The sequence below is a fragment of the Balaenoptera physalus genome (genome assembly GCF_965194825.1).
Source record: "Balaenoptera physalus genome assembly, chromosome: 15".
In the NCBI taxonomy this organism is placed as follows: domain Eukaryota; kingdom Metazoa; phylum Chordata; class Mammalia; order Artiodactyla; family Balaenopteridae; genus Balaenoptera; species Balaenoptera physalus.
Genome location: NC_138894.1, coordinates 32499258 through 32787615, shown reverse-complemented (window position 1 = coordinate 32787615; position 288358 = coordinate 32499258). Strand labels below are relative to the sequence as shown.

At 44.0% G+C, this 288358-nt stretch overlaps 1 protein-coding gene, 11 long non-coding RNA genes and 4 pseudogenes across 23 annotated transcripts in view; 11 read left to right on the top strand and 5 right to left on the bottom strand.

The window, feature by feature from the left end:
* The window catches only part of LOC309643390, a 2123356-nt gene extending 2017426 nt beyond the window's left edge, over positions 1 to 105930 (top strand). For all 8 annotated transcript variants that reach the window (XR_014253690.1, XR_014253691.1, XR_014253692.1 and 5 more), the window contains 4 exons: positions 97620 to 97680; positions 103646 to 103819; positions 103977 to 104023; positions 104707 to 105930. This is a non-coding gene — a long non-coding RNA (uncharacterized lncRNA). The remainder of the gene's footprint in view (positions 1 to 97619; positions 97681 to 103645; positions 103820 to 103976; positions 104024 to 104706) is intronic.
* LOC309643459 (uncharacterized protein C2orf78-like) lies at positions 8022 to 22646 on the bottom strand (the record flags this gene model as incomplete). The annotated part of the gene is made up of 4 exons (XM_082426202.1): positions 8022 to 9934; positions 11218 to 11967; positions 14859 to 14994; positions 22632 to 22646. The coding sequence occupies 4 exons, from the start codon at positions 22644 to 22646 to the stop codon at positions 8022 to 8024; spliced, it is 2814 nt and encodes a 937-aa protein (XP_082282328.1).
* On the top strand, positions 31215 to 38581 carry LOC309644403. The gene is made up of 3 exons (XR_014254406.1): positions 31215 to 31267; positions 35361 to 35377; positions 38487 to 38581. It is a non-coding gene; the product is annotated as an uncharacterized lncRNA (long non-coding RNA).
* Positions 43930 to 51296, top strand: LOC309643745. The gene is made up of 3 exons (XR_014254049.1): positions 43930 to 43982; positions 48076 to 48092; positions 51202 to 51296. It is a non-coding gene; the product is annotated as an uncharacterized lncRNA (long non-coding RNA).
* On the top strand, positions 82059 to 89377 carry LOC309643732. Its single transcript, XR_014254039.1, has 3 exons — positions 82059 to 82111; positions 86205 to 86221; positions 89316 to 89377. It is a non-coding gene; the product is annotated as an uncharacterized lncRNA (long non-coding RNA).
* LOC309643388 (RING finger protein 11-like) lies at positions 98809 to 101656 on the bottom strand (annotated as a pseudogene). The gene is made up of 3 exons (XR_014268620.1): positions 100840 to 101656; positions 99116 to 100625; positions 98809 to 98980 (listed from the first exon to the last, which is right to left on the bottom strand). The product of XR_014268620.1 is annotated as an RING finger protein 11-like (transcript).
* Positions 105931 to 108538: 2608 nt separating the features above from the next.
* Positions 108539 to 219128, bottom strand: LOC309643494 (uncharacterized protein C2orf78 pseudogene; annotated as a pseudogene). The gene is made up of 3 exons: positions 219044 to 219128; positions 215407 to 216156; positions 108539 to 110834 (listed from the first exon to the last, which is right to left on the bottom strand). The product of its transcript is annotated as an uncharacterized protein C2orf78 pseudogene (transcript).
* Positions 135252 to 157337, bottom strand: LOC309643403. Its single transcript, XR_014253717.1, has 2 exons — positions 155480 to 157337; positions 135252 to 135808 (listed from the first exon to the last, which is right to left on the bottom strand). It is a non-coding gene; the product is annotated as an uncharacterized lncRNA (long non-coding RNA).
* On the top strand, positions 157356 to 161566 carry LOC309643376 (mitochondrial import inner membrane translocase subunit Tim8 A pseudogene; annotated as a pseudogene). The gene has a single exon. The product of its transcript is annotated as a mitochondrial import inner membrane translocase subunit Tim8 A pseudogene (transcript).
* On the bottom strand, positions 171177 to 177084 carry LOC309643393. The gene is made up of 2 exons (XR_014253704.1): positions 171964 to 177084; positions 171177 to 171633 (listed from the first exon to the last, which is right to left on the bottom strand). It is a non-coding gene; the product is annotated as an uncharacterized lncRNA (long non-coding RNA).
* LOC309643458 (heterogeneous nuclear ribonucleoprotein A3 pseudogene) lies at positions 199804 to 205157 on the top strand (annotated as a pseudogene). The gene is made up of 2 exons: positions 199804 to 199812; positions 204073 to 205157. The product of its transcript is annotated as a heterogeneous nuclear ribonucleoprotein A3 pseudogene (transcript).
* Positions 219129 to 222700: 3572 nt separating the features above from the next.
* Positions 222701 to 230049, top strand: LOC309643753. Its single transcript, XR_014254055.1, has 3 exons — positions 222701 to 222753; positions 226844 to 226860; positions 229955 to 230049. It is a non-coding gene; the product is annotated as an uncharacterized lncRNA (long non-coding RNA).
* Positions 230050 to 235396: 5347 nt separating this feature from the next.
* On the top strand, positions 235397 to 242748 carry LOC309643421. Its single transcript, XR_014253734.1, has 3 exons — positions 235397 to 235449; positions 239543 to 239559; positions 242654 to 242748. It is a non-coding gene; the product is annotated as an uncharacterized lncRNA (long non-coding RNA).
* A 5347-nt stretch (positions 242749 to 248095) lies between these two features.
* LOC309643760 lies at positions 248096 to 255447 on the top strand. Its single transcript, XR_014254058.1, has 3 exons — positions 248096 to 248148; positions 252242 to 252258; positions 255353 to 255447. It is a non-coding gene; the product is annotated as an uncharacterized lncRNA (long non-coding RNA).
* Positions 255448 to 260794: 5347 nt separating this feature from the next.
* LOC309643744 lies at positions 260795 to 268146 on the top strand. The gene is made up of 3 exons (XR_014254048.1): positions 260795 to 260847; positions 264941 to 264957; positions 268052 to 268146. It is a non-coding gene; the product is annotated as an uncharacterized lncRNA (long non-coding RNA).
* Positions 268147 to 281643: 13497 nt separating this feature from the next.
* LOC309643270 lies at positions 281644 to 284938 on the top strand. Its single transcript, XR_014253667.1, has 3 exons — positions 281644 to 281878; positions 283237 to 283511; positions 284844 to 284938. It is a non-coding gene; the product is annotated as an uncharacterized lncRNA (long non-coding RNA).
* Positions 284939 to 288358: the final 3420 nt, after the last annotated feature.

Below are 288358 nucleotides of genomic sequence, written 5' to 3'. Positions count from 1 at the left end.
GTTTCTCATCCTACCTCAAAATGATTACCCGAAAGTGGATTTCTTAAGTGCTTTTGGAAAGAGAAAAGTTATCTGATTACTTCAGATTACTCATCTATAAAGTGGTTATAACACCACCACCAATAATAATAGCAGTAATAATTAATAGATGAATAAGCTGATCTATTGCGTATGATTTATATGGAGGAAGATACAATAAGTTCTAGAAAGACAAAGAAAAATCATGAAAAACATGTTACGTAACGAAAAAGAAATCCATAGATATTAATGAAAACTGGGGTATGTGGGCAAGTATCAAAGCCTAATGAATTTACTAACAAATGACATTCTGTACCATACATGCAATATTATGAAAGTGAATTTTGCCCACTCTATTTTAGTGAATACTATTAACCAAAAAACACGATGGAGGTGATAGAGGTGAATGAATTCCTAGCCAATGCATACAGACAGAGACGATAAATCAGTAAAAAATGCACAACAAGCAACAGAATGCAACAAATGTGAATGTATAGGTAGCCACAACATATGTAGACAAGTATTTCAATGAAAACCGGTACAAAGCAGACAGCAAAATAGTAAGTGTAAAAGAGTTTCATTATTGTGCTCATTCATATTTTTACCCAGCAAGTAACAGGTATTAAGCCTAGGAGAAATATATCTTTTCATGAATATAACTCATATAATAAGCAGAAAGGAAGCTTAAAAAGTATCAAGAAGGTTTTTGTATTTATCCTAGAACTTAGAATCATCTTCCACATCCAAGAAGATGACATCCCAAGACCTCAAAAAACCATCATCCCTAGAATCCAATTAAAAAAGATTTTCAAATGTAAGAAAATCCAAAGGACTCCACAACATTGTTTTAGATAAATGTGGATGTTTGTGTTTTCTTTTTTTCTTTTGCCGCGCCGCGTGGCCCTGGCCGTGAAAGCACCGAGTCCTAAGCGCTGGACCGCCAGGGAATTCCCTAAATGGGGAATTAGAGATGTGGGGCTTGACTTTTTCTTTTTCTTCTCCGGTAGCTAAGATCTACAAGCGAACGATGGCTGTTGATCAATGTGCTCTCTGTGTTAGGAAGGAAATAACTGTAAAAATTGAAAAGCAACCTTGCCTTAGAAGCTACATATCACACAAAGGAAATAGTCCTTCTGATTCAATGTAGAAGATATCATTTAAAATGTTTAATTGGTCAAATGTCTACCTAGTTTAAAAATTAGAAAGAATAGAACACTGAAAAGCAGCCCCCTAGATAACCACTTTGGTTTCTGGTTTCTAGGAAGCATCATTTCTAAAACATACTTCTAAAATGTTTCTATTCCAAACTGTCAAGTGCCAGCTGTATTCAGAGAGGCAATAAAAGAAAGAAAACGGAGTATGACTTTTCTGATAGGCTGCCCTTCCTGGTGATCCCCTGTTCTGGCCTTACTTTCCTTCTTAGTCTGTTAATGTAAGGATTTGCTACCATCAGCTTTGTTTTGCCCTGCTCTGAGCAGATTTCCCTCTGTGCTGTTTCTGCTTTAATTTAAAATCTTTGGCTCCCATCAACATTCCATGGCAAACTGCCTCTTTCTTGAGAGCTCCTCTATGCTTTCCCTCTTCATTCTTATATTTTTTTCCCATCTCTTGGTTCCTGTTGGCCTGTGCTAATGAAAACAATCCTAAACTTGCTTACGTTTGACTCTGTGCCTCCCTATATAGCCCAGTACTCTCCATCCTCTCTCCCTATTCTCTCTTTTCAACTAGTCGAAATACTAGTGGAGGGAGACCATTGGAGATGAAACATCTTGGTATATATCGCTAGTTTTCTGTGTCACCTGGCTTTTCTATGTTTCTGTTGAAACACTCTTTTGAGAAGTCTCTGATTTCATTTTCTACATGGGTACCCTTTAAGGCTCAATATTGGAAAAGAAGGGGATCAGAGTGATCAACCCAATGTGGTATCCTAACGTAACAGATAAGGAAAGCAGCAGGCTTTGTGAGGCAGTCAGTGATTTGTCCAAAGTCACACAGACAGTAAACGTCAAAGTCAAAACTGAAATTAGGTCTCCAGACTTGTAGTTCAATACTTTCCCTCATTATTCCACGCTATTTTGAATCTCCTCCTCAATTTAGGGGCAAAAGAAATCGAACGCAAAACTTTCCAAAGTTTCTTTTCTTACCTGACATGGTCAGAGAAGAGGAGACATCAACTGCAGGTACAAGGGATGAGGAGACAACACTAGAGGATGTCTGAGTGGCTGCAGCTGAACGGCGCACGTGTCCAGTACAAAGGTCACTGGTTACTGGTCCAAACGGCTCCACGGAAACCCCAAGACCTCTACCAAGTGGTAGTAGGTTTGGTAGGAGAGTGATGTCACAAAGCAGGCAGTTGAAAGGTATGAGCTAGCCAATAGGGAGGTCCGATCCCCAACAGGAGGGCGGGCTTGGGTGAAGAGAGCGTAGGAGAGCTAAAACAACCCCTCAATTTCTGAGCTCTGGGGAGGAAATCCTAGAAGACAGATTTACCTCCCCCAGGCTCTTCCATTAGGGAAATCATTGCAACATTTCTTACAGACGTTCATTAATATAATTAACTAACAGTTACTTATATTCTACAGAGTATTCTATTTTATGTATCATATACTTAGAGCTATATAGATCTTATTTAACTAGTATCCTTAGGAAGGAAAGAGCCATGTAGTTTGAACTATTACAGTTGTAACTTGGTTAAAGAGCAGGGTGAAGTTTGTTGAGTGTACCCTGTGGAGAATGTTGTGGTCCAAGGCTCTTCTCCTTGACTCCTACCTTCCTTGGGCTGGGCTAGGCTGGGGGCCAGGTTGGACTTGCGACTTAACATTTCTCTTCCGCTTTCTTTTTTTTTTTTTTTCTTCCATTATGGGCATTGCTTCTAGGACAAGCCTTGGTCTTGCATTGGATGTTCCTTCCTGTCAACTTCCAGCAGCAGGAGTCTTCTTTTCAGTGCTTGATGCTTCACGAAATAGACTCTGCCCATTGGCAGCAAATACCAGAGAGCCAGGAGACAGAGCTGGTTGCAGACCTTTCCTCTTCCAGCCTTTGGTTGCAATTGTTTTGCCCATGATTTGCTAGCTCTAGTTCCTTGGGCCACACAGGTATCCTGCCATCCAGCTCTTTTTATATGTGAGAGACATTCTGAACACTGTCCCTCTTTCTTTGCACAGAAGTATATACAGTGTGGCAGTTACCGTAATCTCCTCCCCCTTGCAAACAGCCCCTCTAGAATCTCGGACCTCTAGGACTCTCTGTCTTGCATGCTTGGGTGCAAGGCCAAGCACAATGAAGAGGAGAATAATTAGAGAAAGAGGAGGACATTGGTGGAGAACTGGGAGCAGGTAAGGTGAAAGGGCACCGGAGAAAAGAGATGCATGTAGGTTTTTTGGTTTCTGTGGGAAACAAGTTGACACACTTGGGCCTCATTTTGTATTAACAGAACAGAGAGTTGTAGATATAAGTAGCTAGATCGTGAAGCAACTGCCATGAAGTCTGTACACTGAAGAGAACAGTCTCACATCTAGTTTTCATTTTGTTTTATGTCATATTACCTTATTTATAGCATTCACTGGTATGTTTGTAGAACGCAGATGTTTTCAAATGCTCTGGTTTTGTCTACATGGTTATTTCCTTGTCCTATTTGTAAGGAATCCAACATTGTAAGACATATTGCATGTTTTTCTCTTGACGATTGTTTACCTTGAAGCGTCATGAACTAACTTGAGCTGTTGGATTTTGTGGAGAAACTTTAAAAAGGGTCTGTGAAAAAGGCATTGTGGTGAGTCGCATTATGCACCCGAGCGTAAGGAGCAGATATCTGCCACCAGCCCAGCTTGGCCTGGATTGCCTCTGTGTTAGTTCCCCTGGTTAGTGCTTTTCTCCCTAACCACTCTTGTGACTGTGATAATGTGAGTTAAGGGCTGAGTTGCTAGTGATTTATGTGTGAGGTAGGCTGGTTTGAGGGAGGAAATCTATGGACCTAGTCATTTTCCTTGGTGGTAAGCTTTCAGGGGTGCAAAGATCGATCTTCCTGGGGACTTCTCTGGTACCAGGAAGATATCGCATAGATGGGACCTCCAAAGACACACATTTAATTTTTAGGCCTGTTGTTCCTATTATGAGATGTGAGTTTCTTCACTGATGGGGATGCTGCTTATCTGAGAAGAAACTGTGAAAGGTGGTGTAGTATAGAGGTGTGGCTTAAGCTTTTAAGTTTTCTTCAAGGTTTTTCCCCTAAGCTTCATACTTCAGACGGCCTACTTACATGAGACTAGTATGTGATGTCAGGCTAACAACTTCCTAAATACCTGCAAGCCAGATCAGTGTCTCTTTTCTCTATATTCCCATGGAAATCAAGGGTCCCGCCGAATTTTCCATCGAAACAGTTGATTTGTGCTGTCTCTAGGAATTCTAAAGGGCGTACCGTTGCTTCCTAACCGGTGTCATTTGGGAGATCCCCCTCTGTACGTTCAAATGATTAATTTTGAGACTCTGCTCATGTGTGCAGTAAACCCTTTAATTCCCTAAGACCTTCCTTTCCTCCATCTCATACCCCATTAAGCCCGCCTCAGTTTATCTCCTGAATTTCTTTGGAATCTGTCAGCTCTCCCTCAACATCCTAATACTGAACTTGCCTGTCTGTTGCGATTAGGTCCTAACTAGTGTCCATATATCTTGTTTCCCTCCAATCCATTCTTCACACAAGAAACCTTCAAAGCAAGTTGGAACATTGCTCATAAACATCGCTCACAAACATTGTTTTGAGAATAGAAAACACACTGGTGGCCTTTAAGACTCTGCGTGCTCTAGAATCCTCTCTGCTTCTCTAGCCCCATCTTGTGCCACGTTTGCCCTCACTTTCTATGCTTCAGATACACTGAATTAACCTTAGTTCTCACTCATCTGACAGAAGTCAGTTGAGAAATTATTTTTCACTGTGATTCCTAGCATTAAGGAATTTGATGATCAGGTTTTGTATGAGGACTAAAACTAAACTGGGAAGTGGAAGAATTGCGTTTCAACTGTTTCAGTCAACACGCATGTATTAATGATACCTAAGTATTGAACACCGGGCTAGGTTTCATGAGGGATACAGAAGTTCTGGCCATCTCTGGTTTTGGGTATCCCTTATTTGTTGAGACCTTTGCGTTGTTTGGTTGCCTTTTGTCTGTTTTCCAGATGGGAAAACAGGAACAAGGGAAGTATAGGTTATTACTAGGTGGGGTTGAACAAGTGGAGCAGCAAACTGCAAAGCAGAAAGAAGAGGGACGTACTATAGAGGGATGTGATTTCCATTTTCAAGGCGCCTGCGTCCTGTGCAGGGAGACAGCCTAACATAAAATGTGCCTAACAAAAGATCTATTGACTTCTTACTAAAAATCTCCAGTTCATATAACCCAGGGGTTTATACCTTCTCCTTTAAAAGTTCTATTCCTGGGACTTCCCTGGTGGTCCAGTGGTGAAGACTCTGCGCTTCCAATGCAGCAGGCATGGGTTCAATCCCTGGTTGGGGAGCTAAGATCCCACATGCTGCGCAGCCAAAGAAATTTTTTTCAAAAGTTATACTCCTGTGTTGTTGAATTTAGTGGTTTAGATTTTGTTTGAATGTTAAGAAGATTTCAGTTTATTTACCAGGAACAAACAAAACATAATGTAAAAATAGTTTCCCAGAAACGATTTCCATCGTTCTCTTCTTCCCTTTCTCCCGCAGACTGACTGGTGTTTCATCTTGACAAGTTCTCTGAAGTTCTCTGTCATTCCATAGGAAAGCGGTCTGGCTTGGAGGTTGCAATCCCAGGGAATTTTTCATCAGCGGGGAAGTCTCCATCACTACAGAGGAATCAAGGTTGAAGTCAGTCCCGGGTAAGTGAGATGCTCCCCCAAAACACCAACACAGCAGTCGTATACCTTTCAAGGGGTTCAGGGGCAAGATGGGCAAGGCATTTCTACTAACTCTTCTTAAGGATCATGGACAGTGTGCCCTATGCTACGAGGTAAGCGGTGACTGTTGTAATTCTTACTGGTGATCATTTCATGTCACTGATCCTTGGCTCTCTTTGTATCTCATAGGACTGTTGTTAAGTCCAATACAAAATGAGTCTTCTTTTTAAAAAACTGAAATGTTTTACAAAGCCTAGCATTCTCATAGAGAGTCCTTTGAATTCTCCCCACTTTCCCGAGAGGCTAAGAACACTTCACACCATGAACTAGGAGAGGGGGTAGAGCCCTTTCTGATGAAATATAGAAACAAAGACAGAGTCTTAGCCTGCTTGCTCTCTGGACAGGATCTCGGACCACAAGGTCTTAAATCCTGGTATAAATGACGGAAGTGAGGACAGTTCAACTGGCACTCTCATAACAAGAGTTCTGAAACACCTTCCAAAGAGACTGTAGCAGTAGACGAGGGAAGGGAGTGCTACAGTGTGGTAGTACAGGGGGAATGCTCGGCTACAGCAGTGAAAAATGTGGTACCTATTGGTGTGCTCTCGGGGTTCTTGTACATGTAGCATAGATGACCTTTACAGTGTCCCTCCCACCTTCCCACCTGCATTAGGTGTTCTGTTTTTTTGTTTGTTTGTTTTTTTTTAATTTACGTTTATTGATTGATTGATTGATTGAACTTATTTATTCTACGTATTTATTTTTTTGGCTGCACTGGGTCCTCATTGGTGTGCACGGGCTTTCTCTAGTTGCGGCTAGCGGGGTCTACTCTTGGTTGCGGTGTGCGGGCTTCTCATCGCGGTGGCCTCTCTTGTTGCGGAGCATGGGCTGTAGGCGCGTGGGCTTCGGTAGTTGCGGCTCACGGGCTCTGGAATGCAGGCTCAGTCGTTGTGGCACATGCGCTTAGTTGCTGCACGGCATGTGGGATCTTCGCAGACCGGGGCTCGAAGCCGTGTCCCCTGCATTGGCAGGCGCCACCAGGGAAGCCCTAGCTGTTCTTACATAGAGTCTAAAAACAGAGAGCACTGAGAGAAGGTAGTGGTTATTAAAGGCTCAGGATCTAAATTCTACCTGTCTCTACACCCCTTCCCAGCTGTCGATTTGACCCCGTTTGTGAATGCCGACCTCATTCTTCAGCTTGCTCTGCCGTTTGTATACTCACCTTGAAAACTTGTTTCTGTGATGCGTTGAGCAGACACAGGGTGGCAGATTGCAGAGGTGGAAGCTGGTGGTCGGATATTTGCGGGCTGAATCTCCTTCAGTCCCATTCCCATTTCTGGTTGCGCAGAGGCCCTACTTCCTGTGTATGACGCGGAGCCATAGGATTGCGGGCAGGAGCCAAGTTCTCCATACAGTGAAGACCCCAGTGTGCCTTGGTTATAGTAATATACCTGGCTTCCTTCCTGGTAGGGAAGTGACAGGCGGCTATGCCCCTGATTTGTTCGTGGGCCTCCTGATACAGCAGTTCCCTTGGCTCTGGCCCTGTCGTCAGCTGCCCCTAGGAGGACTCTGAGCCCTAGCCACTTCTCTGGTAGATTTGCCTATTCCCCCACTATAATCACACCTGAATAAGGCAACTCAAACCTTTCAGAGATGTGTCGTGAACCTCTTGTTTTCTGAAATACCTATCTGGTGGTTGTGAGACTTAAGGCCAACCTCCCCGAGAGACTTTGTTTCTATTTCTCCTAGTAAACCTAGACTCATCTCCTGTCACCTTCAACTCTACTCCAATTGTGTTCTTTCAACCCAGACCCCTGACCCTGCTTTTTACTTCTGCCATTTCATCCTCACTCCTGCTTCCTTTCCTAAATCCATACGTCTCTTTTGGCCTTCCTAGCCCTGGGCCAAGTTCCTTCCTCTTTCCTCAGTTTTTACCCCTTTCCTTCATTCTCCCATCCAACTTTCAGGCCTTCCTTTCTCACGCCCCAGTTAGCAGCATCTCAAAATTCGAAAGGTTTATTACTCATCTATTAATTCTATTCCATTTACTTATTCGGTTCTATACCTATCTTACCTATGTATGGAAGAACCGCTGGTAGCCAAGGTGGCAGCAAGAATCCTAGCAGCTGTCACCTGACGTATCCGTAGTAGTCAGCAATTTCCATTTCTTTGTCCCTCTGGGTGAAAAATTGCAGCTTCCCCGAAGAGGTGTATCTGGCAGCATTCTCCCGTTGTTGTTGAGCCCGCCTCTTCATGGCCTCTCGCTCTGGCCTCTGCTCTTGTTCGATGGGCTTTGACATGACTGGCTCAGGCACGTTGGGTTCCCTCCATGGAACTCGTTGCTTGCTGAAGTCTTGGAGTAGAAGTTGGGTTTGGAGCTTGGGTGGGGACTGGCGCTTAGTCACAGCAGGGGGAACAGGCTCGCGCTGGAGAGAAGCGCCAGATGAAGTTTTGTAGGGTGCAGGCCTAGGAGCAGCAGGCTGAGGGACACGAGGCTGGGTATGGTTGGTCCAAGCCGGTTGGGTTGGGTTGGCCACAGTTGGCTGAGCTGGTTTGGCGGGACCTGGCAAAGAGGCAGGAGCTGGCTGGGATGAATTGACTGCAGCAGGTTGAGCTGAGTCAGTAGAACCAGGCTGGGCACGGTAAGCCACAGCAGGCCGATGTGAGGCCAGAGACTGTGGCCTCCGAGGAGCGGGTCGAGCTTGAGGCTTGTCCCAGGCAGAAAAAGGCAGAGGTATCAACTTGACCTTCCCAGGAGGAGGCCGCTCACACTGGGATGGAGATGGACACTCTGTTTCAGCACTGCTGTCTGGTTTCTGGGCTTGGACTTGCGTTTTCTCAGGCCTCTTACCCTCACGTGGGGTATGCCGCCGTGGCTGGATCGCTGGGGGTGGCTGGGGGTCTTTGGGGTTGCTTGAATTTCCCAAGAGCCGACAGGAAGAGAGCCCAGTTTTCGTCTCATTCTTCTTCCCCAGCGCATGAAGAACCTTCACAGACTCCAGCATGCGCACGCCAAGGGAGGTTCGAGGCTTTTGAAAGCTCTCTTGGCGAAGCTCAGTTTGGTGTTCCTTTCGCTTCGTGTTGGGGATTGCTGGCTTGTCTTCTGCCTTGACTTTGTTCCCTGACTGCTTGTTCTCTTCAGCCTTGTTTCTTCCTCTGGTCCTTTTGGTCTTTTCCTGCCCATGGCTCTCAGTTTTGCTGATCTTTCCGGATGCAGCTTTCTGAGGTTTGCCTTGAGAGTGCTTGGCCGTGTTCGCAGGAGCCCTGTCACTGACTGCAGCAGTGCATATAACCGCTTCTCCCCCTAACAGGCACTCTGGATCCTTTGGCTGGATTTTGGCCTTGGGAGCACCACCGATAGGCTCAGAGGCTTTCTGTTTGTTCTTCCTGGGTTGATCAGAGGGAACCTTTACGACACTTGGCTTTTCCTGCACCTGATTCACCTTAATGGCTCTGGTGTCTTCAGCTTTGATCACGTTGGGACCTTGGGATCGATCAAGATCTTTCCAAGAATTAAAGAGCTGGGGAAGGTGAATATCCTCCGCCAGTGTAGTAATGTCTGCAAGACCACTGCTAGGTTCAGTCCCATTTTCAAGTGTCCCTAGGTCCTGACGACTCAGGCTGTTCTCTCCCAGATCAGCATTTTCAGAACCAGGCTGCTCCTCTTGGCTGAGGGGATCGGTGCAGGCCAGCGGCTGGGGAATATCAGGGATTCCCAAAGGGAGTAGTGGAGGATCTTGGTTTTCTATTGGGATCTGGTAGGCCTCCAGAGGCTTTGACAGCTTGGTTTTGATATCCTCCACGTTCTTACTCTCTGTTTGTCCCTGGCTTGGAGCTGGAGGCAGGGCCAGGAGACGCCTGGCACTCTGGACTGGAGCTGTCACTGAAATGTCCCCAAGTTCAGATGGTGGGTTACTCTCAAGTATGTGACTGTTTCTGCTACTGCAGGACTTGGGGAGTTCTTGAGTTTGTGTCACACAAAACGTCTGGCTTGGAGGTTGCAATCCCAGGGAATTTTTCATCACCAGGGAAGTCTCCATCACTACAAAGGGATCAAGGGAGAAGTCAGTCCCTGGTAAATGAGATGCTCCCCCTAAACACCAACACAGCAGTCATGTACCTTTCAAGGGGTTCAGGGGCAAGATGGGCAAGGCATTTCTACTAACTCTTCTTAAGGATCATGGACAGTGCCCTATGCTACGAGGTAAGCGGTGACTGTTGTAATGCTTAACTGGTGATCATTTCATGTCACTGATCCTTGGCTCTCTTTGTATCTCATAGGACTGTTGTAAGTCCAATACAAAATGAGTCTTCTTTTTAAACAACTGAAATGTTTTACAAAGCCTAGCATTCTCATATAGAGTCCTTTCAATTCTCCCCACTTTCCCGAGAGGCTAAGAACACTTCACACCATGAACTAGGAGAGGGGGTAGAGCCCTTTCTGATGAAATACAGAAACAAAGACAGAGTCTTAGCCTGCTTGCTCTCTGGACAGGATCTCGGACCACAAGGTCTTAAATCCTGGTATAAATGACGGAAGTGAGGACACTTCAACTGGCACTCTCATAACAAGAGTTCTGAGACACCTTCCAAAGAGACTGTAGCAGTAGACGAGGGAAGGGAGTGCTACAGTGTGGTAGTACAGGGGGAATGCTCGGCTACAGCAGTGAAAAATGTGGTACCTATTGGTGTGCTCTCGGGGTTCTTGTACATGTAGCATAGATGACCTTTACAGTGTCCCTGCCACCTTCCCACCTGCATTAGGTGTTCTTTTTGTTTTTTTGTTTTTTTGTTTTTTTTTAATTGACGTTTATTTATTGATTGATTGTTTGAACTTATTTATTCTACGTATTTATTTTTTTGGCTGCACAGGGTCTTCATTGCTGTGCACGGGCTTTCTCTAGTTGCGGCTAGCGGGGTCTACTCTTGGTTGCGGTGTGCGGGCTTCTCTTGTTGCGGAGCATGCGCTCTAGGCGCGTGGGCTTCGGTAGTTGCGGCTCACGGGCTCTAGAATGCAGGCTCAGTCGTTGTGGCACATGGGCTTAGTTGCTCCACGGCATGTGGGATCTTCCCAGACCAGGGCTCGAACCCGTGTCCCCCGCATTGCATTGGCAGGCGGATTCTTAACCACGGCGCCACCAGGGAAGCCCTAGGTGTTCTTACATAGAGTCTAAAAACAGAGGGCACTGAGCGAAGGTAGTGGTTACTAAAGGCTCAGGATCTATAAATTCTACCTGTCTCTACACCCCTTCCCAGCTGTCGATTTGACCCCATTTGTGAATGCCGACCTCATTCTTCAGCTTTCTCTGCCGTTTGTATACTCACCTTGAAAACTTGTTTCTGTGATGCGTTGAGCAGACACAGGGTGGCAGATTGCAGAGGTGGAAGCTGGTGGTCGGATATTTGTGGGCTGAATCTCCTTCAGTCCCATTCCCATTTCTGGTTGCGCAGAGGCCCTACTTCCTGTGTATGACGCGGAGCCATAGGATTGCGGGCAGGAGCCAAGTTCTCCATACAGTGAAGACCCCAGTGTGCCTTGGTTATAGTAATATACCTGGCTTCCTTCCTGGTAGGGAAGTGACAGGCGGCTATGCCCCTGATTTGGAATCTGAGATGGTGCTCCCTGAGCAAGCCTGGCAGAAAGTGATGGATATAGAGGGACCATGTTATTGGCGTCTGAAGTTTTATCATACTGGGCTGCCATAAACATGGAGGAAGCAGCTGGGTGCCGGTCAGTGAGTGCCAGAGTAAAGTCTCCGAGTGAAGAGGAATTCTTTTCAGTGCTTCCTGTGATGTCCCACTCAAGAACACCTGGATAGGAAGGAGCTGAAGTGGAGATCTGGCTGTGGTCAGTAACTCCAGATAACATAGTCGTGCTGGAATGTTGGTAAAGGTAGGCACTACCCATGAGTGTCTGGAAAGAGGTACCGGTAGCCGATGCCGAACTGACGGCAGGGGCAGAGACTCTGGAGAAGTTGCAGACACTTCGTGTTAGGGAAGTTGCATTGCTCACCACAGGAAGAGAATGCTGCAGAGAATTTAGAGTTCCAAGTAGAGATGGATTTTGGAAATTTTCTGTAAGAACAAGAGGGTCATGAAAAACTCAGGGAGGTTGAGAAATTCTCACTACGTTTGAGGAACAGCATTATCTTAAGGTTCTTGCTCTCAGGACACCTCTACTATCGACCCTTCCTGAGAAACCCAAAATCAGACAGTTAATGATGGCTGTAAGGACTGAGCAGTTTTCCACTCTTCTGTATTAACTGCCTGTGCTCCCATCTTGGGCACAGATGGGCAGAAGAGCCAAGTGGTATGGTTCAGACATTGTTCTCTAGGCTGGAAGCAACCTTCTCCCTGCCCTGTCTTTCCCTTCAGCCTGCACTCGTATTGACTTCTATGCTATTTCCTAGACTGGAAGCATTTTAGAACTAGGAGGCCCTTAGAGAACTTTCTCTTTTTTCAGTCTCATTTCACGAGTAAGGAAACTGAGGCTCAGAGAGGTCGGCTTGACTTGTTCAGGTTCTCTCATTATGTTAGTGTCATTACCAGGTTTCAGAACCTAAGTATCCTGACTTCCTTGCCAGGACTCCACTCTGAGCATGATAGTGCCAGAAAGCAGGAGAAATAGAACTTATAATATAAGCATTTTTTTTGTCCATTAGAAAACAGTACGGCCATTACCATTGTCATCTTCAGTGTCTCCCTTTGCTTGTGCAGTTCCCACGCTATTACCTAGAGTTGACGTATATATAGCTCAGTCCAACTGGTGAACTGAAAGAGTCATTTTTGCCCTCTTCAAGCCTGGTTTCTCATCCTACCTCAAAATGATTACCCGAAAGTGGATTTCTTAAGTGCTTTTGGAAAGAGAAAAGTTATCTGATTACTTCAGATTACTCATCTATAAAGTGGTTATAACACCACCACCAATAATAATAGCAGTAATAATTAATAGATGAATAAGCTGATCTATTGCGTATGATTTATATGGAGGAAGATACAATAAGTTCTAGAAAGACAAAGAAAAATCATGAAAAACATGTTACGTAACGAAAAAGAAATCCATAGATATTAATGAAAACTGGGGTATGTGGGCAAGTATCAAAGCCTAATGAATTTACTAACAAATGACATTCTGTACCATACATGCAATATTATGAAAGTGAATTTTGCCCACTCTATTTTAGTGAATACTATTAACCAAAAAACACGATGGAGGTGATAGAGGTGAATGAATTCCTAGCCAATGCATACAGACAGAGACGATAAATCAGTAAAAAATGCACAACAAGCAACAGAATGCAACAAATGTGAATGTATAGGTAGCCACAACATATGTAGACAAGTATTTCAATGAAAACCGGTACAAAGCAGACAGCAAAATAGTAAGTGTAAAAGAGTTTCATTATTGTGCTCATTCATATTTTTACCCAGCAAGTAACAGGTATTAAGCCTAGGAGAAATATATCTTTCCATGAATATAACTCATATAATAAGCAGAAAGGAAGCTTAAAAAGTATCAAGAAGGTTTTTGTATTTATCCTAGAACTTAGAATCATCTTCCACATCCAAGAAGATGACATCCCAAGACCTCAAAAAACCATCATCCCTAGAATCCAATTAAAAAAGATTTTCAAATGTAAGAAAATCCAAAGGACTCCACAACATTGTTTTAGATAAATGTGGATGTTTGTGTTTTCTTTTTTTCTTTTGCCGCGCCGCGTGGCCCTGGCCGTGAAAGCACCGAGTCCTAAGCGCTGGACCGCCAGGGAATTCCCTAAATGGGGAATTAGAGATGTGGGGCTTGACTTTTTCTTTTTCTTCTCCGGTAGCTAAGATCTACAAGCGAACGATGGCTGTTGATCAATGTGCTCTCTGTGTTAGGAAGGAAATAACTGTAAAAATTGAAAAGCAACCTTGCCTTAGAAGCTACATATCACACAAAGGAAATAGTCCTTCTGATTCAATGTAGAAGATATCATTTAAAATGTTTAATTGGTCAAATGTCTACCTAGTTTAAAAATTAGAAAGAATAGAACACTGAAAAGCAGCCCCCTAGATAACCACTTTGGTTTCTGGTTTCTAGGAAGCATCATTTCTAAAACATACTTCTAAAATGTTTCTATTCCAAACTGTCAAGTGCCAGCTGTATTCAGAGAGGCAATAAAAGAAAGAAAACGGAGTATGACTTTTCTGATAGGCTGCCCTTCCTGGTGATCCCCTGTTCTGGCCTTACTTTCCTTCTTAGTCTGTTAATGTAAGGATTTGCTACCATCAGCTTTGTTTTGCCCTGCTCTGAGCAGATTTCCCTCTGTGCTGTTTCTGCTTTAATTTAAAATCTTTGGCTCCCATCAACATTCCATGGCAAACTGCCTCTTTCTTGAGAGCTCCTCTATGCTTTCCCTCTTCATTCTTATATTTTTTTCCCATCTCTTGGTTCCTGTTGGCCTGTGCTAATGAAAACAATCCTAAACTTGCTTACGTTTGACTCTGTGCCTCCCTATATAGCCCAGTACTCTCCATCCTCTCTCCCTATTCTCTCTTTTCAACTAGTCGAAATACTAGTGGAGGGAGACCATTGGAGATGAAACATCTTGGTATATATCGCTAGTTTTCTGTGTCACCTGGCTTTTCTATGTTTCTGTTGAAACACTCTTTTGAGAAGTCTCTGATTTCATTTTCTACATGGGTACCCTTTAAGGCTCAATATTGGAAAAGAAGGGGATCAGAGTGATCAACCCAATGTGGTATCCTAACGTAACAGATAAGGAAAGCAGCAGGCTTTGTGAGGCAGTCAGTGATTTGTCCAAAGTCACACAGACAGTAAACGTCAAAGTCAAAACTGAAATTAGGTCTCCAGACTTGTAGTTCAATACTTTCCCTCATTATTCCACGCTATTTTGAATCTCCTCCTCAATTTAGGGGCAAAAGAAATCGAACGCAAAACTTTCCAAAGTTTCTTTTCTTACCTGACATGGTCAGAGAAGAGGAGACATCAACTGCAGGTACAAGGGATGAGGAGACAACACTAGAGGATGTCTGAGTGGCTGCAGCTGAACGGCGCACGTGTCCAGTACAAAGGTCACTGGTTACTGGTCCAAACGGCTCCACGGAAACCCCAAGACCTCTACCAAGTGGTAGTAGGTTTGGTAGGAGAGTGATGTCACAAAGCAGGCAGTTGAAAGGTATGAGCTAGCCAATAGGGAGGTCCGATCCCCAACAGGAGGGCGGGCTTGGGTGAAGAGAGCGTAGGAGAGCTAAAACAACCCCTCAATTTCTGAGCTCTGGGGAGGAAATCCTAGAAGACAGATTTACCTCCCCCAGGCTCTTCCATTAGGGAAATCATTGCAACATTTCTTACAGACGTTCATTAATATAATTAACTAACAGTTACTTATATTCTACAGAGTATTCTATTTTATGTATCATATACTTAGAGCTATATAGATCTTATTTAACTAGTATCCTTAGGAAGGAAAGAGCCATGTAGTTTGAACTATTACAGTTGTAACTTGGTTAAAGAGCAGGGTGAAGTTTGTTGAGTGTACCCTGTGGAGAATGTTGTGGTCCAAGGCTCTTCTCTTTTAGTTTCTTCTCCTTGACTCCTACCTTCCTTGGGCTGGGCTAGGCTGGGGGCCAGGTTGGACTTGCGACTTAACATTTCTCTTCCGCTTTCTTTTTTTTTTTTTTTTTTCTTCCATTATGGGCATTGCTTCTAGGACAAGCCTTGATCTTGCATTGGATGTTCCTTCCTGTCAACTTCCAGCAGCAGGAGTCTTCTTTTCAGTGCTTGATGCTTCACGAAATAGACTCTGCCCATTGGCAGCAAATACCAGAGAGCTAGGAGACAGAGCTGGTTGCAGACCTTTCCTCTTCCAGCCTTTGGTTGCAATTGTTTTGCCCATGATTTGCTAGCTCTAGTTCCTTGGGCCACACAGGTATCCTGCCATCCAGCTCTTTTTATATGTGAGAGACATTCTGAACACTGTCCCTCTTTCTTTGCACAGAAGTATATACAGTGTGGCAGTTACCGTAATCTCCTCCCCCTTGCAAACAGCCCCTCTAGAATCTCGGACCTCTAGGACTCTCTGTCTTGCATGCTTGGGTGCAAGGCCAAGCACAATGAAGAGGAGAATAATTAGAGAAAGAGGAGGACATTGGTGGAGAACTGGGAGCAGGTAAGGTGAAAGGGCACCGGAGAAAAGAGATGCATGTAGGTTTTTTGGTTTCTGTGGGAAACAAGTTGACACACTTGGGCCTCATTTTGTATTAACAGAACAGAGAGTTGTAGATATAAGTAGCTAGATCGTGCAGCAACTGCCATGAAGTCTGTACACTGAAGAGAACAGTCTCACATCTAGTTTTCATTTTGTTTTATGTCATATTACCTTATTTATAGCATTCACTGGTATGTTTGTAGAACGCAGATGTTTTCAAATGCTCTGGTTTTGTCTACATGGTTATTTCCTTGTCCTATTTGTAAGGAATCCAACATTGTAAGACATATTGCATGTTTTTCTCTTGACGATTGTTTACCTTGAAGCGTCATGAACTAACTTGAGCTGTTGGATTTTGTGGAGAAACTTTAAAAAGGGTCTGTGAAAAAGGCATTGTGGTGAGTCGCATTATGCACCCGAGCGTAAGGAGCAGATATCTGCCACCAGCCCAGCTTGGCCTGGATTGCCTCTGTGTTAGTTCCCCTGGTTAGTGCTTTTCTCCCTAACCACTCTTGTGACTGTGATAATGTGAGTTAAGGGCTGAGTTGCTAGTGATTTATGTGTGAGGTAGGCTGGTTTGAGGGAGGAAATCTATGGACCTAGTCATTTTCCTTGGTGGTAAGCTTTCAGGGGTGCAAAGATCGATCTTCCTGGGGACTTTTCTGGTACCAGGAAGATATCGCATAGATGGGACCTCCAAAGACACACATTTAATTTTTAGGCCTGTTGTTCCTATTATGGGATGTGAGTTTCTTCACTGATGGGGATGCTGCTTATCTGAGAAGAAACTGTGAAAGGTGGTGTAGTATAGAGGTGTGGCTTAAGCTTTTAAGTTTTCTTCAAGGTTTTTCCCCTAAGCTTCATACTTCAGACGGCCTACTTACATGAGACTAGTATGTGATGTCAGGCTAACAACTTCCTAAATACCTGCAAGCCAGATCAGTGTCTCTTTTCTCTATATTCCCATGGAAATCAAGGGTCCCGCCGAATTTTCCATCGAAACAGTTGATTTGTGCTGTCTCTAGGAATTCTACAGGGCGTACCGTTGCTTCCTAACCGGTGTCATTTGGGAGATCCACCTCTGTACGTTCAAATGATTAATTTTGAGACTCTGCTCGTGTGTGCAGTAAACCCTTTAATTCCCTAAGACCTTCCTTTCCTCCATCTCATACCCCATTAAGCCCGCTTCAGTTTATCTCCTGAATTTCTTTGGAATCTGTCAGCTCTCCCTCAACATCCTAATACTGAACTTGCCTGTCTGTTGCGATTAGGTCCTAACTAGTGTCCATATATCTTGTTTCCCTCCAATCCATTCTTCACACAAGAAAGCTTCAAAGCAAGTTGGAACATTGCTCATAAACATCGCTCACAAACATTGTTTTGAGAATAGAAAACACACTGGTGGCCTTTAAGACTCTGCGTGCTCTAGAATCCTCTCTGCTTCTCTAGCCCCATCTTGTGCCACGTTTGCCCTCACTTTCTATGCTTCAGATACACTGAATTAACCTTAGTTCTCACTCATCTGACAGAAGTCAGTTGAGAAATTATTTTTCACTGTGATTCCTAGCATTAAGGAATTTGATGATCAGGTTTTGTATGAGGACTAAAACTAAACTGGGAAGTGGAAGAATTGCGTTTCAACTGTTTCAGTCAACACGCATGTATTAATGATACCTAAGTATTGAACACCGGGCTAGGTTTCATGAGGGATACAGAAGTTCTGGCCATCTCTGGTTTTGGGTATCCCTTATTTGTTGAGACCTTTGCGTTGTTTGGTTGCCTTTTGTCTGTTTTCCAGATGGGAAAACAGGAACAAGGGAAGTATAGGTTATTACTAGGTGGGGTTGAACAAGTGGAGCAGCAAACTGCAAAGCAGAAAGAAGAGGGACGTACTATAGAGGGATGTGATTTCCATTTTCAAGGCGCCTGCGTCCTGTGCAGGGAGACAGCCTAACATAAAATGTGCCTAACAAAAGATCTATTGACTTCTTACTAAAAATCTCCAGTTCATATAACCCAGGGGTTTATACCTTCTCCTTTAAAAGTTCTATTCCTGGGACTTCCCTGGTGGTCCAGTGGTGAAGACTCTGCGCTTCCAATGCAGCAGGCGTGGGTTCAATCCCTGGTTGGGGAGCTAAGATCCCACATGCTGCGCAGCCAAAGAAATTTTTTTCAAAAGTTATACTCCTGTGTTGTTGAATTTAGTGGTTTAGATTTTGTTTGAATGTTAAGAAGACTTCAGTTTATTTACCAGGAACAAACAAAACATAATGTAAAAATAGTTTCCCAGAAACGATTTCCATCGTTCTCTTCTTCCCTTTCTCCCGCAGACTGACTGGTGTTTCATCTTGACAAGTTCTCTGAAGTTCTCTGTCATTCCATAGGAAAGCGGTCTGGCTTGGAGGTTGCAATCCCAGGGAATTTTTCATCAGCGGGGAAGTCTCCATCACTACAGAGGAATCAAGGTTGAAGTCAGTCCCGGGTAAGTGAGATGCTCCCCCTAAACACCAACACAGCAGTCGTGTACCTTTCAAGGGGTTCAGGGGCAAGATGGGCAAGGCATTTCTACTAACTCTTCTTAAGGATCATGGACAGTGTGCCCTATGCTACGAGGTAAGCGGTGACTGTTGTAATTCTTACTGGTGATCATTTCATGTCACTGATCCTTGGCTCTCTTTGTATCTCATAGGACTGTTGTTAAGTCCAATACAAAATGAGTCTTCTTTTTAAAAAACTGAAATGTTTTACAAAGCCTAGCATTCTCATAGAGAGTCCTTTGAATTCTCCCCACTTTCCCGAGAGGCTAAGAACACTTCACACCATGAACTAGGAGAGGGGGTAGAGCCCTTTCTGATGAAATATAGAAACAAAGACAGAGTCTTAGCCTGCTTGCTCTCTGGACAGGATCTCGGACCACAAGGTCTTAAATCCTGGTATAAATGACGGAAGTGAGGACAGTTCAACTGGCACTCTCATAACAAGAGTTCTGAAACACCTTCCAAAGAGACTGTAGCAGTAGACGAGGGAAGGGAGTGCTACAGTGTGGTAGTACAGGGGGAATGCTCGGCTACAGCAGTGAAAAATGTGGTACCTATTGGTGTGCTCTCGGGGTTCTTGTACATGTAGCATAGATGACCTTTACAGTGTCCCTCCCACCTTCCCACCTGCATTAGGTGTTCTGTTTTTTTGTTTGTTTGTTTGTTTTTAATTTACGTTTATTGATTGATTGATTGATTGAACTTATTTATTCTACGTATTTATTTTTTTGGCTGCACTGGGTCCTCATTGGTGTGCACGGGCTTTCTCTAGTTGCGGCTAGCGGGGTCTACTCTTGGTTGCGGTGTGCGGGCTTCTCATCGCGGTGGCCTCTCTTGTTGCGGAGCATGGGCTGTAGGCGCGTGGGCTTCGGTAGTTGCGGCTCACGGGCTCTGGAATGCAGGCTCAGTCGTTGTGGCACATGCGCTTAGTTGCTGCACGGCATGTGGGATCTTCGCAGACCGGGGCTCGAAGCCGTGTCCCCTGCATTGGCAGGCGCCACCAGGGAAGCCCTAGCTGTTCTTACATAGAGTCTAAAAACAGAGAGCACTGAGAGAAGGTAGTGGTTATTAAAGGCTCAGGATCTAAATTCTACCTGTCTCTACACCCCTTCCCAGCTGTCGATTTGACCCCGTTTGTGAATGCCGACCTCATTCTTCAGCTTGCTCTGCCGTTTGTATACTCACCTTGAAAACTTGTTTCTGTGATGCGTTGAGCAGACACAGGGTGGCAGATTGCAGAGGTGGAAGCTGGTGGTCGGATATTTGCGGGCTGAATCTCCTTCAGTCCCATTCCCATTTCTGGTTGCGCAGAGGCCCTACTTCCTGTGTATGACGCGGAGCCATAGGATTGCGGGCAGGAGCCAAGTTCTCCATACAGTGAAGACCCCAGTGTGCCTTGGTTATAGTAATATACCTGGCTTCCTTCCTGGTAGGGAAGTGACAGGCGGCTATGCCCCTGATTTGTTCGTGGGCCTCCTGATACAGCAGTTCCCTTGGCTCTGGCCCTGTCGTCAGCTGCCCCTAGGAGGACTCTGAGCCCTAGCCACTTCTCTGGTAGATTTGCCTATTCCCCCACTATAATCACACCTGAATAAGGCAACTCAAACCTTTCAGAGATGTGTCGTGAACCTCTTGTTTTCTGAAATACCTATCTGGTGGTTGTGAGACTTAAGGCCAACCTCCCCGAGAGACTTTGTTTCTATTTCTCCTAGTAAACCTAGACTCATCTCCTGTCACCTTCAACTCTACTCCAATTGTGTTCTTTCAACCCAGACCCCTGACCCTGCTTTTTACTTCTGCCATTTCATCCTCACTCCTGCTTCCTTTCCTAAATCCATACGTCTCTTTTGGCCTTCCTAGCCCTGGGCCAAGTTCCTTCCTCTTTCCTCAGTTTTTACCCCTTTCCTTCATTCTCCCATCCAACTTTCAGGCCTTCCTTTCTCACGCCCCAGTTAGCAGCATCTCAAAATTCGAAAGGTTTATTACTCATCTATTAATTCTATTCCATTTACTTATTCGGTTCTATACCTATCTTACCTATGTATGGAAGAACCGCTGGTAGCCAAGGTGGCAGCAAGAATCCTAGCAGCTGTCACCTGACGTATCCGTAGTAGTCAGCAATTTCCATTTCTTTGTCCCTCTGGGTGAAAAATTGCAGCTTCCCCGAAGAGGTGTATCTGGCAGCATTCTCCCGTTGTTGTTGAGCCCGCCTCTTCATGGCCTCTCGCTCTGGCCTCTGCTCTTGTTCGATGGGCTTTGACATGACTGGCTCAGGCACGTTGGGTTCCCTCCATGGAACTCGTTGCTTGCTGAAGTCTTGGAGTAGAAGTTGGGTTTGGAGCTTGGGTGGGGACTGGCGCTTAGTCACAGCAGGGGGAACAGGCTCGCGCTGGAGAGAAGCGCCAGATGAAGTTTTGTAGGGTGCAGGCCTAGGAGCAGCAGGCTGAGGGACACGAGGCTGGGTATGGTTGGTCCAAGCCGGTTGGGTTGGGTTGGCCACAGTTGGCTGAGCTGGTTTGGCGGGACCTGGCAAAGAGGCAGGAGCTGGCTGGGATGAATTGACTGCAGCAGGTTGAGCTGAGTCAGTAGAACCAGGCTGGGCACGGTAAGCCACAGCAGGCCGATGTGAGGCCAGAGACTGTGGCCTCCGAGGAGCGGGTCGAGCTTGAGGCTTGTCCCAGGCAGAAAAAGGCAGAGGTATCAACTTGACCTTCCCAGGAGGAGGCCGCTCACACTGGGATGGAGATGGACACTCTGTTTCAGCACTGCTGTCTGGTTTCTGGGCTTGGACTTGCGTTTTCTCAGGCCTCTTACCCTCACGTGGGGTATGCCGCCGTGGCTGGATCGCTGGGGGTGGCTGGGGGTCTTTGGGGTTGCTTGAATTTCCCAAGAGCCGACAGGAAGAGAGCCCAGTTTTCGTCTCATTCTTCTTCCCCAGCGCATGAAGAACCTTCACAGACTCCAGCATGCGCACGCCAAGGGAGGTTCGAGGCTTTTGAAAGCTCTCTTGGCGAAGCTCAGTTTGGTGTTCCTTTCGCTTCGTGTTGGGGATTGCTGGCTTGTCTTCTGCCTTGACTTTGTTCCCTGACTGCTTGTTCTCTTCAGCCTTGTTTCTTCCTCTGGTCCTTTTGGTCTTTTCCTGCCCATGGCTCTCAGTTTTGCTGATCTTTCCGGATGCAGCTTTCTGAGGTTTGCCTTGAGAGTGCTTGGCCGTGTTCGCAGGAGCCCTGTCACTGACTGCAGCAGTGCATATAACCGCTTCTCCCCCTAACAGGCACGCTGGATCCTTTGGCTGGATTTTGGCCTTGGGAGCACCACCGATAGGCTCAGAGGCTTTCTGTTTGTTCTTCCTGGGTTGATCAGAGGGAACCTTTACGACACTTGGCTTTTCCTGCACCTGATTCACCTTAATGGCTCTGGTGTCTTCAGCTTTGATCACGTTGGGACCTTGGGATCGATCAAGATCTTTCCAAGAATTAAAGAGCTGGGGAAGGTGAATATCCTCCGCCAGTGTAGTAATGTCTGCAAGACCACTGCTAGGTTCAGTCCCATTTTCAAGTGTCCCTAGGTCCTGACGACTCAGGCTGTTCTCTCCCAGATCAGCATTTTCAGAACCAGGCTGCTCCTCTTGGCTGAGGGGATCGGTGCAGGCCAGCGGCTGGGGAATATCAGGGATTCCCAAAGGGAGTAGTGGAGGATCTTGGTTTTCTATTGGGATCTGGTAGGCCTCCAGAGGCTTTGACAGCTTGGTTTTGATATCCTCCACGTTCTTACTCTCTGTTTGTCCCTGGCTTGGAGCTGGAGGCAGGGCCAGGAGACGCCTGGCACTCTGGACTGGAGCTGTCACTGAAATGTCCCCAAGTTCAGATGGTGGGTTACTCTCAAGTATGTGACTGTTTCTGCTACTGCAGGACTTGGGGAGTTCTTGAGTTTGTGTCACACAAAACGTCTGGCTTGGAGGTTGCAATCCCAGGGAATTTTTCATCACCAGGGAAGTCTCCATCACTACAAAGGGATCAAGGGAGAAGTCAGTCCCTGGTAAATGAGATGCTCCCCCTAAACACCAACACAGCAGTCATGTACCTTTCAAGGGGTTCAGGGGCAAGATGGGCAAGGCATTTCTACTAACTCTTCTTAAGGATCATGGACAGTGCCCTATGCTACGAGGTAAGCGGTGACTGTTGTAATGCTTAACTGGTGATCATTTCATGTCACTGATCCTTGGCTCTCTTTGTATCTCATAGGACTGTTGTAAGTCCAATACAAAATGAGTCTTCTTTTTAAACAACTGAAATGTTTTACAAAGCCTAGCATTCTCATATAGAGTCCTTTCAATTCTCCCCACTTTCCCGAGAGGCTAAGAACACTTCACACCATGAACTAGGAGAGGGGGTAGAGCCCTTTCTGATGAAATACAGAAACAAAGACAGAGTCTTAGCCTGCTTGCTCTCTGGACAGGATCTCGGACCACAAGGTCTTAAATCCTGGTATAAATGACGGAAGTGAGGACACTTCAACTGGCACTCTCATAACAAGAGTTCTGAGACACCTTCCAAAGAGACTGTAGCAGTAGACGAGGGAAGGGAGTGCTACAGTGTGGTAGTACAGGGGGAATGCTCGGCTACAGCAGTGAAAAATGTGGTACCTATTGGTGTGCTCTCGGGGTTCTTGTACATGTAGCATAGATGACCTTTACAGTGTCCCTGCCACCTTCCCACCTGCATTAGGTGTTCTTTTTGTTTTTTTGTTTTTTTGTTTTTTTTTAATTGACGTTTATTTATTGATTGATTGTTTGAACTTATTTATTCTACGTATTTATTTTTTTGGCTGCACAGGGTCTTCATTGCTGTGCACGGGCTTTCTCTAGTTGCGGCTAGCGGGGTCTACTCTTGGTTGCGGTGTGCGGGCTTCTCTTGTTGCGGAGCATGCGCTCTAGGCGCGTGGGCTTCGGTAGTTGCGGCTCACGGGCTCTAGAATGCAGGCTCAGTCGTTGTGGCACATGGGCTTAGTTGCTCCACGGCATGTGGGATCTTCCCAGACCAGGGCTCGAACCCGTGTCCCCCGCATTGCATTGGCAGGCGGATTCTTAACCACGGCGCCACCAGGGAAGCCCTAGGTGTTCTTACATAGAGTCTAAAAACAGAGGGCACTGAGCGAAGGTAGTGGTTACTAAAGGCTCAGGATCTATAAATTCTACCTGTCTCTACACCCCTTCCCAGCTGTCGATTTGACCCCATTTGTGAATGCCGACCTCATTCTTCAGCTTTCTCTGCCGTTTGTATACTCACCTTGAAAACTTGTTTCTGTGATGCGTTGAGCAGACACAGGGTGGCAGATTGCAGAGGTGGAAGCTGGTGGTCGGATATTTGTGGGCTGAATCTCCTTCAGTCCCATTCCCATTTCTGGTTGCGCAGAGGCCCTACTTCCTGTGTATGACGCGGAGCCATAGGATTGCGGGCAGGAGCCAAGTTCTCCATACAGTGAAGACCCCAGTGTGCCTTGGTTATAGTAATATACCTGGCTTCCTTCCTGGTAGGGAAGTGACAGGCGGCTATGCCCCTGATTTGGAATCTGAGATGGTGCTCCCTGAGCAAGCCTGGCAGAAAGTGATGGATATAGAGGGACCATGTTATTGGCGTCTGAAGTTTTATCATACTGGGCTGCCATAAACATGGAGGAAGCAGCTGGGTGCCGGTCAGTGAGTGCCAGAGTAAAGTCTCCGAGTGAAGAGGAATTCTTTTCAGTGCTTCCTGTGATGTCCCACTCAAGAACACCTGGATAGGAAGGAGCTGAAGTGGAGATCTGGCTGTGGTCAGTAACTCCAGATAACATAGTCGTGCTGGAATGTTGGTAAAGGTAGGCACTACCCATGAGTGTCTGGAAAGAGGTACCGGTAGCCGATGCCGAACTGACGGCAGGGGCAGAGACTCTGGAGAAGTTGCAGACACTTCGTGTTAGGGAAGTTGCATTGCTCACCACAGGAAGAGAATGCTGCAGAGAATTTAGAGTTCCAAGTAGAGATGGATTTTGGAAATTTTCTGTAAGAACAAGAGGGTCATGAAAAACTCAGGGAGGTTGAGAAATTCTCACTACGTTTGAGGAACAGCATTATCTTAAGGTTCTTGCTCTCAGGACACCTCTACTATCGACCCTTCCTGAGAAACCCAAAATCAGACAGTTAATGATGGCTGTAAGGACTGAGCAGTTTTCCACTCTTCTGTATTAACTGCCTGTGCTCCCATCTTGGGCACAGATGGGCAGAAGAGCCAAGTGGTATGGTTCAGACATTGTTCTCTAGGCTGGAAGCAACCTTCTCCCTGCCCTGTCTTTCCCTTCAGCCTGCACTCGTATTGACTTCTATGCTATTTCCTAGACTGGAAGCATTTTAGAACTAGGAGGCCCTTAGAGAACTTTCTCTTTTTTCAGTCTCATTTCACGAGTAAGGAAACTGAGGCTCAGAGAGGTCGGCTTGACTTGTTCAGGTTCTCTCATTATGTTAGTGTCATTACCAGGTTTCAGAACCTAAGTATCCTGACTTCCTTGCCAGGACTCCACTCTGAGCATGATAGTGCCAGAAAGCAGGAGAAATAGAACTTATAATATAAGCATTTTTTTTGTCCATTAGAAAACAGTACGGCCATTACCATTGTCATCTTCAGTGTCTCCCTTTGCTTGTGCAGTTCCCACGCTATTACCTAGAGTTGACGTATATATAGCTCAGTCCAACTGGTGAACTGAAAGAGTCATTTTTGCCCTCTTCAAGCCTGGTTTCTCATCCTACCTCAAAATGATTACCCGAAAGTGGATTTCTTAAGTGCTTTTGGAAAGAGAAAAGTTATCTGATTACTTCAGATTACTCATCTATAAAGTGGTTATAACACCACCACCAATAATAATAGCAGTAATAATTAATAGATGAATAAGCTGATCTATTGCGTATGATTTATATGGAGGAAGATACAATAAGTTCTAGAAAGACAAAGAAAAATCATGAAAAACATGTTACGTAACGAAAAAGAAATCCATAGATATTAATGAAAACTGGGGTATGTGGGCAAGTATCAAAGCCTAATGAATTTACTAACAAATGACATTCTGTACCATACATGCAATATTATGAAAGTGAATTTTGCCCACTCTATTTTAGTGAATACTATTAACCAAAAAACACGATGGAGGTGATAGAGGTGAATGAATTCCTAGCCAATGCATACAGACAGAGACGATAAATCAGTAAAAAATGCACAACAAGCAACAGAATGCAACAAATGTGAATGTATAGGTAGCCACAACATATGTAGACAAGTATTTCAATGAAAACCGGTACAAAGCAGACAGCAAAATAGTAAGTGTAAAAGAGTTTCATTATTGTGCTCATTCATATTTTTACCCAGCAAGTAACAGGTATTAAGCCTAGGAGAAATATATCTTTTCATGAATATAACTCATATAATAAGCAGAAAGGAAGCTTAAAAAGTATCAAGAAGGTTTTTGTATTTATCCTAGAACTTAGAATCATCTTCCACATCCAAGAAGATGACATCCCAAGACCTCAAAAAACCATCATCCCTAGAATCCAATTAAAAAAGATTTTCAAATGTAAGAAAATCCAAAGGACTCCACAACATTGTTTTAGATAAATGTGGATGTTTGTGTTTTCTTTTTTTCTTTTGCCGCGCCGCGTGGCCCTGGCCGTGAAAGCACCGAGTCCTAAGCGCTGGACCGCCAGGGAATTCCCTAAATGGGGAATTAGAGATGTGGGGCTTGACTTTTTCTTTTTCTTCTCCGGTAGCTAAGATCTACAAGCGAACGATGGCTGTTGATCAATGTGCTCTCTGTGTTAGGAAGGAAATAACTGTAAAAATTGAAAAGCAACCTTGCCTTAGAAGCTACATATCACACAAAGGAAATAGTCCTTCTGATTCAATGTAGAAGATATCATTTAAAATGTTTAATTGGTCAAATGTCTACCTAGTTTAAAAATTAGAAAGAATAGAACACTGAAAAGCAGCCCCCTAGATAACCACTTTGGTTTCTGGTTTCTAGGAAGCATCATTTCTAAAACATACTTCTAAAATGTTTCTATTCCAAACTGTCAAGTGCCAGCTGTATTCAGAGAGGCAATAAAAGAAAGAAAACGGAGTATGACTTTTCTGATAGGCTGCCCTTCCTGGTGATCCCCTGTTCTGGCCTTACTTTCCTTCTTAGTCTGTTAATGTAAGGATTTGCTACCATCAGCTTTGTTTTGCCCTGCTCTGAGCAGATTTCCCTCTGTGCTGTTTCTGCTTTAATTTAAAATCTTTGGCTCCCATCAACATTCCATGGCAAACTGCCTCTTTCTTGAGAGCTCCTCTATGCTTTCCCTCTTCATTCTTATATTTTTTTCCCATCTCTTGGTTCCTGTTGGCCTGTGCTAATGAAAACAATCCTAAACTTGCTTACGTTTGACTCTGTGCCTCCCTATATAGCCCAGTACTCTCCATCCTCTCTCCCTATTCTCTCTTTTCAACTAGTCGAAATACTAGTGGAGGGAGACCATTGGAGATGAAACATCTTGGTATATATCGCTAGTTTTCTGTGTCACCTGGCTTTTCTATGTTTCTGTTGAAACACTCTTTTGAGAAGTCTCTGATTTCATTTTCTACATGGGTACCCTTTAAGGCTCAATATTGGAAAAGAAGGGGATCAGAGTGATCAACCCAATGTGGTATCCTAACGTAACAGATAAGGAAAGCAGCAGGCTTTGTGAGGCAGTCAGTGATTTGTCCAAAGTCACACAGACAGTAAACGTCAAAGTCAAAACTGAAATTAGGTCTCCAGACTTGTAGTTCAATACTTTCCCTCATTATTCCACGCTATTTTGAATCTCCTCCTCAATTTAGGGGCAAAAGAAATCGAACGCAAAACTTTCCAAAGTTTCTTTTCTTACCTGACATGGTCAGAGAAGAGGAGACATCAACTGCAGGTACAAGGGATGAGGAGACAACACTAGAGGATGTCTGAGTGGCTGCAGCTGAACGGCGCACGTGTCCAGTACAAAGGTCACTGGTTACTGGTCCAAACGGCTCCACGGAAACCCCAAGACCTCTACCAAGTGGTAGTAGGTTTGGTAGGAGAGTGATGTCACAAAGCAGGCAGTTGAAAGGTATGAGCTAGCCAATAGGGAGGTCCGATCCCCAACAGGAGGGCGGGCTTGGGTGAAGAGAGCGTAGGAGAGCTAAAACAACCCCTCAATTTCTGAGCTCTGGGGAGGAAATCCTAGAAGACAGATTTACCTCCCCCAGGCTCTTCCATTAGGGAAATCATTGCAACATTTCTTACAGACGTTCATTAATATAATTAACTAACAGTTACTTATATTCTACAGAGTATTCTATTTTATGTATCATATACTTAGAGCTATATAGATCTTATTTAACTAGTATCCTTAGGAAGGAAAGAGCCATGTAGTTTGAACTATTACAGTTGTAACTTGGTTAAAGAGCAGGGTGAAGTTTGTTGAGTGTACCCTGTGGAGAATGTTGTGGTCCAAGGCTCTTCTCCTTGACTCCTACCTTCCTTGGGCTGGGCTAGGCTGGGGGCCAGGTTGGACTTGCGACTTAACATTTCTCTTCCGCTTTCTTTTTTTTTTTTTTTCTTCCATTATGGGCATTGCTTCTAGGACAAGCCTTGGTCTTGCATTGGATGTTCCTTCCTGTCAACTTCCAGCAGCAGGAGTCTTCTTTTCAGTGCTTGATGCTTCACGAAATAGACTCTGCCCATTGGCAGCAAATACCAGAGAGCCAGGAGACAGAGCTGGTTGCAGACCTTTCCTCTTCCAGCCTTTGGTTGCAATTGTTTTGCCCATGATTTGCTAGCTCTAGTTCCTTGGGCCACACAGGTATCCTGCCATCCAGCTCTTTTTATATGTGAGAGACATTCTGAACACTGTCCCTCTTTCTTTGCACAGAAGTATATACAGTGTGGCAGTTACCGTAATCTCCTCCCCCTTGCAAACAGCCCCTCTAGAATCTCGGACCTCTAGGACTCTCTGTCTTGCATGCTTGGGTGCAAGGCCAAGCACAATGAAGAGGAGAATAATTAGAGAAAGAGGAGGACATTGGTGGAGAACTGGGAGCAGGTAAGGTGAAAGGGCACCGGAGAAAAGAGATGCATGTAGGTTTTTTGGTTTCTGTGGGAAACAAGTTGACACACTTGGGCCTCATTTTGTATTAACAGAACAGAGAGTTGTAGATATAAGTAGCTAGATCGTGAAGCAACTGCCATGAAGTCTGTACACTGAAGAGAACAGTCTCACATCTAGTTTTCATTTTGTTTTATGTCATATTACCTTATTTATAGCATTCACTGGTATGTTTGTAGAACGCAGATGTTTTCAAATGCTCTGGTTTTGTCTACATGGTTATTTCCTTGTCCTATTTGTAAGGAATCCAACATTGTAAGACATATTGCATGTTTTTCTCTTGACGATTGTTTACCTTGAAGCGTCATGAACTAACTTGAGCTGTTGGATTTTGTGGAGAAACTTTAAAAAGGGTCTGTGAAAAAGGCATTGTGGTGAGTCGCATTATGCACCCGAGCGTAAGGAGCAGATATCTGCCACCAGCCCAGCTTGGCCTGGATTGCCTCTGTGTTAGTTCCCCTGGTTAGTGCTTTTCTCCCTAACCACTCTTGTGACTGTGATAATGTGAGTTAAGGGCTGAGTTGCTAGTGATTTATGTGTGAGGTAGGCTGGTTTGAGGGAGGAAATCTATGGACCTAGTCATTTTCCTTGGTGGTAAGCTTTCAGGGGTGCAAAGATCGATCTTCCTGGGGACTTCTCTGGTACCAGGAAGATATCGCATAGATGGGACCTCCAAAGACACACATTTAATTTTTAGGCCTGTTGTTCCTATTATGAGATGTGAGTTTCTTCACTGATGGGGATGCTGCTTATCTGAGAAGAAACTGTGAAAGGTGGTGTAGTATAGAGGTGTGGCTTAAGCTTTTAAGTTTTCTTCAAGGTTTTTCCCCTAAGCTTCATACTTCAGACGGCCTACTTACATGAGACTAGTATGTGATGTCAGGCTAACAACTTCCTAAATACCTGCAAGCCAGATCAGTGTCTCTTTTCTCTATATTCCCATGGAAATCAAGGGTCCCGCCGAATTTTCCATCGAAACAGTTGATTTGTGCTGTCTCTAGGAATTCTAAAGGGCGTACCGTTGCTTCCTAACCGGTGTCATTTGGGAGATCCCCCTCTGTACGTTCAAATGATTAATTTTGAGACTCTGCTCATGTGTGCAGTAAACCCTTTAATTCCCTAAGACCTTCCTTTCCTCCATCTCATACCCCATTAAGCCCGCCTCAGTTTATCTCCTGAATTTCTTTGGAATCTGTCAGCTCTCCCTCAACATCCTAATACTGAACTTGCCTGTCTGTTGCGATTAGGTCCTAACTAGTGTCCATATATCTTGTTTCCCTCCAATCCATTCTTCACACAAGAAACCTTCAAAGCAAGTTGGAACATTGCTCATAAACATCGCTCACAAACATTGTTTTGAGAATAGAAAACACACTGGTGGCCTTTAAGACTCTGCGTGCTCTAGAATCCTCTCTGCTTCTCTAGCCCCATCTTGTGCCACGTTTGCCCTCACTTTCTATGCTTCAGATACACTGAATTAACCTTAGTTCTCACTCATCTGACAGAAGTCAGTTGAGAAATTATTTTTCACTGTGATTCCTAGCATTAAGGAATTTGATGATCAGGTTTTGTATGAGGACTAAAACTAAACTGGGAAGTGGAAGAATTGCGTTTCAACTGTTTCAGTCAACACGCATGTATTAATGATACCTAAGTATTGAACACCGGGCTAGGTTTCATGAGGGATACAGAAGTTCTGGCCATCTCTGGTTTTGGGTATCCCTTATTTGTTGAGACCTTTGCGTTGTTTGGTTGCCTTTTGTCTGTTTTCCAGATGGGAAAACAGGAACAAGGGAAGTATAGGTTATTACTAGGTGGGGTTGAACAAGTGGAGCAGCAAACTGCAAAGCAGAAAGAAGAGGGACGTACTATAGAGGGATGTGATTTCCATTTTCAAGGCGCCTGCGTCCTGTGCAGGGAGACAGCCTAACATAAAATGTGCCTAACAAAAGATCTATTGACTTCTTACTAAAAATCTCCAGTTCATATAACCCAGGGGTTTATACCTTCTCCTTTAAAAGTTCTATTCCTGGGACTTCCCTGGTGGTCCAGTGGTGAAGACTCTGCGCTTCCAATGCAGCAGGCATGGGTTCAATCCCTGGTTGGGGAGCTAAGATCCCACATGCTGCGCAGCCAAAGAAATTTTTTTCAAAAGTTATACTCCTGTGTTGTTGAATTTAGTGGTTTAGATTTTGTTTGAATGTTAAGAAGATTTCAGTTTATTTACCAGGAACAAACAAAACATAATGTAAAAATAGTTTCCCAGAAACGATTTCCATCGTTCTCTTCTTCCCTTTCTCCCGCAGACTGACTGGTGTTTCATCTTGACAAGTTCTCTGAAGTTCTCTGTCATTCCATAGGAAAGCGGTCTGGCTTGGAGGTTGCAATCCCAGGGAATTTTTCATCAGCGGGGAAGTCTCCATCACTACAGAGGAATCAAGGTTGAAGTCAGTCCCGGGTAAGTGAGATGCTCCCCCAAAACACCAACACAGCAGTCGTATACCTTTCAAGGGGTTCAGGGGCAAGATGGGCAAGGCATTTCTACTAACTCTTCTTAAGGATCATGGACAGTGTGCCCTATGCTACGAGGTAAGCGGTGACTGTTGTAATTCTTACTGGTGATCATTTCATGTCACTGATCCTTGGCTCTCTTTGTATCTCATAGGACTGTTGTTAAGTCCAATACAAAATGAGTCTTCTTTTTAAAAAACTGAAATGTTTTACAAAGCCTAGCATTCTCATAGAGAGTCCTTTGAATTCTCCCCACTTTCCCGAGAGGCTAAGAACACTTCACACCATGAACTAGGAGAGGGGGTAGAGCCCTTTCTGATGAAATATAGAAACAAAGACAGAGTCTTAGCCTGCTTGCTCTCTGGACAGGATCTCGGACCACAAGGTCTTAAATCCTGGTATAAATGACGGAAGTGAGGACAGTTCAACTGGCACTCTCATAACAAGAGTTCTGAAACACCTTCCAAAGAGACTGTAGCAGTAGACGAGGGAAGGGAGTGCTACAGTGTGGTAGTACAGGGGGAATGCTCGGCTACAGCAGTGAAAAATGTGGTACCTATTGGTGTGCTCTCGGGGTTCTTGTACATGTAGCATAGATGACCTTTACAGTGTCCCTCCCACCTTCCCACCTGCATTAGGTGTTCTGTTTTTTTGTTTGTTTGTTTTTTTTTAATTTACGTTTATTGATTGATTGATTGATTGAACTTATTTATTCTACGTATTTATTTTTTTGGCTGCACTGGGTCCTCATTGGTGTGCACGGGCTTTCTCTAGTTGCGGCTAGCGGGGTCTACTCTTGGTTGCGGTGTGCGGGCTTCTCATCGCGGTGGCCTCTCTTGTTGCGGAGCATGGGCTGTAGGCGCGTGGGCTTCGGTAGTTGCGGCTCACGGGCTCTGGAATGCAGGCTCAGTCGTTGTGGCACATGCGCTTAGTTGCTGCACGGCATGTGGGATCTTCGCAGACCGGGGCTCGAAGCCGTGTCCCCTGCATTGGCAGGCGCCACCAGGGAAGCCCTAGCTGTTCTTACATAGAGTCTAAAAACAGAGAGCACTGAGAGAAGGTAGTGGTTATTAAAGGCTCAGGATCTAAATTCTACCTGTCTCTACACCCCTTCCCAGCTGTCGATTTGACCCCGTTTGTGAATGCCGACCTCATTCTTCAGCTTGCTCTGCCGTTTGTATACTCACCTTGAAAACTTGTTTCTGTGATGCGTTGAGCAGACACAGGGTGGCAGATTGCAGAGGTGGAAGCTGGTGGTCGGATATTTGCGGGCTGAATCTCCTTCAGTCCCATTCCCATTTCTGGTTGCGCAGAGGCCCTACTTCCTGTGTATGACGCGGAGCCATAGGATTGCGGGCAGGAGCCAAGTTCTCCATACAGTGAAGACCCCAGTGTGCCTTGGTTATAGTAATATACCTGGCTTCCTTCCTGGTAGGGAAGTGACAGGCGGCTATGCCCCTGATTTGTTCGTGGGCCTCCTGATACAGCAGTTCCCTTGGCTCTGGCCCTGTCGTCAGCTGCCCCTAGGAGGACTCTGAGCCCTAGCCACTTCTCTGGTAGATTTGCCTATTCCCCCACTATAATCACACCTGAATAAGGCAACTCAAACCTTTCAGAGATGTGTCGTGAACCTCTTGTTTTCTGAAATACCTATCTGGTGGTTGTGAGACTTAAGGCCAACCTCCCCGAGAGACTTTGTTTCTATTTCTCCTAGTAAACCTAGACTCATCTCCTGTCACCTTCAACTCTACTCCAATTGTGTTCTTTCAACCCAGACCCCTGACCCTGCTTTTTACTTCTGCCATTTCATCCTCACTCCTGCTTCCTTTCCTAAATCCATACGTCTCTTTTGGCCTTCCTAGCCCTGGGCCAAGTTCCTTCCTCTTTCCTCAGTTTTTACCCCTTTCCTTCATTCTCCCATCCAACTTTCAGGCCTTCCTTTCTCACGCCCCAGTTAGCAGCATCTCAAAATTCGAAAGGTTTATTACTCATCTATTAATTCTATTCCATTTACTTATTCGGTTCTATACCTATCTTACCTATGTATGGAAGAACCGCTGGTAGCCAAGGTGGCAGCAAGAATCCTAGCAGCTGTCACCTGACGTATCCGTAGTAGTCAGCAATTTCCATTTCTTTGTCCCTCTGGGTGAAAAATTGCAGCTTCCCCGAAGAGGTGTATCTGGCAGCATTCTCCCGTTGTTGTTGAGCCCGCCTCTTCATGGCCTCTCGCTCTGGCCTCTGCTCTTGTTCGATGGGCTTTGACATGACTGGCTCAGGCACGTTGGGTTCCCTCCATGGAACTCGTTGCTTGCTGAAGTCTTGGAGTAGAAGTTGGGTTTGGAGCTTGGGTGGGGACTGGCGCTTAGTCACAGCAGGGGGAACAGGCTCGCGCTGGAGAGAAGCGCCAGATGAAGTTTTGTAGGGTGCAGGCCTAGGAGCAGCAGGCTGAGGGACACGAGGCTGGGTATGGTTGGTCCAAGCCGGTTGGGTTGGGTTGGCCACAGTTGGCTGAGCTGGTTTGGCGGGACCTGGCAAAGAGGCAGGAGCTGGCTGGGATGAATTGACTGCAGCAGGTTGAGCTGAGTCAGTAGAACCAGGCTGGGCACGGTAAGCCACAGCAGGCCGATGTGAGGCCAGAGACTGTGGCCTCCGAGGAGCGGGTCGAGCTTGAGGCTTGTCCCAGGCAGAAAAAGGCAGAGGTATCAACTTGACCTTCCCAGGAGGAGGCCGCTCACACTGGGATGGAGATGGACACTCTGTTTCAGCACTGCTGTCTGGTTTCTGGGCTTGGACTTGCGTTTTCTCAGGCCTCTTACCCTCACGTGGGGTATGCCGCCGTGGCTGGATCGCTGGGGGTGGCTGGGGGTCTTTGGGGTTGCTTGAATTTCCCAAGAGCCGACAGGAAGAGAGCCCAGTTTTCGTCTCATTCTTCTTCCCCAGCGCATGAAGAACCTTCACAGACTCCAGCATGCGCACGCCAAGGGAGGTTCGAGGCTTTTGAAAGCTCTCTTGGCGAAGCTCAGTTTGGTGTTCCTTTCGCTTCGTGTTGGGGATTGCTGGCTTGTCTTCTGCCTTGACTTTGTTCCCTGACTGCTTGTTCTCTTCAGCCTTGTTTCTTCCTCTGGTCCTTTTGGTCTTTTCCTGCCCATGGCTCTCAGTTTTGCTGATCTTTCCGGATGCAGCTTTCTGAGGTTTGCCTTGAGAGTGCTTGGCCGTGTTCGCAGGAGCCCTGTCACTGACTGCAGCAGTGCATATAACCGCTTCTCCCCCTAACAGGCACTCTGGATCCTTTGGCTGGATTTTGGCCTTGGGAGCACCACCGATAGGCTCAGAGGCTTTCTGTTTGTTCTTCCTGGGTTGATCAGAGGGAACCTTTACGACACTTGGCTTTTCCTGCACCTGATTCACCTTAATGGCTCTGGTGTCTTCAGCTTTGATCACGTTGGGACCTTGGGATCGATCAAGATCTTTCCAAGAATTAAAGAGCTGGGGAAGGTGAATATCCTCCGCCAGTGTAGTAATGTCTGCAAGACCACTGCTAGGTTCAGTCCCATTTTCAAGTGTCCCTAGGTCCTGACGACTCAGGCTGTTCTCTCCCAGATCAGCATTTTCAGAACCAGGCTGCTCCTCTTGGCTGAGGGGATCGGTGCAGGCCAGCGGCTGGGGAATATCAGGGATTCCCAAAGGGAGTAGTGGAGGATCTTGGTTTTCTATTGGGATCTGGTAGGCCTCCAGAGGCTTTGACAGCTTGGTTTTGATATCCTCCACGTTCTTACTCTCTGTTTGTCCCTGGCTTGGAGCTGGAGGCAGGGCCAGGAGACGCCTGGCACTCTGGACTGGAGCTGTCACTGAAATGTCCCCAAGTTCAGATGGTGGGTTACTCTCAAGTATGTGACTGTTTCTGCTACTGCAGGACTTGGGGAGTTCTTGAGTTTGTGTCACACAAAACGTCTGGCTTGGAGGTTGCAATCCCAGGGAATTTTTCATCACCAGGGAAGTCTCCATCACTACAAAGGGATCAAGGGAGAAGTCAGTCCCTGGTAAATGAGATGCTCCCCCTAAACACCAACACAGCAGTCATGTACCTTTCAAGGGGTTCAGGGGCAAGATGGGCAAGGCATTTCTACTAACTCTTCTTAAGGATCATGGACAGTGCCCTATGCTACGAGGTAAGCGGTGACTGTTGTAATGCTTAACTGGTGATCATTTCATGTCACTGATCCTTGGCTCTCTTTGTATCTCATAGGACTGTTGTAAGTCCAATACAAAATGAGTCTTCTTTTTAAACAACTGAAATGTTTTACAAAGCCTAGCATTCTCATATAGAGTCCTTTCAATTCTCCCCACTTTCCCGAGAGGCTAAGAACACTTCACACCATGAACTAGGAGAGGGGGTAGAGCCCTTTCTGATGAAATACAGAAACAAAGACAGAGTCTTAGCCTGCTTGCTCTCTGGACAGGATCTCGGACCACAAGGTCTTAAATCCTGGTATAAATGACGGAAGTGAGGACACTTCAACTGGCACTCTCATAACAAGAGTTCTGAGACACCTTCCAAAGAGACTGTAGCAGTAGACGAGGGAAGGGAGTGCTACAGTGTGGTAGTACAGGGGGAATGCTCGGCTACAGCAGTGAAAAATGTGGTACCTATTGGTGTGCTCTCGGGGTTCTTGTACATGTAGCATAGATGACCTTTACAGTGTCCCTGCCACCTTCCCACCTGCATTAGGTGTTCTTTTTGTTTTTTTGTTTTTTTGTTTTTTTTTAATTGACGTTTATTTATTGATTGATTGTTTGAACTTATTTATTCTACGTATTTATTTTTTTGGCTGCACAGGGTCTTCATTGCTGTGCACGGGCTTTCTCTAGTTGCGGCTAGCGGGGTCTACTCTTGGTTGCGGTGTGCGGGCTTCTCTTGTTGCGGAGCATGCGCTCTAGGCGCGTGGGCTTCGGTAGTTGCGGCTCACGGGCTCTAGAATGCAGGCTCAGTCGTTGTGGCACATGGGCTTAGTTGCTCCACGGCATGTGGGATCTTCCCAGACCAGGGCTCGAACCCGTGTCCCCCGCATTGCATTGGCAGGCGGATTCTTAACCACGGCGCCACCAGGGAAGCCCTAGGTGTTCTTACATAGAGTCTAAAAACAGAGGGCACTGAGCGAAGGTAGTGGTTACTAAAGGCTCAGGATCTATAAATTCTACCTGTCTCTACACCCCTTCCCAGCTGTCGATTTGACCCCATTTGTGAATGCCGACCTCATTCTTCAGCTTTCTCTGCCGTTTGTATACTCACCTTGAAAACTTGTTTCTGTGATGCGTTGAGCAGACACAGGGTGGCAGATTGCAGAGGTGGAAGCTGGTGGTCGGATATTTGTGGGCTGAATCTCCTTCAGTCCCATTCCCATTTCTGGTTGCGCAGAGGCCCTACTTCCTGTGTATGACGCGGAGCCATAGGATTGCGGGCAGGAGCCAAGTTCTCCATACAGTGAAGACCCCAGTGTGCCTTGGTTATAGTAATATACCTGGCTTCCTTCCTGGTAGGGAAGTGACAGGCGGCTATGCCCCTGATTTGGAATCTGAGATGGTGCTCCCTGAGCAAGCCTGGCAGAAAGTGATGGATATAGAGGGACCATGTTATTGGCGTCTGAAGTTTTATCATACTGGGCTGCCATAAACATGGAGGAAGCAGCTGGGTGCCGGTCAGTGAGTGCCAGAGTAAAGTCTCCGAGTGAAGAGGAATTCTTTTCAGTGCTTCCTGTGATGTCCCACTCAAGAACACCTGGATAGGAAGGAGCTGAAGTGGAGATCTGGCTGTGGTCAGTAACTCCAGATAACATAGTCGTGCTGGAATGTTGGTAAAGGTAGGCACTACCCATGAGTGTCTGGAAAGAGGTACCGGTAGCCGATGCCGAACTGACGGCAGGGGCAGAGACTCTGGAGAAGTTGCAGACACTTCGTGTTAGGGAAGTTGCATTGCTCACCACAGGAAGAGAATGCTGCAGAGAATTTAGAGTTCCAAGTAGAGATGGATTTTGGAAATTTTCTGTAAGAACAAGAGGGTCATGAAAAACTCAGGGAGGTTGAGAAATTCTCACTACGTTTGAGGAACAGCATTATCTTAAGGTTCTTGCTCTCAGGACACCTCTACTATCGACCCTTCCTGAGAAACCCAAAATCAGACAGTTAATGATGGCTGTAAGGACTGAGCAGTTTTCCACTCTTCTGTATTAACTGCCTGTGCTCCCATCTTGGGCACAGATGGGCAGAAGAGCCAAGTGGTATGGTTCAGACATTGTTCTCTAGGCTGGAAGCAACCTTCTCCCTGCCCTGTCTTTCCCTTCAGCCTGCACTCGTATTGACTTCTATGCTATTTCCTAGACTGGAAGCATTTTAGAACTAGGAGGCCCTTAGAGAACTTTCTCTTTTTTCAGTCTCATTTCACGAGTAAGGAAACTGAGGCTCAGAGAGGTCGGCTTGACTTGTTCAGGTTCTCTCATTATGTTAGTGTCATTACCAGGTTTCAGAACCTAAGTATCCTGACTTCCTTGCCAGGACTCCACTCTGAGCATGATAGTGCCAGAAAGCAGGAGAAATAGAACTTATAATATAAGCATTTTTTTTGTCCATTAGAAAACAGTACGGCCATTACCATTGTCATCTTCAGTGTCTCCCTTTGCTTGTGCAGTTCCCACGCTATTACCTAGAGTTGACGTATATATAGCTCAGTCCAACTGGTGAACTGAAAGAGTCATTTTTGCCCTCTTCAAGCCTGGTTTCTCATCCTACCTCAAAATGATTACCCGAAAGTGGATTTCTTAAGTGCTTTTGGAAAGAGAAAAGTTATCTGATTACTTCAGATTACTCATCTATAAAGTGGTTATAACACCACCACCAATAATAATAGCAGTAATAATTAATAGATGAATAAGCTGATCTATTGCGTATGATTTATATGGAGGAAGATACAATAAGTTCTAGAAAGACAAAGAAAAATCATGAAAAACATGTTACGTAACGAAAAAGAAATCCATAGATATTAATGAAAACTGGGGTATGTGGGCAAGTATCAAAGCCTAATGAATTTACTAACAAATGACATTCTGTACCATACATGCAATATTATGAAAGTGAATTTTGCCCACTCTATTTTAGTGAATACTATTAACCAAAAAACACGATGGAGGTGATAGAGGTGAATGAATTCCTAGCCAATGCATACAGACAGAGACGATAAATCAGTAAAAAATGCACAACAAGCAACAGAATGCAACAAATGTGAATGTATAGGTAGCCACAACATATGTAGACAAGTATTTCAATGAAAACCGGTACAAAGCAGACAGCAAAATAGTAAGTGTAAAAGAGTTTCATTATTGTGCTCATTCATATTTTTACCCAGCAAGTAACAGGTATTAAGCCTAGGAGAAATATATCTTTCCATGAATATAACTCATATAATAAGCAGAAAGGAAGCTTAAAAAGTATCAAGAAGGTTTTTGTATTTATCCTAGAACTTAGAATCATCTTCCACATCCAAGAAGATGACATCCCAAGACCTCAAAAAACCATCATCCCTAGAATCCAATTAAAAAAGATTTTCAAATGTAAGAAAATCCAAAGGACTCCACAACATTGTTTTAGATAAATGTGGATGTTTGTGTTTTCTTTTTTTCTTTTGCCGCGCCGCGTGGCCCTGGCCGTGAAAGCACCGAGTCCTAAGCGCTGGACCGCCAGGGAATTCCCTAAATGGGGAATTAGAGATGTGGGGCTTGACTTTTTCTTTTTCTTCTCCGGTAGCTAAGATCTACAAGCGAACGATGGCTGTTGATCAATGTGCTCTCTGTGTTAGGAAGGAAATAACTGTAAAAATTGAAAAGCAACCTTGCCTTAGAAGCTACATATCACACAAAGGAAATAGTCCTTCTGATTCAATGTAGAAGATATCATTTAAAATGTTTAATTGGTCAAATGTCTACCTAGTTTAAAAATTAGAAAGAATAGAACACTGAAAAGCAGCCCCCTAGATAACCACTTTGGTTTCTGGTTTCTAGGAAGCATCATTTCTAAAACATACTTCTAAAATGTTTCTATTCCAAACTGTCAAGTGCCAGCTGTATTCAGAGAGGCAATAAAAGAAAGAAAACGGAGTATGACTTTTCTGATAGGCTGCCCTTCCTGGTGATCCCCTGTTCTGGCCTTACTTTCCTTCTTAGTCTGTTAATGTAAGGATTTGCTACCATCAGCTTTGTTTTGCCCTGCTCTGAGCAGATTTCCCTCTGTGCTGTTTCTGCTTTAATTTAAAATCTTTGGCTCCCATCAACATTCCATGGCAAACTGCCTCTTTCTTGAGAGCTCCTCTATGCTTTCCCTCTTCATTCTTATATTTTTTTCCCATCTCTTGGTTCCTGTTGGCCTGTGCTAATGAAAACAATCCTAAACTTGCTTACGTTTGACTCTGTGCCTCCCTATATAGCCCAGTACTCTCCATCCTCTCTCCCTATTCTCTCTTTTCAACTAGTCGAAATACTAGTGGAGGGAGACCATTGGAGATGAAACATCTTGGTATATATCGCTAGTTTTCTGTGTCACCTGGCTTTTCTATGTTTCTGTTGAAACACTCTTTTGAGAAGTCTCTGATTTCATTTTCTACATGGGTACCCTTTAAGGCTCAATATTGGAAAAGAAGGGGATCAGAGTGATCAACCCAATGTGGTATCCTAACGTAACAGATAAGGAAAGCAGCAGGCTTTGTGAGGCAGTCAGTGATTTGTCCAAAGTCACACAGACAGTAAACGTCAAAGTCAAAACTGAAATTAGGTCTCCAGACTTGTAGTTCAATACTTTCCCTCATTATTCCACGCTATTTTGAATCTCCTCCTCAATTTAGGGGCAAAAGAAATCGAACGCAAAACTTTCCAAAGTTTCTTTTCTTACCTGACATGGTCAGAGAAGAGGAGACATCAACTGCAGGTACAAGGGATGAGGAGACAACACTAGAGGATGTCTGAGTGGCTGCAGCTGAACGGCGCACGTGTCCAGTACAAAGGTCACTGGTTACTGGTCCAAACGGCTCCACGGAAACCCCAAGACCTCTACCAAGTGGTAGTAGGTTTGGTAGGAGAGTGATGTCACAAAGCAGGCAGTTGAAAGGTATGAGCTAGCCAATAGGGAGGTCCGATCCCCAACAGGAGGGCGGGCTTGGGTAAAGAGAGCGTAGGAGAGCTAAAACAACCCCTCAATTTCTGAGCTCTGGGGAGGAAATCCTAGAAGACAGATTTACCTCCCCCAGGCTCTTCCATTAGGGAAATCATTGCAACATTTCTTACAGACGTTCATTAATATAATTAACTAACAGTTACTTATATTCTACAGAGTATTCTATTTTATGTATCATATACTTAGAGCTATATAGATCTTATTTAACTAGTATCCTTAGGAAGGAAAGAGCCATGTAGTTTGAACTATTACAGTTGTAACTTGGTTAAAGAGCAGGGTGAAGTTTGTTGAGTGTACCCTGTGGAGAATGTTGTGGTCCAAGGCTCTTCTCTTTTAGTTTCTTCTCCTTGACTCCTACCTTCCTTGGGCTGGGCTAGGCTGGGGGCCAGGTTGGACTTGCGACTTAACATTTCTCTTCCGCTTTCTTTTTTTTTTTTTCTCTTCCATTATGGGCATTGCTTCTAGGACAAGCCTTGGTCTTGCATTGGATGTTCCTTCCTGTCAACTTCCAGCAGCAGGAGTCTTCTTTTCAGTGCTTGATGCTTCACGAAATAGACTCTGCCCATTGGCAGCAAATACCAGAGAGCCAGGAGACAGAGCTGGTTGCAGACCTTTCCTCTTCCAGCCTTTGGTTGCAATTGTTTTGCCCATGATTTGCTAGCTCTAGTTCCTTGGGCCACACAGGTATCCTGCCATCCAGCTCTTTTTATATGTGAGAGACATTCTGAACACTGTCCCTCTTTCTTTGCACAGAAGTATATACAGTGTGGCAGTTACCGTAATCTCCTCCCCCTTGCAAACAGCCCCTCTAGAATCTCGGACCTCTAGGACTCTCTGTCTTGCATGCTTGGGTGCAAGGCCAAGCACAATGAAGAGGAGAATAATTAGAGAAAGAGGAGGACATTGGTGGAGAACTGGGAGCAGGTAAGGTGAAAGGGCACAGGAGAAAAGAGATGCATGTAGGTTTTTTGGTTTCTGTGGGAAACAAGTTGACACACTTGGGCCTCATTTTGTATTAACAGAACAGAGAGTTGTAGATATAAGTAGCTAGATCGTGCAGCAACTGCCATGAAGTCTGTACACTGAAGAGAACAGTCTCACATCTAGTTTTCATTTTGTTTTATGTCATATTACCTTATTTATAGCATTCACTGGTATGTTTGTAGAACGCAGATGTTTTCAAATGCTCTGGTTTTGTCTACATGGTTATTTCCTTGTCCTATTTGTAAGGAATCCAACATTGTAAGACATATTGCATGTTTTTCTCTTGACGATTGTTTACCTTGAAGCGTCATGAACTAACTTGAGCTGTTGGATTTTGTGGAGAAACTTTAAAAAGGGTCTGTGAAAAAGGCATTGTGGTGAGTCGCATTATGCACCCGAGCGTAAGGAGCAGATATCTGCCACCAGCCCAGCTTGGCCTGGATTGCCTCTGTGTTAGTTCCCCTGGTTAGTGCTTTTCTCCCTAACCACTCTTGTGACTGTGATAATGTGAGTTAAGGGCTGAGTTGCTAGTGATTTATGTGTGAGGTAGGCTGGTTTGAGGGAGGAAATCTATGGACCTAGTCATTTTCCTTGGTGGTAAGCTTTCAGGGGTGCAAAGATCGATCTTCCTGGGGACTTTTCTGGTACCAGGAAGATATCGCATAGATGGGACCTCCAAAGACACACATTTAATTTTTAGGCCTGTTGTTCCTATTATGGGATGTGAGTTTCTTCACTGATGGGGATGCTGCTTATCTGAGAAGAAACTGTGAAAGGTGGTGTAGTATAGAGGTGTGGCTTAAGCTTTTAAGTTTTCTTCAAGGTTTTTCCCCTAAGCTTCATACTTCAGACGGCCTACTTACATGAGACTAGTATGTGATGTCAGGCTAACAACTTCCTAAATACCTGCAAGCCAGATCAGTGTCTCTTTTCTCTATATTCCCATGGAAATCAAGGGTCCCGCCGAATTTTCCATCGAAACAGTTGATTTGTGCTGTCTCTAGGAATTCTACAGGGCGTACCGTTGCTTCCTAACCGGTGTCATTTGGGAGATCGATCCCCCTCTGTACGTTCAAATGATTAATTTTGAGACTCTGCTCATGTGTGCAGTAAACCCTTTAATTCCCTAAGACCTTCCTTTCCTCCATCTCATACCCCATGAAGCCCGCTTCAGTTTATCTCCTGAATTTCTTTGGAATCTGTCAGCTCTCCCTCAACATCCTAATACTGAACTTGCCTGTCTGTTGCGATTAGGTCCTAACTAGTGTCCATATATCTTGTTTCCCTCCAATCCATTCTTCACACAAGAAACCTTCAAAGCAAGTTGGAACATTGCTCATAAACATCGCTCACAAACATTGTTTTGAGAATAGAAAACACACTGGTGGCCTTTAAGACTCTGCGTGCTCTAGAATCCTCTCTGCTTCTCTAGCCCCATCTTGTGCCACGTTTGCCCTCACTTTCTATGCTTCAGATACACTGAATTAACCTTAGTTCTCACTCATCTGACAGAAGTCAGTTGAGAAATTATTTTTCACTGTGATTCCTAGCATTAAGGAATTTGATGATCAGGTTTTGTATGAGGACTAAAACTAAACTGGGAAGTGGAAGAATTGCGTTTCAACTGTTTCAGTCAACACGCATGTATTAATGATACCTAAGTATTGAACACCGGGCTAGGTTTCATGAGGGATACAGAAGTTCTGGCCATCTCTGGTTTTGGGTATCCCTTATTTGTTGAGACCTTTGCGTTGTTTGGTTGCCTTTTGTCTGTTTTCCAGATGGGAAAACAGGAACAAGGGAAGTATAGGTTATTACTAGGTGGGGTTGAACAAGTGGAGCAGCAAACTGCAAAGCAGAAAGAAGAGGGACGTACTATAGAGGGATGTGATTTCCATTTTCAAGGCGCCTGCGTCCTGTGCAGGGAGACAGCCTAACATAAAATGTGCCTAACAAAAGATCTATTGACTTCTTACTAAAAATCTCCAGTTCATATAACCCAGGGGTTTATACCTTCTCCTTTAAAAGTTCTATTCCTGGGACTTCCCTGGTGGTCCAGTGGTGAAGACTCTGCGCTTCCAATGCAGCAGGCGTGGGTTCAATCCCTGGTTGGGGAGCTAAGATCCCACATGCTGCGCAGCCAAAGAAATTTTTTTCAAAAGTTATACTCCTGTGTTGTTGAATTTAGTGGTTTAGATTTTGTTTGAATGTTAAGAAGATTTCAGTTTATTTACCAGGAACAAACAAAACATAATGTAAAAATAGTTTCCCAGAAACGATTTCCATCGTTCTCTTCTTCCCTTTCTCCCGCAGACTGACTGGTGTTTCATCTTGACAAGTTCTCTGAAGTTCTCTGTCATTCCATAGGAAAGCGGTCTGGCTTGGAGGTTGCAATCCCAGGGAATTTTTCATCAGCGGGGAAGTCTCCATCACTACAGAGGAATCAAGGTTGAAGTCAGTCCCGGGTAAGTGAGATGCTCCCCCAAAACACCAACACAGCAGTCGTATACCTTTCAAGGGGTTCAGGGGCAAGATGGGCAAGGCATTTCTACTAACTCTTCTTAAGGATCATGGACAGTGTGCCCTATGCTACGAGGTAAGCGGTGACTGTTGTAATTCTTACTGGTGATCATTTCATGTCACTGATCCTTGGCTCTCTTTGTATCTCATAGGACTGTTGTTAAGTCCAATACAAAATGAGTCTTCTTTTTAAAAAACTGAAATGTTTTACAAAGCCTAGCATTCTCATAGAGAGTCCTTTGAATTCTCCCCACTTTCCCGAGAGGCTAAGAACACTTCACACCATGAACTAGGAGAGGGGGTAGAGCCCTTTCTGATGAAATATAGAAACAAAGACAGAGTCTTAGCCTGCTTGCTCTCTGGACAGGATCTCGGACCACAAGGTCTTAAATCCTGGTATAAATGACGGAAGTGAGGACAGTTCAACTGGCACTCTCATAACAAGAGTTCTGAAACACCTTCCAAAGAGACTGTAGCAGTAGACGAGGGAAGGGAGTGCTACAGTGTGGTAGTACAGGGGGAATGCTCGGCTACAGCAGTGAAAAATGTGGTACCTATTGGTGTGCTCTCGGGGTTCTTGTACATGTAGCATAGATGACCTTTACAGTGTCCCTCCCACCTTCCCACCTGCATTAGGTGTTCTGTTTTTTTGTTTGTTTGTTTTTTTTTAATTTACGTTTATTGATTGATTGATTGATTGAACTTATTTATTCTACGTATTTATTTTTTTGGCTGCACTGGGTCCTCATTGGTGTGCACGGGCTTTCTCTAGTTGCGGCTAGCGGGGTCTACTCTTGGTTGCGGTGTGCGGGCTTCTCATCGCGGTGGCCTCTCTTGTTGCGGAGCATGGGCTGTAGGCGCGTGGGCTTCGGTAGTTGCGGCTCACGGGCTCTGGAATGCAGGCTCAGTCGTTGTGGCACATGCGCTTAGTTGCTGCACGGCATGTGGGATCTTCGCAGACCGGGGCTCGAAGCCGTGTCCCCTGCATTGGCAGGCGCCACCAGGGAAGCCCTAGCTGTTCTTACATAGAGTCTAAAAACAGAGAGCACTGAGAGAAGGTAGTGGTTATTAAAGGCTCAGGATCTAAATTCTACCTGTCTCTACACCCCTTCCCAGCTGTCGATTTGACCCCGTTTGTGAATGCCGACCTCATTCTTCAGCTTGCTCTGCCGTTTGTATACTCACCTTGAAAACTTGTTTCTGTGATGCGTTGAGCAGACACAGGGTGGCAGATTGCAGAGGTGGAAGCTGGTGGTCGGATATTTGCGGGCTGAATCTCCTTCAGTCCCATTCCCATTTCTGGTTGCGCAGAGGCCCTACTTCCTGTGTATGACGCGGAGCCATAGGATTGCGGGCAGGAGCCAAGTTCTCCATACAGTGAAGACCCCAGTGTGCCTTGGTTATAGTAATATACCTGGCTTCCTTCCTGGTAGGGAAGTGACAGGCGGCTATGCCCCTGATTTGTTCGTGGGCCTCCTGATACAGCAGTTCCCTTGGCTCTGGCCCTGTCGTCAGCTGCCCCTAGGAGGACTCTGAGCCCTAGCCACTTCTCTGGTAGATTTGCCTATTCCCCCACTATAATCACACCTGAATAAGGCAACTCAAACCTTTCAGAGATGTGTCGTGAACCTCTTGTTTTCTGAAATACCTATCTGGTGGTTGTGAGACTTAAGGCCAACCTCCCCGAGAGACTTTGTTTCTATTTCTCCTAGTAAACCTAGACTCATCTCCTGTCACCTTCAACTCTACTCCAATTGTGTTCTTTCAACCCAGACCCCTGACCCTGCTTTTTACTTCTGCCATTTCATCCTCACTCCTGCTTCCTTTCCTAAATCCATACGTCTCTTTTGGCCTTCCTAGCCCTGGGCCAAGTTCCTTCCTCTTTCCTCAGTTTTTACCCCTTTCCTTCATTCTCCCATCCAACTTTCAGGCCTTCCTTTCTCACGCCCCAGTTAGCAGCATCTCAAAATTCGAAAGGTTTATTACTCATCTATTAATTCTATTCCATTTACTTATTCGGTTCTATACCTATCTTACCTATGTATGGAAGAACCGCTGGTAGCCAAGGTGGCAGCAAGAATCCTAGCAGCTGTCACCTGACGTATCCGTAGTAGTCAGCAATTTCCATTTCTTTGTCCCTCTGGGTGAAAAATTGCAGCTTCCCCGAAGAGGTGTATCTGGCAGCATTCTCCCGTTGTTGTTGAGCCCGCCTCTTCATGGCCTCTCGCTCTGGCCTCTGCTCTTGTTCGATGGGCTTTGACATGACTGGCTCAGGCACGTTGGGTTCCCTCCATGGAACTCGTTGCTTGCTGAAGTCTTGGAGTAGAAGTTGGGTTTGGAGCTTGGGTGGGGACTGGCGCTTAGTCACAGCAGGGGGAACAGGCTCGCGCTGGAGAGAAGCGCCAGATGAAGTTTTGTAGGGTGCAGGCCTAGGAGCAGCAGGCTGAGGGACACGAGGCTGGGTATGGTTGGTCCAAGCCGGTTGGGTTGGGTTGGCCACAGTTGGCTGAGCTGGTTTGGCGGGACCTGGCAAAGAGGCAGGAGCTGGCTGGGATGAATTGACTGCAGCAGGTTGAGCTGAGTCAGTAGAACCAGGCTGGGCACGGTAAGCCACAGCAGGCCGATGTGAGGCCAGAGACTGTGGCCTCCGAGGAGCGGGTCGAGCTTGAGGCTTGTCCCAGGCAGAAAAAGGCAGAGGTATCAACTTGACCTTCCCAGGAGGAGGCCGCTCACACTGGGATGGAGATGGACACTCTGTTTCAGCACTGCTGTCTGCTTTCTGGGCTTGGACTTGCGTTTTCTCAGGCCTCTTACCCTCACGTGGGGTATGCCGCCGTGGCTGGATCGCTGGGGGTGGCTGGGGGTCTTTGGGGTTGCTTGAATTTCCCAAGAGCCGACAGGAAGAGAGCCCAGTTTTCGTCTCATTCTTCTTCCCCAGCGCATGAAGAACCTTCACAGACTCCAGCATGCGCACGCCAAGGGAGGTTCGAGGCTTTTGAAAGCTCTCTTGGCGAAGCTCAGTTTGGTGTTCCTTTCGCTTCGTGTTGGGGATTGCTGGCTTGTCTTCTGCCTTGACTTTGTTCCCTGACTGCTTGTTCTCTTCAGCCTTGTTTCTTCCTCTGGTCCTTTTGGTCTTTTCCTGCCCATGGCTCTCAGTTTTGCTGATCTTTCCGGATGCAGCTTTCTGAGGTTTGCCTTGAGAGTGCTTGGCCGTGTTCGCAGGAGCCCTGTCACTGACTGCAGCAGTGCATATAACCGCTTCTCCCCCTAACAGGCACTCTGGATCCTTTGGCTGGATTTTGGCCTTGGGAGCACCACCGATAGGCTCAGAGGCTTTCTGTTTGTTCTTCCTGGGTTGATCAGAGGGAACCTTTACGACACTTGGCTTTTCCTGCACCTGATTCACCTTAATGGCTCTGGTGTCTTCAGCTTTGATCACGTTGGGACCTTGGGATCGATCAAGATCTTTCCAAGAATTAAAGAGCTGGGGAAGGTGAATATCCTCCGCCAGTGTAGTAATGTCTGCAAGACCACTGCTAGGTTCAGTCCCATTTTCAAGTGTCCCTAGGTCCTGACGACTCAGGCTGTTCTCTCCCAGATCAGCATTTTCAGAACCAGGCTGCTCCTCTTGGCTGAGGGGATCGGTGCAGGCCAGCGGCTGGGGAATATCAGGGATTCCCAAAGGGAGTAGTGGAGGATCTTGGTTTTCTATTGGGATCTGGTAGGCCTCCAGAGGCTTTGACAGCTTGGTTTTGATATCCTCCACGTTCTTACTCTCTGTTTGTCCCTGGCTTGGAGCTGGAGGCAGGGCCAGGAGACGCCTGGCACTCTGGACTGGAGCTGTCACTGAAATGTCCCCAAGTTCAGATGGTGGGTTACTCTCAAGTATGTGACTGTTTCTGCTACTGCAGGACTTGGGGAGTTCTTGAGTTTGTGTCACACAAAACGTCTGGCTTGGAGGTTGCAATCCCAGGGAATTTTTCATCACCAGGGAAGTCTCCATCACTACAAAGGGATCAAGGGAGAAGTCAGTCCCTGGTAAATGAGATGCTCCCCCTAAACACCAACACAGCAGTCATGTACCTTTCAAGGGGTTCAGGGGCAAGATGGGCAAGGCATTTCTACTAACTCTTCTTAAGGATCATGGACAGTGCCCTATGCTACGAGGTAAGCGGTGACTGTTGTAATGCTTAACTGGTGATCATTTCATGTCACTGATCCTTGGCTCTCTTTGTATCTCATAGGACTGTTGTAAGTCCAATACAAAATGAGTCTTCTTTTTAAACAACTGAAATGTTTTACAAAGCCTAGCATTCTCATATAGAGTCCTTTCAATTCTCCCCACTTTCCCGAGAGGCTAAGAACACTTCACACCATGAACTAGGAGAGGGGGTAGAGCCCTTTCTGATGAAATACAGAAACAAAGACAGAGTCTTAGCCTGCTTGCTCTCTGGACAGGATCTCGGACCACAAGGTCTTAAATCCTGGTATAAATGACGGAAGTGAGGACACTTCAACTGGCACTCTCATAACAAGAGTTCTGAGACACCTTCCAAAGAGACTGTAGCAGTAGACGAGGGAAGGGAGTGCTACAGTGTGGTAGTACAGGGGGAATGCTCGGCTACAGCAGTGAAAAATGTGGTACCTATTGGTGTGCTCTCGGGGTTCTTGTACATGTAGCATAGATGACCTTTACAGTGTCCCTGCCACCTTCCCACCTGCATTAGGTGTTCTTTTTGTTTTTTTGTTTTTTTGTTTTTTTTTAATTGACGTTTATTTATTGATTGATTGTTTGAACTTATTTATTCTACGTATTTATTTTTTTGGCTGCACAGGGTCTTCATTGCTGTGCACGGGCTTTCTCTAGTTGCGGCTAGCGGGGTCTACTCTTGGTTGCGGTGTGCGGGCTTCTCTTGTTGCGGAGCATGCGCTCTAGGCGCGTGGGCTTCGGTAGTTGCGGCTCACGGGCTCTAGAATGCAGGCTCAGTCGTTGTGGCACATGGGCTTAGTTGCTCCACGGCATGTGGGATCTTCCCAGACCAGGGCTCGAACCCGTGTCCCCCGCATTGCATTGGCAGGCGGATTCTTAACCACGGCGCCACCAGGGAAGCCCTAGGTGTTCTTACATAGAGTCTAAAAACAGAGGGCACTGAGCGAAGGTAGTGGTTACTAAAGGCTCAGGATCTATAAATTCTACCTGTCTCTACACCCCTTCCCAGCTGTCGATTTGACCCCATTTGTGAATGCCGACCTCATTCTTCAGCTTTCTCTGCCGTTTGTATACTCACCTTGAAAACTTGTTTCTGTGATGCGTTGAGCAGACACAGGGTGGCAGATTGCAGAGGTGGAAGCTGGTGGTCGGATATTTGTGGGCTGAATCTCCTTCAGTCCCATTCCCATTTCTGGTTGCGCAGAGGCCCTACTTCCTGTGTATGACGCGGAGCCATAGGATTGCGGGCAGGAGCCAAGTTCTCCATACAGTGAAGACCCCAGTGTGCCTTGGTTATAGTAATATACCTGGCTTCCTTCCTGGTAGGGAAGTGACAGGCGGCTATGCCCCTGATTTGGAATCTGAGATGGTGCTCCCTGAGCAAGCCTGGCAGAAAGTGATGGATATAGAGGGACCATGTTATTGGCGTCTGAAGTTTTATCATACTGGGCTGCCATAAACATGGAGGAAGCAGCTGGGTGCCGGTCAGTGAGTGCCAGAGTAAAGTCTCCGAGTGAAGAGGAATTCTTTTCAGTGCTTCCTGTGATGTCCCACTCAAGAACACCTGGATAGGAAGGAGCTGAAGTGGAGATCTGGCTGTGGTCAGTAACTCCAGATAACATAGTCGTGCTGGAATGTTGGTAAAGGTAGGCACTACCCATGAGTGTCTGGAAAGAGGTACCGGTAGCCGATGCCGAACTGACGGCAGGGGCAGAGACTCTGGAGAAGTTGCAGACACTTCGTGTTAGGGAAGTTGCATTGCTCACCACAGGAAGAGAATGCTGCAGAGAATTTAGAGTTCCAAGTAGAGATGGATTTTGGAAATTTTCTGTAAGAACAAGAGGGTCATGAAAAACTCAGGGAGGTTGAGAAATTCTCACTACGTTTGAGGAACAGCATTATCTTAAGGTTCTTGCTCTCAGGACACCTCTACTATCGACCCTTCCTGAGAAACCCAAAATCAGACAGTTAATGATGGCTGTAAGGACTGAGCAGTTTTCCACTCTTCTGTATTAACTGCCTGTGCTCCCATCTTGGGCACAGATGGGCAGAAGAGCCAAGTGGTATGGTTCAGACATTGTTCTCTAGGCTGGAAGCAACCTTCTCCCTGCCCTGTCTTTCCCTTCAGCCTGCACTCGTATTGACTTCTATGCTATTTCCTAGACTGGAAGCATTTTAGAACTAGGAGGCCCTTAGAGAACTTTCTCTTTTTTCAGTCTCATTTCACGAGTAAGGAAACTGAGGCTCAGAGAGGTCGGCTTGACTTGTTCAGGTTCTCTCATTATGTTAGTGTCATTACCAGGTTTCAGAACCTAAGTATCCTGACTTCCTTGCCAGGACTCCACTCTGAGCATGATAGTGCCAGAAAGCAGGAGAAATAGAACTTATAATATAAGCATTTTTTTTGTCCATTAGAAAACAGTACGGCCATTACCATTGTCATCTTCAGTGTCTCCCTTTGCTTGTGCAGTTCCCACGCTATTACCTAGAGTTGACGTATATATAGCTCAGTCCAACTGGTGAACTGAAAGAGTCATTTTTGCCCTCTTCAAGCCTGGTTTCTCATCCTACCTCAAAATGATTACCCGAAAGTGGATTTCTTAAGTGCTTTTGGAAAGAGAAAAGTTATCTGATTACTTCAGATTACTCATCTATAAAGTGGTTATAACACCACCACCAATAATAATAGCAGTAATAATTAATAGATGAATAAGCTGATCTATTGCGTATGATTTATATGGAGGAAGATACAATAAGTTCTAGAAAGACAAAGAAAAATCATGAAAAACATGTTACGTAACGAAAAAGAAATCCATAGATATTAATGAAAACTGGGGTATGTGGGCAAGTATCAAAGCCTAATGAATTTACTAACAAATGACATTCTGTACCATACATGCAATATTATGAAAGTGAATTTTGCCCACTCTATTTTAGTGAATACTATTAACCAAAAAACACGATGGAGGTGATAGAGGTGAATGAATTCCTAGCCAATGCATACAGACAGAGACGATAAATCAGTAAAAAATGCACAACAAGCAACAGAATGCAACAAATGTGAATGTATAGGTAGCCACAACATATGTAGACAAGTATTTCAATGAAAACCGGTACAAAGCAGACAGCAAAATAGTAAGTGTAAAAGAGTTTCATTATTGTGCTCATTCATATTTTTACCCAGCAAGTAACAGGTATTAAGCCTAGGAGAAATATATCTTTCCATGAATATAACTCATATAATAAGCAGAAAGGAAGCTTAAAAAGTATCAAGAAGGTTTTTGTATTTATCCTAGAACTTAGAATCATCTTCCACATCCAAGAAGATGACATCCCAAGACCTCAAAAAACCATCATCCCTAGAATCCAATTAAAAAAGATTTTCAAATGTAAGAAAATCCAAAGGACTCCACAACATTGTTTTAGATAAATGTGGATGTTTGTGTTTTCTTTTTTTCTTTTGCCGCGCCGCGTGGCCCTGGCCGTGAAAGCACCGAGTCCTAAGCGCTGGACCGCCAGGGAATTCCCTAAATGGGGAATTAGAGATGTGGGGCTTGACTTTTTCTTTTTCTTCTCCGGTAGCTAAGATCTACAAGCGAACGATGGCTGTTGATCAATGTGCTCTCTGTGTTAGGAAGGAAATAACTGTAAAAATTGAAAAGCAACCTTGCCTTAGAAGCTACATATCACACAAAGGAAATAGTCCTTCTGATTCAATGTAGAAGATATCATTTAAAATGTTTAATTGGTCAAATGTCTACCTAGTTTAAAAATTAGAAAGAATAGAACACTGAAAAGCAGCCCCCTAGATAACCACTTTGGTTTCTGGTTTCTAGGAAGCATCATTTCTAAAACATACTTCTAAAATGTTTCTATTCCAAACTGTCAAGTGCCAGCTGTATTCAGAGAGGCAATAAAAGAAAGAAAACGGAGTATGACTTTTCTGATAGGCTGCCCTTCCTGGTGATCCCCTGTTCTGGCCTTACTTTCCTTCTTAGTCTGTTAATGTAAGGATTTGCTACCATCAGCTTTGTTTTGCCCTGCTCTGAGCAGATTTCCCTCTGTGCTGTTTCTGCTTTAATTTAAAATCTTTGGCTCCCATCAACATTCCATGGCAAACTGCCTCTTTCTTGAGAGCTCCTCTATGCTTTCCCTCTTCATTCTTATATTTTTTTCCCATCTCTTGGTTCCTGTTGGCCTGTGCTAATGAAAACAATCCTAAACTTGCTTACGTTTGACTCTGTGCCTCCCTATATAGCCCAGTACTCTCCATCCTCTCTCCCTATTCTCTCTTTTCAACTAGTCGAAATACTAGTGGAGGGAGACCATTGGAGATGAAACATCTTGGTATATATCGCTAGTTTTCTGTGTCACCTGGCTTTTCTATGTTTCTGTTGAAACACTCTTTTGAGAAGTCTCTGATTTCATTTTCTACATGGGTACCCTTTAAGGCTCAATATTGGAAAAGAAGGGGATCAGAGTGATCAACCCAATGTGGTATCCTAACGTAACAGATAAGGAAAGCAGCAGGCTTTGTGAGGCAGTCAGTGATTTGTCCAAAGTCACACAGACAGTAAACGTCAAAGTCAAAACTGAAATTAGGTCTCCAGACTTGTAGTTCAATACTTTCCCTCATTATTCCACGCTATTTTGAATCTCCTCCTCAATTTAGGGGCAAAAGAAATCGAACGCAAAACTTTCCAAAGTTTCTTTTCTTACCTGACATGGTCAGAGAAGAGGAGACATCAACTGCAGGTACAAGGGATGAGGAGACAACACTAGAGGATGTCTGAGTGGCTGCAGCTGAACGGCGCACGTGTCCAGTACAAAGGTCACTGGTTACTGGTCCAAACGGCTCCACGGAAACCCCAAGACCTCTACCAAGTGGTAGTAGGTTTGGTAGGAGAGTGATGTCACAAAGCAGGCAGTTGAAAGGTATGAGCTAGCCAATAGGGAGGTCCGATCCCCAACAGGAGGGCGGGCTTGGGTGAAGAGAGCGTAGGAGAGCTAAAACAACCCCTCAATTTCTGAGCTCTGGGGAGGAAATCCTAGAAGACAGATTTACCTCCCCCAGGCTCTTCCATTAGGGAAATCATTGCAACATTTCTTACAGACGTTCATTAATATAATTAACTAACAGTTACTTATATTCTACAGAGTATTCTATTTTATGTATCATATACTTAGAGCTATATAGATCTTATTTAACTAGTATCCTTAGGAAGGAAAGAGCCATGTAGTTTGAACTATTACAGTTGTAACTTGGTTAAAGAGCAGGGTGAAGTTTGTTGAGTGTACCCTGTGGAGAATGTTGTGGTCCAAGGCTCTTCTCTTTTAGTTTCTTCTCCTTGACTCCTACCTTCCTTGGGCTGGGCTAGGCTGGGGGCCAGGTTGGACTTGCGACTTAACATTTCTCTTCCGCTTTCTTTTTTTTTTTTTCTCTTCCATTATGGGCATTGCTTCTAGGACAAGCCTTGGTCTTGCATTGGATGTTCCTTCCTGTCAACTTCCAGCAGCAGGAGTCTTCTTTTCAGTGCTTGATGCTTCACGAAATAGACTCTGCCCATTGGCAGCAAATACCAGAGAGCCAGGAGACAGAGCTGGTTGCAGACCTTTCCTCTTCCAGCCTTTGGTTGCAATTGTTTTGCCCATGATTTGCTAGCTCTAGTTCCTTGGGCCACACAGGTATCCTGCCATCCAGCTCTTTTTATATGTGAGAGACATTCTGAACACTGTCCCTCTTTCTTTGCACAGAAGTATATACAGTGTGGCAGTTACCGTAATCTCCTCCCCCTTGCAAACAGCCCCTCTAGAATCTCGGACCTCTAGGACTCTCTGTCTTGCATGCTTGGGTGCAAGGCCAAGCACAATGAAGAGGAGAATAATTAGAGAAAGAGGAGGACATTGGTGGAGAACTGGGAGCAGGTAAGGTGAAAGGGCACAGGAGAAAAGAGATGCATGTAGGTTTTTTGGTTTCTGTGGGAAACAAGTTGACACACTTGGGCCTCATTTTGTATTAACAGAACAGAGAGTTGTAGATATAAGTAGCTAGATCGTGCAGCAACTGCCATGAAGTCTGTACACTGAAGAGAACAGTCTCACATCTAGTTTTCATTTTGTTTTATGTCATATTACCTTATTTATAGCATTCACTGGTATGTTTGTAGAACGCAGATGTTTTCAAATGCTCTGGTTTTGTCTACATGGTTATTTCCTTGTCCTATTTGTAAGGAATCCAACATTGTAAGACATATTGCATGTTTTTCTCTTGACGATTGTTTACCTTGAAGCGTCATGAACTAACTTGAGCTGTTGGATTTTGTGGAGAAACTTTAAAAAGGGTCTGTGAAAAAGGCATTGTGGTGAGTCGCATTATGCACCCGAGCGTAAGGAGCAGATATCTGCCACCAGCCCAGCTTGGCCTGGATTGCCTCTGTGTTAGTTCCCCTGGTTAGTGCTTTTCTCCCTAACCACTCTTGTGACTGTGATAATGTGAGTTAAGGGCTGAGTTGCTAGTGATTTATGTGTGAGGTAGGCTGGTTTGAGGGAGGAAATCTATGGACCTAGTCATTTTCCTTGGTGGTAAGCTTTCAGGGGTGCAAAGATCGATCTTCCTGGGGACTTCTCTGGTACCAGGAAGATATCGCATAGATGGGACCTCCAAAGACACACATTTAATTTTTAGGCCTGTTGTTCCTATTATGGGATGTGAGTTTCTTCACTGATGGGGATGCTGCTTATCTGAGAAGAAACTGTGAAAGGTGGTGTAGTATAGAGGTGTGGCTTAAGCTTTTAAGTTTTCTTCAAGGTTTTTCCCCTAAGCTTCATACTTCAGACGGCCTACTTACATGAGACTAGTATGTGATGTCAGGCTAACAACTTCCTAAATACCTGCAAGCCAGATCAGTGTCTCTTTTCTCTATATTCCCATGGAAATCAAGGGTCCCGCCGAATTTTCCATCGAAACAGTTGATTTGTGCTGTCTCTAGGAATTCTACAGGGCGTACCGTTGCTTCCTAACCGGTGTCATTTGGGAGATCGATCCCCCTCTGTACGTTCAAATGATTAATTTTGAGACTCTGCTCATGTGTGCAGTAAACCCTTTAATTCCCTAAGACCTTCCTTTCCTCCATCTCATACCCCATGAAGCCCGCTTCAGTTTATCTCCTGAATTTCTTTGGAATCTGTCAGCTCTCCCTCAACATCCTAATACTGAACTTGCCTGTCTGTTGCGATTAGGTCCTAACTAGTGTCCATATATCTTGTTTCCCTCCAATCCATTCTTCACACAAGAAACCTTCAAAGCAAGTTGGAACATTGCTCATAAACATCGCTCACAAACATTGTTTTGAGAATAGAAAACACACTGGTGGCCTTTAAGACTCTGCGTGCTCTAGAATCCTCTCTGCTTCTCTAGCCCCATCTTGTGCCACGTTTGCCCTCACTTTCTATGCTTCAGATACACTGAATTAACCTTAGTTCTCACTCATCTGACAGAAGTCAGTTGAGAAATTATTTTTCACTGTGATTCCTAGCATTAAGGAATTTGATGATCAGGTTTTGTATGAGGACTAAAACTAAACTGGGAAGTGGAAGAATTGCGTTTCAACTGTTTCAGTCAACACGCATGTATTAATGATACCTAAGTATTGAACACCGGGCTAGGTTTCATGAGGGATACAGAAGTTCTGGCCATCTCTGGTTTTGGGTATCCCTTATTTGTTGAGACCTTTGCGTTGTTTGGTTGCCTTTTGTCTGTTTTCCAGATGGGAAAACAGGAACAAGGGAAGTATAGGTTATTACTAGGTGGGGTTGAACAAGTGGAGCAGCAAACTGCAAAGCAGAAAGAAGAGGGACGTACTATAGAGGGATGTGATTTCCATTTTCAAGGCGCCTGCGTCCTGTGCAGGGAGACAGCCTAACATAAAATGTGCCTAACAAAAGATCTATTGACTTCTTACTAAAAATCTCCAGTTCATATAACCCAGGGGTTTATACCTTCTCCTTTAAAAGTTCTATTCCTGGGACTTCCCTGGTGGTCCAGTGGTGAAGACTCTGCGCTTCCAATGCAGCAGGCGTGGGTTCAATCCCTGGTTGGGGAGCTAAGATCCCACATGCTGCGCAGCCAAAGAAATTTTTTTCAAAAGTTATACTCCTGTGTTGTTGAATTTAGTGGTTTAGATTTTGTTTGAATGTTAAGAAGATTTCAGTTTATTTACCAGGAACAAACAAAACATAATGTAAAAATAGTTTCCCAGAAACGATTTCCATCGTTCTCTTCTTCCCTTTCTCCCACAGACTGCTGTTTCATCTTGACAAGTTCTCTGAAGTTCTCTGTCATTCCATAGGAAAGCGGTGTGGCTTGGAGGTTGCAATCCCAGGGAATTTTTCATCAGCGGGGAAGTCTCCATCACTACAGAGGAATCAAGGGAGAAGTCAGTCCCGGGTAAGTGAGATGCTCCCCCTAAACACCAACACAGCAGTCGTGTACCTTTCAAGGGGTTCAGGGGCAAGATGGGCAAGGCATTTCTACTAACTCTTCTTAAGGATCATGGACAGTGCCCTATGCTACGAGGTAAGCGGTGACTGTTGTAATTCTTACTGGTGATCATTTCATGTCACTGATCCTTGGCTCTCTTTGTATCTCATAGGACTGTTGTAAGTCCAATACAAAATGAGTCTTCTTTTTAAAAAACTGAAATGTTTTACAAAGCCTAGCATTCTCATAGAGAGTCCTTTGAATTCTCCCCACTTTCCCGAGAGGCTAAGAACACTTCACACCATGAACTAGGAGAGGGGGTAGAGCCCTTTCTGATGAAATATAGAAACAAAGACAGAGTCTTAGCCTGCTTGCTCTCTGGACAGGATCTCGGACCACAAGGTCTTAAATCCTGGTATAAATGACGGAAGTGAGGACAGTTCAACTGGCACTCTCATAACAAGAGTTCTGAAACACCTTCCAAAGAGACTGTAGCAGTAGACGAGGGAAGGGAGTGCTACAGTGTGGTAGTACAGGGGGAATGCTCGGCTACAGCAGTGAAAAATGTGGTACCTATTGGTGTGCTCTCGGGGTTCTTGTACATGTAGCATAGATGACCTTTACAGTGTCCCTCCCACCTTCCCACCTGCATTAGGTGTTCTGTTTTTTTGTTTGTTTTTTTTTTTTTAATTTACGTTTATTGATTGATTGATTGATTGAACTTATTTATTCTACGTATTTGTTTTTTTGGCTGCACTGGGTCCTCATTGGTGTGCACGGGCTTTCTCTAGTTGTGGCTAGCGGGGTCTACTCTTGGTTGCGGTGTGCGGGCTTCTCATCGCGGTGGCCTCTCTTGTTGCGGAGCATGGGCTGTAGGCGCGTGGGCTTCGGTAGTTGCGGCTCACGGGCTCTGGAATGCAGGCTCAGTCGTTGTGGCACATGCGCTTAGTTGCTGCACGGCATGTGGGATCTTCGCAGACCGGGGCTCGAAGCCGTGTCCCCTGCATTGGCAGGCGCCACCAGGGAAGCCCTAGCTGTTCTTATATAGAGTCTAAAAACAGAGAGCACTGAGAGAAGGTAGTGGTTATTAAAGGCTCAGGATCTAAATTCTACCTGTCTCTACACCCCTTCCCAGCTGTCGATTTGACCCCGTTTGTGAATGCCGACCTCATTCTTCAACTTTCTCTGCCGTTTGTATACTCACCTTGAAAACTTGTTTCTGTGATGCGTTGAGCAGACACAGGGTGGCAGATTGCAGAGGTGGAAGCTGGTGGTCGGATATTTGTGGGCTGAATCTCCTTCAGTCCCATTCCCATTTCTGGTTGCGCAGAGGCCCTACTTCCTGTGTATGACGCGGAGCCATAGGATTGCGGGCAGGAGCCAAGTTCTCCATACAGTGAAGACCCCAGTGTGCCTTGGTTATAGTAATATACCTGGCTTCCTTCCTGGTAGGGAAGTGACAGGCGGCTATGCCCCTGATTTGTTCGTGGGCCTCCTGATACAGCAGTTCCCTTGGCTCTGGCCCTGTCGTCAGCTGCCCCTAGGAGGACTCTGAGCCCTAGCCACTTCTCTGGTAGATTTGCCTATTCCCCCACTATAATCACACCTGAATAAGGCAACTCAAACCTTTCAGAGATGTGTCGTGAACCTCTTGTTTTCTGAAATACCTATCTGGTGGTTGTGAGACTTAAGGCCAACCTCCCCGAGAGACTTTGTTTCTATTTCTCCTAGTAAACCTAGACTCATCTCCTGTCACCTTCAACTCTACTCCAATTGTGTTCTTTCAACCCAGACCCCTGACCCTGCTTTTTACTTCTGCCATTTCATCCTCACTCCTGCTTCCTTTCCTAAATCCATACGTCTCTTTTGGCCTTCCTAGCCCTGGGCCAAGTTCCTTCCTCTTTCCTCAGTTTTTACCCCTTTCCTTCATTCTCCCATCCAACTTTCAGGCCTTCCTTTCTCACGCCCCAGTTAGCAGCATCTCAAAATTCGAAAGGTTTATTACTCATCTATTAATTCTATTCCATTTACTTATTCGGTTCTATACCTATCTTACCTATGTATGGAAGAACCGCTGGTAGCCAAGGTGGCAGCAAGAATCCTAGCAGCTGTCACCTGACGTATCCGTAGTAATCAGCAATTTCCATTTCTTTGTCCCTCTCGGTGAAAAATTGCAGCTTCCCCGAAGAGGTGTATCTGGCAGCATTCTCCCGTTGTTGTTGAGCCCGCCTCTTCATGGCCTCTCGCTCTGGCCTCTGCTCTTGTTCGATGGGCTTTGACATGACTGGCTCAGGCACGTTGGGTTCCCTCCATGAAACTCGTTGCTTGCTGAAGTCTTGGAGTAGAAGTTGGGTTTGGAGCTTGGGTGGGGACTGGCGCTTAGTCACAGCAGGGGGAACAGGCTCGCGCTGGAGAGAAGCGCCAGATGAAGTTTTGTAGGGTGCAGGCCTAGGAGCAGCAGGCTGAGGGACACGAGGCTGGGTATGGTTGGTCCAAGCCGGTTGGGTTGGGTTGGCCACAGTTGGCTGAGCTGGTTTGGCGGGACCTGGCAAAGAGGCAGGAGCTGGCTGGGATGAATTGACTGCAGCAGGTTGAGCTGAGTCAGTAGAACCAGGCTGGGCACGGTAAGCCACAGCAGGCCGATGTGAGGCCAGAGACTGTGGCCTCCGAGGAGCGGGTCGAGCTTGAGGCTTGTCCCAGGCAGAAAAAGGCAGAGGTATCAACTTGACCTTCCCAGGAGGAGGCCGCTCACACTGGGATGGAGATGGACACTCTGTTTCAGCACTGCTGTCTGCTTTCTGGGCTTGGACTTGCGTTTTCTCAGGCCTCTTACCCTCACGTGGGGTATGCCGCCGTGGCTGGATCGCTGGGGGTGGCTGGGGGTCTTTGGGGTTGCTTGAATTTCCCAAGAGCCGACAGGAAGAGAGCCCAGTTTTCGTCTCATTCTTCTTCCCCAGCGCATGAAGAACCTTCACAGACTCCAGCATGCGCACGCCAAGGGAGGTTCGAGGCTTTTGAAAGCTCTCTTGGCGAAGCTCAGTTTGGTGTTCCTTTCGCTTCGTGTTGGGGATTGCTGGCTTGTCTTCTGCCTTGACTTTGTTCCCTGACTGCTTGTTCTCTTCAGCCTTGTTTCTTCCTCTGGTCCTTTTGGTCTTTTCCTGCCCATGGCTCTCAGTTTTGCTGATCTTTCCGGATGCAGCTTTCTGAGGTTTGCCTTGAGAGTGCTTGGCCGTGTTCGCAGGAGCCCTGTCACTGACTGCAGCAGTGCATATAACCGCTTCTCCCCCTAACAGGCACTCTGGATCCTTTGGCTGGATTTTGGCCTTGGGAGCACCACCGATAGGCTCAGAGGCTTTCTGTTTGTTCTTCCTGGGTTGATCAGAGGGAACCTTTACGACACTTGGCTTTTCCTGCACCTGATTCACCTTAATGGCTCTGGTGTCTTCAGCTTTGATCACGTTGGGACCTTGGGATCGATCAAGATCTTTCCAAGAATTAAAGAGCTGGGGAAGGTGAATATCCTCCGCCAGTGTAGTAATGTCTGCAAGACCACTGCTAGGTTCAGTCCCATTTTCAAGTGTCCCTAGGTCCTGACGACTCAGGCTGTTCTCTCCCAGATCAGCATTTTCAGAACCAGGCTGCTCCTCTTGGCTGAGGGGATCGGTGCAGGCCAGCGGCTGGGGAATATCAGGGATTCCCAAAGGGAGTAGTGGAGGATCTTGGTTTTCTATTGGGATCTGGTAGGCCTCCAGAGGCTTTGACAGCTTGGTTTTGATATCCTCCACGTTCTTACTCTCTGTTTGTCCCTGGCTTGGAGCTGGAGGCAGGGCCAGGAGACGCCTGGCACTCTGGACTGGAGCTGTCACTGAAATGTCCCCAAGTTCAGATGGTGGGTTACTCTCAAGTATGTGACTGTTTCTGCTACTGCAGGACTTGGGGAGTTCTTGAGTTTGTGTCACACAAAACGTCTGGCTTGGAGGTTGCAATCCCAGGGAATTTTTCATCACCAGGGAAGTCTCCATCACTACAAAGGGATCAAGGGAGAAGTCAGTCCCTGGTAAATGAGATGCTCCCCCTAAACACCAACACAGCAGTCGTGTACCTTTCAAGGGGTTCAGGGGCAAGATGGGCAAGGCATTTCTACTAACTCTTCTTAAGGATCATGGACAGTGCCCTATGCTACGAGGTAAGCGGTGACTGTTGTAATGCTTAACTGGTGATCATTTCATGTCACTGATCCTTGGCTCTCTTTGTATCTCATAGGACTGTTGTAAGTCCAATACAAAATGAGTCTTCTTTTTAAACAACTGAAATGTTTTACAAAGCCTAGCATTCTCATATAGAGTCCTTTCAATTCTCCCCACTTTCCCGAGAGGCTAAGAACACTTCACACCATGAACTAGGAGAGGGGGTAGAGCCCTTTCTGATGAAATACAGAAACAAAGACAGAGTCTTAGCCTGCTTGCTCTCTGGACAGGATCTCGGACCACAAGGTCTTAAATCCTGGTATAAATGACGGAAGTGAGGACACTTCAACTGGCACTCTCATAACAAGAGTTCTGAGACACCTTCCAAAGAGACTGTAGCAGTAGACGAGGGAAGGGAGTGCTACAGTGTGGTAGTACAGGGGGAATGCTCGGCTACAGCAGTGAAAAATGTGGTACCTATTGGTGTGCTCTCGGGGTTCTTGTACATGTAGCATAGATGACCTTTACAGTGTCCCTGCCACCTTCCCACCTGCATTAGGTGTTCTTTTTGTTTTTTTGTTTTTTTGTTTTTTTTTAATTGACGTTTATTTATTGATTGATTGTTTGAACTTATTTATTCTACGTATTTATTTTTTTGGCTGCACAGGGTCTTCATTGCTGTGCACGGGCTTTCTCTAGTTGCGGCTAGCGGGGTCTACTCTTGGTTGCGGTGTGCGGGCTTCTCTTGTTGCGGAGCATGCGCTCTAGGCGCGTGGGCTTCGGTAGTTGCGGCTCACGGGCTCTAGAATGCAGGCTCAGTCGTTGTGGCACATGGGCTTAGTTGCTCCACGGCATGTGGGATCTTCCCAGACCAGGGCTCGAACCCGTGTCCCCCGCATTGCATTGGCAGGCGGATTCTTAACCACGGCGCCACCAGGGAAGCCCTAGGTGTTCTTACATAGAGTCTAAAAACAGAGGGCACTGAGCGAAGGTAGTGGTTACTAAAGGCTCAGGATCTATAAATTCTACCTGTCTCTACACCCCTTCCCAGCTGTCGATTTGACCCCATTTGTGAATGCCGACCTCATTCTTCAGCTTTCTCTGCCGTTTGTATACTCACCTTGAAAACTTGTTTCTGTGATGCGTTGAGCAGACACAGGGTGGCAGATTGCAGAGGTGGAAGCTGGTGGTCGGATATTTGTGGGCTGAATCTCCTTCAGTCCCATTCCCATTTCTGGTTGCGCAGAGGCCCTACTTCCTGTGTATGACGCGGAGCCATAGGATTGCGGGCAGGAGCCAAGTTCTCCATACAGTGAAGACCCCAGTGTGCCTTGGTTATAGTAATATACCTGGCTTCCTTCCTGGTAGGGAAGTGACAGGCGGCTATGCCCCTGATTTGGAATCTGAGATGGTGCTCCCTGAGCAAGCCTGGCAGAAAGTGATGGATATAGAGGGACCATGTTATTGGCGTCTGAAGTTTTATCATACTGGGCTGCCATAAACATGGAGGAAGCAGCTGGGTGCCGGTCAGTGAGTGCCAGAGTAAAGTCTCCGAGTGAAGAGGAATTCTTTTCAGTGCTTCCTGTGATGTCCCACTCAAGAACACCTGGATAGGAAGGAGCTGAAGTGGAGATCTGGCTGTGGTCAGTAACTCCAGATAACATAGTCGTGCTGGAATGTTGGTAAAGGTAGGCACTACCCATGAGTGTCTGGAAAGAGGTACCGGTAGCCGATGCCGAACTGACGGCAGGGGCAGAGACTCTGGAGAAGTTGCAGACACTTCGTGTTAGGGAAGTTGCATTGCTCACCACAGGAAGAGAATGCTGCAGAGAATTTAGAGTTCCAAGTAGAGATGGATTTTGGAAATTTTCTGTAAGAACAAGAGGGTCATGAAAAACTCAGGGAGGTTGAGAAATTCTCACTACGTTTGAGGAACAGCATTATCTTAAGGTTCTTGCTCTCAGGACACCTCTACTATCGACCCTTCCTGAGAAACCCAAAATCAGACAGTTAATGATGGCTGTAAGGACTGAGCAGTTTTCCACTCTTCTGTATTAACTGCCTGTGCTCCCATCTTGGGCACAGATGGGCAGAAGAGCCAAGTGGTATGGTTCAGACATTGTTCTCTAGGCTGGAAGCAACCTTCTCCCTGCCCTGTCTTTCCCTTCAGCCTGCACTCGTATTGACTTCTATGCTATTTCCTAGACTGGAAGCATTTTAGAACTAGGAGGCCCTTAGAGAACTTTCTCTTTTTTCAGTCTCATTTCACGAGTAAGGAAACTGAGGCTCAGAGAGGTCGGGTTGACTTGTTCAGGTTCTCTCATTATGTTAGTGTCATTACCAGGTTTCAGAACCTAAGTATCCTGACTTCCTTGCCAGGACTCCACTCTGAGCATGATAGTGCCAGAAAGCAGGAGAAATAGAACTTATAATATAAGCATTTTTTTTGTCCATTAGAAAACAGTACGGCCATTACCATTGTCATCTTCAGTGTCTCCCTTTGCTTGTGCAGTTCCCACGCTATTACCTAGAGTTGACGTATATATAGCTCAGTCCAACTGGTGAACTGAAAGAGTCATTTTTGCCCTCTTCAAGCCTGGTTTCTCATCCTACCTCAAAATGATTACCCGCAAGTGGATTTCTTAAGTGCTTTTGGAAAGAGAAAAGTTATCTGATTACTTCAGATTACTCATCTATAAAGTGGTTATAACACCACCACCAATAATAATAGCAGTAATAATTAATAGATGAATAAGCTGATCTATTGCGTATGATTTATATGGAGGAAGATACAATAAGTTCTAGAAAGACAAAGAAAAATCATGAAAAACATGTTACGTAACGAAAAAGAAATCCATAGATATTAATGAAAACTGGGGTATGTGGGCAAGTATCAAAGCCTAATGAATTTACTAACAAATGACATTCTGTACCATACATGCAATATTATGAAAGTGAATTTTGCCCACTCTATTTTAGTGAATACTATTAACCAAAAAACACGATGGAGGTGATAGAGGTGAATGAATTCCTAGCCAATGCATACAGACAGAGACGATAAATCAGTAAAAAATGCACAACAAGCAACAGAATGCAACAAATGTGAATGTATAGGTAGCCACAACATATGTAGACAAGTATTTCAATGAAAACCGGTACAAAGCAGACAGCAAAATAGTAAGTGTAAAAGAGTTTCATTATTGTGCTCATTCATATTTTTACCCAGCAAGTAACAGGTATTAAGCCTAGGAGAAATATATCTGTCCATGAATATAACTCATATAATAAGCAGAAAGGAAGCTTAAAAAGTATCAAGAAGGTTTTTGTATTTATCCTAGAACTTAGAATCATCTTCCACATCCAAGAAGATGACATCCCAAGACCTCAAAAAACCATCATCCCTAGAATCCAATTAAAAAAGATTTTCAAATGTAAGAAAATCCAAAGGACTCCACAACATTGTTTTAGATAAATGTGGATGTTTGTGTTTTCTTTTTTTCTTTTGCCGCGCCGCGTGGCCCTGGCCGTGAAAGCACCGAGTCCTAAGCGCTGGACCGCCAGGGAATTCCCTAAATGGGGAATTAGAGATGTGGGGCTTGACTTTTTCTTTTTCTTCTCCGGTAGCTAAGATCTACAAGCGAACGATGGCTGTTGATCAATGTGCTCTCTGTGTTAGGAAGGAAATAACTGTAAAAATTGAAAAGCAACCTTGCCTTAGAAGCTACATATCACACAAAGGAAATAGTCCTTCTGATTCAATGTAGAAGATATCATTTAAAATGTTTAATTGGTCAAATGTCTACCTAGTTTAAAAATTAGAAAGAATAGAACACTGAAAAGCAGCCCCCTAGATAACCACTTTGGTTTCTGGTTTCTAGGAAGCATCATTTCTAAAACATACTTCTAAAATGTTTCTATTCCAAACTGTCAAGTGCCAGCTGTATTCAGAGAGGCAATAAAAGAAAGAAAACGGAGTATGACTTTTCTGATAGGCTGCCCTTCCTGGTGATCCCCTGTTCTGGCCTTACTTTCCTTCTTAGTCTGTTAATGTAAGGATTTGCTACCATCAGCTTTGTTTTGCCCTGCTCTGAGCAGATTTCCCTCTGTGCTGTTTCTGCTTTAATTTAAAATCTTTGGCTCCCATCAACATTCCATGGCAAACTGCCTCTTTCTTGAGAGCTCCTCTATGCTTTCCCTCTTCATTCTTATATTTTTTTCCCATCTCTTGGTTCCTGTTGGCCTGTGCTAATGAAAACAATCCTAAACTTGCTTACGTTTGACTCTGTGCCTCCCTATATAGCCCAGTACTCTCCATCCTCTCTCCCTATTCTCTCTTTTCAACTAGTCGAAATACTAGTGGAGGGAGACCATTGGAGATGAAACATCTTGGTATATATCGCTAGTTTTCTGTGTCACCTGGCTTTTCTATGTTTCTGTTGAAACACTCTTTTGAGAAGTCTCTGATTTCATTTTCTACATGGGTACCCTTTAAGGCTCAATATTGGAAAAGAAGGGGATCAGAGTGATCAACCCAATGTGGTATCCTAACGTAACAGATAAGGAAAGCAGCAGGCTTTGTGAGGCAGTCAGTGATTTGTCCAAAGTCACACAGACAGTAAACGTCAAAGTCAAAACTGAAATTAGGTCTCCAGACTTGTAGTTCAATACTTTCCCTCATTATTCCACGCTATTTTGAATCTCCTCCTCAATTTAGGGGCAAAAGAAATCGAACGCAAAACTTTCCAAAGTTTCTTTTCTTACCTGACATGGTCAGAGAAGAGGAGACATCAACTGCAGGTACAAGGGATGAGGAGACAACACTAGAGGATGTCTGAGTGGCTGCAGCTGAACGGCGCACGTGTCCAGTACAAAGGTCACTGGTTACTGGTCCAAACGGCTCCACGGAAACCCCAAGACCTCTACCAAGTGGTAGTAGGTTTGGTAGGAGAGTGATGTCACAAAGCAGGCAGTTGAAAGGTATGAGCTAGCCAATAGGGAGGTCCGATCCCCAACAGGAGGGCGGGCTTGGGTGAAGAGAGCGTAGGAGAGCTAAAACAACCCCTCAATTTCTGAGCTCTGGGGAGGAAATCCTAGAAGACAGATTTACCTCCCCCAGGCTCTTCCATTAGGGAAATCATTGCAACATTTCTTACAGACGTTCATTAATATAATTAACTAACAGTTACTTATATTCTACAGAGTATTCTATTTTATGTATCATATACTTAGAGCTATATAGATCTTATTTAACTAGTATCCTTAGGAAGGAAAGAGCCATGTAGTTTGAACTATTACAGTTGTAACTTGGTTAAAGAGCAGGGTGAAGTTTGTTGAGTGTACCCTGTGGAGAATGTTGTGGTCCAAGGCTCTTCTCTTTTAGTTTCTTCTCCTTGACTCCTACCTTCCTTGGGCTGGGCTAGGCTGGGGGCCAGGTTGGACTTGCGACTTAACATTTCTCTTCCGCTTTCTTTTTTTTTTTTTTTCTTCCATTATGGGCATTGCTTCTAGGACAAGCCTTGGTCTTGCATTGGATGTTCCTTCCTGTCAACTTCCAGCAGCAGGAGTCTTCTTTTCAGTGCTTGATGCTTCACGAAATAGACTCTGCCCATTGGCAGCAAATACCAGAGAGCCAGGAGACAGAGCTGGTTGCAGACCTTTCCTCTTCCAGCCTTTGGTTGCAATTGTTTTGCCCATGATTTGCTAGCTCTAGTTCCTTGGGCCACACAGGTATCCTGCCATCCAGCTCTTTTTATATGTGAGAGACATTCTGAACACTGTCCCTCTTTCTTTGCACAGAAGTATATACAGTGTGGCAGTTACCGTAATCTCCTCCCCCTTGCAAACAGCCCCTCTAGAATCTCGGACCTCTAGGACTCTCTGTCTTGCATGCTTGGGTGCAAGGCCAAGCACAATGAAGAGGAGAATAATTAGAGAAAGAGGAGGACATTGGTGGAGAACTGGGAGCAGGTAAGGTGAAAGGGCACCGGAGAAAAGAGATGCATGTAGGTTTTTTGGTTTCTGTGGGAAACAAGTTGACACACTTGGGCCTCATTTTGTATTAACAGAACAGAGAGTTGTAGATATAAGTAGCTAGATCGTGCAGCAACTGCCATGAAGTCTGTACACTGAAGAGAACAGTCTCACATCTAGTTTTCATTTTGTTTTATGTCATATTACCTTATTTATAGCATTCACTGGTATGTTTGTAGAACGCAGATGTTTTCAAATGCTCTGGTTTTGTCTACATGGTTATTTCCTTGTCCTATTTGTAAGGAATCCAACATTGTAAGACATATTGCATGTTTTTCTCTTGACGATTGTTTACCTTGAAGCGTCATGAACTAACTTGAGCTGTTGGATTTTGTGGAGAAACTTTAAAAAGGGTCTGTGAAAAAGGCATTGTGGTGAGTCGCATTATGCACCCGAGCGTAAGGAGCAGATATCTGCCACCAGCCCAGCTTGGCCTGGATTGCCTCTGTGTTAGTTCCCCTGGTTAGTGCTTTTCTCCCTAACCACTCTTGTGACTGTGATAATGTGAGTTAAGGGCTGAGTTGCTAGTGATTTATGTGTGAGGTAGGCTGGTTTGAGGGAGGAAATCTATGGACCTAGTCATTTTCCTTGGTGGTAAGCTTTCAGGGGTGCAAAGATCGATCTTCCTGGGGACTTTTCTGGTACCAGGAAGATATCGCATAGATGGGACCTCCAAAGACACACATTTAATTTTTAGGCCTGTTGTTCCTATTATGGGATGTGAGTTTCTTCACTGATGGGGATGCTGCTTATCTGAGAAGAAACTGTGAAAGGTGGTGTAGTATAGAGGTGTGGCTTAAGCTTTTAAGTTTTCTTCAAGGTTTTTCCCCTAAGCTTCATACTTCAGACGGCCTACTTACATGAGACTAGTATGTGATGTCAGGCTAACAACTTCCTAAATACCTGCAAGCCAGATCAGTGTCTCTTTTCTCTATATTCCCATGGAAATCAAGGGTCCCGCCGAATTTTCCATCGAAACAGTTGATTTGTGCTGTCTCTAGGAATTCTACAGGGCGTACCGTTGCTTCCTAACCGGTGTCATTTGGGAGATCGATCCCCCTCTGTACGTTCAAATGATTAATTTTGAGACTCTGCTCATGTGTGCAGTAAACCCTTTAATTCCCTAAGACCTTCCTTTCCTCCATCTCATACCCCATGAAGCCCGCTTCAGTTTATCTCCTGAATTTCTTTGGAATCTGTCAGCTCTCTCTCAACATCCTAATACTGAACTTGCCTGTCTGTTGCGATTAGGTCCTAACTAGTGTCCATATATCTTGTTTCCCTCCAATCCATTCTTCACACAAGAAACCTTCAAAGCAAGTTGGAACATTGCTCATAAACATCGCTCACAAACATTGTTTTGAGAATAGAAAACACACTGGTGGCCTTTAAGACTCTGCGTGCTCTAGAATCCTCTCTGCTTCTCTAGCCCCATCTTGTGCCACGTTTGCCCTCACTTTCTATGCTTCAGATACACTGAATTAACCTTAGTTCTCACTCATCTGACAGAAGTCAGTTGAGAAATTATTTTTCACTGTGATTCCTAGCATTAAGGAATTTGATGATCAGGTTTTGTATGAGGACTAAAACTAAACTGGGAAGTGGAAGAATTGCGTTTCAACTGTTTCAGTCAACACGCATGTAATAATGATACCTAAGTATTGAACACCGGGCTAGGTTTCATGAGGGATACAGAAGTTCTGGCCATCTCTGGTTTTGGGTATCCCTTATTTGTTGAGACCTTTGCGTTGTTTGGTTGCCTTTTGTCTGTTTTCCAGATGGGAAAACAGGAACAAGGGAAGTATAGGTTATTACTAGGTGGGGTTGAACAAGTGGAGCAGCAAACTGCAAAGCAGAAAGAAGAGGGACGTACTATAGAGGGATGTGATTTCCATTTTCAAGGCGCCTGCGTCCTGTGCAGGGAGACAGCCTAACATAAAATGTGCCTAACAAAAGATCTGTTGACTTCTTACTAAAAATCTCCAGTTCATATAACCCAGGGGTTTATACCTTCTCCTTTAAAAGTTCTATTCCTGGGACTTCCCTGGTGGTCCAGTGGTGAAGACTCTGCGCTTCCAATGCAGCAGGCGTGGGTTCAATCCCTGGTTGGGGAGCTAAGATCCCACATGCTGCGCAGCCAAAGAAATTTTTTTCAAAAGTTATACTCCTGTGTTGTTGAATTTAGTGGTTTAGATTTTGTTTGAATGTTAAGAAGATTTCAGTTTATTTACCAGGAACAAACAAAACATAATGTAAAAATAGTTTCCCAGAAACGATTTCCATCGTTCTCTTCTTCCCTTTCTCCCGCAGACTGGTGTTTCATCTTGACAAGTTCTCTGAAGTTCTCTGTCATTCCATAGGAAAGCTGTCTGGCTTGGAGGTTGCAATCCCAGGGAATTTTTCATCAGCGGGGAAGTCTCCATCACTACAGAGGAATCAAGGGAGAAGTCAGTCCCGGGTAAGTGAGATGCTCCCCCTAAACACCAACACAGCAGTCGTGTACCTTTCAAGGGGTTCAGGGGCAAGATGGGCAAGGCATTTCTACTAACTCTTCTTAAGGATCATGGACAGTGTGCCCTATGCTACGAGGTAAGCGGTGACTGTTGTAATTCTTACTGGTGATCATTTCATGTCACTGATCCTTGGCTCTCTTTGTATCTCATAGGACTGTTGTAAGTCCAATACAAAATGAGTCTTCTTTTTAAAAAACTGAAATGTTTTACAAAGCCTAGCATTCTCATAGAGAGTCCTTTGAATTCTCCCCACTTTCCCGAGAGGCTAAGAACACTTCACACCATGAACTAGGAGAGGGGGTAGAGCCCTTTCTGATGAAATATAGAAACAAAGACAGAGTCTTAGCCTGCTTGCTCTCTGGACAGGATCTCGGACCACAAGGTCTTAAATCCTGGTATAAATGACGGAAGTGAGGACAGTTCAACTGGCACTCTCATAACAAGAGTTCTGAAACACCTTCCAAAGAGACTGTAGCAGTAGACGAGGGAAGGGAGTGCTACAGTGTGGTAGTACAGGGGGAATGCTCGGCTACAGCAGTGAAAAATGTGGTACCTATTGGTGTGCTCTTGGGGTTCTTGTACATGTAGCATAGATGACCTTTACAGTGTCCCTCCCACCTTCCCACCTGCATTAGGTGTTCTGTTTTTTTGTTTGTTTTTTTTTTTTAATTTACGTTTATTGATTGATTGATTGATTGAACTTATTTATTCTACGTATTTATTTTTTTGGCTGCACTGGGTCCTCATTGGTGTGCACGGGCTTTCTCTAGTTGCGGCTAGCGGGGTCTACTCTTGGTTGCGGTGTGCGGGCTTCTCATCGCGGTGGCCTCTCTTGTTGCGGAGCATGGGCTGTAGGCGCGTGGGCTTCGGTAGTTGCGGCTCACGGGCTCTGGAATGCAGGCTCAGTCGTTGTGGCACATGCGCTTAGTTGCTGCACGGCATGTGGGATCTTCGCAGACCGGGGCTCGAAGCCGTGTCCCCTGCATTGGCAGGCGCCACCAGGGAAGCCCTAGCTGTTCTTATATAGAGTCTAAAAACAGAGAGCACTGAGAGAAGGTAGTGGTTATTAAAGGCTCAGGATCTAAATTCTACCTGTCTCTACACCCCTTCCCAGCTGTCGATTTGACCCCGTTTGTGAATGCCGACCTCATTCTTCAACTTTCTCTGCCGTTTGTGTACTCACCTTGAAAACTTGTTTCTGTGATGCGTTGAGCAGACACAGGGTGGCAGATTGCAGAGGTGGAAGCTGGTGGTCGGATATTTGTGGGCTGAATCTCCTTCAGTCCCATTCCCATTTCTGGTTGCGCAGAGGCCCTACTTCCTGTGTATGACGCGGAGCCATAGGATTGCGGGCAGGAGCCAAGTTCTCCATACAGTGAAGACCCCAGTGTGCCTTGGTTATAGTAATATACCTGGCTTCCTTCCTGGTAGGGAAGTGACAGGCGGCTATGCCCCTGATTTGTTCGTGGGCCTCCTGATACAGCAGTTCCCTTGGCTCTGGCCCTGTCGTCAGCTGCCCCTAGGAGGACTCTGAGCCCTAGCCACTTCTCTCGTAGATTTGCCTATTCCCCCACTATAATCACACCTGAATAAGGCAACTCAAACCTTTCAGAGATGTGTCGTGAACCTCTTGTTTTCTGAAATACCTATCTGGTGGTTGTGAGACTTAAGGCCAACCTCCCCGAGAGACTTTGTTTCTATTTCTCCTAGTAAACCTAGACTCATCTCCTGTCACCTTCAACTCTACTCCAATTGTGTTCTTTCAACCCAGACCCCTGACCCTGCTTTTTACTTCTGCCATTTCATCCTCACTCCTGCTTCCTTTCCTAAATCCATACGTCTCTTTTGGCCTTCCTAGCCCTGGGCCAAGTTCCTTCCTCTTTCCTCAGTTTTTACCCCTTTCCTTCATTCTCCCATCCAACTTTCAGGCCTTCCTTTCTCACGCCCCAGTTAGCAGCATCTCAAAATTCGAAAGGTTTATTACTCATCTATTAATTCTATTCCATTTACTTATTCGGTTCTATACCTATCTTACCTATGTATGGAAGAACCGCTGGTAGCCAAGGTGGCAGCAAGAATCCTAGCAGCTGTCACCTGACGTATCCGTAGTAGTCAGCAATTTCCATTTCTTTGTCCCTCTGGGTGAAAAATTGCAGCTTCCCCGAAGAGGTGTATCTGGCAGCATTCTCCCGTTGTTGTTGAGCCCGCCTCTTCATGGCCTCTCGCTCTGGCCTCTGCTCTTGTTCGATGGGCTTTGACATGACTGGCTCAGGCACGTTGGGTTCCCTCCATGGAACTCGTTGCTTGCTGAAGTCTTGGAGTAGAAGTTGGGTTTGGAGCTTGGGTGGGGACTGGCGCTTAGTCACAGCAGGGGGAACAGGCTCGCGCTGGAGAGAAGCGCCAGATGAAGTTTTGTAGGGTGCAGGCCTAGGAGCAGCAGGCTGAGGGACACGAGGCTGGGTATGGTTGGTCCAAGCCGGTTGGGTTGGGTTGGCCACAGTTGGCTGAGCTGGTTTGGCGGGACCTGGCAAAGAGGCAGGAGCTGGCTGGGATGAATTGACTGCAGCAGGTTGAGCTGAGTCAGTAGAACCAGGCTGGGCACGGTAAGCCACAGCAGGCCGATGTGAGGCCAGAGACTGTGGCCTCCGAGGAGCGGGTCGAGCTTGAGGCTTGTCCCAGGCAGAAAAAGGCAGAGGTATCAACTTGACCTTCCCAGGAGGAGGCCGCTCACACTGGGATGGAGATGGACACTCTGTTTCAGCACTGCTGTCTGCTTTCTGGGCTTGGACTTGCGTTTTCTCAGGCCTCTTACCCTCACGTGGGGTATGCCGCCGTGGCTGGATCGCTGGGGGTGGCTGGGGGTCTTTGGGGTTGCTTGAATTTCCCAAGAGCCGACAGGAAGAGAGCCCAGTTTTCGTCTCATTCTTCTTCCCCAGCGCATGAAGAACCTTCACAGACTCCAGCATGCGCACGCCAAGGGAGGTTCGAGGCTTTTGAAAGCTCTCTTGGCGAAGCTCAGTTTGGTGTTCCTTTCGCTTCGTGTTGGGGATTGCTGGCTTGTCTTCTGCCTTGACTTTGTTCCCTGACTGCTTGTTCTCTTCAGCCTTGTTTCTTCCTCTGGTCCTTTTGGTCTTTTCCTGCCCATGGCTCTCAGTTTTGCTGATCTTTCCGGATGCAGCTTTCTGAGGTTTGCCTTGAGAGTGCTTGGCCGTGTTCGCAGGAGCCCTGTCACTGACTGCAGCAGTGCATATAACCGCTTCTCCCCCTAACAGGCACTCTGGATCCTTTGGCTGGATTTTGGCCTTGGGAGCACCACCGATAGGCTCAGAGGCTTTCTGTTTGTTCTTCCTGGGTTGATCAGAGGGAACCTTTACGACACTTGGCTTTTCCTGCACCTGATTCACCTTAATGGCTCTGGTGTCTTCAGCTTTGATCACGTTGGGACCTTGGGATCGATCAAGATCTTTCCAAGAATTAAAGAGCTGGGGAAGGTGAATATCCTCCGCCAGTGTAGTAATGTCTGCAAGACCACTGCTAGGTTCAGTCCCATTTTCAAGTGTCCCTAGGTCCTGACGACTCAGGCTGTTCTCTCCCAGATCAGCATTTTCAGAACCAGGCTGCTCCTCTTGGCTGAGGGGATCGGTGCAGGCCAGCGGCTGGGGAATATCAGGGATTCCTAAAGGGAGTAGTGGAGGATCTTGGTTTTCTATTGGGATCTGGTAGGCCTCCAGAGGCTTTGACAGCTTGGTTTTGATATCCTCCACGTTCTTACTCTCTGTTTGTCCCTGGCTTGGAGCTGGAGGCAGGGCCAGGAGACGCCTGGCACTCTGGACTGGAGCTGTCACTGAAATGTCCCCAAGTTCAGATGGTGGGTTACTCTCAAGTATGTGACTGTTTCTGCTACTGCAGGACTTGGGGAGTTCTTGAGTTTGTGTCACACAAAACGTCTGGCTTGGAGGTTGCAATCCCAGGGAATTTTTCATCACCAGGGAAGTCTCCATCACTACAAAGGGATCAAGGGAGAAGTCAGTCCCTGGTAAATGAGATGCTCCCCCTAAACACCAACACAGCAGTCGTGTACCTTTCAAGGGGTTCAGGGGCAAGATGGGCAAGGCATTTCTACTAACTCTTCTTAAGGATCATGGACAGTGCCCTATGCTACGAGGTAAGCGGTGACTGTTGTAATGCTTAACTGGTGATCATTTCATGTCACTGATCCTTGGCTCTCTTTGTATCTCATAGGACTGTTGTAAGTCCAATACAAAATGAGTCTTCTTTTTAAACAACTGAAATGTTTTACAGAGCCTAGCATTCTCATATAGAGTCCTTTCAATTCTCCCCACTTTCCCGAGAGGCTAAGAACACTTCACACCATGAACTAGGAGAGGGGGTAGAGCCCTTTCTGATGAAATACAGAAACAAAGACAGAGTCTTAGCCTGCTTGCTCTCTGGACAGGATCTCGGACCACAAGGTCTTAAATCCTGGTATAAATGACGGAAGTGAGGACACTTCAACTGGCACTCTCATAACAAGAGTTCTGAGACACCTTCCAAAGAGACTGTAGCAGTAGACGAGGGAAGGGAGTGCTACAGTGTGGTAGTACAGGGGGAATGCTCGGCTACAGCAGTGAAAAATGTGGTACCTATTGGTGTGCTCTCGGGGTTCTTGTACATGTAGCATAGATGACCTTTACAGTGTCCCTGCCACCTTCCCACCTGCATTAGGTGTTCTTTTTGTTTTTTTGTTTTTTTGTTTTTTTTTAATTTACGTTTATTTATTGATTGATTGTTTGAACTTATTTATTCTACGTATTTATTTTTTTGGCTGCACAGGGTCTTCATTGCTGTGCACGGGCTTTCTCTAGTTGCGGCTAGCGGGGTCTACTCTTGGTTGCGCTGTGCGGGCTTCTCTTGTTGCGGAGCATGCGCTCTAGGCGCGTGGGCTTCGGTAGTTGCGGCTCACGGGCTCTAGAATGCAGGCTCAGTCGTTGTGGCACATGGGCTTAGTTGCTCCACGGCATGTGGGATCTTCCCAGACCAGGGCTCGAACCCGTGTCCCCCGCATTGCATTGGCAGGCGGATTCTTAACCACGGCGCCACCAGGGAAGCCCTAGGTGTTCTTATATAGAGTCTAAAAACAGAGGGCACTGAGCGAAGGTAGTGGTTACTAAAGGCTCAGGATCTAAATTCTACCTGTCTCTACACCCCTTCCCAGCTGTCGATTTGACCCCATTTGTGAATGCCGACCTCATTCTTCAACTTTCTCTGCCGTTTGTATACTCACCTTGAAAACTTGTTTCTGTGATGCGTTGAGCAGACACAGGGTGGCAGATTGCAGAGGTGGAAGCTGGTGGTCGGATATTTGTGGGCTGAATCTCCTTCAGTCCCATTCCCATTTCTGGTTGCGCAGAGGCCCTACTTCCTGTGTATGACGTGGAGCCATAGGATTGCGGGCAGGAGCCAAGTTCTCCATACAGTGAAGACCCCAGTGTGCCTTGGTTATAGTAATATACCTGGCTTCCTTCCTGGTAGGGAAGTGACAGGCGGCTATGCCCCTGATTTGGAATCTGAGATGGTGCTCCCTGAGCAAGCCTGGCAGAAAGTGATGGATATAGAGGGACCATGTTATTGGCGTCTGAAGTTTTATCATACTGGGCTGCCATAAACATGGAGGAAGCAGCTGCGTGCCGGTCAGTGAGTGCCAGAGTAAAGTCTCCGAGTGAAGAGGAATTCTTTTCAGTGCTTCCTGTGATGTCCCACTCAAGAACACCTGGATAGGAAGGAGCTGAAGTGGAGATCTGGCTGTGGTCAGTAACTCCAGATAACATAGTCGTGCTAGAATGTTGGTAAAGGTAGGCACTACCCATGAGTGTCTGGAAAGAGGTACCGGTAGCCGATGCCGAACTGACGGCAGGGGCAGAGACTCTGGAGAAGTTGCAGACACTTCGTGTTAGGGAAGTTGCATTGCTCACCACAGGAAGAGAATGCTGCAGAGAATTTAGAGTTCCAAGTAGAGATGGATTTTGGAAATTTTCTGTAAGAACAAGAGGGTCATGAAAAACTCAGGGAGGTTGAGAAATTCTCACTACGTTTGAGGAACAGCATTATCTTAAGGTTCTTGCTCTCAGGACACCTCTACTATCGACCCTTCCTGAGAAACCCAAAATCAGACAGTTAATGATGGCTGTAAGGACTGAGCAGTTTTCCACTCTTCTGTATTAACTGCCTGTGCTCCCATCTTGGGCACAGATGGGCAGAAGAGCCAAGTGGTATGGTTCAGACATTGTTCCCTAGGCTGGAAGCAACCTTCTCCCTGCCCTGTCTTTCCCTTCAGCCTGCACTCGTATTGACTTCTATGCTATTTCCTAGACTGGAAGCATTTTAGAACTAGGAGGCCCTTAGAGAACTTTCTCTTTTTTCAGTCTCATTTCACGAGTAAGGAAACTGAGGCTCAGAGAGGTCGGGTTGACTTGTTCAGGTTCTCTCATCATGTTAGTGTCATTACCAGGTTTCAGAACCTAAGTATCCTGACTTCCTTGCCAGGACTCCACTCTGAGCATGATAGTGCCAGAAAGCAGGAGAAATAGAACTTATAATATAAGCATTTTTTTTGTCCATTAGAAAACAGTACGGCCATTACCATTGTCATCTTCAGTGTCTCCCTTTGCTTGTGCAGTTCCCACGCTATTACCTAGAGTTGACGTATAGCTCAGTCCAACTGGTGAACTGAAAGAGTCATTTTTGCCCTCTTCAAGCCTGGTTTCTCATCCTACCTCAAAATGATTACCCGAAAGTGGATTTCTTAAGTGCTTTTGGAAAGAGAAAAGTTATCTGATTACTTCAGATTACTCATCTATAAAGTGGTTATAACACCACCACCAATAATAATAGCAGTAATAATTAATAGATGAATAAGCTGATCTATTGCGTATGATTTATATGGAGGAAGATACAATAAGTTCTAGAAAGACAAAGAAAAATCATGAAAAACATGTTACGTAACGAAAAAGAAATCCATAGATATTAATGAAAACTGGGGTATGTGGGCAAGTATCAAAGCCTAATGAATTTACTAACAAATGACATTCTGTACCATACATGCAATATTATGAAAGTGAATTTTGCCCACTCTATTTTAGTGAATACTATTAACCAAAAAACACGATGGAGGTGATAGAGGTGAATGAATTCCTAGCCAATGTATACAGACACAGACGATAAATCAGTAAAAAATGCATAACAAGCAACAGAATGCAACAAATGTGAATGTATAGGTAGCCACAACATATATAGACAAGTATTTCAATGAAAACCGGTACAAAGCAGACAGCAAAATAGTAAGTGTAAAAGAGTTTCATTATTGTGCTCATTCATATTTTTACCCAGCAAGTAACAGGTATTAAGCCTAGGAGAAATATATCTTTCCATGAATATAACTCATATAATAAGCAGAAAGGAAGCTTAAAAAGTATCAAGAAGGTTTTTGTATTTATCCTAGAACTTAGAATCATCTTCCACATCCAAGAAGATGACATCCCAAGACCTCAAAAAACCATCATCCCTAGAATCCAATTAAAAAAGATTTTCAAATGTAAGAAAATCCAAAGGACTCCACAACATTGTTTTAGATAAATGTGGATGTTTGTGTTTTCTTTTTTTCTTTTGCCGCGCCGCGTGGCCCTGGCCGTGAAAGCACCGAGTCCTAAGCGCTGGACCGCCAGGGAATTCCCTAAATGGGGAATTAGAGATGTGGGGCTTGACTTTTTCTTTTTCTTCTCCGGTAGCTAAGATCTACAAGCGAACGATGGCTGTTGATCAATGTGCTCTCTGTGTTAGGAAGGAAATAACTGTAAAAATTGAAAAGCAACCTTGCCTTAGAAGCTACATATCACACAAAGGAAATAGTCCTTCTGATTCAATGTAGAAGATATCATTTAAAATGTTTAATTGGTCAAATGTCTACCTAGTTTAAAAATTAGAAAGAATAGAACACTGAAAAGCAGCCCCCTAGATAACCACTTTGGTTTCTGGTTTCTAGGAAGCATCATTTCTAAAACATACTTCTAAAATGTTTCTATTCCAAACTGTCAAGTGCCAGCTGTATTCAGAGAGGCAATAAAAGAAAGAAAACGGAGTATGACTTTTCTGATAGGCTGCCCTTCCTGGTGATCCCCTGTTCTGGCCTTACTTTCCTTCTTAGTCTGTTAATGTAAGGATTTGCTACCATCAGCTTTGTTTTGCCCTGCTCTGAGCAGATTTCCCTCTGTGCTGTTTCTGCTTTAATTTAAAATCTTTGGCTCCCATCAACATTCCATGGCAAACTGCCTCTTTCTTGAGAGCTCCTCTATGCTTTCCCTCTTCATTCTTATATTTTTTTCCCATCTCTTGGTTCCTGTTGGCCTGTGCTAATGAAAACAATCCTAAACTTGCTTACGTTTGACTCTGTGCCTCCCTATATAGCCCAGTACTCTCCATCCTCTCTCCCTATTCTCTCTTTTCAACTAGTCGAAATACTAGTGGAGGGAGACCATTGGAGATGAAACATCTTGGTATATATCGCTAGTTTTCTGTGTCACCTGGCTTTTCTATGTTTCTGTTGAAACACTCTTTTGAGAAGTCTCTGATTTCATTTTCTACATGGGTACCCTTTAAGGCTCAATATTGGAAAAGAAGGGGATCAGAGTGATCAACCCAATGTGGTATCCTAACGTAACAGATAAGGAAAGCAGCAGGCTTTGTGAGGCAGTCAGTGATTTGTCCAAAGTCACACAGACAGTAAACGTCAAAGTCAAAGCTGAAATTAGGTCTCCAGACTTGTAGTTCAATACTTTCCCTCATTATTCCACGCTATTTTGAATCTCCTCCTCAATTTAGGGGCAAAAGAAATCGAACGCAAAACTTTCCAAAGTTTCTTTTCTTACCTGACATGGTCAGAGAAGAGGAGACATCAACTGCAGGTACAAGGGATGAGGAGACAACACTAGAGGATGTCTGAGTGGCTGCAGCTGAACGGCGCACGTGTCCAGTACAAAGGTCACTGGTTACTGGTCCAAACGGCTCCACGGAAACCCCAAGACCTCTACCAAGTGGTAGTAGGTTTGGTAGGAGAGTGATGTCACAAAGCAGGCAGTTGAAAGGTATGAGCTAGCCAATAGGGAGGTCCGATCCCCAACAGGAGGGCGGGCTTGGGTGAAGAGAGCGTAGGAGAGCTAAAACAACCCCTCAATTTCTGAGCTCTGGGGAGGAAATCCTAGAAGACAGATTTACCTCCCCCAGGCTCTTCCATTAGGGAAATCATTGCAACATTTCTTACAGACGTTCATTAATATAATTAACTAACAGTTACTTATATTCTACAGAGTATTCTATTTTATGTATCATATACTTAGAGCTATATAGATCTTATTTAACTAGTATCCTTAGGAAGGAAAGAGCCATGTAGTTTGAACTATTACAGTTGTAACTTGGTTAAAGAGCAGGGTGAAGTTTGTTGAGTGTACCCTGTGGAGAATGTTGTGGTCCAAGGCTCTTCTCTTTTAGTTTCTTCTCCTTGACTCCTACCTTCCTTGGGCTGGGCTAGGCTGGGGGCCAGGTTGGACTTGCGACTTAACATTTCTCTTCCGCTTTCTTTTTTTTTTTTTTTTTTCTTCCATTATGGGCATTGCTTCTAGGACAAGCCTTGATCTTGCATTGGATGTTCCTTCCTGTCAACTTCCAGCAGCAGGAGTCTTCTTTTCAGTGCTTGATGCTTCACGAAATAGACTCTGCCCATTGGCAGCAAATACCAGAGAGCTAGGAGACAGAGCTGGTTGCAGACCTTTCCTCTTCCAGCCTTTGGTTGCAATTGTTTTGCCCATGATTTGCTAGCTCTAGTTCCTTGGGCCACACAGGTATCCTGCCATCCAGCTCTTTTTATATGTGAGAGACATTCTGAACACTGTCCCTCTTTCTTTGCACAGAAGTATATACAGTGTGGCAGTTACCGTAATCTCCTCCCCCTTGCAAACAGCCCCTCTAGAATCTCGGACCTCTAGGACTCTCTGTCTTGCATGCTTGGGTGCAAGGCCAAGCACAATGAAGAGGAGAATAATTAGAGAAAGAGGAGGACATTGGTGGAGAACTGGGAGCAGGTAAGGTGAAAGGGCACCGGAGAAAAGAGATGCATGTAGGTTTTTTGGTTTCTGTGGGAAACAAGTTGACACACTTGGGCCTCATTTTGTATTAACAGAACAGAGAGTTGTAGATATAAGTAGCTAGATCGTGCAGCAACTGCCATGAAGTCTGTACACTGAAGAGAACAGTCTCACATCTAGTTTTCATTTTGTTTTATGTCATATTACCTTATTTATAGCATTCACTGGTATGTTTGTAGAACGCAGATGTTTTCAAATGCTCTGGTTTTGTCTACATGGTTATTTCCTTGTCCTATTTGTAAGGAATCCAACATTGTAAGACATATTGCATGTTTTTCTCTTGACGATTGTTTACCTTGAAGCGTCATGAACTAACTTGAGCTGTTGGATTTTGTGGAGAAACTTTAAAAAGGGTCTGTGAAAAAGGCATTGTGGTGAGTCGCATTATGCACCCGAGCGTAAGGAGCAGATATCTGCCACCAGCCCAGCTTGGCCTGGATTGCCTCTGTGTTAGTTCCCCTGGTTAGTGCTTTTCTCCCTAACCACTCTTGTGACTGTGATAATGTGAGTTAAGGGCTGAGTTGCTAGTGATTTATGTGTGAGGTAGGCTGGTTTGAGGGAGGAAATCTATGGACCTAGTCATTTTCCTTGGTGGTAAGCTTTCAGGGGTGCAAAGATCGATCTTCCTGGGGACTTTTCTGGTACCAGGAAGATATCGCATAGATGGGACCTCCAAAGACACACATTTAATTTTTAGGCCTGTTGTTCCTATTATGGGATGTGAGTTTCTTCACTGATGGGGATGCTGCTTATCTGAGAAGAAACTGTGAAAGGTGGTGTAGTATAGAGGTGTGGCTTAAGCTTTTAAGTTTTCTTCAAGGTTTTTCCCCTAAGCTTCATACTTCAGACGGCCTACTTACATGAGACTAGTATGTGATGTCAGGCTAACAACTTCCTAAATACCTGCAAGCCAGATCAGTGTCTCTTTTCTCTATATTCCCATGGAAATCAAGGGTCCCTCCGAATTTTCCATCGAAACAGTTGATTTGTGCTGTCTCTAGGAATTCTACAGGGCGTACCGTTGCTTCCTAACCGGTGTCATTTGGGAGATCGATCCCCCTCTGTACGTTCAAATGATTAATTTTGAGACTCTGCTCATGTGTGCAGTAAACCCTTTAATTCCCTAAGACCTTCCTTTCCTCCATCTCATACCCCATGAAGCCCGCTTCAGTTTATCTCCTGAATTTCTTTGGAATCTGTCAGCTCTCCCTCAACATCCTAATACTGAACTTGCCTGTCTGTTGCGATTAGGTCCTAACTAGTGTCCATATATCTTGTTTCCCTCCAATCCATTCTTCACACAAGAAAGCTTCAAAGCAAGTTGGAACATTGCTCATAAACATCGCTCACAAACATTGTTTTGAGAATAGAAAACACACTGGTGGCCTTTAAGACTCTGCGTGCTCTAGAATCCTCTCTGCTTCTCTAGCCCCATCTTGTGCCACGTTTGCCCTCACTTTCTATGCTTCAGATACACTGAATTAACCTTAGTTCTCACTCATCTGACAGAAGTCAGTTGAGAAATTATTTTTCACTGTGATTCCTAGCATTAAGGAATTTGATGATCAGGTTTTGTATGAGGACTAAAACTAAACTGGGAAGTGGAAGAATTGCGTTTCAACTGTTTCAGTCAACACGCATGTATTAATGATACCTAAGTATTGAACACCGGGCTAGGTTTCATGAGGGATACAGAAGTTCTGGCCATCTCTGGTTTTGGGTATCCCTTATTTGTTGAGACCTTTGCGTTGTTTGGTTGCCTTTTGTCTGTTTTCCAGATGGGAAAACAGGAACAAGGGAAGTATAGGTTATTACTAGGTGGGGTTGAACAAGTGGAGCAGCAAACTGCAAAGCAGAAAGAAGAGGGACGTACTATAGAGGGATGTGATTTCCATTTTCAAGGCGCCTGCGTCCTGTGCAGGGAGACAGCCTAACATAAAATGTGCCTAACAAAAGATCTATTGACTTCTTACTAAAAATCTCCAGTTCATATAACCTAGGGGTTTATACCTTCTCCTTTAAAAGTTCTATTCCTGGGACTTCCCTGGTGGTCCAGTGGTGAAGACTCTGCGCTTCCAATGCAGCAGGCGTGGGTTCAATCCCTGGTTGGGGAGCTAAGATCCCACATGCTGCGCAGCCAAAGAAATTTTTTTCAAAAGTTATACTCCTGTGTTGTTGAATTTAGTGGTTTAGATTTTGTTTGAATGTTAAGAAGATTTCAGTTTATTTACCAGGAACAAACAAAACATAATGTAAAAATAGTTTCCCAGAAACGATTTCCATCGTTCTCTTCTTCCCTTTCTCCCACAGACTGACTGGTGTTTCATCTTGACAAGTTCTCTGAAGTTCTCTGTCATTCCATAGGAAAGCGGTCTGGCTTGGAGGTTGCAATCCCAGGGAATTTTTCATCAGCGGGGAAGTCTCCATCACTACAGAGGAATCAAGGTTGAAGTCAGTCCCGGCTAAGTGAGATGCTCCCCCTAAACACCAACACAGCAGTCGTGTACCTTTCAAGGGGTTCAGGGGCAAGATGGGCAAGGCATTTCTACTAACTCTTCTTAAGGATCATGGACAGTGTGCCCTATGCTACGAGGTAAGCGGTGACTGTTGTAATTCTTACTGGTGATCATTTCATGTCACTGATCCTTGGCTCTCTTTGTATCTCATAGGACTGTTGTTAAGTCCAATACAAAATGAGTCTTCTTTTTAAAAAACTGAAATGTTTTACAAAGCCTAGCATTCTCATAGAGAGTCCTTTGAATTCTCCCCACTTTCCCGAGAGGCTAAGAACGCTTCACACCATGAACTAGGAGAGGGGGTAGAGCCCTTTCTGATGAAATATAGAAACAAAGACAGAGTCTTAGCCTGCTTGCTCTCTGGACAGGATCTCGGACCACAAGGTCTTAAATCCTGGTATAAATGACGGAAGTGAGGACACTTCAACTGGCACTCTCATAACAAGAGTTCTGAAACACCTTCCAAAGAGACTGTAGCAGTAGACGAGGGAAGGGAGTGCTACAGTGTGGTAGTACAGGGGGAATGCTCGGCTACAGCAGTGAAAAATGTGGTACCTATTGGTGTGCTCTCGGGGTTCTTGTACATGTAGCATAGATGACCTTTACAGTGTCCCTCCCACCTTCCCACCTGCATTAGGTGTTCTGTTTTTTTGTTTGTTTGTTTGTTTTTAATTTACGTTTATTGATTGATTGATTGATTGAACTTATTTATTCTACGTATTTATTTTTTTGGCTGCACTGGGTCCTCATTGCTGTGCACGGGCTTTCTCTAGTTGCGGCTAGCGGGGTCTACTCTTGGTTGCGGTGTGCGGGCTTCTCATCGCGGTGGCCTCTCTTGTTGCGGAGCATGGGCTGTAGGCGCGTGGGCTTCGGTAGTTGCGGCTCACGGGCTCTGGAATGCAGGCTCAGTCGTTGTGGCACATGCGCTTAGTTGCTGCACGGCATGTGGGATCTTCGCAGACCGGGGCTCGAAGCCGTGTCCCCTGCATTGGCAGGCGCCACCAGGGAAGCCCTAGCTGTTCTTATATAGAGTCTAAAAACAGAGAGCACTGAGAGAAGGTAGTGGTTATTAAAGGCTCAGGATCTAAATTCTACCTGTCTCTACACCCCTTCCCAGCTGTCGATTTGACCCCATTTGTGAATGCCGACCTCATTCTTCAACTTTCTCTGCCGTTTGTATACTCACCTTGAAAACTTGTTTCTGTGATGCATTGAGCAGACACACGGTGGCAGATTGCAGAGGTGGAAGCTGGTGGTCGGATATTTGTGGGCTGAATCTCCTTCAGTCCCATTCCCATTTCTGGTTGCGCAGAGGCCCTACTTCCTGTGTATGACGCGGAGCCATAGGATTGCGGGCAGGAGCCAAGTTCTCCATACAGTGAAGACCCCAGTGTGCCTTGGTTATAGTAATATACCTGGCTTCCTTCCTGGTAGGGAAGTGACAGGCGGCTATGCCCCTGATTTGTTCGTGGGCCTCCTGATACAGCAGTTCCCTTGGCTCTGGCCCTGTCGTCAGCTGCCCCTAGGAGGACTCTGAGCCCTAGCCACTTCTCTGGTAGATTTGCCTATTCCCCCACTATAATCACACCTGAATAAGGCAACTCAAACCTTTCAGAGATGTGTCGTGAACCTCTTGTTTTCTGAAATACCTATCTGGTGGTTGTGAGACTTAAGGCCAACCTCCCCGAGAGACTTTGTTTCTATTTCTCCTAGTAAACCTAGACTCATCTCCTGTCACCTTCAACTCTACTCCAATTGTGTTCTTTCAACCCAGACCCCTGACCCTGCTTTTTACTTCTGCCATTTCATCCTCACTCCTGCTTCCTTTCCTAAATCCATACGTCTCTTTTGGCCTTCCTAGCCCTGGGCCAAGTTCCTTCCTCTTTCCTCAGTTTTTACCCCTTTCCTTCATTCTCCCATCCAACTTTCAGGCCTTCCTTTCTCACGCCCCAGTTAGCAGCATCTCAAAATTCGAAAGGTTTATTACTCATCTATTAATTCTATTCCATTTACTTATTCGGTTCTATACCTATCTTACCTATGTATGGAAGAACCGCTGGTAGCCAAGGTGGCAGCAAGAATCCTAGCAGCTGTCACCTGACGTATCCGTAGTAGTCAGCAATTTCCATTTCTTTGTCCCTCTGGGTGAAAAATTGCAGCTTCCCCGAAGAGGTGTATCTGGCAGCATTCTCCCGTTGTTGTTGAGCCCGCCTCTTCATGGCCTCTCGCTCTGGCCTCTGCTCTTGTTCGATGGGCTTTGACATGACTGGCTCAGGCACGTTGGGTTCCCTCCATGGAACTCGTTGCTTGCTGAAGTCTTGGAGTAGAAGTTGGGTTTGGAGCTTGGGTGGGGACTGGCGCTTAGTCACAGCAGGGGGAACAGGCTCGCGCTGGAGAGAAGCGCCAGATGAAGTTTTGTAGGGTGCAGGCCTAGGAGCAGCAGGCTGAGGGACACGAGGCTGGGTATGGTTGGTCCAAGCCGGTTGGGTTGGGTTGGCCACAGTTGGCTGAGCTGGTTTGGCGGGACCTGGCAAAGAGGCAGGAGCTGGCTGGGATGAATTGACTGCAGCAGGTTGAGCTGAGTCAGTAGAACCAGGCTGGGCACGGTAAGCCACAGCAGGCCGATGTGAGGCCAGAGACTGTGGCCTCCGAGGAGCGGGTCGAGCTTGAGGCTTGTCCCAGGCAGAAAAAGGCAGAGGTATCAACTTGACCTTCCCAGGAGGAGGCCGCTCACACTGGGATGGAGATGGACACTCTGTTTCAGCACTGCTGTCTGCTTTCTGGGCTTGGACTTGCGTTTTCTCAGGCCTCTTACCCTCACGTGGGGTATGCCGCCGTGGCTGGATCGCTGGGGGTGGCTGGGGGTCTTTGGGGTTGCTTGAATTTCCCAAGAGCCGACAGGAAGAGAGCCCAGTTTTCGTCTCATTCTTCTTCCCCAGCGCATGAAGAACCTTCACAGACTCCAGCATGCGCACGCCAAGGGAGGTTCGAGGCTTTTGAAAGCTCTCTTGGCGAAGCTCAGTTTGGTGTTCCTTTCGCTTCGTGTTGGGGATTGCTGGCTTGTCTTCTGCCTTGACTTTGTTCCCTGACTGCTTGTTCTCTTCAGCCTTGTTTCTTCCTCTGGTCCTTTTGGTCTTTTCCTGCCCATGGCTCTCAGTTTTGCTGATCTTTCCGGATGCAGCTTTCTGAGGTTTGCCTTGAGAGTGCTTGGCCGTGTTCGCAGGAGCCCTGTCACTGACTGCAGCAGTGCATATAACCGCTTCTCCCCCTAACAGGCACTCTGGATCCTTTGGCTGGATTTTGGCCTTGGGAGCACCACCGATAGGCTCAGAGGCTTTCTGTTTGTTCTTCCTGGGTTGATCAGAGGGAACCTTTACGACACTTGGCTTTTCCTGCACCTGATTCACCTTAATGGCTCTGGTGTCTTCAGCTTTGATCACGTTGGGACCTTGGGATCGATCAAGATCTTTCCAAGAATTAAAGAGCTGGGGAAGGTGAATATCCTCCGCCAGTGTAGTAATGTCTGCAAGACCACTGCTAGGTTCAGTCCCATTTTCAAGTGTCCCTAGGTCCTGACGACTCAGGCTGTTCTCTCCCAGATCAGCATTTTCAGAACCAGGCTGCTCCTCTTGGCTGAGGGGATCGGTGCAGGCCAGCGGCTGGGGAATATCAGGGATTCCTAAAGGGAGTAGTGGAGGATCTTGGTTTTCTATTGGGATCTGGTAGGCCTCCAGAGGCTTTGACAGCTTGGTTTTGATATCCTCCACGTTCTTACTCTCTGTTTGTCCCTGGCTTGGAGCTGGAGGCAGGGCCAGGAGACGCCTGGCACTCTGGACTGGAGCTGTCACTGAAATGTCCCCAAGTTCAGATGGTGGGTTACTCTCAAGTATGTGACTGTTTCTGCTACTGCAGGACTTGGGGAGTTCTTGAGTTTGTGTCACACAAAACGTCTGGCTTGGAGGTTGCAATCCCAGGGAATTTTTCATCACCAGGGAAGTCTCCATCACTACAAAGGGATCAAGGGAGAAGTCAGTCCCTGGTAAATGAGATGCTCCCCCTAAACACCAACACAGCAGTCGTGTACCTTTCAAGGGGTTCAGGGGCAAGATGGGCAAGGCATTTCTACTAACTCTTCTTAAGGATCATGGACAGTGCCCTATGCTACGAGGTAAGCGGTGACTGTTGTAATGCTTAACTGGTGATCATTTCATGTCACTGATCCTTGGCTCTCTTTGTATCTCATAGGACTGTTGTAAGTCCAATACAAAATGAGTCTTCTTTTTAAACAACTGAAATGTTTTACAGAGCCTAGCATTCTCATATAGAGTCCTTTCAATTCTCCCCACTTTCCCGAGAGGCTAAGAACACTTCACACCATGAACTAGGAGAGGGGGTAGAGCCCTTTCTGATGAAATACAGAAACAAAGACAGAGTCTTAGCCTGCTTGCTCTCTGGACAGGATCTCGGACCACAAGGTCTTAAATCCTGGTATAAATGACGGAAGTGAGGACACTTCAACTGGCACTCTCATAACAAGAGTTCTGAGACACCTTCCAAAGAGACTGTAGCAGTAGACGAGGGAAGGGAGTGCTACAGTGTGGTAGTACAGGGGGAATGCTCGGCTACAGCAGTGAAAAATGTGGTACCTATTGGTGTGCTCTCGGGGTTCTTGTACATGTAGCATAGATGACCTTTACAGTGTCCCTGCCACCTTCCCACCTGCATTAGGTGTTCTTTTTGTTTTTTTGTTTTTTTTAATTTACGTTTATTTATTGATTGATTGTTTGAACTTATTTATTCTACGTATTTATTTTTTTGGCTGCACAGGGTCTTCATTGCTGTGCACGGGCTTTCTCTAGTTGCGGCTAGCGGGGTCTACTCTTGGTTGCGGTGTGCGGGCTTCTCTTGTTGCGGAGCATGCGCTCTAGGCGCGTGGGCTTCGGTAGTTGCGGCTCACGGGCTCTAGAATGCAGGCTCAGTCGTTGTGGCACATGGGCTTAGTTGCTCCACGGCATGTGGGATCTTCCCAGACCAGGGCTCGAACCCGTGTCCCCCGCATTGCATTGGCAGGCGGATTCTTAACCACGGCGCCACCAGGGAAGCCCTAGGTGTTCTTACATAGAGTCTAAAAACAGAGGGCACTGAGCGAAGGTAGTGGTTACTAAAGGCTCAGGATCTAAATTCTACCTGTCTCTACACCCCTTCCCAGCTGTCGATTTGACCCCATTTGTGAATGCCGACCTCATTCTTCAACTTTCTCTGCCGTTTGTATACTCACCTTGAAAACTTGTTTCTGTGATGCGTTGAGCAGACACAGGGTGGCAGATTGCAGAGGTGGAAGCTGGTGGTCGGATATTTGTGGGCTGAATCTCCTTCAGTCCCATTCCCATTTCTGGTTGCGCAGAGGCCCTACTTCCTGTGTATGACGCGGAGCCATAGGATTGCGGGCAGGAGCCAAGTTCTCCATACAGTGAAGACCCCAGTGTGCCTTGGTTATAGTAATATACCTGGCTTCCTTCCTGGTAGGGAAGTGACAGGCGGCTATGCCCCTGATTTGGAATCTGAGATGGTGCTCCCTGAGCAAGCCTGGCAGAAAGTGATGGATATAGAGGGACCATGTTATTGGCGTCTGAAGTTTTATCATACTGGGCTGCCATAAACATGGAGGAAGCAGCTGGGTGCCGGTCAGTGAGTGCCAGAGTAAAGTCTCCGAGTGAAGAGGAATTCTTTTCAGTGCTTCCTGTGATGTCCCACTCAAGAACACCTGGATAGGAAGGAGCTGAAGTGGAGATCTGGCTGTGGTCAGTAACTCCAGATAACATAGTCGTGCTAGAATGTTGGTAAAGGTAGGCACTACCCATGAGTGTCTGGAAAGAGGTACCGGTAGCCGATGCCGAACTGACGGCAGGGGCAGAGACTCTGGAGAAGTTGCAGACACTTCGTGTTAGGGAAGTTGCATTGCTCACCACAGGAAGAGAATGCTGCAGAGAATTTAGAGTTCCAAGTAGAGATGGATTTTGGAAATTTTCTGTAAGAACAAGAGGGTCATGAAAAACTCAGGGAGGTTGAGAAATTCTCACTACGTTTGAGGAACAGCATTATCTTAAGGTTCTTGCTCTCAGGACACCTCTACTATCGACCCTTCCTGAGAAACCCAAAATCAGACAGTTAATGATGGCTGTAAGGACTGAGCAGTTTTCCACTCTTCTGTATTAACTGCCTGTGCTCCCATCTTGGGCACAGATGGGCAGAAGAGCCAAGTGGTATGGTTCAGACATTGTTCCCTAGGCTGGAAGCAACCTTCTCCCTGCCCTGTCTTTCCCTTCAGCCTGCACTCGTATTGACTTCTATGCTATTTCCTAGACTGGAAGCATTTTAGAACTAGGAGGCCCTTAGAGAACTTTCTCTTTTTTCAGTCTCATTTCACGAGTAAGGAAACTGAGGCTCAGAGAGGTCGGGTTGACTTGTTCAGGTTCTCTCATCATGTTAGTGTCATTACCAGGTTTCAGAACCTAAGTATCCTGACTTCCTTGCCAGGACTCCACTCTGAGCATGATAGTGCCAGAAAGCAGGAGAAATAGAACTTATAATATAAGCATTTTTTTTGTCCATTAGAAAACAGTACGGCCATTACCATTGTCATCTTCAGTGTCTCCCTTTGCTTGTGCAGTTCCCACGCTATTACCTAGAGTTGACGTATAGCTCAGTCCAACTGGTGAACTGAAAGAGTCATTTTTGCCCTCTTCAAGCCTGGTTTCTCATCCTACCTCAAAATGATTACCCGAAAGTGGATTTCTTAAGTGCTTTTGGAAAGAGAAAAGTTATCTGATTACTTCAGATTACTCATCTATAAAGTGGTTATAACACCACCACCAATAATAATAGCAGTAATAATTAATAGATGAATAAGCTGATCTATTGCGTATGATTTATATGGAGGAAGATACAATAAGTTCTAGAAAGACAAAGAAAAATCATGAAAAACATGTTACGTAACGAAAAAGAAATCCATAGATATTAATGAAAACTGGGGTATGTGGGCAAGTATCAAAGCCTAATGAATTTACTAACAAATGACATTCTGTACCATACATGCAATATTATGAAAGTGAATTTTGCCCACTCTATTTTAGTGAATACTATTAACCAAAAAACACGATGGAGGTGATAGAGGTGAATGAATTCCTAGCCAATGTATACAGACACAGACGATAAATCAGTAAAAAATGCATAACAAGCAACAGAATGCAACAAATGTGAATGTATAGGTAGCCACAACATATATAGACAAGTATTTCAATGAAAACCGGTACAAAGCAGACAGCAAAATAGTAAGTGTAAAAGAGTTTCATTATTGTGCTCATTCATATTTTTACCCAGCAAGTAACAGGTATTAAGCCTAGGAGAAATATATCTTTCCATGAATATAACTCATATAATAAGCAGAAAGGAAGCTTAAAAAGTATCAAGAAGGTTTTTGTATTTATCCTAGAACTTAGAATCATCTTCCACATCCAAGAAGATGACATCCCAAGACCTCAAAAAACCATCATCCCTAGAATCCAATTAAAAAAGATTTTCAAATGTAAGAAAATCCAAAGGACTCCACAACATTGTTTTAGATAAATGTGGATGTTTGTGTTTTCTTTTTTTCTTTTGCCGCGCCGCGTGGCCCTGGCCGTGAAAGCACCGAGTCCTAAGCGCTGGACCGCCAGGGAATTCCCTAAATGGGGAATTAGAGATGTGGGGCTTGACTTTTTCTTTTTCTTCTCCGGTAGCTAAGATCTACAAGCGAACGATGGCTGTTGATCAATGTGCTCTCTGTGTTAGGAAGGAAATAACTGTAAAAATTGAAAAGCAACCTTGCCTTAGAAGCTACATATCACACAAAGGAAATAGTCCTTCTGATTCAATGTAGAAGATATCATTTAAAATGTTTAATTGGTCAAATGTCTACCTAGTTTAAAAATTAGAAAGAATAGAACACTGAAAAGCAGCCCCCTAGATAACCACTTTGGTTTCTGGTTTCTAGGAAGCATCATTTCTAAAACATACTTCTAAAATGTTTCTATTCCAAACTGTCAAGTGCCAGCTGTATTCAGAGAGGCAATAAAAGAAAGAAAACGGAGTATGACTTTTCTGATAGGCTGCCCTTCCTGGTGATCCCCTGTTCTGGCCTTACTTTCCTTCTTAGTCTGTTAATGTAAGGATTTGCTACCATCAGCTTTGTTTTGCCCTGCTCTGAGCAGATTTCCCTCTGTGCTGTTTCTGCTTTAATTTAAAATCTTTGGCTCCCATCAACATTCCATGGCAAACTGCCTCTTTCTTGAGAGCTCCTCTATGCTTTCCCTCTTCATTCTTATATTTTTTTCCCATCTCTTGGTTCCTGTTGGCCTGTGCTAATGAAAACAATCCTAAACTTGCTTACGTTTGACTCTGTGCCTCCCTATATAGCCCAGTACTCTCCATCCTCTCTCCCTATTCTCTCTTTTCAACTAGTCGAAATACTAGTGGAGGGAGACCATTGGAGATGAAACATCTTGGTATATATCGCTAGTTTTCTGTGTCACCTGGCTTTTCTATGTTTCTGTTGAAACACTCTTTTGAGAAGTCTCTGATTTCATTTTCTACATGGGTACCCTTTAAGGCTCAATATTGGAAAAGAAGGGGATCAGAGTGATCAACCCAATGTGGTATCCTAACGTAACAGATAAGGAAAGCAGCAGGCTTTGTGAGGCAGTCAGTGATTTGTCCAAAGTCACACAGACAGTAAACGTCAAAGTCAAAGCTGAAATTAGGTCTCCAGACTTGTAGTTCAATACTTTCCCTCATTATTCCACGCTATTTTGAATCTCCTCCTCAATTTAGGGGCAAAAGAAATCGAACGCAAAACTTTCCAAAGTTTCTTTTCTTACCTGACATGGTCAGAGAAGAGGAGACATCAACTGCAGGTACAAGGGATGAGGAGACAACACTAGAGGATGTCTGAGTGGCTGCAGCTGAACGGCGCACGTGTCCAGTACAAAGGTCACTGGTTACTGGTCCAAACGGCTCCACGGAAACCCCAAGACCTCTACCAAGTGGTAGTAGGTTTGGTAGGAGAGTGATGTCACAAAGCAGGCAGTTGAAAGGTATGAGCTAGCCAATAGGGAGGTCCGATCCCCAACAGGAGGGCGGGCTTGGGTGAAGAGAGCGTAGGAGAGCTAAAACAACCCCTCAATTTCTGAGCTCTGGGGAGGAAATCCTAGAAGACAGATTTACCTCCCCCAGGCTCTTCCATTAGGGAAATCATTGCAACATTTCTTACAGACGTTCATTAATATAATTAACTAACAGTTACTTATATTCTACAGAGTATTCTATTTTATGTATCATATACTTAGAGCTATATAGATCTTATTTAACTAGTATCCTTAGGAAGGAAAGAGCCATGTAGTTTGAACTATTACAGTTGTAACTTGGTTAAAGAGCAGGGTGAAGTTTGTTGAGTGTACCCTGTGGAGAATGTTGTGGTCCAAGGCTCTTCTCTTTTAGTTTCTTCTCCTTGACTCCTACCTTCCTTGGGCTGGGCTAGGCTGGGGGCCAGGTTGGACTTGCGACTTAACATTTCTCTTCCGCTTTCTTTTTTTTTTTTTTTTTTCTTCCATTATGGGCATTGCTTCTAGGACAAGCCTTGATCTTGCATTGGATGTTCCTTCCTGTCAACTTCCAGCAGCAGGAGTCTTCTTTTCAGTGCTTGATGCTTCACGAAATAGACTCTGCCCATTGGCAGCAAATACCAGAGAGCTAGGAGACAGAGCTGGTTGCAGACCTTTCCTCTTCCAGCCTTTGGTTGCAATTGTTTTGCCCATGATTTGCTAGCTCTAGTTCCTTGGGCCACACAGGTATCCTGCCATCCAGCTCTTTTTATATGTGAGAGACATTCTGAACACTGTCCCTCTTTCTTTGCACAGAAGTATATACAGTGTGGCAGTTACCGTAATCTCCTCCCCCTTGCAAACAGCCCCTCTAGAATCTCGGACCTCTAGGACTCTCTGTCTTGCATGCTTGGGTGCAAGGCCAAGCACAATGAAGAGGAGAATAATTAGAGAAAGAGGAGGACATTGGTGGAGAACTGGGAGCAGGTAAGGTGAAAGGGCACCGGAGAAAAGAGATGCATGTAGGTTTTTTGGTTTCTGTGGGAAACAAGTTGACACACTTGGGCCTCATTTTGTATTAACAGAACAGAGAGTTGTAGATATAAGTAGCTAGATCGTGCAGCAACTGCCATGAAGTCTGTACACTGAAGAGAACAGTCTCACATCTAGTTTTCATTTTGTTTTATGTCATATTACCTTATTTATAGCATTCACTGGTATGTTTGTAGAACGCAGATGTTTTCAAATGCTCTGGTTTTGTCTACATGGTTATTTCCTTGTCCTATTTGTAAGGAATCCAACATTGTAAGACATATTGCATGTTTTTCTCTTGACGATTGTTTACCTTGAAGCGTCATGAACTAACTTGAGCTGTTGGATTTTGTGGAGAAACTTTAAAAAGGGTCTGTGAAAAAGGCATTGTGGTGAGTCGCATTATGCACCCGAGCGTAAGGAGCAGATATCTGCCACCAGCCCAGCTTGGCCTGGATTGCCTCTGTGTTAGTTCCCCTGGTTAGTGCTTTTCTCCCTAACCACTCTTGTGACTGTGATAATGTGAGTTAAGGGCTGAGTTGCTAGTGATTTATGTGTGAGGTAGGCTGGTTTGAGGGAGGAAATCTATGGACCTAGTCATTTTCCTTGGTGGTAAGCTTTCAGGGGTGCAAAGATCGATCTTCCTGGGGACTTTTCTGGTACCAGGAAGATATCGCATAGATGGGACCTCCAAAGACACACATTTAATTTTTAGGCCTGTTGTTCCTATTATGGGATGTGAGTTTCTTCACTGATGGGGATGCTGCTTATCTGAGAAGAAACTGTGAAAGGTGGTGTAGTATAGAGGTGTGGCTTAAGCTTTTAAGTTTTCTTCAAGGTTTTTCCCCTAAGCTTCATACTTCAGACGGCCTACTTACATGAGACTAGTATGTGATGTCAGGCTAACAACTTCCTAAATACCTGCAAGCCAGATCAGTGTCTCTTTTCTCTATATTCCCATGGAAATCAAGGGTCCCTCCGAATTTTCCATCGAAACAGTTGATTTGTGCTGTCTCTAGGAATTCTACAGGGCGTACCGTTGCTTCCTAACCGGTGTCATTTGGGAGATCGATCCCCCTCTGTACGTTCAAATGATTAATTTTGAGACTCTGCTCATGTGTGCAGTAAACCCTTTAATTCCCTAAGACCTTCCTTTCCTCCATCTCATACCCCATGAAGCCCGCTTCAGTTTATCTCCTGAATTTCTTTGGAATCTGTCAGCTCTCCCTCAACATCCTAATACTGAACTTGCCTGTCTGTTGCGATTAGGTCCTAACTAGTGTCCATATATCTTGTTTCCCTCCAATCCATTCTTCACACAAGAAAGCTTCAAAGCAAGTTGGAACATTGCTCATAAACATCGCTCACAAACATTGTTTTGAGAATAGAAAACACACTGGTGGCCTTTAAGACTCTGCGTGCTCTAGAATCCTCTCTGCTTCTCTAGCCCCATCTTGTGCCACGTTTGCCCTCACTTTCTATGCTTCAGATACACTGAATTAACCTTAGTTCTCACTCATCTGACAGAAGTCAGTTGAGAAATTATTTTTCACTGTGATTCCTAGCATTAAGGAATTTGATGATCAGGTTTTGTATGAGGACTAAAACTAAACTGGGAAGTGGAAGAATTGCGTTTCAACTGTTTCAGTCAACACGCATGTATTAATGATACCTAAGTATTGAACACCGGGCTAGGTTTCATGAGGGATACAGAAGTTCTGGCCATCTCTGGTTTTGGGTATCCCTTATTTGTTGAGACCTTTGCGTTGTTTGGTTGCCTTTTGTCTGTTTTCCAGATGGGAAAACAGGAACAAGGGAAGTATAGGTTATTACTAGGTGGGGTTGAACAAGTGGAGCAGCAAACTGCAAAGCAGAAAGAAGAGGGACGTACTATAGAGGGATGTGATTTCCATTTTCAAGGCGCCTGCGTCCTGTGCAGGGAGACAGCCTAACATAAAATGTGCCTAACAAAAGATCTATTGACTTCTTACTAAAAATCTCCAGTTCATATAACCCAGGGGTTTATACCTTCTCCTTTAAAAGTTCTATTCCTGGGACTTCCCTGGTGGTCCAGTGGTGAAGACTCTGCGCTTCCAATGCAGCAGGCGTGGGTTCAATCCCTGGTTGGGGAGCTAAGATCCCACATGCTGCGCAGCCAAAGAAATTTTTTTCAAAAGTTATACTCCTGTGTTGTTGAATTTAGTGGTTTAGATTTTGTTTGAATGTTAAGAAGATTTCAGTTTATTTACCAGGAACAAACAAAACATAATGTAAAAATAGTTTCCCAGAAACGATTTCCATCGTTCTCTTCTTCCCTTTCTCCCGCAGACTGACTGGTGTTTCATCTTGACAAGTTCTCTGAAGTTCTCTGTCATTCCATAGGAAAGCGGTCTGGCTTGGAGGTTGCAATCCCAGGGAATTTTTCATCAGCGGGGAAGTCTCCATCACTACAGAGGAATCAAGGTTGAAGTCAGTCCCGGGTAAGTGAGATGCTCCCCCTAAACACCAACACAGCAGTCGTGTACCTTTCAAGGGGTTCAGGGGCAAGATGGGCAAGGCATTTCTACTAACTCTTCTTAAGGATCATGGACAGTGTGCCCTATGCTACGAGGTAAGCGGTGACTGTTGTAATTCTTACTGGTGATCATTTCATGTCACTGATCCTTGGCTCTCTTTGTATCTCATAGGACTGTTGTTAAGTCCAATACAAAATGAGTCTTCTTTTTAAAAAACTGAAATGTTTTACAAAGCCTAGCATTCTCATAGAGAGTCCTTTGAATTCTCCCCACTTTCCCGAGAGGCTAAGAACACTTCACACCATGAACTAGGAGAGGGGGTAGAGCCCTTTCTGATGAAATATAGAAACAAAGACAGAGTCTTAGCCTGCTTGCTCTCTGGACAGGATCTCGGACCACAAGGTCTTAAATCCTGGTATAAATGACGGAAGTGAGGACAGTTCAACTGGCACTCTCATAACAAGAGTTCTGAAACACCTTCCAAAGAGACTGTAGCAGTAGACGAGGGAAGGGAGTGCTACAGTGTGGTAGTACAGGGGGAATGCTCGGCTACAGCAGTGAAAAATGTGGTACCTATTGGTGTGCTCTCGGGGTTCTTGTACATGTAGCATAGATGACCTTTACAGTGTCCCTCCCACCTTCCCACCTGCATTAGGTGTTCTGTTTTTTTGTTTGTTTGTTTGTTTTTAATTTACGTTTATTGATTGATTGATTGATTGAACTTATTTATTCTACGTATTTATTTTTTTGGCTGCACTGGGTCCTCATTGGTGTGCACGGGCTTTCTCTAGTTGCGGCTAGCGGGGTCTACTCTTGGTTGCGGTGTGCGGGCTTCTCATCGCGGTGGCCTCTCTTGTTGCGGAGCATGGGCTGTAGGCGCGTGGGCTTCGGTAGTTGCGGCTCACGGGCTCTGGAATGCAGGCTCAGTCGTTGTGGCACATGCGCTTAGTTGCTGCACGGCATGTGGGATCTTCGCAGACCGGGGCTCGAAGCCATGTCCCCTGCATTGGCAGGCGCCACCAGGGAAGCCCTAGCTGTTCTTACATAGAGTCTAAAAACAGAGAGCACTGAGAGAAGGTAGTGGTTATTAAAGGCTCAGGATCTAAATTCTACCTGTCTCTACACCCCTTCCCAGCTGTCGATTTGACCCCGTTTGTGAATGCCGACCTCATTCTTCAACTTGCTCTGCCGTTTGTATACTCACCTTGAAAACTTGTTTCTGTGATGCGTTGAGCAGACACAGGGTGGCAGATTGCAGAGGTGGAAGCTGGTGGTCGGATATTTGTGGGCTGAATCTCCTTCAGTCCCATTCCCATTTCTGGTTGCGCAGAGGCCCTACTTCCTGTGTATGACGCGGAGCCATAGGATTGCGGGCAGGAGCCAAGTTCTCCATACAGTGAAGACCCCAGTGTGCCTTGGTTATAGTAATATACCTGGCTTCCTTCCTGGTAGGGAAGTGACAGGCGGCTATGCTCCTGATTTGGAATCTGAGATGGTGTTACCTAAGCAAGCCTGGCAGTAAGTGATGGATATAGAGGGACCATGTTATTGGCATCTGAAGTTTTATCATACTTGGCTGCCATAAACATGGAGGAAGCAGCTGGGTGCCGGTCAGTGAGTGCCAGAGTAAAGTCTCCGAGTGAAGAGGAATTCTTTTCAGTGCTTCCTGTGATGTCCCACTCAAGAACAGCTAGATAGGAAGGAGCTGAAGTGGAGATCTGGCTGTGGTCAGTAACTCCAGGTAACATAGTCGTGCTAGAATGTTGGTAAAGGTAGGCACTACCCATGAGTGTCTGGAAAGAGGTACCGGTAGCCGATGCCGAACTGACGGCAGGAGCAGGGACTCTGGAGAAGTTGCAGACGCTTCGTGTTAGGGAAGTTGCATTGCTACAACAGATTTTTCAGCAACAGAGCAATCCAGCCAAGTTTATATTTTAGAGAGAGAACATCTTCCATATGGAGGATCAGTTGAAATAGAAGAGATTGTTAGAATTGTAGGGTGGTAGTAATCCAGGCAGGAGATGACGAATGCCAGACACCACCTAGTCACAGACATAGCTTTTGCAGCGATCAGCTACATGTTGTTGTTTTTTATTTACTCTCTCATATAATTTTTTTTAAGTCCTGGACCACAAAATACTGTGGCATAGTTGGAAAAATCTGAGACTCGATTCTAGTCTTTTTTCTGTTTGCCTGCTGTGCAGCTTGGGCTTACGTCTCGAGCCTTACTTTTTCATTGTGAAACAAGAACAGTGCTACTTAACCCGAGAACTCCACAGGCACATAAACCCGTGGCGTGTGAGGAGCAGTGAAGGAGAGAAGGAATGGAAGTGCTTTGGGGGACCCCAAGAGCCCTTCAGAAACCGTTTGTTCTTTTTATTATTGAGCATTAAAAGTGAAGGCATTCCATTTGTTTCACTCAGAAACAAATTCTGTTCTTCTGATAGCCTGTTTTTTTTTTCCACTCCCTTTTTCTGTAGTCAGATCAGTTCCTGATGGGCATTCTCCAGTCCACACTATTGCATCTGATTGGAGGCTATGCAAAATTTCCCAGAGACAATGAATTTTGACTGTATAGTAGTTAATTCTTTATAGTACGTTCCTGCAAAAACACTCTTTTCTTCAGAGTTTTTCCTTTTCAGGATAGTGGTAGTGTTGTGGTAACTAATAAAGGCTACTCTTGAGAAAATTGTCTAACTTGTTTTTAGTGTATCTACTTCGCTTACTTAATTCCATATTCCCTGTTTTCTAGACAGACTTCTTGGTGTCCACTGTACCCATGGTTTCAACAGGACTGGCTACCTCATGTGCAGGTGAGTTGCCAACCCCAAGAGGCAGAGCATGTTTAAATTGTTCTGTTTACAATAGTAATGTAAGCTAATGTAAGCTGAATGCAAAAAATGCAGTCAGAGAAGTGTATGAAGTGGAAGGCAATTTTGCCCCCTACTCAGATGTTACCACCAGTAATAATTTAGCACATATTTTTTCAGACGTAAAAAATGCAGATATAAGCATATACAATGGTCCCTTGGTATCTGCAGGGGGATTGGTTTTAGGACTCCCCATGGATCCGAAAATCCTCGGATGCTCAAGTCCCGTATGTAAAATGGTGTAGTACAGTCGGGCTTCCATATCTGCAGGTTATGGAACCGTTGGATATACAGAACTGACTGTACATGTGATTTAATGGTATAGTGTTTTAGACATTCTGGTTTATAATTTAATATATGGAGGACATCTTCCTCTGACAATATTTGGAGACCTCATTCTTATTTATTTATTATTCTTTTTTTTCCTCCAAATTTGCTTTATGTAGTTGGATATAAATAAATGAGCACAAACTTAAGCAAGATACATGTAACAATTTAATAGAACCTGATACTCTAATTCTTTCAGTGTTTCTCCAACTCATCATGGGGCTCGTAAGAAAAGTAACCAACATGGATACTACTACAGTTGAATGTCAAATCTTTAAGTGCTTATGACATACTAAATCCTTGTATAATGCACTTATGAAGAACCCTTCAAGGGACTTGTGTTTTGTATGTAGCAAAAAGTGTTAAGAGTCAAATATTCAACTCAATATAAAATAATAAGAAACACTTCTGATTTGTTAGGTTGAGATTGCTTCTCCTTTTACTAATGAATGATTTTTTTAGCTGTAATATCACTGAGCTGAACAAATATGTCACCTTGGAGTACATAAGGAAAAATAAACACATGCTAAATGGGTAAAACATTACAACTACATCTTTACTAGACCATCTCTACTAACGCTTCAGAAGCTTAGAGATTCAGAGTGTTCTTACGTTATGTGCAAGAAAAATAGAAAGAGAGAAATTCCTTCTTTTTTGAGATCACAGCTGTGAAGTCGTGATTATACAGATTCTTCATTTGTGTGCGAAACATGAAACACATTTCTCTAAATTCTCCCTGCTTAGAATTGTCAGTCAACTAGCAGGACTTTCCTTCCAAGAAACAGAGACTGAGATGTGTTTTATATAACTTCAATAACCTCAGCACTACCGTAAGAAGACATGCAGTATCCTTTTGCTGTGCTTCAAGACAACAGGGAAGGAGGTCACAGGAAAGAATAAATCAAAATTGTTACAACTGAGAAACTTTTCTCAGTTTAACCATGGTGCCACTTTCATTTTTACATAAGCATGGTGGCATAAGTCAAGCTCCATACATCAGAATTCTTAATATTTAAAATTTACCTTGACTTTTAATTATCACCATGTTAACCACCAAAATAATTTGACGAAACTCATAAGAAAGGGTAATGTTAAACCCCACTTTACTAGAGTTAGTTTCTGGACACATTAGCTCATTTTTTTTATAGAAGAGGGACAGTGAATCTCAGTTTGCCTACAAGCTAGGAGATCACTTTGAATTCTGCATTTCTTAACTGCAAACAGATACAGCACTTGTAACAGGTTATAACTGGTTTTCAGCTGGTTTTCAAGCACAGAGCCAGCCCCAACAGTAATAGTACACTATTTAAAAAGACCTAAGGCAATGAATTCCATTTCCAGTGGAAAGAAAGAATCGTATGGTCTTGGACAAACAATTCTGATGGTTCACTTAACAGTCACTTAGTAGTTCTTCCTTGCTCATAGAACTTTATGACTTTTTTGAGGAGTGAAGCATTCAGCTTGAGTGGATAAATCCTTGTTAGGCTAAGACAATCATTCTCATATCCCTCTTTGCCATGAATTGTCTTATGAATGGTCATATCAGTCTGTTTTGGCAAATGAGTAATTAAGGGAAGGCTGTTATTGTGCTTATGAGAATGATATTTTTCTCTGACAAAAGATAAATAGGCATTAGGAAAATGACCATTTGGGCTCTTTTTCTGCTTCCTCCTTGTTTTGTGAGAATATGATATTTGGTTTTACAGCAGCCATCTTGTGACCCTGAGATGATCATATGCCAATAATGACAAATGGTAGATTAGAAAGAACCAGCAAAGACAGAAAACAGCAACATCAGTAGTAACAACAATCACAGCAAAAGAACAATGGGACCTTAACTTGTAGAGTTCCTATAAAGTAAAAAATAAGTGCTCTATGTTTATTCTAAAACAAAAGAAGAACTATGCAAACCAGCTTAAAACTCCTTTTTTTGTGCCAGTGTTCTAAAATGTGGCTTTTAATAAAACCTTGACCCAAATGCCAGCAACTTCAGAAAAGAATTTGGGTAGGGGGAAGAAGAAAGTTATCTCACTTAGGAAAAACAACCACTATCTTTATCCTAATCTTTGACACACAATTGAAACATATATAGCTGCTGTAACACTTTACACAATTCCTATGTACTGGAGGAATAACAAGATCTAAATAACAATTATATTTTTCAACACGGGGTGAAGGCTTTACATAAAAATACCATCCTACTTTTTCCCCCTAAATTTCTAAAATATCACGTGCTTTTCCCCAACATCTGCAGCCGTTCAGGAATTTTTAGGAAACTTTCATGCATGATCTTAATTCCTAATCCCTGGCTCTTTGGGCTCAACGACAAAAGATCAAAACCACCAAAAATGATGGTTCACTTGAAGTCAGGTGAGAGACACTGGCTCAGTTAGTCTCGTAGGACAAAAGCAGTGCTGCATCAACTGTCTCCATGCAGGAGGGGCACGTGAAGGATCTCATCAGCCAGTCATCTGTACAGCCCAGGTGATCTGCATACACAGCAGAAATCAAATTGGGTTCTCATAAACAAAGTGCATCATACAGATCACACACTCCCCGATCTGTTTTTTAAATATTTGTTTTATTTTATTTATTCATTTATTTGGTTGCGCCGGGTCTTAATTGCAGTCGGTGGGCTCCTTAGTTGTGGCATGCAAACTCTTAGTTGCGGCATGGATGTGGGATCTAGTTCCCTGACCAGGGAACGAACCCGGGCCCCCTGCATTGGGAGTGTGGAGTCTTTAGCCGCTGCACCACCAGGGAAGTCCCCCGGATCCTTTTTTCTGATCCGTTTCTTCCAGGGTCATAAACTCCTTCAGGCTGATGCTGTATGAGGCCTATTCTTTGAGCTATCCTAATTTGCTCCTCTCAGCTGAGGTGCTAGGCGAGTCTGACTAGGTGTTGGATGAGAGACCAAAACTGGAACTTGATCCAGATATGGCAGCAGCAGCTCCTGATCCAGCTCCGTCCCCTTGCCAAAGCTAGCCCAGTCGGACTGAGACTTGTGAGGCAGGGAGATGTCATCCGAAGTGGGGGACTTAAGGCAGTTCCCCATCTTCCGGGACTTGAGTGTGTGATCTGTGTGCTGTTTTGACAGTCTCCCAACCTCATTCTTTTTTTTTTTTTTTTTTTTTTTTTTAATTAATTAGTTTATTTATTTATTTATTTTTGAATTTTTAAAATTTATTTATTTTTTATACAGCAGGTTCTTATTAGTTATCTGTTTTATACATATTAGTGTATATATGTCAATCCCAATCTCCCAATTCATCTCACCACCACCGGCCCCCGCCCTGCCCCGCTTTCCCCCCTTGATGTCCATACGTTTGTTCTCTACATCTGTGTCTCTATTTCTGCCTTGCAAACCGGTTCTTCTGTACCACTTTTCTAGATTCCACATATATGCATTAATATATAATATTTGTTTTTCTCTTTCTGACTTACTTCACTCTGTATGACAGTCTCTAGGTCCATCCACGTCTCTACAAAGTTCCCAAGTTCGTTCTTTTTTATCGCTGAGTAATATTCCATTGTATATGCGTACCACATCTTCTTTGTCCGTGCATCTGTCGATGGGCGTTTAGGTTGCTTCCGTGACTAGCTATTGCGAATAGTGCTGCAGTGAACATTGGGGTGCATATGTCTTTTTGAATTATGGTTTTCTCTGGGTATATGCCCAGTAGTGGGATTGCTGGGTCATATGGTAATTCTATTTTTAGTTTTTAAGGAACCTGCATACTGTTCTCCATAGTGGCTGTATCAGTTTACATTCCCACCAGCAGTGCAAGAGGGTTCCCTTTCCTCACATCCTCTCCAGCATTTGCTGTTTGTAGATTCTCTGATGATGCCCATTCTAAGCGGTGTGAGGTGATACCTCATTGTAGTTTTGATTTGCATTTCTTTAATAATTAGTGATGTTGAGCAGCTTTTCGTGTGCCTCTTGGCCATCTGTATGTCTTCTTTGGAGAAATGTCTATTTAGGTCTTCTGCCCATTTTTTGATTGGGTTGTTTGTGTTTTTAATAGTGAGCTGCATGACCTATTTATATATTTTGGAGATTAATCCTTTGTCTGTTGATTGGTTTATTTATTATTTTTTTAAGGCTGCATTGTTCCTTTGCTTACTGATGAACATGTACAAGTCAGAAGTTTTTGATATTATAAAACGTCAAAGTAATGAACATTCCTGTGTGAACATCTTTGAATATATATGCTTTGTCTCAGTTAACTTCACTCAGAATGGGACTTCTGCATCAAGGAGTTTATGCCCTTATGCTTTTTGTGGGTGTTGCTACACTGTACCAATGTATGGTTGTTCGTGCAGGAAATACTTATTGAGCATCTGTTATGTTTAAGCACTGTGCTGGGTGCTAGCAAAAAGACTTGAGAAATTTTGTGAGTGAGGAGACTTGACCTGCCCTTTGTGAATTCTAGCAGTCCAGAGAGGGAATAGATATTCAAGTATCACACTCTGCATGTAGAATTACAACTCTGACAAGTGCCAAGGAGAGGGACATGGTACCATGAGAGCATATTTTAGGGAGGATTTGATCTCATCATGGAGATTAGAGAAGGTTTAGGGATGTTTCAGCTGATATCTGAAGGATGAGTAGGTATTAACCCGATAGGGACGTTGGGGAGAGATTTCTGAGCATAAGGAATAGCAAAAGACCCTATAAGAGGAAAGCATATGCTGTGTTGGAGGAACTGGCCAGGAAGGTGGGGCCGTTGGGGGAGCATGTCATTATAATGGAGCTGCAAGTGTGGGTAGGAGCTCGATCGTGCAGGCTTATGTTTAAGGTTTCAGACTTGAAGAGTAATAGAAAACCATTGAACTTTTTTTGTTGAAGGTGAGTGTGTGGAACATACCCAGTTGCATTTTCAACCTATCGTTTTGCTACCGAGTGGAGAATACACTGCAGGGAGAAAGAGTGGAAGCGAGGAAACAAGTTAGGAGACTTGTGTAGAAATTGGGCATAATGGTGGCTTGGACCAGGGTATGGTGGTCATTTTGGTGGAAAGATGTGGACAGATTCTAGAGGTATGTAGGCAGTATCATTGTCAGCACTGGTGGTGGGTTGAGGATGAGGGTGAGGGAGAAATAGCTGTCAGTGATGGTGATGCCTAAGTTTCTGGCTCCTATGGTTGGTTAGATGGGGTTTTTTTAGATGTGATGTTAATATTTGTCCTAATTTGTCTTTTGTTATTTGTTGGTTCTTGATGAATACTCTGTCATATTAAGTCTCCTGTTTTTAGTGTACAAAGCATTTTGACCGAAACTGACCCGTTGTATGTTATCAGATAACTTTTTAACATCTGCCAGTTTGGTCCTGTATTTTATTCTCTTTCATTTATTAATTAAATTGTTGTATTAATGTAAATAACTATATTAATAGATTTTCTAAAGTTGCGTTATCCTTGCATCCTTGGTCCTTGGAATAAAGCCTTTTTTTTTTTTTTTTTTTTTTTGGCTGTGTTGGGTCTTTGTTTCTATGCGAGCGCTTTCCCTAGTTGCGGCAAGCGGGGGCCACTGTTCATCGCGGTGGGCGGGCCTCTCACTATCGCGGCCTCTCTTGTTGCAGAGCACAGGCTCCAGACGCGCAGGCTCAGTAGTTGTGGCTCACGGACCCAGTCGCTCCGGGGCATGTGCGATCTTCCCAGACCAGAGCTCGAATCCGTGTCCCGTGCATTGGCAGGCAGATTCTCAACACTGCGCCACCAGGGAAACTCCGGAATAAAGCCTTTTTGTAGTCATGGTATATATCATTCTTTAATAATTATTGATTAGATATGCTGATATTTTCTTAGGATTTTTCTATCTATATTTGTAAAGCACAATTGGACCCTTTTTTGTAAAAACTTGATTTTCTTTCCTTTTTATTTACAAATGACTCGAATTTTGTTGTTTTGTAGATATTTGATTGATGTAGAAGGCATGTGGCCAGATGATGCAATTGAATGTAAGTATAAGGGTTGTCACTACTTTTCCCTTGTTATAAAATTTGAAGGGAGAAATGTAAGGGAATTTCTCAAATTTTGGAAAAATAGAAAAGTCTGTAATTCATTTGTTCTGATATACGATAACCTTTTACCAAAAGTTTATAAAGGGATGTATCTGGAAATAGCAAGATATAATAGCCTGAATAATTAGTCAGTGGATTTCAGCATTTTTTTTCTTTTTTAAATTTATTTAATTAATTAATTTACTTTTGATATTATATCCACTGCCCCACCAAGGAAGTCCCTTTTTCTTCCTTCCTTCCTTCCTTTAAAGCTCCAAGTCATTTAAAATACATGACTTCTCACTAAAAATCTCCAGTTCATGTAACCAAGGGGTTTATAACTTCTCCTTTAAAAGTTATATTCCTGGGACTTCCCTGGTCGTCCAGTGGTGAAGACTCTGCGCTTCCAATGCAGCAGGCCTGGGTTCAGTCCCTAGTTGGGGAGCTAAGATCCCACGTGCTACGCAGCCAAAGAAATTTTTTTTAAAAGTTATATTCCTGTATTATTGAATTTAGTGGTTTAGTTTTTTTTTTAATGTTTAGAAGATTTCAGTTTCTTTACCAGGAACAAACAAAACGTAATGTAAAACTAGTTTTCCAGAAACGATTTCCATCATTCTCTTCTTCCCTTTCTCCTGCAGACTGGTGTTTTATCTTTACAAGTTCTCCATCATTCCATAAGAAAGCTGCTCGTCTTCTGGTTTCATAAGAGATGGTGAACAGTGGTAAAATATCGAGTTGACCGAAATTTCTAGAGTACACTTCAGGGAGCGAATGATGGGGTGGAATGTTGGGGCAGAGTGAGAGATACAGATTCTGGTGAGACTGAGAGTCATGCACAAAAATTACTGGGCTGTGGTGAAGGGAGAACAAAACTAAATCAGGTTCCTGCTGGTGGACAGGAAGCCAAAATGAAGAAGAATGGTGCGTAGCTGGGCAGTGTAATTAGGCCCCTAAGTGCTGTGTCTTCTGATAGTAATTATGAACAGAAACCAAATAATAGTTACTAATAACATGGAGGTGACCAATCCTTGAGAGCTGAGGCAGAGAGAAGGAAAGATGGCATTATGCCTTGTCTCTGGTTCCTTGAGTTTCCCAGGCTGGTTTGTGACCAATCTTGGGTGAAATCATAACTAAGTCATTTCTGCTAAGGTGATCAGCTTTCGTGGGGTCCTTTCTCTGCACTCTGTCCAATGATAAAGCCCACTGGTTTATGCCTCCTGGAAAACAGTTATTCCAAAGCAGTATAAGTGAAGCATTGATGAAACAGCCATGAAGAACATGTTTCCACATGGCCTCGCACCACCTTTTCAAAGTGCTGTAAAACTTTTTTCACCCAAAAATCAGTAACAGAAAAGGATTGGGATCAAATCCCGTACAGAGGTAGTGTAAGAAAAAAGAGAATAAGGAGCAGAATAGCATGTCTTCAGACAATAAAATCAAGTTGGAAAAGACAGGTCCACAAAACAGATCAAAACTGTAACCTATTATTTCAAAGTAGGCTAAAAGACGTTAGGAAAAACAATGCGAAAGATGAAAGAACATGGATCGAGGAGGGAATGGGAAGTTATTGTTTAGTGGCTATAGAGTCTCTGTTTGGGATGGTGAAAAAGTTCTGGAAATGGTAAATGCTGATAAATGCCACCTATGGGTGTTTGGTTTTAGTTGATCTTCTTCCATGAAAGGGTTTGGAGAGATTCAGAAACTATGCTGCTGCCTCCATCTTTCTGATGTCCTGCTCAATCTTTTGACATAATTATTTTGAATTTGCACAGTGGTGATGGTTGCACAGCATTGTGAATGTATTTAATGTCACTGAATTGTATACTTGAAAATGGTTGAAATAATAAATTTTGTTTTATGTATATTTTACCATAATAAAAAAAAGATGAAAGAACAGCATAAACCAGAATTAGGTAAGATGATAGAACTCAAGACAGAATTCAAAATAAAAGAAAAAAGTTTCAGAAGTGAGGACTAAATTTAAAATAATACAAGAGTGGGGACTTCCCTGGTTGTCCAGTGGTTAAGAATCCACCTTGCAATGCAGGGGATGCAGGTTCGGTCCCTGGTTGGGGAACTGAGATCCCACATGCTGCAGGGCAACTAAGCCCGCACGCCGCAACTACTGAGCCCACGTGCTCTGGAGCCCACGCGCCACAACTGGAGAGCCCACGAGCCGCAAGGAAGAGCCCACGCACTGCAACAAAGAGCCCACGTGCTGCAACTAATACCCGACACCTCCAAAAATAAATAAGTTAATTAATTAAATAAATTAAATAAAATAATACGAGTGAATGAACATAATGGATAATGCCTTAAGAGAAACAAACAAGAAGAGGAAAAAATTTTTTTAAATCTAAAAGAAGATAAAAAGAATTTTAGAGAAATGGCAAACATAACAGATAGGCAAAAAAGAGTCAGGACAGCTCTGAAAAGAGTAAATACGTATAAGGGGCTTTCCTGGTGGTGCAGTGGTTAAGAACCCTCCTGCCAATGCAGGGGATATGGGTTCGATCCCTGGCCCAGGAAGATCCCACATGCCGTGGAGAAGCTAAGCCCGTGAGACACAACTACTGAGCCTGTGTGCCACAACTACTGAAGCCCACGCGCCTAGAGCCTGTGCTCGGCAACACGAGGAGCCACCGCAATGAGAAGCCCGCTTGCCGCAACTAGAGAAAGCCTGCGCACAGCAACAAAGACCCAAAGCAGCCAAAAATAAATAAATAAATACATTTATATATATATATATATATATATATATATATATATATATGTATAAGAATCTGTTATACCATAAAAGTGACATTTCAAATCAGTGGGACAGATTAGTCAGTAAATTGTGATACATAAATGTTGGGGTATAAATATTTCTCTGGAAGGATCCACAGCACGGCCAAAGCAGATGTCTCTGAGGAGGGAAATGTGTGGCTGGGGAACGTGGGGAAAAGGGTCACTTTTCATTGAATACCCTTGTGTACCTTTTCTAGTGTTCTGTCATGTGAATCTATTACCTGTGAAGTTTGCCTGAGTTCAAACCCCAGTTCCCCCAATTGCTAGCTCTTAATCTTGGGCAAACTCTTCACACTCTCCAAGCCTCTTTATCTGTGAAGTAAGGTCAGTAACTTAGCCTGGTGCTGCCTGGCACAGAATAAACTCTCAAAAAATGGACATTATTAGTGAAAAAAGCCCAAATGCCCATCAGTGGATGAATGGATTTTTAAAATGTGGTGTATATGTGAAATATTATACAGCCATAAAAAGGAATGAAGTACTAACACATGCTACAACATGGACGAACTTGAAAACATTATGCTAAGTGAAAGAAGCCAGAGACAGCGGTCACATTTGTATTATTTCATGAAATGTCCAGAAAAGGCAAAAACCATAGCGACAGAAAGCAAATTAATGGTTGCCAGGACTGAAGGAAGAGGGGATGAAGAGTGCCTGCTGATGCTTAAGGGGGCTTCTTTTTGGGGTGATGAAAACGTGATGGGTTAGATGCCGGTGATGGTTGCATAGGCTTGTGGATGTACTAAATGACACTGAATTTGCAGTTTCAGAAGGTGAATTTTATGGCATGTGAATGACATCTCAAAAAAATAATTTTGAAAATGAAAATTGCCCGTTTTCCCATAGTCACTATCCACTGTCTCCATCTCTCCCTTCTCCCCACTGCATTCCTTTTCACGCCCACCCCTGCCGCTCTCTCCCATCGTCACTCCCTCGAGCTGCCCCACGAGGCCTCCCAGGGAGCCTCTGAACCCCTGGGCGCCTGCGTCCTGTGGCTGTTGGAGCTGCTGCCCAGTGCGCGTGCCCCCACCACTCTCACCCGTGAGAGTGGACGCTTCCGTCGGATTTTTTCTCATGCGTTTCAGTTGATGGTGATGTTTACAAAAGGCGGCACGTGCCCTGCTCAATGGAGGAAGCCCCTCAAGTTAATATTTAGGCGCGTGCAGAAGTTTGATCTCGTCCACCAGTAACCTCAGGATGCTGTGCTCTGAAAGCCAGGTTGGCCGCCTACGGGCATCTGCAAATACAGAGGACTTCAGAGGCATTTGGGCCTCAAGTTGAGTCCTTGTACCTCCACATGGGATGTGACCTCAGCCCTTTGCTGCACCTCTGTAAGTGAAGTGGCACAGGAATACCGGCCTTGCCCGTCGTTGCCAAGGTTAACTGAATAGTGCATTCGCTCCCCTCGTGCTTAGGTGTTGAGTACATCGTGATTTACATACCAGGCCCTATTCGTGGGCCTCCTGATGCAGCAGTTCCCTTGGCTCTGCCCCTGTCGTCAGCTGCCCCTAGGATAACTCTGAGCCCTAGCCACTTCTCTGGTAGATTTCCCTATTCCCCCACTATAATCACACCTGAATAGGGCAACTCAAACCTTTCAGAGATGTGTCGTGAACCTCTTGTTTTCTGAAATACCTATCTGGTGGTTGTGAGACTTAAGGCCAACCTCCCCGAGAGACTTTGTTTCTATTTCTCCTAGTAAACCTAGACTCATCTCCTGTCACCTTCAACTCTACTCCAATTGTGTTCTTTCAACCCAGACCTCTGACCCTGCTTTTTACTTCTGCCATTTCATCCTCACTCCTGCTTCCTTTCCTAAATCCATACATCTCTTTTGGCCTTCCTAGACCTGGGCCAAGTTCCTTCCTCTTTCCTCAGTTTTTACCCCTTTCCTTCATTCTCCCATCCAACTTTCAGGCCTTCCTTTCTCACGCCCCAGTTAGCAGCATCTCAAAATTCGAAAGGTTTATTACTCATCTATTAATGGTATTCCATTCACTTATTCAGTTCTATACCTATCTTACCTATGTATGGAAGAACCGCTGGTAGCCAAAGTGGCACCAAGAATCCTAGCAGCTGTCACCTGACGTATCCGTAGTAGTCAGCAATTTCCATTTCTTTGTCCCTCTCAGTGAAAAATTGCAGCTTCCCCGAAGAGGTGTATCTGGCAGCATTCTCCCGTTGTTGAGCCCGCCTCTTCATGGCCTCTCGCTCTGGCCTCTGCTCTTGTTCGATGGGCTTTGACATGACTGGCTCAGGCACATTGGGTTCCCTCCATGGAATTCGTTGCTTGCTGAAGTCTTGGCATAGAAGTTGGGTTTGGAGCTTGGGTGGGGACTGGCGCTTAGTCACAGCAGGGGGAACAGGCTCGCGCTGGAGAGAAGCGCCAGATGAAGTTTTGTAGGGTGCAGGCCTAGGAGCAGCAGACTGAGGGGACACTAGGCTGGGTATGGTTGGTCCAAGCCGGTTGGGTTGGGTTGGCCACAGTTGGCTGAGCTGGTTTGGCAGGACCTGGCAGAGAGGCAGGAGCTGGCTGGGATGAATTGACTGCAGCAGGTTGAGCTGAGTCAGTAGAACCAGGCTGGGCACGGTAAGCCACAGCAGGCCGATGTGAGGCCAGAGACTGTGGCCTCTGAGGAGCGGGTCGAGCTTGAGGCTTGTCCCAGGCAGAAAAAGGCAGAGGTATCAACTTGACCGTCTCAGGAGGAGGCAGCTCATACTGGAATGGAGATGGACACTCTGTTTCAGCACTGCTGTCTGGTTTCTGGGCTTCGACTTGAGTTTTCTCAGCACTCTTACCCTCACGTGGGGTATGCCGCCATGGCTGGATAGCTGGGGGTGGCTGGGGGTCTTTGGGGTTGCTTGAATTTCCCAAGACCCGACAGGAAGAGAGCCCAGTTTTCTTATCATCCTTCTTCCCCAGCGCATGAAGAACCTTCACAGACTCCAGCATGCGCACGCCAAGGGAGGTTCGAGGCTTTTGAAAGCTCAGTTTGGTGTTTCTTTCGCTTCGTCTCGGGAATAGTTGGCTTGTCTTCTGCCTTGACTTTGTTCCCTGACTGCTTGTTCTCTTCAGCCTTGTTTCTTCCTCTGGTCCTTTTGGTCTTTTCCTGCCCATGGCTCTCAGTTTTGCTGATCTTTCTGGATGCAGCTTTCTGAGGTTTGCCTTTAGAGTGCTTGGCCGTGTTCACAGGAGCCCTGTCACTGACTGCAGCGTTGCATATAACCACTTCTCCCCCTAACAGGCACTCTGGATTCTTTGGCTGGATTTTGGCCTTGGGAGCACCACTGATAGGCTCAGAGGCTTTCTGTTTGTTCTTCCTGGGTTGATCAGAGGGAACCTTTATGACACTTAGCTTTTCCTGCACCTGATTCACCTTAAAGGCTCTGGTATCTTTGGCTTTGATCCCGTTGGAACCTTGGGATTGATCAAGATCTTTCCAAGAACTAAAGAGCTGGGGAAGGTGAATATCCTCCGCCAGTGTAGTAATGTCTGCAAAACCACTGCTAGATTCGATCCCATTTTCAAGCGTCCCTAGGTCCTCACGACTCAGGCTGTTCTTTCCCAGATCAGCATTTTCAGATCCAGGCTGCTTCTCTTGGCCGAGGGGATCGGTGTAGGCCAGCGGCTGGTGAATATCAGGGATTTCTAAAGGGAGTAGTGGAGGATCTTGGTTTTCTTTTGGGATGTGTTAGGCATCCAGAATCTTTGAAAGCTTGGTTTTAATATCATCCACGTTCTTACTCTCTATTTGTCCCTGGCTTGGAGCTGGAGACAGGGCCAGGAGACGACTGGCACTCTGGGCTGGAGCTGTCACTGAAATGTCCCCAAGTTCAGGTGTTGGGTTACTCTTAAGTATCTGAATATTTCTGCTACTTCAGGGCTTGGGGAGTTCTTGAGTTTGTGTCACACAAAATGTCTGGCTTGGAGGTTGCAATCCCAGGGAATTTTTCATCACCTGGGAAGTCTCCATCACTACAAAGAAATCAAGGTAAAAGTCAGTCCCTGGTAAGTGAGATGCTCCCGCTAAACTCCAACACAGCAATCATGTACCGTTCAAGGTACATGATTGCTGTGTTGGTGTTTAGGGGCAGGATGGGCGAGGCATTTCTAGTAACTCTTCTTAAGGATCATGGACAATGCCCTATGCTACGAGATAAGCGGTGACTGTTGTAATTCTTACTGGTGATCATTTCATGTCACTGATTCTTGGCTTTCTTTGTATTTCATAGGATTGTTATAAGTCCAATACAAAATGAGTCTTATTTTTAAAAAACTGAAGTGTTTTACAAAGCCTAGCATTCTCATGTAGAGTCCTTCCAATTCTCCCCACTTTCCTGAGAGGCTAAGAACACTTCACACCATGAACTAAGAGAGGGAGTAGAGCCCTTTCTGATGAAATATAGAAACAAAGACAGAGTCTTAGCCTGCTTGCTCTGGACAGGATCTCGGACCACAAGGTCTTATATCCTGGTATAAATGAAGGAAGTGAGGACAGTTCAACTGGCACTCTCATAACAAGAGTTCTGAAACACCTTCCAAAGAGACTATAGCAGTAGATCAGGGAAGGGAGTGCTACAGTGTGGTAGTACAGGAGGAATGCTCGGCTACAGCAGTGAAAAATGTGGTACCTATTGGTGTGCTCTCGGGGTTCTTGTACATGTAGCATAGATGACCTTTACAGTGTCCCTCCCACCTTCCCACCTGCATTAGGTGTACTGTTTTTTTTTTTTAATTTGTTTATTTTTTGAACTTATTTATTTTATGTATTAGTTTTTTTGGCTGCACTGGGTCTTCATTGCTGTGCACGGGCTTTCTCTAGTTGCGGCTAGCGGGGGCTACTCTTGGTTGCGGTGTGCGGGTGTCTCATTGCGGTGGCTTCTCTTGTTGCGGAGTATGGGCTCTAGGCGCGTGGGCTTCAGTAGTTGTGGCTCACGGGCTCTAGAATGCAGGCTCCGTAGCTGTGGCACATGCGCTTAGTTGCTGCACGGCATGTGGGATCTTCCCTGACTAGGCCTCGAACCCGTGTCCCCTGCCTTGGCAGGCCGATTCTTAACCACGGCGCCACCAGGGAAGCCCTAGGTGTTCTTATATAGAGTCTAAAAACAGAGAGCACTGAGCGAATGTAGTGCTTATTAAAGGCTCAGGATCTACATTCTACCTGTCTGTACACCCCTTCCCAGCTGTAGATGTGACCCCATTTTTGAATGCTGACCTCATTCTTCAACTTTCTTGCTGTTTGTGGGGCTTGCCCTTTGGCATTTTCTTAAAAGCTAAACATAAACTTACCATATGACCCAGCAATTCCAATCCTACGTATATATGCAAAAGAAATGAAAACATATGTCCACAGAAAAACTTTTACAAAAATGTTCATAGCAGCATGATTCACGTTATCCGAAAAAGAAAAAAAATGAAACAATCCAAATGTCCAACAACTGGCAACGGGATAAACAAAATGTGGTAGAGCTATACAATGGAATACTAACCAGCAATAAAAAGGAGTACTGGTACACACTATAACAAGGATGAATCTTGAAAACATCATGCTAAGAAGCTAGATGCAAAGACTAGATATTATATAATTCTATTTACGTGAAATGTGCAGAAAAGGAAAAAGGCAGATTGGAGGTTGTCTGGGGCTGGGAATGTGGATTGATTGCAAACAGGTATAAGGGACTTTTCTGGGTAACAGAAGTGTTCTAAAACTGGATTGTGGTGATGATTGCACAGCTCTGTAAATTTACTAAAAATAATTGAATTGTATACTTAAAATGGATGTATTTTATGGTATGTAAATTAAACTTCTATAAAGTGTTTTAAAAATCTCTGTAAAGATATGCAAGAACAAGTCACACTGAGTAGCTCTGGAAAAGAAAGATGGGTGCCTGGGAAACGGGAGAGGGAAGACACTTTATCAAATACTCCTTTATATATTTTTAATTTTGTACCATGTATTATCAGTTTAAGAAATGAGAATAAACAAAACAAAAACTTACAAGGAAGAGTGTGGCAATAAAGGTTTAATGGCTTTGGTGAGTTCAATAGGAGTTAAACATATGTAAGGCCATAGAAATGTTCTAGCTTACAGAAAGGAAGATGATAGATCCTCTGTCACCATCTGAAGCACAACATGCTTAGTTCAAAGGGACATGCTTAAAAACAGGATGTCAACAAATAGACCCAGAAGCTGTCAACTTAGGAAAGGGGAGTAGAAAGGATGACCTGTGAGAAATGGTTCAAAGAGTGAAGACCTGAGGGGAAATACTTCAGGGAAGGAAGTGGGGACCTGAGAGGTAGAAGATTAGGTCTCTTTTGTGCCTTCAGAGAGCAGAACTGGAAGCAGAGCCAGGAAATCTAGTACAGGCAGATTTTGGATCTTTTAAGTTTTAAAACCTTTGCCAGCTGGAGCCTTAGACAAATGAAACAAGTTGCCAATGAGCGGCAAGTGAGTGGTGGAGCTGTTGAAGCAGAGGCTGGAGCACCCTGTGGAGCAGAGGCCGCGGGAGTGTTGACGGTCCCTTCCGAGAACGAGTCTGAGAACCTCTGGCACTTCCAGAGGACATGGTATGCACCGCTGGGTGTAAAGCACACACGTTTACATCGGATTAAATGAGGAGCCTTGGTGTGTGTGTTTCTGCTTCTAGTTTCAATCTTTCTGATTAAGTTCATTCCTGCCTATAAAACGGTAAACATTTAAAAATAGAAAATAGTCTAAAAATAAATTCTTTCTCAACAAAATGTATCTAGTTAGCCCTCTAGGATGGTGAAAATCAAAAGGACAGACGACAACAAGTGTTTTCAAGGATGTGGAGAAATGGGAACCTTCACACATTGCTGCTAGGAATGCAAAATGGTAACAATACTTTGCGTAACAGTCTGGTAGTTCCTCAAATGGTTAAATATAGAGTTAACCGTATTATCCAGAGTATATCCATTCGTCGGCATATGCCCAAAAGAAATGTAAAATACGTCCACACAAAAACTTGTACATGGATGTTCACAGCAGCTTTGTTAATAGTAGCCAAGCAGTGGAAGAAATGCAAATGTCCAGTAACTGATGAATAGATAAGTGAAATATGAGCATTCATACAGTGGAATATGATTTGGTCATAAAAAGGAATGAATACATGCTACAATGTAGATGAACTCTGAAAATATTAAGTGAAAGAAGCCAGTCACAAAAGATCACATGTTGTATGATTCCATTTACATGAAATGTCCAGAATAATGAAATCTATAGAGACAGAAAGCAGATTAGTAACCACAGCCGGGGCAGGGGCTGGGGCAGCGGTGGGAGATTGGGAGAAATGAGTGACTGCTAATGTACATAGTGTGCTTATGGTACGTGTTGAAAATGTCTTAAAATTAAATTGGGGTGATGGTTGCACAACTCGGTGAATACACTAAAACACACTTAACTGTACGCTTTAAATAGGTGACTTTTATGGTATGTTAAGGATCTCAAGAAAGCTATAACAATGTGTTTATTCATGTACGCAAACTGAAATACATGTCGATTATGAAGCCTTATTTGGAGAAAAAAGCTTCTCGGGCTCTCAGTTCTTACATCTTCTGTTACTGAATCAGGGGTACAAGAACAATGGAAGGTGACCAACAGCGTCATTTCCATTTAACAGTGGACAGTCCGAACAAAAATGTGGGCGCTGGGTATTGTACGTTTGGTGCAGCGCTACACACACTACGGCTAGCGCTAAGTGCAAACCGTCAGAACCGTGCCGTCACGCTAATTTGGCCTCCACAGATTGAATCAGTAACCACAATTCACAGGTCTGCACTGTGTGTGACAATTTGTGCTGAGGACCCACCATGGGATAGAACATAGAATTGTTGCTGAATTCATTTACAGATGCTGTCGGTAAACCACAACAATCCACTTTCCTTAGTCCGTGGGAGAGTCTCAGGCATTTCCTCTAATGATCTCATCATCCCTGAGCGCCTGGATGTGAATCAACCCACTCTGTTCTCTGCAACTGGGCTTACACATAAAGATTGAAGTGACTACAAGTCAACTCACATTATCAGCTACCATGATTTAAGCTTTCTGTTGCAGAGCGTCTTGAAAGGAGATACACACTGGCTGGCTTCTTCTGTTATAATTTCTATTATTGTGAGAGTAAACTCACCTGTTAATGCCTTATTACAACTGGGGGAAAAGTAACTGCCACCATCTCAGAGATGTTTCAGGCTTTTTGTAGTACTTTTTAGTTTAATTAAAATCTAGGTGAAATTCATTCCCGTGTTCATTGATCAGACAAACCATCATAGAGACCCGGGGGGGGGGGGGGAAGCTTTTCAATTAAATAATGACTTCTTAGATGGAAACTGAACTTAGGAAAACATCTCTAATATAGGAAAAAGGCTGTATTTTCTTACATCACCGTATACAGCTATTCTTCATGTATGAAGATTGTTATTGCCGACCTGCTGCCAGCAAGGTGCCTGCCGAAAGATGCTTTTCTTTCAGAAAAATGGGTTTATGCTAATTTACTTATAACCACTAAAGTTTAGGACCAGAGATACACATTGATAAGACAGAGTCAAAATTAGAAATACAGTCGATGGCACCAAAAGACAGTCTTTTCTTGTGAAAAGTTTTTAGCTATGCACAGTTCAAACTGGCAACTGGCGTTTCAGTACCAAAACTTACTAGCTTGTCTGCCCCCAAAATAACATTTTGACGTAGATTTAATTCTGAAAGGCAAGATTAGAACTTCTAAAAGCAGGAACTAAGGTGATAACTGTCTATTAGTCACCATCAGAAAATCAGAACTGGTCAATTATTTCTGCAAGTGTGGTAGATGATAACTCTAATATATCCTCCCCCTCAAATCAAAAATGCATTGCGCCTGCAGAATGGTCCTCAGAAAATTTCTTTTCATACATGAATGAGTAAAGATTGCAGAGACATAACGAATCTGAATAATGCCAAAATTCAAAGTATGGCCATGAGACTGTAGAGTTAAAATGTAATGGAAGTACTTGTCATTAGAACCGAGGTCAAGAAACTAACAGGATGGTAAGGTTCCCAGATAGTGGCTGGGTTTGGGGTAGAAAAGAAAGAAAATCAAGAGCTAAAGTCCTCAATTAATATACAGGAAAAACTGGAAGGTTAGCAAATGATCATTAAAATCTTGTAGAGGGTGGTAGAGCTAGATGACTTAAGTCCCAAAGGATTTTCTATCAGGTTTGAAAAATTATGGTCTGGAAGTGACCCTCTCACTCTCTTTTCTTCTCTGCATTCTCTGAAATCTTTCCTCTTAGCTTTAGTATTTGTGAGGATTATGATCACCTTTTTTACATGGATGGCTCTAAAATCTTTATTCCACTCATGACATACTCATGAGGTCATACGTAGCTGTGTTTTTAGATATTTTCACTTGGATGTTTTGATCTAACTTCAACTTTAATCAATAAAACTCCTTCATATTTCAGTCAGAATTAGTTTCCTCTTCCAATCTCTCCATTTTGATAAGGTGTTTGCATAGTATTTTAGTTGCTTTGGGTAGAAATTTCCAAAGAACCACGGCTATTAATTACCAAGTCCAAGTGACGAGAGTCCAGCTTAGTTTCTTCTCATAAATTAATTTATGAGTATCACTTTCTTACTTAAAAATCTCTACTGACAATTAGCTAAACATTTGGCAATAAAATTATATCTAGACACACAAAATAAATTCCATGTGGATTAAGTGTTTAAATGCATTGCCCTCCACCCTAAATAAGTATTAAAAAAAAAAAAAAAGGAGAATACTTTTTTATAATCTTGTGGTTGGGGACATCTTTCTTAGCATGGAAAAAAGAAAGAAGTTGAGTACACAACAATGCTATTACACTATTAATGCAATATAAATAATGCTCAAGAATTAATAAGAAAAATTCTTCAGAGAAAAATGGGCATGTAAATTATATCCTTCAGAGGATATAAGCAGCTAATTCTCAAAACAAGAAATGTAAAGAGCAATCTCTGAAACCTAATATTTAAAAAATGCAACTTAAAGCAATGAGTTTTTTCACACATTAGATTAGCAAATATTAAAAAGACTGATACTACCCATAGTTGGCAAAGGAATGAAGAAACACATCCTCTCATACTTTTGGTGGGCACATATATTTGTACAAAATTCCTGGAGGGCACATAGTTAGAGGTGGGGAGGTCTACAGATTACTGACAGTCTTTTAAATTTCTATTATTAATGATCTACTTAGGATTTAAAACTTCTTGGTCAATTCTGTTCATTTATATTTTCTTAGAAAATCACCCATCTAATTTAGGTTTTAAAATATATCAGCCTAGGGCTTCCCTGGTGGCGCAGTGGTTGAGAATCTGCCTGCCAATGCAGGGGACACGGGTTCGAGCCCTGGTCTGGGAGGATCCCACATGCCGCAGAGCAACTAGGCCCGTGAGCCACAACTACTGAGCCTGCGCGTCTGGAGCCTGTGCCCCGCAACAAGAGAGGCCGCGACAGTGAAAAGCCCGCGCACTGCGACGAAGAGTGGCCCCCGCTTGCCCCAACTAGAGAAAGCCCTCGCGTAGAAACGAAGACCCAACACAGCCAAAAAAATAAAATAAATAAATAAATAAAATCCAGCCATTCATATTTAAAAAAAAAAAAAAAAGGAAAAAATATATATCAGCCTAAAGTTGCATACAGTAATCTTTTTTAAAAAAACACTTCTTTGACTGTGGTTATACCCTTCCATACTATTAGTGTTGATCCTTTTCCTCATGGTCAGAATAACCAGAGATTTGGTCTGTTTTTTTTTTTCAAAGAACCAGATCTTGGTTAAATCGATCAATTCTGGGGACTCATTTACAGAATGCTTATTTCAATTATTTCCTAGTTGAGTTTGTTGAACTAAAATATCATTGAAGGCTATACATTTTCCTCTCAATATAGATTTAGTCACATCCCGTAAGTTTTGGATATGTGCTTTTACTGTCATTAATGAAAAAAATTCTATAATCTCAATTTTTAGTTGTCCTATAGCCCAGAAGTTTAGAATGTTTTAAAATGTTTATTTAAGGAAAAAGTTATAGTTGTTAAATTCCAACCTTATTGTACTGTGGTTAGAGAATATAAGCTTAGTTAGAAATGTTCTACTTTGCGGATTTATCAACATTTTGCCTAAATGTACAGTTAATTTTTGTAAATACTCCGTGGGCATTTGGAACAACTGTGGATGCTGTGTTTTGGGAATAAAGTTTTCTATAGATACTTTAAATCAAACTTCTTAATATTGCTATTAAAATCTTCCATATCTTTTATCTGTTATATGTCAAAATCTGATAAAAACAATGAAAATATCCCATTCTTGTACTTTTGTCACGTTGTATATTGTAATTATGTCTGGATGAACATATGAATGCACTCTGGTTGAAAGCACAGCAGTAATTTTGGAAGTGTCTGAAAGACTCTTTCTTCCCTTGGAAATTACAGAGTGGAGATAGGGTAGATTCTCAAGACAAGTAACATTTAATTAAAAATGACCCAAAAACCCTACCTTTCCATGGTATGGAAACTTGTATTTCTAATCCGGAAAAACTATAAATTATTGGCAGAAAGGTGGAAGTATAGGAATTTTCATGCATTGCAGGGAGGAATATAGACTGGAAATTAATTTGGTACTAATGTAGAAAATTAAGTATACATATAGCTTATGATCCAAGATTTCCACTTGTGGGTCTGTGCAACAAAGGTAGTCTCACAAGGTCCATAAGGCAATGTGGACAAGGATGTGCACTGCTGGTGTTTTGCCTTGTTGGGAATTGACGGCGACCTGGGTGTCCATTACAGGGAAAGTGCATAGGTAAATTGGTAGATGCACTCCATGGAGTACTATGCAGTGATCAGAAACCTGAATTAGATGTATGTATAGCAATGTGATGAATCTTAAAAATACAAGCTTAGTGAAAATAACAAAAATAATGACATACCTTTTATATAAGTTGAAAATACATGACAACACAGAATACATATTTTGTAAGAACTCTTGTAAGCCAAAAGATATTTACATAACATGGCCAGTTCCGATGGGAGGACAGGAATGAGGATGGGATCTGGGAATGAAATTTTAAAAAGAGAGGCCATGAACCTAGGAGTATACTTAACTCAACTCTTGGCAGCTGAAGTTAAAAAAAATTTTTTAACTTTATCTTGGCATAGAAACTGCGTACTAATTCTATGCTTTCGCTCTGCTTCTAGAAGGATTTGTTATGACTAGATTGGAGGTTCAAATAGGTACTTTAGGCAGAAACTAGAACACAATGAAAACTTGAGAATTCTCTCTTCCAGCTCATAACTAACGTTTTATGTTTGATCAGTCTGGCTGAGGTCACTTTTTAATTAATGTCACAAAGAAATTTTTATGGTTTCATATTAGAAAAGATGTGCTGCTTGTTTAAAAAAATACATGAAAAATTAAAAAGAAAAAATGTATAATCCCATAATCTTAAAATAATCTGCTAATATTTAATTTTGATCCAGTCATCTAAATACATGTAAATATTATATCTTGCTTTTTACCTCTTAGCATATAATGAAATTTATCCTTGGGTTCCAAGATACTGCTTTGGACTGTTGTTTCTCTCCATATATGTGTGATTGTGAAGAGTGATACGAAATTAGCCTGTTTTATAAAAATGTAAGAAACACTGGTAAACATTTAATTAAATATTACTAAAGCTCTCATTTTATTCTCTCATGGAGGTCTCTTTGTTTGGTAGTTAGTTTGTGTTGTTCATTTGCCCCACTGCTGAAAACGTGGGCAACTGGAAATAATGAGAGGTCAAAAATACAGAGAAATTATTCATCTTCAGCTTTTTCTCCGTAAACAAAAACTGATAAATATGGCTTCTTTTGTACTGACAGTAGTAAACTATCCCTTTTCTTTGATCCCAGTATACACCCAGACATTGAGAGAAAAAGATGGGAAAGGGAGGGGGGGAAAGAAAGAAAAAACAGGGAGAGAGAGAAAGAGCACAGAGACAAACACAAGCAAGAACATGAGAGAAGGAGAGGAGAAAAGGAGTAAGCAGAAGAACAAGAGAGATACACAGCAGAGACAGTGAGACAAGAGACAGCATGGGGTGGGGTGGAGGAGAGCACAAGTGCACAGAATGCGGGTGCACAGAGGCAGAGAGAAAGAACACAGAAGCAGACAGGGTGCAAAGACACTGTAATAAGAGAAAAGCATGAACTATAGAGCCTGGGGACAGCCTGCATAGACACAGCAGAGAGAGGCACAGAAAGAATGAGTCAAAGAAAGAGTAGGTGTAATCAAAGGAAGAAGGGAAGAACAAGCAGGCAGTTGCACTTATTCCCTTATATTCACTCTTAACCCCTCAAATGTACATGTCCTGGGTACACATGTTCAGGGAAAAAAAGCATTAGCATATCTAAGGAAACCTGGGTTAAAGATAAGATAGGCAGTTCAAAAAAGAAGAAATACGGTCGATCAACACACAAAAGAAACTAAAAACTCCGTGTGATTAAAGAAATGTGGATCAGGATAGATACCATATTTCTGGCCTATGTGGCAAGTATTAACAAGAATGCTGTTGGCAGGTATTGACCAAAATATTATTGCACATTACTGGTGAACAAATAATTGAATCAACATTTCAGAAGGACAATTTAGTAGTGTGGCTTAAACATTTTTAATGTGCCTACTTGGTAACCCAGAAATTCCATGTTTAGAAATGTTTCTCAAGGAAATTGAAAAATTCAGAAAGATGTAACAAGACTACCCATCGAAGTGCGGATTATGATAAAGAAAATTTCCAAAAAAACTTAAATATCTGTCATTTGGAACTAACTAACTATTATATTTATACAATGGAACCCATAAAGCTATTAACAATGACTACATAAATCTTTATTTACTGCATAGAAAGATGTCTATGATATACTAAGTGCAGAGCTTCAAAACAATATACATAGTATGATTTCATTTTTTTGGACTGTTGTTTCTCTCCATATATGAACATGATTGTGAAGACTGGTATGAAATCGGCCTGTTTTATAAAAGTGTAAGAAACACTGGTAAACATTTAATTAAACATTAATAAAGCTCTCATTTTATGCTCTCATGGAGTTCTTCATTTGATATTTAGCTTCATTAGATTGCAGACCTAATAAAATAGATCCAAGATAGGCAGTAGGTATGAGAATCATAAAATATAAACCTGGAAGCTTATCTGTAATGTTAATCACGACTATTTCAGGATGGTGAGAATTATGGGTGATTTCCAAGGTCTTTATATTTTATATATTATCTAAACTCTTTATATTTAGTTATCTTTTTACTTTTACACTCAAAAGTAATAAAACATCTTTTTTGACAAAAGTATTTAGTAATAAAGAGAAGAGAGAGATGTAAAGTGGTAGAAGCATCAACCACAGGCAAGCCCTCCACTCCCCAGTCTATGATAAGGAGAGACATAAGCATGGTTCTAGCTGAGAGGAAGGAGCCTACAGAAAAGGAAGAAATCGAATATAAAAGAGAGAGAGAAAACGAAACTGAGAAAACAGATAATGGATTTTAGAAAATATGACAGCACAGAGACCTTAATGAACCTTTTCTTTCATAACTGAGAGACACAAACAAAAAACATCAAAAAGTAAAAGAAACAGGGCTTCTCTGGTGGCACAGTGGTTGAGAATCCACCTGCCAAGACAGGGGACATGGGTTCGAGCCCTGGTCAGGGAAGATCCCACATGCCGTGGAGCAACTAAGCCCGTGTGCCACAGCTACTGAGCCTGCGCTCTAGAGCCCACGAGCCATAACTACTGAGCCCATGTGCCACAACTACTGAAGCCCACATGCCTAGAGCCCGTGCTCCACAACAAGAGAAGCCACCACGATGAGAAGCCCGCGCACCACAACGAAGAGTAACCCCCCCTCACCACAACCAGAGAAAGCCCGTGCACAAAGACCCAACGCAGCCAAAATAACTAACTACATAAATAAACAAATTTATTTAAAAAGTAAAAAAATATTCAGAATGTAGGGAACAGACTCAACTCACACCACAAAATCCCAGAAATAATATCTAAAGAAACAACTGGGAATAAATATAAGGAGCCACCACAAAGCTCTTCCTACACAAAGGACCATAGAGCAGAAGGGTAAAAGGTGAGTCAACAATTCAAAATATCCCACTGGTATCTCAGAAAAGGGACTGAGGTGATAAGTGGCCCAGGAGAAAGATAAATGTCCCAATTGGAGACATGTTCCCTGTGAAAAAATAGCTCCTTATGTCCTTGCCAGAATGGTTTACTGTATGCCTGCTCTGGCCAGGAAGAAGTCAGAAAAAGGGATGGGAAATAACCTTTTAAGTCTAAATATCTTAGTTTTATTACTAAGATTTGCTAGAAAAAAATAAGGCCTCAGCCATATCACTGCCCACACAACAATGCTATGAAAGCAGCTGCCAGGTGACTTTACAGTAGTGTAATAGCAAAACCCCAAGGGCATGTCCTATAGAACAAGATACTTTCCTCACCTCCACACTTGATAAGGTGGCCATCAATTTATGAGTTTCACAACAATGGCAGAGAAAAATGTCACCTACTGTAGCTGTCCAGAGTCCTAGAATCAATTACTATCTTTCTGCCTTTCCCAAACTCTGAGGGGCAAAAGAAATACAAGCCATACACAATGAGCCTTCAAGTTCATGTCCTAGGAAGGGGACTCAAGCAGTATCTTGTAAATAGGTAATAAGGTCATCAAATGTGATCAAATAAATGGTTGTGATCAAATAAATGGCTTCCACAGAATGTTTTGAGACAAAGGTCATCTGAAAACAAAAGAGAAGGATTTATGAAAATATTCTATAGCATTAAAGTGGAAGAAAGGGGGCTTCCCTGGTGGCGCAGTGGTTAAGAATCCGCCTGCCAATGCAGGGGACACGGGTTCGAGCCCTGGTCTGGGAAGGTCCCATATGCCACGGAGCAAAAAAGCCAAGGTGCCACAATTACTGAGCCTGTGCTCTAGAGCCTGTGAGCCACAACTACTGAGCTCACGTGCCACAACTACTGAAGCCTGCGTGCCTAGAGCCCGTGCGCCACAACAAGAGGAGCCACGGCAATGAGAAGCTCCCGCACCACAATGAAGAGTAGCCCTCGCTCACCACAACTAGAGAAAGCCTGGGTGCAGCAATGAAGGCCCAACGCAGCCAAAAATAAATAAATAAAATAAATAAATTTATAAAGAAACAAGTGGAAGAAAGGAAGGAAAAAAAGAAGGGAAAGAGAAAGAATTTATTTTGCCCGAAGGTTTACCCATTTTAGTCAATAAAGAATTTGTAGTCTCACTCTAGAGAAAATTGAAAAAGAACATGGACTTAATGAAATGGATCCAAGATAAGCTAGGACAATACAGGGAGACTAAAAGGTAGTTGACAAATTCACACACTTCATCCAAAAATTAATGAATGTCTGCCATGTGTTGGAAAACCAAGGACAGGTACCAAAGGAAAAGAACTGACAGAAATGAAGGGAGACATAGACAATTCAATAGTAATAGCTGGAGACTGCAATAGTACACTTTCAAAATGGGTAGAAAAACTCGACAGACCAATAAGGAAATAGAAGGCTTGAACAACACTATAATCCAACTAGACCTAAAGACATATACATAATACTCCAACCAACAGAAGCAGAATACACATTCTTCTGAGGGAACATAATAATGTTCTCCAGGAGAGACCATGTGCTAGGCCATAAAACAAGTCACAATATATTTACAAATTATACAAAGTATGTTTTCTGACCACAATGGAATGAAACTAGAAATCAATAAGGAAATTTGGGAAATTCAAAAATATAGAGAAATTAAATGACACACTCTTAACTACCAATGTTCAAAGAAGAAATCACAAGGGCAATTAGAAAATACTTTGAGATGAATGAAAATGAAAGCAAAACATACCAAAACCTTTGGGATGCAGTGAAGGCAGAGCTTACAGATATTTGTATCTGTAAATGTCCATATTAAAAGAAGAAAGATTTCGAAACTATAACCTCACCTTCAACCTTAAGAAACCAGAAAAAGAAGACCAAATAAAACCCAAAGCAGGCAAAATGAAGGAAATTATATAGATTAGAATGAAAATAAATGAATCAGAGAATCAAAAAAAGAGAAAAATCAAAGAAATCAAAAGTTGGTTCTTGGAAAAGGTCAACAAAAATGGACAAATCTTTAGCTAGAATTCACCAAAGGCAAAAAGGGGAAAACTCAAATCATTTACATTAAGAATGAACCAGGGGATGTTACTACCAATCACACAGAAATTAAAAAGGATCATAAGGGAATATTATGAACAATCACATGTCAACAAATTAGGTAACCTAGATGAAATAGACAAATTCCTAGAAAAACAACCTAGCAAAACTGACTCAAGCAAAAATAGAAAATCTGAACAAACCTATAATAAGGACAGAGGCTGAGACAGTAATCAGAAAACACCCCCCAAAGAAAAGCCCAGGCCCAAACTGGTGAATTCTAAAAAACATTTAAAGTAGAATTAACAACAACCATTCACAAACTCAAAAAACAACATCATCATCAAAACAAAATGAGAAGAAGGATTACTTCCCAATTCTTTCTATAAGGAGATTATTACCCTGATAAAAAAGGCAAAGATACAGTAAAACTACAGACCAATACCCCTTATGAATATAGAAGGAAAATCCTCAACAAAATACTAGCAAACTGAATCCAGCAACACAGAAGAGGGATTATACATTAAGACCAAGAGGAATTTATCCCAAGAAGGCAAAGTTGGTTCAATATATGATTATCAATCAACGTAACACACCATCTTCATAAAGAAAACATAGGATCATTTCACTGTACATAGAACAAGCATATGGCAAAACCCAAAACCCTTCCATAATAAAAACACTCAACAAAACAGGAATAGAAGTTCCTCAACCTGATAAAGGGCATTTATAAAAAAAACTCACAGCTAACATCATGCTTAATGACCAGAAAGATTTCTCCTTAAAATCAAGAACAAGACAAGGATACTCATTCTTAACACTTCTATTCAACACAGTACTGGAGGTTCTAGCAAGGGCAACTAGGGAAGAAAAAGAGATAAATGACATGATATCGGAAAGAAGAAGGAAAACTATCTCTATTTGCAAATGACACAATATTTTATATAGAAAACACTAAGGAACACACAAACACAAATTACTCAAACTTATAAGCAAGTTCAGCAAAGTTGCAGGAACCAAAATACATACAAAAACCAGTAATATTCCTGTACCACAAGGAAAATTCCCAAAATGAACTTAAGAAACCAATACTAGTTACACTGGTATCAAAAAGAATAAAATACTCAGGGATACTTTTAACAACAGAAGTGCCAAACTACAAAGAAGTGGAACCCACAAACATCGTTGAAGAAATTAAAGATGACCTAAATAAATGGAAAAACACCCCAGTTCATGGATTAGAAGATTTAATATCGTTATGACAGCAGTACTCCCTAAATTTTTCTACAGTTTCAATGCAATCCCTACCCAAGATTCAAGTTGTCTTTTTTTTTCTTTTTGGCAGAAATTGACAAGCTGATCTGAATATTCCTATGACTTAAGAATAGATAAAACAATCTTGAAAAAGAAAAAACAAAGTTGGAGGAGTCACACTAGTTAGACAGTGTGGTAGTGGCATAAAGAGTGACATATAGATCAATAAAATAGGGTTTATCGTCTAGAATAAACCCTTACATTTATAATCAATCGCTTTTTTTTCATTTTTTAAGTTTATTTTGATTTTTCTGATTTTTTTTTTCTTATGATCAATTGATTTTTGCCAAGGGTGCCCAGACAATTCAATGGAAGAAAGAATAGTCTTTGCAACAAATGGTACTAAGACACTGGATATCCACAGGCAAAAGAATAAAACTGTACTACCTCAATGCCACATACAAAAGTTAACTAAAAAATGATCATAGAACTAAAAGTAAGAACTAAAATTATAAAACTTTTAGAAGAAAACAAAGAGTCAATATTTTGTAACCTTGGGTTAGACAATAGTTTTAGATATGACATGAAAAGCACAAGTGACAAAAGAAGAAACAGACAAATTGTACTTTGTCAAAATTAAAACTTTTGTACCACAAGTAAAATCATCAAGAAAGTGAAAAGGACGGCACAGAATGAAAGAACATGTTTGCAAAACATATCCTAATAAGGGATTTGTATTCAGAATAGACAAAGAAACAGAACTCAGTAATAAAATGACAAATAAGCCAATTTTAAAATGGGCAAAGGATTGGAATAGACATTTCTCTAAAGGTAAACAAATGGCCAATAAGCATATGAAAAGATGCTCAACATCTTAGTCATTAGCGAAATGCAAATTAAAATCATTAAAAAGTGAGATACCTCTTCACACCCATTAAGATAGCTGTTCTCAAAAGACAGACAACAAGTGTTGATGAGGATGTAGACAAACTGAAATATGATCCAGGTGGGAATATAAAATGGTGCAGCCACTCTGGAAGACACTTTGGCAGTTACTCAGAAGCTTAAACAGAGTTACCATATGATCCAGCAATTCTACGCCTAGGTATGTATGTAAGAAAATTGAAGGAACATGTCCACACAAAAACCTGTACATTAATGTTTACAGCACCATTTTTCATAATGGCCAAAAAAGCAGAAACAATCCACATGTCCAACAACTCATGAATAAACATGTTGTATATGTATTTGAAATACTGTTTGTTACTGTTCATAACAAACAACAAGTACTGATTCCTGCTACAAAATGGATGGACCTTGAAAATATTAAGTAAAAGAAGCCAGACACAAAAGGCCACATATTGCATGATTTGCTTATATAAAATGTGCCCAATGGGCAAATCCATAGATACAGAAAGTAGATTAATGGTTGAAGGCTAGGAAATGACTGTGAAGGGGCACAGGGTTTCTTTTTGGTATGACAAAAAGTTCTGGAATTAGTGGTGACAGTTGTATAACCTCCTCTGAATATACTGAAAACCACGGAATTGTATACTTTACAAGAATGAATTGTAAGGTATGTAAATTTTATTTTTAAAAAATCAATAGAGATTGACCAACGCTGAGACATACCCTGGGAAAGTAAGAAAACTTAAATTTTAAAAACCCAACAACAATCCAGGATCCAATAGGGAAAAAATATTAGGGTTGCCTCTGGCACAGAAATATTAATTGTATGTGTCCAGAAAGGGGGAGCAAATCTGACTGAGTTTTGAATTAAAGATTATTATTCAAAAGTTTTGTACCCAAACAAGTTGTTATTCCTATACAAAGGTTACAGAATGATAATCTCAAATTTATAAGAACTGAAGAGATGCTCACTCCTGAACAACTGTTGAAAAATCTAGCTAATCAATAAAATTATTTAAATTAATAAACTCACAAACAGTTACACTGAAAAGACTGATGATATTGACCCCCTTTAAAAAACACATAAAATGGTGATTTTGCTTATAACATGGAAGAAAAATGCTATACTTCTTAAAAATAAAGCTAATCAATACAGTAGTAATACTACCATAATGAACTGAGACAACATTCACAAAATTAACGAATATTGTTATGTTGGGGGAAGTGTGTGTAGGTGGAGAGTGGGGAGAAGTAGGGCAAGTGCAACCAGTTTCTTAATTTTTCATATAATGGAGTCAATAGATACTATTTCATATCTGAGTGGTACATTGAGACAGTGGCTTAAGCATATTTGTTAATTACATGGCTGCTAAGTTAGCAAAAAAACAACTCAAAGAAAATCATATAGCAATAAAAAAATGGAAAACAATAAGAAATCATTAAAAATGATAAGAAACCCTGAAGAACCAAAACAATTTTGAAAGAGAACAACAAAGTTGGAGGATTCACACTTCCTGATTTCAAAACAGTAATACAGGGCTTCCCTGGTGGCGCAGTGGTTGAGAATCTGCCTGCCAATGCAGGGGACACGGGTTCGAGCCCTGGTCTGGGAAGATCCCACATGCCGCGGAGCAACTACGCCCGTGAGCCACAATTACTGAGCCTGCGCGTCTGGAGCCTGTGCTCCGCAACAAGAGAGGCCGCTACAGTGAGAGGCCCGCGCACCATGATGAAGAGTGGCCCCCACTTGCCACAACTAGAGAAAGCCCTCGCACAGAAACGAAGACCCAACACAGCCATAAATGAATGAATAAATAAATAAATGAATAAATAAAAATTTTTAAAAAAGTATTTGTTTAAAAAAAAAAAACAGTAATACAATAACAGTGTGATACTGGCATAAAGATAAATAGATCAATGGACTAGAATAGAGAGCCCAGAAATAAACCTTTGTGCCACATGGTCAAATGATCTCTGACCCTTGACAAGGGGCCAAGACCATTCAACAGGAAAAGAGCAGTCTCCTTAACAAATGGTGCTGGGAAAACTGGATATGCACATGCTCTTAGAAAGAATGAAATGGTGGGGGGTGGGGGGGGGAGAATGAAGTTGGAGCCTTATCTTACATCGTATACAAAAATTACCTCAAAATGGATTAAAGACCTAAAACCATAACATTCTTGGAAGAACACACTGGGGAAAAGCTTCATGGCATTGGACTTGGTAATGACTTCTTAGATATGACACCAAAAGCACAGGCAGCAAAAGCAAAACTCGACAATTGGGACTACATCAATATTAAAAATTTCTGGGCATCAAAGGACACAATCAACAAAGGTGAGAAGGCAACCCACTGATTGGGAGAAAAATTTATAAATCATATATCTGATAAGAGGTTCATACTCAGAATATGTAAAGAACTTCTACAACTCAATGACCAAAAAATAACGCGATTCAAGAATGGGCAAAGTACTTGAATAGACATTTCTCCAAAGATGATATACAAATGGCCAAGAAGTATATAAAAAGATGCTCAATATAATCATGAAAGAAATGCAAATCAAAAACATATCACTTCATGCACATTAGAATGCCACTATAAAAAAAAACAGAAAATAACAAGTGTTGACAAAGATGTGGAAAAAGTGGAACCATTGTGTGCTGTTGGTGGGACTGTAAAATGGGCAGCTGCTGTGGAAAACAGTAGGGTGGTTCCTCAAATAATTACAAATAGAACTACCATATAATCCAGCCATTCCACTTCTGGATATGTAACCCCCAAAATTGAAAGCAGGATCTTGAATGGATATTTGTACACTCATGTTCATAGCAGCATTATCCACAATGGTCTAAAGGTGGAAGCAACACAAGTATCTATTAACGGATGGATGAATGAATGAACAAACAAAATGTGGTATATACATACAACGCAGTATCATTCAGTCGTAAAAAAAAAGACAATCCTGTCAGATGGTACAACACTGATGATCCTTGAGGACATTATGCTAAGTGAAGTAAACTTGTTACTTAAAGACAAATACTGTATTCCAATTACGTGAGGTACCTAGAGTAGTCAAATTCTTAGAATGGTGGTTGCCAGGGGCTTGAGCATAAGGTGGAATGGGGAGTTGCTATTTGAGTCAGTGTAGAAATTCAGTTTTGCAAGATGAAAAGAGTTCTAGAGATGGGTGACGGTGATGTCTGCACAACAATATGAATGTATTTAATACCATTAAACTACACCATGCACAAAAACAAATTCAAAATGGATTAAAGACTTAAATGTAAGAACTGAAACCACAACCAAAAAAAGAGACAAAGCTTCTTGAAGAAAACATAGGCACTGAGCTCTTTGACACTGATCTTAATAATTTTTTTTTGCATATGTGTCCTCAGGCAAGGGAAACAAAACCAAAAATACACAAATGGGACTACATCAAACTAAAGAGCTATTCCACAGTGAAGGGAACTATCATCTACTGAATGGGAGAAGATATCTGCAAGCAATCTATCTGATAAGGGGTTAATACCCAGAATATACAAAGAACTCATACAACTCAACATCAAAAACCCAAACAACCTGATTTTTAAAAATGGGCAAAGGATCTGAATAGACATTTTTGCAAAGAAGACATACAGATGGCCAAGAAGCACATGAAAAGATGCTCAACATTATTAATCATCAGGGAAATAAAAATCAAAACCACAATGAGATATCACCTCCCACTTGTCAGAATGGCTATTAGCAAAATACAACAAGTACTGGCAAGGATGAAGAGAAAAGGGAAGACTCGTGCACTGTTGGTGGGAATGTAAATTGGTGCAGCCACTATGGAAAACAGTTTGGAGGCTCCTCACAAAATTAAAAACAGAACTATCACATGATCCAACAATTAACATATGGGTATTTTTCTGAAGAAAACAAAAACACTCATTCGAAAAGGTATATACACCCCTATGGTCACTGCAGCATAATTTACAATAGCCAAGATATGGAAGCAACCTAAATGCCCATGGATAAAGAAAATGTGGTGTATATATTTATGAAATGGAATATTGCTCAGCCATAAAAAGAATGAAATCTTGCCATTTGCAACAACATGGATGGACCTAGAGGGTATTATGCTAAGTGAAATCTAAAAACCAAAACAAACAAACATAACAAAACAGAAACAGAGTTATAGATAGAAAACAAACAGGTGGTTGTCAGAGGGGAGGTGGTGAAGGGAGGAAAGAAATAAGTGAGGGAGATTAAGAAGTCCAAACTTCCATTTGTAAAATAAATGAGTCACGGGTATTAAGTGTACAGTGTGGGGAATACGGTCAATAACTATGTAATATCTTTGCATAGTGACATATCGTAACTAGACTTACCGTGGTGTTTGAAACGTACAGAAATATCAAATCACTATTTTGTGCACAGGAACTAACATAATGTTGTAGATTAATTATACTTCAGAAACAAGATAGCAAACTCGTAGAAAGAGATCAGATTTGTGGTTAACAGAGGCAATGGGTGGGGGGAGGGAGTGGGAATTGGTTGAGGGCAGTCAAACTTCCAGTTATAAGGTAAACAACTCTTAGGGATGTAACGTACAACACGATAAATAAAACTAACACTGCTGTATATTATAGATGAAAGTGGTTAAGAGAGTAAATCCTAAGAGTGCTCATCACAAGGAAAATATTTTTTTCTATGTCTTTAATTTTGTATCTGTATGAGATGATAGATGTTCACTAAACTTACTGTGATAATCATTTCATGATGTATGTAAGTCAAATCATTATGCTGTACTCAAACAAACAGTGCTGTATGTCAATTAAATCAATAAAACTGGAAGAAAAATAAATAAACTAGAATTACAAAGAAAAAATGGTTAAGATGATAAATTTTGTTATGCATATATTATCACAATTAAAAATAAGAAAGAAAAAGAAAGAAAACACGAGAATCAAATACTTAGGAATGAATTTAGACAAGAAGGTATAACACTTGTACATTGGCAACTACAAGACCTTACTGGAAGAAATTAAAGACCTAAATAAATTGAAAAACATCCTGTGTTCATCGGCTGGAAGACAATGTTGTTAAGATGGCAATAAACCCCAAAGCAAGCTACATATTAAATGCAATTAACATAAAATTCCCAACAACCTTTTCAGCAGAAATGAAAAAAAGCTGATCCTAAAATTCATATGGAGACACAAGGGCCCTGATTGGCCAAAACAGTCTTTAAAAAGAACAAAGTTGGAAGACTCATACTTCTCAATTTTAAAACTTACAACAAAGCTCCAGTAACCAGATCAGTGCAGTAATGGCATACAGATCAGCATATAGATCAATGGAACAGAACTGAGAGCCTAGAAATAAACCCTCACATCTATGGTCAACTGATTTTTGACAAGGGTGCCAAGACCATTCAATGGAGAAAGAACAGTCTCAACAGCTGATTTTGGGACAATTCCATGTGGAAAGAGTGTTTGACCCCTACCTCATACCATATAAATAAATTAACTCAATATACATCCAAGATGCAAATGAAAGAACTAAAAGTATAAAATTCTTGAAAGAAAATATACGGACAAATCTTCATGACTTTGGATTTGGCAAATGGTTTCTTAAATATGACACCAAAAGCACAAGCAACAAAAGAAAAAATAGGTACACTGGGGCTTCATTGAAAGTAAACTGCTGTGCTTCAAAAAACAGTAGTGAGTGAAAACACAACCCAGAGAGTGGAAGCAAATATTTGCAAATTACACATCTGATAAGATTCCACAATCCAGAATATATAAAGAACTCTTACAACTCAAAAACAAAAAGGCCAAACAACTTAATTAAAAAGTGGGCAGGGACTTCCCTGGTGGCGCAGTGGTTAAGAATCCACCTGACAACGCAGGGTTCAAGCCCTGGTCCAGGAAGATCCCACATGCCACGGAGCAACTAAGCCCAGGCGCCACACTACTGAGCCTGCGCTCTAGAGCCCACGAGCCACCACTACTGAGCCAGCAAGCCACAACTACTGAAGCCCACGCACCTAGGGCTCGTGCTTTGCAACAAGAGACGCCACCGCAATGAGAAGCCCACACGCCACAACGAAGAGTAGCCCCCGCTCGCCACAACTAGAGAAAGCCTATGCACAGCAACGAAGACCAAATGCAGCCAAAAATTAATTAATTAATTAAATTTTTAAAATGGCCAACAAGCACATAAAAAGATACTTAACATCATTAGTCATTATGCAAAGGGAAAGGCAAAACAAACCACAATCAAAATGACAATGAGTGTGAGATACCACTTTGTACCTACTGGGATGGCAAAAAAAAAAAAAAAAAAAAAAAAGTAAGCAAAGAGTGTTGGTGAATGTGGAGAAATTGGAACCCTTAGAAATTGTTGCTGGGAATGTAAAATGGTGTGGCCACTGTGAAAAACAGTTTGATGGTTCCTAAATAAGCTTCAAATAAAACTACCAAATGACCCAGCATTTTCAACTCTTACGTGTATACCCAAAAGAACTGTATGTAGCTGTTCAAATAAAAACTTGTACACAGATGTTCATATCAGGTCTATTCACAATAGCCAAAAGGTAGAAACAACCTAAATGTTCATGAATGGATGAACACATAAATAAAATGTGTCTAAACATATAATGAAATATTATTCAGCCATAAAAAGCAATGAAGTACTGACAGATGCTGGGACATGGATAAATCTCAGAAAGATTATTCTAGAGTCAAAGAAGACTGACACGAAGGCCACATATGATATGATTCCAATTAAATGAAATAACCAGAATAGGCAAGGTCACAGGGACAAAAAGTAGATTAGTGATTGACAGGGGCTGGTAGGAAGGGGGAATAGAGAGTAACTGCTTAATGGGTATGAGGTTTCCACTAGGGTGATGAAAAAGCTCTGGAACTAGATAGTGGTGATAGTTGTAAGACACTGTGAATATACTCAGCGCCACTGAACTGCATACTTTAAAATGATAAAACTGTAAACTGTGTTATGTTTATGTATTTTAGTACACACACCAAAAAACCCTCTATCTGCATCCTTTCCCCCTACCTCCTCTATGGAACAAAAAGCCTCAATCTGTGTCTGTCCCAATTTTTGGCTTACTTTAAAAAAGAGTCTTATTGTACTATTTATATGTGTAATTACTGTCATTTAATACCTACCAAAAGCTCAATTGAGAAATAATATTTATGGTTAAATGTCTGAATGTTTTGTGCCTTCTTTCAGCTAAGCTAGTGGTCTCCAAATTGTTTTGATCATGGGGTCCCACTGATAAAATATTTTTGAGTACAAACTACTAAAGTAGATATTTATTTATAAATTATATATTATTGCTGTACTCATACACTGTAAAACATATACAAAAATATAAATTTTAAAAGGTTCATACTCCAATGAACCATTTTGCAAGTATCCCTATTTGGAGAGCACCTCTCCAAATCAATTTTATCTTGGGTTAAAGTAATGGTCTGCATTTACTGACCCCTTGAAATCTGCCTTTACGGAATTCCCTAAACTAAGGCCCTATTAGCCTTACATGATTGTTGTTACTGAGAATGTACTGTAAGGACGCCGTTGAGGATTTTGGTACACCACAACGCCTTCTTTATGAGGACAGACGAGAGAAATTTAAGAAGTCTTAGTACCAGAAATATCTGTAATGCTTTTGAAAATTTCGCTTGCTTTTATATTAGAGTTATGTAAGTGATCACAAAATTCTAGCAACACTAATTGCTAGAAAACATAAAGCAAAATTTGTGGCTCATTTTTAGCAACCACATCCACAAGGTATCAACTTGCCTTCCCGTCACTCTTAATTCTTCATGTATTTATTTTTCAAATCATGTTGTAGCTCACCCCTCCCTGGCTTCAGTCTAATTTTCCATCATTCCAATTCTTCATTTACTTAAAAAACAATCATATCATATTACTTATATATGTGTGTGTCTGCGTGTGTGTGTGTGCGCGCTTAAAAGCATCTCAGAATTTCTTAAAAGACAGGGAGGAATGAATAAACAAAAACCAACAGGCAAGAAAACCAGGCAATATTGTTCAGAATGGAGGTCATTCTAAACTTGAAGCTCCCCTGTACCAAAGGTATAGACTTTGCAGATTTTGAAGCATTTAGCAGCAAAGCCTTTCATCCAAAGGGTAATTCGTAAGTGAGTGTTGATGAAAAGAATGACGACTCAAACAGCACTGTACTACACTTTCTCACTCTTTTCCAGCTGGTAAGAAATGTTATAGTGAGGAAAGGGCAATTGGCTATTTTTCACCTGTGTGCAAAGCTTAACTAAATAGTCCATGAAAAATGCAGTCACATTGCCAGATGGAATCTGTAGCCATGTACCTGGATGTGTTTGCTTCTGGTGTGCTCTGAAGTAATTTGGGGGTAACCTGTATTCAATGGTTTCTTGTTTTTCTCGCTCCGCTTCTCAAGGTATCTCCTCTGATGGTCGGTGATGCTGCTGTCTAGTTTAATTCGCCTGGGTGACAAACAAACTCTTTCATGGCCAAAAGCATGGATCAGTCAGTCGGGCAGTATCAATGGTGGAAATAGAGCTGCCCCTCTCATGCAGAGTCACTTCCTTATCTGTTTGGGTCAATATATCTGATTCCACAGAAGTGGTGATGGAAAGGATGTTGGCGGCAGTATCTGTGAGCAGCTCACTCTCCTCTGAGTGTCTAGAATCTGAAGAAGTGTTATTTATATAATGAAAACCTGGCTGTTTTCTCAGAATATATTTATCAAATTTAATCTGTTCAATTGTAATCTGATTGGCCCTCCCAGCTTGATGAGTAGAAAGAACCTTGTTTTTTTTTAAGATCGCCTGTGTTTTTACGGCATTTCTCCAGGCTTTTATACCGTTTCTTTTTCTGAAGCTTGTTGTTCTGCTGTTGCTGTCTACCACTCCATTCCTTAACATCTTGTTCCCCCTTGCTATCATGCTGTGTCCTTTCTGAGGGCTGGAGAGAATGTGTGATGGGACGCTGAAGAAGTTTAGCCAAACGATCAAGTCGCTCCACCAAGGAAAGTTCCTTCTTGGCACTGAACTCAGGAGGTTTCTGTTGCCTCTGTCGCTCCTGATACGTGTTCCAGAGTTCATTTAAACTCACAGTGTGCTGAGTTGTTAACTCTGGGGTGGCCTTATGATCCCTTTTTAGGTCATTAACTTGTTTGTCATATTTTGGAAAATCTCTAGCCTGACTTTTAGTAGTATGCTGTACTTCTTTGTTTTCCAAGCTTACATTGATACTGAGGCTCTCTATTCTGGTATAATCTGACTTTGTCTTTGCCACATGTTGATAAGAGGAAGGAAGACAAGTGTGTTCTCTTTGTTTGTCTGGATGATGCTGAAAGGAATCTTTCCAAGAATGCCTCATGAAAACTCTTCTTCTTAAGGATTCATGGCAAAAATCTTGATCACTTGGTAGGTGCACTGGATGATGAAAGTAAAACTTAGCTGACCTGAAGACAGAATGGGTGGTATTTTCAAATTCTGAATGACATCTGGACTCTGAAAAGGCGAAAAAAAAAAAAAAAGATTTTGAAGGACTTTCAAAATATTTGCATTCCCTTTAGAAATAGTATTCACATTTAATTCTTTAGATACAAAACAAAGACTGAAGGAAAGAATGGTCTATATAAAGATTCAGAAAATTCACTGCCTGGACAAAGGATTCATGCCTTGTGCCTAGTGGCCAGATTGGCATGGTAATAGTTTAAGAGACTCAGGATCAAAAGACCCAGATTCTGGGCTGGATTCTGCCACAGACTGGCTGTATGACCTTGAGGAGGGCATTTAGGTTCTTGGGATTGTAACAGCAGCTGCTATGTATTACTGCTTGCTATGTGTGGGCTATTATGATATATGCTCTATATCTGTTTCTTTCCCCTCTTATCAAACTGAGAGAGAGGTATTATTAATCTCATTTTCAGCTAAGAAACCTGAGACTTTATTTTTATCATCAGTAATTAAATGGATGGAATTTTTAAAACTCCAACTCTTTATATGTTTTAGAGCCTTGAAAAATTCTTTTTTTCTGAACCATCTTCACACCCCCTCCATTTTTTTTATTGTGGTAAAATACACCTAATATAATTTACCATCTTCCATCTTCACATTTTGACAGTCATTCTATATCAAAATAGGCATTTTAAGATGTAGAACATCTTAACAACTATAAACCATAATTGTAAACGTTAATTCAGTTTCCATACACATTTTTAGAGTTCTAAGTCATGGAAGAAACAGACATACATATGAAACACAGTATCACTTGTAACTATGGGATCCATTTTACCTTCTCTATAGATTATTGGTAATCAGAATTTTCACTAAATACTCTGGGAATCCCTAAGACAATTTCCCCAAAATATAGTGGGATACATGGAGTCTGCTTTTATATCTAAAGGATAAAAAGACTCTCAAACCTCCCAATGAACAAAAGTCCAGGACCAGGTGGCTTCACTGCTGAATTCTACCGGACATGTAAGGAAGAATTAATATGAAAGATTCTCAAACTCTTCCAATAAACAGAACAGGAGAGAACACTTCCAAACTTATTTTATAAGGCCCACATTACCCTGTTATCCAGACGTTACCTAGATACCCAGTGTAGATACACTACAAGAAAATTACAAGCCAATATCCCTGATGAACATAGATGCAAAAAGAAACCAAACAAAACATTAGCACACCAAATTCAATAATATATTAAAAGGATTATACACTATGATCAAGTGGGATTTATTCCAGGGATGCAAGGATGGTTCAACATCTTACAAATCAATCAATGTGGTACATGACACTAACCAAATAAAGGACAAAAATCATATAGTCAATAGATGTAGAAAAAGCATTTGAGAAAACTCAAAATCCATTCATGACAAAAACTCTCAACAAAGTAGGTCTACAGGAAACATAGCTCAACGACCATCTCTGACAACACCATAGCTAACATACTCAATGGTGAAAAATGGAAAGCATTTCCTCTAAGATCAGGAACAAGACAAGGATATCCACCGGCATCACGTTTATTGAACACAGTATTGGAAGTTCTAGCCAGAGCAATTAGGCAAGAAAAAGAAACAAAAGGCACCCAAATCAGAAGAGAAGCAAAATTGTCACTATGTGAAAATGACATGGTTTTAGATATAGAAAACCCTAAAGACGCCACCAAAAAAACTGTTACAACTAAAACATTCAGTAAAGTTGCAGTATACAAAATTATTTAACAGACAAAAATCTGTTGCATTTCTATACATTAATAATAAACTGCCAGAATAAGAAATTAAAACAATCCTGTTCATAATTGCATCAAAAGAATAAAATACCTAGGAATAAATTTAACCAAGAAGGTAAAAGACCTGTATACTGAAAACATTGATGAAAAAAGCTGAAAAAGACATGAACAAATGGGAAAATATTCTGTGCTCACAGATTGGAAGAATTAATATTGTTAAAATGTCCATACTACTCAAAACAATCTACAGATTCAATGCAATCCCTATCAAAATTCCAATGGCATTTTTCACAACAATTGAACAATCCTAAAATTTGTATGTAACCACAAAAGACTCCAAATAGCCAAAGCAATCTTAAAAACGTAGAAGAAAACTGTAGGCATCACACTTCCTGATTTCAAACTATATTACAAAGCTACAGTAATCAAAATGGTATAGTACTGACATAAAAACAGACATGTAGATCAATGGAAAAGAATAGAGAGACCAGAAATAAACTCACACATGTAAGGTCAATTACCTTATGACAAAGCAGCCAAGAATATACAATGGGGAAAGGATCGTCTCTTCAATAAGTGGTACGGGGAAAACTCGATAGCCACATGCAAAAGAATGAAACTGAAACGTTATCTTACACCATACACAAAAATCAATTCTAAATGGATTGAAGATTTAAATGTCAGGTCTGAAACCATAAAATTCCTAGAAGAAAACATAGGCAGTAAGAGCTTTGACACTGGTGTTAACAATACTTTTTTGAATTTGATGCCAAAAGCAAAGACAACAAAAGCAAAAGTAAATAGTAGGAGTACATCCAACTGAAAGGCTTTTGCACAGCAAAAGAAACCATCAGACTACTGAATGGAAGAAGATATTTGCAAATGACATATCTGACAAGGGGTTAACATCCAAAATAGACAAAGAATTCAACTCAAATAAAAACAAACAAACAAACAACCCAATTAAAAAATGGGCACAGGATCTTAATAGATATTTTTGTAAGGAAGACATACAAATGGCTAACAAATACAGGAAAAGATGCTCAGAACCAATAATCATCAGGGAAATGTAAACCAAAACCACAATGAGATATCACCTCACACCTGTTAGAACGGGTATCATCAAAAAGACAAGAAATAACAAGCATTAGTGAGGATATGGAGCTAAAGGTTCCTTTTTCTGTGCACTGTTAGTGAGAATGTAATTGGTGTTGCCACTATGGGAATCAGTATGGAGATTACCCAAAGCGTTAAAATGCAACTACCATACGATCCAGCAATTCTGCTTCTGGGTCTATACACAAAACAATTGAAAGCTTGGTCTTGGAGAGATATTCGTAGATCTGTGCTCACTGCAGCATTATTTAAAATAGCCAAGACATGGAAACCACCTAAGTGTCCACTGATGGATGAATAGATAAAGAAAATGTGGTGTGAGGGGTGGGAGGAATTGGGAGATTGGGACTGACATATATACACTATTGATACTATGTATAAAATAGATAACTGATGAGAACCTACTGTATATAGCACAGGGAATTCTACTCAATGCTCTGTGGTGACCTAAATGGGAAGGAAATCCAAAAAAGAGGGGCTATATATATACGTATAGCTGGTTCACTTTGCTGTACAGTAGAAACTAACACAACACTGTAAAGCAACTATACTCCAATAAAAATTAAAACAAAACAAAAGAAAAGAAAATGTGGTATAGAGGAAAGTGGGCAAGATGGCAGAGTAAAAAGACCTTGAGCTCACCTCCTCTCACAAGCACACCAAAATCACAACTATCCGCAGAGCAACCATTAAAAAAAAACACATACACAAAACACTGGAACCCACCAGAAAAGATCTCCTACACCAAAAGACATAAAGAAGGAACAGCAACAAAACCGGTAGTAGGGGGAGACTCACAATATAATCAAATTCCATAACCCCTATGTAGGCAACGAAAACTGGAGAGTAAATATATTCCAGAGGTTCTCCCAGGTTGGGGGTCTGGCATTGTTGAGATGAGCCCACAGAGCATTTGGCTTTGAAGGCCAGAAAGGCTTAATTGCAGGAGCCCCTCAGGACTGGGGAAAATAGAGATATCACCCTTAAAGGGTGCACATGAAATCTCATATACCCTGGGACACAGGGCCAAAGAAGTAATTTGATAGGAGCCTGGGCCAGACCTACCTGCTGGTCTTGGAGAGTCTCCTGGAGCGGCAGGGGTTGGGGGAGGGTGGCTGCGGCTCACCCTGGGGACATAGACACTGGTGGCAGACATATTGGGGAATACTGTTGGTGGATGACATATTGGCTCATTAGCTCCAAAACCCGGCCCCACCCAACAGCCTGCAGGCAACAGTGCTGGGACGCCTCAGGCCAAAGAACTAACTGGGTCAGGACACAGCTCCACCCATTAGCAGACAGGCTGCCTAAAGACAAAAAAGCTCACAGCTGCCTTTGGACTAGCCCCTAGACATGGCCCAGCCCACCAGAGGGCCAAGATCCAGCACCACCCACCAGTAGACAGGCACAGGACTCTCCCACCAGGAAGCCAGGCCACGCTTCTAGACCAGTCTCATTCACCAGGATGCAGGCACCAAAAGCAAGGAAACTATGATTCCTCAATGCAGAGCCTACCCTGGGACCAGCTGGGCCTTGGACTGGCCCACTAGCAGGCCAAGGAAACCTTCAGGACACTCCAGACCCTGTACCCAACTGTGTCAGGAACCGACACCACCCCCTCAACAATCTGAAATGAGCTCTGGGATCCCAGGACCCTGCAGCTGGACTCCAGGGACCAGCTCTGCCTGCCAGTAGACCAGCACTAACCCCATGATCTGGCTTCAACTACCAGTGGGTAGGCAATAACCCTAGGGTCTTCAGGACCCTGACTCCACCCACCAGTGAGCCAGCATTAGCCCCGGGGCCCCTAGCATTCTGCAACCAGCCACGTTGTGACCAGGCCCTGCTAAACAGCAGCCAGCAGCATCCACACAAGGCAGGACCTGGCAACCAACCAGACTAGGGGCCTACCAGACTGCCCACATAGTTAGCCCACCACAACAGAAGGCCCAAGTAGCCCTCTTAGGGTGAACCCCTAGAGCACACAGCTTGGGTAACGAGAGGGGAGTGCGCTGCTGAAATGCACAGGACGCCTCCTACAGAGGGCCACTTCTCCAAGGTTGAGAGATGTAACTTACCTACTACATACATAAAAATACAGATAGTAACTTATTGACAAAATGAGATGGCAGAGCAATATGTTTCAGATGAAGGAACAAGATAAAATCCCAGAAGAAGAACTAAGTCAAGTGGAAATAGGCAATCTACCCAAGAAATAGTTCAGAGTAATGATCATACAGATGATCAAAGAACTCAGGAGGAGAATGGATGCACAGAACGAGAAGTTATAAGTTTTAAGAAAAGAGTTAGAAAATATAAAGAACAACCAGAGATGAAGAATACAGTAACTGAAATGAAAAATACAGTGCAAGGAATCAAAGTAGACTAAAGGATTCAGAAGAATGGATCAGTGAGCTGGAAGACAGAGTAGTGGAAATCACTGCCACTGAACAGAAAAAAGATTAAAAAAAAAAAAGAAATGAGAACGGTTTAAAAGATCTCTGAGACAACATCAAGAGCACTAATATTCACACTACAGGGGTCCCAGAAGAAGAGAGAAAGAGCCCGGGAAAATATTTGAAGAGATAATAGCTGAAAACCTCCCTAACCTGGGAAAGGAAATAGTCATCCAAGTCCAGGAAGCGCAGAAAATCCCATACAGGATAACCCAAAGAGGAACACACCAAGACACGCTGTAATCAAAATGTCAAAAATTAAAGATACAGAGAATACTAAAAGCAGCAAGGGGAAAGCAACAAGTAACATACAAAGGAACTCCCATAAGACTGTCAGCTGACTTTTCAGCAGGCACTCTGCAGGTCGGAAGGGACTGGCATGATATATTTAAAGTGATGAAAGGGAAGAACCTACATCCAAGAATACTCTACTCAGCAAGGCTCTTGTTCAGATTTGACAGAGAAATCAAAAGCTGTATAGACAAGCAAAGGCTAAAAGAATTCAGCACCACTAAACCAGCTTTACAACAAATGTTAAAGCAACTTCTCCAGGTGCAAAAGAAAAGGCCACAACTAGATATAAGAAAATTATGGAACAAAAAAGCTCACCAGTAAACATACAGTAAAGGTAGGAAATCATTCACAAACAAAGCTAGCAGGAAGATTAAAAGACAAAAGTAGTAAAATCATCTGTATCCACGATAAGCAGTTAAGGGATACACAAAACAATTGGATGTAAAACATGACATAAAAAACAGTAATCATGAGGGGAGGAGAGTACACATGGAGGGTAATTTCAAATGCATTTGAAATTAAGACATCAGCAATTTAGAAGAATCACACATATATATACAGAGACTGCTATACAATAACCTCAAGGTAACCACAAGCCAAAAATCTGTAACAGATACACACATACACAAAAAAGGAATCTAAACATAACACTGAAGATAGTCATCAAATCACAAGAGAAGAGAACAAAAGAAGGGGGAAAAAAAGACCTACAGAAACAAATCCAAAACAATTAACAAAATGACAGTACGAACATACATATCGATAATTACCTGAAACGTAAACAGACTGAATGCTCCAACCAAAAGACACAAACTGGCTGAATGGATACAAGAACAAGACCCGTGTATTTGCTGCCTACAAGAGACTCACTACAGATCTAGAGACACATACAGACTAAAAGTGAGGGGATGGAAAAGGTAGTCCACACAAATGAAAATCGAAGGAAAGCCAGAGTAGCAATATTTATATTAGATGAAATCAACTTTAAAATAAAAACTGTCACAGGAGACAAGGACACTACAGAATGATCAAGGGATCAATCCAAGAAGAAGATATAACAACTGTAAATATATATGCACCCAACATAGGAGCACCTGAATACATAAGGCAAAATATTAATAGACATAAAAGGAGAAATCAACAGCAGCACAATAATAGTAAGGACTTTAACACCCGACTTACATCAATGGACAGATCATCCAGAGAGAAAATCAATAGGGAAACACAGGCCTTAAATAACACATTAGACCAAAGGGACTTAACTGATATTTATAGAGCATTCCACCCAAAAGCAGCAGAATACACATTCTTTTCAAGTGCACATGGAACATTCTCCAGGATAGATCACATGTTAGGCCACAAAACAAGCCTTGGTAAATTTAAGAAAACTGAAATCATATCAAGCTTCTTTTCCAACCACAAGTCTATGGAACTAGAAATCACCTACAAGAAAAAAAAACTGCAAAAAGCACAGACACGTGGAGGCTAAACAATATGCTACTAAACAACCAATGGATCACTGAAGAAATCAAAGAGGAAATCAAAAACTACCTAGAGACAAATGAAAACGAAAGCACGATGATCCAAGACCTATGGGACGCAGAGAAAGCAGTTCTAAGAGGGAAGTTTATAGTGATACAGGCTTACCTCAGGAAACAAGAAAAATCTCAAATTAACAACCTAAACTTACATCTAAAGCAAGTAGAGAAAGAAGAATAAATAAAAACCAAAGTTAGTAGAAGGAAAGAAATCATAAATATCAGAGCAGAAATAAATGAAATAGAGACTAAAAAAACAATAGGAAAGATCAATGAAACTAAAAGCTGGCTCTTTGAAAATATAAACAAAATTGATAAACCTTTAGGAAGACTCATCAAGAAAAAAAGGGAGAGGGCCCCAATCAATAAAATCAGAAGTGAAAAAGGAGAAGTTACAACCGACACCACAGAAATACTAAGGATCATAAGAGACTACTATGAGCAACTACATGCCAATAAAACGGACAGCCTAGAAGGAACTGATGAATTCTTAGAAAGGTACAACCTCCCAAGACTGAATCAGGAAGACACAGAAAATATGAACAGACCAATTACCAGAACTGAAATTGAATCAGCAATTTAAAAATTCCCAACAAAGAAAAGTCCAGGACCAAATGGCTTCACAGGTGAATTCTACCAAACATTGAGAAGAGTTAACACCCATCCTTCTGAAACCCTTCCAAAAGTTTGCAGAGGAAAGAAAACTTCTGAACTCATTCTAGGAGGCCACCATCACTCTGATTCCAAAACCAGACAAAGATATTACACAAAAGAAAACTACAGACCAATACCACTGATGAACATAGATGCAAAAATCCTCAACAAAATACTAGCAAACCGAATCCACTAATAAATTAAAAGGATCATACACCATGATCACGTGGGATTCATCCCAGGGATGCAAGGATTTTTCAATATCTGCAAATCAATCAGTGTGATACACCGCATTAACAAACTGAAGAATAAAAACCATACGATCAGGCTTCCCTGGTGGCACCATGGTTAAGAATCCACCTGCCATTGCAGGGGACATGGATTCGAGCCCTGGTCCCGGAAGATCCCACATGCCGTGAAGCAACTAAGCCCATGTGCCACAACTGCTGAGCCTGTGCTCTAGAGCCTGTGAGCCACAACTACTGAGCCCGCGTGCTACAACTACTGAAGCCTGTGCGCCTAGAGCCTGTGCCCCGCAACAAAGAGAAGCCACCGCAATGAGAAGCCCGCACACCGCAACAAAGAGTAGCCCCCGCTCGTTGCAACTAGAGAAAGCCCGCACACAGTAATGAAGACCCAACACAGCCAAAAATAAATAAATAAAATAAATTTATTAAAAAAAAAAACCATATGATCATCTCAATAGATGCAGAAAAAGCTTTTGACAAATTTCAACACACGTTTATGATAAAAACTCTCTAGAAAGTGGGCACAGAGAGAACATACCTCAACACAATAAAGGCCATATATGACAAACCCACAGCTAACATTATACTCAATGGTGAAAAGCTGAAAGCATTTCGCCTAAGATCAGGAACAAGACAAGGATGTCCACTCTCGCCACTTTTTTTTAACATAGTTTTGAAGGTCCTAGTCACAGCAAGCAGAGAAGAAAAAGAAATAAAACGAATCCAAATTGGAAAAGAAGAAGTAAAACTGTCAGTTTTTACAGATGACATGATACTATAAAATCCTAAAGCTGCTACCAGAAAACTACTAGAGCTCATCAGTGAATTCGCTAAAGTTTCAGCATATGAAATTAATACACAGAAATCTGCTGCATTTCTACATACTAACAACGAAAGCTAAGAAAGACAAATTAAGCAAACAATCCCATTCACCATTTAGAACTAATAAACGAGTTCAGCATCGTTGCAGGATAAAAGTTAAATATTAAAAAAATCAATTGTATTATGATATACTTGCAATTAACAAACTGAAAATGAAATTAAGAAAACCATTCTGGGGGAATTCTCTGGCAGTCCAGTGGTTAGGACTCTGCAATTCCACTGCAAGAGGGCATAAGTTAGATCCCTGGTTGGGGAACTAAGATCCCTCAAGTCAAGCAGCACAGCCAAAAACAAAAAGAAAAGCAAAAGGAAACCATTCTGTTCACAACAGCCTCAAAAAAATTAAAATATTAATGTAAATTTAACATAAGAAGAGAAAAACTTCTACTCTGAAAGCTACAAAAAATGACTGCAAGAAATTAAAGAATATCTAAATAAATATCTAAATCAATAAATATCTATCTAAATCAAACATCCCAAGTCCACGGACTTACTGTTAAGAAAGCAATTCTCACCAAAGTGATCACAGATTCAACACAATCCCTATCAGAATCCTAGCTGATTTCTTAGTAGAAATTTTGCAAGCATATGGAATTGTCAAGGACCCAGAATAGCCAAGACAATCATGAAAAATAAGGTAATGTTGGAGGACTCATACTTCCCAATTTTAACTCACAGAATGGGAGAATATATCAAAATCAAAATTTTGATAAGAATGTGTATCTAGAATACATAGAACTCTTAAAACTCAGTAAAAAAGAGAAATAGCCCAAATAAAAACCAGGCCAGGATCTGAATACGCATTTCTCCAAGGATAACACACAACTGGCCAATAAGCACACAGAAAGATGTTCAACATCATAATCATGAGGCAAATGCAAATCAAAAGCAAAATGAGATACAAATTCACATCCACTAGAATAGATCCAATGACAAAGTCAGATAATAAGTGTTGGTGAGTTTGTAGAGAAATTGAAATCCTCATACATTGCTACTGGGAATGTAAAATGGTGCAGCCACTTTGGCAAACAGTCTGACAACTCCTCAGATGATGAAATATAGTTATCACATGATCTAGGAATTCCATTCCTGGGTACATACCCAAGACAAATGAAAACATACTGTCCATATAAAAACCTGTACCTGAATAGAAAAGCATTTATATTTTATAAATATAAAATCATTATTTTATAAAAGCATTATTCATAGTAGCCAAAAGGTGGAAACAACCAAATGTCCATCAACAAACAGATAAACAAACTGTGATACATACATACGATGAAATATTATTGAGCCATTAGAAGGAATAAAATAATGATACAAGCCCTAACTTGGATGAACCCAAAAACATCATGCTGAGTTAAAAGAAGCCAGTCACAAAAGTCCACACATTAAATGATTCCATTTAATTTGTATTAAGGTCTAGAATAGGAAAATTTATAATAGAGACAAAGTAGATCAGTGGTTGACTTAGGGCTTGGGGGGAGGTGGGTGATGAGGAAATAGAGGGGTGATAGCTAAGGGGTATAGGGTTTCTTTCTGAGGTGATACAAATGTTCTAAAGTCAACTGTGTTGATGGTTGCACATATCTGTGAATAGGGTAAAAATCATTAAATGGTACACTTTAAGTGGGAGAATTATATATGTGCATTACATATTAAAAAAGCTGTTTGAAAAAAAAATGTTCTATGAGCATTTGAAAGGTTGTTTTTTAAAAGCATACAAACATTTATACACATCAACCTCATTATTTCCAGATGTTTCTCTAACTCTGCTTTTTTTGTTGTTTTTAATTTCATTTCTATGGTCTGTCATGGGCTAAGTATGTGTGTTCAAGCTCTCTAGTGTTCTGTATTATCCATTTCTCCTTGAGGGTCCTCTAGGGCAGCGGTCCCCAACCTTTTTGCCACCAGGGACCGGTGTCATGGAAGACAATTTTTCCACAGACGGGGGTGGGGGGTGGGGGGATGGTTCAGGCGGTAACGTGAGGAATGGGGAGCGATAGGGAGCTGCAGATGAAGTTTCTCTCGCTCGCCCGCCCGCCGCTCACCTCCTCTGTGCGGCCTGGGCTAGAGTATGCTTCTGCAGGTTATAGTTCCATCTTTCTGTTCCAAGCTATGTCTCCTAGACTACCCACTGCAGAGTTGCAATGTTGTTTTTTCATCTTACACATTCTTTTTTGTGTGTGATAAACACAGAAGATTCAATTTACCATCTTAACCAATTTTTAAGCATACAGTTCAGCAGTGTTAAGTATGTTCACACTGTTGCACAACAGATCTCTAGAACATCTTCATCTTGCAACACTGAAACTCTATACCCAATAAACATGAACTCCCCCTCCTTTCTCTCCCCAGCCGTTGGCAGCCACTTTTCTACTTTGTTTCTATGATTTTCACTATTTCAGATACTTCATGTAGGTGGAATATACAGTGCTTATCTTTTTGTGACTGGCTTATTTCACTCAGCACAAGGTCCTGGAGATTCACCTATGTTATAGCATGTGACAGGATTTTCTTCTTTTAAGGCTGCATAACATTCTATTGTATATATATCACATTATATTTATCCATTCATCTGCTGATGGACGTGTCTTGATTATTGTGAGTAATGCTGCAATGAACATGGGTGTGCAGATATCTCTGAGATCCTGCTTTGAATTCCTTTGGATATACACCCAGAAGTGGGATTGCTGTATCATATCGTCATTCTCTTTTTAATTTTTTAGGAACCTCCATACTGTTTTCCGTAATGGCTGTGCCATTTTATATTTCCACCAGCAGTGCACAAGGGATCCAATTTCTCTGCATCCTTGCCAACAATTGTTATTTTCTGTTCTTTTGATACTACCCATCCTAATAGGTGTGCAGTAGTATCTCATTGTGGTTTTGATTTGCATTTCTTTGATGATTAGTGATATTAAGCATCTTTTCATATACTTGTTGGCCATTCATATATACTCCCTGGAGAATTGTCTATTCGAGCCCTTTACCCATTTCTAAATTGGGTTTCTTTGTTGTTGACTTTTAGAATTTCCATATATAATCTGGATATTGATCACTTATCATGATTTGCAAATATTTTCTCCTATTCCATAGGTTGTCTTTTAACTCTGTTGATTGTGTCCTTTGAAGCAGAGTTTTAAATTCTGATATAGTATAATTTATTTATTTTTGCTTTTGTTGCCTATACTGTTGGTGTCATATCCACGAAATCATTGCCAAATCCAATGTCGTGAAGCTTTCCCCCCATGTTTTCTTCTAAGAGTTTTATAATTTTAGCTCTTCTGTTTGGATCTTTGATCCATTTTGAGTTAATTTTGTATATGGTAAAAGGTAATGGTCCAAATTAATTCTTCTGCATGTGGATATCCAGTTTTCCAACACCATTTGTTGAAGAGACTATTCTTTTCCCACTGTGTAGTCTCGGTGGCCTTATGGAAAATCATCCATCTAATACATTCTTAGAAGCAGCTGTTAGCAGCTGCATGAGGACTATTTTCAAAATACAGTATCGCTAGATTAGCTTCTTGACTCCTTTCTTTTCTTTTCTTTTTTTTTCACACACACACACTGTATTTTATTTTTACAAGAGATAAATAGACTGACACCAAGCATTGTACATGGATGACCACAACAAAAGCAACAATGATTGCAATTACCAAACATGAAACACACTCATACTATGTCACAGTATTGACATTCAGTCCAGTAATCCTCCACTGTAACAGCTCCTTTACTTTGCAGTGAAAATTGATTTGTATATTCTTTGCCTCTGAGTCCTTGTGGGATTTTTTTTTTTAATTCAGACAGAAAGTCACAAAAATTATACTCATCCTCATCAGTTCACTCAGTCCCATGTAATTAATCTTTTTTTCCATCTTGATCTTTTGTTAGCACTTTTATGAGTTCATCAGTTTTTCATTAGAGTTCTGAAAATGCTTATTCATTCAGTTCAGCAGTACAGTCAGTTACCAGAAACCTGTACTTGTCAGAGTCTTTTCCATGAATTTCTTGAAGATGAAACCCTTTTACAGGAACATATTTGCAAAAGCATCAGAGTACACCCAGAACTGTCTGTAAATGACAAAAGACTTAAAAATGACCGCAGTTAAAGATTTGATGAAAGTTCATAATAATGCAGTTGACAAGAAAATGAGTTATTTCTGAGATATACATTTTAAAGTAATAACTAGGATTATTACTTATAACATTATACCAGAACATATAAGATGTTTAGAAATTTCATGTAATGTCTGAAACATTTATATTAACATATTTCCATACAAATAACCCAATGAAAGTTTAGTATTAGTTGTTTTGTTTGTTTCTTTGTTTTATACTGCAGGTTCTTATTAGGCATCAATTTTATACACATCAGTGTATACATGTCAATCCCAATCGCCCAATTCAGCACACCACCATCCCCACCCCACCGCAGTTTTCCCCCCTTGGTGTCCATATGTCCATTCTTGACATCTGTGTCTCAACTTCTGCCCTTCAAACCGGCTCATCTGTACCATTTTTCTAGGTTCCACATACATGCATTAATATACGATATTTGTTTTTCTCTTTCTGACTTACTTCACTCTGTATGACAGTCTCTAGATCCATCCACTTCTCAACAAATGACTCAATTTCGTTCCTTTTTATGGCTGAGTAATATTCCATTGTATATATGTACCACAACTTCTTTATCCATTCGTCTGTTGATGGGCATTTAGGTTTCTTCCATGACCTGGCTATTGTAAATAGTGCTGCAATGAATATTCGGGTGCATGTGTCTTTTTGAATTACGGTTTTCTCTGGGTATATGCCCAGGAGTGGGATTGCTGGGTCGTATGGTAATTCTATTTTTAGTTTTTTAAGGAACCTCCATATTGTTCTCCATAATGGCTGTATCAATTTACATTCCCACCAACAGTGCAAGAGGGTTCCCTTTTCTCCACACCCTCGCCAGCATTTGTTGTTTGTAGATTTTCTGATGATGCCCATTCTAACAGGAGTGAGGTGATACCTCATTGTAGTTTTGATTTGCATTTCTCTAATAATTAGTGATGTTGAGCATCTTTTCATGTGCTTCGTGGCTGTCTGTATGTCTTCTTTGGAGAAATGTCTATTTAGGTCTTCTGCCCATTTATGGATTGGGGTGTTTGTTTCTTTAATATTGAGCTGAATGAGCTGTTTATATATTTTGGAGATTAATCCTTTGTCCATTGATTCGTTTGCAAATATTTTCTCCCATTCTGAGGGTTGTCTTTTCGTCTTGTTTATGGATTCCTTTGCTGTGCAAAAGCTTTGAAGTTTCATTAGGTCCCATTTGTTTATTTTTGTTTTTATTTCCATTACTCTAGGAGGTGGATCAAAAAAGATCTTGCTGTGATTTATGTCAAAGAGTGTTCTTCCTATGTTTTCCTCTAAGAGTTTTATAGTGTCCGGTCTTATATTTAGGTCTCTAATCCATTTTGAGTTTATTTGTGTGTATGGTGTTAGGGAGTATTCTAATTTCATTCTTTTACATGTAGCTGTCCAGTTTTCCCAGCACCACTTATTGAAGAGACTGTCTTTTCCCCATTGTATATATTTGCCTCCTTTGTCATAGATTAGTTGACCATAAGTGCTTGGGTTAATCTCTGGGCTTTCTATCTTGTTCCATTGATCTATGTTTCTGTTTTTGTGCCAGTACCATATTGTCTTGATTACTGTAGCTTTGTAGTATAGTCTGAAGTCAGGGAGTCTGATTCCTCCAGCTCCATTTTTTTCCCTCAAGACTGCTTTGGCTATTCGGGGTCTTTTGTGTCTCCATACAAATTTTAAGATGATTTGTTCTAGCTCCGTAAAAAAGGCCATTGGTAATTTGATAGGGATTGCATTGAATCTGTAGATTGCTTTGGGTAGTATACTCATTTTCACAATGTTGATTCTTCCAATCCAAGAACATGGTATATCTCTCCATCTGTTGGTGTCATCTTTAATTTCTTTCATCAGTGTCTTATAGTTTTCTGCATACAGGTCTTTTGTCTCCCTAGGTAGGTTTATTCCTAGGTATTTTATTCTTTTTGTTGCAATGGTAAATGGGAGTGTTTCCATAATTTCTCTTTCAGATTTTTCATTAGTGTATAGGAATGCAAGAGATTTCTGTGCATTAATTTTGTATCCTGCAACTTTACCATATTCATTAATTAGCTCTAGCAGTTTTCTGGTGGCAGTTTTAGGATTCTCTATGTATAGTATCATGTCATCCGCAAACAGTGACAGTTTTACTTCCTCTTTTCCAATTTGTATTCCTTTTATTTCTTTTTCTTCTCTGATTGCCGTGGCTAGGACTTCCAGAACTATGTTGAATAATAGTGGTGAGAGTGGACACCCTTGTCTCGTTCCTGATCTTAGAGGAAATGCTTTCAGTTTTTCACCATTGAGAATGATGTTTGCTGTGGGTTTGTCATATATGGCCTTTATTATGTTGAGGTAGGTTCCCTCTATGCCCACTTTCTGGAGAGTTTTTATCATAAATGGGTGTTGAATTTTGTCAAAAGCTTTTTCTGCATCTATTGAGATGATCATATGGTTTTTATTCTTCAATTTGTTAATATGGTGTATCACATTGATTGATTTGCGTATATTGAAGAATCCTTGCATCCCTGGGAGAAATCCCACTTGATTGTGGTGTATGATCCTTTTAATGTGTTGTTGGATTCTGTTTGCTAGTATTTTGTTGAGGATTTTTGCATCTGTATTCATCAGTGATATTGGTCTGTAATTTTCTTTTTTTGTAGTGTCTTTGTCTGGTTTTGGTATCAGGGTGATGGTGGCCTCATAGAATGGGTTTGGGAGTGTTCCTTCCTCTGCAATTTTTTGGAAGAGTCTGAGAAGGATAGGTGTTAGCTCTTCTCTAAATGTTTGATCGAATTCACCTGTGAAGCCATCTGGTCCTGGACTTTTGTTTGTTGGAAGATTTTTAATCACAGTTTCAATTTCATTACTTGTGATTGGTCTGTTCATATTTTCTGTTTCTTCCTGGCTCAGTCTTGGAAGGTTATACCTTTCTAAAAATTTTTCCATTTCTTCCAGGTTGTCCATTTTATTGGCATAAAGTTGCTTGTAGTAGTCTCTTAGGATGCTTTGTATTTCTGCAGTGTCTGTTGTAACTTCTCCTTTTTCATTTCTGATTTCATTGATTTGAGTCCTCTCCCTCTTTTTCTTGATGAGTCTGGCTAATGGCTTATCAATTTTGTTTATCTTCTCAAAGAACCAACTTTTAGTTTTATTGATCTTTGCTATTGTTTTCTTTGTTTCTATTTCATTTATTTCTGCTCTGATCTTTATGATTTCTTTCCTTCTGTAACTTTGGGTTTTGTTTGTTCTTCTTTCTCTAGTTTCTTTAGGTGTAAGGTTAGATTGTTTACTTGAGATTTTTCTTGTTTCTTTAAGTAGGCTTGTATAGCTATAAACTTCCCTCTTAGAACTGCTTTTGCTGCATCCCATAGGTTTTGGGTCGTCGTGTTTTCATTGTCATTTGTCTCTAGGTATTTTTTGATTTCCTCTTTGATTTCTTCAGTGATCTCTTGGTTATTTAGTAACGTATTGTTTAGCCTCCATGTGTTTGTCTTTTTTACGTTTTTTTCCCTGTAATTCATTTCTAATCTCATAGCGTTGTGGTCAGAAAAGATGCTTGATATGATTTCAATTTTCTTAAATTTACTGAGGCTTGATTTGTGACCCAAAATGTGATCTATCCTGGAGAATGTTCCGTGCGCACTTGAGAAGAACGTGTCATCTGCTGTTTTTGGATGGAATGTCCTATATATATCAATTAAATCTATCTGGTCTATTGTGTCATTTAAAGCTTCTGTTTCCTTATTTATTTTCATTTTGGATGATCTGTCCATTGGTGTAAGTGAGGTGTTAAAGTCCCCCACTATGATTGTGTTACTGTCAATTTCCTCTTTTATAGCTGTTAGCAGTTGCCTTATGTATTGCGGTGCTCCTATGTTGGGTGCATATATAATTATAATTGTTATATCTTCTTCTTGGATTGATCCCTTGATCATTATGTAGTGTCCTTCCTTGTCTCTTGTAACATTCTTTATTTTAAAGTCTATTTTATCTGATATGAGTATAGCTACTCCAGCTTTCTTTTGATTTCCATTTTCATGGAATATCTTCTTCCATCCCCTCACTTTCAGTCTGTATGTGTCCCTAGGTCTAAAGTGGGTCTCTTGTAGACAGCATATATATGGGTCTTGTTTTTGTATCCATTCAGCCAGTCTATGTCTTTTGGTTGGGGCATTTAATCCATTCACGTTTAAGGTAATTATCGATATGTATGTTCCTATGACCATTTTCTTAATTGTTTTGGGTTTGTTTTTGTAGGTCCTTTTCTTCTCTTGTGTTTCCCACTTAGAGAAGTTCCTTTAGCATTTGTTGTAGAGCTGGTTTGGTGGTGCTGAATTCTCTTAGCTTTTGCTTGTCTTTTACAGATCTTTTTGATTTCTCCATCAAATCTAAATGAGATCCTTGCCGGGTAGAGTAATCTTGGTTGTAGGTTCTTCCCTTTCATCACTTTCAGTATACCATGCCACCCCCTTCTGGCTTGCAGAGTTTCTGCTGAGAAATCAGCTGTTAACCTTATGGGAGTTCCCTTGTATGTTATTTGTCGTTTTTCCCTTGCTGCTGTCAATAATTTTTCTTTGTCTTTAATTTTTGCCACTTTGATTACTATGTGTCTCGGTGTGTTTCTCCTTGGGTTTATCCTGTATGGGACTCTCTGCGCTTCCTGGACTTGGGTGGCTATTTCCTTTCCCATGTTAGGGAAGTTTTCGACTATAATCTCTTCAAATATTTTCTCTGGTCCTTTCTCTCTCTCTCTTCTCCTTCTGGGACCCCTATAATGCGAATGTTGTTGCGTTTAATGTTGTCCCAGAGGTCTCTTAGGCTGTCTTCATTTCTTTTCATTCTTTTTTCTTTATTCTGCTCTGCAGCAATGAATTCCACCATTCTGTCTTCCAGGTCACTTATCCGTTCTTCTGCCTCAGTTATTCTGCTATTGATTCCTTCTAGTGTAGTTTTCATTTCAGTTATTGTCTTGGTCATCTCTGTTTGTTCTTTAATTCTTCTAGGTCTTTGTTAATCATTTCTTGCATCTTCTCGATCTTTGCCTCCATTCTTATTCCGAGGTCCTGGATCATCTTCACTATCATTATTCTGAATTCTTTTTCTGGAAGGTTGCCTATCTCCACTTCATTTAGTTGTTTTTCTGGGGTTTTTTCTTGTTCCTTCATCTGGTACATAGCCCTCTGCCTTTTCATCTTGTCTATCTTTCTGTAACTGTGGTTTTTGGTCCACAGGCTGCAGGATTGTAGTTTTTCTTGCTTCTGCTGTCTGCCCTCTGGTGGTTGAGGCTATCTAAGAGGCTTGATAGGAGGCTCTGGTGGTGCGTAGAGCCGACTGTTGCTGTGGCAGTCAGAGCTCAGTAAAACTTTAATCCACTTGACTGTTGATGGGTGGGGCTGGGTTCCCTCCCTGTTGGTTGTTTTGCCTGAGGCAACCCAACACTGGAGCCTACCTGGGCTCTTTGGTGGGGTTAATGGCAGACTCTGGGAGGGCTCACGCCAAGGAGCACTTCCCAGAACCTCCGCTGCCAGTGTCCTTGTCCCCACGGTGAAACAGAGCCACCCCCCGCCTCTGCAGGAGACCCCCCAACACCAGCAGGTAGGTCTGGTTCAGTCTCCCCCAGGGTCACTGCTCCTTCCCCTGGGTCCCCATGCGCGCACTACTTTGTGTGTGCCCTCCAAGAGTGGAGTCTCTGTTTCCCCCAGTCCTGTCGAAGTCCCGCAATCAATTCCCACTAGGCTTCAAAGTCTGATTCTCTAGGAATTCCTCCTCCCATTGCTGGACCCCCAGGTTGGGAAGCCTGACGTGGGGCTCAGAACCTTCACTCCAGTGGGTGGATTTCTGTGGTATAAGTGTTCACCAGTCTGTGAGTCACCCACCCAGCAGTTATGGGATTTGATTTTACTCTGATTGAGCCCCTCCTACCGTCTCACTGTGCCTTCTCCTCTGTCCTTGGACGTGGGGTATCCTCCTTGGTGAAGTCCAGGGTCTTCCTGTCAATGATTGTCCAGCAGCCAGTTGTGATTCTGGTGCTCTCGCAAGAGGGAGTGAGAGCACGTCCTTCTACTCCGCCATCTTGGTTAATCCTCCCTCCTTTCTTTTCTTATCTGGATACTGTTCTATATTCCTCTAAGACATAAAGTTTGACAGCTAGGTAGTAACGGCTTGTGTCCTATACACTTTTCTTTTATGTTATTAGAAAAAGGGGGCCATGGGTAAACATAAATAGATTTGATCTTGGGTCTTTTTTATTGTAATTTTTAAAAAGTTTGTATTGAGATTCTTTCTGTCTTTGTCACAGTCATCTGGAATGCCTTAAGCTTTCCCTCCCCTGTTTCAGTGTTGAGACATGATACTTCACTTCTAATACTATCAGCCTTGGGTATTTAATTGTCATTTTGTTTCTAAATTGCCAGTGTCTTTTCCCAGAAGTAACAATTATCTTACAAATAAATACATACATCCACACAGACAAAGAAGCACTGAAGTGATATGCATAAGAAAGCAAAAAATAAAAAGACGGAACTCTGTTTAAATTGTGAGACTATAGTCTCATCAGAATTAAGTGGAAACACGTAGACACAGGCGTTTGCGTGTGCATGCTCTCTCTCTCTCACACCCCCTGCCCCACTCCCCATTACCTGCAATATCTATTTGCAAGGATTTCTTCTCTTCGGACCAGGCTTCCTTAGGAACTGTCCTCTTACTGTGGACCTCCTCTTTCTGTTTAATGGCTTTAGTGTCTGGTAGATTATCAATCTTCGTGTCTTGTAGTTGAGCTGACTGCTCTGAAGCAGCAGCAGCACTGGAACCTAAGAGAGGGAAATCAAGATTCAGACAGGAAGCTGACAAAAATTATTTTAAAATACCTCTCAAGCATCTACTAGTGTGAGAAGAGAGTTACACTGGATAAACAGTGAGATGGATGCAGGACAGGAATAAAGACGCAGACGTAGAGAACAGACGTGAGGACACGGGGAGGGGGAAGGGTAAGCTGGGACGAAGTGAGAGAGTGGCATGGACTCATATACTACCAAATGTAAAATAGATAGTTAGTGGGAAGCAGCCGCATAGCACAGGGAGATCAGCTCAGTGCGGTGTGACCACCTAGAGGGGTGGGATAGGGAGGGTGGGAGGGAGACGAAAGAGGGAGGAGATATGGGGATATATGTATATGTATAGCTGATTCACTTTGTTATAAAGCAGAAACTAAGACACCATTGTCAAGCAATTATACTCCAATAAAGATGTTTAAAACAAAACAAAAAAAAACTGAGATGGAAAGAGAAAAGCATTTTGGGCAAAGGTGAATACATATGAAAAAAATGGAATCAGGAAAGCAACTGAACATCTAAGAAACAGTGCAAGTATATAATTTATTAGATTATAGAATTTGTAAGGAAAAGAGAAAAATTAGCATTTGAAAGGTTCTTTGGGAGCCCATTCTACTGTTCTGAAAGACTAGGCTTAAAAAGTTTAGTTTTCATTCTTTTTCTTTAATAAATGTATTTATTTATTTGGTTGCATTGGGTGCTCATTGCTGCGCGCGGGCTTTCTGTAGTTGCGGCGAGCGGGGCTACTCTTCATTGTGGTGCGCGGGCTTCTCATTGCGGTGGCTTCTCTTGTTGCAGAGCACAGGAGGGCTCGAACCCGTGTCCCCTGCATTGGCAGGCGGATTCTTAACCATTGCACCACCGGCGAAGTCCTAGTTTTTATTTTCAAGGGCAATGAAAACTTTCTGATGAGGAGATTAACATGATCAAGACTTTTTCTGAAGCATTCGTTTAAAAACAGCAAAAAAGCGGGTAAATTTTCGAATACAATATTGCCCAGAATACAATATAACTTCTGAAAAAGAAGCAATACACAAAAAAAGAGAAGTGGCTAATTATACTCCAAACTATGTTTTTATTTATACTTGTGGCAGACTACCAGCTGTCCTCTGAAATCCATTTTCCTTTTCCCCTAAAATAGAACCTGACTTAGCTGGGCATACCATAATAGAGATTACATTTCCCAGCCTCCCTGGCAACATAGGTTGGTGTGACCGTGTCAATAAGTCTGGCCAATAGGATGGAAGGGGAATGGTACATTTAACTTTTGAGAAGTATTTAAAGGAAGAAATACACTTTTTTCTTTTTCCCTTTTTTTCCTTTCTGCTGGCTGGAATACGTGTCTGATAACTACAGCATGAGAATGGAGGCTAAAATGTTGAAGCAACAGGAGAGAAAGAGCTTTGTTCCCTGATACTCTTTTCTGTCTTAAAGCTTTAAGCCAATGTCATTTTGTTTTTGTTTTCATCTCTCAGAGCCAAAACTATCCTAAACTAAACACACTTTTACAGACATTTTTAATCAGCACAGTCCTACCGAAGTAAATTAACTGGGTAGGTAGTTAGGAAGTAAACAAGCTAAATTCCTGAAGAACAAAGGCCTATGTAAAACAATTTTATTAGAGAGTTAGCATCTCATGGCAACAAATATTTTTATCAGTAGAGTTTTAAAACTTGTGTGACTTGTGTTTAGAGACCACATTGTACTAAAAACACTTAAACTCTAGAATCATACTCAGGGAAGCAAGTTAAAAGATGCTTAAACTATAAAAGTCAAATGAGGACACTGAACTTCGAGAACTGAGGTTTCCCACCTCTCATTTCAAACTCTCTCATGCTAATATGCTGATAAGAGTGTGGAGGGTACAACACACTTGTACTCTTAAGGTTCATTCTCCTCTTCTCTTTTTGTTAAATACATGTAATTGAACTTGTTTAAATGCATGTATGACACAATGCCAATGTACGCCAAAATTACTTATCATAGTTAAAGACATTTCATCGTAATCTATTCATCTGACTTATTTATGCTATCTTAAAGTTTCTTGTTTCTTGTTTGTTTGTTTTTTTTTGGCTGCGTTGGGTCTTCGTTGCTATGTGTGGGCTTTCTCTAGTTGCGGCAAGCCGCGGCTACTCTTCCTTGCGGTGCGCGGGCTTCTCATTGCAGTGGCTTCTCTTGTTGCGGAGCATGGGCTCTAGGCTCGCGGGCTTCAGCAGTCGTGGCATGCGGGCTCAGTAGTTGTGGTGCATGGACTTAGCTGCTCCACGACATGTGGGATCTTCCTGGACCAGGGCTTGAACCCGTGTCCCCTGCGATGGCAGGCAGATTCTTAACCACTGCGCCACCACGGAGGCCCCTCTTGTTTCCTGTTCTTGTTCTATGTTATTTTGCTTATTTTATATACTCAACAATAATTTGGAAGACAGATATCTAGTTTTAAAATTCTTTTCGAGTTTTATTTTTTGGTAGCTTTTTTCCATTGTGGTAAAATATACATAAAAGTTACCATTTCAAACATTTTTAAGCATACAAGTTAAGGCATTAAGTATATTCACATTGTTGTGCAACCATCACACCATCCATCTCCAGAATTAACTCATTTTCCCAAATGGAAACTCTGTACCTATTAAACAATAACTCCTTTTCCTCCTCCTCCAACCCTTTTGTGACTGGCTTGTATTACTTAGCACAATGCCTTCAAAGTCCATCCACAGTGTAGCATGTGTCAGAAATTCACTCCTTTTTAAGGCTGAATAATATTCTATTGTATGTATATATCACATTGTATTGATCCATTCATCAGGTGGTAGACATCTGGATTGTTCTCACCCTTTGGCTATTGTTAATAATGCTGCTATGAACCTGGGTGTTCAAAATCTGTTCAAATCCCTGCTTTCGATTCTTTTGGGTATATACTTAGAAGAAGAATTGCTAGATCATATAGTAATTCTATGTTTCATTTTTTGAGGAACCACTACACTGTTTTCCACGGTGGCTCTACCATTTTACATTCCCATCAGCAATACACAAGAGTTCCAATTTCACCATATCCCTGCCAACCCTTGCTCTTTTTTATTTCATAAAAGCCATCCTAATGGGTATGAAGTGGTATCTCTTTGTAGTTTTTATTTACATTTCCTTCATGACTAATGATGTAAAACATCTTTTCACGTTCTCTTTGGCCATCTGTATCTTTCCTGGAGAAATGGCTCTTCAGATTCTGTACTCATTTAAAAATTAGATTGCTTTTTGCTGTTGTTGAACTGTAAGAGTTCTTCATATATTATGGATAGTCATCTCTCATCAGATATATGAATTGCACATGTTTTTCCCAATTCTGTGTGCAACCTTTTTACTATGTTGATGGTGTTTTGTTTTTTGGTGCACACAAGTTTTAAATTTTAATCAAGTCAAATTTATTTTTTATGAAAACTTCTTTAACCTATCTGATCACCAAGTCATGAATAAAATGACACCTCTTTAGTCAAAAAGACAAGAAACACAATTGTTTTTTCTTTTCATGCCTTTCATTCCAAAATTAACTTTTGGCATTTTTTTTTCCACCTTGTAACTAAATTTGCTGTTTAGATGAGTGTTGTGTCAAACTGACTTCAAAGTTCACCACTGATCACTTTCAGCATTGCTTCATTTCTCTGTAATGACTTCTTCATTTTGATTCATCTCTTCAGCTGGGTGAGTCTTCAAGTGAATTTTTCAAGAAGGTACAGAGGTTGAATATACTTTCTAGCTGCTGTGTACTTGTGAAAATGTCTTTTCATTGTCATAGTGCTTAATGAAAATGCACTGGGTCCATAAATCCTTGAATTATATAATTTTCCCAATAAATACAGATTTGGTTCCATTATTTTTACATTTAGTATTTTAAATAAGCCTGATATCAGACTAAATTTTCTTCTCTTAACTTTTTTTTTTTAATTGTATATTTATGGGATTTTCTTCTATTTATTTTAACTCAAAAATCTTTTTCTGATATGTGTCTCAGTCTCTGATTTTTCCCTGGATTTTTATGGCAACTTTCAATCTGCATACAGTGTTCCCCTTTTCAGGAGGAGGATGTTTTATTCAATTAAGTGTTTGAATATTACTTTCTTCCTCAGCTACAGATATAATTCTTGGTTTGGTTTACTTAGCTATGTTTCTTATGTCTCTCATCATCTTTCACAGCATTTTCATTTTCTTCTTCTTTTTCCTCTGTAATTTTGCAGACTCTCAGATTTGTCCTCATCACTAATTTAACTTCCTTCATGTTAATTCCACCCTTTTTGCCTGCAAAATGTATTTTAAATCTGTTACCAAATCTTTACAGTTTTAGGCAGTCTTTTCCTTCATATGTTCATTCCTGCCCACACCCCCCCCAACACACACACTTTTTTTTCTAAATTGAGACAAAACATGAAATTCACCAATTAAGGGTTCCGCCGCGGAGACACGTGAAGGTCGGTGAGTTGGTGCGGAGTTTGTCTCGGCACGCGTGGCCGCGCTGGGATGGCGTCCTCCTCGTCTTCCTCCGCAGCGGGTTTGGGCTCGGTCGACCCGCAGCTGCAGCATTTCATCGAGGTAGAGACTCAGAAGAAGTGCTTCCAGCAGCTGGTGCACCAGATGACGGAACTTTGTTGGGAAATGTGCATGGACAAGCCTGGGCCAAAGTTGGACAGTCGGGCTGAGGCCTGTTTTGTGAACTGCGTTGAGCGCTTCATTGATACAAGCCAATTCATCTTGAATCGACTGGAACAGACCCAGAAATCCAAGCCAGTCTTCTCAGAAAGCCTTTCTGACTGACCTGATTATTACCTCTCTGGAAAAGGAAGGTAGTTCAAGAAATGAAGAGCAGTTGATGGGATGGTTGAAGAAAAGGCTGTGGGGGGATCGGCTCCCACCTTTGTCACTCTTGGGACATCCTGTCATCTGAGAATGAACAAAGACCAATTTTTGTGTGTGGGGGTGGTTTGAGGGTCAAATGTGTTTGGGGTTGTGTTTTTTAATGCTAATCTTGGGAAAACAATTGACAGATGAATGGAAAACTCTACTAGGTGTATGTTACTGTATGTGGGACGATGCTTTCCTCATAGTCCCATTAACTGCTTCCTATAATTTTAATAGTGGAACTGCTCTATAATTTGATATGTGGGACCACATAGGTAATAATCTGTTATTTGTGTGGATTCCTTTCAGATTTCTGGAGAGATCGATATACATCTTTGTGTCTCTCAGAAAGGGCAGCAGTGGGGGAAAGAGTAATTTGGTACTTGACTGTAGGCCTCCTTATCTAGTGTTTGATTATCTGTGCTAGAAAAAAAATGTATGGAGTATTCATACAGTACATTTCACCTTTCTAGATTATCTCCCTCCCTTATACTGTGATTCACTTAAATATCTATATATAAAGTACAGTCTTGAGCTAGTACAGGTAGCCTGAGAGTCTAGAGGCCTTTAGTTAAAGGAATCTAGCCAGCGAACATAATTCTCATACTAAACTGCCACAAGGAAGAAGTTAACTTACCCTGTATGTCAGGGTCCAAAAAAATTTAAAGATGTGCCTAAATGAAAAAATAAGTTATAAAGATTTAGGCCAGTCAAAAACTAACAGCAGGGCTTCCCTGGTGGCGCAGTGGTTGGGGGTCTGCCTGCCAGTGCGGGGGACGCGGGTTCGGGCCCTGGTCTGGGAGGATCCCACGTGCCGCGGAGCAGCTGGGCCCGTGGGCCACAGCTACTGAGTCTGCGCGTCTGGAGCCTGTGCTCCGCAGCAAGAGGGGCCGCGATGGTGAGAGGCCCGCGCACCGTGGTGAAGATTGGCCCCCGCTTGCCGCAAATGGAGAAAGCCCTCGCACAGAAACGAGGACCCAACACAGCCATAAATAAATAAATAAATAAATTTAAAAAAAGAAAAACAAAAAAAAAAAAACAAAAAAAAACTAACAGCAGTTTCAGGTAGAGGTGCATGCCTAATGTAAACCAGCATACTTTCCATTTACTGCGTTCTTTTAATCACTGAAATAAAAACTTCTACAAGATTCAAAAAAAAAAAAATTCACCAATTAAAGTAAGTGTACAATTCACTAGTTCTTAGTATTTTCACCACCAATATTGTTATCTAATTCCAGAACATTTTTGTCACGCCCCCCACAAAGAAATCTTGTATATGTTAGCTGTTACTCCCTATTTTCCCCTCCCCAACATCCCCTGGCATCCACTAATCTACTTTCTGTCTATACGGATTTGCTCATTCTGGACATTTCATATACATGGAATTATACAATATATGACCTTTTGCTATTGGCTTGAAATATTTCTCCCTTTAATAGTGTCAGTTTTTCGGACTTCCCTGGTGGTACAGTGGTTAAGAATCCGCCTGCCAGTGCAGGGGACACGGGCTCGAGCCCTGGTCTGGGAAGATCCCACATGCCACGAAGCAACTAAGCCCGCGTGCCAAAACTACTGAGCCTGCGCTCTAGAGCCCAAGAGCCACAACTACTGAAGCCCATGCACTTAGAGCCCGTGCTCCTCAACAAGAGAAGCCACCGCAACGAGAAGCCCGCGCACCACAACAAAGAGTAGCCCCTGCTCGCCACAGCTAGAGAAAACCCGCGCGCAGCAACGAAGACCCAACGCAGCCAAAAATAAAAATACAAATAAATAAATAAATAAATTTATTTATTTAAAAATATAGTGTCAGGTTTTATCATTTTAATTCTGTTAGTTTTTTTTGTGTGTATTTGGGACTTGCTTATACTGCATTTGTCTTTTAAGTCATATAGGAGAAAAACTGAATTACAAACAAAAATACATTTATACTGTCTTTTGTATTTCCTTATGTAGTTACCTTTAGTACTTTTTTCATGTGGATTTAAGTTACTGTCTGGTGTTCACCATTCCATCTTGAAAAAAATCTCTTTAGTATTTTCTGTGGGTCAGTTTGCTAGCAGTGGAGTCTTTCAACTGTTGTTTATCTGAGAATGTCTTAATCTCTCCTTCATTTCTGAAGGGTAGTTTTGCTAGGTACAGAATACTTGGTAGGCAGGTTTTTTTCCTCAGCTCTTTGCATATGTCATTGCAATGCCTTCTGGCCTCTATGGTTTCTGATGAAAAATCAGCAATTAGTCTTATTGAAGATTCTTTGTACATGATAACTCCGCTCTTGCTGCTTTAACACTGTCTTTGTCATTTGATGGTTTATGATGTATGTAGATGTGGCTCTCTTTGACTGTATCATGCTTGGACTTCCTTGAGCTTTTGGGATGTGCAGATTAACAGCAGTCATCAAATTTGTGAAATTTTAGGCCATTATTTCTCCAAATACTCCTTCAGTCTCTTTTTCTGTCTCTTCATCTGGAACTCCCATTATGTGTATAATAGGATGCTTGAAGGTGTCCCATAGGACTCTGAGATTCTGTTAATTTCTCTTCGTTCTTTTTTCTTTCTGTTTCTCACACTGGATAATCTCAATTGGCCTATCTTCATGTTCACTGACTCATACTTCTGCCTGTTCAAGTCTGATACTGAGCTTTCTCCAGTCAATTTTTTATTTTAGTTATTGTACTTTTCAACTACAGATCTTCTATTTGGTTCTTTTTTGTAATTTCTCTTTATTGATATTCTCTATTTGGTAAGACACTGTTCTTATACTTCTTTAGACATGGTTTCATTTAGTTCTTTGAACATATTTTAAATAGCTATTTTAACATCTTCATTTAGTAAGTCCAATGTCTGAGATTCCTCACAGACAGTTTCTAAACTGCTATTTTTCTTTTGTATGGTCCATATATATTTTTTTTTACTTTGAATTTCCATATCTTGTAACTTTTTGTTGAAAACTGGACATCTTAAAAAATATAATGTGACAACCCTGGAAATCAGAGTCTACTACCTCCCTAGGGTTTCCTGCTGTTGCTTTACGCTGTTTTTTTTTTTTTAAGTAACTTTTCTGAACAAATTCTATAAAGTCTACTGAAGCTGCCACTCAACTAGCTTAGTGGTCAGCTAATGCCTAGATGGAGATATCCTTAAACATCTAGAAACAATAAATCTCCCAGTCTTTGCCGAGGGACTACGTGCACATAGCCATCAACGCTGAGGGCAGGGAGTTATCAATTCGGCCTTAGCCTTCCCTTTCTTCTTGCCCAGAGCCTCAAGGGCAGCCAAAGGTAAAGGGTAGGCCCCTCTCAGATCTTTCCTGAGCATGCACTCAGGCCTGTGCACACTTGTGGTCTTCTAGAGTCCTAGGAATATATCAGTGCTTTTCAACATATCTATGGACATCTCATCCTCAGTTTTTCCGATAAAGCTTTTGGTTAGTCTATTGTTTGTCTCAAGTGTTATCCACTGCCTCATGCATTGTGACATTAAAACAGTTGCTTGGGGACTTCCCTGGTGGTCTAGGGGGTAAGACTCCGAGCTCCCAATGCAGGGGCCCTGGGATCGATCCCTGGTCAGGGAACTAGGTCCTGCAACTAAGGAGTCCGCATGCCGCAACGAAGATCCTGAGTGGTGCAACTAAGACCCGGCACAGCCAAAATAAATAAATTAAATAAATAAATATTTAAGAAACTAAAATAAAACACTTGCCTGTAAGTGTTTTTTGACAAACACCTCACACATAGACACAGAGGCTCATACGCACTGGATAGCTCTGAGTAAGGTCGAATAAAGATAAGCCTTTTGAGTGGAGTCTTCCAGAGAGCCATCAGACAGGTCAAATACTGACAATTCTTTGGGAATGAAATTGTGAAAGAGGTCCAGCTCTGTTCTGCTCCCTCCAGTCCTGGGAATGCAGGCTGATATTTTTCAAGGTTATCAATCACTGAGCTGAGTATGGCAATGAGAATAGGGCAAGGTAAAATGCCACAAGCTTATTACTATTCTTATCAAGGTTCAGCCATTTTTCTTGAATAAATGCTTACTACAAAAGCTACAAGCCTTTGGTTAATTTCCAGAGTTTTGGAAAAGTTTTCCATAAAGTTTTGCCAAAATTCTGTTGCTTTTATCACAGGGCAAAATGTTGGAGGTCTTTACTCCACCATTTTTTTCTGCTATTAACTCCTCACTTTGTTTTAAAACTCCCAGCCAGTTCTCTCCCCATGGCTTTTTGCTCCTATTGACAGTACTAGTACATAAAGTATTTAAATGTCTTTAAATGAATATCAAAATAACATCTATATTATATATTGGTATGAGGTATAAAATGGCTTACAAAAAAAAAGGCATAGTACCTATCTTCACAGAACTTACTGTCAGATATAAATGAAATCCTGTTACTACTTCAGAGTGTTACTTGACCTAATGAGTAAATCTCTAACATCTATCTCTTTCTTTGCGAGGTTACCTTTGCCTTGTTTTTTTGTTTTTGTTTTGTTTTTAATTTATTTATTTTTATTTTTGCCTGTGTAGGGTCTTTGGTGCTGTGCACGGGCTTTCTCTAGTTGCGGCGAGCGGGGGCTACTCTTCGTTGCAGTGCGCGGGCTTCTCATTGCGGTGGCTTCTCTTGTTGCGGAGCATGGGTTCTAGGCATGCGGGCTTCAGTAGTCATGGCTCGCAGGCTCTAAAGCGCAGGCTCAGTAGTTGTGGCGCACAGGCTTAGTTGCTCTGTGGCATGTGGGATCTTCCCGGACCAGGGCTGGAACCCGTGTCCTCTGCATTGGCAGGCGGATTCTTAACCACTGCGCCACGAGGGAAGTCCCTTTGTTTTTGTCTTTAAAAGAATTTTATGAGTTCAATTGTTTACTCATTCTCAACTGAGGAGAAATTATTTGGTCCAAATATCTGCAACGGTTTATGACTTGCCCTTGGCCCCAAACTCTAGTTGGATCTTTCTAGTATCTATAGAATCACAACACACTAATAGACACTATCTATCAGAACAATTCCTAGGCTTTCAGCTAGATCAGCTCTACTGGTCTAAGAAACTATTATTTTCTTCTGTCAACTCCCTCACTCTCAGAATAGATGCAGAACATGATAAATGACAACCTCAAGTATATATAGCCAACAGATCTCTTCTTGTCTAATTGATGCATTCAGTACTTTATTTATACGGACAGTATTTCTCAGGATACAGTGTACCATCCCTGAGTAGTCATTTCCTCTTCCCACTACTGTCCAATTTTTCTCAAAGTTAATGTCTCCAAAGGGAAGAGTTAGGATGTAAATGAATAGAAGTACACAGGAGGCCTCAAAAAATACTGGAACACCTGATTACACTTCTATTGGTACATTCTGTCTTCTGAACTAGGGGGCTGAAAGTGAGACTGAGATAAAAGATTTTCCTACCTACAATCAATTAAGTAAGCTTGTTTTATGTCTCGTAGCCACTAAGTGAGTTTTTAAAATCATAGCCATGCAGGTAGTGAAAATTTCTTCCAGTTCCTGGTTATAGGCTTCATAATCAATCCTAACATATGAGCATTTTGTGGTTCTTTTTTTCAGTGGCATCACAGTGGGAAATCAGGAGCAATTATATCAGGGGCTTTAACTCAGTTACCATTAGATACTAGTTGGGTCCTCTTAAAATTAACAGAAAATCTGCATAAGACCAGGGACAACTACTTTCTTTTTAATTTCTACACCTATAAAGATGTCTATTGACAAATCATGAACAATTTATATCTACACGGAACCAAGTCAACTCCTGTGGACCAATCAATATGTTATCCCAACAATCAAAACCCCGCACCATACCAACTCCGTATCCTTATAATTTTCCACAGAAAATATTTATTCAGTTCCTCCACAGGATGCTATTCATTTTCTAAATCTGCAGTTCTATTGTGGTGATCTCACAGGGATGTTGTGGGATATTTTAAAACTCTAGAGAAACAGTGATATGTAATATCTGGTGTACAGGACAAAAACTAATAGCTAAAGATAGTTTAAAGTTTCAACATTAGATACTGCTACATTCCTTTCAATGCTGCTGTCTGTATCTCTGCAGAGTTGGATTTTTGACAGTTTCTGTAACAAAAGCAATAAATGAGGGTGGTTGTGTCCAATCTCATCTCAAGGTGTGAGAAACTGTGCCCTAATAGCCACACATATCTCGTTAGCAAGTAATTATGCATATTTCTGAACAAAGTAAAATGTTTTCTTTCAAACACAAAACCAAAAATATTTTTGCTTATTAAGCTGTAAGATCAAAACGGTAAGTATTTTTATACCCTAATAACATAATAGCTTAGTATCTGAAAAAATACTTCATGTATTTATATGCTGCTGATGATTTATATCCCCACGATGATGAGAAAAGAAATCACCCAAACACTAAGGTGACTGTGAACAGAGAAAACTTGGAAACCTTTGTCCTAGATGGAGTCCACTAACCCAAACAAGTAACTGTTCATACAATTTTCTTCAAATATTTATCAAATGTTTGAGTGTACACAATACATCTGACCAAATAACTCACCTATCTGAACCAGAGACTGTGTCATGAAAATCTCCATGTTTCACTTAAAGATTAAATAGCACTGAGCTTTCATATGTCATCCAGAATTAAACAGCCAATCCACAAATAAAATTTCAAAAAGTAAAATTTTGAATAATTTCTGCATAATACCTGAGTGTGAGCTCTCAATGGTGGTGTCTGACTTGGAATCCAGAGATGAAGGAATTTGTCTTAATTGGGGAACATAGTACATCTTTGTACTACCAGAAGGCTTATATGGCAACAGTAAAGGCTGGCCTAAGGACATAAAGATCAGAATAATTAATAAGAAAACATTTATTAATTAACTGAACAAATATTAAGTACCTTTAATGTGCCAAGCAGTGGTCAAGATTCTTGGAATGTATCAGTAAACTAGCATTCTAGAAGAGGGAGATAGACAGTAAACAATTAGCATACTAAATAAGTAAATCATCTAGTGTTTTTATAAATTATTAGTGACATAAAAAATTAGAAAATACTGGGACTTCCCTGGTCGTGCAGTGGGTTAAGAATCTGCCTGCCAATGCAGGGGACAGGGGTTCGATACCTGGTCTGGGAAGATCTCACATGCTGTGGAGCAACTAAGCCTGTGCACCACAACTACTGAGCCTGCGTGCCACAACTACCAAAGCCCGCCCGCCCTAGAGCCCGAGCGCCACAACTACTGAGCCCATGTGCCGCAACTACTGAAGCCCACGTGCTCTAGGGCCCTTGTGCTGCGAGTACTGAGCCCTCGTGCTGCAACTACTGAAACCTGTGCGCCTAGAGCCCGCACTCTGCAACAGGAGAAGCCACCACAATAAGAAACCCATGCAGCACAACGAAGAGTAGCCCCTACTCACCACAGCTAGGGAAAGCCCGTGTGCAGCAACAAAGACCCAAAACAGCCACTCCCCCCCCCAAAAAATTAGAAAATGCTGAGGAAGATTAGAAGTATTTGGGAAATTGCAGCAGGATGCAGTTTAAATAGAGTGGTAAGGGTAGGATTCATTGAGAAGACGACTTCTTAGCAATCTATTCCATATTTAGATGGCTCTAACTAAGAAACACTTTATCTTATATTGAACCCAAACCTGGTCGTTGTTAACCCCTACTACTGATCTTTGAAGATTCTCCCTCCAGAGTCATAGAAAGTAAATCTAATTCTCTTCTATGTGGCAGATTTTCAAAATAAGTTTTCCATTATAAAAGTATAAATTCTCAATATTAAAAAAATACACAGAAATAAAAAAGACAAAGTCTTACCACTCAAAGATAACTATTATTAATATTTTAATGTATTTCTACAGGTCTTTCCTCTGTATTGCTTATTTGTTTACATAGTTGTGTATAGTATGTATAATGTGGAATTCAGTTTTTCTACTTTACATTGATAATAAAATATTCATTTTATTTCCTATCTTCACATTTTTTATCATTCTACTACACATTAAGTGTTTTTAACCCTTCTCATAATGTTAAAAATTTAGGCTGGATTAAATTTTCAATAATAAAGAATTCTGTAATAAAGACTTCCTGTTCATAGCATACCCATTCTCCCCTGCTGCCCCATTTCACATAAGTTTCCTGATTTCAGAGTGAAAAATTATGTCATTTATAAAGTTTCGTTTTTTTAAATACTAACTGCTAAAATTCTTTCTAAAATGTCTGTGACATGGTAGTAATTTGATTATTATAGAAGATGAAATCTTTTTCTTCTTCTTATTTTTTTGCTTCATTGGGTCTTCATTGCTGCACGCGGGCTTTCTCTAGTTGCGGTGTGGGGGGCTACTCTTCGTTGTGGTGCGCGAGCTTCTCACTCTTCTCACTGCAGTGGCTTCTCTTGTTGTGGAGCACAGGCTCTAGGCATGCAGGCTTCAGTAGTTGTGGAGCATGGGCTCAGTAGTTGTGGCTCGCGGGCTCTAGAGCACAGGCTCAGTAGTTGTGGAGCACGGGCTTAGTTGCTCTGCGGCATGTGGGATCTTCCCGGACCAGGGCTCGAACCCGTGTCCCCTGCACTGGCAGGTGGATTCTTAACCACTGCGCCACCAGGGCAGTCCCTGAAATCTTTTTCTATACACTTGTTTTTCTTTCATGATGTGGTAGAAACTCTGTCTCTGTAACAGCATTTTGATATTTAGCTGGGTACATACTGCTCATCTGTACACTGTATTTCCCAATCTCCCTTGCAGACATGTATGGACATATGACTGAGTCTGGGCCCATAGGTCAAGGGTGAGAATAATGTCTGCAACTTCCAGGCATCCCATGAAAACACTCCACTGGCTGCTGCTAAAATTTATCCTCCCCATTACTCTTCTTTTCCAGTATTTTCTTTATTATTCTTCCTGAAAAAACTTAAGATCAATTAAACAAGTTCAAAAGAACAATTCCATTAGAATTTTGAGTAGAATTACATTAGAGTTTAAATTCATTTGGGAATAAATGACATCTTTAAATATTCAATTTTCCCATTCAGAAATATCCCATCCCTCCTTTTAGTCTACTGTCCTTTTCTATGCCTACACAAAGGATTAGTATTGCCATCACATGAGCCCTATAAAATTCTTGTTTAGGTTACTCCTCAGTATTCATGGGGTTGTACTGCTCATTCAAATAGAATTTTGTAGATAGCTACCACTTCTCCTGATTAAACACAACAGCTTCTTCAGTTTATCCTTATGGACCATGGTCTTCTCTTGCATCCTGTAATCACCTCTAGATGGACTCCTAGTTGCCCATGTCTAGTTTATAAAAATCAAAATACTCTAGACAGAGTCTGATAGTCCCAGAGTAGAATGAGATCTCCTTCATTCTGGATGCAATAACAACTTATAAACTACTTAGAATTGTGTTACCATCCTTGGCCACTCCATGATTCTGATGATTTGACATGGAATCCATATTACTAGTACCCTGCTTCCAACCAAGGAACTGACTTCATAGTGAAGGAAATGAGACAAAAGGCTGACGACTAAAGGGAGTCACTGTTCTCCTCACAAGCCTGATCACCCACAGCTATGGTAAACTCAAGAACAAAAAAGCGAGTGAACAATTTACTGATAACTGTCATGGCACAAGCTGGGAGGCATCACTTTCTGAGGCTGGAATGCTAGCTTACTGAATACGGCATGTGCTCAGAACCACATGTGGCACTTGCCTATCCCACAGACAGAATGCATGTATTTAGGAACAAAGGCAGAAGCCTTTAAAATCTTTTGCTTTCTATCTCTGTGACTCTGCTTTGTTTGATGGAAGATCTTAGAAATAAGGGAGGGGCACTTCTACCGGGAGACAGGAGCCATCTAGTCATTTTACATTCTTTTTTTTTTTTTTTTTTTTTTTTTTTTATACCTGTATTCGGTTTTTTTTTTTTTTTTATTTATTTATTTATTTATTTATTTATTTATTTATTTATTTATGACTGTGTTGAGTCTTCGTTTCTGTGTGAGGGCTTTCTCTAGTTGCGGCAAGTGGGGACCACTCTTCATCGCGGTGCGCGGGCCTCTCACCATCGCGGCCCCTCTTGCTGTGGAGCACAGGCTCCAGACGCGCAGGCTCAGTAATTGTGGCTCACGGGCCCAGTTGCTCCGTGGCATGTGGGATCTTCCCAGACCAGGGCTCGAACCCGTGTCCCCTGCATTTGCAGGCAGATTCTCAACCACTGCGCCACCAGGGAAGCCCCTCATTTTACATTCTTTATGTCACTGAAACAATACAGGGAATAGGATGCCATAGTGTTGACTAAAACTACAATTGACCTTAACTATCAGGGAGAAATAAGGTTACCTTAAAAGAAGAAAGTCAGTAGGAGTATGGCTTACACCTAGGGGACCACTTTACCAAGCCTGGTCATAGAAATTAACAAAAAATTACCTTAAACCTATGCAGGGCTAGCAAAGCCTTAGACTACTTAGGAACACTTGTACCAACCTATCAGGCAAAACCCCAGCCAATGAGAACCTGGCTGAATTCAAGGAGAATGAAGAAATGTATAGAGGCTGGAAGAATTTAAATAACAGGAAAAATAGGTTGTAGCCTCTACTTCTCTTTGGACGTTGCTGTAGTCATTATTGTTAGGATATTGACTTAGTAGTTTTCTTCCTCCACCAGTGTATATAAAGCTTGGTGGTGATGGTTAAATTTACCATTTAGTTCAAAGTTTGCAGAAAATGGACAACAACAATTGGGCAGAATTACAATGGACCCAGAGCAAGAATGGTTACCATGTGGAGATGGAGAATTCAGAGGCAAGATAAGTGGCTTTTTGAAATTCTCAACAACTTTATGTTTGGATGCAGAAGTCTTAAAGTTACTTTGGACTGCCTATCTCTGGGGGAAGAAGCGACTATTCAGCAAATAATGGTTGTTCCTGGGAGAGAAAGAAAGGACTGGAGAAGGGTAAAGAAGAAAGTCCAACCATAAAATTTATTTCTTCAAAAAACTTGCAAATGGAACTAAATATAAACATATAGCATATTACTCTTAATTTGTTAATTCAGAGCAGTGGACACATAGTCATAAATTCAACATGCTATTCTGTATACTTTTTTTTTTTTTTAAAGCAATTCCTTTATTTTTATTATTTATTTATTTATTTTTGGCTGTGTTGGGTCTTCGTTTCTGTGCAAGGGCTTTCTCTAGTTGCGGCAAGCGGGGGCCACTCTTCATCGCGGTGCGCGGGCCTCTCGCTATCGCGGCCTCTCCTGTTGCAGAGCACAAGCTCCAGACACGCAGGCTCAGTATTTGTGGCTCACGGGCCTAGTTGCTCTGCGGCATGTGGGATCTTCCCAGACCAGGGCTCGAACCCGTGTCCCCTGCATTGCCAGGCGGATTCTCAAGCACTGCGCCACCAGGGAAGCCCTATTCTGTATACTTTTAAAATATTTTTTAAAATTTTACTTCTGAATCCACAGAGTTAAAAATATTTTATTATTAAACCAAATAATATTTCTCTTTTAAAGGAGTCCTTTCTACCAAGTACCTGTATGTAAAGGTAAGACCATGAACTGTGGGCTCTCTATAGACTGATCCATTTGATGTCAGAAGAGGTATAAAATACACTTTCACAGTTGGATTTCCTCTCCTGTGCTCTTCCACCAACATGAAAACAGCATAGCCCAGAGTAGCCTGGGTTTCAGTACAAGGCATGTGGAACAGACCCAAACCGTTTTTGCATCCTGATGCCAAACTCCAACGGACTCATAAGCCCATGAGTGAGGAAAGCAAATGTCTGTTGTTATAAAGCACTGAGATTTTCGAGGTTCTTATACAGTATCACGGTGGCAATAGGTAACTGACACATTAAAGGTGTTCTGTGTGATATTGATTAGACTATACATTTGGGGGGCATAATTTTATTTCACAATAAAAGTGTATAAGAAATATAACCATCTCGGGCTGCCCTGATAGCTCAGTGGTTAAGAATCCGCCTGCCAATGCAGGGGACACGGGTGCCAGCCCTGGTCCGGGAAGATCCCACATGCCGCGGAGCAACTAAGCCCATGTGCCACAACTACTGAGCCTGCGCTCTAGAGCCCGCGAGCCACAACTACTGAGCCCATGCACCACAACTACCGAAGCCCACGTGCCTAGAGCCCGTGCTCCACCACAAGAGAAGCCACCGCAATGAGAAGCCCGTGCACCGCAATGAAGAGTAGCCCCCGCTCGCCGCAACTAGAGAAAGGCTGCACGCAGCGATGAAGACCCGACACAGCCAAAATAAAATAAATAAAATAAAAAAAAAAGAAAAGAAATATAACCATTTCAACATATAAATGTATTTATTCAAATTAAATTCAGTGCAATTTAAATGTGGAACTAAGCAATTTTCTTTATACATTTAGGCATATTCCATTTATACCTACAGACAGATAAACTTTTTGCACAAGTAGGAACACTTAAAATCTATTTTGAATAGATTTGTACAAACTGTTGAATACTTTAAAATTAGTAATTGAAAGTTCCCACCCTCATTTGGAGGTAGAATGGGAACTTAACTTTCCAGTTACTGGTCTGAAAAAGAAAATAACTTGCTATAATTTTGAATGTTATATAGTGTAAGCACTATAAAAATATCACTGTCATGATAGCATAGGAACACTCTAAATGTTGTAGACCTTATGGTAGAAATTGCTAGCTGTTCACCAAAACTCATTTCTTTTTCATCCTGGAAAGCACAGCTAAACTATTCCTAGTCAGTGGAAAGTGATGTGGGCCACACCTAGGCCTAGACCATAAAAGCCTCCCAACATGTGCTCCTCCATGCTTTTCGTCCCTTCCAGTTGACTATGATGATGAATCCAAGGTTCCATGTTTTAAAGAAAGCAGAGTCACAGTCAACCTGGGTCCCTGCTCAACGTTTCTTGAGCAAGAAATAGACTGGTATTGTGTTTGCTATCTGTTCACTGTCTCATGCAAAACAATAGTAAAAGAAACAATGCCAAATAATTATCTACCTCCCTAAAATTGAACCTCTATAGTTTTTATGTTTTCATGAACTACTTGCATTCTTATGACAAGTATTATGAGTTGAAAATACGTCAGCCACAAGTAGCATGAGTTTCACATAGGTTGTTAACTTCACTAGAAATTGAAGTAAAAACATAATAAATTATATTCTCTTCATAGCTATGTAAATAAAAGATGTTATCATCATGTACAACCTAATGCTTAAAATTAAAATTAGGTTTTCTAACTAGAAAGACCCAATCAAGAAATTTATTGGTTAATGACACACAAAAGTTGGTAATGTGACCTAAAATTCTCTTACCATCTGTGCCATGAAGAACAGTAATCTGTTGGACTGAAGATGATGAAGCAAACTTGACAGGAACTTTGCCCAACTTCTGTGTACTGAGCTCTGGAATATCATGTCCACGATCTTCAGCATTACCAAAAATCTCAGATGAAAACATGGTTTTTCCTGGACTCTCTGTTGTTATCTGAGTGACTGCATCAGATGATAATTTTCCAGAGACGGGAGAAAACGGGGTCTTAATCTCCTTTGGTGATCTGAACAAAAAAGGGAAAGCACACAGCAGGTCATATCCTTGGCTTATCAAATACTGTAATTTCTTTCCAAATGTGGCTTCAATATTTTTTGGAGACACATCCAACTCCAATGGTTAAGTTATTTCTGCAGTACCCTTTGCTTTTTTACATACTTATTACAGGGTGATCATGCATGAGTTTACTTTTACTTATTTTAAAATCTACTTTTATTTTGGATTTAGAATGCTATTATATAAGGAAAGGGTACTTTTCAGTTGAAGTGGAAAGATATCCATTACAAAATAATTACTGGAAGTCCACTATAAATTAGGGGACTATGCTAAACGCATAGAGTGTACAAAAATAAAAAAGAAACAGAGCCTTTCCTCAAAGAGTTTATATGTCAGTGGGGGAACCAGAGGTTTTTAAGGTTGTAATTATGTATATAGATGATAAAGAATCCATATTAAAACATAATGGAGTAAATAAATGAGTGTATAAATAAATAAATAATAGGAGGGAGGGAGAAGACAAATCTTGCCAACAGAAGAATTCCATATGTAGGTAACCTCCCCCCCGCCACCCCCCCCCCCCCCCCCGCCGGCATCCATCTCCTCCCCAAGGAGGTGGAGGTGAAGCTTAATCTTCCCCTTAAGTCCAGTCCTGGGCTGGCCTTAATGATTGAATTCCAAAGAGAGTATAAAATGGGAGAAAAAGTAACTTTACAGTGGAGAAACCAAGCAAACACCATGTTATGCAAGTGATGATGTTTCACATCACCAGTGATGTCACGGAGACACTACATACTCTCTGTTATGATGTGATGAGACGGTTACTTCGCTTCTGTGGTATTCTTTGTCAAAACCTATAACTCCAGTCTAATCATGAGAAAAACATCAGCCAAACCCAGACTGAGGACAATTCTACAAAATATCAGACAAATATTCCTCAAGACTGTCAAAATCATAAAAAACAAGGAAGGAATGAGGAACTGTCATAGACCAGAGAAGACTAAGGAGACATGACAACTAACTAAGTGGAATGTGATATACTGGATTGGGTCCTAGAACAGAAAAAGGTCATTAACAGGAAAACTGGTGAAATCCAAAAAAAGTCTTAAGTTTAGTTAATAGTAATGTATAAATGTTGGCTTTTTAATTTTGAAAAATATAGTATGGTAGTATAAGATGTTAGCAATAGGAAAAACTGGGAGAGAGGTAAAGGGAACTCTGTTTGTATCTTTTCTGCAGATTTGAAACTATTTGAAAATAAAAAAGGTCATTTTTAAAAAATGGAGTAATATTGTATTGTATTATATCACAGAAGAAGAAGACCTTTTAAAAGGTCTTTTAAATCTCTACCCTCTATATACTATTCACTAATTAAAAGGACAATTATGAGAAAAGAAAATAGGCCCATCTCCTTTATGTATACAGAAGCAAAAATCATACACAAAATGTTAGACAATCAAATGTAGAGTGTGTGAGTGAGTGAATGTGTGTGTGTGTGTGTGAATTCCTACCAAGTTGTTTTACTCCAGAAATGCAAGGTGAGTTAACATTCAAATATCAATAAATGTCATGCACCACATGAATAAAATAAAGGAGAAAATGTATATGATCATATCAGTATAGTCAGATAAAGCATTTGATAAAATTCAATAATTATGTATGATTAAAAACTCATAGCAAAGGGAAACTACAAAAAACTTTAGAGCCACCATCCTATTTATAGTGAAATGTGGAGAATGTCCACTGTAAGATTAGGAACAAAATAAGAATGCCAACTCTTACCTTTTCTATTCAACCTGTTAGTAAAAGTATTAAATGGCATTAGCAGTAAGGCAGGAAAAAGAAATCAGAAATATAAGGCTAAGAAAGGAAGAAATAATACTGTCACTTTCCATATTTGATATAATTAAGGATACAGAAAATCCAAAACCATCTACAGATAACTTATTAGAATATCAGTTAGTTTTTAGAAGAGTTGCCAGATAAGAGACCAAACATTAAAAAATTCCACTAACATTTTTCTGTGTCTGAAAAGTTATAAAATTAAAAACTAAAAAATATGCCATCTACATTATCATCAAAACATCATATACCTAATAATAAGTGTAATAAAAAATGTAAGAACCCTGAACAGAAAACTATTAATATATCATAGAGAGAAATTAAAGGTGATCTAAATAGGATTTCTACTTTGAGGCAGGATATATAGGCATACCTCACTTTATTGCACTTCACTTTATTGTACCTTGCAGATAATGCTTTTTTTTTTTTTTTTTTTTTTTTTTTGTAACAAATTGAAGGTTTGTGGCAACCCTGTGTCAAGCAGCTCTACTGGTGGTGCCATTTTTTCCAACAGCATTTGCTCACTTCGTGTCTCTATGTCATGTTTTGGTAAGTCTCACAATATTTCAAACTTTTTCACTATTATACTTGTTACATGATCTGTGATCAGTGATCTTTGATGTTACTATTGCAAAAAGATTACAGCTTGCTGAAGGCTCAGATGATGGGTAGCATTCTTAAAGTCTGCTTTCAAATTAAGATATGTACTTTTTTTAGACATAATGCTATTGCACACTTAATAGACTACAGTATAGCATAAACATAACTTTTACATGCACTGGGAAACCAAACAACTCGTGTGACTTGCTTTCTTATGATATTCTCCTTATTGTGGTGTCTGGGACCAAAGCCATATCTCCATAATAATATGCCTGCACTAGGTAGGCACAGGCCATCACTCCTGCTGCAACGAGCAAACAAACTTGAATAAAGGATCATCGAGCTAAGGAAGCAATCAAGAAACAATATCAACTAGTATGCTAGAGAGGGACATTTAGAGATTTGGAGCAGGGGTTTGGTGTAGGGAGACATACTCCACTGGAAAAGAGAAATCACCATACCTTTTGATGAACTCATTTGCTGGCATGATGGAGTGAAATCTAGCAGAATGTCAAGCCGATTTCCCCCACAGGACATTTCCTTAGTGTCAGGGTGGTACAGGATGATGGGGGACTGAGCCAAGAAAGCAGAGTGAAATTTCCTGCACAGTCATGGCACGAACAAACCAAATCCCGCTAGATAAAGGGGCCTGTGACAATCATTAGGTCTCCTCTTCAAGACATTTGCCAGTTTTTGAACCTATAGAAAGCAGGAAGCTTAAATACCTAATGCCTGAGGGAGAGAACTTTCCAAAGTGAGGAATCAGAGACCTACCAGACTCACAGTAAAAACCCAGAAGTGCCATCCCCAAGAAGGGGGCTGAGTCAGAAAAAGTGAAATCATCTGCAATGTTTCAGTGTTTATGAGACAAATTTTCATTGAGAAAGTGTAACGGTAACAAATACATAGCTGGTCTCTCCTTACATTTGCCATACTCTGAAGCTGTGAGAACTGAGAGCCTAAAGAGCTGAATTCAAACATCTGAAAGACTGAAGTCAATAACTGACTGTATTTATTGAAGAATCAAAGACCTGTCAGGCTCACAGCAAAAATCCAGGGAGGCCACAAATCAGGAAAAATCATAGGTAGGATGAGACAAGTAAAGCTCCAACCCAGTTCTGACCTAGTAAAATTCCTGAAATGACTGAAATGATCAGCCACTCTGATTAACAGAGAAAGGGGTAAATCTTCTCTGGTTCAAAGTAATAGCATCTTCAGTCTCTATGAATTTTTTATTCACCATGTCCAGCACACAATCAAAAATTATGAAATTCCTGAAGCAGGAAAAAGTGACTAAAAATTAAGACAAAAAAAAAAAAAAAAAAAAACAAAACAAGAAAAATTGATTTAGAGGGAATTCAGATTCTGGAGTTAGCACAGAACTTTAAAATGACTATATTGAGAGTAAAAGATGGGGATTAATAGATTAAAATATGGAGAATCTCAACAGAAAATTGGAATCAATTTTAAAAAATCAAATACAGATAAATGAAAAATAAGAAAACTGATCCCCAGCAGAACTTAGGGAATACTAGAAGAAATTTTTTTAGGCTGAAGTAAAATGGCCCAACATAGAACAGAGCTGGCCTCTCCGTCCCATATTGAACTCGAGTTGGAAGAGGCGAGTCCGGTCTCAAAACGGAGGTAAAACCGCCGCCCGGTCGCCCCCAGCCCGACTCCGGCCGTCGCCGCCGCCGCCGCCGCCGCCGCCGCCACCGCCGCCGCCGGGGGGGGTGGGGAGGAGGGCCATGATCCAAAGGAACCAGAACAGTTGAGAAAACTGTTTATTGGTGGTCTGAGCTTTGAAACTACAGACGATAGCTTAAGAGAACAGTTTGAGGAATGGGGCACACTTACAGATTGTGTGGTGATAAGAGACCCCCAAACAAAACGTTCCAGGGGCTTTGGTTTTGTGACTTACTCTTGGGTTGAAGAGGTGGATGCAGCAATGTGTGCTCGACCACACAAGGTTGATGGGTGTGTAGTGGAACCAAAGAGAGCTGGTTCTAGAGAGGATCTGTAAAGCCTGGTGCCCATCTAACAGTGAAGAAAATTTTTGTTGGTGGTATTAAAGAAGATACAGAAGAATGTAATTTGAGAGACTACTTTGAAAAGCATGGCGAGATTGAAACCATAGAAGTTATGGAAGACAGGCAGAGTGGAAAAAAGAGAGGATTTGCTTTTGTAACTTTTGATGATCATGATACAGTTGATAAAATTGTTGTTCAGAAATACCACACTATTAATGGGCATAATTGTGAAGTGAAAAAGGCCCTTCCTAAAGAAGAAACGCAATCTGCTGGATCACAAAGAGGTCGTGGAGGTGGATCTGGCAACTTTATGGGTCGTGGAGGAAACTTTGGAGGTGGTGGAGGTAACTTTGGCCGTGGTGGAAACTTGGTGGAAGAGGAGGCTATGGTGGTGGAGGTGGTGGCAGCAGAGGTAGTTATGGAGGAGGTGATGGTGGATAGAACGGATTTGGAGGCGACGGTGGTAACTATGGCGGTGGTCCTGGTTACAGTAGTAGAGGAGGCTATGGTGGTGGTGGACCAGGATATGGAAACCAAGATGGGGGATATGGTGGCGGTGGTGGAGGATATGATGGTTACAATGAAGGAGGAAATTTTGGAGGTAACTATGGTGGTGGTGGGAGCTATAATGATTTTGGAAATTATAGTGGACAACAGCAATCAAATGATGGACCCATGAAGGGAGGCAGTTTTGGTGGAAGAAGCTCGGGAAGTCCCTATGGTGGTGGTTATGGATCTGGTGGTGGAAGTGGTGGATATGGTAGCAGAAGGTTCTCAAAACTCACAAGAAAAGGGCTACAGTTCTTGGCAGGAGAGAGAGCGAGGAGGTGTCAGGAAAGCTGCAGGTTACTTTGAGACAGTCGTCCCGAATGCATTAGAGGAACTGTAAAAATCTGCCACAGAAGGAACGATGATCCATAGTCAGAAAAGTTACTGCAGCTTAAACAGGAAACCCTTCTTGCTCAGGACTGTCCTAGCCACAGTTTGCAAAAAGTGCAGCTATTGATTAATGCAATGGAGTGTCAATTAGATGTACATTCCTGAGGTCTTTTATCTGTTGTAGCTTTGTCTTTTTCTTTTTCTTTTCATTACATCAGGTATATTGCCCTGTAAATTGTGGTAGTGGTACCAGGAATAAAAAATTAAGGAATTTTTAACTTTTCAATATTTGTGTAGTTCAGTTTTTCTACATTTTAGTACAGAAACTTTAACAAAATGCAGCTTTGAAGGTGTTTCCTTGTGAGTTAACAAGAAGATCATTGTTAATTAATATTTTGTATGAATTTTGCTGAAGTTAACTGTAAAGAAACACCTGCTGACTTGCAGTTTAAGGGGATCTATTCTCCCCATTTCCAAACCATGAAATGAATGGGCTCTGACATGTGGAGAGAATAGATATTTGTGTTTGCAATGTGTGTCTTAGATAATAGACTTGGGTATTTAAATTAGCATATTTGTGAATTTAATAGCATTAAGACTTACTTCAAATGAAAAATCTCAAAATTCAAAAAAAAAAAAAAAAAGAACAGAGCTGGGAGCTCGATTGGAGCTGCCTGTGGGGGAGGAGCGCCGCCGCCGCCGCCGAGAGCTGGGAGCTCGATTGGCGCTGCCTGCGGGGGAGGAGCGTCGCCGCCGCCGCCGCCGCTCCCGCCGCCGCCGCCGCCGCCGCGAGCTGGGAGCTCAGTTGGCGCTGCCTGCTGGGGAGGAGCGCCGCCGCCGCCGCCGCCGCGAGCTGGGAGCTCGATTGGCGCTGCCTGCGGGGTGGAGCGCCGCCGCCGCGAGCTGGGAGCTCGATTGGCGCTGCCTGCGGGGGAGGAGCGCCGCCGCCGCCGCCGCCGCGAGCTGGGAGCTGGATTGGCGCTGCCTGCGGTGGAGGAGCGCCGCCCCCGCGAGCTGGGAGCTGGATTGGCGCTGCCTGCGGGTGAGGAGCGCCGCCGCCGCCGCCGCGAGCTGGGAGCTCGATTGGCGCTGCCTGCGGGGTAGGAGCGCCGCCGCCGCCGCCGCCGCGAGCTGGGAGCTCAGTTGGCGCTGCCTGCGGGGGAGGAGCGCCGCCGCCGCCGCGAGCTGGGAGCTCGATTGGCGCTGCCTGCGGGGGAGGAGCGCCGCCGCCGCCGCCGCGAGCTGGGAGCTGGATTGGCGCTGCCTGCGGGGGAGGAGCGCCGCCGCCGCCGCGAGCTGGGAGCTCAGTTGGCGCTGCCTGCGGGGGAGGAGCGCCGCCGCCGCCGCCGCCGCGAGCTGGGAGCTCAGTTGGCGCTGCCTGCGGGGGAGGAGCGCCGCCGCCGCCGCCGCCGCGAGCTGGGAGCTCGATTGGCGCTGCCTGCGGGGGAGGAGCGCCGCCGCCGCCGCCGCGAGCTGGGAGCTCGATTGGCGCTGCCTGCGGGGGAGGAGCGCCGCCGCCGCCGCGAGCTGGGAGCTGGATTGGCGCTGCCTGCGGGGGAGGAGCGCCGCCGCCGCCGCGAGCTGGGAGCTCAGTTGGCGCTGCCTGCTGGGGAGGAGCGCCGCCGCCGCCGCCGCCGCGAGCTGGGAGCTCGATTTGCGCTGCCTGCGGGGTGGAGCGCCGCCGCCGCGAGCTGGGAGCTCGATTGGCGCTGCCTGCGGGGGAGGAGCGCCGCCGCCGCGAGCTGGGAGCTGGATTGGCGCTGCCTGCGGTGGAGGAGCGCCGCCCCCGCGAGCTGGGAGCTGGATTGGCGCTGCCTGCGGGTGAGGAGGGCCGCCGCCGCCGCCGCGAGCTGGGAGCTCGATTGGCGCTGCCTGCGGGGTAGGAGCGCCGCCGCCGCCGCCGCCGCGAGCTGGGAGCTCAGTTGGCGCTGCCTGCTGGGGAGGAGCGCCGCCGCCGCCGCCGCCGCGAGCTGGGAGCTGGATTGGCGCTGCCTGCGGGGGAGGAGCGCCGCCCCCGCGAGCTGTGAGCTGGATTGGCGCTGCCTGCGGGTGAGGAGCGCCGCCGCCGCCGCCGCCGCCGCCGCCGCCGCCGTCGCCGTCGCCGTGAGTGAGGAAGCGCCTCGGTCAGGCCTGCTGAGGGCCCTCGCCGACGCCTGGGCTTACCCGCCGCCCCGCCAGCTCCGCTCGTTTCCCGTCCCCCGCGGCCCGGCGCGGGGCAGGCCTGCCGGGGCCATGGAGGACGAGGTGGTCCGCATTGCCCAGAAGATGGACAAGATGATGCAGAAGAACGCGGTAAGCGCGGCGGGCGGCGCGGGCCGGAGGGAGGCTGGGCGGCGGGCGGGGGTCAGTCGGCCTGAGGGGTTTCCCGGCCCGCGGTGAGCGCGGCGGGTGCCGCGTGACGGCGGCGAGGCCCGCGCTCTGGGGAGGGGTTCCTGGGGAGGGGGGAGCTTCGTGTCCCGCGGCCGCGTCCCGGGCAGGGGTCCTGGGGGGCGTCCTGTCTCGCAGCCGCGTCCCGGGCAGGGGTTCTGGGGGGCGTCCTGTCCCGCAGCTGCGTCCCTGTCAGGGGTTCTGGGGGGCGTCCTGTCCCGCGGCCGCGTCCCGGGGAGGGGGTCCTGGGGGGGTCCCGGGGAGGGCGTCCGGTCCCGCGGCCACCGGCGCTGGGGCCCGCCCTGGGCGCCCGAGGCCCCTCGTGATTAGCGCAGCCCGGTAAACTCCATCGAGGCGTCCTCCTCATTATTTTAAACGTGACGGTGGTAAAGCCTCGCTGGTTTAGCTGAAGAGTGCAGAGAGCCCTCCCTGTTTGAAAAGAATTCGTTGTCTTTCCCGGGCTCATTGGCCAGCAGCGAGAAAACAACATCAAACAGAGGTTTGTGATCAGTTTTAGACATGAAACTGTTCAAGCAAAACGTGAATTTCCTGGATCTTATTTTTGAGGAAGGCTGAACATTCCCTTGATTGTCTCAACTCTCCTGCATGTTTGCTTAGCAATTAAAAAAGGTGAACTATGCCAGCGTACTTGGCAAGTTGCTAAACTTTTTGGAAAAAGTGGATCTTGTTAGGCCGCGGAGTGCGGGGAGCTGTGTTTAAGGCACTGCCGCCGACGAGGCTGTGCTGCCGGCTGGATTTGGACACATGTCGTTGCTGGTCCTCTCAGTGGTTTACGGTTGCTACCGGTGGCGTTTTCTGTTACTGATAACGTGTGCACGTGAACGTGTTCTCTTGTGGTTTGTATGAGGTGCTCCAGTTTTTGCATTTCTGTCCACCTGTGTGGGTCACTCTCAGTCCCTTGCTTCCGAGTCGTCTATATTTTCAGCTAAACTTCTGAAATTCCAAGTCAAACGAATGTGAAGGAGAGAAGGGCTGCTCTGATTTGCACAGCACTTTGGAGTTACAAAGCGTTTGTGCAGAATTCTTTGGCGACTCACGACAGCTGTGTTGCATTCATTTTACAGAATAAGAAACTGAGTCAGACCAAGCAGTTCACCTCCTTAAATGAAGTGTGCGTTGTGGATTAAGCCAGGACCCGAGTTTCCTGCTGGGCAGCATGCAGAAGTAATGTTAAACACCGAATTCTTAAGACTTCAGACTTGGTGTGCGCCTCTTTTCCTTTAACAGGTGCATTGCCCGGCGTGTAATTTCATACCCTGTTAATCTGTCTTTGCAATTTTGGCTTTTTAAAGTACCTCCTGTTTGTTTTCTGTTCCAGACATTGCCTGTGCCATTTATTTTTTCTGTTGATACAGGCCTTTCATTCCTCACTGCAAGTGATGAGTTCTGTATATTTGATTGGCTGAACGTTTCTGTTATTCTGTTTAAACTGGCAAGTTTTTTTTCTTTGCCTAGAGAACCCTAGACTCCCCTAGTAGAAGCTGGCTCCTAGGGAAAAAGGCCGTTTCTTGGGTAATTTTTTTCTCGAACTCAGGCTATAAAATGTGTACCTTTTAATCATCTAGTGCACTAGGTGTTTTTGTTTGTTTCCTTTCCTTGAAATAGACGTTTCCTAGAAATGAGGAATTCCTTAGTGAGCAAGTATGGAGAAGACCAGTTTGTATTTATCTGCAGTTCTCAAATTATAAACACATAATGCGTCAGCAGGAGAATGAGGATAAGCTCCACAGATAATCCTCAAGTCTCATTTTTCTTTTCAAATCTTATATTTCTAGTAGTACAGAACTTTACCAATATAAAAACTTGCCCCCCCCCCCCAAAAAAAAAGAACAGAACTGCAGGAAAGAGCAAAGAGCACTTAAAGTCTGTGTGTGTGTTTAATATATATATGTACATATACCCAGGTACATACACCTTTATATTTATATGTTGTTTTGTAAATAAATGACAATAATAATGTCTTGTGGAGATGTAGAACAGAAGTATACAACAAAAGCACAAACAGCAGGAGGGGGCAAATGGAATTAAACTGTTAAACCTCCATGGGATGGTTCCATGGAGGAGGCAGAGAGGGGGATGGGATCCTCGAAGAGCTGCTGAAGACCTTGCATTTTTTGCAGATCTCTTTAGAATGCTACTTGTATATTATGCTCTCACTGAGTGCACCTGGCTGAGCTATGGCACATTAGCACGGTAAACATTTGTCAGATTTGCCCTAGTCAGAAAATTTTCTATACCTGCCATCCTGCTTGGCACTTAAAATAGTTTTTTTTTTTTAAGGTCTCTATGATATAGGGATGATGGGTGAAGAAGGTAGGCTGCAGGGTAATAATGTAGTATGTATGATCCCATTTTGATACAGTAAACAGAAAGTATTAAATGCATGCCTGTTTGTATGAGCAGTGAGTTTGCATGGTTATCTCAAGAGGGAGGGAATGGGACGGGTAGAGAAAGAGATTGACCACAGGCTATTGTTTTACTTGTTACAAGAGGCATGTGTTGCCTTCATTTCTGATTAAGCTTTTTGTTTACAGATTATTGTAGGTTTACATGCAGTTGTAAGAAATAATAGTGAGATAGGTCCTGTGTGTCCTTTACCCAGTTTTCCCCAATGGTAACATCTTACAGAACCATAGTATACTGTCACAACCTGGGTATTGCCATTGACACAGTCAAGATACAGAACATTTCCATCCCACAGGATCTCTCCTGATGCCATTTTATAGCCACTGCTGCTCCCCCACTCCCCACCAAATCATAATGATCTGATAGTGCAGTGGATAAAGTTGCACTAAAGTTTTTGTGCAGATGATCAAGGGAAAATAGCCCCTGGGGAAGATGGCCCATCTCCCAGTCCCCCGGCCCTATCTGTCCCTGGCAACCTGTCATTTCAAGAATGTTATGTGGGACTTCCCTGGTGGCGCAGCGGTTAAGAATCTGCCTGCCATTGCAGGGGACATGGGTTTGATCCCTTGTCCGGGAAGATCCCACATGCCGCGGAGCAACTAAGCCCATGCGCCACAATGACTGAGCCTGCGCTCTAGAGCCCGGGAGCCACAACTACTGAGCCCACGTGCCACAACTACTGAAGCGCGCGTGCCTAGAGCCCGTGCTCTGCAACAAGAGAAGCCACCGCAGCGAGAAGCCCGCGCACTGCAACAAAGAGTAGCCCCCGCTCGCCGCAACTAGAGAAAGCCCACACGCAGCAACGAAGACCCAACGCAGCCAAAAATAAAATAAATTAACTAATTAATTAAAAAAAAAGAATGCTATGTGAATAAAATCATATAGTGTGTAACCTTTTTTTTTTTTCTTAATTAAAAAAAAGTTTGTTTTTGGCTGCGCTGCCGGTTATGCGATCTTAGTTCCCCGACCAAGGATTGAACCCAGCCCAGGTAGTGAAAGTGCTGAGTGCTAAACACTGGCCCACCAGGGAATTCCCAGTATGTAACCTTTTGGATTGGCCTTTTTCAATCAATGTAATTCCCTGGAGAGTCATCCAAATTGCATGAATCAATAGTGCTCCTTTTTTTAAAAAAAAAAAAATATATATATTTATTTATTTATTTGGCTGTGCGGGTATATAGTTGCAGCATGCGGGATCTAGTTCCCTGACCAGGGATGGAACCTGGGCCCCCTGCATTGAGAGTGCAGAGTCTTAACCGCTGGAACACCAGAGAGGTCCCAGTGCCGCTTTCTTTTTAATTGCTGAGTAGTATTCCATGGTTTGGCTATACTTCAGTTTGTTTAATCACTTGCCCATTGAAGAACATCTGAGTTTTTTCCCATTTCTTGACTATTACTGAGAGAGATGCTGTGGACATTTGTGTACCTTTTTTTGTGCGAACATGCGTTCTCTGGGGTAAATGCCGTATGGTAAGTGTTGCTTTTTTTTTTTTTTTTTTTTTTTTGGCTACGCTGTGCCACATGTGGGATCTTGGTTCCCCAATCAGGGATCGAGCCCGTGCCCCCTGCATTGGGAGCTTGGAGTCTTAACCACTGGACTGCCAGGGAAATTCCTGTATTGCTCCCCCTGCCCCACTTGATTGATTGATTGATTGATTGGTTGATTGGCTGTATTGGGTCTTAGTTGCGGCACGCGGGACCTTCGTTAAGGCATGTGGGATCTTTTTTGTCATTGCGGCGCACGGGCTCTTCGTTGCAGCATGAGAGCTTCTCTCTAGTTGTGGCGTGCGGGTTTTCTCTCTCTAGTTGTGGCACGTGGGCTCTGTAGTTGTGGCGTGCAGGCTCCAGAGCGCGTGGGCTCTGTAGTTTGCTGCACGTGGGCTACCTCATTGAGGTGTGCGAGCTCAGTAGTTTGGCGCGAGGGCTTAGTTGCCCCGCGGCGTGTGGGATCTTAGTTCCCCGACCGGGAATCGAACCCGCGTCCCCTGCATTGCAGGGCGGATTCTTTACCACTGAACCACCAGGGAAGTCCCTGTATTGCTTTTTTAAATTAAAAAAAAAAAAAAAAAAGGAAAAGCAATCAGAGGTAAAACAACTAATTATATGATTGCCTTTCAAAGTACATATTCAAACCCTACATTGTTGGTGTACATAACTTCTTTATGTTGATTTCTGGTGTTTAGCTCTAGTAACAAGACAATAATAATAACGCTGTAGTTTTCCTTGTTTCTTTCAACTGATGATCTGTGTATTTCTTACAAATAATAATTAACACTCACAAGCTACCAGGAGGCAAGTAATGGTTAGTGCTGGTGTGGTTAACTCCTTTATAGATAGGGAGGTTGAGGCATGGATATTGTGGAATTTGCCATGTTGAGGCATGGGTATTGTGGAATTTACCTAAGGTTATAACACTGTGTTCTGACTCAGATTCATTCAGATTTACTCCTTCTCTTTCTGTCTCCTGAATTAATAACTCTTTGTAATTTTGACCTAGGTGTGAGGACACGAAAAGGGTTTTTTCCTGTACCTGAGGTTTAGTGCTTGTTTTATAGAAGCAATATAGTATAGTGGTTAGAGTATGCACTTTAGCATCTGATTTTTTTTTCTTCTTAAGTCTTTAATGAATTTGTTACAATATTGCTTCTGTTTTATGTTTTGCACATGCCGGAAAGGTAATAGGCCTTGGCCCCTGGGCCTGGGCTTCGTCTCTTGTGCTGTCTCCTGTCCCTGTTGCCCCCGCGCGCTGGCCCGTCCGTGCTGTGCCAGGGGATATTGGTCGTCTCCCGGCTCAGTTCACAGTAGCTGAAAGGGACAGTGTGTAATGTTCTGATTTCTGCCCATCGTTTTCAAAGGGAGGCTCTGGCCATTGCTCCTCGGGTAAAATGCAGAGGGAGTGCTTTTTAAGATGGGACTGTCAGTGTTAGGGCCACTCCTTAATTACCAAAACGGAATCCCCTTCAGTTCCTCCAGCTGTGTTGTTTTGGCACAGAAAATGTGAGTAATAGGAATTTGGAACTAAGTTGGAGTGAAAAAACGCACCGGTCCCGCCGAATTTTCCATCGAAACAGTTGATTTGTGTTGTCTCTAGGAATTCTAAAGGGCGTACCGTTGCTTCCTAACCGGTGTCATTTGGGAGATCTACCTCTGTACGTTCAAATGATTAATTTTGAGACTTTGCTCATGTGTGCAGTAAACCCTTTAATTCCCTAAGACCTTCCTTTCCTCCATCTCATACCCCATTAAGCCCGCTTCAGTTTATCTCCTGAATTTCTTTGGAATCTGTCAGCTCTCCCTCAACATTCTAATACTGAACTTGCCTGTCTGTTGCGATTAGGTCCTAACTAGTGTCCATATATCTTGTTTCCTTCCAATCCATTCTTCACACAAGAAACCTTCAAAGCAAGTTGGAACATTGCTCATAAACATCGCTCACAAACATTGTTTTGAGAATAGAAAACACAGTGTTGGCCTTTAAGACTCTGCGTGGTCTAGAATCCTCTCTGCTTCTCTAGCCCCATCTTGTGCCACTTGTGCCCTCACTGTCTATGCTTCAGATACACTGAATTAACCTTAGTTCTCACTCATCTGACAGAAGTCAGTTGAGAAATTATTTTTCACTGTGATTCCTAGCATTAAGGAATTTGATGATCAGGTTTTGTATGAGGACTAAAACTAAACTGGGAAGTGGAAGAATTGAGTTTCAACTGTGTCAGTCAACACGCATGTATTAATGATACCTAAGTATTGAACACGGGACTAGGTTTCATGAGGGATACAGAAGTTCTGGCCATCTCTGGTTTTGGATATCCCTTATTTGTTGAGACCTTTGCGTTGTTTGGTTGCCTTTTGTCTGTTTTCCAGATGGGAAAACAGGAACAAGGGAAGTATAGGTTATTACTAAGTGGGGTTGAACAAGTGGAGCAGCAAACTGCAAAGCAGAAAGAAGAGGGACGTACTATAGAGGGATATGATTTCCATTTTCAAGGCGCCTGCGTCCTGTGCAGGGAGACAGCCTAACATAACATGTGCCTAACAAAAAATATATTGACTTCTTACTAAAATCTCCAGTTCATATAACCAAGGGGTTTATACCTTCTCCTTTAAAAGTGATATTCCTGGGGGGAGGGAGGGGCAAGATGGCAGAAGAGTAAGACGTGGAGATCACCTTCCTTCCCACAGATACAGTAGAAATACATCTACACGTGGAACTGCTCCTACAGAACACCCACTGAACGCTGGCAGAAGACGTCAGACCTCCCAAAAGCTTTATTTTATTTTATTTTATCATCTTTATATCTATATATAAAGTACAGTCTTGAGCTAGTACAGGTAGCCTGAGAGTCTTAGAGGCCTTTAGTTAAAGGAATCTAGCCAGCGAACATAATTCTCATACTAAACTGCCACAAGGAAGAAGTTAACTTACCCTGTATGTCAGGGTCCAAAAAAATTTAAAGATGTGCCTAATGCAAAAATAAGTTATAAAGATTTAGGCCAGTCAAAAACTAACAGCAGTTTCAGGTAGAGGTGCATGCCTAATGTAAACCAGCATAGTTTCCATTTACTGCGTTCTTGTAATCACTGAAATAAAAACTTCTACAAGATTAAAAAAAAAAAATTCACCGATTAAAGTAAGTGTACAATTCACTAGTTCTTAGTATTTTCACAACCAATATTGCTATCTAATTCCAGAACATTTTTGTCACGCCCCCCACAAAGAAATCTTGTATATGTTAGCTGTTACTCCCTATTTTCCCCTCCCCAACATCCCCTGGCATCCACTAATCTACTTTCTGTCTATATGGATTTGCTCATCCTGGACATTTCATAGACATGGAATTATACAATATATGACCTTTTGCTATTGGCTTGAAATATTTCTCCCTTTAATAGTGTCAGTTTTTCGGACTTCCCTGGTGGTACAGTGGTTAAGAATCCGCCTGCCAATGCAGGGGACACGGGCTCGAGCCCTGGTCTGGGAAGATCCCACATGCCGCGGAGCAACTAAGCCCGCACGCCAAAACTACTGAGCCTGCGCTCTAGAGCCCAAGAGCCACAACTACTGAAGCCCATGCACTTAGAGCCCGTGCTCCTCAACAAGAGAAGCCACCGCAACGAGAAGGCCACGCACCACAACAAAGAGTAGCCCCTGCTCGCCACAGCTAGAGAAAACCCGCGCGCAGCAACGAAGACCCAACGCAGCCAAAAATAAAAATACAAATAAATAAATAAATAAATTTATTTATTTATTTAAAAAATAGTGTCAGGCTTTATCATTTTAATTCTGTTAGTTTTTCTTTATGTATTTGGGACTTGCTTATACTGCATTTGTCTTTTAAGTCATATAGGAGAAAAACTGAATTACAAACAAAAATACATTTATACTGTCTTTTGTATTTCCTTATGTAGTGGACATACTCCACTGGAAAAGAGAAATCACCATACCTTTTGATGAACTCATTTGCTGGCATGATGGAGTGAAATCTAGCAGAATGTCAAGCCGATTTCCCCCACAGGACATTTCCTTAGTGTCAGGGTGGTACAGGATGATGGGGGACTGAGCCAAGAAAGCAGAGTGAAATTTCCTGCACAGTCATGGCACGAACAAACCAAATCCCGCTAGATAAAGGGGCCTGTGACAATCATTAGGTCTCCTCTTCAAGACATTTGCCAGTTTTTGAACCTATAGAAAGCAGGAAGCTTAAATACCTAATGCCTGAGGGAGAGAACTTTCCAAAGTGAGGAATCAGAGACCTACCAGACTCACAGTAAAAACCCAGAAGTGCCATCCCCAAGAAGGGGGCTGAGTCAGAAAAAGTGAAATCATCTGCAATGTTTCAGTGTTTATGAGACAAATTTTCATTGAGAAAGTGTAACGGTAACAAATACATAGCTGGTCTCTCCTTACATTTGCCATACTCTGAAGCTGTGAGAACTGAGAGCCTAAAGAGCTGAATTCAAACATCTGAAAGACTGAAGTCAATAACTGACTGTATTTATTGAAGAATCAAAGACCTGTCAGGCTCACAGCAAAAATCCAGGGAGGCCACAAATCAGGAAAAATCATAGGTAGGATGAGACAAGTAAAGCTCCAACCCAGTTCTGACCTAGTAAAATTCCTGAAATGACTGAAATGATCAGCCACTCTGATTAACAGAGAAAGGGGTAAATCTTCTCTGGTTCAAAGTAATAGCATCTTCAGTCTCTATGAATTTTTTATTCACCATGTCCAGCACACAATCAAAAATTATGAAATTCCTGAAGCAGGAAAAAGTGACTAAAAATTAAGACAAAAAAAAAAACAAAACAAAACAAGAAAAATTGATTTAGAGGGAATTCAGATTCTGGAGTTAGCACAGAACTTTAAAATGACTATATTGAGAGTAAAAGATGGGGATTAATAGATTAAAATATGGAGAATCTCAACAGAAAATTGGAATCAATTTTAAAAAATCAAATACAGATAAATGAAAAATAAGAAAACTGATCCCCAGCAGACCTTAGGGAATACTAGAAGAAATTTTTTTAGGCTGAAGTAAAATGGCCCAACATAGAACAGAGCTGGCCTCTCCGTCCCATATTGAACTCGAGTTGGAAGAGGCGAGTCCGGTCTCAAAACGGAGGTAAAACCGCCGCCCGGTCGCCCCCAGCCCGACTCCGGCCGTCGCCGTCGCCGCCGCCGCCGTCGCCGCCGCCGCCGCCGCCGGGGGTGGGGTGGGGAGGAGGGCCATGATCCAAAGGAACCAGAACAGTTGAGAAAACTGTTTATTGGTGGTCTGAGCTTTGAAACTACAGACGATAGCTTAAGAGAACATTTTGAGGAATGGGGCACACTTACAGATTGTGTGGTGATAAGAGACCCCCAAACAAAACGTTCCAGGGGCTTTGGTTTTGTGACTTACTCTTGGGTTGAAGAGGTGGATGCAGCAATGTGTGCTCGACCACACAAGGTTGATGGGCGTGTAGTGGAACCAAAGAGAGCTGGTTCTAGAGAGGATCTGTAAAGCCTGGTGCCCATCTAACAGTGAAGAAAATTTTTGTTGGTGGTATTAAAGAAGATACAGAAGAATGTAATTTGAGAGACTACTTTGAAAAGCATGGCGAGATTGAAACCATAGAAGTTATGGAAGACAGGCAGAGTGGAAAAAAGAGAGGATTTGCTTTTGTAACTTTTGATGATCATGATACAGTTGATAAAATTGTTGTTCAGAAATACCACACTATTAATGGGCATAATTGTGAAGTGAAAAAGGCCCTTCCTAAAGAAGAAACGCAATCTGCTGGATCACAAAGAGGTCGTGGAGGTGGATCTGGCAACTTTATGGGTCGTGGAGGAAACTTTGGAGGTGGTGGAGGTAACTTTGGCCGTGGTGGAAACTTGGTGGAAGAGGAGGCTATGGTGGTGGAGGTGGTGGCAGCAGAGGTAGTTATGGAGGAGGTGATGGTGGATAGAACGGATTTGGAGGCGACGGTGGTAACTATGGCGGTGGTCCTGGTTACAGTAGTAGAGGAGGCTATGGTGGTGGTGGACCAGGATATGGAAACCAAGATGGGGGATATGGTGGCGGTGGTGGAGGATATGATGGTTACAATGAAGGAGGAAATTTTGGAGGTAACTATGGTGGTGGTGGGAGCTATAATGATTTTGGAAATTATAGTGGACAACAGCAATCAAATGATGGACCCATGAAGGGAGGCAGTTTTGGTGGAAGAAGCTCGGGAAGTCCCTATGGTGGTGGTTATGGATCTGGTGGTGGAAGTGGTGGATATGGTAGCAGAAGGTTCTCAAAACTCACAAGAAAAGGGCTACAGTTCTTGGCAGGAGAGAGAGCGAGGAGGTGTCAGGAAAGCTGCAGGTTACTTTGAGACAGTCGTCCCGAATGCATTAGAGGAACTGTAAAAATCTGCCACAGAAGGAACGATGATCCATAGTCAGAAAAGTTACTGCAGCTTAAACAGGAAACCCTTCTTGCTCAGGACTGTCCTAGCCACAGTTTGCAAAAAGTGCAGCTATTGATTAATGCAATGGAGTGTCAATTAGATGTACATTCCTGAGGTCTTTTATCTGTTGTAGCTTTGTCTTTTTCTTTTTCTTTTCATTACATCAGGTATATTGCCCTGTAAATTGTGGTAGTGGTACCAGGAATAAAAAATTAAGGAATTTTTAACTTTTCAATATTTGTGTAGTTCAGTTTTTCTACATTTTAGTACAGAAACTTTAACAAAATGCAGCTTTGAAGGTGTTTCCTTGTGAGTTAACAAGAAGATCATTGTTAATTAATATTTTGTATGAATTTTGCTGAAGTTAACTGTAAAGAAACACCTGCTGACTTGCAGTTTAAGGGGATCTATTCTCCCCATTTCCAAACCATGAAATGAATGGGCTCTGACATGTGGAGAGAATAGATATTTGTGTTTGCAATGTGTGTCTTAGATAATAGACTTGGGTATTTAAATTAGCATATTTGTGAATTTAATAGCATTAAGACTTACTTCAAATGAAAAATCTCAAAATTCAAAAAAAAAAAAAAAAAGAACAGAGCTGGGAGCTCGATTGGAGCTGCCTGTGGGGGAGGAGCGCCGCCGCCGCCGCCGAGAGCTGGGAGCTCGATTGGCGCTGCCTGCGGGGGAGGAGCGTCGCCGCCGCCGCCGCCGCCGCCGCGAGCTGGGAGCTCAGTTGGCGCTGCCTGCTGGGGAGGAGCGCCGCCGCCGCCGCCGCCGCGAGCTGGGAGCTCGATTGGCGCTGCCTGCGGGGTGGAGCGCCGCCGCCGCGAGCTGGGAGCTCGATTGGCGCTGCCTGCGGGGGAGGAGCGCCGCCGCCGCCGCCGCCGCGAGCTGGGAGCTGGATTGGCGCTGCCTGCGGTGGAGGAGCGCCGCCCCCGCGAGCTGGGAGCTGGATTGGCGCTGCCTGCGGGTGAGGAGCGCCGCCGCCGCCGCCGCGAGCTGGGAGCTCGATTGGCGCTGCCTGCGGGGTAGGAGCGCCGCCGCCGCCGCCGCCGCGAGCTGGGAGCTCAGTTGGCGCTGCCTGCGGGGGAGGAGCGCCGCCGCCGCCGCGAGCTGGGAGCTCGATTGGCGCTGCCTGCGGGGGAGGAGCGCCGCCGCCGCCGCCGCGAGCTGGGAGCTGGATTGGCGCTGCCTGCGGGGGAGGAGCGCCGCCGCCGCCGCGAGCTGGGAGCTCAGTTGGCGCTGCCTGCGGGGGAGGAGCGCCGCCGCCGCCGCCGCCGCGAGCTGGGAGCTCAGTTGGCGCTGCCTGCGGGGGAGGAGCGCCGCCGCCGCCGCTGCCGCGAGCTGGGAGCTCGATTGGCGCTGCCTGCGGGGGAGGAGCGCCGCCGCCGCCGCCGCCGCGAGCTGGGAGCTCGATTGGCGCTGCCTGCGGGGGAGGAGCGCCGCCGCCGCCGCGAGCTGGGAGCTGGATTGGCGCTGCCTGCGGGGGAGGAGCGCCGCCGCCGCCGCGAGCTGGGAGCTCAGTTGGCGCTGCCTGCTGGGGAGGAGCGCCGCCGCCGCCGCCGCCGCGAGCTGGGAGCTCGATTTGCGCTGCCTGCGGGGTGGAGCGCCGCCGCCGCGAGCTGGGAGCTCGATTGGCGCTGCCTGCGGGGGAGGAGCGCCGCCGCCGCCGCCGCGAGCTGGGAGCTTGATTGGCGCTGCCTGCGGGGGAGGAGCGCCGCCGCCGCCGCCGCCGCCGCCGCGAGCTGGGAGCTGGATTTGCGCTGCCTGCGGGGGAGGAGCGCCGCCGCCGCCGCCGCCAGCTGGGAGCTTGATTGGCGCTGCCTGCGGGGGAGGAGCGCCGCCCCCGCGAGCTGGGAGCTGGATTGGCGCTGCCTGCGGGTGAGGAGCGCCGCCGCCGCCGCCGCCGCGAGCTGGGAGCTCGATTGGCGCTGCCTGCGGGGTAGGAGCGCCGCCGCCGCCGCCGCCGCGAGCTGGGAGCTCAGTTGGCGCTGCCTGCTGGGGAGGAGCGCCGCCGCCGCCGCCGCCGCGAGCTGGGAGCTCGATTGGCGCTGCCTGCGGGGGAGGAGCGCCGCCGCCGCCGCCGCGAGCTGGGAGCTCGATTGGCGCTGCCTGCGGGGAGGAGCGCCGCCGCCGCCGCCGCCGCGAGCTGGGAGCTGGATTGGCGCTGCCTGCGGGGGAGGAGCACCGCCGCCGCCGCGAGCTGGGAGCTCAGTTGGCGCTGCCTGCTGGGGAGGAGCGCCGCCGCCGCCGCCGCCGCGAGCTGGGAGCTCGATTGGCGCTGCCTGCGGGGTGGAGCGCCGCCGCCGCGAGCTGGGAGCTCGATTGGCGCTGCCTGCGGGGGAGGAGCGCCGCCGCCGCCGCGAGCTGGGAGCTCAGTTGGCGCTGCCTGCTGGGGAGGAGCGCCGCCGCCGCCGCCGCCGCGAGCTGGGAGCTCGATTGGCGCTGCCTGCGGGGTGGAGCGCCGCCGCCGCGAGCTGGGAGCTCGATTGGCGCTGCCTGCGGGGGAGGAGCGCCGCCGCCGCCGCCGCCGCCGTCGCCGTCGCCGTGAGTGAGGAAGCGCCTCGGTCAGGCCTGCTGAGGGCCCTCGCCGACGCCTGGGCTTACCCGCCGCCCCGCCAGCTCCGCTCGTTTCCCGTCCCCCGCGGCCCGGCGCGGGGCAGGCCTGCCGGGGCCATGGAGGACGAGGTGGTCCGCATTGCCCAGAAGATGGACAAGATGATGCAGAAGAACGCGGTAGGCGCGGCGGGCGGCGCGGGCCGGAGGGAGGCTGGGCGGCGGGCGGGGGTCAGTCGGCCTGAGGGGTTTCCCGGCCCGCGGTGAGCGCGGCGGGTGCCGCGTGACGGCGGCGAGGCCCGCGCTCTGGGGAGGGGTTCCTGGGGAGGGGGGAGCTTCGTGTCCCGCGGCCGCGTCCCGGGCAGGGGTCCTGGGGGGCGTCCTGTCTCGCAGCCGCGTCCCGGGCAGGGGTTCTGGGGGGCGTCCTGTCCCGCAGCTGCGTCCCGGTCAGGGGTTCTGGGGGGCGTCCTGTCCCGCGGCCGCGTCCCGGGGAGGGGGTCCTGGGGGGGTCCCGGGGAGGGCGTCCGGTCCCGCGGCCACCGGCGCTGGGGCCCGCCCTGGGCGCCCGAGGCCCCTCGTGATTAGCGCAGCCCGGTAAACTCCATCGAGGCGTCCTCCTCATTATTTTAAACGTGACGGTGGTAAAGCCTCGCTGGTTTAGCTGAAGAGTGCAGAGAGCCCTCCCTGTTTGAAAAGAATTCGTTGTCTTTCCCGGGCTCATTGGCCAGCAGCGAGAAAACAACATCAAACAGAGGTTTGTGATCAGTTTTAGACATGAAACTGTTCAAGCAAAACGTGAATTTCCTGGATCTTATTTTTGAGGAAGGCTGAACATTCCCTTGATTGTCTCAACTCTCCTGCATGTTTGCTTAGCAATTAAAAAAGGTGAACTATGCCAGCGTACTTGGCAAGTTGCTAAACTTTTTGGAAAAAGTGGATCTTGTTAGGCCGCGGAGTGCGGGGAGCTGTGTTTAAGGCACTGCCGCCGACGAGGCTGTGCTGCCGGCTGGATTTGGACACATGTCGTTGCTGGTCCTCTCAGTGGTTTACGGTTGCTACCGGTGGCGTTTTCTGTTACTGATAACGTGTGCACGTGAACGTGTTCTCTTGTGGTTTGTATGAGGTGCTCCAGTTTTTGCATTTCTGTCCACCTGTGTGGGTCACTCTCAGTCCCTTGCTTCCGAGTCGTCTATATTTTCAGCTAAACTTCTGAAATTCCAAGTCAAACGAATGTGAAGGAGAGAAGGGCTGCTCTGATTTGCACAGCACTTTGGAGTTACAAAGCGTTTGTGCAGAATTCTTTGGCGACTCACGACAGCTGTGTTGCATTCATTTTACAGAATAAGAAACTGAGTCAGACCAAGCAGTTCACCTCCTTAAATGAAGTGTGCGTTGTGGATTAAGCCAGGACCCGAGTTTCCTGCTGGGCAGCATGCAGAAGTAATGTTAAACACCGAATTCTTAAGACTTCAGACTTGGTGTGCGCCTCTTTTCCTTTAACAGGTGCATTGCCCGGCGTGTAATTTCATACCCTGTTAATCTGTCTTTGCAATTTTGGCTTTTTAAAGTACCTCCTGTTTGTTTTCTGTTCCAGACGTTGCCTGTGCCATTTATTTTTTCTGTTGATACAGGCCTTTCATTCCTCACTGCAAGTGATGAGTTCTGTATATTTGATTGGCTGAACGTTTCTGTTATTCTGTTTAAACTGGCAAGTTTTTTTTCTTTGCCTAGAGAACCCTAGACTCCCCTAGTAGAAGCTGGCTCCTAGGGAAAAAGGCCGTTTCTTGGGTAATTTTTTTCTCGAACTCAGGCTATAAAATGTGTACCTTTTAATCATCTAGTGCACTAGGTGTTTTTGTTTGTTTCCTTTCCTTGAAATAGACGTTTCCTAGAAATGAGGAATTCCTTAGTGAGCAAGTATGGAGAAGACCAGTTTGTATTTATCTGCAGTTCTCAAATTATAAACACATAATGCGTCAGCAGGAGAATGAGGATAAGCTCCACAGATAATCCTCAAGTCTCATTTTTCTTTTCAAATCTTATATTTCTAGTAGTACAGAACTTTACCAATATAAAAACTTGCCCCCCCCCCCCCAAAAAAAAAGAACAGAACTGCAGGAAAGAGCAAAGAGCACTTAAAGTCTGTGTGTGTGTTTAATATATATATGTACATATACCCAGGTACATACACCTTTATATTTATATGTTGTTTTGTAAATAAATGACAATAATAATGTCTTGTGGAGATGTAGAACAGAAGTATACAACAAAAGCACAAACAGCAGGAGGGGGCAAATGGAGTTAAACTGTTAAACCTCCATGGGATGGTTCCATGGAGGAGGCAGAGAGGGGGATGGGATCCTCGAAGAGCTGCTGAAGACCTTGCATTTTTTGCAGATCTCTTTAGAATGCTACTTGTATATTATGCTCTCACTGAGTGCACCTGGCTGAGCTATGGCACATTAGCACGGTAAACATTTGTCAGATTTGCCCTAGTCAGAAAATTTTCTATACCTGCCATCCTGCTTGGCACTTAAAATAGTTTTTTTTTTTTAAGGTCTCTATGATATAGGGATGATGGGTGAAGAAGGTAGGCTGCAGGGTAATAATGTAGTATGTATGATCCCATTTTGATACAGTAAACAGAAAGTATTAAATGCATGCCTGTTTGTATGGGCAGTGAGTTTGCATGGTTATCTCAAGAGGGAGGGAATGGGACGGGTAGAGAAAGAGATTGACCACAGGCTATTGTTTTACTTGTTACAAGAGGCATGTGTTGCCTTCATTTCTGATTAAGCTTTTTGTTTACAGATTATTGTAGGTTTACATGCAGTTGTAAGAAATAATAGTGAGATAGGTCCTGTGTGTCCTTTACCCAGTTTTCCCCAATGGTAACATCTTACAGAACCATAGTATACTGTCACAACCTGGGTATTGCCATTGACACAGTCAAGATACAGAACATTTCCATCCCACAGGATCTCTCCTGATGCCATTTTATAGCCACTGCTGCTCCCCCACTCCCCACCAAATCATAATGATCTGATAGTGCAGTGGATAAAGTTGCACTAAAGTTTTTGTGCAGATGATCAAGGGAAAATAGCCCCTGGGGAAGATGGCCCATCTCCCAGTCCCCCGGCCCTATCTGTCCCTGGCAACCTGTCATTTCAAGAATGTTATGTGGGACTTCCCTGGTGGCGCAGCGGTTAAGAATCTGCCTGCCATTGCAGGGGACATGGGTTTGATCCCTTGTCCGGGAAGATCCCACATGCCGCGGAGCAACTAAGCCCATGCGCCACAATGACTGAGCCTGCGCTCTAGAGCCCGGGAGCCACAACTACTGAGCCCACGTGCCACAACTACTGAAGCCCGCGTGCCTAGAGCCCGTGCTCTGCAACAAGAGAAGCCACCGCAGCGAGAAGCCCGCGCACTGCAACAAAGAGTAGCCCCCGCTCGCCGCAACTAGAGAAAGCCCACACGCAGCAACGAAGACCCAACGCAGCCAAAAATAAAATAAATTAACTAATTAATTAAAAAAAAAGAATGCTATGTGAATAAAATCATATAGTGTGTAACCTTTTTTTTTTTTCTTAATTAAAAAAAAGTTTGTTTTTGGCTGCGCTGCCGGTTATGCGATCTTAGTTCCCCGACCAAGGATTGAACCCAGCCCAGGTAGTGAAAGTGCTGAGTGCTAAACACTGGCCCGCCGGGGAATTCCCAGTATGTAACCTTTTGGATTGGCCTTTTTCAATCAATGTAATTCCCTGGAGAGTCATCCAAATTGCATGAATCAATAGTGCTCCTTTTTTTTAAAAAAAATATATATATATATTTATTTATTTATTTATTTGGCTGTGCGGGTATTTAGTTGCAGCATGCGGGATCTAGTTCCCTGACCAGGGATGGAACCTGGGCCCCCTGCATTGAGAGTGCAAAGTCTTAACCGCTGGAACACCAGAGAGGTCCCAGTGCCGCTTTCTTTTTAATTGCTGAGTGGTATTCCATGGTTTGGCTATACTTCAGTTTGTTTAATCACTTGCCCATTGAAGAACATCTGAGTTTTTTCCCATTTCTTGACTATTACTGAGAGAGATGCTGTGGACATTTGTGTACCTTTTTTTGTGCGAACATGGGTTCTCTGGGGTAAATGCCGTATGGTATGTGTTGCTTTTTTTTTTTTTTTTTTTTTTTTGGCTACGCTGTGCCACATGTGGGATCTTGGTTCCCCAATCAGGGATCGAGCCCGTGCCCCCTGCATTGGGAGCTTGGAGTCTTAACCACTGGACTGCCAGGGAAATTCCTGTATTGCTCCCCCTGCCCCACTTGATTGATTGATTGATTGATTGGTTGATTGGCTGTATTGGGTCTTAGTTGCGGCACGCGGGACCTTCGTTAAGGCATGTGGGATCTTTTTTGTCATTGCGGCGCACGGGCTCTTCGTTGCAGCATGAGAGCTTCTCTCTAGTTGTGGCGTGCGGGTTTTCTCTCTCTAGTTGTGGCACGTGGGCTCTGTAGTTGTGGCGTGCAGGCTCCAGAGCGCGTGGGCTCTGTAGTTTGCTGCACGTGGGCTACCTCATTGAGGTGTGCGAGCTCAGTAGTTTGGCGCGAGGGCTTAGTTGCCCCGCGGCGTGTGGGATCTTAGTTCCCCGACCGGGAATCGAACCCGCGTCCCCTGCATTGCAGGGCGGATTCTTTACCACTGAACCACCAGGGAAGTCCCTGTATTGCTTTTTTAAATTAAAAAAAAAAAAAAAAAAGGAAAAGCAATCAGAGGTAAAACAACTAATTATATGATTGCCTTTCAAAGTACATATTCAAACCCTACATTGTTGGTGTACATAACTTCTTTATGTTGATTTCTGGTGTTTAGCTCTAGTAACAAGACAATAATAATAACGCTGTAGTTTTCCTTGTTTCTTTCAACTGATGATCTGTGTATTTCTTACAAATAATAATTAACACTCACAAGCTACCAGGAGGCAAGTAATGGTTAGTGCTGGTGTGGTTAACTCCTTTATAGATAGGGAGGTTGAGGCATGGATATTGTGGAATTTGCCATGTTGAGGCATGGGTATTGTGGAATTTACCTAAGGTTATAACACTGTGTTCTGACTCAGATTCATTCAGATTTACTCCTTCTCTTTCTGTCTCCTGAATTAATAACTCTTTGTAATTTTGACCTAGGTGTGAGGACACGAAAAGGGTTTTTTCCTGTACCTGAGGTTTAGTGCTTGTTTTATAGAAGCAATATAGTATAGTGGTTAGAGTATGCACTTTAGCATCTGATTTTTTTTTCTTCTTAAGTCTTTAATGAATTTGTTACAATATTGCTTCTGTTTTATGTTTTGCACATGCCGGAAAGGTAATAGGCCTTGGCCCCTGGGCCTGGGCTTCGTCTCTTGTGCTGTCTCCTGTCCCTGTTGCCCCCGCGCGCTGGCCCGTCCGTGCTGTGCCAGGGGATATTGGTCGTCTCCCGGCTCAGTTCACAGTAGCTGAAAGGGACAGTGTGTAATGTTCTGATTTCTGCCCATCGTTTTCAAAGGGAGGCTCTGGCCATTGCTCCTCGGGTAAAATGCAGAGGGAGTGCTTTTTAAGATGGGACTGTCAGTGTTAGGGCCACTCCTTAATTACCAAAACGGAATCCCCTTCAGTTCCTCCAGCTGTGTTGTTTTGGCACAGAAAATGTGAGTAATAGGAATTTGGAACTAAGTTGGAGTGAAAAAACGCACCGGTCCCGCCGAATTTTCCATCGAAACAGTTGATTTGTGTTGTCTCTAGGAATTCTAAAGGGCGTACCGTTGCTTCCTAACCGGTGTCATTTGGGAGATCTACCTCTGTACGTTCAAATGATTAATTTTGAGACTTTGCTCATGTGTGCAGTAAACCCTTTAATTCCCTAAGACCTTCCTTTCCTCCATCTCATACCCCATTAAGCCCGCTTCAGTTTATCTCCTGAATTTCTTTGGAATCTGTCAGCTCTCCCTCAACATTCTAATACTGAACTTGCCTGTCTGTTGCGATTAGGTCCTAACTAGTGTCCATATATCTTGTTTCCTTCCAATCCATTCTTCACACAAGAAACCTTCAAAGCAAGTTGGAACATTGCTCATAAACATCGCTCACAAACATTGTTTTGAGAATAGAAAACACAGTGTTGGCCTTTAAGACTCTGCGTGGTCTAGAATCCTCTCTGCTTCTCTAGCCCCATCTTGTGCCACTTGTGCCCTCACTGTCTATGCTTCAGATACACTGAATTAACCTTAGTTCTCACTCATCTGACAGAAGTCAGTTGAGAAATTATTTTTCACTGTGATTCCTAGCATTAAGGAATTTGATGATCAGGTTTTGTATGAGGACTAAAACTAAACTGGGAAGTGGAAGAATTGAGTTTAAACTGTGTCAGTCAACACGCATGTATTAATGATACCTAAGTATTGAACACGGGACTAGGTTTCATGAGGGATACAGAAGTTCTGGCCATCTCTGGTTTTGGATATCCCTTATTTGTTGAGACCTTTGCGTTGTTTGGTTGCCTTTTGTCTGTTTTCCAGATGGGAAAACAGGAACAAGGGAAGTATAGGTTATTACTAAGTGGGGTTGAACAAGTGGAGCAGCAAACTGCAAAGCAGAAAGAAGAGGGACGTACTATAGAGGGATATGATTTCCATTTTCAAGGCGCCTGCGTCCTGTGCAGGGAGACAGCCTAACATAACATGTGCCTAACAAAAAATATATTGACTTCTTACTAAAATCTCCAGTTCATATAACCAAGGGGTTTATACCTTCTCCTTTAAAAGTGATATTCCTGGGGGGAGGGAGGGGCAAGATGGCAGAAGAGTAAGACGTGGAGATCACCTTCCTTCCCACAGATACAGTAGAAATACATCTACACGTGGAACTGCTCCTACAGAACACCCACTGAACGCTGGCAGAAGACGTCAGACCTCCCAAAAGCTTTATTTTATTTTATTTTATCATCTTTATATCTATATATAAAGTACAGTCTTGAGCTAGTACAGGTAGCCTGAGAGTCTTAGAGGCCTTTAGTTAAAGGAATCTAGCCAGCGAACATAATTCTCATACTAAACTGCCACAAGGAAGAAGTTAACTTACCCTGTATGTCAGGGTCCAAAAAAATTTAAAGATGTGCCTAATGCAAAAATAAGTTATAAAGATTTAGGCCAGTCAAAAACTAACAGCAGTTTCAGGTAGAGGTGCATGCCTAATGTAAACCAGCATAGTTTCCATTTACTGCGTTCTTGTAATCACTGAAATAAAAACTTCTGCAAGATTAAAAAAAAAAAATTCACCGATTAAAGTAAGTGTACAATTCACTAGTTCTTAGTATTTTCACAACCAATATTGCTATCTAATTCCAGAACATTTTTGTCACGCCCCCCACAAAGAAATCTTGTATATGTTAGCTGTTACTCCCTATTTTCCCCTCCCCAACATCCCCTGGCATCCACTAATCTACTTTCTGTCTATATGGATTTGCTCATCCTGGACATTTCATAGACATGGAATTATACAATATATGACCTTTTGCTATTGGCTTGAAATATTTCTCCCTTTAATAGTGTCAGTTTTTCGGACTTCCCTGGTGGTACAGTGGTTAAGAATCCGCCTGCCAATGCAGGGGACACGGGCTCGAGCCCTGGTCTGGGAAGATCCCACATGCCGCGGAGCAACTAAGCCCGCACGCCAAAACTACTGAGCCTGCGCTCTAGAGCCCAAGAGCCACAACTACTGAAGCCCATGCACTTAGAGCCCGTGCTCCTCAACAAGAGAAGCCACCGCAACGAGAAGGCCACGCACCACAACAAAGAGTAGCCCCTGCTCGCCACAGCTAGAGAAAACCCGCGCGCAGCAACGAAGACCCAACGCAGCCAAAAATAAAAATACAAATAAATAAATAAATAAATTTATTTATTTATTTAAAAAATAGTGTCAGGCTTTATCATTTTAATTCTGTTAGTTTTTCTTTATGTATTTGGGACTTGCTTATACTGCATTTGTCTTTTAAGTCATATAGGAGAAAAACTGAATTACAAACAAAAATACATTTATACTGTCTTTTGTATTTCCTTATGTAGTGGACATACTCCACTGGAAAAGAGAAATCACCATACCTTTTGATGAACTCATTTGCTGGCATGATGGAGTGAAATCTAGCAGAATGTCAAGCCGATTTCCCCCACAGGACATTTCCTTAGTGTCAGGGTGGTACAGGATGATGGGGGACTGAGCCAAGAAAGCAGAGTGAAATTTCCTGCACAGTCATGGCACGAACAAACCAAATCCCGCTAGATAAAGGGGCCTGTGACAATCATTAGGTCTCCTCTTCAAGACATTTGCCAGTTTTTGAACCTATAGAAAGCAGGAAGCTTAAATACCTAATGCCTGAGGGAGAGAACTTTCCAAAGTGAGGAATCAGAGACCTACCAGACTCACAGTAAAAACCCAGAAGTGCCATCCCCAAGAAGGGGGCTGAGTCAGAAAAAGTGAAATCATCTGCAATGTTTCAGTGTTTATGAGACAAATTTTCATTGAGAAAGTGTAACGGTAACAAATACATAGCTGGTCTCTCCTTACATTTGCCATACTCTGAAGCTGTGAGAACTGAGAGCCTAAAGAGCTGAATTCAAACATCTGAAAGACTGAAGTCAATAACTGACTGTATTTATTGAAGAATCAAAGACCTGTCAGGCTCACAGCAAAAATCCAGGGAGGCCACAAATCAGGAAAAATCATAGGTAGCATGAGACAAGTAAAGCTCCAACCCAGTTCTGACCTAGTAAAATTCCTGAAATGACTGAAATGATCAGCCACTCTGATTAACAGAGAAAGGGGTAAATCTTCTCTGGTTCAAAGTAATAGCATCTTCAGTCTCTATGAATTTTTTATTCACCATGTCCAGCACACAATCAAAAATTATGAAATTCCTGAAGCAGGAAAAAGTGACTAAAAATTAAGACAAAAAAAAAACAAAACAAAACAAGAAAAATTGATTTAGAGGGAATTCAGATTCTGGAGTTAGCACAGAACTTTAAAATGACTATATTGAGAGTAAAAGATGGGGATTAATAGATTAAAATATGGAGAATCTCAACAGAAAATTGGAATCAATTTTAAAAAATCAAATACAGATAAATGAAAAATAAGAAAACTGATCCCCAGCAGACCTTAGGGAATACTAGAAGAAATTTTTTTAGGCTGAAGTAAAATGGCCCAACATAGAACAGAGCTGGCCTCTCCGTCCCATATTGAACTCGAGTTGGAAGAGGCGAGTCCGGTCTCAAAACGGAGGTAAAACCGCCGCCCGGTCGCCCCCAGCCCGACTCCGGCCGTCGCCGTCGCCGCCGCCGCCGTCGCCGCCGCCGCCGCCGCCGGGGGTGGGGTGGGGAGGAGGGCCATGATCCAAAGGAACCAGAACAGTTGAGAAAACTGTTTATTGGTGGTCTGAGCTTTGAAACTACAGACGATAGCTTAAGAGAACATTTTGAGGAATGGGGCACACTTACAGATTGTGTGGTGATAAGAGACCCCCAAACAAAACGTTCCAGGGGCTTTGGTTTTGTGACTTACTCTTGGGTTGAAGAGGTGGATGCAGCAATGTGTGCTCGACCACACAAGGTTGATGGGCGTGTAGTGGAACCAAAGAGAGCTGGTTCTAGAGAGGATCTGTAAAGCCTGGTGCCCATCTAACAGTGAAGAAAATTTTTGTTGGTGGTATTAAAGAAGATACAGAAGAATGTAATTTGAGAGACTACTTTGAAAAGCATGGCGAGATTGAAACCATAGAAGTTATGGAAGACAGGCAGAGTGGAAAAAAGAGAGGATTTGCTTTTGTAACTTTTGATGATCATGATACAGTTGATAAAATTGTTGTTCAGAAATACCACACTATTAATGGGCATAATTGTGAAGTGAAAAAGGCCCTTCCTAAAGAAGAAACGCAATCTGCTGGATCACAAAGAGGTCGTGGAGGTGGATCTGGCAACTTTATGGGTCGTGGAGGAAACTTTGGAGGTGGTGGAGGTAACTTTGGCCGTGGTGGAAACTTGGTGGAAGAGGAGGCTATGGTGGTGGAGGTGGTGGCAGCAGAGGTAGTTATGGAGGAGGTGATGGTGGATAGAACGGATTTGGAGGCGACGGTGGTAACTATGGCGGTGGTCCTGGTTACAGTAGTAGAGGAGGCTATGGTGGTGGTGGACCAGGATATGGAAACCAAGATGGGGGATATGGTGGCGGTGGTGGAGGATATGATGGTTACAATGAAGGAGGAAATTTTGGAGGTAACTATGGTGGTGGTGGGAGCTATAATGATTTTGGAAATTATAGTGGACAACAGCAATCAAATGATGGACCCATGAAGGGAGGCAGTTTTGGTGGAAGAAGCTCGGGAAGTCCCTATGGTGGTGGTTATGGATCTGGTGGTGGAAGTGGTGGATATGGTAGCAGAAGGTTCTCAAAACTCACAAGAAAAGGGCTACAGTTCTTGGCAGGAGAGAGAGCGAGGAGGTGTCAGGAAAGCTGCAGGTTACTTTGAGACAGTCGTCCCGAATGCATTAGAGGAACTGTAAAAATCTGCCACAGAAGGAACGATGATCCATAGTCAGAAAAGTTACTGCAGCTTAAACAGGAAACCCTTCTTGCTCAGGACTGTCCTAGCCACAGTTTGCAAAAAGTGCAGCTATTGATTAATGCAATGGAGTGTCAATTAGATGTACATTCCTGAGGTCTTTTATCTGTTGTAGCTTTGTCTTTTTCTTTTTCTTTTCATTACATCAGGTATATTGCCCTGTAAATTGTGGTAGTGGTACCAGGAATAAAAAATTAAGGAATTTTTAACTTTTCAATATTTGTGTAGTTCAGTTTTTCTACATTTTAGTACAGAAACTTTAACAAAATGCAGCTTTGAAGGTGTTTCCTTGTGAGTTAACAAGAAGATCATTGTTAATTAATATTTTGTATGAATTTTGCTGAAGTTAACTGTAAAGAAACACCTGCTGACTTGCAGTTTAAGGGGATCTATTCTCCCCATTTCCAAACCATGAAATGAATGGGCTCTGACATGTGGAGAGAATAGATATTTGTGTTTGCAATGTGTGTCTTAGATAATAGACTTGGGTATTTAAATTAGCATATTTGTGAATTTAATAGCATTAAGACTTACTTCAAATGAAAAATCTCAAAATTCAAAAAAAAAAAAAAAAAAGAACAGAGCTGGGAGCTCGATTGGAGTTGCCTGTGGGGGAGGAGCGCCGCCGCCGCCGCCGAGAGCTGGGAGCTCGATTGGCGCTGCCTGCAGGGGAGGAGCGCCGCCGCGAGCTGGGAGCTCGATTGGCGCTGCCTGCGGGGGAGGAGCGTCGCCGCCGCCGCCGCCGCCGCCGCTGCCGCCGCCGCCGCCGCCGCGAGCTGGGAGCTGGATTGGCGCTGCCTGCGGGGGAGGAGCGCCGCCGCCGCCGCCGCCAGCTGGGAGCTTGATTGGCGCTGCCTGCGGGGGAGGAGCGCCGCCGCCGCCGCCGCCGCGAGCTGGGAGCTGGATTTGCGCTGCGTGCGGGGGAGGAGCGCCGCCGCCGCCGCCGCCAGCTGGGAGCTTGATTGGCGCTGCCTGCGGGGGAGGAGCGCCGCCGCCGCCGCGAGCTGGGAGCTCAGTTGGCGCTGCCTGCTGGGGAGGAGCGCCGCCGCCGCCGCCGCCGCGAGCTGGGAGCTCGATTGGCGCTGCCTGCGGGGTGGAGCGCCGCCGCCGCGAGCTGGGAGCTCGATTGGCGCTGCCTGCGGGGGAGGAGCGCCGCCGCCGCCGCCGCCGCGAGCTGGGAGCTGGATTGGCGCTGCCTGCGGGTGAGGAGCGCCGCCGCCGCGAGCTGGGAGCTCGATTGGCGCTGCCTGCGGGGTAGGAGCGCCGCCGCCGCCGCCGCCGCGAGCTGGGAGCTCAGTTGGCGCTGCCTGCTGGGGAGGAGCGCCGCCGCCGCCGCCGCCGCGAGCTGGGAGCTCGATTGGCGCTGCCTGCGGGGGAGGAGCGCCGCCGCCGCCGCCGCCGCGAGCTGGGAGCTCGATTGGCGCTGCCTGCGGGGGAGGAGCGCCGCCGCCGCCGCCGCCGCGAGCTGGGAGCTGGATTGGCGCTGCCTGCGGGTGAGGAGCGCCGCCGCCGCCGCCGCCGCCGCCGCCGCCGTCGCCGTCGCCGTGAGTGAGGAAGCGCCTCGGTCAGGCCTGCTGAGGGCCCTCGCCGACGCCTGGGCTTACCCGCCGCCCCGCCAGCTCCGCTCGTTTCCCGTCCCCCGCGGCCCGGCGCGGGGCAGGCCTGCCGGGGCCATGGAGGACGAGGTGGTCCGCATTGCCCAGAAGATGGACAAGATGATGCAGAAGAACGCGGTAGGCGCGGCGGGCGGCGCGGGCCGGAGGGAGGCTGGGCGGCGGGCGGGGGTCAGTCGGCCTGAGGGGTTTCCCGGCCCGCGGTGAGCGCGGCGGGTGCCGCGTGACGGCGGCGAGGCCCGCGCTCTGGGGAGGGGTTCCTGGGGAGGGGGGAGCTTCGTGTCCCGCGGCCGCGTCCCGGGCAGGGGTCCTGGGGGGCGTCCTGTCTCGCAGCCGCGTCCCGGGCAGGGGTTCTGGGGGGCGTCCTGTCCCGCAGCTGCGTCCCTGTCAGGGGTTCTGGGGGGCGTCCTGTCCCGCGGCCGCGTCCCGGGGAGGGGGTCCTGGGGGGGTCCCGGGGAGGGCGTCCGGTCCCGCGGCCACCGGCGCTGGGGCCCGCCCTGGGCGCCCGAGGCCCCTCGTGATTAGCGCAGCCCGGTAAACTCCATGGAGGCGTCCTCCTCATTATTTTAAACGTGACGGTGGTAAAGCCTCGCTGGTTTAGCTGAAGAGTGCAGAGAGCCCTCCCCGTTTGAAAGAATTCGTTGTCTTTCCCGGGCTCATTGGCCAGCAGCGAGAAAACAACATCAAACAGAGGTTTGTGATCAGTTTTAGACATGAAACTGTTCAAGCAAAACGTGAATTTCCTGGATCTTATTTTTGAGGAAGGCTGAACATTCCCTTGATTGTCTCAACTCTCCTGCATGTTTGCTTAGCAATTAAAAAAGGTGAACTATGCCAGTGTACTTGGCAAGTTGCTAAACTTTTTGGAAAAAGTGGATCTTGTTAGGCCGCGGAGTGCGGGGAGCTGTGTTTAAGGCACTGCCGCCGACGAGGCTGTGCTGCCGGCTGGATTTGGACACATGTCGTTGCTGGTCCTCTCAGTGGTTTACGGTTGCTACCGGTGGCGTTTTCTGTTACTGATAACGTGTGCACGTGAACGTGTTCTCTTGTGGTTTGTATGAGGTGCTCCAGTTTTTGCATTTCTGTCCACCTGTGTGGGTCACTCTCAGTCCCTTGCTTCCGAGTCGTCTATATTTTCAGCTAAACTTCTGAAATTCCAAGTCAAACGAATGTGAAGGAGAGAAGGGCTGCTCTGATTTGCACAGCACTTTGGAGTTACAAAGCGTTTGTGCAGAATTCTTTGGCGACTCACGACAGCTGTGTTGCATTCATTTTACAGAATAAGAAACTGAGTCAGACCAAGCAGTTCACCTCCTTAAATGAAGTGTGCGTTGTGGATTAAGCCAGGACCCGAGTTTCCTGCTGGGCAGCATGCAGAAGTAATGTTAAACACCGAATTCTTAAGACTTCAGACTTGGTGTGCGCCTCTTTTCCTTTAACAGGTGCATTGCCCGGCGTGTAATTTCATACCCTGTTAATCTGTCTTTGCAATTTTGGCTTTTTAAAGTACCTCCTGTTTGTTTTCTGTTCCAGACGTTGCCTGTGCCATTTATTTTTTCTGTTGATACAGGCCTTTCATTCCTCACTGCAAGTGATGAGTTCTGTATATTTGATTGGCTGAACGTTTCTGTTATTCTGTTTAAACTGGCAAGTTTTTTTTCTTTGCCTAGAGAACCCTAGACTCCCCTAGTAGAAGCTGGCTCCTAGGGAAAAAGGCCGTTTCTTGGGTAATTTTTTTCTCGAACTCAGGCTATAAAATGTGTACCTTTTAATCATCTAGTGCACTAGGTGTTTTTGTTTGTTTCCTTTCCTTGAAATAGACGTTTCCTAGAAATGAGGAATTCCTTAGTGAGCAAGTATGGAGAAGACCAGTTTGTATTTATCTGCAGTTCTCAAATTATAAACACATAATGCGTCAGCAGGAGAATGAGGATAAGCTCCACAGATAATCCTCAAGTCTCATTTTTCTTTTCAAATCTTATATTTCTAGTAGTACAGAACTTTACCAATATAAAAACTTGCCCCCCCCCCCCCAAAAAAAAAGAACAGAACTGCAGGAAAGAGCAAAGAGCACTTAAAGTCTGTGTGTGTGTTTAATATATATATGTACATATACCCAGGTACATACACCTTTATATTTATATGTTGTTTTGTAAATAAATGACAATAATAATGTCTTGTGGAGATGTAGAACAGAAGTATACAACAAAAGCACAAACAGCAGGAGGGGGCAAATGGAGTTAAACTGTTAAACCTCCATGGGATGGTTCCATGGAGGAGGCAGAGAGGGGGATGGGATCCTCGAAGAGCTGCTGAAGACCTTGCATTTTTTGCAGATCTCTTTAGAATGCTACTTGTATATTATGCTCTCACTGAGTGCACCTGGCTGAGCTATGGCACATTAGCACGGTAAACATTTGTCAGATTTGCCCTAGTCAGAAAATTTTCTATACCTGCCATCCTGCTTGGCACTTAAAATAGTTTTTTTTTTTTAAGGTCTCTATGATATAGGGATGATGGGTGAAGAAGGTAGGCTGCAGGGTAATAATGTAGTATGTATGATCCCATTTTGATACAGTAAACAGAAAGTATTAAATGCATGCCTGTTTGTATGGGCAGTGAGTTTGCATGGTTATCTCAAGAGGGAGGGAATGGGACGGGTAGAGAAAGAGATTGACCACAGGCTATTGTTTTACTTGTTACAAGAGGCATGTGTTGCCTTCATTTCTGATTAAGCTTTTTGTTTACAGATTATTGTAGGTTTACATGCAGTTGTAAGAAATAATAGTGAGATAGGTCCTGTGTGTCCTTTACCCAGTTTTCCCCAATGGTAACATCTTACAGAACCATAGTATACTGTCACAACCTGGGTATTGCCATTGACACAGTCAAGATACAGAACATTTCCATCCCACAGGATCTCTCCTGATGCCATTTTATAGCCACTGCTGCTCCCCCACTCCCCACCAAATCATAATGATCTGATAGTGCAGTGGATAAAGTTGCACTAAAGTTTTTGTGCAGATGATCAAGGGAAAATAGCCCCTGGGGAAGATGGCCCATCTCCCAGTCCCCCGGCCCTATCTGTCCCTGGCAACCTGTCATTTCAAGAATGTTATGTGGGACTTCCCTGGTGGCGCAGCGGTTAAGAATCTGCCTGCCATTGCAGGGGACATGGGTTTGATCCCTTGTCCGGGAAGATCCCACATGCCGCGGAGCAACTAAGCCCATGCGCCACAATGACTGAGCCTGCGCTCTAGAGCCCGGGAGCCACAACTACTGAGCCCACGTGCCACAACTACTGAAGCCCGCGTGCCTAGAGCCCGTGCTCTGCAACAAGAGAAGCCACCGCAGCGAGAAGCCCGCGCACTGCAACAAAGAGTAGCCCCCGCTCGCCGCAACTAGAGAAAGCCCACACGCAGCAACGAAGACCCAACGCAGCCAAAAATAAAATAAATTAACTAATTAATTAAAAAAAAAGAATGCTATGTGAATAAAATCATATAGTGTGTAACCTTTTTTTTTTTTCTTAATTAAAAAAAAGTTTGTTTTTGGCTGCGCTGCCGGTTATGCGATCTTAGTTCCCCGACCAAGGATTGAACCCAGCCCAGGTAGTGAAAGTGCTGAGTGCTAAACACTGGCCCGCCGGGGAATTCCCAGTATGTAACCTTTTGGATTGGCCTTTTTCAATCAATGTAATTCCCTGGAGAGTCATCCAAATTGCATGAATCAATAGTGCTCCTTTTTTTTAAAAAAAAAAAATATATATATTTATTTATTTATTTATTTGGCTGTGCGGGTATTTAGTTGCAGCATGCGGGATCTAGTTCCCTGACCAGGGATGGAACCTGGGCCCCCTGCATTGAGAGTGCAAAGTCTTAACCGCTGGAACACCAGAGAGGTCCCAGTGCCGCTTTCTTTTTAATTGCTGAGTGGTATTCCATGGTTTGGCTATACTTCAGTTTGTTTAATCACTTGCCCATTGAAGAACATCTGAGTTTTTTCCCATTTCTTGACTATTACTGAGAGAGATGCTGTGGACATTTGTGTACCTTTTTTTGTGCGAACATGCGTTCTCTGGGGTAAATGCCGTATGGTATGTGTTGCTTTTTTTTTTTTTTTTTTTTGGCTACGCTGTGCCACATGTGGGATCTTGGTTCCCCAATCAGGGATCGAGCCCGTGCCCCCTGCATTGGGAGCTTGGAGTCTTAACCACTGGACTGCCAGGGAAATTCCTGTATTGCTCCCCCTGCCCCACTTGATTGATTGATTGATTGATTGGTTGATTGGCTGTATTGGGTCTTAGTTGCGGCACGCGGGACCTTCGTTAAGGCATGTGGGATCTTTTTTGTCATTGCGGCGCACGGGCTCTTCGTTGCAGCATGAGAGCTTCTCTCTAGTTGTGGCGTGCGGGTTTTCTCTCTCTAGTTGTGGCGTGCAGTCTCCAGAGCGCGTGGGCTCTGTAGTTTGCTGCACGTGGGCTACCTCATTGAGGTGTGCGAGCTCAGTAGTTTGGCGCGAGGGCTTAGTTGCCCCGCGGCGTGTGGGATCTTAGTTCCCCGACCGGGAATCGAACCCGCGTCCCCTGCATTGCAGGGCGGATTCTTTACCACTGAACCACCAGGGAAGTCCCTGTATTGCTTTTTTAAATTAAAAAAAAAAAAAAAAGGAGAAGCAATTAGAGGTACAACAACTAATTATAAGATTGCCTCTCAAAGTACATATTCAAACCCTACATTGTTGGTGTACATAACTTCTTTATGTTGATTTCTGGTGTTTAGCTCTAGTAACAAGGCAATAATAATAACGCTGTAGTTTTCCTTGTTTCTTTCAACTGATGATCTGTGTATTTATTACAAAATAATTTTTTTTTTTTTTTTACAAGTAATATTAACACTCACAAGCTACCAGGAGGCAAGTAATGGTTAGCGCTGGTGTGGTTAACTCCTTTATAGATAGGGAGGTTGAGGCATGGGTATTGTGGAATTTGCCATGTTTAGGCATGGGTATTGTGGAATGTGCCTAAGGTTATACTATAGCACTGTGTTCTGACTCAGATTCATTCAGATTTATTCCTTCTCTTTCTGTCTCCTGAATTAACTCTTTGTAATTTTGACCTAGGTGTGAGGACACGAAAAGGGTTTTTTCTGTATCTGACGTTTAGTGCTTGTTTTATAGAAGCAATATAGTATAGTTTTTAGAGTATGCACTTTAGCATGTGATTTTTTTTTTTTTCTTAAGTCTTTAATGAATTTGTTACAATATTGCTTCTGTTTTATGTTTTGCACATGCCGGAAAGGTAATAGGCCTTGGCCCCTGGGCCTGGACTTCGTCTCTTGTGCTGTCTCCTGTCCCTGTTGCCGCCGCGCGCTGGCCCGTCCGCGCTGTGTCAGGGCGTATTGGTCGTCTCGCGGCTCAGTTCACAGTAGCTGAAAGGGACAGTGTGTTATGTTCTGATTTCTCCCCATCGTTTTCAAAGGGAGGCTCTGGCCATTGCTCCTCGGGTAAAATGCAGAGGGAGTGCTTTTTAAGATGGGACTGTCAGTGTTGGGGACACTCCTCAATTACCAAAACGGAATCCCCTTCAGTTCCTCCAGCTGTGTTGTTTTGGCACAGAAAATGTGAGTAATAGGAATTTGGAACTAAGTTGGAGTGAAAAAACGCACCGGTCCCGCCGAATTTTCCATCGAAACAGTTGATTTGTGTTGTCTCTAGGAATTCTAAAGGGCGTACCGTTGCTTCCTAACCGGTGTCATGTGGGAGATCTACCTCTGTACGTTCAAATGATTAATGTTGAGACTCTGCTCATGTGTGCAGTAAACCCTTTAATTCCCTAAGACCTTCCTTTCCTCCATCTCATACCCCATTAAGCCCGCTTCAGTTTATCTCCTGAATTTCTCTGGAATCTGTCAGCTCTTCCTCAACATCCTAATACTGAACTTGCCTGTCTGTTGCGATTAGGTCCTAACTAGTGTCCATATATCTTGTTTCCCTCCAATCCATTCTTCACACAAGAAACCTTCAAAGCAAGTTGGAACATTGCTCATAAACATCGCTCACAAACATTGTTTTGAGAATAGAAAACACACACTGGTGGCCTTTAAGACTCTGCGTGCTCTAGAATCCTCTCTGCTTCTCTAGCCCCATCTTGTGCCACGTTTGCCCTCACTTTCTATGCTTCAGATACACTGAATTAACCTTAGTTCTCACTCATCTGACAGAAGTCAGTTGAGAAATTATTTTTCACTGTGATTCCTAGCATTAAGGAATTTGATGATCAGGTTTTGTATGAGGACTAAAACTAAACTGGGAAGTGGAAGAATTGCGTTTCAACTGTTTCAGTCAACACGCATGTATTAATGATACCTAAGTATTGAACACCGGGCTAGGTTTCATGAGGGATACAGAAGTTCTGGCCATCTCTGGTTTTGGGTATCCCTTATTTGTTGAGACCTTTGCGTTGTTTGGTTGCCTTTTGTCTGTTTTCCAGATGGGAAAACAGGAACAAGGGAAGTATAGGTTATTACTAGGTGGGGTTGAACAAGTGGAGCAGCAAACTGCAAAGCAGAAAGAAGAGGGACGTACTATAGAGGGATGTGATTTCCATTTTCAAGGCGCCTGCGTCCTGTGCAGGGAGACAGCCTAACATAAAATGTGCCTAACAAAAGATCTATTGACTTCTTACTAAAAATCTCCAGTTCATATAACCCAGGGGTTTATACCTTCTCCTTTAAAAGTTCTATTCCTGGGACTTCCCTGGTGGTCCAGTGGTGAAGACTCTGCGCTTCCAATGCAGCAGGCGTGGGTTCAATCCCTGGTTGGGGAGCTAAGATCCCACATGCTGCGCAGCCAAAGAAATTTTTTTCAAAAGTTATACTCCTGTGTTGTTGAATTTAGTGGTTTAGATTTTGTTTGAATGTTAAGAAGATTTCAGTTTATTTACCAGGAACAAACAAAACATAATGTAAAAATAGTTTCCCAGAAACGATTTCCATCGTTCTCTTCTTCCCTTTCTCCCGCAGACTGACTGGTGTTTCATCTTGACAAGTTCTCTGAACTTCTCTGTCATTCCATAGGAAAGCGGTCTGGCTTGGAGGTTGCAATCCCAGGGAATTTTTCATCAGCGGGGAAGTCTCCATCACTACAGAGGAATCAAGGTTGAAGTCAGTCCCGGGTAAGTGAGATGCTCCCCCTAAACACCAACACAGCAGTCGTGTACCTTTCAAGGGGTTCAGGGGCAAGATGGGCAAGGCATTTCTACTAACTCTTCTTAAGGATCATGGACAGTGTGCCCTATGCTACGAGGTAAGCGGTGACTGTTGTAATTCTTACTGGTGATCATTTCATGTCACTGATCCTTGGCTCTCTTTGTATCTCATAGGACTGTTGTAAGTCCAATACAAAATGAGTCTTCTTTTTAAAAAACTGAAATGTTTTACAAAGCCTAGCATTCTCATAGAGAGTCCTTTGAATTCTCCCCACTTTCCCGAGAGGCTAAGAACACTTCACACCATGAACTAGGAGAGGGGGTAGAGCCCTTTCTGATGAAATATAGAAACAAAGACAGAGTCTTAGCCTGCTTGCTCTCTGGACAGGATCTCGGACCACAAGGTCTTAAATCCTGGTATAAATGACGGAAGTGAGGACAGTTCAACTGGCACTCTCATAACAAGAGTTCTGAAACACCTTCCAAAGAGACTGTAGCAGTAGACGAGGGAAGGGAGTGCTACAGTGTGGTAGTACAGGGGGAATGCTCGGCTACAGCAGTGAAAAATGTGGTACCTATTGGTGTGCTCTCGGGGTTCTTGTACATGTAGCATAGATGACCTTTACAGTGTTCCTCCCACCTTCCCACCTGCATTAGGTGTTCTTTTTGTATTTTTTTTTTTTAATTTACGTTTATTTATTGATTGATTGTTTGAACTTATTTATTCTACGTATTTATTTTTTTGGCTGCACAGGGTCTTCATTGCTGTGCACGGGCTTTCTCTAGTTGCGGCTAGCGGGGTCTACTCTTGGTTGCGGTGTGCGGGCTTCTCTTGTTGCGGAGCATGCGCTCTAGGCGCGTGGGCTTCGGTAGTTGCGGCTCACGGGCTCTAGAATGCAGGCTCAGTCGTTGTGGCACATGGGCTTAGTTGCTCCACGGCATGTGGGATCTTCCCAGACCAGGGCTCGAACCCGTGTCCCCCGCATTGCATTGGCAGGCGGATTCTTAACCACGGCGCCACCAGGGAAGCCCTAGGTGTTCTTACATAGAGTCTAAAAACAGAGGGCACTGAGCGAAGGTAGTGGTTACTAAAGGCTCAGGATCTAAATTCTACCTGTCTCTACACCCCTTCCCAGCTGTCGATTTGACCCCATTTGTGAATGCCGACCTCATTCTTCAACTTTCTCTGCCGTTTGTATACTCACCTTGAAAACTTGTTTCTGTGATGCGTTGAGCAGACACAGGGTGGCAGATTGCAGAGGTGGAAGCTGGTGGTCGGATATTTGTGGGCTGAATCTCCTTCAGTCCCATTCCCATTTCTGGTTGCGCAGAGGCCCTACTTCCTGTGTATGACGCGGAGCCATAGGATTGCGGGCAGGAGCCAAGTTCTCCATACAGTGAAGACCCCAGTGTGCCTTGGTTATAGTAATATACCTGGCTTCCTTCCTGGTAGGGAAGTGACAGGCGGCTATGCCCCTGATTTGGAATCTGAGATGGTGCTCCCTGAGCAAGCCTGGCAGAAAGTGATGGATATAGAGGGACCATGTTATTGGCGTCTGAAGTTTTATCATACTGGGCTGCCATAAACATGGAGGAAGCAGCTGGGTGCCGGTCAGTGAGTGCCAGAGTAAAGTCTCCGAGTGAAGAGGAATTCTTTTCAGTGCTTCCTGTGATGTCCCACTCAAGAACACCTGGATAGGAAGGAGCTGAAGTGGAGATCTGGCTGTGGTCAGTAACTCCAGATAACATAGTCGTGCTGGAATGTTGGTAAAGGTAGGCACTACCCATGAGTGTCTGGAAAGAGGTACCGGTAGCCGATGCCGAACTGACGGCAGGGGCAGAGACTCTGGAGAAGTTGCAGACACTTCGTGTTAGGGAAGTTGCATTGCTCACCACAGGAAGAGAATGCTGCAGAGAATTTAGAGTTCCAAGTAGAGATGGATTTTGGAAATTTTCTGTAAGAACAAGAGGGTCATGAAAAACTCAGGGAGGTTGAGAAATTCTCACTACGTTTGAGGAACAGCATTATCTTAAGGTTCTTGCTCTCAGGACACCTCTACTATCGACCCTTCCTGAGAAACCCAAAATCAGACAGTTAATGATGGCTGTAAGGACTGAGCAGTTTTCCACTCTTCTGTATTAACTGCCTGTGCTCCCATCTTGGGCACAGATGGGCAGAAGAGCCAAGTGGTATGGTTCAGACATTGTTCTCTAGGCTGGAAGCAACCTTCTCCCTGCCCTGTCTTTCCCTTCAGCCTGCACTCGTATTGACTTCTATGCTATTTCCTAGACTGGAAGCATTTTAGAACTAGGAGGCCCTTAGAGAACTTTCTCTTTTTTCAGTCTCATTTCACGAGTAAGGAAACTGAGGCTCAGAGAGGTCGGGTTGACTTGTTCAGGTTCTCTCATTATGTTAGTGTCATTACCAGGTTTCAGAACCTAAGTATCCTGACTTCCTTGCCAGGACTCCACTCTGAGCATGATAGTGCCAGAAAGCAGGAGAAATAGAACTTATAATATAAGCATTTTTTTTGTCCATTAGAAAACAGTACGGCCATTACCATTGTCATCTTCAGTGTCTCCCTTTGCTTGTGCAGTTCCCACGCTATTACCTAGAGTTGACGTATAGCTCAGTCCAACTGGTGAACTGAAAGAGTCATTTTTGCCCTCTTCAAGCCTGGTTTCTCATCCTACCTCAAAATGATTACCCGAAAGTGGATTTCTTAAGTGCTTTTGGAAAGAGAAAAGTTATCTGATTACTTCAGATTACTCATCTATAAAGTGGTTATAACACCACCACCAATAATAATAGCAGTAATAATTAATAGATGAATAAGCTGATCTATTGCGTATGATTTATATGGAGGAAGATACAATAAGTTCTAGAAAGACAAAGAAAAATCATGAAAAACATGTTACGTAACGAAAAAGAAATCCATAGATATTAATGAAAACTGGGGTATGTGGGCAAGTATCAAAGCCTAATGAATTTACTAACAAATGACATTCTGTACCATACATGCAATATTATGAAAGTGAATTTTGCCCACTCTATTTTAGTGAATACTATTAACCAAAAAACACGATGGAGGTGATAGAGGTGAATGAATTCCTAGCCAATGCATACAGACAGAGACGATAAATCAGTAAAAAATGCACAACAAGCAACAGAATGCAACAAATGTGAATGTATAGGTAGCCACAACATATATAGACAAGTATTTCAATGAAAACCGGTACAAAGCAGACAGCAAAATAGTAAGTGTAAAAGAGTTTCATTATTGTGCTCATTCATATTTTTACCCAGCAAGTAACAGGTATTAAGCCTAGGAGAAATATATCTGTCCATGAATATAACTCATATAATAAGCAGAAAGGAAGCTTAAAAAGTATCAAGAAGGTTTTTGTATTTATCCTAGAACTTAGAATCATCTTCCACATCCAAGAAGATGACATCCCAAGACCTCAAAAAACCATCATCCCTAGAATCCAATTAAAAAAGATTTTCAAATGTAAGAAAATCCAAAGGACTCCACAACATTGTTTTAGATAAATGTGGATGTTTGTGTTTTCTTTTTTTCTTTTGCCGCGCCGCGTGGCCCTGGCCGTGAAAGCACCGAGTCCTAAGCGCTGGACCGCCAGGGAATTCCCTAAATGGGGAATTAGAGATGTGGGGCTTGACTTTTTCTTTTTCTTCTCCGGTAGCTAAGATCTACAAGCGAACGATGGCTGTTGATCAATGTGCTCTCTGTGTTAGGAAGGAAATAACTGTAAAAATTGAAAAGCAACCTTGCCTTAGAAGCTACATATCACACAAAGGAAATAGTCCTTCTGATTCAATGTAGAAGATATCATTTAAAATGTTTAATTGGTCAAATGTCTACCTAGTTTAAAAATTAGAAAGAATAGAACACTGAAAAGCAGCCCCCTAGATAACCACTTTGGTTTCTGGTTTCTAGGAAGCATCATTTCTAAAACATACTTCTAAAATGTTTCTATTCCAAACTGTCAAGTGCCAGCTGTATTCAGAGAGGCAATAAAAGAAAGAAAACGGAGTATGACTTTTCTGATAGGCTGCCCTTCCTGGTGATCCCCTGTTCTGGCCTTACTTTCCTTCTTAGTCTGTTAATGTAAGGATTTGCTACCATCAGCTTTGTTTTGCCCTGCTCTGAGCAGATTTCCCTCTGTGCTGTTTCTGCTTTAATTTAAAATCTTTGGCTCCCATCAACATTCCATGGCAAACTGCCTCTTTCTTGAGAGCTCCTCTATGCTTTCCCTCTTCATTCTTATATTTTTTTCCCATCTCTTGGTTCCTGTTGGCCTGTGCTAATGAAAACAATCCTAAACTTGCTTACGTTTGACTCTGTGCCTCCCTATATAGCCCAGTACTCTCCATCCTCTCTCCCTATTCTCTCTTTTCAACTAGTCGAAATACTAGTGGAGGGAGACCATTGGAGATGAAACATCTTGGTATATATCGCTAGTTTTCTGTGTCACCTGGCTTTTCTATGTTTCTGTTGAAACACTCTTTTGAGAAGTCTCTGATTTCATTTTCTACATGGGTACCCTTTAAGGCTCAATATTGGAAAAGAAGGGGATCAGAGTGATCAACCCAATGTGGTATCCTAACGTAACAGATAAGGAAAGCAGCAGGCTTTGTGAGGCAGTCAGTGATTTGTCCAAAGTCACACAGACAGTAAACGTCAAAGTCAAAACTGAAATTAGGTCTCCAGACTTGTAGTTCAATACTTTCCCTCATTATTCCACGCTATTTTGAATCTCCTCCTCAATTTAGGGGCACAAGAAATCGAACGCAAAACTTTCCAAAGTTTCTTTTCTTACCTGACATGGTCAGAGAAGAGGAGACATCAACTGCAGGTACAAGGGATGAGGAGACAACACTAGAGGATGTCTGAGTGGCTGCAGCTGAACGGCGCACGTGTCCAGTACAAAGGTCACTGGTTACTGGTCCAAACGGCTCCACGGAAACCCCAAGACCTCTACCAAGTGGTAGTAGGTTTGGTAGGAGAGTGATGTCACAAAGCAGGCAGTTGAAAGGTATGAGCTAGCCAATAGGGAGGTCCGATCCCCAACAGGAGGGCGGGCTTGGGTGAAGAGAGCGTAGGAGAGCTAAAACAACCCCTCAATTTCTGAGCTCTGGGGAGGAAATCCTAGAAGACAGATTTACCTCCCCCAGGCTCTTCCATTAGGGAAATCATTGCAACATTTCTTACAGACGTTCATTAATATAATTAACTAACAGTTACTTATATTCTACAGAGTATTCTATTTTATGTATCATATACTTAGAGCTATATAGATCTTATTTAACTAGTATCCTTAGGAAGGAAAGAGCCATGTAGTTTGAACTATTACAGTTGTAACTTGGTTAAAGAGCAGGGTGAAGTTTGTTGAGTGTACCCTGTGGAGAATGTTGTGGTCCAAGGCTCTTCTCTTTTAGTTTCTTCTCCTTGACTCCTACCTTCCTTGGGCTGGGCTAGGCTGGGGGCCAGGTTGGACTTGCGACTTAACATTTCTCTTCCGCTTTCTTTTTTTTTTTTTTTCTTCCATTATGGGCATTGCTTCTAGGACAAGCCTTGGTCTTGCATTGGATGTTCCTTCCTGTCAACTTCCAGCAGCAGGAGTCTTCTTTTCAGTGCTTGATGCTTCACGAAATAGACTCTGCCCATTGGCAGCAAATACCAGAGAGCCAGGAGACAGAGCTGGTTGCAGACCTTTCCTCTTCCAGCCTTTGGTTGCAATTGTTTTGCCCATGATTTGCTAGCTCTAGTTCCTTGGGCCACACAGGTATCCTGCCATCCAGCTCTTTTTATATGTGAGAGACATTCTGAACACTGTCCCTCTTTCTTTGCACAGAAGTATATACAGTGTGGCAGTTACCGTAATCTCCTCCCCCTTGCAAACAGCCCCTCTAGAATCTCGGACCTCTAGGACTCTCTGTCTTGCATGCTTGGGTGCAAGGCCAAGCACAATGAAGAGGAGAATAATTAGAGAAAGAGGAGGACATTGGTGGAGAACTGGGAGCAGGTAAGGTGAAAGGGCACCGGAGAAAAGAGATGCATGTAGGTTTTTTGGTTTCTGTGGGAAACAAGTTGACACACTTGGGCCTCATTTTGTATTAACAGAACAGAGAGTTGTAGATATAAGTAGCTAGATCGTGCAGCAACTGCCATGAAGTCTGTACACTGAAGAGAACAGTCTCACATCTAGTTTTCATTTTGTTTTATGTCATATTACCTTATTTATAGCATTCACTGGTATGTTTGTAGAACGCAGATGTTTTCAAATGCTCTGGTTTTGTCTACATGGTTATTTCCTTGTCCTATTTGTAAGGAATCCAACATTGTAAGACATATTGCATGTTTTTCTCTTGACGATTGTTTACCTTGAAGCGTCATGAACTAACTTGAGCTGTTGGATTTTGTGGAGAAACTTTAAAAAGGGTCTGTGAAAAAGGCATTGTGGTGAGTCGCATTATGCACCCGAGCGTAAGGAGCAGATATCTGCCACCAGCCCAGCTTGGCCTGGATTGCCTCTGTGTTAGTTCCCCTGGTTAGTGCTTTTCTCCCTAACCACTCTTGTGACTGTGATAATGTGAGTTAAGGGCTGAGTTGCTAGTGATTTATGTGTGAGGTAGGCTGGTTTGAGGGAGGAAATCTATGGACCTAGTCATTTTCCTTGGTGGTAAGCTTTCAGGGGTGCAAAGATCGATCTTCCTGGGGACTTCTCTGGTACCAGGAAGATATCGCATAGATGGGACCTCCAAAGACACACATTTAATTTTTAGGCCTGTTGTTCCTATTATGAGATGTGAGTTTCTTCACTGATGGGGATGCTGCTTATCTGAGAAGAAACTGTGAAAGGTGGTGTAGTATAGAGGTGTGGCTTAAGCTTTTAAGTTTTCTTCAAGGTTTTTCCCCTAAGCTTCATACTTCAGACGGCCTACTTACATGAGACTAGTATGTGATGTCAGGCTAACAACTTCCTAAATACCTGCAAGCCAGATCAGTGTCTCTTTTCTCTATATTCCCATGGAAATCAAGGGTCCCGCCGAATTTTCCATCGAAACAGTTGATTTGTGCTGTCTCTAGGAATTCTAAAGGGCGTACCGTTGCTTCCTAACCGGTGTCATTTGGGAGATCCCCCTCTGTACGTTCAAATGATTAATTTTGAGACTCTGCTCATGTGTGCAGTAAACCCTTTAATTCCCTAAGACCTTCCTTTCCTCCATCTCATACCCCATTAAGCCCGCCTCAGTTTATCTCCTGAATTTCTTTGGAATCTGTCAGCTCTCCCTCAACATCCTAATACTGAACTTGCCTGTCTGTTGCGATTAGGTCCTAACTAGTGTCCATATATCTTGTTTCCCTCCAATCCATTCTTCACACAAGAAAGCTTCAAAGCAAGTTGGAACATTGCTCATAAACATCGCTCACAAACATTGTTTTGAGAATAGAAAACACACTGGTGGCCTTTAAGACTCTGCGTGCTCTAGAATCCTCTCTGCTTCTCTAGCCCCATCTTGTGCCACGTTTGCCCTCACTTTCTATGCTTCAGATACACTGAATTAACCTTAGTTCTCACTCATCTGACAGAAGTCAGTTGAGAAATTATTTTTCACTGTGATTCCTAGCATTAAGGAATTTGATGATCAGGTTTTGTATGAGGACTAAAACTAAACTGGGAAGTGGAAGAATTGCGTTTCAACTGTTTCAGTCAACACGCATGTATTAATGATACCTAAGTATTGAACACCGGGCTAGGTTTCATGAGGGATACAGAAGTTCTGGCCATCTCTGGTTTTGGGTATCCCTTATTTGTTGAGACCTTTGCGTTGTTTGGTTGCCTTTTGTCTGTTTTCCAGATGGGAAAACAGGAACAAGGGAAGTATAGGTTATTACTAGGTGGGGTTGAACAAGTGGAGCAGCAAACTGCAAAGCAGAAAGAAGAGGGACGTACTATAGAGGGATGTGATTTCCATTTTCAAGGCGCCTGCGTCCTGTGCAGGGAGACAGCCTAACATAAAATGTGCCTAACAAAAGATCTATTGACTTCTTACTAAAAATCTCCAGTTCATATAACCCAGGGGTTTATACCTTCTCCTTTAAAAGTTCTATTCCTGGGACTTCCCTGGTGGTCCAGTGGTGAAGACTCTGCGCTTCCAATGCAGCAGGCGTGGGTTCAATCCCTGGTTGGGGAGCTAAGATCCCACATGCTGCGCAGCCAAAGAAATTTTTTTCAAAAGTTATACTCCTGTGTTGTTGAATTTAGTGGTTTAGATTTTGTTTGAATGTTAAGAAGATTTCAGTTTATTTACCAGGAACAAACAAAACATAATGTAAAAATAGTTTCCCAGAAACGATTTCCATCGTTCTCTTCTTCCCTTTCTCCCGCAGACTGACTGGTGTTTCATCTTGACAAGTTCTCTGAAGTTCTCTGTCATTCCATAGGAAAGCGGTCTGGCTTGGAGGTTGCAATCCCAGGGAATTTTTCATCAGCGGGGAAGTCTCCATCACTACAGAGGAATCAAGGTTGAAGTCAGTCCCGGGTAAGTGAGATGCTCCCCCTAAACACCAACACAGCAGTCGTGTACCTTTCAAGGGGTTCAGGGGCAAGATGGGCAAGGCATTTCTACTAACTCTTCTTAAGGATCATGGACAGTGTGCCCTATGCTACGAGGTAAGCGGTGACTGTTGTAATTCTTACTGGTGATCATTTCATGTCACTGATCCTTGGCTCTCTTTGTATCTCATAGGACTGTTGTAAGTCCAATACAAAATGAGTCTTCTTTTTAAAAAACTGAAATGTTTTACAAAGCCTAGCATTCTCATAGAGAGTCCTTTGAATTCTCCCCACTTTCCCGAGAGGCTAAGAACACTTCACACCATGAACTAGGAGAGGGGGTAGAGCCCTTTCTGATGAAATATAGAAACAAAGACAGAGTCTTAGCCTGCTTGCTCTCTGGACAGGATCTCGGACCACAAGGTCTTAAATCCTGGTATAAATGACGGAAGTGAGGACAGTTCAACTGGCACTCTCATAACAAGAGTTCTGAAACACCTTCCAAAGAGACTGTAGCAGTAGACGAGGGAAGGGAGTGCTACAGTGTGGTAGTACAGGGGGAATGCTCGGCTACAGCAGTGAAAAATGTGGTACCTATTGGTGTGCTCTTGGGGTTCTTGTACATGTAGCATAGATGACCTTTACAGTGTCCCTCCCACCTTCCCACCTGCATTAGGTGTTCTGTTTTTTTGTTTGTTTTTTTTTTTAATTTACGTTTATTGATTGATTGATTGATTGAACTTATTTATTCTACGTATTTATTTTTTTGGCTGCACTGGGTCCTCATTGGTGTGCACGGGCTTTCTCTAGTTGCGGCTAGCGGGGTCTACTCTTGGTTGCGGTGTGCGGGCTTCTCATCGCGGTGGCCTCTCTTGTTGCGGAGCATGGGCTGTAGGCGCGTGGGCTTCGGTAGTTGCGGCTCACGGGCTCTGGAATGCTGGCTCAGTCGTTGTGGCACATGCGCTTAGTTGCTGCACGGCATGTGGGATCTTCGCAGACCGGGGCTCGAAGCCGTGTCCCCTGCATTGGCAGGCGCCACCAGGGAAGCCCTAGCTGTTCTTATATAGAGTCTAAAAACAGAGAGCACTGAGAGAAGGTAGTGGTTATTAAAGGCTCAGGATCTAAATTCTACCTGTCTCTACACCCCTTCCCAGCTGTCGATTTGACCCCGTTTGTGAATGCCGACCTCATTCTTCAACTTTCTCTGCCGTTTGTATACTCACCTTGAAAACTTGTTTCTGTGATGCGTTGAGCAGACACAGGGTGGCAGATTGCAGAGGTGGAAGCTGGTGGTCGGATATTTGTGGGCTGAATCTCCTTCAGTCCCATTCCCATTTCTGGTTGCGCAGAGGCCCTACTTCCTGTGTATGACGCGGAGCCATAGGATTGCGGGCAGGAGCCAAGTTCTCCATACAGTGAAGACCCCAGTGTGCCTTGGTTATAGTAATATACCTGGCTTCCTTCCTGGTAGGGAAGTGACAGGCGGCTATGCCCCTGATTTGTTCGTGGGCCTCCTGATACAGCAGTTCCCTTGGCTCTGGCCCTGTCGTCAGCTGCCCCTAGGAGGACTCTGAGCCCTAGCCACTTCTCTGGTAGATTTGCCTATTCCCCCACTATAATCACACCTGAATAAGGCAACTCAAACCTTTCAGAGATGTGTCGTGAACCTCTTGTTTTCTGAAATACCTATCTGGTGGTTGTGAGACTTAAGGCCAACCTCCCCGAGAGACTTTGTTTCTATTTCTCCTAGTAAACCTAGACTCATCTCCTGTCACCTTCAACTCTACTCCAATTGTGTTCTTTCAACCCAGACCCCTGACCCTGCTTTTTACTTCTGCCATTTCATCCTCACTCCTGCTTCCTTTCCTAAATCCATACGTCTCTTTTGGCCTTCCTAGCCCTGGGCCAAGTTCCTTCCTCTTTCCTCAGTTTTTACCCCTTTCCTTCATTCTCCCATCCAACTTTCAGGCCTTCCTTTCTCACGCCCCAGTTAGCAGCATCTCAAAATTCGAAAGGTTTATTACTCATCTATTAATTCTATTCCATTTACTTATTCGGTTCTATACCTATCTTACCTATGTATGGAAGAACCGCTGGTAGCCAAGGTGGCAGCAAGAATCCTAGCAGCTGTCACCTGACGTATCCGTAGTAGTCAGCAATTTCCATTTCTTTGTCCCTCTGGGTGAAAAATTGCAGCTTCCCCGAAGAGGTGTATCTGGCAGCATTCTCCCGTTGTTGTTGAGCCCGCCTCTTCATGGCCTCTCGCTCTGGCCTCTGCTCTTGTTCGATGGGCTTTGACATGACTGGCTCAGGCACGTTGGGTTCCCTCCATGGAACTCGTTGCTTGCTGAAGTCTTGGAGTAGAAGTTGGGTTTGGAGCTTGGGTGGGGACTGGCGCTTAGTCACAGCAGGGGGAACAGGCTCGCGCTGGAGAGAAGCGCCAGATGAAGTTTTGTAGGGTGCAGGCCTAGGAGCAGCAGGCTGAGGGACACGAGGCTGGGTATGGTTGGTCCAAGCCGGTTGGGTTGGGTTGGCCACAGTTGGCTGAGCTGGTTTGGCGGGACCTGGCAAAGAGGCAGGAGCTGGCTGGGATGAATTGACTGCAGCAGGTTGAGCTGAGTCAGTAGAACCAGGCTGGGCACGGTAAGCCACAGCAGGCCGATGTGAGGCCAGAGACTGTGGCCTCCGAGGAGCGGGTCGAGCTTGAGGCTTGTCCCAGGCAGAAAAAGGCAGAGGTATCAACTTGACCTTCCCAGGAGGAGGCCGCTCACACTGGGATGGAGATGGACACTCTGTTTCAGCACTGCTGTCTGGTTTCTGGGCTTGGACTTGCGTTTTCTCAGGCCTCTTACCCTCACGTGGGGTATGCCGCCGTGGCTGGATCGCTGGGGGTGGCTGGGGGTCTTTGGGGTTGCTTGAATTTCCCAAGAGCCGACAGGAAGAGAGCCCAGTTTTCGTCTCATTCTTCTTCCCCAGCGCATGAAGAACCTTCACAGACTCCAGCATGCGCACGCCAAGGGAGGTTCGAGGCTTTTGAAAGCTCTCTTGGCGAAGCTCAGTTTGGTGTTCCTTTCGCTTCGTGTTGGGGATTGCTGGCTTGTCTTCTGCCTTGACTTTGTTCCCTGACTGCTTGTTCTCTTCAGCCTTGTTTCTTCCTCTGGTCCTTTTGGTCTTTTCCTGCCCATGGCTCTCAGTTTTGCTGATCTTTCCGGATGCAGCTTTCTGAGGTTTGCCTTGAGAGTGCTTGGCCGTGTTCGCAGGAGCCCTGTCACTGACTGCAGCAGTGCATATAACCGCTTCTCCCCCTAACAGGCACTCTGGATCCTTTGGCTGGATTTTGGCCTTGGGAGCACCACCGATAGGCTCAGAGGCTTTCTGTTTGTTCTTCCTGGGTTGATCAGAGGGAACCTTTACGACACTTGGCTTTTCCTGCACCTGATTCACCTTAATGGCTCTGGTGTCTTCAGCTTTGATCACGTTGGGACCTTGGGATCGATCAAGATCTTTCCAAGAATTAAAGAGCTGGGGAAGGTGAATATCCTCCGCCAGTGTAGTAATGTCTGCAAGACCACTGCTAGGTTCAGTCCCATTTTCAAGTGTCCCTAGGTCCTGACGACTCAGGCTGTTCTCTCCCAGATCAGCATTTTCAGAACCAGGCTGCTCCTCTTGGCTGAGGGGATCGGTGCAGGCCAGCGGCTGGGGAATATCAGGGATTCCTAAAGGGAGTAGTGGAGGATCTTGGTTTTCTATTGGGATCTGGTAGGCCTCCAGAGGCTTTGACAGCTTGGTTTTGATATCCTCCACGTTCTTACTCTCTGTTTGTCCCTGGCTTGGAGCTGGAGGCAGGGCCAGGAGACGCCTGGCACTCTGGACTGGAGCTGTCACTGAAATGTCCCCAAGTTCAGATGGTGGGTTACTCTCAAGTATGTGACTGTTTCTGCTACTGCAGGACTTGGGGAGTTCTTGAGTTTGTGTCACACAAAACGTCTGGCTTGGAGGTTGCAATCCCAGGGAATTTTTCATCACCAGGGAAGTCTCCATCACTACAAAGGGATCAAGGGAGAAGTCAGTCCCTGGTAAATGAGATGCTCCCCCTAAACACCAACACAGCAGTCATGTACCTTTCAAGGGGTTCAGGGGCAAGATGGGCAAGGCATTTCTACTAACTCTTCTTAAGGATCATGGACAGTGCCCTATGCTACGAGGTAAGCGGTGACTGTTGTAATGCTTAACTGGTGATCATTTCATGTCACTGATCCTTGGCTCTCTTTGTATCTCATAGGACTGTTGTAAGTCCAATACAAAATGAGTCTTCTTTTTAAACAACTGAAATGTTTTACAAAGCCTAGCATTCTCATATAGAGTCCTTTCAATTCTCCCCACTTTCCCGAGAGGCTAAGAACACTTCACACCATGAACTAGGAGAGGGGGTAGAGCCCTTTCTGATGAAATACAGAAACAAAGACAGAGTCTTAGCCTGCTTGCTCTCTGGACAGGATCTCGGACCACAAGGTCTTAAATCCTGGTATAAATGACGGAAGTGAGGACACTTCAACTGGCACTCTCATAACAAGAGTTCTGAGACACCTTCCAAAGAGACTGTAGCAGTAGACGAGGGAAGGGAGTGCTACAGTGTGGTAGTACAGGGGGAATGCTCGGCTACAGCAGTGAAAAATGTGGTACCTATTGGTGTGCTCTCGGGGTTCTTGTACATGTAGCATAGATGACCTTTACAGTGTCCCTGCCACCTTCCCACCTGCATTAGGTGTTCTTTTTGTTTTTTTGTTTTTTTTAATTTACGTTTATTTATTGATTGATTGTTTGAACTTATTTATTCTACGTATTTATTTTTTTGGCTGCACAGGGTCTTCATTGCTGTGCACGGGCTTTCTCTAGTTGCGGCTAGCGGGGTCTACTCTTGGTTGCGCTGTGCGGGCTTCTCTTGTTGCGGAGCATGCGCTCTAGGCGCGTGGGCTTCGGTAGTTGCGGCTCACGGGCTCTAGAATGCAGGCTCAGTCGTTGTGGCACATGGGCTTAGTTGCTCCACGGCATGTGGGATCTTCCCAGACCAGGGCTCGAACCCGTGTCCCCCGCATTGCATTGGCAGGCGGATTCTTAACCACGGCGCCACCAGGGAAGCCCTAGGTGTTCTTATATAGAGTCTAAAAACAGAGGGCACTGAGCGAAGGTAGTGGTTACTGAAGGCTCAGGATCTAAATTCTACCTGTCTCTACACCCCTTCCCAGCTGTCGATTTGACCCCATTTGTGAATGCCGACCTCATTCTTCAACTTTCTCTGCCGTTTGTATACTCACCTTGAAAACTTGTTTCTGTGATGCGTTGAGCAGACACAGGGTGGCAGATTGCAGAGGTGGAAGCTGGTGGTCGGATATTTGTGGGCTGAATCTCCTTCAGTCCCATTCCCATTTCTGGTTGCGCAGAGGCCCTACTTCCTGTGTATGACGCGGAGCCATAGGATTGCGGGCAGGAGCCAAGTTCTCCATACAGTGAAGACCCCAGTGTGCCTTGGTTATAGTAATATACCTGGCTTCCTTCCTGGTAGGGAAGTGACAGGCGGCTATGCCCCTGATTTGGAATCTGAGATGGTGCTCCCTGAGCAAGCCTGGCAGAAAGTGATGGATATAGAGGGACCATGTTATTGGCGTCTGAAGTTTTATCATACTGGGCTGCCATAAACATGGAGGAAGCAGCTGGGTGCCGGTCAGTGAGTGCCAGAGTAAAGTCTCCGAGTGAAGAGGAATTCTTTTCAGTGCTTCCTGTGATGTCCCACTCAAGAACACCTGGATAGGAAGGAGCTGAAGTGGAGATCTGGCTGTGGTCAGTAACTCCAGATAACATAGTCGTGCTGGAATGTTGGTAAAGGTAGGCACTACCCATGAGTGTCTGGAAAGAGGTACCGGTAGCCGATGCCGAACTGACGGCAGGGGCAGAGACTCTGGAGAAGTTGCAGACACTTCGTGTTAGGGAAGTTGCATTGCTCACCACAGGAAGACAATGCTGCAGAGAATTTAGAGTTCCAAGTAGAGATGGATTTTGGAAATTTTCTGTAAGAACAAGAGGGTCATGAAAAACTCAGGGAGGTTGAGAAATTCTCACTACGTTTGAGGAACAGCATTATCTTAAGGTTCTTGCTCTCAGGACACCTCTACTATCGACCCTTCCTGAGAAACCCAAAATCAGACAGTTAATGATGGCTGTAAGGACTGAGCAGTTTTCCACTCTTCTGTATTAACTGCCTGTGCTCCCATCTTGGGCACAGATGGGCAGAAGAGCCAAGTGGTATGGTTCAGACATTGTTCTCTAGGCTGGAAGCAACCTTCTCCCTGCCCTGTCTTTCCCTTCAGCCTGCACTCGTATTGACTTCTATGCTGTTTCCTAGACTGGAAGCATTTTAGAACTAGGAGGCCCTTAGAGAACTTTCTCTTTTTTCAGTCTCATTTCACGAGTAAGGAAACTGAGGCTCAGAGAGGTCGGGTTGACTTGTTCAGGTTCTCTCATTATGTTAGTGTCATTACCAGGTTTCAGAACCTAAGTATCCTGACTTCCTTGCCAGGACTCCACTCTGAGCATGATAGTGCCAGAAAGCAGGAGAAATAGAACTTATAATATAAGCATTTTTTTTGTCCATTAGAAAACAGTACGGCCATTACCATTGTCATCTTCAGTGTCTCCCTTTGCTTGTGCAGTTCCCACGCTATTACCTAGAGTTGACGTATAGCTCAGTCCAACTGGTGAACTGAAAGAGTCATGTTTGCCCTCTTCAAGCCTGGTTTCTCATCCTACCTCAAAATGATTACCCGAAAGTGGATTTCTTAAGTGCTTTTGGAAAGAGAAAAGTTATCTGATTACTTCAGATTACTCATCTATAAAGTGGTTATAACACCACCACCAATAATAATAGCAGTAATAATTAATAGATGAATAAGCTGATCTATTGCGTATGATTTATATGGAGGAAGATACAATAAGTTCTAGAAAGACAAAGAAAAATCATGAAAAACATGTTACGTAACGAAAAAGAAATCCATAGATATTAATGAAAACTGGGGTATGTGGGCAAGTATCAAAGCCTAATGAATTTACTAACAAATGACATTCTGTACCATACATGCAATATTATGAAAGTGAATTTTGCCCACTCTATTTTAGTGAATACTATTAACCAAAAAACACGATGGAGGTGATAGAGGTGAATGAATTCCTAGCCAATGCATACAGACTGAGACGATAAATCAGTAAAAAATGCATAACAAGCAACAGAATGCAACAAATGTGAATGTATAGGTAGCCACAACATATATAGACAAGTATTTCAATGAAAACCGGTACAAAGCAGACAGCAAAATAGTAAGTGTAAAAGAGTTTCATTATTGTGCTCATTCATATTTTTACCCAGCAAGTAACAGGTATTAAGCCTAGGAGAAATATATCTGTCCATGAATATAACTCATATAATAAGCAGAAAGGAAGCTTAAAAAGTATCAAGAAGGTTTTTGTATTTATCCTAGAACTTAGAATCATCTTCCACATCCAAGAAGATGACATCCCAAGACCTCAAAAAACCATCATCCCTAGAATCCAATTAAAAAAGATTTTCAAATGTAAGAAAATCCAAAGGACTCCACAACATTGTTTTAGATAAACGTGGATGTTTGTGTTTTCTTTTTTTCTTTTGCCGCGCCGCGTGGCCCTGGCCGTGAAAGCACCGAGTCCTAAGCGCTGGACCGCCAGGGAATTCCCTAAATGGGGAATTAGAGATGTGGGGCTTGACTTTTTCTTTTTCTTCTCCGGTAGCTAAGATCTACAAGCGAACGATGGCTGTTGATCAATGTGCTCTCTGTGTTAGGAAGGAAATAACTGTAAAAATTGAAAAGCAACCTTGCCTTAGAAGCTACATATCACACAAAGGAAATAGTCCTTCTGATTCAATGTAGAAGATATCATTTAAAATGTTTAATTGGTCAAATGTCTACCTAGTTTAAAAATTAGAAAGAATAGAACACTGAAAAGCAGCCCCCTAGATAACCACTTTGGTTTCTGGTTTCTAGGAAGCATCATTTCTAAAACATACTTCTAAAATGTTTCTATTCCAAACTGTCAAGTGCCAGCTGTATTCAGAGAGGCAATAAAAGAAAGAAAACGGAGTATGACTTTTCTGATAGGCTGCCCTTCCTGGTGATCCCCTGTTCTGGCCTTACTTTCCTTCTTAGTCTGTTAATGTAAGGATTTGCTACCATCAGCTTTGTTTTGCCCTGCTCTGAGCAGATTTCCCTCTGTGCTGTTTCTGCTTTAATTTAAAATCTTTGGCTCCCATCAACATTCCATGGCAAACTGCCTCTTTCTTGAGAGCTCCTCTATGCTTTCCCTCTTCATTCTTATATTTTTTTCCCATCTCTTGGTTCCTGTTGGCCTGTGCTAATGAAAACAATCCTAAACTTGCTTACGTTTGACTCTGTGCCTCCCTATATAGCCCAGTACTCTCCATCCTCTCTCCCTATTCTCTCTTTTCAACTAGTCGAAATACTAGTGGAGGGAGACCATTGGAGATGAAACATCTTGGTATATATCGCTAGTTTTCTGTGTCACCTGGCTTTTCTATGTTTCTGTTGAAACACTCTTTTGAGAAGTCTCTGATTTCATTTTCTACATGGGTACCCTTTAAGGCTCAATATTGGAAAAGAAGGGGATCAGAGTGATCAACCCAATGTGGTATCCTAACGTAACAGATAAGGAAAGCAGCAGGCTTTGTGAGGCAGTCAGTGATTTGTCCAAAGTCACACAGACAGTAAACGTCAAAGTCAAAACTGAAATTAGGTCTCCAGACTTGTAGTTCAATACTTTCCCTCATTATTCCACGCTATTTTGAATCTCCTCCTCAATTTAGGGGCAAAAGAAATCGAACGCAAAACTTTCCAAAGTTTCTTTTCTTACCTGACATGGTCAGAGAAGAGGAGACATCAACTGCAGGTACAAGGGATGAGGAGACAACACTAGAGGATGTCTGAGTGGCTGCAGCTGAACGGCGCACGTGTCCAGTACAAAGGTCACTGGTTACTGGTCCAAACGGCTCCACGGAAACCCCAAGACCTCTACCAAGTGGTAGTAGGTTTGGTAGGAGAGTGATGTCACAAAGCAGGCAGTTGAAAGGTATGAGCTAGCCAATAGGGAGGTCCGATCCCCAACAGGAGGGCGGGCTTGGGTGAAGAGAGCGTAGGAGAGCTAAAACAACCCCTCAATTTCTGAGCTCTGGGGAGGAAATCCTAGAAGACAGATTTACCTCCCCCAGGCTCTTCCATTAGGGAAATCATTGCAACATTTCTTACAGACGTTCATTAATATAATTAACTAACAGTTACTTATATTCTACAGAGTATTCTATTTTATGTATCATATACTTAGAGCTATATAGATCTTATTTAACTAGTATCCTTAGGAAGGAAAGAGCCATGTAGTTTGAACTATTACAGTTGTAACTTGGTTAAAGAGCAGGGTGAAGTTTGTTGAGTGTACCCTGTGGAGAATGTTGTGGTCCAAGGCTCTTCTCTTTTAGTTTCTTCTCCTTGACTCCTACCTTCCTTGGGCTGGGCTAGGCTGGGGGCCAGGTTGGACTTGCGACTTAACATTTCTCTTCCGCTTTCTTTTTTTTTTTTTTTTTTCTTCCATTATGGGCATTGCTTCTAGGACAAGCCTTGATCTTGCATTGGATGTTCCTTCCTGTCAACTTCCAGCAGCAGGAGTCTTCTTTTCAGTGCTTGATGCTTCACGAAATAGACTCTGCCCATTGGCAGCAAATACCAGAGAGCCAGGAGACAGAGCTGGTTGCAGACCTTTCCTCTTCCAGCCTTTGGTTGCAATTGTTTTGCCCATGATTTGCTAGCTCTAGTTCCTTGGGCCACACAGGTATCCTGCCATCCAGCTCTTTTTATATGTGAGAGACATTCTGAACACTGTCCCTCTTTCTTTGCACAGAAGTATATACAGTGTGGCAGTTACCGTAATCTCCTCCCCCTTGCAAACAGCCCCTCTAGAATCTCGGACCTCTAGGACTCTCTGTCTTGCATGCTTGGGTGCAAGGCCAAGCACAATGAAGAGGAGAATAATTAGAGAAAGAGGAGGACATTGGTGGAGAACTGGGAGCAGGTAAGGTGAAAGGGCACCGGAGAAAAGAGATGCATGTAGGTTTTTTGGTTTCTGTGGGAAACAAGTTGACACACTTGGGCCTCATTTTGTATTAACAGAACAGAGAGTTGTAGATATAAGTAGCTAGATCGTGCAGCAACTGCCATGAAGTCTGTACACTGAAGAGAACAGTCTCACATCTAGTTTTCATTTTGTTTTATGTCATATTACCTTATTTATAGCATTCACTGGTATGTTTGTAGAACACAGATGTTTTCAAATGCTCTGGTTTTGTCTACATGGTTATTTCCTTGTCCTATTTGTAAGGAATCCAACATTGTAAGACATATTGCATGTTTTTCTCTTGACGATTGTTTACCTTGAAGCGTCATGAGCTAACTTGAGCTGTTGGATTTTGTGGAGAAACTTTAAAAAGGGTCTGTGAAAAAGGCATTGTGGTGAGTCGCATTATGCACCCGAGCGTAAGGAGCAGATATCTGCCACCAGCCCAGCTTGGCCTGGATTGCCTCTGTGTTAGTTCCCCTGGTTAGTGCTTTTCTCCCTAACCACTCTTGTGACTGTGATAATGTGAGTTAAGGGCTGAGTTGCTAGTGATTTATGTGTGAGGTAGGCTGGTTTGAGGGAGGAAATCTATGGACCTAGTCATTTTCCTTGGTGGTAAGCTTTCAGGGGTGCAAAGATCGATCTTCCTGGGGACTTTTCTGGTACCAGGAAGATATCGCATAGATGGGACCTCCAAAGACACACATTTAATTTTTAGGCCTGTTGTTCCTATTATGGGATGTGAGTTTCTTCACTGATGGGGATGCTGCTTATCTGAGAAGAAACTGTGAAAGGTGGTGTAGTATAGAGGTGTGGCTTAAGCTTTTAAGTTTTCTTCAAGGTTTTTCCCCTAAGCTTCATACTTCAGACGGCCTACTTACATGAGACTAGTATGTGATGTCAGGCTAACAACTTCCTAAATACCTGCAAGCCAGATCAGTGTCTCTTTTCTCTATATTCCCATGGAAATCAAGGGTCCCGCCGAATTTTCCATCGAAACAGTTGATTTGTGCTGTCTCTAGGAATTCTACAGGGCGTACCGTTGCTTCCTAACCGGTGTCATTTGGGAGATCCACCTCTGTACGTTCAAATGATTAATTTTGAGACTCTGCTCATGTGTGCAGTAAACCCTTTAATTCCCTAAGACCTTCCTTTCCTCCATCTCATACCCCATGAAGCCCGCTTCAGTTTATCTCCTGAATTTCTTTGGAATCTGTCAGCTCTCCCTCAACATCCTAATACTGAACTTGCCTGTCTGTTGCGATTAGGTCCTAACTAGTGTCCATATATCTTGTTTCCCTCCAATCCATTCTTCACACAAGAAAGCTTCAAAGCAAGTTGGAACATTGCTCATAAACATCGCTCACAAACATTGTTTTGAGAATAGAAAACACACTGGTGGCCTTTAAGACTCTGCGTGCTCTAGAATCCTCTCTGCTTCTCTAGCCCCATCTTGTGCCACGTTTGCCCTCACTTTCTATGCTTCAGATACACTGAATTAACCTTAGTTCTCACTCATCTGACAGAAGTCAGTTGAGAAATTATTTTTCACTGTGATTCCTAGCATTAAGGAATTTGATGATCAGGTTTTGTATGAGGACTAAAACTAAACTGGGAAGTGGAAGAATTGCGTTTCAACTGTTTCAGTCAACACGCATGTATTAATGATACCTAAGTATTGAACACCGGGCTAGGTTTCATGAGGGATACAGAAGTTCTGGCCATCTCTGGTTTTGGGTATCCCTTATTTGTTGAGACCTTTGCGTTGTTTGGTTGCCTTTTGTCTGTTTTCCAGATGGGAAAACAGGAACAAGGGAAGTATAGGTTATTACTAGGTGGGGTTGAACAAGTGGAGCAGCAAACTGCAAAGCAGAAAGAAGAGGGACGTACTATAGAGGGATGTGATTTCCATTTTCAAGGCGCCTGCGTCCTGTGCAGGGAGACAGCCTAACATAAAATGTGCCTAACAAAAGATCTATTGACTTCTTACTAAAAATCTCCAGTTCATATAACCCAGGGGTTTATACCTTCTCCTTTAAAAGTTCTATTCCTGGGACTTCCCTGGTGGTCCAGTGGTGAAGACTCTGCGCTTCCAATGCAGCAGGCGTGGGTTCAATCCCTGGTTGGGGAGCTAAGATCCCACATGCTGCGCAGCCAAAGAAATTTTTTTCAAAAGTTATACTCCTGTGTTGTTGAATTTAGTGGTTTAGATTTTGTTTGAATGTTAAGAAGATTTCAGTTTATTTACCAGGAACAAACAAAACATAATGTAAAAATAGTTTCCCAGAAACGATTTCCATCGTTCTCTTCTTCCCTTTCTCCCGCAGACTGACTGGTGTTTCATCTTGACAAGTTCTCTGAAGTTCTCTGTCATTCCATAGGAAAGCGGTCTGGCTTGGAGGTTGCAATCCCAGGGAATTTTTCATCAGCGGGGAAGTCTCCATCACTACAGAGGAATCAAGGTTGAAGTCAGTCCCGGGTAAGTGAGATGCTCCCCCTAAACACCAACACAGCAGTCGTGTACCTTTCAAGGGGTTCAGGGGCAAGATGGGCAAGGCATTTCTACTAACTCTTCTTAAGGATCATGGACAGTGTGCCCTATGCTACGAGGTAAGCGGTGACTGTTGTAATTCTTACTGGTGATCATTTCATGTCACTGATCCTTGGCTCTCTTTGTATCTCATAGGACTGTTGTTAAGTCCAATACAAAATGAGTCTTCTTTTTAAAAAACTGAAATGTTTTACAAAGCCTAGCATTCTCATAGAGAGTCCTTTGAATTCTCCCCACTTTCCCGAGAGGCTAAGAACACTTCACACCATGAACTAGGAGAGGGGGTAGAGCCCTTTCTGATGAAATATAGAAACAAAGACAGAGTCTTAGCCTGCTTGCTCTCTGGACAGGATCTCGGACCACAAGGTCTTAAATCCTGGTATAAATGACGGAAGTGAGGACAGTTCAACTGGCACTCTCATAACAAGAGTTCTGAAACACCTTCCAAAGAGACTGTAGCGGTAGACGAGGGAAGGGAGTGCTACAGTGTGGTAGTACAGGGGGAATGCTCGGCTACAGCAGTGAAAAATGTGGTACCTATTGGTGTGCTCTCGGGGTTCTTGTACATGTAGCATAGATGACCTTTACAGTGTCCCTCCCACCTTCCCACCTGCATTAGGTGTTCTGTTTTTTTGTTTGTTTGTTTGTTTTTAATTTACGTTTATTGATTGATTGATTGATTGAACTTATTTATTCTACGTATTTATTTTTTTGGCTGCACTGGGTCCTCATTGCTGTGCACGGGCTTTCTCTAGTTGCGGCTAGCGGGGTCTACTCTTGGTTGCGGTGTGCGGGCTTCTCATCGCGGTGGCCTCTCTTGTTGCGGAGCATGGGCTGTAGGCGCGTGGGCTTCGGTAGTTGCGGCTCACGGGCTCTGGAATGCAGGCTCAGTCGTTGTGGCACATGCGCTTAGTTGCAGCACGGCATGTGGGATCTTCGCAGACCGGGGCTCGAAGCCGTGTCCCCTGCATTGGCAGGCGCCACCAGGGAAGCCCTAGCTGTTCTTACATAGAGTCTAAAAACAGAGAGCACTGAGAGAAGGTAGTGGTTATTAAAGGCTCAGGATCTAAATTCTACCTGTCTCTACACCCCTTCCCAGCTGTCGATTTGACCCCGTTTGTGAATGCCGACCTCATTCTTCAACTTGCTCTGCCGTTTGTATACTCACCTTGAAAACTTGTTTCTGTGATGCGTTGAGCAGACACAGGGTGGCAGATTGCAGAGGTGGAAGCTGGTGGTCGGATATTTGCGGGCTGAATCTCCTTCACTCCCATTCCCATTTCTGGTTGCGCAGAGGCCCTACTTCCTGTGTATGACGCGGAGCCATAGGATTGCGGGCAGGAGCCAAGTTCTCCATACAGTGAAGACCCCAGTGTGCCTTGGTTATAGTAATATACCTGGCTTCCTTCCTGGTAGGGAAGTGACAGGCGGCTATGCCCCTGATTTGTTCGTGGGCCTCCTGATGCAGCAGTTCCCTTGGCTCTGGCCCTGTCGTCAGCTGCCCCTAGGAGGACTCTGAGCCCTAGCTACTTCTCTGGTAGATTTGCCTATTCCCCCACTATAATCACACCTGAATAAGGCAACTCAAACCTTTCAGAGATGTGTCGTGAACCTCTTGTTTTCTGAAATACCTATCTGGTGGTTGTGAGACTTAAGGCCAACCTCCCCGAGAGACTTTGTTTCTATTTCTCCTAGTAAACCTAGACTCATCTCCTGTCACCTTCAACTCTACTCCAATTGTGTTCTTTCAACCCAGACCCCTGACCCTGCTTTTTGCTTCTGCCATTTCATCCTCACTCCTGCTTCCTTTCCTAAATCCATACGTCTCTTTTGGCCTTCCTAGCCCTGGGCCAAGTTCCTTCCTCTTTCCTCAGTTTTTACCCCTTTCCTTCATTCTCCCATCCAACTTTCAGGCCTTCCTTTCTCACGCCCCAGTTAGCAGCATCTCAAAATTCGAAAGGTTTATTACTCATCTATTAATTCTATTCCATTTACTTATTCGGTTCTATACCTATCTTACCTATGTATGGAAGAACCGCTGGTAGCCAAGGTGGCAGCAAGAATCCTAGCAGCTGTCACCTGACGTATCCGTAGTAGTCAGCAATTTCCATTTCTTTGTCCCTCTGGGTGAAAAATTGCAGCTTCCCCGAAGAGGTGTATCTGGCAGCATTCTCCCGTTGTTGTTGAGCCCGCCTCTTCATGGCCTCTCGCTCTGGCCTCTGCTCTTGTTCGATGGGCTTTGACATGACTGGCTCAGGCACGTTGGGTTCCCTCCATGGAACTCGTTGCTTGCTGAAGTCTTGGAGTAGAAGTTGGGTTTGGAGCTTGGGTGGGGACTGGCGCTTAGTCACAGCAGGGGGAACAGGCTCGCGCTGGAGAGAAGCGCCAGATGAAGTTTTGTAGGGTGCAGGCCTAGGAGCAGCAGGCTGAGGGACACGAGGCTGGGTATGGTTGGTCCAAGCCGGTTGGGTTGGGTTGGCCACAGTTGGCTGAGCTGGTTTGGCGGGACCTGGCAAAGAGGCAGGAGCTGGCTGGGATGAATTGACTGCAGCAGGTTGAGCTGAGTCAGTAGAACCAGGCTGGGCACGGTAAGCCACAGCAGGCCGATGTGAGGCCAGAGACTGTGGCCTCCGAGGAGCGGGTCGAGCTTGAGGCTTGTCCCAGGCAGAAAAAGGCAGAGGTATCAACTTGACCTTCCCAGGAGGAGGCCGCTCACACTGGGATGGAGATGGACACTCTGTTTCAGCACTGCTGTCTGGTTTCTGGGCTTGGACTTGCGTTTTCTCAGGCCTCTTACCCTCACGTGGGGTATGCCGCCGTGGCTGGATCGCTGGGGGTGGCTGGGGGTCTTTGGGGTTGCTTGAATTTCCCAAGAGCCGACAGGAAGAGAGCCCAGTTTTCGTCTCATTCTTCTTCCCCAGCGCATGAAGAACCTTCACAGACTCCAGCATGCGCACGCCAAGGGAGGTTCGAGGCTTTTGAAAGCTCTCTTGGCGAAGCTCAGTTTGGTGTTCCTTTCGCTTCGTGTTGGGGATTGCTGGCTTGTCTTCTGCCTTGACTTTGTTCCCTGACTGCTTGTTCTCTTCAGCCTTGTTTCTTCCTCTGGTCCTTTTGGTCTTTTCCTGCCCATGGCTCTCAGTTTTGCTGATCTTTCCGGATGCAGCTTTCTGAGGTTTGCCTTGAGAGTGCTTGGCCGTGTTCGCAGGAGCCCTGTCACTGACTGCAGCAGTGCATATAACCGCTTCTCCCCCTAACAGGCACTCTGGATCTTTTGGCTGGATTTTGGCCTTGGGAGCACCACCGATAGGCTCAGAGGCTTTCTGTTTGTTCTTCCTGGGTTGATCAGAGGGAACCTTTACGACACTTGGCTTTTCCTGCACCTGATTCACCTTAATGGCTCTGGTGTCTTCAGCTTTGATCACGTTGGGACCTTGGGATCGATCAAGATCTTTCCAAGAATTAAAGAGCTGGGGAAGGTGAATATCCTCCGCCAGTGTAGTAATGTCTGCAAGACCACTGCTAGGTTCAGTCCCATTTTCAAGTGTCCCTAGGTCCTGACGACTCAGGCTGTTCTCTCCCAGATCAGCATTTTCAGAACCAGGCTGCTCCTCTTGGCTGAGGGGATCGGTGCAGGCCAGCGGCTGGGGAATATCAGGGATTCCTAAAGGGAGTAGTGGAGGATCTTGGTTTTCTATTGGGATCTGGTAGGCCTCCAGAGGCTTTGACAGCTTGGTTTTGATATCCTCCACGTTCTTACTCTCTGTTTGTCCCTGGCTTGGAGCTGGAGGCAGGGCCAGGAGACGCCTGGCACTCTGGACTGGAGCTGTCACTGAAATGTCCCCAAGTTCAGATGGTGGGTTACTCTCAAGTATGTGACTGTTTCTGCTACTGCAGGACTTGGGGAGTTCTTGAGTTTGTGTCACACAAAACGTCTGGCTTGGAGGTTGCAATCCCAGGGAATTTTTCATCACCAGGGAAGGCTCCATCACTACAAAGGGATCAAGGGAGAAGTCAGTCCCTGGTAAATGAGATGCTCCCCCTAAACACCAACACAGCAGTCATGTACCTTTCAAGGGGTTCAGGGGCAAGATGGGCAAGGCATTTCTACTAACTCTTCTTAAGGATCATGGACAGTGCCCTATGCTACGAGGTAAGCGGTGACTGTTGTAATGCTTAACTGGTGATCATTTCATGTCACTGATCCTTGGCTCTCTTTGTATCTCATAGGACTGTTGTAAGTCCAATACAAAATGAGTCTTCTTTTTAAACAACTGAAATGTTTTACAAAGCCTAGCATTCTCATATAGAGTCCTTTCAATTCTCCCCACTTTCCCGAGAGGCTAAGAACACTTCACACCATGAACTAGGAGAGGGGGTAGAGCCCTTTCTGATGAAATACAGAAACAAAGACAGAGTCTTAGCCTGCTTGCTCTCTGGACAGGATCTCGGACCACAAGGTCTTAAATCCTGGTATAAATGACGGAAGTGAGGACACTTCAACTGGCACTCTCATAACAAGAGTTCTGAGACACCTTCCAAAGAGACTGTAGCAGTAGACGAGGGAAGGGAGTGCTACAGTGTGGTAGTACAGGGGGAATGCTCGGCTACAGCAGTGAAAAATGTTGTACCTATTGGTGTGCTCTCGGGGTTCTTGTACATGTAGCATAGATGACCTTTACAGTGTCCCTGCCACCTTCCCACCTGCATTAGGTGTTCTTTTTGTTTTTTTGTTTTTTTTAATTTACGTTTATTTATTGATTGATTGTTTGAACTTATTTATTCTACGTATTTATTTTTTTGGCTGCACAGGGTCTTCATTGCTGTGCACGGGCTTTCTCTAGTTGCGGCTAGCGGGGTCTACTCTTGGTTGCGCTGTGCGGGCTTCTCTTGTTGCGGAGCATGCGCTCTAGGCGCGTGGGCTTCGGTAGTTGCGGCTCACGGGCTCTAGAATGCAGGCTCAGTCGTTGTGGCACATGGGCTTAGTTGCTCCACGGCATGTGGGATCTTCCCAGACCAGGGCTCGAACCCGTGTCCCCCGCATTGCATTGGCAGGCGGATTCTTAACCACGGCGCCACCAGGGAAGCCCTAGGTGTTCTTATATAGAGTCTAAAAACAGAGGGCACTGAGCGAAGGTAGTGGTTACTGAAGGCTCAGGATCTAAATTCTACCTGTCTCTACACCCCTTCCCAGCTGTCGATTTGACCCCATTTGTGAATGCCGACCTCATTCTTCAACTTTCTCTGCCGTTTGTATACTCACCTTGAAAACTTGTTTCTGTGATGCGTTGAGCAGACACAGGGTGGCAGATTGCAGAGGTGGAAGCTGGTGGTCGGATATTTGTGGGCTGAATCTCCTTCAGTCCCATTCCCATTTCTGGTTGCGCAGAGGCCCTACTTCCTGTGTATGACGCGGAGCCATAGGATTGCGGGCAGGAGCCAAGTTCTCCATACAGTGAAGACCCCAGTGTGCCTTGGTTATAGTAATATACCTGGCTTCCTTCCTGGTAGGGAAGTGACAGGCGGCTATGCCCCTGATTTGGAATCTGAGATGGTGCTCCCTGAGCAAGCCTGGCAGAAAGTGATGGATATAGAGGGACCATGTTATTGGCGTCTGAAGTTTTATCATACTGGGCTGCCATAAACATGGAGGAAGCAGCTGGGTGCCGGTCAGTGAGTGCCAGAGTAAAGTCTCCGAGTGAAGAGGAATTCTTTTCAGTGCTTCCTGTGATGTCCCACTCAAGAACACCTGGATAGGAAGGAGCTGAAGTGGAGATCTGGCTGTGGTCAGTAACTCCAGATAACATAGTCGTGCTGGAATGTTGGTAAAGGTAGGCACTACCCATGAGTGTCTGGAAAGAGGTACCGGTAGCCGATGCCGAACTGACGGCAGGGGCAGAGACTCTGGAGAAGTTGCAGACACTTCGTGTTAGGGAAGTTGCATTGCTCACCACAGGAAGACAATGCTGCAGAGAATTTAGAGTTCCAAGTAGAGATGGATTTTGGAAATTTTCTGTAAGAACAAGAGGGTCATGAAAAACTCAGGGAGGTTGAGAAATTCTCACTACGTTTGAGGAACAGCATTATCTTAAGGTTCTTGCTCTCAGGACACCTCTACTATCGACCCTTCCTGAGAAACCCAAAATCAGACAGTTAATGATGGCTGTAAGGACTGAGCAGTTTTCCACTCTTCTGTATTAACTGCCTGTGCTCCCATCTTGGGCACAGATGGGCAGAAGAGCCAAGTGGTATGGTTCAGACATTGTTCTCTAGGCTGGAAGCAACCTTCTCCCTGCCCTGTCTTTCCCTTCAGCCTGCACTCGTATTGACTTCTATGCTGTTTCCTAGACTGGAAGCATTTTAGAACTAGGAGGCCCTTAGAGAACTTTCTCTTTTTTCAGTCTCATTTCACGAGTAAGGAAACTGAGGCTCAGAGAGGTCGGGTTGACTTGTTCAGGTTCTCTCATTATGTTAGTGTCATTACCAGGTTTCAGAACCTAAGTATCCTGACTTCCTTGCCAGGACTCCACTCTGAGCATGATAGTGCCAGAAAGCAGGAGAAATAGAACTTATAATATAAGCATTTTTTTTGTCCATTAGAAAACAGTACGGCCATTACCATTGTCATCTTCAGTGTCTCCCTTTGCTTGTGCAGTTCCCACGCTATTACCTAGAGTTGACGTATAGCTCAGTCCAACTGGTGAACTGAAAGAGTCATGTTTGCCCTCTTCAAGCCTGGTTTCTCATCCTACCTCAAAATGATTACCCGAAAGTGGATTTCTTAAGTGCTTTTGGAAAGAGAAAAGTTATCTGATTACTTCAGATTACTCATCTATAAAGTGGTTATAACACCACCACCAATAATAATAGCAGTAATAATTAATAGATGAATAAGCTGATCTATTGCGTATGATTTATATGGAGGAAGATACAATAAGTTCTAGAAAGACAAAGAAAAATCATGAAAAACATGTTACGTAACGAAAAAGAAATCCATAGATATTAATGAAAACTGGGGTATGTGGGCAAGTATCAAAGCCTAATGAATTTACTAACAAATGACATTCTGTACCATACATGCAATATTATGAAAGTGAATTTTGCCCACTCTATTTTAGTGAATACTATTAACCAAAAAACACGATGGAGGTGATAGAGGTGAATGAATTCCTAGCCAATGCATACAGACTGAGACGATAAATCAGTAAAAAATGCATAACAAGCAACAGAATGCAACAAATGTGAATGTATAGGTAGCCACAACATATATAGACAAGTATTTCAATGAAAACCGGTACAAAGCAGACAGCAAAATAGTAAGTGTAAAAGAGTTTCATTATTGTGCTCATTCATATTTTTACCCAGCAAGTAACAGGTATTAAGCCTAGGAGAAATATATCTGTCCATGAATATAACTCATATAATAAGCAGAAAGGAAGCTTAAAAAGTATCAAGAAGGTTTTTGTATTTATCCTAGAACTTAGAATCATCTTCCACATCCAAGAAGATGACATCCCAAGACCTCAAAAAACCATCATCCCTAGAATCCAATTAAAAAAGATTTTCAAATGTAAGAAAATCCAAAGGACTCCACAACATTGTTTTAGATAAACGTGGATGTTTGTGTTTTCTTTTTTTCTTTTGCCGCGCCGCGTGGCCCTGGCCGTGAAAGCACCGAGTCCTAAGCGCTGGACCGCCAGGGAATTCCCTAAATGGGGAATTAGAGATGTGGGGCTTGACTTTTTCTTTTTCTTCTCCGGTAGCTAAGATCTACAAGCGAACGATGGCTGTTGATCAATGTGCTCTCTGTGTTAGGAAGGAAATAACTGTAAAAATTGAAAAGCAACCTTGCCTTAGAAGCTACATATCACACAAAGGAAATAGTCCTTCTGATTCAATGTAGAAGATATCATTTAAAATGTTTAATTGGTCAAATGTCTACCTAGTTTAAAAATTAGAAAGAATAGAACACTGAAAAGCAGCCCCCTAGATAACCACTTTGGTTTCTGGTTTCTAGGAAGCATCATTTCTAAAACATACTTCTAAAATGTTTCTATTCCAAACTGTCAAGTGCCAGCTGTATTCAGAGAGGCAATAAAAGAAAGAAAACGGAGTATGACTTTTCTGATAGGCTGCCCTTCCTGGTGATCCCCTGTTCTGGCCTTACTTTCCTTCTTAGTCTGTTAATGTAAGGATTTGCTACCATCAGCTTTGTTTTGCCCTGCTCTGAGCAGATTTCCCTCTGTGCTGTTTCTGCTTTAATTTAAAATCTTTGGCTCCCATCAACATTCCATGGCAAACTGCCTCTTTCTTGAGAGCTCCTCTATGCTTTCCCTCTTCATTCTTATATTTTTTTCCCATCTCTTGGTTCCTGTTGGCCTGTGCTAATGAAAACAATCCTAAACTTGCTTACGTTTGACTCTGTGCCTCCCTATATAGCCCAGTACTCTCCATCCTCTCTCCCTATTCTCTCTTTTCAACTAGTCGAAATACTAGTGGAGGGAGACCATTGGAGATGAAACATCTTGGTATATATCGCTAGTTTTCTGTGTCACCTGGCTTTTCTATGTTTCTGTTGAAACACTCTTTTGAGAAGTCTCTGATTTCATTTTCTACATGGGTACCCTTTAAGGCTCAATATTGGAAAAGAAGGGGATCAGAGTGATCAACCCAATGTGGTATCCTAACGTAACAGATAAGGAAAGCAGCAGGCTTTGTGAGGCAGTCAGTGATTTGTCCAAAGTCACACAGACAGTAAACGTCAAAGTCAAAACTGAAATTAGGTCTCCAGACTTGTAGTTCAATACTTTCCCTCATTATTCCACGCTATTTTGAATCTCCTCCTCAATTTAGGGGCAAAAGAAATCGAACGCAAAACTTTCCAAAGTTTCTTTTCTTACCTGACATGGTCAGAGAAGAGGAGACATCAACTGCAGGTACAAGGGATGAGGAGACAACACTAGAGGATGTCTGAGTGGCTGCAGCTGAACGGCGCACGTGTCCAGTACAAAGGTCACTGGTTACTGGTCCAAACGGCTCCACGGAAACCCCAAGACCTCTACCAAGTGGTAGTAGGTTTGGTAGGAGAGTGATGTCACAAAGCAGGCAGTTGAAAGGTATGAGCTAGCCAATAGGGAGGTCCGATCCCCAACAGGAGGGCGGGCTTGGGTGAAGAGAGCGTAGGAGAGCTAAAACAACCCCTCAATTTCTGAGCTCTGGGGAGGAAATCCTAGAAGACAGATTTACCTCCCCCAGGCTCTTCCATTAGGGAAATCATTGCAACATTTCTTACAGACGTTCATTAATATAATTAACTAACAGTTACTTATATTCTACAGAGTATTCTATTTTATGTATCATATACTTAGAGCTATATAGATCTTATTTAACTAGTATCCTTAGGAAGGAAAGAGCCATGTAGTTTGAACTATTACAGTTGTAACTTGGTTAAAGAGCAGGGTGAAGTTTGTTGAGTGTACCCTGTGGAGAATGTTGTGGTCCAAGGCTCTTCTCTTTTAGTTTCTTCTCCTTGACTCCTACCTTCCTTGGGCTGGGCTAGGCTGGGGGCCAGGTTGGACTTGCGACTTAACATTTCTCTTCCGCTTTCTTTTTTTTTTTTTTTTTTCTTCCATTATGGGCATTGCTTCTAGGACAAGCCTTGATCTTGCATTGGATGTTCCTTCCTGTCAACTTCCAGCAGCAGGAGTCTTCTTTTCAGTGCTTGATGCTTCACGAAATAGACTCTGCCCATTGGCAGCAAATACCAGAGAGCCAGGAGACAGAGCTGGTTGCAGACCTTTCCTCTTCCAGCCTTTGGTTGCAATTGTTTTGCCCATGATTTGCTAGCTCTAGTTCCTTGGGCCACACAGGTATCCTGCCATCCAGCTCTTTTTATATGTGAGAGACATTCTGAACACTGTCCCTCTTTCTTTGCACAGAAGTATATACAGTGTGGCAGTTACCGTAATCTCCTCCCCCTTGCAAACAGCCCCTCTAGAATCTCGGACCTCTAGGACTCTCTGTCTTGCATGCTTGGGTGCAAGGCCAAGCACAATGAAGAGGAGAATAATTAGAGAAAGAGGAGGACATTGGTGGAGAACTGGGAGCAGGTAAGGTGAAAGGGCACCGGAGAAAAGAGATGCATGTAGGTTTTTTGGTTTCTGTGGGAAACAAGTTGACACACTTGGGCCTCATTTTGTATTAACAGAACAGAGAGTTGTAGATATAAGTAGCTAGATCGTGCAGCAACTGCCATGAAGTCTGTACACTGAAGAGAACAGTCTCACATCTAGTTTTCATTTTGTTTTATGTCATATTACCTTATTTATAGCATTCACTGGTATGTTTGTAGAACACAGATGTTTTCAAATGCTCTGGTTTTGTCTACATGGTTATTTCCTTGTCCTATTTGTAAGGAATCCAACATTGTAAGACATATTGCATGTTTTTCTCTTGACGATTGTTTACCTTGAAGCGTCATGAGCTAACTTGAGCTGTTGGATTTTGTGGAGAAACTTTAAAAAGGGTCTGTGAAAAAGGCATTGTGGTGAGTCGCATTATGCACCCGAGCGTAAGGAGCAGATATCTGCCACCAGCCCAGCTTGGCCTGGATTGCCTCTGTGTTAGTTCCCCTGGTTAGTGCTTTTCTCCCTAACCACTCTTGTGACTGTGATAATGTGAGTTAAGGGCTGAGTTGCTAGTGATTTATGTGTGAGGTAGGCTGGTTTGAGGGAGGAAATCTATGGACCTAGTCATTTTCCTTGGTGGTAAGCTTTCAGGGGTGCAAAGATCGATCTTCCTGGGGACTTTTCTGGTACCAGGAAGATATCGCATAGATGGGACCTCCAAAGACACACATTTAATTTTTAGGCCTGTTGTTCCTATTATGGGATGTGAGTTTCTTCACTGATGGGGATGCTGCTTATCTGAGAAGAAACTGTGAAAGGTGGTGTAGTATAGAGGTGTGGCTTAAGCTTTTAAGTTTTCTTCAAGGTTTTTCCCCTAAGCTTCATACTTCAGACGGCCTACTTACATGAGACTAGTATGTGATGTCAGGCTAACAACTTCCTAAATACCTGCAAGCCAGATCAGTGTCTCTTTTCTCTATATTCCCATGGAAATCAAGGGTCCCGCCGAATTTTCCATCGAAACAGTTGATTTGTGCTGTCTCTAGGAATTCTACAGGGCGTACCGTTGCTTCCTAACCGGTGTCATTTGGGAGATCCACCTCTGTACGTTCAAATGATTAATTTTGAGACTCTGCTCATGTGTGCAGTAAACCCTTTAATTCCCTAAGACCTTCCTTTCCTCCATCTCATACCCCATGAAGCCCGCTTCAGTTTATCTCCTGAATTTCTTTGGAATCTGTCAGCTCTCCCTCAACATCCTAATACTGAACTTGCCTGTCTGTTGCGATTAGGTCCTAACTAGTGTCCATATATCTTGTTTCCCTCCAATCCATTCTTCACACAAGAAAGCTTCAAAGCAAGTTGGAACATTGCTCATAAACATCGCTCACAAACATTGTTTTGAGAATAGAAAACACACTGGTGGCCTTTAAGACTCTGCGTGCTCTAGAATCCTCTCTGCTTCTCTAGCCCCATCTTGTGCCACGTTTGCCCTCACTTTCTATGCTTCAGATACACTGAATTAACCTTAGTTCTCACTCATCTGACAGAAGTCAGTTGAGAAATTATTTTTCACTGTGATTCCTAGCATTAAGGAATTTGATGATCAGGTTTTGTATGAGGACTAAAACTAAACTGGGAAGTGGAAGAATTGCGTTTCAACTGTTTCAGTCAACACGCATGTATTAATGATACCTAAGTATTGAACACCGGGCTAGGTTTCATGAGGGATACAGAAGTTCTGGCCATCTCTGGTTTTGGGTATCCCTTATTTGTTGAGACCTTTGCGTTGTTTGGTTGCCTTTTGTCTGTTTTCCAGATGGGAAAACAGGAACAAGGGAAGTATAGGTTATTACTAGGTGGGGTTGAACAAGTGGAGCAGCAAACTGCAAAGCAGAAAGAAGAGGGACGTACTATAGAGGGATGTGATTTCCATTTTCAAGGCGCCTGCGTCCTGTGCAGGGAGACAGCCTAACATAAAATGTGCCTAACAAAAGATCTATTGACTTCTTACTAAAAATCTCCAGTTCATATAACCCAGGGGTTTATACCTTCTCCTTTAAAAGTTCTATTCCTGGGACTTCCCTGGTGGTCCAGTGGTGAAGACTCTGCGCTTCCAATGCAGCAGGCGTGGGTTCAATCCCTGGTTGGGGAGCTAAGATCCCACATGCTGCGCAGCCAAAGAAATTTTTTTCAAAAGTTATACTCCTGTGTTGTTGAATTTAGTGGTTTAGATTTTGTTTGAATGTTAAGAAGATTTCAGTTTATTTACCAGGAACAAACAAAACATAATGTAAAAATAGTTTCCCAGAAACGATTTCCATCGTTCTCTTCTTCCCTTTCTCCCGCAGACTGACTGGTGTTTCATCTTGACAAGTTCTCTGAAGTTCTCTGTCATTCCATAGGAAAGCGGTCTGGCTTGGAGGTTGCAATCCCAGGGAATTTTTCATCAGCGGGGAAGTCTCCATCACTACAGAGGAATCAAGGTTGAAGTCAGTCCCGGGTAAGTGAGATGCTCCCCCTAAACACCAACACAGCAGTCGTGTACCTTTCAAGGGGTTCAGGGGCAAGATGGGCAAGGCATTTCTACTAACTCTTCTTAAGGATCATGGACAGTGTGCCCTATGCTACGAGGTAAGCGGTGACTGTTGTAATTCTTACTGGTGATCATTTCATGTCACTGATCCTTGGCTCTCTTTGTATCTCATAGGACTGTTGTTAAGTCCAATACAAAATGAGTCTTCTTTTTAAAAAACTGAAATGTTTTACAAAGCCTAGCATTCTCATAGAGAGTCCTTTGAATTCTCCCCACTTTCCCGAGAGGCTAAGAACACTTCACACCATGAACTAGGAGAGGGGGTAGAGCCCTTTCTGATGAAATATAGAAACAAAGACAGAGTCTTAGCCTGCTTGCTCTCTGGACAGGATCTCGGACCACAAGGTCTTAAATCCTGGTATAAATGACGGAAGTGAGGACAGTTCAACTGGCACTCTCATAACAAGAGTTCTGAAACACCTTCCAAAGAGACTGTAGCGGTAGACGAGGGAAGGGAGTGCTACAGTGTGGTAGTACAGGGGGAATGCTCGGCTACAGCAGTGAAAAATGTGGTACCTATTGGTGTGCTCTCGGGGTTCTTGTACATGTAGCATAGATGACCTTTACAGTGTCCCTCCCACCTTCCCACCTGCATTAGGTGTTCTGTTTTTTTGTTTGTTTGTTTGTTTTTAATTTACGTTTATTGATTGATTGATTGATTGAACTTATTTATTCTACGTATTTATTTTTTTGGCTGCACTGGGTCCTCATTGCTGTGCACGGGCTTTCTCTAGTTGCGGCTAGCGGGGTCTACTCTTGGTTGCGGTGTGCGGGCTTCTCATCGCGGTGGCCTCTCTTGTTGCGGAGCATGGGCTGTAGGCGCGTGGGCTTCGGTAGTTGCGGCTCACGGGCTCTGGAATGCAGGCTCAGTCGTTGTGGCACATGCGCTTAGTTGCAGCACGGCATGTGGGATCTTCGCAGACCGGGGCTCGAAGCCGTGTCCCCTGCATTGGCAGGCGCCACCAGGGAAGCCCTAGCTGTTCTTACATAGAGTCTAAAAACAGAGAGCACTGAGAGAAGGTAGTGGTTATTAAAGGCTCAGGATCTAAATTCTACCTGTCTCTACACCCCTTCCCAGCTGTCGATTTGACCCCGTTTGTGAATGCCGACCTCATTCTTCAACTTGCTCTGCCGTTTGTATACTCACCTTGAAAACTTGTTTCTGTGATGCGTTGAGCAGACACAGGGTGGCAGATTGCAGAGGTGGAAGCTGGTGGTCGGATATTTGCGGGCTGAATCTCCTTCAGTCCCATTCCCATTTCTGGTTGCGCAGAGGCCCTACTTCCTGTGTATGACGCGGAGCCATAGGATTGCGGGCAGGAGCCAAGTTCTCCATACAGTGAAGACCCCAGTGTGCCTTGGTTATAGTAATATACCTGGCTTCCTTCCTGGTAGGGAAGTGACAGGCGGCTATGCCCCTGATTTGTTCGTGGGCCTCCTGATGCAGCAGTTCCCTTGGCTCTGGCCCTGTCGTCAGCTGCCCCTAGGAGGACTCTGAGCCCTAGCTACTTCTCTGGTAGATTTGCCTATTCCCCCACTATAATCACACCTGAATAAGGCAACTCAAACCTTTCAGAGATGTGTCGTGAACCTCTTGTTTTCTGAAATACCTATCTGGTGGTTGTGAGACTTAAGGCCAACCTCCCCGAGAGACTTTGTTTCTATTTCTCCTAGTAAACCTAGACTCATCTCCTGTCACCTTCAACTCTACTCCAATTGTGTTCTTTCAACCCAGACCCCTGACCCTGCTTTTTGCTTCTGCCATTTCATCCTCACTCCTGCTTCCTTTCCTAAATCCATACGTCTCTTTTGGCCTTCCTAGCCCTGGGCCAAGTTCCTTCCTCTTTCCTCAGTTTTTACCCCTTTCCTTCATTCTCCCATCCAACTTTCAGGCCTTCCTTTCTCACGCCCCAGTTAGCAGCATCTCAAAATTCGAAAGGTTTATTACTCATCTATTAATTCTATTCCATTTACTTATTCGGTTCTATACCTATCTTACCTATGTATGGAAGAACCGCTGGTAGCCAAGGTGGCAGCAAGAATCCTAGCAGCTGTCACCTGACGTATCCGTAGTAGTCAGCAATTTCCATTTCTTTGTCCCTCTGGGTGAAAAATTGCAGCTTCCCCGAAGAGGTGTATCTGGCAGCATTCTCCCGTTGTTGTTGAGCCCGCCTCTTCATGGCCTCTCGCTCTGGCCTCTGCTCTTGTTCGATGGGCTTTGACATGACTGGCTCAGGCACGTTGGGTTCCCTCCATGGAACTCGTTGCTTGCTGAAGTCTTGGAGTAGAAGTTGGGTTTGGAGCTTGGGTGGGGACTGGCGCTTAGTCACAGCAGGGGGAACAGGCTCGCGCTGGAGAGAAGCGCCAGATGAAGTTTTGTAGGGTGCAGGCCTAGGAGCAGCAGGCTGAGGGACACGAGGCTGGGTATGGTTGGTCCAAGCCGGTTGGGTTGGGTTGGCCACAGTTGGCTGAGCTGGTTTGGCGGGACCTGGCAAAGAGGCAGGAGCTGGCTGGGATGAATTGACTGCAGCAGGTTGAGCTGAGTCAGTAGAACCAGGCTGGGCACGGTAAGCCACAGCAGGCCGATGTGAGGCCAGAGACTGTGGCCTCCGAGGAGCGGGTCGAGCTTGAGGCTTGTCCCAGGCAGAAAAAGGCAGAGGTATCAACTTGACCTTCCCAGGAGGAGGCCGCTCACACTGGGATGGAGATGGACACTCTGTTTCAGCACTGCTGTCTGGTTTCTGGGCTTGGACTTGCGTTTTCCCAGGCCTCTTACCCTCACGTGGGGTATGCCGCCGTGGCTGGATCGCTGGGGGTGGCTGGGGGTCTTTGGGGTTGCTTGAATTTCCCAAGAGCCGACAGGAAGAGAGCCCAGTTTTCGTCTCATTCTTCTTCCCCAGCGCATGAAGAACCTTCACAGACTCCAGCATGCGCACGCCAAGGGAGGTTCGAGGCTTTTGAAAGCTCTCTTGGCGAAGCTCAGTTTGGTGTTCCTTTCGCTTCGTGTTGGGGATTGCTGGCTTGTCTTCTGCCTTGACTTTGTTCCCTGACTGCTTGTTCTCTTCAGCCTTGTTTCTTCCTCTGGTCCTTTTGGTCTTTTCCTGCCCATGGCTCTCAGTTTTGCTGATCTTTCCGGATGCAGCTTTCTGAGGTTTGCCTTGAGAGTGCTTGGCCGTGTTCGCAGGAGCCCTGTCACTGACTGCAGCAGTGCATATAACCGCTTCTCCCCCTAACAGGCACTCTGGATCTTTTGGCTGGATTTTGGCCTTGGGAGCACCACCGATAGGCTCAGAGGCTTTCTGTTTGTTCTTCCTGGGTTGATCAGAGGGAACCTTTACGACACTTGGCTTTTCCTGCACCTGATTCACCTTAATGGCTCTGGTGTCTTCAGCTTTGATCACGTTGGGACCTTGGGATCGATCAAGATCTTTCCAAGAATTAAAGAGCTGGGGAAGGTGAATATCCTCCGCCAGTGTAGTAATGTCTGCAAGACCACTGCTAGGTTCAGTCCCATTTTCAAGTGTCCCTAGGTCCTGACGACTCAGGCTGTTCTCTCCCAGATCAGCATTTTCAGAACCAGGCTGCTCCTCTTGGCTGAGGGGATCGGTGCAGGCCAGCGGCTGGGGAATATCAGGGATTCCTAAAGGGAGTAGTGGAGGATCTTGGTTTTCTATTGGGATCTGGTAGGCCTCCAGAGGCTTTGACAGCTTGGTTTTGATATCCTCCACGTTCTTACTCTCTGTTTGTCCCTGGCTTGGAGCTGGAGGCAGGGCCAGGAGACGCCTGGCACTCTGGACTGGAGCTGTCACTGAAATGTCCCCAAGTTCAGATGGTGGGTTACTCTCAAGTATGTGACTGTTTCTGCTACTGCAGGACTTGGGGAGTTCTTGAGTTTGTGTCACACAAAACGTCTGGCTTGGAGGTTGCAATCCCAGGGAATTTTTCATCACCAGGGAAGGCTCCATCACTACAAAGGGATCAAGGGAGAAGTCAGTCCCTGGTAAATGAGATGCTCCCCCTAAACACCAACACAGCAGTCATGTACCTTTCAAGGGGTTCAGGGGCAAGATGGGCAAGGCATTTCTACTAACTCTTCTTAAGGATCATGGACAGTGCCCTATGCTACGAGGTAAGCGGTGACTGTTGTAATGCTTAACTGGTGATCATTTCATGTCACTGATCCTTGGCTCTCTTTGTATCTCATAGGACTGTTGTAAGTCCAATACAAAATGAGTCTTCTTTTTAAACAACTGAAATGTTTTACAAAGCCTAGCATTCTCATATAGAGTCCTTTCAATTCTCCCCACTTTCCCGAGAGGCTAAGAACACTTCACACCATGAACTAGGAGAGGGGGTAGAGCCCTTTCTGATGAAATACAGAAACAAAGACAGAGTCTTAGCCTGCTTGCTCTCTGGACAGGATCTCGGACCACAAGGTCTTAAATCCTGGTATAAATGACGGAAGTGAGGACACTTCAACTGGCACTCTCATAACAAGAGTTCTGAGACACCTTCCAAAGAGACTGTAGCAGTAGACGAGGGAAGGGAGTGCTACAGTGTGGTAGTACAGGGGGAATGCTCGGCTACAGCAGTGAAAAATGTTGTACCTATTGGTGTGCTCTCGGGGTTCTTGTACATGTAGCATAGATGACCTTTACAGTGTCCCTGCCACCTTCCCACCTGCATTAGGTGTTCTTTTTGTTTTTTTGTTTTTTTTAATTTACGTTTATTTATTGATTGATTGTTTGAACTTATTTATTCTACGTATTTATTTTTTTAGCTGCACAGGGTCTTCATTGCTGTGCACGGGCTTTCTCTAGTTGCGGCTAGCGGTGTCTACTCTTGGTTGCGCTGTGCGGGCTTCTCTTGTTGCGGAGCATGCGCTCTAGGCGCGTGCGCTTCGGTAGTTGCGGCTCACGGGCTCTAGAATGCAGGCTCAGTCGTTGTGGCACATGGGCTTAGTTGCTCCACGGCATGTGGGATCTTCCCAGACCAGGGCTCGAACCAGTGTCCGCCGCATTGCATTGGCAGGCGGATTCTTAACCACGGCGCCACCAGGGAATCCCTAGGTGTTCTTATATAGAGTCTAAAAACAGAGGGCACTGAGCGAAGGTAGTGGTTACTAAAGGCTCAGGATCTAAATTCTACCTGTCTCTACACCCCTTCCCAGCTGTCGATTTGACCCCATTTGTGAATGCCGACCTCATTCTTCAACTTTCTCTGCCGTTTGTATACTCACCTTGAAAACTTGTTTCTGTGATGCGTTGAGCAGACACAGGGTGGCAGATTGCAGAGGTGGAAGCTGGTGGTCGGATATTTGTGGGCTGAATCTCCTTCAGTCCCATTCCCATTTCTGGTTGCGCAGAGGCCCTACTTCCTGTGTATGACGCGGAGCCATAGGATTGCGGGCAGGAGCCAAGTTCTCCATACAGTGAAGACCCCAGTGTGCCTTGGTTATAGTAATATACCTGGCTTCCTTCCTGGTAGGGAAGTGACAGGCGGCTATGCCCCTGATTTGGAATCTGAGATGGTGCTCCCTGAGCAAGCCTGGCAGAAAGTGATGGATATAGAGGGACCATGTTATTGGCGTCTGAAGTTTTATCATACTGGGCTGCCATAAACATGGAGGAAGCAGCTGGGTGCCGGTCAGTGAGTGCCAGAGTAAAGTCTCCGAGTGAAGAGGAATTCTTTTCAGTGCTTCCTGTGATGTCCCACTCAAGAACACCTGGATAGGAAGGAGCTGAAGTGGAGATCTGGCTGTGGTCAGTAACTCCAGATAACATAGTCGTGCTGGAATGTTGGTAAAGGTAGGCACTACCCATGAGTGTCTGGAAAGAGGTACCGGTAGCCGATGCCGAACTGACGGCAGGGGCAGAGACTCTGGAGAAGTTGCAGACACTTCGTGTTAGGGAAGTTGCATTGCTCACCACAGGAAGACAATGCTGCAGAGAATTTAGAGTTCCAAGTAGAGATGGATTTTGGAAATTTTCTGTAAGAACAAGAGGGTCATGAAAAACTCAGGGAGGTTGAGAAATTCTCACTACGTTTGAGGAACAGCATTATCTTAAGGTTCTTGCTCTCAGGACACCTCTACTATCGACCCTTCCTGAGAAACCCAAAATCAGACAGTTAATGATGGCTGTAAGGACTGAGCAGTTTTCCACTCTTCTGTATTAACTGCCTGTGCTCCCATCTTGGGCACAGATGGGCAGAAGAGCCAAGTGGTATGGTTCAGACATTGTTCTCTAGGCTGGAAGCAACCTTCTCCCTGCCCTGTCTTTCCCTTCAGCCTGCACTCGTATTGACTTCTATGCTATTTCCTAGACTGGAAGCATTTTAGAACTAGGAGGCCCTTAGAGAACTTTCTCTTTTTTCAGTCTCATTTCACGAGTAAGGAAACTGAGGCTCAGAGAGGTCGGGTTGACTTGTTCAGGTTCTCTCATTATGTTAGTGTCATTACCAGGTTTCAGAACCTAAGTATCCTGACTTCCTTGCCAGGACTCCACTCTGAGCATGATAGTGCCAGAAAGCAGGAGAAATAGAACTTATAATATAAGCATTTTTTTTGTCCATTAGAAAACATTACGGCCATTACCATTGTCATCTTCAGTGTCTCCCTTTGCTTGTGCAGTTCCCACGCTATTACCTAGAGTTGACGTATAGCTCAGTCCAACTGGTGAACTGAAAGAGTCATTTTTGCCCTCCTCAAGCCTGGTTTCTCATCCTACCTCAGAATGATTACCCGAAAGTGGATTTCTTAAGTGCTTTTGGAAAGAGAAAAGTTATCTGATTACTTCAGATTACTCATCTATAAAGTGGTTATAACACCACCACCAATAATAATAGCAGTAATAATTAATAGATGAATAAGCTGATCTATTGCGTATGATTTATATGGAGGAAGATACAATAAGTTCTAGAAAGACAAAGAAAAATCATGAAAAACATGTTACGTAACGAAAAAGAAATCCATAGATATTAATGAAAACTGGGGTATGTGGGCAAGTATCAAAGCCTAATGAATTTACTAACAAATGACATTCTGTACCATACATGCAATATTATGAAAGTGAATTTTGCCCACTCTATTTTAGTGAATACTATTAACCAAAAAACACGATGGAGGTGATAGAGGTGAATGAATTCCTAGCCAATGCATACAGACAGAGACGATAAATCAGTAAAAAATGCACAACAAGCAACAGAATGCAACAAATGTGAATGTATAGGTAGCCACAACATATATAGACAAGTATTTCAATGAAAACCGGTACAAAGCAGACAGCAAAATAGTAAGTGTAAAAGAGTTTCATTATTGTGCTCATTCATATTTTTACCCAGCAAGTAACAGGTATTAAGCCTAGGAGAAATATATCTTTCCATGAATATAACTCATATAATAAGCAGAAAGGAAGCTTAAAAAGTATCAAGAAGGTTTTTGTATTTATCCTAGAACTTAGAATCATCTTCCACATCCAAGAAGATGACATCCCAAGACCTCAAAAAACCATCATCCCTAGAATCCAATTAAAAAAGATTTTCAAATGTAAGAAAATCCAAAGGACTCCACAACATTGTTTTAGATAAATGTGGATGTTTGTGTTTTCTTTTTTTCTTTTGCCGCGCCGCGTGGCCCTGGCCGTGAAAGCACCGAGTCCTAAGCGCTGGACCGCCAGGGAATTCCCTAAATGGGGAATTAGAGATGTGGGGCTTGACTTTTTCTTTTTCTTCTCCGGTAGCTAAGATCTACAAGCGAACGATGGCTGTTGATCAATGTGCTCTCTGTGTTAGGAAGGAAATAACTGTAAAAATTGAAAAGCAACCTTGCCTTAGAAGCTACATATCACACAAAGGAAATAGTCCTTCTGATTCAATGTAGAAGATATCATTTAAAATGTTTAATTGGTCAAATGTCTACCTAGTTTAAAAATTAGAAAGAATAGAACACTGAAAAGCAGCCCCCTAGATAACCACTTTGGTTTCTGGTTTCTAGGAAGCATCATTTCTAAAACATACTTCTAAAATGTTTCTATTCCAAACTGTCAAGTGCCAGCTGTATTCAGAGAGGCAATAAAAGAAAGAAAACGGAGTATGACTTTTCTGATAGGCTGCCTTTCCTGGTGATCCCCTGTTCTGGCCTTACTTTCCTTCTTAGTCTGTTAATGTAAGGATTTGCTACCATCAGCTTTGTTTTGCCCTGCTCTGAGCAGATTTCCCTCTGTGCTGTTTCTGCTTTAATTTAAAATCTTTGGCTCCCATCAACATTCCATGGCAAACTGCCTCTTTCTTGAGAGCTCCTCTATGCTTTCCCTCTTCATTCTTATATTTTTTTCCCATCTCTTGGTTCCTGTTGGCCTGTGCTAATGAAAACAATCCTAAACTTGCTTACGTTTGACTCTGTGCCTCCCTATATAGCCCAGTACTCTCCATCCTCTCTCCCTATTCTCTCTTTTCAACTAGTCGAAATACTAGTGGAGGGAGACCATTGGAGATGAAACATCTTGGTATATATCGCTAGTTTTCTGTGTCACCTGGCTTTTCTATGTTTCTGTTGAAACACTCTTTTGAGAAGTCTCTGATTTCATTTTCTACATGGGTACCCTTTAAGGCTCAATATTGGAAAAGAAGGGGATCAGAGTGATCAACCCAATGTGGTATCCTAACGTAACAGATAAGGAAAGCAGCAGGCTTTGTGAGGCAGTCAGTGATTTGTCCAAAGTCACACAGACAGTAAACGTCAAAGTCAAAACTGAAATTAGGTCTCCAGACTTGTAGTTCAATACTTTCCCTCATTATTCCACGCTATTTTGAATCTCCTCCTCAATTTAGGGGCAAAAGAAATCGAACGCAAAACTTTCCAAAGTTTCTTTTCTTACCTGACATGGTCAGAGAAGAGGAGACATCAACTGCAGGTACAAGGGATGAGGAGACAACACTAGAGGATGTCTGAGTGGCTGCAGCTGAACGGCGCACGTGTCCAGTACAAAGGTCACTGGTTACTGGTCCAAACGGCTCCACGGAAACCCCAAGACCTCTACCAAGTGGTAGTAGGTTTGGTAGGAGAGTGATGTCACAAAGCAGGCAGTTGAAAGGTATGAGCTAGCCAATAGGGAGGTCCGATCCCCAACAGGAGGGCGGGCTTGGGTGAAGAGAGCGTAGGAGAGCTAAAACAACCCCTCAATTTCTGAGCTCTGGGGAGGAAATCCTAGAAGACAGATTTACCTCCCCCAGGCTCTTCCATTAGGGAAATCATTGCAACATTTCTTACAGACGTTCATTAATATAATTAACTAACAGTTACTTATATTCTACAGAGTATTCTATTTTATGTATCATATACTTAGAGCTATATAGATCTTATTTAACTAGTATCCTTAGGAAGGAAAGAGCCATGTAGTTTGAACTATTACAGTTGTAACTTGGTTAAAGAGCAGGGTGAAGTTTGTTGAGTGTACCCTGTGGAGAATGTTGTGGTCCAAGGCTCTTCTCTTTTAGTTTCTTCTCCTTGACTCCTACCTTCCTTGGGCTGGGCTAGGCTGGGGGCCAGGTTGGACTTGCGACTTAACATTTCTCTTCCGCTTTCTTTTTTTTTTTTTTTTTTCTTCCATTATGGGCATTGCTTCTAGGACAAGCCTTGATCTTGCATTGGATGTTCCTTCCTGTCAACTTCCAGCAGCAGGAGTCTTCTTTTCAGTGCTTGATGCTTCACGAAATAGACTCTGCCCATTGGCAGCAAATACCAGAGAGCCAGGAGACAGAGCTGGTTGCAGACCTTTCCTCTTCCAGCCTTTGGTTGCAATTGTTTTGCCCATGATTTGCTAGCTCTAGTTCCTTGGGCCACACAGGTATCCTGCCATCCAGCTCTTTTTATATGTGAGAGACATTCTGAACACTGTCCCTCTTTCTTTGCACAGAAGTATATACAGTGTGGCAGTTACCGTAATCTCCTCCCCCTTGCAAACAGCCCCTCTAGAATCTCGGACCTCTAGGACTCTCTGTCTTGCATGCTTGGGTGCAAGGCCAAGCACAATGAAGAGGAGAATAATTAGAGAAAGAGGAGGACATTGGTGGAGAACTGGGAGCAGGTAAGGTGAAAGGGCACCGGAGAAAAGAGATGCATGTAGGTTTTTTGGTTTCTGTGGGAAACAAGTTGACACACTTGGGCCTCATTTTGTATTAACAGAACAGAGAGTTGTAGATATAAGTAGCTAGATCGTGCAGCAACTGCCATGAAGTCTGTACACTGAAGAGAACAGTCTCACATCTAGTTTTCATTTTGTTTTATGTCATATTACCTTATTTATAGCATTCACTGGTATGTTTGTAGAACGCAGATGTTTTCAAATGCTCTGGTTTTGTCTACATGGTTATTTCCTTGTCCTATTTGTAAGGAATCCAACATTGTAAGACATATTGCATGTTTTTCTCTTGACGATTGTTTACCTTGAAGCGTCATGAGCTAACTTGAGCTGTTGGATTTTGTGGAGAAACTTTAAAAAGGGTCTGTGAAAAAGGCATTGTGGTGAGTCGCATTATGCACCCGAGCGTAAGGAGCAGATATCTGCCACCAGCCCAGCTTGGCCTGGATTGCCTCTGTGTTAGTTCCCCTGGTTAGTGCTTTTCTCCCTAACCACTCTTGTGACTGTGATAATGTGAGTTAAGGGCTGAGTTGCTAGTGATTTATGTGTGAGGTAGGCTGGTTTGAGGGAGGAAATCTATGGACCTAGTCATTTTCCTTGGTGGTAAGCTTTCAGGGGTGCAAAGATCGATCTTCCTGGGGACTTTTCTGGTACCAGGAAGATATCGCATAGATGGGACCTCCAAAGACACACATTTAATTTTTAGGCCTGTTGTTCCTATTATGGGATGTGAGTTTCTTCACTGATGGGGATGCTGCTTATCTGAGAAGAAACTGTGAAAGGTGGTGTAGTATAGAGGTGTGGCTTAAGCTTTTAAGTTTTCTTCAAGGTTTTTCCCCTAAGCTTCATACTTCAGACGGCCTACTTACATGAGACTAGTATGTGATGTCAGGCTAACAACTTCCTAAATACCTGCAAGCCAGATCAGTGTCTCTTTTCTCTATATTCCCATGGAAATCAAGGGTCCCGCCGAATTTTCCATCGAAACAGTTGATTTGTGCTGTCTCTAGGAATTCTACAGGGCGTACCGTTGCTTCCTAACCGGTGTCATTTGGGAGATCCACCTCTGTACGTTCAAATGATTAATTTTGAGACTCTGCTCATGTGTGCAGTAAACCCTTTAATTCCCTAAGACCTTCCTTTCCTCCATCTCATACCCCATGAAGCCCGCTTCAGTTTATCTCCTGAATTTCTTTGGAATCTGTCAGCTCTCCCTCAACATCCTAATACTGAACTTGCCTGTCTGTTGCGATTAGGTCCTAACTAGTGTCCATATATCTTGTTTCCCTCCAATCCATTCTTCACACAAGAAAGCTTCAAAGCAAGTTGGAACATTGCTCATAAACATCGCTCACAAACATTGTTTTGAGAATAGAAAACACACTGGTGGCCTTTAAGACTCTGCGTGCTCTAGAATCCTCTCTGCTTCTCTAGCCCCATCTTGTGCCACGTTTGCCCTCACTTTCTATGCTTCAGATACACTGAATTAACCTTAGTTCTCACTCATCTGACAGAAGTCAGTTGAGAAATTATTTTTCACTGTGATTCCTAGCATTAAGGAATTTGATGATCAGGTTTTGTATGAGGACTAAAACTAAACTGGGAAGTGGAAGAATTGCGTTTCAACTGTTTCAGTCAACACGCATGTATTAATGATACCTAAGTATTGAACACCGGGCTAGGTTTCATGAGGGATACAGAAGTTCTGGCCATCTCTGGTTTTGGGTATCCCTTATTTGTTGAGACCTTTGCGTTGTTTGGTTGCCTTTTGTCTGTTTTCCAGATGGGAAAACAGGAACAAGGGAAGTATAGGTTATTACTAGGTGGGGTTGAACAAGTGGAGCAGCAAACTGCAAAGCAGAAAGAAGAGGGACGTACTATAGAGGGATGTGATTTCCATTTTCAAGGCGCCTGCGTCCTGTGCAGGGAGACAGCCTAACATAAAATGTGCCTAACAAAAGATCTATTGACTTCTTACTAAAAATCTCCAGTTCATATAACCCAGGGGTTTATACCTTCTCCTTTAAAAGTTCTATTCCTGGGACTTCCCTGGTGGTCCAGTGGTGAAGACTCTGCGCTTCCAATGCAGCAGGCGTGGGTTCAATCCCTGGTTGGGGAGCTAAGATCCCACATGCTGCGCAGCCAAAGAAATTTTTTTCAAAAGTTATACTCCTGTGTTGTTGAATTTAGTGGTTTAGATTTTGTTTGAATGTTAAGAAGATTTCAGTTTATTTACCAGGAACAAACAAAACATAATGTAAAAATAGTTTCCCAGAAACGATTTCCATCGTTCTCTTCTTCCCTTTCTCCCGCAGACTGACTGGTGTTTCATCTTGACAAGTTCTCTGAAGTTCTCTGTCATTCCATAGGAAAGCGGTCTGGCTTGGAGGTTGCAATCCCAGGGAATTTTTCATCAGCGGGGAAGTCTCCATCACTACAGAGGAATCAAGGTTGAAGTCAGTCCCGGGTAAGTGAGATGCTCCCCCTAAACACCAACACAGCAGTCGTGTACCTTTCAAGGGGTTCAGGGGCAAGATGGGCAAGGCATTTCTACTAACTCTTCTTAAGGATCATGGACAGTGTGCCCTATGCTACGAGGTAAGCGGTGACTGTTGTAATTCTTACTGGTGATCATTTCATGTCACTGATCCTTGGCTCTCTTTGTATCTCATAGGACTGTTGTTAAGTCCAATACAAAATGAGTCTTCTTTTTAAAAAACTGAAATGTTTTACAAAGCCTAGCATTCTCATAGAGAGTCCTTTGAATTCTCCCCACTTTCCCGAGAGGCTAAGAACACTTCACACCATGAACTAGGAGAGGGGGTAGAGCCCTTTCTGATGAAATATAGAAACAAAGACAGAGTCTTAGCCTGCTTGCTCTCTGGACAGGATCTCGGACCACAAGGTCTTAAATCCTGGTATAAATGACGGAAGTGAGGACAGTTCAACTGGCACTCTCATAACAAGAGTTCTGAAACACCTTCCAAAGAGACTGTAGCGGTAGACGAGGGAAGGGAGTGCTACAGTGTGGTAGTACAGGGGGAATGCTCGGCTACAGCAGTGAAAAATGTGGTACCTATTGGTGTGCTCTCGGGGTTCTTGTACATGTAGCATAGATGACCTTTACAGTGTCCCTCCCACCTTCCCACCTGCATTAGGTGTTCTGTTTTTTTGTTTGTTTGTTTGTTTTTAATTTACGTTTATTGATTGATTGATTGATTGAACTTATTTATTCTACGTATTTATTTTTTTGGCTGCACTGGGTCCTCATTGCTGTGCACGGGCTTTCTCTAGTTGCGGCTAGCGGGGTCTACTCTTGGTTGCGGTGTGCGGGCTTCTCATCGCGGTGGCCTCTCTTGTTGCGGAGCATGGGCTGTAGGCGCGTGGGCTTCGGTAGTTGCGGCTCACGGGCTCTGGAATGCAGGCTCAGTCGTTGTGGCACATGCGCTTAGTTGCAGCACGGCATGTGGGATCTTCGCAGACCGGGGCTCGAAGCCGTGTCCCCTGCATTGGCAGGCGCCACCAGGGAAGCCCTAGCTGTTCTTACATAGAGTCTAAAAACAGAGAGCACTGAGAGAAGGTAGTGGTTATTAAAGGCTCAGGATCTAAATTCTACCTGTCTCTACACCCCTTCCCAGCTGTCGATTTGACCCCGTTTGTGAATGCCGACCTCATTCTTCAACTTGCTCTGCCGTTTGTATACTCACCTTGAAAACTTGTTTCTGTGATGCGTTGAGCAGACACAGGGTGGCAGATTGCAGAGGTGGAAGCTGGTGGTCGGATATTTGCGGGCTGAATCTCCTTCAGTCCCATTCCCATTTCTGGTTGCGCAGAGGCCCTACTTCCTGTGTATGACGCGGAGCCATAGGATTGCGGGCAGGAGCCAAGTTCTCCATACAGTGAAGACCCCAGTGTGCCTTGGTTATAGTAATATACCTGGCTTCCTTCCTGGTAGGGAAGTGACAGGCGGCTATGCCCCTGATTTGTTCGTGGGCCTCCTGATGCAGCAGTTCCCTTGGCTCTGGCCCTGTCGTCAGCTGCCCCTAGGAGGACTCTGAGCCCTAGCTACTTCTCTGGTAGATTTGCCTATTCCCCCACTATAATCACACCTGAATAAGGCAACTCAAACCTTTCAGAGATGTGTCGTGAACCTCTTGTTTTCTGAAATACCTATCTGGTGGTTGTGAGACTTAAGGCCAACCTCCCCGAGAGACTTTGTTTCTATTTCTCCTAGTAAACCTAGACTCATCTCCTGTCACCTTCAACTCTACTCCAATTGTGTTCTTTCAACCCAGACCCCTGACCCTGCTTTTTACTTCTGCCATTTCATCCTCACTCCTGCTTCCTTTCCTAAATCCATACGTCTCTTTTGGCCTTCCTAGCCCTGGGCCAAGTTCCTTCCTCTTTCCTCAGTTTTTACCCCTTTCCTTCATTCTCCCATCCAACTTTCAGGCCTTCCTTTCTCACGCCCCAGTTAGCAGCATCTCAAAATTCGAAAGGTTTATTACTCATCTATTAATTCTATTCCATTTACTTATTCGGTTCTATACCTATCTTACCTATGTATGGAAGAACCGCTGGTAGCCAAGGTGGCAGCAAGAATCCTAGCAGCTGTCACCTGACGTATCCGTAGTAGTCAGCAATTTCCATTTCTTTGTCCCTCTGGGTGAAAAATTGCAGCTTCCCCGAAGAGGTGTATCTGGCAGCATTCTCCCGTTGTTGTTGAGCCCGCCTCTTCATGGCCTCTCGCTCTGGCCTCTGCTCTTGTTCGATGGGCTTTGACATGACTGGCTCAGGCACGTTGGGTTCCCTCCATGGAACTCGTTGCTTGCTGAAGTCTTGGAGTAGAAGTTGGGTTTGGAGCTTGGGTGGGGACTGGCGCTTAGTCACAGCAGGGGGAACAGGCTCGCGCTGGAGAGAAGCGCCAGATGAAGTTTTGTAGGGTGCAGGCCTAGGAGCAGCAGGCTGAGGGACACGAGGCTGGGTATGGTTGGTCCAAGCCGGTTGGGTTGGGTTGGCCACAGTTGGCTGAGCTGGTTTGGCGGGACCTGGCAAAGAGGCAGGAGCTGGCTGGGATGAATTGACTGCAGCAGGTTGAGCTGAGTCAGTAGAACCAGGCTGGGCACGGTAAGCCACAGCAGGCCGATGTGAGGCCAGAGACTGTGGCCTCCGAGGAGCGGGTCGAGCTTGAGGCTTGTCCCAGGCAGAAAAAGGCAGAGGTATCAACTTGACCTTCCCAGGAGGAGGCCGCTCACACTGGGATGGAGATGGACACTCTGTTTCAGCACTGCTGTCTGGTTTCTGGGCTTGGACTTGCGTTTTCCCAGGCCTCTTACCCTCACGTGGGGTATGCCGCCGTGGCTGGATCGCTGGGGGTGGCTGGGGGTCTTTGGGGTTGCTTGAATTTCCCAAGAGCCGACAGGAAGAGAGCCCAGTTTTCGTCTCATTCTTCTTCCCCAGCGCATGAAGAACCTTCACAGACTCCAGCATGCGCACGCCAAGGGAGGTTCGAGGCTTTTGAAAGCTCTCTTGGCGAAGCTCAGTTTGGTGTTCCTTTCGCTTCGTGTTGGGGATTGCTGGCTTGTCTTCTGCCTTGACTTTGTTCCCTGACTGCTTGTTCTCTTCAGCCTTGTTTCTTCCTCTGGTCCTTTTGGTCTTTTCCTGCCCATGGCTCTCAGTTTTGCTGATCTTTCCGGATGCAGCTTTCTGAGGTTTGCCTTGAGAGTGCTTGGCCGTGTTCGCAGGAGCCCTGTCACTGACTGCAGCAGTGCATATAACCGCTTCTCCCCCTAACAGGCACTCTGGATCTTTTGGCTGGATTTTGGCCTTGGGAGCACCACCGATAGGCTCAGAGGCTTTCTGTTTGTTCTTCCTGGGTTGATCAGAGGGAACCTTTACGACACTTGGCTTTTCCTGCACCTGATTCACCTTAATGGCTCTGGTGTCTTCAGCTTTGATCACGTTGGGACCTTGGGATCGATCAAGATCTTTCCAAGAATTAAAGAGCTGGGGAAGGTGAATATCCTCCGCCAGTGTAGTAATGTCTGCAAGACCACTGCTAGGTTCAGTCCCATTTTCAAGTGTCCCTAGGTCCTGACGACTCAGGCTGTTCTCTCCCAGATCAGCATTTTCAGAACCAGGCTGCTCCTCTTGGCTGAGGGGATCGGTGCAGGCCAGCGGCTGGGGAATATCAGGGATTCCTAAAGGGAGTAGTGGAGGATCTTGGTTTTCTATTGGGATCTGGTAGGCCTCCAGAGGCTTTGACAGCTTGGTTTTGATATCCTCCACGTTCTTACTCTCTGTTTGTCCCTGGCTTGGAGCTGGAGGCAGGGCCAGGAGACGCCTGGCACTCTGGACTGGAGCTGTCACTGAAATGTCCCCAAGTTCAGATGGTGGGTTACTCTCAAGTATGTGACTGTTTCTGCTACTGCAGGACTTGGGGAGTTCTTGAGTTTGTGTCACACAAAACGTCTGGCTTGGAGGTTGCAATCCCAGGGAATTTTTCATCACCAGGGAAGGCTCCATCACTACAAAGGGATCAAGGGAGAAGTCAGTCCCTGGTAAATGAGATGCTCCCCCTAAACACCAACACAGCAGTCATGTACCTTTCAAGGGGTTCAGGGGCAAGATGGGCAAGGCATTTCTACTAACTCTTCTTAAGGATCATGGACAGTGCCCTATGCTACGAGGTAAGCGGTGACTGTTGTAATGCTTAACTGGTGATCATTTCATGTCACTGATCCTTGGCTCTCTTTGTATCTCATAGGACTGTTGTAAGTCCAATACAAAATGAGTCTTCTTTTTAAACAACTGAAATGTTTTACAAAGCCTAGCATTCTCATATAGAGTCCTTTCAATTCTCCCCACTTTCCCGAGAGGCTAAGAACACTTCACACCATGAACTAGGAGAGGGGGTAGAGCCCTTTCTGATGAAATACAGAAACAAAGACAGAGTCTTAGCCTGCTTGCTCTCTGGACAGGATCTCGGACCACAAGGTCTTAAATCCTGGTATAAATGACGGAAGTGAGGACACTTCAACTGGCACTCTCATAACAAGAGTTCTGAGACACCTTCCAAAGAGACTGTAGCAGTAGACGAGGGAAGGGAGTGCTACAGTGTGGTAGTACAGGGGGAATGCTCGGCTACAGCAGTGAAAAATGTTGTACCTATTGGTGTGCTCTCGGGGTTCTTGTACATGTAGCATAGATGACCTTTACAGTGTCCCTGCCACCTTCCCACCTGCATTAGGTGTTCTTTTTGTTTTTTTGTTTTTTTTAATTTACGTTTATTTATTGATTGATTGTTTGAACTTATTTATTCTACGTATTTATTTTTTTAGCTGCACAGGGTCTTCATTGCTGTGCACGGGCTTTCTCTAGTTGCGGCTAGCGGTGTCTACTCTTGGTTGCGCTGTGCGGGCTTCTCTTGTTGCGGAGCATGCGCTCTAGGCGCGTGCGCTTCGGTAGTTGCGGCTCACGGGCTCTAGAATGCAGGCTCAGTCGTTGTGGCACATGGGCTTAGTTGCTCCACGGCATGTGGGATCTTCCCAGACCAGGGCTCGAACCAGTGTCCGCCGCATTGCATTGGCAGGCGGATTCTTAACCACGGCGCCACCAGGGAATCCCTAGGTGTTCTTATATAGAGTCTAAAAACAGAGGGCACTGAGCGAAGGTAGTGGTTACTAAAGGCTCAGGATCTAAATTCTACCTGTCTCTACACCCCTTCCCAGCTGTCGATTTGACCCCATTTGTGAATGCCGACCTCATTCTTCAACTTTCTCTGCCGTTTGTATACTCACCTTGAAAACTTGTTTCTGTGATGCGTTGAGCAGACACAGGGTGGCAGATTGCAGAGGTGGAAGCTGGTGGTCGGATATTTGTGGGCTGAATCTCCTTCAGTCCCATTCCCATTTCTGGTTGCGCAGAGGCCCTACTTCCTGTGTATGACGCGGAGCCATAGGATTGCGGGCAGGAGCCAAGTTCTCCATACAGTGAAGACCCCAGTGTGCCTTGGTTATAGTAATATACCTGGCTTCCTTCCTGGTAGGGAAGTGACAGGCGGCTATGCCCCTGATTTGGAATCTGAGATGGTGCTCCCTGAGCAAGCCTGGCAGAAAGTGATGGATATAGAGGGACCATGTTATTGGCGTCTGAAGTTTTATCATACTGGGCTGCCATAAACATGGAGGAAGCAGCTGGGTGCCGGTCAGTGAGTGCCAGAGTAAAGTCTCCGAGTGAAGAGGAATTCTTTTCAGTGCTTCCTGTGATGTCCCACTCAAGAACACCTGGATAGGAAGGAGCTGAAGTGGAGATCTGGCTGTGGTCAGTAACTCCAGATAACATAGTCGTGCTGGAATGTTGGTAAAGGTAGGCACTACCCATGAGTGTCTGGAAAGAGGTACCGGTAGCCGATGCCGAACTGACGGCAGGGGCAGAGACTCTGGAGAAGTTGCAGACACTTCGTGTTAGGGAAGTTGCATTGCTCACCACAGGAAGACAATGCTGCAGAGAATTTAGAGTTCCAAGTAGAGATGGATTTTGGAAATTTTCTGTAAGAACAAGAGGGTCATGAAAAACTCAGGGAGGTTGAGAAATTCTCACTACGTTTGAGGAACAGCATTATCTTAAGGTTCTTGCTCTCAGGACACCTCTACTATCGACCCTTCCTGAGAAACCCAAAATCAGACAGTTAATGATGGCTGTAAGGACTGAGCAGTTTTCCACTCTTCTGTATTAACTGCCTGTGCTCCCATCTTGGGCACAGATGGGCAGAAGAGCCAAGTGGTATGGTTCAGACATTGTTCTCTAGGCTGGAAGCAACCTTCTCCCTGCCCTGTCTTTCCCTTCAGCCTGCACTCGTATTGACTTCTATGCTATTTCCTAGACTGGAAGCATTTTAGAACTAGGAGGCCCTTAGAGAACTTTCTCTTTTTTCAGTCTCATTTCACGAGTAAGGAAACTGAGGCTCAGAGAGGTCGGGTTGACTTGTTCAGGTTCTCTCATTATGTTAGTGTCATTACCAGGTTTCAGAACCTAAGTATCCTGACTTCCTTGCCAGGACTCCACTCTGAGCATGATAGTGCCAGAAAGCAGGAGAAATAGAACTTATAATATAAGCATTTTTTTTGTCCATTAGAAAACATTACGGCCATTACCATTGTCATCTTCAGTGTCTCCCTTTGCTTGTGCAGTTCCCACGCTATTACCTAGAGTTGACGTATAGCTCAGTCCAACTGGTGAACTGAAAGAGTCATTTTTGCCCTCCTCAAGCCTGGTTTCTCATCCTACCTCAGAATGATTACCCGAAAGTGGATTTCTTAAGTGCTTTTGGAAAGAGAAAAGTTATCTGATTACTTCAGATTACTCATCTATAAAGTGGTTATAACACCACCACCAATAATAATAGCAGTAATAATTAATAGATGAATAAGCTGATCTATTGCGTATGATTTATATGGAGGAAGATACAATAAGTTCTAGAAAGACAAAGAAAAATCATGAAAAACATGTTACGTAACGAAAAAGAAATCCATAGATATTAATGAAAACTGGGGTATGTGGGCAAGTATCAAAGCCTAATGAATTTACTAACAAATGACATTCTGTACCATACATGCAATATTATGAAAGTGAATTTTGCCCACTCTATTTTAGTGAATACTATTAACCAAAAAACACGATGGAGGTGATAGAGGTGAATGAATTCCTAGCCAATGCATACAGACAGAGACGATAAATCAGTAAAAAATGCACAACAAGCAACAGAATGCAACAAATGTGAATGTATAGGTAGCCACAACATATATAGACAAGTATTTCAATGAAAACCGGTACAAAGCAGACAGCAAAATAGTAAGTGTAAAAGAGTTTCATTATTGTGCTCATTCATATTTTTACCCAGCAAGTAACAGGTATTAAGCCTAGGAGAAATATATCTTTCCATGAATATAACTCATATAATAAGCAGAAAGGAAGCTTAAAAAGTATCAAGAAGGTTTTTGTATTTATCCTAGAACTTAGAATCATCTTCCACATCCAAGAAGATGACATCCCAAGACCTCAAAAAACCATCATCCCTAGAATCCAATTAAAAAAGATTTTCAAATGTAAGAAAATCCAAAGGACTCCACAACATTGTTTTAGATAAATGTGGATGTTTGTGTTTTCTTTTTTTCTTTTGCCGCGCCGCGTGGCCCTGGCCGTGAAAGCACCGAGTCCTAAGCGCTGGACCGCCAGGGAATTCCCTAAATGGGGAATTAGAGATGTGGGGCTTGACTTTTTCTTTTTCTTCTCCGGTAGCTAAGATCTACAAGCGAACGATGGCTGTTGATCAATGTGCTCTCTGTGTTAGGAAGGAAATAACTGTAAAAATTGAAAAGCAACCTTGCCTTAGAAGCTACATATCACACAAAGGAAATAGTCCTTCTGATTCAATGTAGAAGATATCATTTAAAATGTTTAATTGGTCAAATGTCTACCTAGTTTAAAAATTAGAAAGAATAGAACACTGAAAAGCAGCCCCCTAGATAACCACTTTGGTTTCTGGTTTCTAGGAAGCATCATTTCTAAAACATACTTCTAAAATGTTTCTATTCCAAACTGTCAAGTGCCAGCTGTATTCAGAGAGGCAATAAAAGAAAGAAAACGGAGTATGACTTTTCTGATAGGCTGCCTTTCCTGGTGATCCCCTGTTCTGGCCTTACTTTCCTTCTTAGTCTGTTAATGTAAGGATTTGCTACCATCAGCTTTGTTTTGCCCTGCTCTGAGCAGATTTCCCTCTGTGCTGTTTCTGCTTTAATTTAAAATCTTTGGCTCCCATCAACATTCCATGGCAAACTGCCTCTTTCTTGAGAGCTCCTCTATGCTTTCCCTCTTCATTCTTATATTTTTTTCCCATCTCTTGGTTCCTGTTGGCCTGTGCTAATGAAAACAATCCTAAACTTGCTTACGTTTGACTCTGTGCCTCCCTATATAGCCCAGTACTCTCCATCCTCTCTCCCTATTCTCTCTTTTCAACTAGTCGAAATACTAGTGGAGGGAGACCATTGGAGATGAAACATCTTGGTATATATCGCTAGTTTTCTGTGTCACCTGGCTTTTCTATGTTTCTGTTGAAACACTCTTTTGAGAAGTCTCTGATTTCATTTTCTACATGGGTACCCTTTAAGGCTCAATATTGGAAAAGAAGGGGATCAGAGTGATCAACCCAATGTGGTATCCTAACGTAACAGATAAGGAAAGCAGCAGGCTTTGTGAGGCAGTCAGTGATTTGTCCAAAGTCACACAGACAGTAAACGTCAAAGTCAAAACTGAAATTAGGTCTCCAGACTTGTAGTTCAATACTTTCCCTCATTATTCCACGCTATTTTGAATCTCCTCCTCAATTTAGGGGCAAAAGAAATCGAACGCAAAACTTTCCAAAGTTTCTTTTCTTACCTGACATGGTCAGAGAAGAGGAGACATCAACTGCAGGTACAAGGGATGAGGAGACAACACTAGAGGATGTCTGAGTGGCTGCAGCTGAACGGCGCACGTGTCCAGTACAAAGGTCACTGGTTACTGGTCCAAACGGCTCCACGGAAACCCCAAGACCTCTACCAAGTGGTAGTAGGTTTGGTAGGAGAGTGATGTCACAAAGCAGGCAGTTGAAAGGTATGAGCTAGCCAATAGGGAGGTCCGATCCCCAACAGGAGGGCGGGCTTGGGTGAAGAGAGCGTAGGAGAGCTAAAACAACCCCTCAATTTCTGAGCTCTGGGGAGGAAATCCTAGAAGACAGATTTACCTCCCCCAGGCTCTTCCATTAGGGAAATCATTGCAACATTTCTTACAGACGTTCATTAATATAATTAACTAACAGTTACTTATATTCTACAGAGTATTCTATTTTATGTATCATATACTTAGAGCTATATAGATCTTATTTAACTAGTATCCTTAGGAAGGAAAGAGCCATGTAGTTTGAACTATTACAGTTGTAACTTGGTTAAAGAGCAGGGTGAAGTTTGTTGAGTGTACCCTGTGGAGAATGTTGTGGTCCAAGGCTCTTCTCTTTTAGTTTCTTCTCCTTGACTCCTACCTTCCTTGGGCTGGGCTAGGCTGGGGGCCAGGTTGGACTTGCGACTTAACATTTCTCTTCCGCTTTCTTTTTTTTTTTTTTTTTTCTTCCATTATGGGCATTGCTTCTAGGACAAGCCTTGATCTTGCATTGGATGTTCCTTCCTGTCAACTTCCAGCAGCAGGAGTCTTCTTTTCAGTGCTTGATGCTTCACGAAATAGACTCTGCCCATTGGCAGCAAATACCAGAGAGCCAGGAGACAGAGCTGGTTGCAGACCTTTCCTCTTCCAGCCTTTGGTTGCAATTGTTTTGCCCATGATTTGCTAGCTCTAGTTCCTTGGGCCACACAGGTATCCTGCCATCCAGCTCTTTTTATATGTGAGAGACATTCTGAACACTGTCCCTCTTTCTTTGCACAGAAGTATATACAGTGTGGCAGTTACCGTAATCTCCTCCCCCTTGCAAACAGCCCCTCTAGAATCTCGGACCTCTAGGACTCTCTGTCTTGCATGCTTGGGTGCAAGGCCAAGCACAATGAAGAGGAGAATAATTAGAGAAAGAGGAGGACATTGGTGGAGAACTGGGAGCAGGTAAGGTGAAAGGGCACCGGAGAAAAGAGATGCATGTAGGTTTTTTGGTTTCTGTGGGAAACAAGTTGACACACTTGGGCCTCATTTTGTATTAACAGAACAGAGAGTTGTAGATATAAGTAGCTAGATCGTGCAGCAACTGCCATGAAGTCTGTACACTGAAGAGAACAGTCTCACATCTAGTTTTCATTTTGTTTTATGTCATATTACCTTATTTATAGCATTCACTGGTATGTTTGTAGAACGCAGATGTTTTCAAATGCTCTGGTTTTGTCTACATGGTTATTTCCTTGTCCTATTTGTAAGGAATCCAACATTGTAAGACATATTGCATGTTTTTCTCTTGACGATTGTTTACCTTGAAGCGTCATGAGCTAACTTGAGCTGTTGGATTTTGTGGAGAAACTTTAAAAAGGGTCTGTGAAAAAGGCATTGTGGTGAGTCGCATTATGCACCCGAGCGTAAGGAGCAGATATCTGCCACCAGCCCAGCTTGGCCTGGATTGCCTCTGTGTTAGTTCCCCTGGTTAGTGCTTTTCTCCCTAACCACTCTTGTGACTGTGATAATGTGAGTTAAGGGCTGAGTTGCTAGTGATTTATGTGTGAGGTAGGCTGGTTTGAGGGAGGAAATCTATGGACCTAGTCATTTTCCTTGGTGGTAAGCTTTCAGGGGTGCAAAGATCGATCTTCCTGGGGACTTTTCTGGTACCAGGAAGATATCGCATAGATGGGACCTCCAAAGACACACATTTAATTTTTAGGCCTGTTGTTCCTATTATGGGATGTGAGTTTCTTCACTGATGGGGATGCTGCTTATCTGAGAAGAAACTGTGAAAGGTGGTGTAGTATAGAGGTGTGGCTTAAGCTTTTAAGTTTTCTTCAAGGTTTTTCCCCTAAGCTTCATACTTCAGACGGCCTACTTACATGAGACTAGTATGTGATGTCAGGCTAACAACTTCCTAAATACCTGCAAGCCAGATCAGTGTCTCTTTTCTCTATATTCCCATGGAAATCAAGGGTCCCGCCGAATTTTCCATCGAAACAGTTGATTTGTGCTGTCTCTAGGAATTCTACAGGGCGTACCGTTGCTTCCTAACCGGTGTCATTTGGGAGATCCACCTCTGTACGTTCAAATGATTAATTTTGAGACTCTGCTCATGTGTGCAGTAAACCCTTTAATTCCCTAAGACCTTCCTTTCCTCCATCTCATACCCCATGAAGCCCGCTTCAGTTTATCTCCTGAATTTCTTTGGAATCTGTCAGCTCTCCCTCAACATCCTAATACTGAACTTGCCTGTCTGTTGCGATTAGGTCCTAACTAGTGTCCATATATCTTGTTTCCCTCCAATCCATTCTTCACACAAGAAAGCTTCAAAGCAAGTTGGAACATTGCTCATAAACATCGCTCACAAACATTGTTTTGAGAATAGAAAACACACTGGTGGCCTTTAAGACTCTGCGTGCTCTAGAATCCTCTCTGCTTCTCTAGCCCCATCTTGTGCCACGTTTGCCCTCACTTTCTATGCTTCAGATACACTGAATTAACCTTAGTTCTCACTCATCTGACAGAAGTCAGTTGAGAAATTATTTTTCACTGTGATTCCTAGCATTAAGGAATTTGATGATCAGGTTTTGTATGAGGACTAAAACTAAACTGGGAAGTGGAAGAATTGCGTTTCAACTGTTTCAGTCAACACGCATGTATTAATGATACCTAAGTATTGAACACCGGGCTAGGTTTCATGAGGGATACAGAAGTTCTGGCCATCTCTGGTTTTGGGTATCCCTTATTTGTTGAGACCTTTGCGTTGTTTGGTTGCCTTTTGTCTGTTTTCCAGATGGGAAAACAGGAACAAGGGAAGTATAGGTTATTACTAGGTGGGGTTGAACAAGTGGAGCAGCAAACTGCAAAGCAGAAAGAAGAGGGACGTACTATAGAGGGATGTGATTTCCATTTTCAAGGCGCCTGCGTCCTGTGCAGGGAGACAGCCTAACATAAAATGTGCCTAACAAAAGATCTATTGACTTCTTACTAAAAATCTCCAGTTCATATAACCCAGGGGTTTATACCTTCTCCTTTAAAAGTTCTATTCCTGGGACTTCCCTGGTGGTCCAGTGGTGAAGACTCTGCGCTTCCAATGCAGCAGGCGTGGGTTCAATCCCTGGTTGGGGAGCTAAGATCCCACATGCTGCGCAGCCAAAGAAATTTTTTTCAAAAGTTATACTCCTGTGTTGTTGAATTTAGTGGTTTAGATTTTGTTTGAATGTTAAGAAGATTTCAGTTTATTTACCAGGAACAAACAAAACATAATGTAAAAATAGTTTCCCAGAAACGATTTCCATCGTTCTCTTCTTCCCTTTCTCCCGCAGACTGACTGGTGTTTCATCTTGACAAGTTCTCTGAAGTTCTCTGTCATTCCATAGGAAAGCGGTCTGGCTTGGAGGTTGCAATCCCAGGGAATTTTTCATCAGCGGGGAAGTCTCCATCACTACAGAGGAATCAAGGTTGAAGTCAGTCCCGGGTAAGTGAGATGCTCCCCCTAAACACCAACACAGCAGTCGTGTACCTTTCAAGGGGTTCAGGGGCAAGATGGGCAAGGCATTTCTACTAACTCTTCTTAAGGATCATGGACAGTGTGCCCTATGCTACGAGGTAAGCGGTGACTGTTGTAATTCTTACTGGTGATCATTTCATGTCACTGATCCTTGGCTCTCTTTGTATCTCATAGGACTGTTGTTAAGTCCAATACAAAATGAGTCTTCTTTTTAAAAAACTGAAATGTTTTACAAAGCCTAGCATTCTCATAGAGAGTCCTTTGAATTCTCCCCACTTTCCCGAGAGGCTAAGAACACTTCACACCATGAACTAGGAGAGGGGGTAGAGCCCTTTCTGATGAAATATAGAAACAAAGACAGAGTCTTAGCCTGCTTGCTCTCTGGACAGGATCTCGGACCACAAGGTCTTAAATCCTGGTATAAATGACGGAAGTGAGGACAGTTCAACTGGCACTCTCATAACAAGAGTTCTGAAACACCTTCCAAAGAGACTGTAGCGGTAGACGAGGGAAGGGAGTGCTACAGTGTGGTAGTACAGGGGGAATGCTCGGCTACAGCAGTGAAAAATGTGGTACCTATTGGTGTGCTCTCGGGGTTCTTGTACATGTAGCATAGATGACCTTTACAGTGTCCCTCCCACCTTCCCACCTGCATTAGGTGTTCTGTTTTTTTGTTTGTTTGTTTGTTTTTAATTTACGTTTATTGATTGATTGATTGATTGAACTTATTTATTCTACGTATTTATTTTTTTGGCTGCACTGGGTCCTCATTGCTGTGCACGGGCTTTCTCTAGTTGCGGCTAGCGGGGTCTACTCTTGGTTGCGGTGTGCGGGCTTCTCATCGCGGTGGCCTCTCTTGTTGCGGAGCATGGGCTGTAGGCGCGTGGGCTTCGGTAGTTGCGGCTCACGGGCTCTGGAATGCAGGCTCAGTCGTTGTGGCACATGCGCTTAGTTGCAGCACGGCATGTGGGATCTTCGCAGACCGGGGCTCGAAGCCGTGTCCCCTGCATTGGCAGGCGCCACCAGGGAAGCCCTAGCTGTTCTTACATAGAGTCTAAAAACAGAGAGCACTGAGAGAAGGTAGTGGTTATTAAAGGCTCAGGATCTAAATTCTACCTGTCTCTACACCCCTTCCCAGCTGTCGATTTGACCCCGTTTGTGAATGCCGACCTCATTCTTCAACTTGCTCTGCCGTTTGTATACTCACCTTGAAAACTTGTTTCTGTGATGCGTTGAGCAGACACAGGGTGGCAGATTGCAGAGGTGGAAGCTGGTGGTCGGATATTTGCGGGCTGAATCTCCTTCAGTCCCATTCCCATTTCTGGTTGCGCAGAGGCCCTACTTCCTGTGTATGACGCGGAGCCATAGGATTGCGGGCAGGAGCCAAGTTCTCCATACAGTGAAGACCCCAGTGTGCCTTGGTTATAGTAATATACCTGGCTTCCTTCCTGGTAGGGAAGTGACAGGCGGCTATGCCCCTGATTTGTTCGTGGGCCTCCTGATGCAGCAGTTCCCTTGGCTCTGGCCCTGTCGTCAGCTGCCCCTAGGAGGACTCTGAGCCCTAGCTACTTCTCTGGTAGATTTGCCTATTCCCCCACTATAATCACACCTGAATAAGGCAACTCAAACCTTTCAGAGATGTGTCGTGAACCTCTTGTTTTCTGAAATACCTATCTGGTGGTTGTGAGACTTAAGGCCAACCTCCCCGAGAGACTTTGTTTCTATTTCTCCTAGTAAACCTAGACTCATCTCCTGTCACCTTCAACTCTACTCCAATTGTGTTCTTTCAACCCAGACCCCTGACCCTGCTTTTTACTTCTGCCATTTCATCCTCACTCCTGCTTCCTTTCCTAAATCCATACGTCTCTTTTGGCCTTCCTAGCCCTGGGCCAAGTTCCTTCCTCTTTCCTCAGTTTTTACCCCTTTCCTTCATTCTCCCATCCAACTTTCAGGCCTTCCTTTCTCACGCCCCAGTTAGCAGCATCTCAAAATTCGAAAGGTTTATTACTCATCTATTAATTCTATTCCATTTACTTATTCGGTTCTATACCTATCTTACCTATGTATGGAAGAACCGCTGGTAGCCAAGGTGGCAGCAAGAATCCTAGCAGCTGTCACCTGACGTATCCGTAGTAGTCAGCAATTTCCATTTCTTTGTCCCTCTGGGTGAAAAATTGCAGCTTCCCCGAAGAGGTGTATCTGGCAGCATTCTCCCGTTGTTGTTGAGCCCGCCTCTTCATGGCCTCTCGCTCTGGCCTCTGCTCTTGTTCGATGGGCTTTGACATGACTGGCTCAGGCACGTTGGGTTCCCTCCATGGAACTCGTTGCTTGCTGAAGTCTTGGAGTAGAAGTTGGGTTTGGAGCTTGGGTGGGGACTGGCGCTTAGTCACAGCAGGGGGAACAGGCTCGCGCTGGAGAGAAGCGCCAGATGAAGTTTTGTAGGGTGCAGGCCTAGGAGCAGCAGGCTGAGGGACACGAGGCTGGGTATGGTTGGTCCAAGCCGGTTGGGTTGGGTTGGCCACAGTTGGCTGAGCTGGTTTGGCGGGACCTGGCAAAGAGGCAGGAGCTGGCTGGGATGAATTGACTGCAGCAGGTTGAGCTGAGTCAGTAGAACCAGGCTGGGCACGGTAAGCCACAGCAGGCCGATGTGAGGCCAGAGACTGTGGCCTCCGAGGAGCGGGTCGAGCTTGAGGCTTGTCCCAGGCAGAAAAAGGCAGAGGTATCAACTTGACCTTCCCAGGAGGAGGCCGCTCACACTGGGATGGAGATGGACACTCTGTTTCAGCACTGCTGTCTGGTTTCTGGGCTTGGACTTGCGTTTTCTCAGGCCTCTTACCCTCACGTGGGGTATGCCGCCGTGGCTGGATCGCTGGGGGTGGCTGGGGGTCTTTGGGGTTGCTTGAATTTCCCAAGAGCCGACAGGAAGAGAGCCCAGTTTTCGTCTCATTCTTCTTCCCCAGCGCATGAAGAACCTTCACAGACTCCAGCATGCGCACGCCAAGGGAGGTTCGAGGCTTTTGAAAGCTCTCTTGGCGAAGCTCAGTTTGGTGTTCCTTTCGCTTCGTGTTGGGGATTGCTGGCTTGTCTTCTGCCTTGACTTTGTTCCCTGACTGCTTGTTCTCTTCAGCCTTGTTTCTTCCTCTGGTCCTTTTGGTCTTTTCCTGCCCATGGCTCTCAGTTTTGCTGATCTTTCCGGATGCAGCTTTCTGAGGTTTGCCTTGAGAGTGCTTGGCCGTGTTCGCAGGAGCCCTGTCACTGACTGCAGCAGTGCATATAACCGCTTCTCCCCCTAACAGGCACTCTGGATCTTTTGGCTGGATTTTGGCCTTGGGAGCACCACCGATAGGCTCAGAGGCTTTCTGTTTGTTCTTCCTGGGTTGATCAGAGGGAACCTTTACGACACTTGGCTTTTCCTGCACCTGATTCACCTTAATGGCTCTGGTGTCTTCAGCTTTGATCACGTTGGGACCTTGGGATCGATCAAGATCTTTCCAAGAATTAAAGAGCTGGGGAAGGTGAATATCCTCCGCCAGTGTAGTAATGTCTGCAAGACCACTGCTAGGTTCAGTCCCATTTTCAAGTGTCCCTAGGTCCTGACGACTCAGGCTGTTCTCTCCCAGATCAGCATTTTCAGAACCAGGCTGCTCCTCTTGGCTGAGGGGATCGGTGCAGGCCAGCGGCTGGGGAATATCAGGGATTCCTAAAGGGAGTAGTGGAGGATCTTGGTTTTCTATTGGGATCTGGTAGGCCTCCAGAGGCTTTGACAGCTTGGTTTTGATATCCTCCACGTTCTTACTCTCTGTTTGTCCCTGGCTTGGAGCTGGAGGCAGGGCCAGGAGACGCCTGGCACTCTGGACTGGAGCTGTCACTGAAATGTCCCCAAGTTCAGATGGTGGGTTACTCTCAAGTATGTGACTGTTTCTGCTACTGCAGGACTTGGGGAGTTCTTGAGTTTGTGTCACACAAAACGTCTGGCTTGGAGGTTGCAATCCCAGGGAATTTTTCATCACCAGGGAAGTCTCCATCACTACAAAGGGATCAAGGGAGAAGTCAGTCCCTGGTAAATGAGATGCTCCCCCTAAACACCAACACAGCAGTCGTGTACCTTTCAAGGGGTTCAGGGGCAAGATGGGCAAGGCATTTCTACTAACTCTTCTTAAGGATCATGGACAGTGTGCCCTATGCTACGAGGTAAGCGGTGACTGTTGTAATTCTTACTGGTGATCATTTCATGTCACTGATCCTTGGCTCTCTTTGTATCTCATAGGACTGTTGTTAAGTCCAATACAAAATGAGTCTTCTTTTTAAAAAACTGAAATGTTTTACAAAGCCTAGCATTCTCATAGAGAGTCCTTTGAATTCTCCCCACTTTCCCGAGAGGCTAAGAACACTTCACACCATGAACTAGGAGAGGGGGTAGAGCCCTTTCTGATGAAATATAGAAACAAAGACAGAGTCTTAGCCTGCTTGCTCTCTGGACAGGATCTCGGACCACAAGGTCTTAAATCCTGGTATAAATGACGGAAGTGAGGACAGTTCAACTGGCACTCTCATAACAAGAGTTCTGAAACACCTTCCAAAGAGACTGTAGCGGTAGACGAGGGAAGGGAGTGCTACAGTGTGGTAGTACAGGGGGAATGCTCGGCTACAGCAGTGAAAAATGTGGTACCTATTGGTGTGCTCTCGGGGTTCTTGTACATGTAGCATAGATGACCTTTACAGTGTCCCTCCCACCTTCCCACCTGCATTAGGTGTTCTGTTTTTTTGTTTGTTTGTTTGTTTTTAATTTACGTTTATTGATTGATTGATTGATTGAACTTATTTATTCTACGTATTTATTTTTTTGGCTGCACTGGGTCCTCATTGCTGTGCACGGGCTTTCTCTAGTTGCGGCTAGCGGGGTCTACTCTTGGTTGCGGTGTGCGGGCTTCTCATCGCGGTGGCCTCTCTTGTTGCGGAGCATGGGCTGTAGGCGCGTGGGCTTCGGTAGTTGCGGCTCACGGGCTCTGGAATGCAGGCTCAGTCGTTGTGGCACATGCGCTTAGTTGCAGCACGGCATGTGGGATCTTCGCAGACCGGGGCTCGAAGCCGTGTCCCCTGCATTGGCAGGCGCCACCAGGGAAGCCCTAGCTGTTCTTACATAGAGTCTAAAAACAGAGAGCACTGAGAGAAGGTAGTGGTTATTAAAGGCTCAGGATCTAAATTCTACCTGTCTCTACACCCCTTCCCAGCTGTCGATTTGACCCCGTTTGTGAATGCCGACCTCATTCTTCAACTTGCTCTGCCGTTTGTATACTCACCTTGAAAACTTGTTTCTGTGATGCGTTGAGCAGACACAGGGTGGCAGATTGCAGAGGTGGAAGCTGGTGGTCGGATATTTGCGGGCTGAATCTCCTTCAGTCCCATTCCCATTTCTGGTTGCGCAGAGGCCCTACTTCCTGTGTATGACGCGGAGCCATAGGATTGCGGGCAGGAGCCAAGTTCTCCATACAGTGAAGACCCCAGTGTGCCTTGGTTATAGTAATATACCTGGCTTCCTTCCTGGTAGGGAAGTGACAGGCGGCTATGCCCCTGATTTGTTCGTGGGCCTCCTGATGCAGCAGTTCCCTTGGCTCTGGCCCTGTCGTCAGCTGCCCCTAGGAGGACTCTGAGCCCTAGCTACTTCTCTGGTAGATTTGCCTATTCCCCCACTATAATCACACCTGAATAAGGCAACTCAAACCTTTCAGAGATGTGTCGTGAACCTCTTGTTTTCTGAAATACCTATCTGGTGGTTGTGAGACTTAAGGCCAACCTCCCCGAGAGACTTTGTTTCTATTTCTCCTAGTAAACCTAGACTCATCTCCTGTCACCTTCAACTCTACTCCAATTGTGTTCTTTCAACCCAGACCCCTGACCCTGCTTTTTACTTCTGCCATTTCATCCTCACTCCTGCTTCCTTTCCTAAATCCATACGTCTCTTTTGGCCTTCCTAGCCCTGGGCCAAGTTCCTTCCTCTTTCCTCAGTTTTTACCCCTTTCCTTCATTCTCCCATCCAACTTTCAGGCCTTCCTTTCTCACGCCCCAGTTAGCAGCATCTCAAAATTCGAAAGGTTTATTACTCATCTATTAATTCTATTCCATTTACTTATTCGGTTCTATACCTATCTTACCTATGTATGGAAGAACCGCTGGTAGCCAAGGTGGCAGCAAGAATCCTAGCAGCTGTCACCTGACGTATCCGTAGTAGTCAGCAATTTCCATTTCTTTGTCCCTCTGGGTGAAAAATTGCAGCTTCCCCGAAGAGGTGTATCTGGCAGCATTCTCCCGTTGTTGTTGAGCCCGCCTCTTCATGGCCTCTCGCTCTGGCCTCTGCTCTTGTTCGATGGGCTTTGACATGACTGGCTCAGGCACGTTGGGTTCCCTCCATGGAACTCGTTGCTTGCTGAAGTCTTGGAGTAGAAGTTGGGTTTGGAGCTTGGGTGGGGACTGGCGCTTAGTCACAGCAGGGGGAACAGGCTCGCGCTGGAGAGAAGCGCCAGATGAAGTTTTGTAGGGTGCAGGCCTAGGAGCAGCAGGCTGAGGGACACGAGGCTGGGTATGGTTGGTCCAAGCCGGTTGGGTTGGGTTGGCCACAGTTGGCTGAGCTGGTTTGGCGGGACCTGGCAAAGAGGCAGGAGCTGGCTGGGATGAATTGACTGCAGCAGGTTGAGCTGAGTCAGTAGAACCAGGCTGGGCACGGTAAGCCACAGCAGGCCGATGTGAGGCCAGAGACTGTGGCCTCCGAGGAGCGGGTCGAGCTTGAGGCTTGTCCCAGGCAGAAAAAGGCAGAGGTATCAACTTGACCTTCCCAGGAGGAGGCCGCTCACACTGGGATGGAGATGGACACTCTGTTTCAGCACTGCTGTCTGGTTTCTGGGCTTGGACTTGCGTTTTCTCAGGCCTCTTACCCTCACGTGGGGTATGCCGCCGTGGCTGGATCGCTGGGGGTGGCTGGGGGTCTTTGGGGTTGCTTGAATTTCCCAAGAGCCGACAGGAAGAGAGCCCAGTTTTCGTCTCATTCTTCTTCCCCAGCGCATGAAGAACCTTCACAGACTCCAGCATGCGCACGCCAAGGGAGGTTCGAGGCTTTTGAAAGCTCTCTTGGCGAAGCTCAGTTTGGTGTTCCTTTCGCTTCGTGTTGGGGATTGCTGGCTTGTCTTCTGCCTTGACTTTGTTCCCTGACTGCTTGTTCTCTTCAGCCTTGTTTCTTCCTCTGGTCCTTTTGGTCTTTTCCTGCCCATGGCTCTCAGTTTTGCTGATCTTTCCGGATGCAGCTTTCTGAGGTTTGCCTTGAGAGTGCTTGGCCGTGTTCGCAGGAGCCCTGTCACTGACTGCAGCAGTGCATATAACCGCTTCTCCCCCTAACAGGCACTCTGGATCTTTTGGCTGGATTTTGGCCTTGGGAGCACCACCGATAGGCTCAGAGGCTTTCTGTTTGTTCTTCCTGGGTTGATCAGAGGGAACCTTTACGACACTTGGCTTTTCCTGCACCTGATTCACCTTAATGGCTCTGGTGTCTTCAGCTTTGATCACGTTGGGACCTTGGGATCGATCAAGATCTTTCCAAGAATTAAAGAGCTGGGGAAGGTGAATATCCTCCGCCAGTGTAGTAATGTCTGCAAGACCACTGCTAGGTTCAGTCCCATTTTCAAGTGTCCCTAGGTCCTGACGACTCAGGCTGTTCTCTCCCAGATCAGCATTTTCAGAACCAGGCTGCTCCTCTTGGCTGAGGGGATCGGTGCAGGCCAGCGGCTGGGGAATATCAGGGATTCCTAAAGGGAGTAGTGGAGGATCTTGGTTTTCTATTGGGATCTGGTAGGCCTCCAGAGGCTTTGACAGCTTGGTTTTGATATCCTCCACGTTCTTACTCTCTGTTTGTCCCTGGCTTGGAGCTGGAGGCAGGGCCAGGAGACGCCTGGCACTCTGGACTGGAGCTGTCACTGAAATGTCCCCAAGTTCAGATGGTGGGTTACTCTCAAGTATGTGACTGTTTCTGCTACTGCAGGACTTGGGGAGTTCTTGAGTTTGTGTCACACAAAACGTCTGGCTTGGAGGTTGCAATCCCAGGGAATTTTTCATCACCAGGGAAGGCTCCATCACTACAAAGGGATCAAGGGAGAAGTCAGTCCCTGGTAAATGAGATGCTCCCCCTAAACACCAACACAGCAGTCGTGTACCTTTCAAGGGGTTCAGGGGCAAGATGGGCAAGGCATTTCTACTAACTCTTCTTAAGGATCATGGACAGTGCCCTATGCTACGAGGTAAGCGGTGACTGTTGTAATGCTTAACTGGTGATCATTTCATGTCACTGATCCTTGGCTCTCTTTGTATCTCATAGGACTGTTGTAAGTCCAATACAAAATGAGTCTTCTTTTTAAACAACTGAAATGTTTTACAAAGCCTAGCATTCTCATATAGAGTCCTTTCAATTCTCCCCACTTTCCCGAGAGGCTAAGAACACTTCACACCATGAACTAGGAGAGGGGGTAGAGCCCTTTCTGATGAAATACAGAAACAAAGACAGAGTCTTAGCCTGCTTGCTCTCTGGACAGGATCTCGGACCACAAGGTCTTAAATCCTGGTATAAATGACGGAAGTGAGGACACTTCAACTGGCACTCTCATAACAAGAGTTCTGAGACACCTTCCAAAGAGACTGTAGCAGTAGACGAGGGAAGGGAGTGCTACAGTGTGGTAGTACAGGGGGAATGCTCGGCTACAGCAGTGAAAAATGTTGTACCTATTGGTGTGCTCTCGGGGTTCTTGTACATGTAGCATAGATGACCTTTACAGTGTCCCTGCCACCTTCCCACCTGCATTAGGTGTTCTTTTTGTTTTTTTGTTTTTTTTAATTTACGTTTATTTATTGATTGATTGTTTGAACTTATTTATTCTACGTATTTATTTTTTTAGCTGCACTGGGTCTTCATTGCTGTGCACGGGCTTTCTCTAGTTGCGGCTAGCGGTGTCTACTCTTGGTTGCGGTGTGCGGGCTTCTCTTGTTGCGGAGCATGCGCTCTAGGCGCGTGGGCTTCGGTAGTTGCGGCTCACGGGCTCTAGAATGCAGGCTCAGTCGTTGTGGCACATGGGCTTAGTTGCTCCACGGCATGTGGGATCTTCCCAGACCAGGGCTCGAACCAGTGTCCGCCGCATTGCATTGGCAGGCGGATTCTTAACCACGGCGCCACCAGGGAAGCCCTAGGTGTTCTTATATAGAGTCTAAAAACAGAGGGCACTGAGCGAAGGTAGTGGTTACTAAAGGCTCAGGATCTAAATTCTACCTGTCTCTACACCCCTTCCCAGCTGTCGATTTGACCCCATTTGTGAATGCCGACCTCATTCTTCAACTTTCTCTGCCGTTTGTATACTCACCTTGAAAACTTGTTTCTGTGATGCGTTGAGCAGACACAGGGTGGCAGATTGCAGAGGTGGAAGCTGGTGGTCGGATATTTGTGGGCTGAATCTCCTTCAGTCCCATTCCCATTTCTGGTTGCGCAGAGGCCCTACTTCCTGTGTATGACGCGGAGCCATAGGATTGCGGGCAGGAGCCAAGTTCTCCATACAGTGAAGACCCCAGTGTGCCTTGGTTATAGTAATATACCTGGCTTCCTTCCTGGTAGGGAAGTGACAGGCGGCTATGCCCCTGATTTGGAATCTGAGATGGTGCTCCCTGAGCAAGCCTGGCAGAAAGTGATGGATATAGAGGGACCATGTTATTGGCGTCTGAAGTTTTATCATACTGGGCTGCCATAAACATGGAGGAAGCAGCTGGGTGCCGGTCAGTGAGTGCCAGAGTAAAGTCTCCGAGTGAAGAGGAATTCTTTTCAGTGCTTCCTGTGATGTCCCACTCAAGAACACCTGGATAGGAAGGAGCTGAAGTGGAGATCTGGCTGTGGTCAGTAACTCCAGATAACATAGTCGTGCTGGAATGTTGGTAAAGGTAGGCACTACCCATGAGTGTCTGGAAAGAGGTACCGGTAGCCGATGCCGAACTGACGGCAGGGGCAGAGACTCTGGAGAAGTTGCAGACACTTCGTGTTAGGGAAGTTGCATTGCTCACCACAGGAAGACAATGCTGCAGAGAATTTAGAGTTCCAAGTAGAGATGGATTTTGGAAATTTTCTGTAAGAACAAGAGGGTCATGAAAAACTCAGGGAGGTTGAGAAATTCTCACTACGTTTGAGGAACAGCATTATCTTAAGGTTCTTGCTCTCAGGACACCTCTACTATCGACCCTTCCTGAGAAACCCAAAATCAGACAGTTAATGATGGCTGTAAGGACTGAGCAGTTTTCCACTCTTCTGTATTAACTGCCTGTGCTCCCATCTTGGGCACAGATGGGCAGAAGAGCCAAGTGGTATGGTTCAGACATTGTTCTCTAGGCTGGAAGCAACCTTCTCCCTGCCCTGTCTTTCCCTTCAGCCTGCACTCGTATTGACTTCTATGCTATTTCCTAGACTGGAAGCATTTTAGAACTAGGAGGCCCTTAGAGAACTTTCTCTTTTTTCAGTCTCATTTCACGAGTAAGGAAACTGAGGCTCAGAGAGGTCGGGTTGACTTGTTCAGGTTCTCTCATTATGTTAGTGTCATTACCAGGTTTCAGAACCTAAGTATCCTGACTTCCTTGCCAGGACTCCACTCTGAGCATGATAGTGCCAGAAAGCAGGAGAAATAGAACTTATAATATAAGCATTTTTTTTGTCCATTAGAAAACAGTACGGCCATTACCATTGTCATCTTCAGTGTCTCCCTTTGCTTGTGCAGTTCCCACGCTATTACCTAGAGTTGACGTATAGCTCAGTCCAACTGGTGAACTGAAAGAGTCATTTTTGCCCTCTTCAAGCCTGGTTTCTCATCCTACCTCAAAATGATTACCCGAAAGTGGATTTCTTAAGTGCTTTTGGAAAGAGAAAAGTTATCTGATTACTTCAGATTACTCATCTATAAAGTGGTTATAACACCACCACCAATAATAATAGCAGTAATAATTAATAGATGAATAAGCTGATCTATTGCGTATGATTTATATGGAGGAAGATACAATAAGTTCTAGAAAGACAAAGAAAAATCATGAAAAACATGTTACGTAACGAAAAAGAAATCCATAGATATTAATGAAAACTGGGGTATGTGGGCAAGTATCAAAGCCTAATGAATTTACTAACAAATGACATTCTGTACCATACATGCAATATTATGAAAGTGAATTTTGCCCACTCTATTTTAGTGAATACTATTAACCAAAAAACACGATGGAGGTGATAGAGGTGAATGAATTCCTAGCCAATGCATACAGACAGAGACGATAAATCAGTAAAAAATGCACAACAAGCAACAGAATGCAACAAATGTGAATGTATAGGTAGCCACAACATATATAGACAAGTATTTCAATGAAAACCGGTACAAAGCAGACAGCAAAATAGTAAGTGTAAAAGAGTTTCATTATTGTGCTCATTCATATTTTTACCCAGCAAGTAACAGGTATTAAGCCTAGGAGAAATATATCTTTCCATGAATATAACTCATATAATAAGCAGAAAGGAAGCTTAAAAAGTATCAAGAAGGTTTTTGTATTTATCCTAGAACTTAGAATCATCTTCCACATCCAAGAAGATGACATCCCAAGACCTCAAAAAACCATCATCCCTAGAATCCAATTAAAAAAGATTTTCAAATGTAAGAAAATCCAAAGGACTCCACAACATTGTTTTAGATAAACGTGGATGTTTGTGTTTTCTTTTTTTCTTTTGCCGCGCCGCGTGGCCCTGGCCGTGAAAGCACCGAGTCCTAAGCGCTGGACCGCCAGGGAATTCCCTAAATGGGGAATTAGAGATGTGGGGGCTTGACTTTTTCTTTTTCTTCTCCGGTAGCTAAGATCTACAAGCGAACGATGGCTGTTGATCAATGTGCTCTCTGTGTTAGGAAGGAAATAACTGTAAAAATTGAAAAGCAACCTTGCCTTAGAAGCTACATATCACACAAAGGAAATAGTCCTTCTGATTCAATGTAGAAGATATCATTTAAAATGTTTAATTGGTCAAATGTCTACCTAGTTTAAAAATTAGAAAGAATAGAACACTGAAAAGCAGCCCCCTAGATAACCACTTTGGTTTCTGGTTTCTAGGAAGCATCATTTCTAAAACATACTTCTAAAATGTTTCTATTCCAAACTGTCAAGTGCCAGCTGTATTCAGAGAGGCAATAAAAGAAAGAAAACGGAGTATGACTTTTCTGATAGGCTGCCCTTCCTGGTGATCCCCTGTTCTGGCCTTACTTTCCTTCTTAGTCTGTTAATGTAAGGATTTGCTACCATCAGCTTTGTTTTGCCCTGCTCTGAGCAGATTTCCCTCTGTGCTGTTTCTGCTTTAATTTAAAATCTTTGGCTCCCATCAACATTCCATGGCAAACTGCCTCTTTCTTGAGAGCTCCTCTATGCTTTCCCTCTTCATTCTTATATTTTTTTCCCATCTCTTGGTTCCTGTTGGCCTGTGCTAATGAAAACAATCCTAAACTTGCTTACGTTTGACTCTGTGCCTCCCTATATAGCCCAGTACTCTCCATCCTCTCTCCCTATTCTCTCTTTTCAACTAGTCGAAATACTAGTGGAGGGAGACCATTGGAGATGAAACATCTTGGTATATATCGCTAGTTTTCTGTGTCACCTGGCTTTTCTATGTTTCTGTTGAAACACTCTTTTGAGAAGTCTCTGATTTCATTTTCTACATGGGTACCCTTTAAGGCTCAATATTGGAAAAGAAGGGGATCAGAGTGATCAACCCAATGTGGTATCCTAACGTAACAGATAAGGAAAGCAGCAGGCTTTGTGAGGCAGTCAGTGATTTGTCCAAAGTCACACAGACAGTAAACGTCAAAGTCAAAACTGAAATTAGGTCTCCAGACTTGTAGTTCAATACTTTCCCTCATTATTCCACGCTATTTTGAATCTCCTCCTCAATTTAGGGGCACAAGAAATCGAACGCAAAACTTTCCAAAGTTTCTTTTCTTACCTGACATGGTCAGAGAAGAGGAGACATCAACTGCAGGTACAAGGGATGAGGAGACAACACTAGAGGATGTCTGAGTGGCTGCAGCTGAACGGCGCACGTGTCCAGTACAAAGGTCACTGGTTACTGGTCCAAACGGCTCCACGGAAACCCCAAGACCTCTACCAAGTGGTAGTAGGTTTGGTAGGAGAGTGATGTCACAAAGCAGGCAGTTGAAAGGTATGAGCTAGCCAATAGGGAGGTCCGATCCCCAACAGGAGGGCGGGCTTGGGTGAAGAGAGCGTAGGAGAGCTAAAACAACCCCTCAATTTCTGAGCTCTGGGGAGGAAATCCTAGAAGACAGATTTACCTCCCCCAGGCTCTTCCATTAGGGAAATCATTGCAACATTTCTTACAGACGTTCATTAATATAATTAACTAACAGTTACTTATATTCTACAGAGTATTCTATTTTATGTATCATATACTTAGAGCTATATAGATCTTATTTAACTAGTATCCTTAGGAAGGAAAGAGCCATGTAGTTTGAACTATTACAGTTGTAACTTGGTTAAAGAGCAGGGTGAAGTTTGTTGAGTGTACCCTGTGGAGAATGTTGTGGTCCAAGGCTCTTCTCTTTTAGTTTCTTCTCCTTGACTCCTACCTTCCTTGGGCTGGGCTAGGCTGGGGGCCAGGTTGGACTTGCGACTTAACATTTCTCTTCCGCTTTCTTTTTTTTTTTTTTTTTTCTTCCATTATGGGCATTGCTTCTAGGACAAGCCTTGATCTTGCATTGGATGTTCCTTCCTGTCAACTTCCAGCAGCAGGAGTCTTCTTTTCAGTGCTTGATGCTTCACGAAATAGACTCTGCCCATTGGCAGCAAATACCAGAGAGCTAGGAGACAGAGCTGGTTGCAGACCTTTCCTCTTCCAGCCTTTGGTTGCAATTGTTTTGCCCATGATTTGCTAGCTCTAGTTCCTTGGGCCACACAGGTATCCTGCCATCCAGCTCTTTTTATATGTGAGAGACATTCTGAACACTGTCCCTCTTTCTTTGCACAGAAGTATATACAGTGTGGCAGTTACCGTAATCTCCTCCCCCTTGCAAACAGCCCCTCTAGAATCTCGGACCTCTAGGACTCTCTGTCTTGCATGCTTGGGTGCAAGGCCAAGCACAATGAAGAGGAGAATAATTAGAGAAAGAGGAGGACATTGGTGGAGAACTGGGAGCAGGTAAGGTGAAAGGGCACCGGAGAAAAGAGATGCATGTAGGTTTTTTGGTTTCTGTGGGAAACAAGTTGACACACTTGGGCCTCATTTTGTATTAACAGAACAGAGAGTTGTAGATATAAGTAGCTAGATCGTGCAGCAACTGCCATGAAGTCTGTACACTGAAGAGAACAGTCTCACATCTAGTTTTCATTTTGTTTTATGTCATATTACCTTATTTATAGCATTCACTGGTATGTTTGTAGAACGCAGATGTTTTCAAATGCTCTGGTTTTGTCTACATGGTTATTTCCTTGTCCTATTTGTAAGGAATCCAACATTGTAAGACATATTGCATGTTTTTCTCTTGACGATTGTTTACCTTGAAGCGTCATGAGCTAACTTGAGCTGTTGGATTTTGTGGAGAAACTTTAAAAAGGGTCTGTGAAAAAGGCATTGTGGTGAGTCGCATTATGCACCCGAGCGTAAGGAGCAGATATCTGCCACCAGCCCAGCTTGGCCTGGATTGCCTCTGTGTTAGTTCCCC